General features: G+C 37.8%; 1 protein-coding gene across 1 annotated transcript; it reads left to right on the top strand.

Moving 5' to 3' along the window:
- The first annotated feature begins 79,288 nt into the window (after positions 1 to 79,288).
- Positions 79,289 to 218,292, top strand: LOC149222327 (putative pentatricopeptide repeat-containing protein At3g23330). The gene is made up of 4 exons (XM_089387569.1): positions 79,289 to 79,723; positions 79,827 to 80,073; positions 121,067 to 121,268; positions 218,073 to 218,292. Exons 1-4 carry the CDS (start codon positions 79,289 to 79,291, stop codon positions 218,290 to 218,292), a joined length of 1,104 nt encoding a protein of 367 aa, XP_089243695.1.
- Positions 218,293 to 288,358: the final 70,066 nt, after the last annotated feature.

The following is a 288,358-nucleotide window of genomic DNA, read 5'->3' as shown; positions in this document are numbered from 1 at the left end:
AATTAATGTTGTATTTGTCACAAAACTTAGTAATCATTTTAGACTTGAATGTTGCCGCATTGTCTGTGATGATCTTATTAGGACAACCAAAATGGGACAAGATATTAGTTTCTAAAAATTGAATTATAACTAAATCTGTTGCTTTCCTAGTTGGAATCACTTCATCCACTTAGTAAAGTAGTCTGTAGCTGTCAATATCTACTTGTGTTGGGCAAATGATGATGGATTAATATCCCCTATGAAATCTAGGCCCCACTGCTGAAAAGGTGCATTAACTGATATATGTTGTAGAGGCAAAGGAAGAAGTTTTCTTTTACCTTGGAAAACTTAACGCTCGTGACAACTCATCATTGCCTTGTAGATATCTACAAAAAGTGTAGGCCAATAGTTGCTCTTAGTAATTTGTTGGTCGTGGTCTTCAAGTACAAGTTTCCCCCACATCTCCTTTGTGGAATTCATTTCTTACTTCTTTAGACTCATCTTCGGTAAAAACGTTCAGCAACACACCTCCAGGATCCTTCCAATAAAGTACGTTGTCAATAATACAATATTTAGAAGCCTTCAGCTTCAATGACCTGCTCTTAGCCTTATACATGCCTGGTGTTATCACTTAGAACTAAAATTGATATATGTAACTTTTCATCCTAGCCCGATGACAAAGGTCAGTGCTAGTTTATTTTTGTTTTAATTTTCTTCCCTTAGAATCTGAAGTTTTGAAGAGTTTTTGAGTCAAGTTATTCTCAGCTCCCATTGGTTCCCCTCCATCTACCATTGTTTTATAGCCACCTGTTATCTTATGTCAGTCACCGTGCCTTTTTGTAATTTCGCAGCGCAATCCTGATTAGGCAGTTTCGCAGTGCATCATTCAAATTTAAAACTGACAGCGCTGCGAAATCATGGATTCGTACATTTCGCAGCGAATATTTCCCGAAATGTCAAATCCGTTAGGTGAGTCATATGCCGTGTCTTCTCATGTCAGCTCATGTACCCCTCTTATCACATTTCACCACTCATTGCCACTATCACCACCACTAGATCTGTTGATACGCATGAATCATCATTTCCAAGAAAGACCACCGTGCATAAAACTTAATGATGGTCGTAAGTCTTGCATGAAATGACAAATCTGCAAGATTACAACTTGAAAGATTTTAAACGGCAAAATTTAAAATTTAACTGCAAAGATAATCAAGCGAGGCTGAATTCAAATAGAAGCTGAATCACAATTCCAACCGGAGCTGGTAGTTATTGTTTGCGAAGATTTGGAAGAATCAATGGAGAAAAAGGAGCACAGATCCGGCAAATGTCTAAGGACTGAGCCTGAAGGCGTAGATATAACACTGAGAAATAAAGAGGTGGAGAAAGCATTTAAAAAGGCCGGGTGCTGGAATTTTTGCAAAAAGTTACAAGGAGGGCACACATAGGTAACTAAAGAATTTGCACTTAACTTCATAGGCTTGAATTCAAAAGTATACATGATAGAATTGCAGGTTTCGCCAGAAGTGATATCTACTGTGACAGAGATCCCACAAGGAAAAGAGCAATGGTTTAAAAATTTCAAGTTTGACATGAATCCTTGCAAGGAGTTTTTGAAGGATGAATTTGTAAATGAAGATTTAAGTAAGGCAGTGCCCAGGAGTTATGTCAAAGAATATTATGCTCATTTACTCACCTGCATACAGAAATATCTGACTTGTGAAGGAAGGTATAACAAGGTTTACTCTTACCATTTTAAACTCCTTTTGCATTTCACCGAGAAGGTCTCCATAGACTTACCTTTTTATCTTTTCCGTAGTTTGAGTAAGATGTGTGATAAGGTACAGCTGAGGAAAGAGGATTGTGAAACCTCTTTGTTTCATCATGGTTTGATCAAACTACTGGTTTTAGATGGGCTCCAAAAGGTAGACAGAGATTGGAATTCATTCATTTTTATGGCTGGCTTCAAAAGCCAGACTGGCCTCACTCCTCTACCTGCTAGAGATTCTACAATAGCTGAGCTCCAAACAGAAGCAAGAGCTAAAAGAGTTCCAAATTCACAAGTAAGAAAACAAGTGAAGCCACTCATCATCCAAGATTAACCTCAGCAATCAACTAAGGAAAAAGCTCATGGTAAAAAGACTGTACCTGAAACAAGCACATCTGAAGTAGTCTCAAGGATAAGAACAAGAAGCCAGATGAATAAGTAAAAAGGTAAAGCTGTAGCAGTCGAAGAAAGTCCAGTGTCCAAGGGAAGTTTAAATGCCTTACTACAGGCTATTGACTTTGAGCAGTCTCTACCAGTTCAAATTGAGTTGATACAGTCAGAACAAGAAAGCACCAAGAAAGCCAAGGCCTCAAAAAGACTTAAATTTGATGAGCCAGCTGAAGAGTTTGTTTTTAAACCTAGAAGACCTATGACAAGGAGATTCCAGCAAGTACAGGAAGCACTGTCAAGAACAGAGGAAACAGGGGAAGGGACACAACGTTGGCAAAAGAAAAACATAGGCAAAGCAGTCATCACATCTAAAGAAGATAATATAGCAGACCTGAAGAGCCAATTAGAATCAACTAAGCATGAGATCGCCAAATTGAAGAAAGCTGCTAGAAGACATGCAGTCATACAAGCAAACTATTATAAAACTCTATGGAAAGGGAATGCAACTATAGAAGCCCAGTTGAATTCAGTGGTTGATGGCCATTCACAATTTCACACCTGGACAGTACCAGCAATCAAAGAAGCCAAGTACATCAGAAGGATCAATATGCAACTGAGAGCTGGGAATAAGGTTATGAAGAAACAAATTGAAGATCTGAAGGCACAGTCAAGCCAGCTTAAAGGACTTGCTAAATGAGTTTTCATTTCAAGTAAGATTCTATTTCAAGATTTTGATAATTTTGCTTGATATTATCTTTCTGAAGAAATCTAAATCCCTATTTGGACTTTGGAAAGTCTAAAGAAGTTTTTGGCAATCAAGCACTCGGTTAATAAAGGTCTCAGGTTAAAAACAAGCTGTTTTAAATAACTCAGCAGTTTCGTAGCGCGCTACGAAACTGCTGAAAGTGATGATTTCAACATAAATCAAGCAGTTTTGAAGTTGAAGCAAGAAAATTTTGAAGGACAGTTGTATAAAACGAGAACACCTGAAGTTACAATAGCCAATCAGACTAGCACAAGTGGAAATAAATAGTTTGAATCAAAAAGTGGCATTTTGTCATATCATAAGGAAATTGAAGCATGTATCAGACAGCTTGAATACGTTTTCCTTTTTGTTTTCGAAACAGTGGATGACACATCATCAAATCAGGTTTCATAACAGCGGACAGCACATCAAAACGTGGCCACCGTCATATTTTGAGGGACAACAATTAAAAAACCGACTTATGAAGATTCGAAGATCATACAGCCGAGAAGCAAGGATAGTCTCCTAATTTTTTTGGACAGTGAAGAAGATACAGCATCCAAGGTTAACATGGAGCATTAAACACCCATCTCAGCCAAACTGAAAGAGAACCATATGTCATAGAAAGGAATCATCTTAATTAAATCCATCATGCATGTAATATGGAGTTAGAATCATAGTTGATTTAGATCTCTAAAAAACTCAAGTCAACACTTTGTTGTATTTATTAAGTAGTTAGAGTTTAAGAGTGGTCAGTAATGGAAGTAGTTTTTGAATTCCCCTCATGCTTGAGGAGGAATCTCGATCAGTTAGAATAAGAGCTCTATATATAGCTAAAACAACAATGTAATAGGGGTTGGAAATTTTATGGAAAAGCTTGTATTTGGCCTATGTAAGACTCATTTTCAGTAATACATGCTTGGCTTTACTTCTCAGGATTCATGAAGGATTTTTTATGTTCAGAATATGTGATATTGTCCTTTTCTTAATTCTTACAGTGGTATGGATGTATAATCACTCAGAATTCACTGAATGTGCTCTGACTTCCTGTATACATTTATAAACTGTGTGGTCCCATATGAGTTTATGTTCTGAATGTTTAAATGCTGAATGCCCTGACTTCCATGTAAGGTTGAGTTCATTGTTATATTGAGGTGTTGTTGACTCCATAAGCCCAATGGATAGTTTTGTTTAATGTGTTTCCACCATTCATATTTTTCACAGTTGTTCTATAAGAGTTAGCCATCTTATCTTTAATCAAAATCATTAATCCATCAAGAGAGAGCCCTCTCAGGTTGAGGAGGCTAAGCCTCAGCCTAAAGTAGGTTGAAATAGTTACTTAGAGTCAACCTGACCAATAGCCTATCAGGATCTGATTTTGAGATAACATTTTGGTGTGTCTGCCGGGAACCTGAAGATTATTCATTCCCGAAATCATGAAGCTGAACTTCTGAAGGTAGCAGGAGCTCAGAAGGTTTTCGAGGCTGAATTCTACCTTGGTGACTCCATACAATCTTAAAGTTAAAAAGGTGGCTTCAAGAGGAAGATATACAAGGAGTAATCCTGACCCAGATCCACCTACTCTTGTGGATAATCCAAACACCATCTCAAGGAGCAGGCAAAGATTTCCTGATATACCAGGGACTTCATCTTTTTCGAAATCTTTGTTCCCTGAATTTTCTAGAAGTCCTGAAGATAAAATTGTAGATGATAAAATTCATGAGGTATTGTTGAGGTCTGAGAATGAAGAAGAACTTATTGGAATTATTTTAGATTTACAAAAAAGAGGCATTGATATTTCATCCTTAGTGTCACAAAAACATAAGGAAGAGTTTTGGGAGGTTGTTACTTCAGAATTACTGTTAGAAGAAGAAGATTTGAATCAACTCAAAGAGCTTGATCCTTTTGAAGTTTTGCTTAAATCCAAAACTGGTTTACCCCTCCCAAATTGGAGTTCCTCTGTCAGTGGTTTGCAAAGTCCAAATAGTCCTTTTCGTACTAATACTTTATCTTCTGCCTCTGCTAGCCCAAATAGTCCTCAGACACTATCTGACAATAGTTCTGGTCCCACCGGTCATACAATACCTGTTATCACTGCTCCTCCATTCATTATGGCTATACCTGCTAGGTATGCTCCACTAGCTCTCCCTGTTGTTTTACATGATCTTCCTAGGAAATATGCTGCCAGAATTCCAACATGGGGAGGAGATGAAGATATTACAGTAGAGGAACATGTGGATAGGTTCAATGATTTTGTTGACAGGGAAGAAGTGGATGATGAAGATGTAAAACTAAGATTGTTTGCTCAAACTTTCATTAGGGAAGTCTGAAAATGGTTTAAATCCCTTGGAGCTGGAAGCATTCATAGTTGGGTAGAATTTGAAGATAGCTTTCTAAGGAAATGGGGAAACAGAACCAACCCTGTCCAAGCCCTTACTGAATATAACAATCTTAGAAGAGCTCCAGAGGAAACTGTCCAAAACTTCTCTAAGAGGTTTAATAAAATATACAATTCTATTCCAGCTCATTTGAAACCTCCTGGAGCTTTGGCACAGTTGAGATATGCTGAATCATTTGATTCAGATTTCTCTCTTTTACTCAGAGAAAGGGAGTCTGCCTCTCTTGCTGACATGCAAAATGATGCAATTAAGGTGGAGGTGAATATGATGGCTGCTAAGAAATCAAAGATGGAAAAGACTAAGCTGAAGGAAGAAGAGAAACCTTCTACATCTGCTTCAGAAGATAAGTTTGAAACAATGATGAAAACCATGGAAAAATTGATGGACCGACTAGCTCTTGGGAATGCTTCTGCTCCTCCAGCACAACAGGAACCTCAATTCAGGAACCCTCAGTACATAAGACCTCAAAATCAGCAAAGGCCAAGAGACAACAGAAATCAGCAGTTAGATCCTCCAGTGAGACTGCCCTTCCAACAAAATTTGGTAGATGAAGAAGATGAGCTTGAAGTCCCTGAGGAATCAATCCATTGTTTTGATGAAGAAGTGTCAGGGATTTTCTTGACTAAGGAGGAACATGATGAGTCCAGTATGATAAAATCAGGAGAAGAGCCTTCATATTTTTTAAAGGGCTATCAGCACGCTATCTTTGAGATGCAAAAGAAGTACAATCTTAGGAATAGAGATGTTCCTATTACAAAAAACAAAGCACAACCCAAGAAGAATACCTCAAGGACAGTTGAAGATAAAAAGGAAAACTCAAAGGTGGTTGAAGGTAAGGATGATTCTCCTCTTGTCAAAAAGGATATTCAAATTCTTTCTCCTCCTAAAGAAATTGACAAGACTACTTCTGTTTTTAATCTTGAGAACGAGATTGCAAAAATTAAGATATCAGTCCCTTTTAATGAAATTCTCAAGGTAGACAAATACAGAAGCAAAATTGTTGAAATGCTTAATTCACAACCAGGAGTGGCTGATATCCTAAATGTACAAGAAGATAATCCTGTTATCTGTTTGGGTCCAAGACTTGAGGATGAACAAAATGAAGAGTTTCCCCCTTTCTACATAAGCATTAGCATTCATGATATGACTCTACATAATGCTATGTTAGATTCGGGGGCATCACATAATCTCATGCCTAAGGTAATCATGGAAAGACTGGGGTTAGAGGTAACTAGGCCATATAAGGATTTATTTTCCTTTGATTCAAAAAGAGTCCAATGCATTGGTTTGATAAAAGATGTTGTTGTGGGGCTCACACAAATTCCAGCAAAAACAATTGTTATGGACATTATTGTTGCAGACATTCCACCGAAGTTCGGGATGCTTCTTTCAAGGTCATGGGCAGCAAAAATCAAGGGCACAATGCACATGGATCTTACATATGCTACCATCCCAGTATTTGGTGAACAAAGGAGGTTGTATCGCAAGACAAGGATGGCCTACATGGTAAGCAGCAAAGACAAGCCTCAGAATTTTCCTATTTATTCATGTGATACTAGTCTTGGATCAGCTATCCTTTTCAATGAATCAGTTGGAAGAGAATCACAAGATGAACCTGCGGAAAATCAGTGTCAAGAAGGTCAGCAAGGAGATGAAAGAGACAACATGGGCTGCTGGTCATTATACTTTGATGGATCAGCAGGAAAAGAAGGGGCAGGAGCTGGGATTTGGATCACTAGTCCAACTGAAGAAAGTAAGTTTCTCTCATACAAATTAAACTTTGATTGTACCAACAATATGGCTGAGTACGAATCTCTGATTTTAGGTTTGGAAGCCTTGATAAAATTGAAAGCTAAAAACATTGCTGTTTGTGGAGATTCTGAATTGGTAATTAAACAAGTAGAAGGTGCATATCAAACTAAGGATACAAGGATGAGAGCATACAGAAACTTAGTGTTGGAGATGTTGGAAAAATTTCAATCCTATTCTTTTAGCATCAAAACTAGAGATCAAAACTCTATTGCAGATTCTCTTGTTGTTTCTGCCAGTCTCTTTATCATTCCTAAACACTCTTGTGAAAATTATGAAGTGGAGGTTCGCCATAGACCAGTCATACCAGATAATATCACAAATTGGCAAGTTTTTGAAGATGATCAGCATGTAAGGAACTTCATTGAATTAAAAGAAGAGTTTGAACACAATCAGATAGATCAGCAGAATATGTTAATAGAGTCAAAGGAAATTTCTGAAGTCTTACAATTACAAAACAACTTAATTCCTAAAGGCCTCATTCCCCTTGAGAAATTATTTGATCAAAATGATGTGTTCAAAGCACCAAGACTACAAGCTAATGAAGAAGAAGTAGAAAGCTGCAATTTAGGAGACTCGGTTGTGCCTAAGATAGTCAAGATTTCAAAATTCCTTTCAGCTGATATGAAGACTAAATATGTTGAGATGATGAAAAGATTCATTGATGTTTTTGCATGGAGTTATGCTGACTTGAAACAATATGACTCTTCAATCATACAGCATACCATTCCTATTAAGCAGAATGAAAAGCCTTTTAAGCAGAAGTTAAGAATAATTAATCCTCTTCTAATGCCACTGATTGAAAAAGAAGTGAAAAAGCTCTTTGATGCTAAAATTATTGTTCCAATCAGATTCTCAAATTGGCTTGCTAATTTGGTACCAGTCAGAAAAAAGAATGGAGAGATCAGAATTTGTATAGACTTCATAAACTTAAACAAAGCTTCATTGAAAGATAATTACCCCCTCCCCAAAATGGATTTCATTCTGCAGAACATTGTTGGTTCACAAAGGATGTCTATGCTTGATGGTTTCTTAGGGTACAATCAGATTCTTGTTCACCCAGATGATCAGGAGAAAACGGCCTTCACTACACCATGGGGAACATTCATGTATGCAAAAATGCCATTTGGCCTCATGAACGCGGGAGCCACTTTCCAGAGAGCAATGGATATTGCTTTTGCTGAAGAAAAGGACAAATCAGTGGTGGTTTATCTTGATGACATCACAGTTTTTTCAAAAAGGGAAGAAGACCACTTAAAGCACCTTGAAAGGGTCCTACTGAAGTGTAGGAGGTTTGGTATTTCTCTAAACCCAACCAAAAGTATTTTCGCTTTAACTTCTGGCAAACTGCTTGGTCATATTATTTATGAAGAAGGAATTAGGATTGATCCTAATAGAGTTAGTGCAATTCAAAAATTAGATCTACCAAGGAGTAAGAAGGAGATTCAATCCTTTCTTGGGAAAGTTAACTTTGTTAGAAGATTCATTCCTAATTTTGCTGAAGTTGTCAAGAACATAACAAAGATGTTAAAGAAAGGAGCAGATTTTAAATGGACAGTTGAAGCAAAGAAATCATTTGAAGAGATCAAGAAGGCACTTACTCAAGCACCAGTACGTATCAGCCCAGATTTTACCAAGGAGTTCCTTATCTTCACATTTGCTTCTGAAGACACAATTGCTGGAGTTTTACTGCAAAAAGGAAGTCAAGGTACTGAACAACCCATTTCTTTCTTTAGCAAGACATTAGCCAATGCTGAATTGAAATATAATATCTTAGAGAAACAAGCCTATGCATTGGTGAAAGCAATTAAGGATTTCAGAATCTATGTTTTGCACTCTCACATTGTTGCCTACGTCCCAAATGTTGTTATAAAAGATATTCTTACACAAGCTGATCCAGATGGAAAAAGGGGAAAGTGGATAGCAAAACTGTTGGAGTATGACATTGAGATCAAACCCACAAAGTTGGTAAAGGGTCAAGGCCTAGCCCAATTGTTGACTCAGTCAAATTTGGACTGTATTGATATTAATTTAAGCACAGAAATCTCAGAAATTTCTGAAAATGAAGAGGAATTGGTCCAAATAAATGAGAAATTCTTGATCTCAGAATGGTACAAGGATATAGCATTTGTTTTGCAGCATAATAGAGCTCCTGATAATCTTTCAAAATCCAAAGCTCGGTTTACCAAATTGAAATCTCTCAGATATTTTGTGTATGACCAAAACTTGTTTTGGAAAGATGCAGGAGGAATATTATTAAACTGCCTCATTGAAGAAGAAGCTGATAAAGTAATTGATGAGTTTCATAAAGGGGATTGTGGAGGACATCACTATTGGAAAGCCACTGCAAACAAGGTCTTGAGAGCTGGCTATTTTTGGCCAACTATGTTTAGAGATATCTATAAAAAGATAGCCACATGTCATGAATGTCAAGTGTTTGAAGGAAAGAGAAAGCTTATGCCACTGCCCTTGGTTCCTATTTATGTTGAAGCACCTTTCCAGCAGTGGGGATTAGACTTTATATGGGAAATCCATCCTCCTTCATCAGGACAGCATCGCTGGATTCTCACAGCCACCGATTACTTTACAAAATGGATAGAAGCAATACCCACAAGGCAAGCAAATGATTCAGTGATTATTTCTTTCTTAGAAAATAATATATTATCAAGATTTGGTTGCCCAATTAATATCATTACAGACAATGCTCAAGCTTTCAAGTCCAAAAGGATGATTAATTTTTGTCATCAGTATCACATCTCCCTTGGACATTCCATTGCTTATTATCCATAGGGAAATGGTTTGGTTGAATCATCAAACAAGAGCCTTGTGAGAATCATTAAGAAGCTGCTACAAGAAAATAAAAAAGCTTGGCATTTGAAACTGAGATATGCTTTGTGGGCTGACCGGATTTGCACAAAGAGGTCCATTGGAACATCACCATATGAGCTAGTATATGGGGCAGAGGCTATATTTCCAACATCCCTTGGAGTACCAGTAATGAAGTTGATTCAAGGACTAGAAGAGGAACCAAATGCTATACAACGAAGGATCAATCAGCTAATAGCTTTGCAAGAGAAAAGAAATGAGGTGTTTGACAGTCATCAACAAAACCAGAACAGGATCAAGAGAGCATTTGACAAAAATATCAAAGAAGTTACATTCCAGATCCATGATAAAGTCTTGAAATGGGAAGCTAGAATTGAAGAGAAAGGTAAACATGGTAAATTTGAAAATTTGTGGAAAGGGCCATATCAAATTTCTGCTTTCCATGGGAATAACACCTACATTCTACAAGAGATTGATGGAACACCGTATGCTGGAGGACCTGTTAATGGCAGGTTCCTAAAGCATTACAATTGATTAAATCTCTGCCAAGTTTCTCACAACATTGTACATAACCGTTTTATTAGTCTTTCTTTGTTGCAAATAAATGACAAGCTAAACAGGAAGCTCAAGCCCGAGGTGAAGGCTCACAAAGCTAGAAAAGGATGCTTGTCAACTCCATCTATGTTTTCATAAATTGGACAAAGCACTGGACATACGAGTTCTTAGTGTACTACAGGAGCACACTATCCAAAGTGGAGCCATTGTTATCACTTAGAACTAAAATTGATATATGTAACTTTTCATCCTAGCCCGATGACAAAGGTCAGTGCTAGTTTATTTTTGTTTTAATTTTCTTCCCTTAGAATCTGAAGTTTTGAAGAGTTTTTGAGTCAAGTTATTCTCAACTCCCATTGGTTCCCCTCCATCTACCATTGTTTTATAGCCACCTGTTATCTTATGTCAGTCACCGTGCCTTTTTGTAATTTTGCAGTGCAATCCTGATTAGGCAGTTTCGCAGTGCAATCCTGATTAGGCAGTTTCGCAGTGCAATCCTGATTAGGCAGTTTCGCAGCGCATCATTCAAATTTAAAACTAACAGTGCTGCGAAATCATGGATTCATACATTTCGCAGCGAATCTTTCCCGAAATGTCAAATCCGTTAGGTGAGTCATATGCCGTGTCTTCTCATGTCAGCTCATGTACCCCTCTTATCACATTTCACCACTCATTGCCACTATCACCACAACTAGATCTGTTGATACGCATGAATCATCATTTCCAAGAAAGACCACCGTGCATAAAACTTAATGATGGTCGTAAGCCTTGAATGAAATGAAAAATCTGCAAGATTACAACTTGAAAGATTTTGAACGGAAAAATTTAAAATTTAACTGCAAAGGTAATCAAGCGAGGCTGATAATCAAGCGAGGTTGAATTCAAATAGAAGATGAATCACAATTCCAACCGGAGCTGGTAGTTATTGTTTGCGAAGATTTGGAAGAATCAATGGAGAAAAAGGAGCACAAATCCGGCAAATGTCTAAGGACTGAGCCTGAAGGCGTAGATATAATGCTGAGAAATAAAGAGGTGGAGAAAGCATTTAAAAAGGCCGGGTGCTGGAATTTTTGCAAAAAGTTACAAGGAGGGCACGCACAGGTAACTAAAGAATTTGCACTTAACTTCATAGGCTTGAATTCAAAAGTAGCCATGATAGAATTGCAGGTTTCGCCAGAAGTGATATCTACTGTGACAGAGATCCCACGAGGACAAGAGAAATGGTTTAAAAATTTCAAGTTTGACATGAATCCTTGCAAGGAGTTTTTGAAGGATGAATTTGTAAATGAAGATTTAAGTAACTCAGTGCCCAGGAGTTATGTCAAAGAATATTATGCTCATTTACTCACCTGCATACAGAAATATCTGACTTGTGAAAGAAGGTATAACAAGGCTTACTCTTACCATTTTAAACTCCTTTTGCATTTCACCAGGAAGGTCTCCATAGACTTACCTTTTTATCTTTTCCGTAGTTTGAGTAAGATGTGTGATAAGGTACAACTGAGGAAAGAGGATTGTGAAACCTCTTTGTTTCATCATGGTTTGATCAAACTATTGGTTTTAGATGGGCTCCAAAAGGTAGACAGAGATTGGAATTCATTCATTTTTATGGCTGGCTTCAAAAGCCAGACTGGCCTCACTCCTCTACCTGCTAGAGATTCTACAATAGTTGAGCTCCAAACAGAAGCAAGAGCTAAAAGAGTTCCAAATTTACAAGTAAGAAAACAAGTGAAGCCACTCATCATCCAAGATCAACCTCAGCAATCAACTAAGGAAAAAGCTCATGGTAAAAAGACTGTACCTGAAACAAGCACATCTGAAGTAGTCTCAAGGATAAGAACAAGAAGCCAGATGAATAAGGAAAAAGGTAAAGTTGTAGCAGTCGAAGAAAGTCCAGTGTCCAAGGGAAGTTTAAATGCCTTATTACAGGCTATTGACTTTGAGCAGTCTCTACCAGTTCAAATTGAGTTGATACAGTCAGAACAAGAAAGCACCAAGAAAGCCAAGGCCTCAAAAAGGCTTAAATTTGATGAGCCAGCTGAAGAGTTTGTTTTTAAACCTAGAAGACCTATGACAAGGAGATTCCAGCAAGTACAGGAAGCATTGTCAAGAACAGAGGAAATAGGGGAAGGGACACAACGTTGGCAAAAGAAAAACACAGGCAAAACAATCATCACATCTAAAGAAGATAATATAGCAGACTTGAAGAGCCAATTAGAATCAGCTAAGCATGAGATCGCCAAATTGAAGAAAGCTGCTAGAAGACATGCAGTCATACAAGCAAACTATTATAAAACTCTATGGAAAGGGAATGCAACTGTAGAAGCCCAGTTGAATTCAGTGGTTGATGGCCATTCACAATTTCACACCTGGACAGTACCAGCAATCAAAGAAGCCAAGTACATCAGAAGGATCAATATGCAACTAAGAGCTGGGAATAAGGTTATGAAGAAACAAATTGAAGATCTGAAGGCACAGTTAAGCCAGCTTAAAGGACCTGCTAAATGAGTTTTCATTTCAAGTAAGATTCTATTTCAAAATTTTGATAAGTTTGCTTGATCTTATCTTTCTGAAGAAATCTAAATCCCTATTCGGCCTTTGGAAAGTCTAAAGAAGTTTTTGGCAATCAAGCACTCGGTTAATAAAGGTCTCAGGTTAAAAACAAGCTGTTTTAAATAACTCAGCAGTTTCGTAGCGCGCTACGAAACTGCTGAAAGTGATGATTTCAACATAAATCAAGCAGTTTTGAAGTTGAAGCAGGAAAATTTTGAAGGACAGTTGTATACAACGAGAACACCTGAAGTTACAATAGGCAATCAGACTAGCACAAGTGGAAATAAATAGTTTGAATCAAAAAGTGGCATTTTGTCATATCATAAGGAAATTGAAGCATGTATCAGACAACTTGAATACGTTTTCCTTTTTGTTTTCGAAACAGTGGATGACACATCATCAAATCAGGTTTCATAACAGCGGACAACACATCAAAACGTGGCCACCATCATATTTTGAGGGACAACAATTAAAAAACCGACTTATGAAGATTCGAAGATCATACAGCCGAGAAGCAAGGATAGTCTCCTAATTTTTTTGGATAGTGAAGAAGATACAGCATCCAAGGTTAACATGGAGCATTAAACACCCATCTCAGCCAAACTGAAAGAGAACCAGATGTCATAGAAAGGAATCATCTTAATTAAATCCATCATGCATGTAATATGGAGTTAGAATCATAGTTGATTTAGATCTCTAAAAAACTCCAGTCAACACTTTGTTGTATTTATTAAGTAGTTAGAGTTTAAGAGTGGTCAGTAATAGAAGTAGTTTTTGAATTCCCCTCATGCTTGAGGAGGAATCTCGATCAGTTAGAATAAGAGCTCTATATATAGCTAAAACAACAATGTAATAGGGGTTGGAAATTTTATGGAAAAGCTTGTATTTGGCCTATGTAAGACTCATTTTCAGTAATACATGCTTGGCTTTACTTCTCAGGATTCATGAAGGATTTTTTATGTTCAGAATATGTGATATTGTCCTTTTCTTAATTCTTACAGTGGTATGGATGTATAATCACTCAGAATTCACTGAATGTGCTCTGACTTCCTGTATACATTTATAAACTGTGTGGTCCCATATGAGTTTATGTTCTGAATGTTTAAATGCTGAATGCCCTGACTTCCATGTAAGGTTGAGTTCATTGTTATATTGAGGTGTTGTTGACTCCATAAGCCCAATGGATAGTTTTGTTTAATGTGTTTCCACCATTCATATTTTTCACAGTTGTTCTATAAGAGTTAGCCATCTTATCTTTAATCAAAATCATTAATCCATCAAGAGAGAGCCCTCTCAGGTTGAGGAGGCTAAGCCTCAGCCTAAAGTAGGTTGAAATAGTTACTTAGAGTCAACCTGACCAACAGCCTATCAGGATCTGATTTTGAGATAACACCTGGAGGGGGATTTATATGTTGCAAAACATAAATAATATCAGAATATCATGGAGATGGTAGAAAGATATCAGATACCTAAGTGAGATCTATTTATTATATGGAATTTGCATCTACGGATAAACACATTTTCTCTAGGTGGGTGACTACACCTAGAACAATAGAAAGAAAGTAGTTTAACCTTTTCTTATAGAAGATAGATGAGATGGAGGAACTTACTAGTAGTCTTTTGCTTCCTTGATCTTTTTTTAATCACTCCCGTCACTCCCACTTGAACTAAATCCGCTTAAAAGGTACATGTATCAAGAGAAACAGAAACAAGAAATGATCAAAGCATACATGATCTATCTACTATAAAACAATGGAATCGGAGACATTGAAACACATAATCATCACAGATATGAACAATCATATGAGAAAAGGAATAAAATCTTTATTAATATAGAAGGTAGAGTATCACCAAATGCAGTTTGATCTTGTGCCACTCCTCCAGCTTCAATCCAACCCTCGCCACATCAAAAGCACACCACTCCAGCAACATAACATTGCTTAACATAAAATCAATTCTCAAACCAACAGAATTTCCTTACAAACTTCATATTCTAGCCCCCTGATCACTATGGTGAGTGCTCAATTTATAGGAAATGGAGGTGGTTTTTTCATAAATGAGGGTATTGAATGGCCTTCCAAACTTGGAGTTAGTTTCCATGGAGCAAGGGATGAGAGGATAGGAGGTTAGTGGATCCTTAGCATATCCAATTTCAATCTTACAGGAGGAGATAAGGGATGGGATCCTTCCATAATCATCTAGAATGAAGGAATATTCCCAGAACCCTATGAAAATTTCACTCAATCTCGCCCAATGCAAGTCAAAGAGGGCCTAAGTGCATTGTAATGTAGGCCATAGTGGGCCTGCGTGTTCTGCAGCATAGTTACCCTTGACCAAGGTTGCGTTGGTGTCCCAAAGAGGCATTTTAGGAAGGCTTCAGGCCAAGAAACTTTCATAGAAGGAAGCACTCAATGAGTTGACTTGTCTAGGGCATGTAACAACTATATTAGGGTTTTATGAGCCCTAATAATATTGATCTAAATGTCGAGAGTGATGTGCCCAAATAGACCTGTAACAGTTGCCCCCTAAAGCATGAATTCAAAAATGATAATGTCGAGTGATATTATTTACAATGTGACAGAGAGGAACTGAAGTGGCGGTGACCGGCATTGATTACAATACATAACATCATGATATTTTTTATTTTTTCATGAATTGTTGAGGGAAGGAATACCCATACTCAACATATAAAATTTTCATTACATGTACATAGATAGTCGTCTATAGGTATAGACCATGATGGGATGAGCATTAGTGTAAAGCCATCGTATAGATGATTTAGTACTCTCCTGAAATCGGAGCCCAGATGGATGAAACTAGATCTGGGGTCTTCTATATTGTCCAATCATTCGCTCATGTACGAGTCTAACCATGTGAATATATGATCTGAAGTCGAACATGGGAAGACTCCATCTGATTACTAGCTAATGATGTAAGCCGTTAATAGACGCAAGAGATATCACGGATAATGATAATGAATCTCAAGGTACTGCAGTACATTCTGCATGGTGTGAATAAATGTTTTGATGTTGAACACCGTACAAATTATTTTGGTCGAAGGCTAGTGATGTCAACTTGTCGCTAGAAATGACAAACTTGCCATTGATGTATGCAAGACTCAAGGTACTGGAAGGGTGTTTCTAAGTAAACTTCTTGGATAATGTGACAAGAAGCGACTTGTCGCAGCAGGTACTTGATGTATCCAACATCAATGACATGAAACAAGTGTAATGATTTTGGAGACGGAATTTGACTGACGACACAAGGTTTAGGAATGGCGGTCATGAAAATGAAGGTTTATGAGTATTGCAAAGGATGAGTTTTATTGAGTGACTTCTCCTGAACATGTCGACGACACTGAATGAATTAGCAGCATTGACCCAAAACCAAAGTGATGGATGGTGTGATAGACCATAGGTATGATAACCATCAAGTAAATAACCCAACCCAAATAGTCACGAAGACGAAGTGAAAGTGTCATGTTCAAGAGTGACTTGCTACCATAAAGTGGTTTGTCCCTTTTCCCATTTTCCCCAGTCATCGCTGACCAATACCTATTTATTTTTTAACAAGCTTGAGGAGGATAAAATATTCTTGTAGTATAATTCCACCCTTCAGGTGAATCCATTGCTATGTGATGTTTTAACGAGCCTAGTGAAGGTGAAACTCGGTCTTGTCATGATGGACATGTTTGTCATTATTTTATGTTTTAACGTGTTTAACGACAATGAGAACTTAGTCCTTTTCATGTTTAGAGATTTTGAAAAGGGACAAAAAAAACTCCACAAGTTATTTTTCGTAAATTTGTCTCTCAAGTCTGAAAACGCATAAGATAATACAAGAGAGAACCTATTGACCATGTTCGATAGATGTCGTTAAACTTATACTGAGTAGATGTCATTTCCAATTCATTAACGAGTTGAAAAGGGCAAGTGCTCGGAAATCTTTTCATATTTAGAGACTCTGAAAAGAGCTTAAAGAGGACTCCAGGGGGGTTCCTTTTTCGATGTTTAATAGAGCTTGAAAAAAAGATAAAAGTATGCTCTGTGGTCAAAAGTAAAATTCACGATCGTTTACATTGAATTCACTGTATTAGCTGTAAAGTTGTTCAAAGAAACACAAAATGGATTAAACATACCTATTTCATTGGTAAAAATGGGTTAAAAACTATAGTTTTTCATTAAATGGACATGAAATAACCATAAAACAAGAATTTACCAAGTCATTTTCACCATTTTATATTTACCATTCAATTTTGTGCTCTGAACTAGTTTTTACCTCAAACTTTAGCAGCTGATTGCGAGAGATTTTTTGGATCACTTGTCACACCATTAGGACCAAGAAGGAGATCTACCTTTTATCTTCCATTTAAGTTCATTCTTTTGTAGTTTTAGGCAAGTTTTTTAGGGTTTTGGGGTCCCTAGGGATACTTCGGCCTGGGATCAGTGTAGACTATCACATTAAAAATTACACTACAATGCACCCAAATAGAAGGGTACCTACTCTACAGTGCACTGTCTTAAGGCTTGGATTGTGCTGGGTGCATTTGAGAAAAAATTTCTCCTATTTTACCCAAAAACTCTTCAATTTTTTGCATGAAATGGATCCTAACTAAGCTTATGGTTCAATTTCAGGCTTTGATCGGATCAAAATTACTATTACTTGGTGAGAAAGAGAGCATGAAGAGCAGGATATGGTTTCCCTTAATGATTCAGGTATTTTTGAGACCCTCAGAGACTGTGGGTTACTCAAATACTTCAGGTTGTCTGAGATGAGGAAACAAATAGAACTATTGCAATTCCTAGTTCATTCATGGGATCCAGTGGATCAAGCTTTTCACATAGGGGGAAAAGTGCTCCCTATATTGATCGATGATGTTTACTTCCTTACAGGATTGTCGAGACGTGGTGCCCCCATATCTCTTTCAGGTTCTTCTCGTGGGGGTGAATCAGTGAGGGACTACATTCGACAGTTCTGTCAGCCAGGTACATAGCCTAGCAAGGATGGGAAGATCAACATCAGGGATGTTCGTGATTTTCCTTTGCGAAAAACCCTTTTCATTATCGCAAAGTTGGCAGGTAGTGCCACACTTCATTTGGTAAACAGACCATATATGCAGCTTGCACTTGAGTGCCTTGAGCCAACTACATTCAACTGGTGTGATGCAGTTCTCTCTTCAATGAAAGAGCAGCTGACCAAGGTAAAGAGCAGCAAGATGAAGAATTTTATCTATGGTTCGATCTTGATCACCATTACCTTAGAGATAATTCCATTGATGCAATCTCAGCATGTGTCACTGAGTTTGACTGGTCCTATAGATCCACAGATGTTGAGATGGGTTGAGTTGATGGCTCGACATGTTGGTCAATCATCAATCTCATTTCCTCCTTCATTCTTCAGTTGGCTCAGTTGAAAACACATTGTCATCAAGGAGCATCCATATATGGGGATGGAATTTCGTGGAAATCCAGATTTGAGGTTACCAGTGGGTGCCCATTGGGGTGCAATAGGTAAATTATTTTGACCGTGTTTTTAATTTTTTAAGTTTCTATATGTTTTTGTGTTTTTGATTTTTCCAAGACTAAACTAAAAATGTTCTCATGCATGTAGATGTTGGTATTTTTCGACCAATGGGTCATCAACTAGAGGCAGGTGAACCAACGCGAAGAAATGTTGGAAGAGCAGAGTTCCAGGATTTGGATTTGACTGAGACACGGGTAGAGTTGCAGGATCATATAGAGGGGTTAATCCTTAGTATTCTGGATGTCTGAATCGAGGAGTTATCGATGAGACTACAACGCCATACTATTGGTGTACCTAGCTGTTGGATGAGGCTATTGTGCATGATAGCTCAGGCTGTGACTTGTTATCATGAGCATCATTAGGTCTACTTAGGATGTTGTTTCTATATGAATTTTGAGTTTTGAGGTCAGATGACCAACATGTCGTGGACACAAATTTTGTAAAACTTTAAAACATCTATCTATTTTTACTTTCAATGTTTTTATATGGTTATGTGCAATCCTATTTAACTATTGATGTGAATTGACAAGACTACTTTTACATGTGTCGTAAATGTTTGTTTAACACATAGTTCGCTAATGAATTAGTTAACATGTTAAAGTTCCTAGAAATGTGTTGATATTTCATGTAATCAAAATTTCTTTCCAAAAGATGAACTCTAAGGAACATACGATAAATTGTTAGATGGTATAAACATTTGTTAGTTGCAGTACAAAAAGTTGTGAGTCTAGCCTAATGATGATTCGGCGAATGCCAAGCGAAATGGCATCAGAGAGGAGTTCGATCAATGTGCTATACTCAATGATATTGTTTGTAGAACGACTGTTGCAAATCCCTTTAAAACTCACTAACTCACCACTTAGAGCGATAATGGCCCATGCTGTAGAAGATAGGTTCTGAATACTACGACTAGCACCATTGGCATAACCAACAAATGGTTCCAAAGATTCTGACATCTGCAACAAATGCAAAGCAGATTGCTTAAGCACATAAAAACTCTAACAGTCACACTGTGACACACACACACACAATCAAAGTATATATACAGTGTTTATTACTACACAAAATCATGCATAGTAACGTTTCAAATATAGCCCATTATGAGGCTGTGACAATTCAATTCCATCATAATCAACTAACTCATAAGCACCTTTTTCCAAAACACGCTTAACAATATAGGGGCCCATCCATAAAGGTTCAAATTTCCCTGCTCCTAATTTATCAGCTTCCTGTTCATAAAGCAAGACTAGGTCTCCTTCTGAGAAAATGTGCCTTTATTATTTTCTTATGTGCTTCGCTAGCCAATACGACTTCACGACATGTTTCATCTACATGGCTGAGCTCTAAGAAATGTGATTCTTCATCAGAAGTGTCAGGTAACAGGTCAATTGTGAGTTTTAATGATGAAATTTCTCATTGTACAAGCAAGATTTCCTCCAGACCACACCAATTTAAAAGGTGTGAATCCAGTTGCATTTCTTACCGAGGTTCGGTAAGCCCACAAATCCGAGTATAGGATTAAATGCCAGTTTCATTTATGAACTAATATCATTCATTGGAGCATTCTCTTAAGGATTTTTTTGATAGCTTCAACTTGTCCATTAGCTTGCAAATAATAAGGAGTAGAGCTATCATGTGAAATTCGTAACTTGGCAGTCAATTCGGTCATCATATGGCTGCGAAAATACGAACCATGATCTGTAACTATAGCTTATGGTACACCAAATCGTTCAAACACATGGTTGAAGAAAAAAAGAGCAGCCATCTCACCATTGTTGTTTAATGTAGGCATGGCCTCGGCCCATTTCATAAAATATTCCACGATGACAATTATATACCCATGCCCCCTGGCTGAGGTAGGGTTACATGTCATAAAATCGATGCCCCATTTTGAAAATGCTCCAACAACGACAATAGGATGCAGTGGTTCAGGTGGTAATCATGTTTTGCGGTAAAAAATATGGCATACATGACAACTTCTGACAACAATAATGCAATCATTGAATATAGTTGGCCAGAATTAACCAGCATGGAGAATCTTTTGTGCCATAGCATAACCAGATAAATGTCCACCACAAGCACCAGAATGGCAATCATTCAAAACTTTCTTGGATTCCTCATGAATGAGGCACCTCCGTAAAATTGTATCAATACCACGATGGTAAAGTGTGTCGCCAATGATCAGATAATCTTTGGCTTGGTAATGAATACGTCGTTGTTGTGAGAGAGAGGTAATGGGGTAGAAATTTTGGGTCTGGAGATAGATCAGTATATCTCCATACCATGGGTCAGATGATGAAATAAAAAACATAGACTCATCTAGAATTGATGGTTCTGTTGTTGAATCGATATCAGTAGAGGAAAGGTTGCAAAGAAGCTCAACGAAGACTAGAGATTTCTTTGATTTGGATTTGATGAATTCTAAATCAATTTCCTGCAAAATGACAATCCATTTCGAATATTCCCCCCCAGCAATTGGCATGACAAAATGTATGTCATAGGGTTGCAATCCGAAATGACAGTGGTCTTTTGGAGGAGGAAATAATGGCGAAATATTTGTACAACGTGAACAGTAGCCAAAGCTAGCTTTTCGACATAAGAGTACTTAACTTCCACATGTTGGAGGGAATGTTCCCCTAGGGATTTTTGGGTTGAAACCCTAGCAGATTGAAAGTTATCTATTCAAAGAAACACGCATTCACACAGCCATCATGCTATTATAAGCAAATTCTATTGTAAAGGGGGTGTACCTTAGGTCCTACGTTTGAGAAGGCGCTTAGGGTCCAAACCCTTCTTGGAGTTCCCTTCTTGTCTTTTGTCCTGCAAAACAACCAATTCCAAAGAACACAGTAGTATATGGACAAAAACTTATAAAGAAACCATCTTCATGTTATAAATAAAGGTAGTTAGTTATGAAATCCAAACAACCATTTACATATATATTCCAACACGAATATCATAAACATAAATAAGATTTATATTGGGAACTAATACATGCGTTTCTTTTATTATAGACAAATAAAGTACATGAAAAGGAATAATTTCACATGAGTCACCTTCAGCAGGCTCCAAGCAAAGCTTACTTGTAGATCTGTTCTAGCCTCAAGCCTTTAACAAACTCCTTCCATGACTTACTCCATGATGTCATAAATGGTGGATGAACATCAACATACAAGGGAACAAGGGTTTCCTGTACAAATGGGGGAAGTGCAGAAGGCACAAGGGACTTTAGACCTGGTCAGGGGAAAAATATCAGCATAATAACCTTTCTCTTTCTTCTCTCCTCCCTTAGGCCTTCCCTTTGAGGTCTTTTTATACCTCTCCCAAAGTAGTTTTTTAGTTGGGAACAGTTGGGCCACGTGCACTAACAGGTGATCAGCACGTAAAACCCAAGATCTCCGCCCGAAATTAAGGAGTTTTATATTTTTTTAAGTGTTTTAATACATATACGCGGGTTGGGTATACACAGAACCACGTATACACATGTTTAACTCAGGGCAATGTCACGTATAAGGGATAAAACACTGTTTTTTAAATTTTAGGACCAGGTCTAGAAGGAGGGGTTGCCCTAGGCCATGAGTGCAACATCACAAACCATAGGAATGAGATTTGGATCTATAAAACCATATCATTGAGATCACAAATCAAATAATAGATCATATGTTCAGTCCCATCTTATTCTTGGATTAAAACCATAGAAATGGTTGTATCTGCAGCGACGAGATACAGGAAGTAGTCATTTTGATAATTAGGGGCATACATTAATGATGCTCGAATTAGGGTATCTTTGAGAGCATCAAAGGAAGCTTGCGCAACCTAATCCCAATGGAAGGGAATCCCCTTTTTCAAAATATGAGTAAATCCTTTAGCCATTTCAGCATAGTTGGGAATGAACCTCCTTAGAAAGTTAGCCTTCCCTTGGAGTCTCTGCAACTATAATAAATTGGAAGGTGGAGGCAAATCAAGAATTTTCTTAGCCTTTAAAGGGTCGAGTCGAATTCCTTCTTTAAACACTACAAAACCAAGCAAATGACCAGGACCGACACAAAACACACATTTATGTGGATTGAGTCAAATTTTTAGTGTCGGCACCGTAAAAAGATAGCTCTCAGATGTTGCGGGTGATCAACCCGTTTCCATGAATGAGCATGTAAATCATCTAGATATGGTTGAACAATGTGTTTGATGTCATGGAAGGCATAATTAATTTCCCTCTGAAAAGTTTCACCAATGTTCTTTACACCAAAAGGGAGTTTCCTATATGTGAATGTTCTCTGGGGACAAATAAAAGAAGTTTTATATTGGTCTTGTGGGCGAATATTGATCTGATTATAGCTAGAAAAACCATCCATAAATGAGAATATTTCACATCTGGCATAGTCATCAATTATCTGGTCGATAAAGGGAGTGGGATAGTTGTATTTTGGATAAGGGTTATTAACATTCCTATAGTCAACACACACTCGTATTGTTCTTTGTTTCTTCATGACAGGAACAAGATTGGAAACCCAATCGGTGAGAGGAACAGGGTAAATGAAACCAACATGAAAACGTTTTTCAATTTCTACTTTTATGGTAGCAACCTTCTTTGGATGAATAGGATGGAGGTGTTGTTGTACCGGTTTGACATCAGGATGCATTTTAATCTCATGTTCAACAATACTAGAATCAATTCCTAGCATTTCCTCATATGACCATGAAATATATATTGCAGAATTCACGGAAAAGAGCACGGTAAGTTTCAAGTTCTAATGGAGAACAAGATTTTCCAACATGGATGTTTTCTATAATTCCAGGTTTGGTTGAAATGTCGATAGAAATGGTTTCTTCGATATTTGACAAGTTTCATTCGGAATCGACTGTGTCTATAAATACAGAATTCGAAAGGAAATCAACAATTGAAAGGTGATTTGGTCATTTGAAATATCTTCTATGTGGTTTGGATGATGGGATCGATGATGATAATCTTCCCATGGTTCTTCTTCTATCATCATTGATTAGATGATCCCTTCATCAATAGAAAATGTACATGAAAAAGGATCAAAGGAAGTACCATATTATAACGAATGATCAACCCATACAATTGGTGATAATGGATTTGGGTTTATTGCAAAAGCCAAAAAGATCGATTGTTATGCAAGCTCAATGGGGCTTAGCAGCATGGTTTCATTATGCATATCATCTTGAAAATTATTGGTAATCTTCCATGAATCAGGTGAAGTGGAAGATATCATGTTGCAAGTCTCAAATTTTACAACTTCTGCCATTTATGATGGTGACAGTAGCGAAAAGGTACCCATTAAGGAAGGATCTTTGAAGAGACCTACTCCAATGTTCTGAAGAGATATCAAGGGTCTGTGAACTAATGGAATTCTTCCAGTAGCTTGTGAACTAGAGGCAAAGAAGTCTAGTTGATCAATTACTATGATTCTGGCTTTATGAGGGAAAGCGATCATATGAAATTATGTCGAAACCATAGCAACCATAGCATAAACCCAAGGTCTTCCTAGAAAAATGTCATAGTAAAGGGGTGCATGAACAACCTCAACTTCAATAGTTACAGTTTTCCCCCTATTTCTATCTACAAGTTACTTAAAATTCCACAAGGCATATAAGTGCGACCGTCAAAAGCTTTTAAAGTTGTAGGTGACCATGACAAAGGCAGGGAGCCAAGTGTTTTCCAGGAACTCATTGACATGATACAAGTAGATTCACCTTTTTCAACAATGGTTTGATGAATGAGTTTATTCAAAGCCCTTACTTGCATCAGGAAAGCTAATTGAGCTAGTAATTGTGGCATATATCCCGCATGGTTAAAAACCACAAGTTTAGAATCTGTTGGATCAATTCCATCAATTGCTGAAAATAAAGCCTGCTTTTGGGTGGGACAGTTTTGAAGCACCTCAAGCATTGACACAACAGAATGTGACTGAGCCAAATCTTCTACTATGTTATAATTTTGTGCTGCTCGAGATCGAGGGTTGAATGTAGAGTTATGTACAGCTCCTTTAGGTGGTTTTATTCTTAACTCTGGTGCAATGGGTGGTGGAATAGGATCAGATGAAGTCGAAGTCGAATTATTTGGTTGATCTGAAGCCTAGTTATTCGACGAAAATGATGGATTCCCATAATATTTACTTTGTGTAGACACCAAAAAATCAATTTTTGGCTTTGAGGCAGATAACACAAGCACTTGTGAAGTGGAAGCATGATCTGCAGCAACCAAATGAGTCTCTGGATTTGGAAAAGGATATGTTAACATAGTGGATGAACTAGGAGTCTTAAGAAGTTTTGAGACTTCAGAGCGGTGAGGACAGTCTCACGTAATATTATCCTCATTACAGATTAAACATGGATAACGAGGTTTCCTAGCTGGAGAAGAGGAATCAGATGATTTCTCTTGAGGGGGGGGGATTTTGTTTCTTTTTATCTTTCCCCTTCTTCTTGCTTCCAGGTTGCTTTTCATTCTTACCTTTGTCAGATGACACGACATTTATTTTGGAAGCAGGAGTATTATCAGATGCGCTAGAAGTTTGATTAGAAATAACAAGTGTTTGACTGGATGGTCTACCTATTGTTTGTGTGCTTGAAGAACTAATCACATAGTCACCGAAATGAGAGTCCTTACTACATGGTGGTGGAGGAACAGTAAAATTTGGTCTGGGTGCATTTGGAATTTTTTCATAGAGCATGCCAGACTATATGTAAATCAAGTCTAAGTATTGGGAACGAGTAATTATTTTCTCTTCAGTGACAACTCCTGCTTTAGCTACATCCTCAGTGATAGATGGAAACAAAGATTTTATAAACCACTCATTTAAAAGCTAATCAGGAACATAAGCTTTCACCATTCGATGACGACGACGCCACTCATGAATATGATCGGAAATGTGAGTCGCAGTAGTCTGTTTAAAGTTGGTCAATAGTTCTGTTCCAGTTTCATATATGATGGGTAACTAGAAGTGGGTTAAAAATGTGGTGGCTAAGGATGTAAATTTATCAAATGAAGCTCATGGTAATTCAATATAACACTTTGCAGCAATACTAGTAAGTGTTCGCTGGAAAATACATAGTCTAACTGAATCATCATTGAGGGAGTTGGATGAACACCATAAATGAAAAGTCATAACATGGTTGGATGGGTATTCTCTAGGGTTTCCATTGAATTTCAGAATATCGGAAGGAAATTTATGAGGAATCACCAGCCACCAAGGTGCATAAAGAATTGGATCATTGGTAAGCTGATTTAAATCCAGTAATTCAAGTGTTGCAATGAAAGGAAATTGTCTGTTTAGGTCAAGTTGAGCATAACCAAGGTAAGATGGAATTTCTTGGGCAATAGGCCTTTACATACCATCATAAGGAATCTGCGGTTGGTAACCTTGATAGGGGTAATTTTGTTGAGAAAATCCGGTATAAGGTGGTTGTTGAGCACTAGGATAAATTTGTTGTTGTCCAAACCCAACATAGGCTTGTTGACTAGGACCTGGGTAATCTTGCTATTGACCAAACCCAACATAGGTTTGTTGACCAAATCCAAGATAAGTTTGGTATTGTTGGAATTATTGTTGTTGATATTGTGGTTTCCATGGTTGTTTATTTAATGGTTGTTTCCCACCAATGTAGGTTTAACCAGGTTGTGAATATATTAAACTAGTATAAGTCTGAATCATTCCAGTAAATGGTAATTTTGCTTGAGGTTGTTGGATTCCATGCACAAAAATTTGTTGTAAAACAACCTGAGAAGATTGAATCTGTAAACCTGAAACTTGGGGGTCAGAGGTTGAAGGACTAGCTTGCAAAGGTTGAGATACAACTAACTGAGCTTGCGAATATGGTAAAGTTGTAACGACAATCATAGTAGGTATGGATGAAACATATTGCATTGGTTGTGATGGATACACAAGCCTTGGTTGAATGATCATTGTAGGCTACTACTGACAAACAATCATTTCAGGCTGACCTAAAGATGACGGCATACTAACATATGGTTTCCCTCCAGAAATTGGAGGTTAAGAAGATTGTTCATATTTTTCTTCATATGGGGGTAATCTAGTGTAAAGCAAATACATTGGATGATAACTAGATGAACCAGCTTGATATTGACTTGATGGATCAAACTGTTCAGTATCTCTAAGTGAAGAACCAAGTAAAATTCCTGTGGAGGACATGGGTGAAGACCATGGACTAGAAGCAACACCTGAGTGGGTTCCAGATAAAGATTGGTAACTTGGTGGGACAGATGGAACACCATACAGATGTGACTCAGGCATTGTGGTAAACATTGAAAAAGTAGTGACAGTAGATTATGTCGCAGCTATAACAGATGGTACATTTGGGATGTTGATTCTACCATAGTCAAATTTCCTAACGGATCAATGGGAGTCTAAAAGTAATCAGGATCAAAAGAAGCAGTAAAATGAGGAATATGAGGATAAATATAAAGCCTAGGTCCAAAGCGAGTTGGAGTTCTAGGTGTTTCTTCTTCAGGTTCCTCTTCAATTGAAATCAAACTAGGTGGAAGGATTTCACCATCAGGTCCGTAATAGATTTCCGGTATTTGACTCTACAGTAAAGGGGAAGTCTCAACAGTTATAGATGTCTGAGGATAAACCGGTCTATCGTCTTCCAGTATGGGAACAACTTATGTTTGTTCAACTTCAAGATCCAAGTGTTCTAGTAAAAGAACAATAAATTCAAGTTGAGCTTCTTGAACAACTTCTAGTTCAAAAGTAACTTCTAGTTGAACTGTGATAGGTTCAGGATAAAATTTTGTTTGAAAAAATTCAAGTTCAGAAGTAATTTCTTGTTGAACAACTTTGGGTTGAGAATCAACTTCTTGTTGGACAAGTTGGGTTACCATTTCACTAAGTTCACTTTTAGTGTTCTTAGGTAACTGTAAAGGTTCCACTTTAGTAACAAATGTACCAATAATTTTAGGAGTAACTGGGGTCACAATACTTATCGGTATAGGTGACTTTGGTAATTCAGATGAAGAACTGGAAGTTTGTGATGTACTAGATTCAGTTAAATGAGACCGATTTTTCCAGCTAGGTGTAGCTTCAGGGGGTAAAGGCGGTTTACTCGCTATCCTCCATGAACAACGGGGTAAGGGTTGATGTTCCTCCATGATTGCTAATTGATTTTATTACAAAAAGAAATAAAAAAAGAGGGTAATCTAGGCAAAAGGATTACCAAGTGACTATAAACTACAATATACTGCCTCAGTAAACCAAGGACTTAACATACGTGCAGGCAATCTCCCCGAATGTTGAGTTCAGTGTATCACAATGTACAAGGCGACCGACTCAGTTACCTAAGGATGGATAGAAACCTAATGTAGTCCTCCCATATATACCCGAAAGTACATGGAGGCCCATTCCATGTTAGCGTTGTCTAATGCGAAACCGCATAGTGATAACATTCCTTTATACTTTTCATACTATAACACTGCCCTATATACCCACGACTACGTGGACGAGCTACGATATACTTACGTACGTGGAATGAGGTATCACACTTGAAATGTATTGCAGGCAATTAATGATAGCTGCTATTTTTACGTCACCATAACACGTCTCTAGCCTAGAACCTCTAAATGTTATTCGTTAGGTGACAATGCTTCATTAGGTTAATTGAGATAACTTTTAAGTTGATCTTGATTAAGAATTTGTCTTTCAGGTTCACCGCTAATGTCTTTGAAATTCCTAGAATGCAACTATGATGAGGAACATTCTTTTTGTTTGATTTTGAACAATGAAAACCTTAACTACAAGAGATAGAGCAATTAGAATGTTTAATCAAAGAGAAAAGAGCACATCTAATGTAATTTCCCTACACTATTCCTAAAAGCACACACAAACCTCTAGATGCATAATGCAAGTTTTTGTTTTCAATTCCCTTAATTTTTAGATGAAAAAAAGGAAACTAAATGCATATACAATCAATCAATAATTTTCGCAAGAAACGAAGACTTTACGACAATTCCTTTTGAAAGAAATGAAGACTTTACGACACTTCCTTTTCAAAAAAGATTAATCGACTATATGCCATTTTTGACAATGAATTGATAATGATAAAGAGATCATTTAAGAAAAACTAAACAATCAAGGCCAAAGTAGGGCTAGGAGGAGAAACACAACTTGATTTCAAAACCACAAGAATCATTGATCTTTCAACAAACAAAAACATAAGCAACTTTGGAAAAATCAGACCAAAGGTGAGTTTTTTAGCCTAAGAGGAATTAGTGTAGGCCAGAGTGGGAGATAGTGCACTGAAATGAACTGTCTCTAAGGTATGGGTTTTTCTGTAGCACACTGTGTCAAGGCCAACACTGTGTTGGTGCTAAAGAGTCAAATCAAGAGACATTCAAGCACAATTTTTGACTAAAAACACTTCAAAAAAACTGAAATAAGATCAATAAATTAAAGAGAAGTCTACTAGGGTGTAATATGAGGAGGGTAAGCCACCAAGAACAATAGTCATTCCCTAGTATGGTCACCAATTTTTTATATGGAATTTTCATCTATGGATAAACACATTTTCCCTAGGTGGGTGACTACATCTAGAACAATAGAAAGAAGGTACTTTAACCTTTTCTTATAGAAGATAGATGAGATGGAGGAACTTACTTGTAGTCTTTCAATTCCTTGATCTCTTTTGAATCGCTCCTGTTGCTCCCACTTGAACTAAATCCTCTCAAAAAGTACCTATATCGAGAGAAACAGAAAAAATAAATGATCAAAGCATACATGATCTATCTACTATAAAAAAATGGAATTGGAGACATTGAAACACATAATCATCAAAGATATGAACAATCATATGAGAAAAGGAATAAAATATTTATTAATGTAGAAGGTAGAGTATCACCCAGTACAGTTCGATCCTGTGCCACTCCTCCAACTTCAGTCCAACCCTCACCACATCAAAAGCACACTACTCTAGCAACATAACATTTCTTAACATAAACTCAGTTCTCAAACCAACATAATTTCCTTACAAACTTCAGATTCTAGCCCCCTGATCACTATGATGAGTGCTCAAAATGGAGTTGGTTTTTTCATAAATGAGGGTATTGAATGGCCTTCCAAACTTGGAGTTAGTTTCCATGGAGCAAGGGATGAGAGGATAGGAGGTTAATGGATCCTTAGCCTATCCAATTTTGAGCTCATAGGAGGAGATAAGAGAGGGGATCCTTCTAGAATAATCTATAATGAAGGAATATTCCCAGAACCCTATGCAAATTTCACTCAATCTCACCCAGCACAGGTCAAAGATGGCCTAAGTGCACTGCAGTGTAGGCCAAAGTGGGCCTGCCTGCTCTATAGCATAGTTACCCCTGACCAAGGTTGCGCTGGTGTCCTAAGGAGGCATTTCAAGAAGGCTTCAGGCCAAGAAACTTTCGTAGAAGGAAGAATTCAATGAGTTGACTTGTCTAGGGCATGTAACAACTAGATTAGGGTTTGATGGGCCCTAACGGTATTGATCTGAATGTCGGGAGTGATGTGCCCACATAGACCTGTAACACTACTTCTTCTTGATTGTTGGGCAATGTTGCTACCAGGTTGATATCTAGAGCATGGATATTTGCTCAGCCATGAGTTTGGCTAAGCCTTGACCCTTGATCAACTTGGTAGGCTTGATCTCAATATCATATTCTAATAATGCTGCTATCCATCTACCTCTTCTACCATTCGGGTCATTCTGCATAAGAACTTCCTTTACCGCTGCATTAGGCACATAAGCAAGAGCATGCAAATGTAAAATGTAAACTTTGAAATCTTTCACTGCCTTTACCAAAGCCAAGGCATAACTCTCAATGATGTTGTACTTAAGGGCTGCATCCCTGGTATTGCGACTAAAAAATGCTATCGAAAACTCAATTTTATCTCTTTTTTGCATTAATACTACTGCCATGGTATGTTCAGAAGCAAAAGAAAATATAATAAAATCATTGGAGTAAGCAGGACTCATTGAAACAGGGGAAGTGGTGAGGGCAAGCTTTACTACATGAAAGGACTTGCTGGCTTCTTCGGACCACTTTACATCATTCTCTTTTTTCAATATATTTGTCATATCTCTAAGATGTTAAGCCAATTTGGGAATAAATCTGTGTAAGAAATTCATCTTACCATTGAATGCTTGGATTTCTTTCTTGCTGTGAAGGAAATCAATTTGCTTAATAGCTTCTACCCATGAAGGGTCTATCCAGATGTCGTCCTTTGAGATTATGTGGCCAAAAAGTTTATCTTCCTCCATAGCAAACAAACTTTTCTTCGGATTGAGAGAGATCCCAAACTTTCTACATCTCTGAAAAATAACTCTTAAATGATGCAAATTCTCATCATCTAAATGTGAAAATACCATTACATCATCTAAATATACAACCAAGAAAACATATTTTTCATTCAAAAAGGCTATGTCCATGGTATGTTAAAAAGTGGCCCTTACATTTTTGAGACCGAATGGCATTTTTGCATATTTAAATGTGCCCTAAGTTGTGGTGAACGTTGTCTTGTCCTGATCTTCCTCGTGCACTGAAATCTTATTGTAACCGAAATATCCATCCAGTAGTGACATCTGGGAAGAACCAACAACTCTCTAAAGGATATGATCCATTTTTGGAAGTGGATAATTATATTTCAGAGGTACTTTGTGTTAGTTCCAGTCTTTGCAGCCTGTCACCAGGGATCAACATGAGCTCTTACTATGTCTGGTTTTGTTAGATGTTTTGCACAAAAGATGTCACAAGTGTGTCCATAAGAAGAATCTCAGAAAAATATTTCCAATAGTATATCACACTCCCATAACTGGTTTCTATATTAGAATATATGATCGAAATGAATCAGTGATTCTTGGTTATGCATGTTTTGAGGTCAGTTGCTGCACACAACGACAAGTTTATTACAAAATCAGTTTCTAAAATAATGGTAAGAAAATTTTCAAAAGTGAAAGAGGTTTGTGTTAAAAATATACAAAATAAAAAAAACCTCCTTCAGTTTATGCACAGGTACTACTATGTGGGAGATATATAGTGATATTTGGAGCCTACATTTAAACAAAGCAAAATTTTCATATTTTTTACTGTTTTAGTCATTTTAGTGTGAGGCCATTTTACAAAAGATGGAAAGTAATTTTGAGAAACAAAAAGAGAGTTTTGTTAAGAATGATCCATATAACAAAAACCTCTTTCACATTATTCACATATGAAATGTATTGGGATATGTGACTAGATATTTACAGCTCATTTTCACAGATTTAAATTTTTAATGATTTTCTGTTTTCGAGATGATTTTGTGGAACATGTTACGCGCAAATGGAAATTAATTTCCAAAATTTGAGAGAGGTTTTTCTTAAAAATGATCTTATATACAAAAAAATCTTTCAGTTTTGTAACAGGTGCTATGGTTTAGGAGATACGAGTTCATCTTCAACACCTATTTTCAGAAATTCGGCCCAAGTTTAATGTAACTGATTCTATTTTGAAGAAAATGGTTGAGCTCAATCCCTTAGTACAAGGATGAGAAAATGTATATATTTTATGAATTTCATAGTGTAGGGGTTGGATTTTGATATATGGTTGGAATTTTGAGAAATCCTTGAGCTTCATTGTACATTCATATCAGCATTTTGGCTAAGGAATTGAAACCAGGGTTTGCAGCACTCTTTGGGATCCATGTGGCAATTTGTCTTGGTACAGTGCTTTCTTTTGTAATTGTAAATTTATCTATGTGATTGTATGCCATTATCTCTCTTATTTATTCTCAGCTAAATCAAAAAAGAGTGTAAGTAGAATCCATTGAAATTGCAGTGCTCTACTTGAGGTTTGCTTTAGTTTCTTGATGTTTTCAGTTGTTTGGAGAGGATCCATGACTTTCCTTGCCCTCTTCAGCCCCTCACCTGTCTAATCCTTCCATCCCACTCAAATTGAAGTGCCAAAAAAAATTTCCTACCTTGCCCCATTGAGATCTCTGCAAGACTGAGCCTCAATCCTCGCACCCAAAATCTACCTTTCCATCTGAGCCAACAAAAACATCATTTTATTCAATCAAATTCTCTTGCACATATAGCTAGCCTAAAATCAGTATTTCTATCAGTCATCTCAAGCCCTCATCGATCATAATTTACTGAGATTGACTCAGAGAGAGCCCTCTCCTGACCTGGTAGGGCTAGCTACCAAGCTAAGCGTGGTTTGATGTTGGTCCTGGATCCTACCTTTTCAGCCTGAGGTAAATCTAGGCACTAACATAGTGGCGACCATACTGGGGAAGAGATTGTTTGTTTGTTAGTGTTCTTCGTTTTATAAAATACAGACAGAGTCTGAAGATTAGCCAAGTAGCCTTCGAAATGCTTTTGCTTTGCATTAGCGCAAGTAGATAAAAACTACTTCAGTCAATCTCCGGTCTAGTCTTATAAACAGAATATCTAACTTGCAAATTGCTCCAGTACAATTTTGTAATCAAGTTCAGATCTGATTGCTAATGATGGACAATAGTCAGACACATATGAAGGCTGAAATAATCTACCTGGCAATTCCATTGTTCGAAGTTCCAAGTTTCAAAGTATTGATGGTGGCTCCACTGGCTAAATGAAGGACTCAGATGCTGCTTCTATTTGTTCAAGGTATTCATGTATCGATTTTTCTAATCTTCCTGGTTTTCCTAATCAATTACCAAAGGATGCATACATTTTGAGTAATGGCCCTAAATTCAATGGGGAAGATCTGACTTTGACTCTAGAACATATAGAAAATTTTAAAACATTTGTGGACATTCTTAGAGTTAAAAAGGAAGATGTCTTCATCAGATTGTTCTTTGATTCGTTTCAAGGCAAATGTAGAAAATGTATTGAAGGTTTTCCTATCAGATCTATTAAGTCCGTTGTATATTTTTGGCATATCTTTCTTGAAACATGGATAGAGAAAGAGGAAGAATTCAAAATAGAGGTGCCCTCTATTTAAGGTTTTAGAGAATGGGAAGATATGTGCACGGATGATGAGGTAGATGAGAAATTTGCTTCATCTCTTTCTTCTTATTTGAAATCCTGTCAATGCAGCCATGAAGTTAAGCTCAATTTTTTGCAAGAGTTTGCCATCAAAATTGAAGGAGATCTAATTGAATTGGAGACCCAAATACAGTCCCAGGATCTGGACTGTCAAGTCCCACTCTTTGGGGACCTTTTTCAGCAGAAGGAACAGAAGGTAAGGCTACCCATGGATATTTTCATTGATAGTTTGCAGTTGGAAGCATGTATTGAGGAGTTGTGGCAGAAAATAGAGTTTGGTTTCTTTGATCCTATTGCAGTGTACATGGAAAAAAAAATTCGGTTCGAATGACAGATCATATTGCCTTTTACACAACCAAATTCATTATGTGCATGTATGGCTACCAGCCTTTCCAGTTGTGTCCTGGTTCAAGCACTTCCAAGTAGAATCCTTGTCACAGTTACTTGATTGGTTGGTATGGCATTACAAAATTACTTGATCTATCAATTTTTCAACAAAGTGGGTTATATTTGTACATAAATAAGCTTCTCGAGGCAGCATTTCAGTTTTCGGTATTTGTTTGTGTACATGTTGTAGTATGTATATGTTTTTGGATTGGTATGAATTGTTTTAGGTTTGCAGTTGTTTGAATCCATTCCCAATGGATGAGGTACTTGGTCCATGGTGTTCTTGACACCTCCAAGGAGCTGCCATCCCCAATGGAGCCAATGTTAGTTCTAGTCTTCGCAGCCTGTCACCAGGGATCAACATGAGATCTTACTATGTCTAGTTTTGTTAGATGTTTTGCACATGATTTTCAGCACAAAACATGTCACACGTGTGTCCATCAGAAGAAGCTCAGAAAAATATTTCCAACAGTATATCACACTCCCATAACTGGTTTCTAGATTAGAAGATATGATCAAAATGAATGAGTGATTCTTGGTTATGCATGTTTTGAGGTCAGTTGTTGCACACAATGACAAGTTTAGTACAAAATCAGTTTCTAAAAGAATGGTAAGGAATTTTTCAAAAGTGAAAGAGGTTTTTGTTTATAACATACCAAATAACAAAAACCTCCTTTATTTTATGCACAGGTGCTACTATATGGGAGATATACAGCGATATTTGGAGATTACATTTAAACAAAGCAAAATTTTCATATTTTTTATTGTTTTAGTCATTTGAGTGCGGGGCCATTTTACAACAGATGGAAAGTAATTTTAAGAAACCAAAATTATTTTTTGTTAAGAATAAGCCATATAACAAAAACATCTTTCCGTTTATTCACAGGTGTCATGGATTGGGATATGTGACTGGATCTTTGCAACTCATTTTCACAGATTTAAATTTTTAATGATTTTCTGTTTTAGAGATGATTTTGTGGAACAGATTGCGAGCAACTGGAAACTAATTTTCCAAATTTGAGAGAGGGTTTTCTCCATCATGACCTTATCTACAGAAACCTCTTTCCCTTTTGTAACAGGTGCTATGGTTGAGGAGATACGAGTTCATCTTCAAAACCTATTTTCTGAAATTCGGCCCAAGTTTAATGTAACTGATTCTATTTTGAAGAAAATGGTTGAGCTCAATCCCTTAGTACAAGGATGAGAAAATGTATATATTTTATGAATTTCATAGTGTAGGGGTTGGATTTTGGTAGATTGTTTGACTTTTGAGAAATCCTTGAGCTTCATTGTACATTCATATCAGCATTTTGGCTAAGGAATTGAGACCAAGGTTTGCAGCACTCTTTGGGATCCATGTGGCAATTTGTCTTGGTACAATGCTTTCCTTTGTAATTGTGAATTTATTTATGTGATTGTATGCCATTATCTCTCTTATTTATTCTCAGCTAAATCAAACAAGAGTGTAAGTAAAATCCATTGAAATTGCAGTGCTCTACTTGAGATTTGCTTTAGTTTCTTGATGTTTTTAGCTGTTTGGAGAGGATCCATGACTTTCCTTGCCCTCTTCAGGTCCTCACCTATAAAATCCTTCCATCTTACTCAAATTGAAGTGCCAAAAACAATTTCCTACCTTGCCCCATTGAGATCTCTGCAAGACTGAGCCTTGATCCCTGCACCCAAAATCTACTTTCCATCTGAGCCAACAAAAACATCATTTTATTCAATCAAATTCTCTTGCGCATATACCTAGCCTAAAATCAGTATTTCTATCTATCATCTCAAGCCCTCAGTGATCATAATTTATTGATATTGACCCGAAGAGAGCGCTCTCCTGACCTGGTAGGGCTAGCTGCCAGGCTGAGCGTGGTTTGATGTTGGCCCTGGATCCTACCTTTTCAGCCCGAGGTAAATCTTGGCACTAACACTTTGTTTAAGTTTATGAAGTCTATGCAGAGCCTAATTTCTCTATTCTTCTTTCTTGTGGAGACTAGATTTGATATCCAATCAGAAAATCTGATGGGAACAATGATGCCCACCTTGAAAAGTCTATTAATTTCTTTCTCTATGGATGGCAGCAACCTTGGGTTAATCCTTCTTAGCTTTTCTCTAAAGGGATTTTGATCCTGTCTAATTAGGATGGTATGCTAAATTATTTTCTTGTCATACTCTAAATATGCATAATCCCACGTGAAAACATTAGAAAACCCAAACAATAAATGGATATATTTTTCTTGTACCTCGGGAGATAATGTTTTGGATAGCTTGATCATTTTAATTTTGTCTGTTTTTCAAATGTTCATGTCTTCCACACCTTTCTCCATAGGAACTAATGTATGCTTCCTTGCTACATCATCTTGATCAAAAAAGCTTTCGAAAGGTACAAGACATTTCGAAATATTGTTGTCTTTCAGATGTAGTATATCAACTTGGGTTGCCTTGATGACTTGATCATCCTTGTCATAAACTTCATCCATGGAACAATTCTGAAACTCTCCTTCACTCTTGAGAAAGTTATTTACCTACTTTTCATCCTAGAATACTTTCCAATATCACAAGTTCTCAGGAACAAAGGGTCGATGCTTTACATGAGTCTCAAATTTCCTGTTTGAAAAGATGGGGGTTTTGAAATTGCTTGCAGTTGTAGCCAAATAATCTACCATAATATTTTGACTCCTCCATACAACCAAAAGTGTATATTCCAGAAACATTCTCAAAATATCTAAAAAATCATTTATATATTGTCTAATCTGTGGATGGTGAGCTTGATATTCACCTTTAACTTGCTCGATCACAAGTTCTGAATCACCATACACAGAGATTCTTTGTGCACCCAATCTTTTCAATATCTTAAAGACTATGATCAGCACTTTGTACTCCACCTCATTGTTAGTGCAATCAAAAGCTAAATTTTATGAGAATAATCTAATATTCTGAGGGACCTCACCTTATTAATGATGTGGACTTCAGATCCAAATTCCAATTCCTGCCCCATCTTTCCTGAGAGAACCATAAAAGTCCATGGTCCAAAAATTGTGCTCCTCTTCCAAGCACTGTAAATTTGGTCTCTGCTTTGGGTCAATTTTCTGAACTTTCTCTTCAGGCTATTCTAAATTTTCCATTACCTTCTCTGATTGATTTTTTGAGCCTTTCTCCACCTTGTCTGATGGCTGTTCAGATGAACTTGGCATATTTTTTTTTTCCTAATCTGAAACTTATACAATTGTAAATCTCTGGTACATATTTAATTTCCACAAGCTGACTATCGACATCATTTAGTCCACTATCATTATATAAAATAAATGACTCTAAATCCGTATGTATAGCATTTATAGGATGATTATTTGGCTTCTCCTTGCTAGTTATTATGAATTTCATTTTGGTTTCTCGATACAATCTCCTCAATTGCCTGAAAACCTGAATAGTGGCATAGGAGAAGTCTAACTGCAGTGTGCTTCTTAGTTTCACTCCCCAAAACCTATAACATACCAAATTGTGGTGGTATATCAGCTACCACCACATCCATTAAGACATTATTTGCTAGGATGTGGTTGAGAAATACTACCAAATCTTTTATTAGACCAAGACAACGAACCTTACCGGAATCGAAAGAATACAAGTCATGGTATTCATGAGTTATATGTAGACCCAAATTTTCCATGATGGCGTTGGGCACTAAATTACGGGTGGCTTCGGAGACAAGCATGGAGTTATGAAGAATGTACTGATGGATTCTTAAACTTAGGTAAAATGGAGGAATATCACTATATTTTGATTGACCATCTATGGTGGGACCAAAAATCAATTCATGCTGGTCATCTTCAATATTAACCATGGCAGACATAAGGTCAACTTTCACCATTTTAACTATATCAGACTTGTAATGGCCATTTTTGACTAGTTCAGTAAGAGGGATTGGCACTTTCAACTTTGAAATTTTAGTTTCTAAATTGAATGAGCTAGATTTATTTGCCTCTTTTTGGATGATGTACCTTTTCTCGGGCAGATATTTTTATGTCTGATATTTTTTTTTATTGTCATGGTCCTTGTTTGGATTGCTTGTATATGGATGATTTACTTTGTTTTGGTTAGTTGCTACCAGCTCTTTTCCTTTACTTTGATTACCTTGAGGAATTGTATTCGGTTGAGTATCCTTCTACTGTGATGTCCTTTTCTCGATGGGAGTGATCGGGACATCTCTATTTCTCAAGGAATATTGCTTCTTCTGAGAGCTAAGTTCATTCAAGTATCCTCTTTGATAATCATTTGATTGGGTTTCCAATACATAGTCATTTTCCAGTATGTATTCTTCATTTTTAGGTTCCTCTGTCTTCTCAACATACTTCTCATTTTCAGTCAAGAAAATGGGATGGTAATCTTCCCTACAGAAGTGGTTTTCTCCGAAAACCAGGTATGTTTCATCCTCTTATTCTCCTTCCGCATAATTTTGCTGCAAGGGTGTCCGAATTTGTTGCTGAGATGTTGATGCCTCAGGATATTTCTGCTCTCTTTGTTTTATGTTGTACTTAGGTTTCTGGTGGTTTCTAAAATTTGGATTTCTAACTTGTGGCTCCTGCTATCTATCTGAATTTATCATTCTGTTAGCCATCCTCTCCATGGTTCTGATAAGAGAATCTAGTTTGAGATTGGTGGAAGAGGAGGGTTTTTCTTTTATTATTACTTTCTTCTCTGGTTTCCCATGTTTCAACTGAGACTTTTTAATCATCAAATTTTCTTGGTAGGATCTCTTTCCCTTAGTTGATAGGCCATCTTTGGATCAAAAGAATCTGGATAATGTTGAAGTGCCAAATGAGGTGGAGGTTTCATGTTATCTGGAATGGAATTGTAGATATGATTGAACCTTATAGTAAACTTCTGAACTATATCGTTAGGATTCCTTTTCAATGTATTGTATTCCATCAAGATCTGCAATGGATTCTTATTTTCCCACCACCTGGTTAAGAACAACACATTTAACCTATGAGGAGTATTAATCGAGCCAGCTTCCAAACCATGGAACAATTTTTTCACATCTTCAGAAAAACTTTGAGCCATGACTCTCATTTTGGCATCATCATCATTAACTTCCTCTAAATCAATGAAATCAACCATCTTGTCAATATGTTGTTATGCTATGACTCCTGGGCTTCCATAAAAAAAAGGAAGTCTCTGGCCATAGGTCTGAGGTAAAGCTGCCAACTAACCTGGAAATTGTAAGGGAGAAAATCTTGCCATGACTATTGGGGGAGGGAATACGGGGATTATAATGAGTTGAGTTGGCTAGGATGAAGATGGAGGTGTAGATATAGTTGTTTTCAGAGGTGCATTACAGGGTATGGTAGAAGGTAAGATTCCAAGTTGATACTAGATATAGGCTTTTTCAGTAGTAATTTGTAACTGATCAGGTAAGCTTTGAAGTTTCTCAAATTAGACCAAATCTTGTGCTCGAGTTTTGAAGACTTTGATGTAGCAGAAGGTTGATTAAACAAATATTTTGAGGCGAGTAAGTGTTATAGACATTTTTGTGCCTAACAGCATGAAGCATGAAATGTCAATAATCTGAGGGATCCAAAGTCCCTAAACATGTTATTCCTACCCCTAGAGGAACAAGGTCAGCAAACCACAGCACTGAAAATCAGTTCTCCACCTGAAAACACTCAAAAACAAGCTATTTCTGGATCATGCCAGCTGCTCCACTGAGCATCTGCGCTGAATTTCAACTGCTCCACTTTGTACCTGTGCTGAATGTCAAAAGCAATGAAGACTACCTGCGCTAGGCGAGATTGGCCAAGTGGCACAGTCATTCTGCAAGGTGTCAAATGCCCAGGAAGCTTCCAAAATGACACTTGCATCAGGGAATTCGCCTTGTGATGAGTAAGAGGATCTAGATCTCCAAGTGGAAGCAAGAGACTCCAAGTGGACTCAAGAACTGAAGAATAACTGAAGTGGGAGAGGACACTAGTCAGCTTCATGTCAGTCTCAAGCTGACTCGTCCTTTCTCCAAAACTTCTATATATAGAGCTCTCTCATGAGGTCTATGGAGGTTGGAATTTTGTGCAAGTAAGGAAGTGTTGTTGGTTTGAGTATAGAACTATTGGGTGATTTGTTTGAAGGAGGTGAAGAGGAGATTTCTTTCTGCTGGGAGGTGTTGCTGGATTGGGCCTATTATGGTTGTAACACTCTCAGAACTTTACTTCTTCCATTAATAAAGTATTTTAGGTTCTTCTATATGCATGTGTCTCAATGGTGAATTGATGCTTGTATATTTGATTTATTCTAATCCCTGAATCGATTATGGATGTATGCTTCTTGTAGTTTCCTTTTCTTGTGCTTTTACAGGATCTTTGTGTAGCTGGGCCGGTGAAAGAGCAAGGAGCTAGGAGCAAGCAGCAAAGAGGGAAGATTGGATCAACCATTAGCGGAAGATAACGGTTAGTGGATCCCCTTTCTCTTCTCTCTCTCATCTCATAAAGAAGTAATCTTGAATAGCTTTGCATTCAGTTTTTGCTGAGGTACTATCACCCTTAGAGTGGGATAGGGTCATTCCGTATTGGATACTTTTCCCAACAACAAATTGGCGACTCCGCTGGGGATCGTATCTTGTTGGTTGTTTGTGTTTTTGCTATTCATTTCATAAACAAAGGGAGTACCGAATCGAACTGTATTTGGATCTTTCAAATACAAAGTAGAGGGCAGCTACTCTAGCTCAGTTTCTGGGCAAGTTTATGATTTGAAGAGCTGATCCACAAGGACTCTAATAAGCTCTTAGTGATAGCTTTTCATCCTCCTTTTCATCCCTTAGTGTGTCCTTGACTGATAGCTTCTGATTTGAGCAAAAACTGTGAATTTTTGAGCAATCTGTGACCCGGAAACCAAGAGAAACGAAAGTTTCGTTCTTCAGTGCAACTGCTGTGAAGGTTGTCTGCATTTCAGCGTAGTTCCCGAAGGGGCTACCTGCGCTGAAGGTCAAACAGACAGTGTCCCACCTGCGCTGGACCAGTCTTGCCTTGTGCTACTAGGGTTTCCTGCTGTTTCTTGCCCTGTTTTCACTCTTGTTTTGCTGCCTGTTACCAGTCAATGTGCCTATCTGAAACCAACTTTCCTTGTCACTATTCCGCCTCGGTTGTATAAAGAAACTGTGTTTGTTCTTTGTGTATTTCTTGTGCATTTACAGTTTCCCATAACGAAAGTGAACTAGTCTTGCTGTGGCCTCTTAGATCTAGACCTGTGATTAAGTGTCGTTTTGATCTTAAGAGTTAGTTTGTTTGCTGTTCATAGCTGATTGAGCTTTGCTTTCGTCATATGGTTTGAATTTATATATTTCTAGTGTCGAAACAAGTAAATCTTAAGGTATCTTTCGATTTTGGACAAGCTTGTTTGCTTTCACTTGAAATTGAATTCGAAATTATACAACAGCTTTCTTTTTGTATCGCATAAACATTAAGAAAGAGAAAAGAAATACCTGCATTTTTGCATTTTGCATATAAGTTTGTATGTTGATTTAGGGAAAAAGTGCATTAGCGAGTGCTCTTTGATTTGTGTGAAAATATTTTGTCTCTCTTTTCCCTCAGTAGTTAAGATTTTCATAAGTCGAAAAGATTGAAAAAGCTTGCTTCTCATCTTAGACTGCATTTAGGAATTTGTATCAAAACATCTCGTGGTGAACCTTGAAAGGCAAACTTTAAAAAAGATCAACTTAAAATATATTGAATGAACCTAACAACGCTTTGAAACATAACGCAAACATCTAGAGGTCTAAGCTAGAGACGTGTTCCGGCGTCGTTAAATGTAGTGACTGTCGATCTCGACGAAGGTGGGTGATTCCTCCTGAGAGTCGGTGGCACTAATACGGACTTGTGCTCCCACGTACCGTCGCGTATATATTGGGAGACCCCTATAGGATCAAAGCCTTTATCCATAGGAAACCGTGTCACCCTACTGATCGTAATGCAGTGAACACAGCATTCACGAAGATCGACCACTCGTACCGTAAAACGTATTCTGTGGTTTTGCGAAAAGTTTGGCACACCCTCTGCCTAGATCTCCAGAGCAGTTTCTTTTGGCCTTTTTCAAACTCTATAACTGAAAAATTCCAACCGAGCATTTGTCACTTCGGGCTCGTTAATACATCGAAGGAGACTAGAGTCATCTTTAGCTTTTTCTCGACTCTTAAAAAGTGAAAAATCAAGTTGTGTCTAAAAGCGTCTAATAAAATTCATTCAATTCGGAAACACAAATTTCCCCTTTTAATATTTTGGTTGATCGAGTAATCCGCAATCGTGGAAGAAAGTCAATTGAAACCCCGTCGTTCGCGGAGGCTTACGAGTCAACCGTCTTTGTCCCCGGAATCGAAAACAGTACGGGCAAAGCGGACTCGTTTAACCGGTTCAAAATCTCCTTTGAAAGTTAGAACAAGTGTTCCAACTGCATCTGAGGTTCCGGTTACTCCTAACATTTCTGGAAACCCTGCCTCCATAGAAGAAGTTCAACAACCACAGAAGGACAGTAATATTGATCCTAGTCTGGGGGCAAATACTTGCATAACTGAACCAGTTCCATCTGCAACCGGTCCAGAGAGTTTTGCTCCTCAAACAACTGTCGCTGTCGAAACAACCACTTCTTCGGCACCAGAAATATTTTACGGACCTGACGGTCTTCCTCTTCCACCAGGTTTGATTGCGATAGAGGAAATTGCAGAGGATCCGCAAGCAAGTACTCCAACCCATTTTGGAGTCGGGATCACTCTATTTCCTTCATCAGAGGTTAATCCACCACAAGTGGAAGTCCCTGTAGAATCGCTAGACAATCTATTGGATAGACTTAAAATGTCTGAACAACCGTCATCGTCTAGGACTGTGTCAAATGACACAGCGACATCGGAAGCCCCTGCCGTCACTCCAATGATGTTTGCCGGCATACCAGCTGTCCCAACTAGCTCTCAACAGCTAGAAGGAGTCCACCAAGGGACTATTTCGACAGTATGGTCTGTTCCAGTTTGTTCATCCGGGGTAATGCCCGATAACTCTTATGTTGAAACTCGCCAAATTGATCCATTTGGAGGTCAATCTGGGCCATCAATCCCTTTTAGTTCCGGATTGCTACCATATGGGGGGCAATATGCCCTTTCATTACCCCCTCCGGGAGGGTACCCATACGTGAGTTCACAACAATGTTCAGGTTATACTGGAATTGCATCAAGTAGTTGGGTACCTATGCTACCTCAACAACCAAGGATTGTATATTCTATGCAACAGTGTGTACCTGTGACGAACATCCCAACCACACCGACTATTGTAACCGTGTCGCAAGTTCAAGCGATAACTGTTACATGTCAACCTCAGATCTCTCAGGTTGTAATGCAACAGTCACTTGACCATGGGTCACAACCACAATCGCCAACTGGTGGGACGACACAAGTGCAAACGGGTACAATTACCCCACACCTTGGTCCAATGGTTAGCATGGCGCAACAGAACATGGCGTCACAACCATGGCTTGTGCAATACCAACAACCGCAGTTCCAGCAAGTGTACCAAGGTTCTGAGCAGCAGATCTTTGCGAATAGTGGACAACCGTATATCCAAAACGGTCAAAACCAACCACTTTACAGTGGTCAAGTCCACCAACCGTATCAGTCATACCAACATCAATTACATTATGCTGGTATGCAAAGACCCACTTCTCAAGCGATTCCATCGTACCCTGGTTACGCTTCGCCTAACCTGAATCAACAGTTACCATTCGTGGCAACTTTAGAGTTACCTGATTTACATCGGTTAACGAACGATCTGATTGCTTATACCCCTTGGTGGCCAGCGATTCCTCATAAACTTCCATCTGACATTCCTAAATTCAATGGAAATCCAGGTGAAGACCCGTCGAATCACGTGATGACCTTTCATCTGTGGTGTTCGTCGAACACCCTAAACGACGATTCGATAAGGCTTCGCCTTTTTCAGAGGACATTGACAGGTCCAGCGGCTAAATGGTATATTGAATTGCCAAGAGCCTCTTTCGACAACTTTAGTTCCCTAGCCACGACCTTTTTAACCCATTTTCAATTACCGATAAGGTATGAAACAGGAACAGAAATATTAACCAACTTCAAACAGACAAATGCTACCCATATATCTGATCATATACATGAGTGGCGTCGTCGTCGTAGGATGGTGAAAACATATGTTCCCGATCAGCTGTTAGCTGAATGGTTTATAAAATCGTTACTTCCGGCTATTACGGAAGATGTGGCCAAGGGAGGAGTCGTAACAGAGGAGCAAGTCATTGCTCGTGCGCAGTATTTGGACTTAGTCTATACTCAGTCCGGCACGCTCTATGAAAAAATACCTGACGCCCCTAGACCGGAATTTTCAATTCCTCCCCCTCCTAAATCAAATAGTGACTCTCATGCCGGTGATGGCGTGATTGGCACCGCAAACACGAAATCGATAAAGGCTTTCGCAAAGAAAGCCCGTAAGAATTCGGATCAAAATGCAAAAGGAGAAATTCTTGCTTCGGAAGTAAATGCCGTATCGGAAGATAAAGGCAAAGAAACCAATCAAACAGGAAGCAAGAAGAAACAAAACAAAGGGAAGAAGAAAAAACAAGATGAATCATCGCCTAAAGAAAATTCTTCAAACCCTCCTGGGAAAGGGAAACAAATTTATCCATGTCAAATATGTGATGATGAGGATCATTACACAAAGAATTGCCCATTCAAAGCTGAGTTAAAGAGGTTCTTTAAAAGTTCCCAAACATCAGCTGTGTTAACTGATCCATTTCCCAACCCAGGTCAAAATCTGGTTGATAGTGGAAATGCTTCCCCGTCACAAGTCCTTATGTTGTCGGTTTTGAAATAGCAGAATGATGCTTTGATTTCGACAAGGAACAAAGATTATGGGAATCCTCAGCTGTCAAACGAAAAAGGTAAATATCAACCAAGTAGTTCGACAACAACTTCGACAGAAGTTGTAACACCCACCATCCCTGAATTAACAATAAAACCGACAAAGGGTGTAGTACACAAGTCGACATTTAATCCTCGCGCCAGAGCGGTGCAGCATTACAACATAGTGGAAGATTTGGCCCAATCGCCGTCCGCTATGTCGACTCTTGAAGTACTACAAAATTGTCCAACCCAAAGGCAGGCGTTGTTATCGGCAATTGGTGGGGTCGATCCTAAGGATTCCAATCTTGTATCCTTTGATCACAAGGGATATGATCCTCAGTTACCAGCTTAGCTAGCTTTCCTTATACAAGTGAAAGCACTCAACAAAACTGTTCACAGAACAATAATTGATGAGGGAGCCTCGACATGTATTACGTCGATGAGCTGCTGGAAAACTTTAGGATCTCCAACCTTGTCGCGATCTTCGACGACATTAAAAGCTTTCGACGGAAGGACTTATACCCCTTACGGTATCCTTAATAACTTGAAAGTTGAACTAGGAGTAAAGACAGTAGAAATTGATGTAGAGGTCATTGATGGAAATCTTGACTATAACATCCTACTGGGTAGACCATGGATTTATGCCATGGCAGCTGTCGTGTCGACTTATTTTAGGAAGATCGCATTCCCATTTGAAGGAGGGATTACGATCGTCGACCAACAGAATTTCCTCCCTAATGGTTCGCAAGTTACAGGAAGCATCCCCATGATCCATGAAAGTAACCATTCAATTCGAGATATCAGAGTAGGATTATTGAAAGACCCCACATTGATGGGAACTTTCGCGCTACCACCTCCTATTAATTCAGGAAATGTACCGTTTGTAGCAACCTGCAACATGATATCTTCCACGAAGGTCAACATGGATCATGCAATGGTATTGTCCCCAAGCCCTTTGGAAATATTGTAGCAATCAATGTTTCAGGCATGGGAGGCGAGCCCAAATCAATGCTCATCAAGCGTTTGGGTAGATAGGTCTAGAGAATATGGAACCCCATTAGATCCTTGGTCGAAAGTACATGGGACTGACGAAGGAATCTTACAATCAATGATGATTGAGGGGGCACCATGGAATGATCACCACCATCGTTCCCTTCTTCCAGAATATGAAGAAGATACTCAAAGTGACCTTTATCACCCTTCAGTATTTGAATTCCTAACGAATACTGTAAATACGGTGGATTCCGAGCGAAACCTATTCAATATTGAAGAGACTATAGCCATAAATATCTCGACCAAAACAAATGTTGTAGAGAATATTTATGTCAGCAAAGGTTGTTCCCCTTCAGAACTGGAAATATATAACGCTCTTTTTCGCGAATTTAGAGATGTCTTTGCTTGGTCATATGATGAAATGCCAGGCATTGACTCGAGTATAGTTGAACATGAAATTAAAATGTATCCTGATGTCAAACCGGTAAGACAACGGCTTCGGCAGGTACACCCGAAGAAAGCCGCTGCCATTAAGGCAGAAGTTGAAAAACTTCTCCATGCTGGGTTCATCTACCCGGTTCCTCTAACCGATTGGGTATCGAATATTGTCCCTGTTATGAAGAAACAAGGGACGATTAGAGTGTGTGTTGATTATAGGGATGTAAACCAAGCTTGTCCGAAGGACAACTACCCTACACCCTTCATCGACCAGATAATTGATGAATGCGCCGGATGTGAAATCTTTTCATTTATGGATGGATTCTCCGAGTATAATCAAATAAATATCTGCCCACAGGACCAGTCGAAGACTGCATTTATTTGTCCGTGGGGCACATTCGCTTATCGAAAATTACCCTTTGGTTTAAAGAACGCAGGGGCGACGTTTCAGAGGGCGATGAATTATGCCTTCCATGACATCAAGAACATCGTTCAACCTTATCTCGATGATCTTCCGGCTCATTCGCGAAAGCGGACTGATCATCCGCAGCATTTAAGAGCGATATTTCTACGTTGCCGACACTACAAGATAAGACTCAATCCACACAAATGTGTGTTTTGCGTCGGTTCTGGTCATTTACTTGGCTTTGTAGTCTCTAAGGATGGGATTCGTCTCGACACCTATAAGGTTCAGGCAATCATTAATTTGCCTCCACCTTCAAATTTGCTTCAGATTCAGAAACTCCAAGGGAAAGCAAACTTTCTGAGGAGGTTCATTCCAAATTACGCAGAACTTGCTAAGGGTTATACTCGTCTTTTGAAAAAGGATGTACCTTTTGTCTGGGACCAGGTGGCGCAAGCTTCCTTTGATGCTCTGAAAGATTGTCTAGTAAAAGCATCATTAATGTACGCCCCGGACTATCAAAGAGATTTTAACCTGTATTTGGCTGCAGCGGATACGACCATTGCGATGGTTTTAGTTCAAGAAGTCGATGGAATTGAACATCCTATCTATTATTTAAGTAAAAACTTAAACGATACAGAAAGTAAATATTCTTATGTTGAAAAACTAGTGCTTGCAGCTGTTCAAGCGATTCAAAGGTTTCGACATCATGTCCTCTTTCGGAAAACTACCATCTTGTCAGATTGCAACCCCATGACGTATATACTGTCGCGACAGTTGCTGGGGGGCAAATATTCAAAATGGATAGCGATCCTTCAAGAGTTTGATCTGGAATTTGTGAAATCCAAATCAAAGAAAGCTCTAGTTTTCGCAGAATTATTATGCGATCTCCCATCATCGTCCAACGATGAAACATCGGAAGAGTCAATCGTGGACGAAAGTTTGTTTCTGATATCTGTAAGCGATGAGTGGTATGGAGATATCATAGTTTATCTCCAAACCCAAAAATTCAGGCCTAACACCTCTCGCTCTGAACAAAAACGTATACGATACCAAGCAAAAGACTACATGATCGTCGGTGATACACTTTACCGTCGTGGTGTCGATACAGTTCTGAGGAGGTGCCTTACCCATGAGGAGGCCGAAAAAGCCCTGAATGATTGTCATTCAGGCGCGTGTGGGGGGCATCAGTCTGGATATGCAACAGCACAAAGAATCTTACGAGCAGGATACTTCTGGCCAACCATGTTCAAAGATTGCATAACCGCAGTCAGAAGTTGCCATGCTTGTCAAATCTTTGATAGCAAAACCAGACGACCACCCGCACCTTTACAGCCGATAGTTGATGTTGGGCCCTTCGCCAAGTGGGGCATCGATTTCATGCAATGTAACCCCACCTCGACCGGGGGGCATGGGTATATTATAGTCGCTGTTGACTATTTTACCAAATGGGCTGAGGCGATGCCTACATTGGATAACACTGGTGAAACAGCTGCCCTTTTCTTTTTCAATCATGTAGTCGCCAGGTTCGGCGTACCACAGGCTATAGTTACAGATCATGGATCGCATTTTCGCAATCACATGATGGTCGAATTAGCTGCCAAGCTAGGGCTATCTCACGACAGCTCTACCCCATATTATCCGCAAGCCAACGGACAAGTTGAGGCAATCAACAAGGTCCTGAAGCGTACGTTGCAAAGGATGATCGGGGTTCATAAAAGAAGATGGCACCTAATCCTGTACTCAGCTTTGTGGGCTTACCGGACCTCGGTAAAGAACGCAACCGGGTTCACACCTTTTCAACTGGTGTATGGCCTGGAAGCAGTCTTACCAATCCAGTGCGAAATTTCATCGCTTAAACTTGCAATCGATCTTCTCCCCGGAACTTCAGAAGAAGAGGCTCGTTTCTTGGAATTACTCCAGTTGGATGAAACCCGTCGTGATGCCGCCTTGGCTAACGAGGCCCATAAGAAACGAGTCAAGGCTTAGTTCGACAAAAATGTCAAACCCCGTGTCTTCTCAGAAGATGATTTGGTCTTGCTTTATGACCAAGAATCCGATAAATTGGGAGCAGGTAAATTCAAGTCCTTATGGATGGGCCCCTATATTGTTAAAAGGGTGTTAGCAAAAGGAGCCTACGAGTTAATGGATTACGATGGAATTCCACTGGCGCAGCCCCGCAACGGGTTGTACCTCAAGCGTTACTATGCTTAAATAGTAACCTGCATGCTTTTGTTGTATTTTGTTTTCGCTAAAGTATTTGTTCTGGTCGAATGATCCACCTTTTTCATTTGTGGCAGATGTTGAACCTTATGGAGACATGTGTTGGATATGCCGACGGAGCGAGTCGTAGTTCGCGAAACCTGTCTTCCGCGGCCTGGGCCATTTTTGATCCAAGCGGCGAGTTAGTAAGTTTCAGAGGTGTATGTATTGGGCAATCAACGAATAACATCGCTGAGTATAGCGCGTTGATAGAACTACTCTCTGATGCCATCACACGTGGCATATGCCGACTAATTGTCAGGCTAGACTCACAGCTCGTAATACTACAACTCAATGGTGTATATTCTGTTCGCAATCCAGCTATTTATCGCATGTTCCTAAGGGTTAAGATCTTGGAAAGACGGTTTGATTCAATTCAATATCAACATATTTCAAGAAATTTAAACACATTAACCGACTCATTAGCAAACTATGTGTTAGATAGACATTTGCAACATTTATAAAAAGGACACATCATCAAAGATTGTACATATGTATCACATAAATCAACCAGAATAAAACCCGAAAATCAAAATATATAAGCTGTTTATATAAGTTCATACATAATGTTCTGTAACCAAGAAAAAATTGGTCATATGACCTAAAAACTCAAGAAGATGCTAGGGGGCACCCTAGCCTAGTGGTGCTCATGATAGTACATCACGGCCTGTGCGATCATGCGCAAGAGACGAGTCCATCGTCTAGGCACACCAATGGTATGCCGCTGCAGCTGTAAAGGTAACTCATCAATTTGTACATCCGGAAGGCCACGAGTAAGGCTCTCAACCTGCTCCTGCACAACTGTAAGGGTCTCAGTGTCGTCAAGATCGCGAATAACAACTCTCCTAGCAGGCTCCCCTGCTGGGGCAGCAGCTGGCGATCTCGGACGAACTGCTGGACGAACAGGACCAATATCTGCATGCACCCAAGAGTACAATTAAAAGTCTTGATAGAATAAAGCACAGCGACATTATGAGTAAGAACAATAAACAGTAATATGGTCAAAGAGTTTACCAATGGCACCCCACTGCTCGCCATCCGGTAGCACCAAATCCGGATCACCTCGGAAATCCATACCCACATATGGATACTCAGAAAACGCCATCTCCTGGCGCTCGAACCACCTAAAGAAGGCCTCAGTAAAAGTAATCTGAGGTTGACCTGCATGCCTAGACATGTGGTCAACCCACCTCTGCATGCGTGGCTCGGTCGGAGAAGGCAAGTCAAGTATGATGTACTGAGGCTGCATCAGTGGGATTTTCTCCAAGGCAAAGGCAGTCAGAATAGAACCAAATCCAAAGTTCTTCAGCTTCTCATCCTTTACCTTGGTCAATTGACTTTTCATCTGAACAAGTACTGCATCACACCAGTTGAATACTTTCGGCTGGAGACACTCCAAAGCGTGCTGCATATAAGACCTGTTGGCAACATGTAAAGCTATACTGCCGGCCATCCTACCAATAGTGAATAGAATGGACCTGAGATCCCGATCAGTAATCTCACGGATAACAATCTTGCCGTCTCTGCTCGGCTGAGAACCTTCCCTGCAATACTGGTGGACATAATCTCTGGTGGAATCTGTCCCCCGGGCCGTACCTGATAAGGAAACGAGGGCACCTCGTCTTGACAATCCAGTCAAGAAGTACATGTCCTCTATGGTCAAGGGGATGGTCTTTCCCCTAATCTGGAATACTTGGTTAACAGGATCCCAAGCATCAAGCATATACTGTAGTAAAGAAATCTGTGCTCTCATGCTAGAGATACGGAAGAACTTCAACAGGCCACAGTTCCGCAGCGCATTCACCGTGACCGGGTCATGGAGGGAAATCATGTCCTCCTCTTCATGTTATCGTTCTCGCCATGTAAGGGACATTTTGTTCAAGGTTCCCTGCAAAGCAAACAAGAGAAAGAGTGAATTCCTGTTTTGATGAAAAACCGGCGAAAAAATCATCAAAAATGACCTTGAAACTCAGTCCTTTTGAGCCCAGCGCAGGCAGAAGGTCCCCCACCTGCGCTGAGGGTCAGACTGCCTTAAGGCAGATTGACCTTCAGCGCAGGTTTCGAATGGGGAACCTGTGCTGAACCTAGGGCGCCCTGGCAAAACCCCAGGGGCTCAGAAAGACTGGAAAACAGGCAAAAAACAGGGAAATGAAACCGTGAAAAGAAAGAGCTAGGGTTTAGCTCCTACCTGGTCCAGACGGCACCGAAAATCGTCCACAGAATCTCCCGGAATCAGCTGGTGAAAATCAAGGGGGAAGAGGCACCTCCAGAGCTCCAACAAACCAAATGCAAATGAAATGGTAAATGAGAGGTAAAAACACCTTTTAAGGGCTTTTTACGTAGTACAAAGTGAAATATTAGGGTTATAATCTCATTTTCATGCAAATATTATTCATTTCTAACAAAGTTTGTTGCAGCAATTGAAAATGCAGTACTATATTTGAAAAGAGAAAAGCTAGTAATGGTAAAAAATCAAAATTTGACCATATAATCGAGCAGTTTTAGCATAAAGTTCATGCTCGTTAAAAAATAAACGCGAGATCCGAGCAGTTTTAGCATAAAGTTCATGCTCGTTAAAAAATAAATGCGAGATCGAGCAGTTTTAGCATAAAGTTCATGCTCGTTAAAAAATAAACGCAAGATTCGAGCAGTTTTAACGCGGTCTTCATGCTCGTTAAAAAATAAATAAAAGCAGTGAGCAATGTTTCCCCCAGAGTTTAAGCTCATTTTTAAATAAAAAATGAACCTATTCCGGTAAATAACCTCTGTGATCGTAAATTTATCAGCCATAAAAACCTTGGTCGTGTTTGCACCTGCCACCTCCACTGTCATTTGGCCGATCGTTCACCCCCATATGATTGTTTACCCATTTTGAGGAACAGCTGCGAAGAGTGATTTCACCTAGCCATCCTTGTGACACTGCCGTGATTGGAAAATTCCAACCTGTACCTGGAATCTGCTGCTATCCCTGTTTATCACTCGTTCCTCAAAAGACGAGTCTTCTTTGAGCTCTTTTCAATTGACTCGTAAAATATGAAAAGTTTGCCGAGTTTTGGCCTTCCAGCTCGTTAAAAGGACCGGAAGAGCTATCCCTCCTCTAGATTTTAATCTTTTTGGACCTGAGGGATTATTGCACAAAAAGGTCGAGCGCTTGTTTTATTCGGCTCGTTAAAGTTATCGAAAACTCATCCCTTCTGTATTGTTTTATACTTTTTCGGACTTAAGGGATTAGATGACGAAAAAGGAATTTTGGAGTTAACTTTCTGTACCTTTTCAGACTCTCTAAAAATGAAAAGGACTGAGTTGTCTTTGTCGCTAGACTCGTTAAAATGATTAAATAGCGACAAACTTGTCTTTAGACGAGAACGAGTTTCCCTATCGCTAGGCTCGTTAAAACATAGCGATGGGCTTGCCCGAAGGGCAGGTTATAGAACAAGCATATGTTATCCTCCTCAAGCTTGACAAAAATAAAGAGGTACTGGTCAGAAATGACTGGGGAAAAATTGGGAGAACCTCAAAGCTTTAATGGTAGCAAGTCACTCTTGAACATGACACTTTGTCCTCCGTATCACATCGGGTTGGGTTGTTTCATTCACCGGTCTCATCACCATGGTCTTCGCCAAACCATCCGTATTTGGGGTAATGCTACCGATCCATCACATCAGTGTCGTTATATGTTCAAGAGATGTTGTTCAGAAAGAGTCAACCGTGTCCCATCCACTGCCATACATTATCCTTCATCCACCCATGATCGCCACCCTGAATCATATTTCAAAGATTGTTTTCACCTCCACTAAAATCATTAGCTCTGTTCCGTGTCACTGATGTGGGATTCATTAAGGCCCTCGTTTGACGGATCGCTTCTTGTCGACTTCAGCTCATTATCCAAGAAGTTGATCTAGGGACAAAACCCCCAGTACTTTGAAGCTTGCATGCCTTAATGGCAAGTTTCTCACTTCCGGCGACAAGTATACGTTAATGACCTTCGACCAGAATATTTTGCGTGGTGTTCGACGCCAAGTCCTTTATTCACACCACGTGAATTGTACTGCAGTACCTTGAGGGTCATTGTCATTATTGGTGATTCCTCTCGCGCTTGTTAACGGTTTACATTATTGACCGGTAATCAAGCGATGTCTTTCCATGTTCGACTTCAGCGCAATTCTCACATGGATCGACTTGTACTTAGAGTGAAGATCGAACGAGTTTTGAAGACCCCGGATCTAGTTTCATCCATCCGGGCTGCGATATATATTCAGGATATAAAGACATTTGATATGTACATCATTGCAGCAGATGATCATCCTACTCAGAAGATGATAATTTCAGCAGAGAATTATCAGTCTATCATCAGACGGTCGTCTGTTATATGTACCAAAATGAATTTATAAAGCTGAGCATGGGAATGCCCGCCTCAGCTAGATCATGAAAGCAGAATGAAAAATAATGTATTGTATTGTATTTTATTACAGGGCACCTCTCAGCGATTGAATGAACTTCGGATCCTCCTGATAAAGCATTTCACCCGATAAATGACCTCATACTTTAGGGGGCAACTGTTATAGACATTTTTGTGCCTAACAACATGAAGCATGAAATGTCAATAATCTGAGGGATCCAAAGTCCCTAAACATGTTGTTCCTACCCCTAGAGGAACAAGGTCAGCAAACCACAGCACTGAAAATCTGTTCTCCACCTGAAAACACTAAAAAACAAGCTATTTCTGGAATGTCAGCTGCTCCACTGAGCATCTGCGCTGAATGTCAACTGCTCCACTCTGTACCTGCACTGAATGTCAAAAGCAATGAAGGCTACCTGCGCTGGGCAATGTTGGCCAAGTGGCACAGTCATTCTGCAAGGTGTCAAATGCCCAGGAAGCTTCCAAAATGACACTTGGATCAGGGAATTCGCCTTGTGATGAGTAAGAGGATCTAGATCTCCAAGTGGAAGCAAGAGACTCCAAGTGGACTCAAGAACTGAAGAATAACTGAAGTGGGAGAGGACACTAGTCAGCTTCATGTCAGTCTCAAGCTGACTCATCCTTTCTCCAAAACTTCTATATATAGAGCTCTCTCATGAGGTCTATGGAGGTTGGAATTTTGTGCAAGTAAGGAAGTGCTATTGGTTTGAGTATAGAACTATTGGGTGATTTGTTTGAAGGAGGTGAAGAGGAGATTTCTTTCTGCTGGGAGGTGTTGCTGGATTTGGCCTATTATGGTTGTAACACTCTCAGAACTTTACTTCTTCCATTAATAAAGTATTTGAGGTTCTTCTATATGCATGTGTCTCAATGGTGAATTGATTCTTGTATATTTGATTTATTCTAATCCCTGAATCGATTATGGATGTATGCTTCTTGTAGTTTCCTTTTCTTGTGCTTTTACAGGATCTTTGTGTAGCTGGGCCGGTGAAAGAGCAAGGAGCTAGGAGCAAGCAGCAAAGAGGGAAGATTGGATCAACCATTAGCGGAAGATAACGGTTAGTGGATCCCCTTTCTCTTCTCTCTCTCATCTCATAAAGAAGTAATCTTGAATAGCTTTGCATTCAGTTGTTGCTGAGGTACTATCACCCTTAGAGTGGGATAGGGTCATTCCGTATTGGATACTTTTCCCAACAACAGTAAGTATGAATCAAACATTATTGGATCAAAGAATTCCTCTATAAGACAAGACTCAGACTTCGAATGAAATAGGGAAAGCTCAAAATTAATATCAAAAGGAATATCCTCAATACTCAGTATTTGATCTGGCGAGGAAGTGGTCCTTTCCAGCTTTGTGCTTTCAGTCTCGAGGAAAGGGACTTTAGGTTTTCTTAACAATATTTCAGGATCATAAACAGGAGGAGGGTTCAGGTTAGGGTTTGACCTGTTATATCTTTTTAGAGTTAGAATCTTAACAGGGTCAAAGACTAGGTAAGGTAAAAGATTTTAGACTTGAGCGGAACAAAGAATGCTTCAAACTTCACCACCGAGGAATTTCTTTCGATAGAAAATTTTAACAAGTAACGATCAAGAGCTTACCAATGGAATGAGATTTGATTTGAACTTGTGATTTATAAAATTATTTGGTTTTTGAACAAGCTGTGAATGTCTTCGACTGAATCAGCTGGATCAGGATGCAGAATTTGATCTTTTTTGTCTCCTTGAAGCTAGCTCTACAATATTGACATTGTAATTATGGAATTAATATTTTTTAAACTTAGTCCCATCATCCAAAGGACCAAATTCCAATGCAAAATTGTCATACACCCAGGGAAAATGAATCTTTCAGTCCCCGACAACAACACCATTATGTTATCACTCCTCTGGATATCCAAGGTTGAGGAAGAGTCCAACTGAGGTAACCACAGACCAATATTTTGACTTGGTAGCTAGCCCTACCAAGCCAGAGAGGGCTCTCTCCAAATAATCATAGCCAATAGGGCTAGATGGGTTAGGGTTTTAGTCTAGGTACAAAGTGCAGTGGTTGTTTTGATTTAATTTGATGGGGGTAGTCACTGGATGAGTGAATTAAGTCAGAGAGTGAACTAGGTTAGGGCACAAGAAAATCAGAATTGCATACATCTGTTGGGGCAAGGTAGGTAAGTTAATTCAACACTTTGTAGTATATTGAAGGAATGGTTTAGACTGATGAGGTGATAAAAAGAGCATGAAAATCATGAATTCTTTTTAAACTGAAGAAATGAAACAAATTATGATGATTTTCCCAAAACAGAGCATAGACAATGAATTATTCTTATCACCCTCTGAAAATAAAACATATTTAGAAGTGAAATGGATCATGGAAGATACAAAAGATTCACACACATGTAACTGAAGAAGAAACAATATCAAAATATCATGCCACGGGAATCCCACCAAAATAGCTTCAACTCATCCAATATATTCCATGCCAAAGTCTGAAACACTAGTACAACATCCAATGGAGTCCAACCTCTGAAAAGGGTGAAGAAAGGGAAGATATAGACCTCAAGAAAAAATCCTCCCAACCTCAGGGATCGAATCCATGAGAAGAGGAGCAATTCCACCAAAATCTAAACTAATAGCTAGAGTGTAGGGTGGTGAAAGTGACTCATCCCTAATTACATTGCAATTGATTCATCTGACATGATGAAGAATATTAACCTAATGCATTTACCCCTAGGTAATAGTAAAAGACCATAATTTCATCTATCATATCAATTAAATAAGTAAAATGTTGATTTTCGATAGGTAAAAATCAAATCTAGAGAAGAATAGTGAAAAACTAGGCCAACTGTCAAGTGCACAGTGTCCGTGTCAAGTGCGCAGCGTTTGTGGCAAGTGCACAATTCCAACTTCAGACCCACTTTTTCCTACCTTTTTGGTGTCCAAATTGAGCCTAGGATAGCTCATTGGAAAGCTTATCTAGTCTAGTTTCCAAATATGACTTTAGTTTTCACAACGGGCTTGAGTTGACCCTCCAAAACTTCATTCTCCCAAGACCAGTCAACTGCATAGTGCCTAGTTGAAAAAGAGGGCAGAAACATGATTTTTTGTTAGTTCTTTTGCCTTTTCACCTGTCAGTTTATAAAATCATGGTTGGACACATGGTTTTCCTAGATGTATTGGTCCTTTTACATCCATTGGTGGCTTCAATTTCTCCAAAAAGTGTGCCAAAAAAGTGCGTAGTGCCCTAGGCCTTGCACATTTGACCATGCAATTGATATTTAAATTGCTTAAAAAACACAGAAAACATATCTTTTCCAAAATATGCTAAGAGACTTCAAAATTTGTCAAGGAGCTGATGTTTGGTGTAGCTAGGCTTGGGGTGAAGCCTCTGCATGTATGTCAAGCTTATCCTTCTCCTTTTGGTGAGTTAGGGATTCAATTTTTTCCTTTGCAGCTTTGAATTTTGCCCCGACAATCCTTTCTCTGTTTCCATAGTGTTTTACCATCTTCTTCTGAATTTCATTTTGTTGGTTAGCTTTGTCTAGGAGCTTCTCAAGATTCTGATTGACCTTGTCAAGCCAATGCTCCCATTTTTCATTGACCGAGATTGAAAATTTCTCATTCCATGTGAGCTCATTAACAAGCTCAGTCTCCTTTCATTTCTCTAGTTCTAGAGCTTTTTTCAGCCCTCTAGTTCTAGGTCTTTTTCTAGGTTCTCACTCTTCTTTAGGTTCACCATACTTGTCATAGGCCTCATCTAGGAATGCCTTGGCTTTCATTGCTTCCCTCTTTTCCTTGATGATCTTAATCTCCATGACATCATGTTTGGCTTGAAGCTGCTTATTCTCCTGCTCATAATATGAGATGATGTGTTTTGCTCTCTCTAGGTTGATCTAGAGCTCCCTGATGAGTGCATCCTTTTCTTTGATGACAATGCTTGTGCTCTCACTATAATCGCTCTCACCTAGGTCAACCAAGTCAAAATCCTTCTCTGTCTCATGGAGGTCCTCCTCCTCATGCTGAATCTATGTCTCTGCCATATTTTCCTTGCCCTTCTGTACCTGCTTTTATGATGAAGAAGGAAAGGCCCCTCCCAAAATTAAAACACCTACCTATGGCCTCTCTAATAAATGTGTGTTGAAGTACCCAAATCAATCCCTTTAGGCTTGATGACCTCAACCTATCTAATCTACTCCTGCTCTCTGATTTCATATTTTTTAGGTGAATGGATATGCTCATGAAATGGTGATGATGGAGGTGATGGTGAAGGTGATTGATCAGATGAAGATGAATGATCTATGGACTAATATGGAGGAATGGAGGTGGAATGGTGAGATGATGAAGGGATAGTTTGAACATTATGGGTAGAGGAATCAGTGAATGTGGGATTGGCTGTGAACGTACTCCATGCTATGTTGAGCTATTTGAGATGATAAAGGACTATGAATTTAATGAAGCAATGATGAAAGAGACTATTCATTTGATGTTCATACTCCCTTTTCTAGATAATGTTGGCCATATTATCAATGCTCCAGAATAGATAGTAGGGTATATTAAGCATTTTTACCCTAATGAAATGCATTAAAAGCTAGATGTGATAGAAATAAAGCCTAGAAAACCTACCTTAACATGAAAAGTATTTCATGATAATTTTCATCATGGGAGCATATATCTCTAGTAGGTGAGAAAAAGGAAAATAGCCCTTTATTTCATTTGTGTGCCTTGGTTTTATGAAAGGCTCATAATAATGTCTCTCCAACTCACCTTGTTTAAACCATTTCTCTCCAACATTTGGGATTCTAATGGAAGCTGATATAATGACAGTAGATAAAGTAAAAGTGACACCTACTAAAGTGACTTGGTTTTCTTGGAGTTTAGATATGAAGATCCTAGTCAACATAGGATGGTGTTGGACTACCTAAACTTGCTCACAAAAATCATAACAACCTAGATATTTGAAGGATGTCACAGCCATAGGAGATGCCAAGAGTTCCCTGAGATTTGTTGGCTCAAATTTGAGTATGTTGCCTCCTTTGTGTGTTCTCTTGACCTTTGTTTCTTCTCCCTCTATTTCTTCTTACTCATTATATGGTTTATATTCCTCTTCTGCCATAATGTTTTAATATCAAACCCTAGGGAGGTTTAAGGTTGTTGGAATGTGGTTATTTTGGGAATAGGGAATGGGGAAGGGAAATATGAAGGAGATAGGTGAAAGGATGTATGTAATGGAGGAGGATATGGGGTATTAATATGATAGATTTTTGGGATGGTAGAATTTTCTATAATGTAGGGGGTTTGGGAGCCTAAGTAATTGTAGCACCTAGGACTTAGGGTTTAGATATAAAGGTTTAGAGAGTATTTAGGATAAAAGGATTTAGGGAAAGGGAATGAAGGCGTAGGGAAGTTAAAATTTAGGAATTGAGAGTGAAAGGGTAGTTTTTTGGGAGATACTAGGGTTTATATGTGAAAATAACACCAAGTCTTCAACAAACTTTCAAAACACCATGAGAAAGATTTTAGGAGGAAGAAACATGTAGTCTTCTGCGTTTACTTACTTGTGGGAGGTTGAATGCAACTTTAGCGAAGCTGATGAGGTGATTTTAGCTCTCTTGGAAAAACATGCAGCGCATGTGGCAAGTGTGTAATGCCTCTGGCAAGTGAGTAGCGCTTGAAGCGATGCACAGTGCCCGTGGCAAGTGAGCAGCGCCTGCTCTGTTTTGTTGATTTTCACCCAGAATTGTGAAAAATGGTCTCTTGGGTTTTGCTCAACAAATGATAAGAGGGAAATTTAGTTGAGTTAGATGGTAGGAAGGCCTTTATACTCAAATGAATTTAACCTTTTAGCGTTAAAACCCACTTTCTAATGTTCCATTTTTCCTTTTTTAAATGCTTGCTAATTTCTCTTTACTCTCTTATTTTCTTTTTACAGGTTGATAATGCATGGATTTTTGGCATTCTTCATATTTGAATTTGCTTGGATGAAGTTGGCACATAGTTCTTTGATTTGACAGCTTTATAAATAGTGACTTATTACATATAATGAACATAAAATTACATAAATTAGAAAAAATATTACATCTGTTTTTTTAAATAAAATTACACTCTGAAATAGAACTGATACTTGGAATAAAAATTATAACTTGGGAAAACATAGTCACATGTTTACCAATCCTTTATAAATGACAAAAGGCTATTATTTTTCTCACTCTCATACTTTTTTTCTAGATTTATGCATTGAAATGGAGTATTATTGGATCTTGAAATAATGAACCCCAGTGACCTAATGGGAACTTGAATGAGTAGACTCCAAGTGGACTTGACTGACACAAAACATGATGAAATGAGCCTTTATGGTCAATGTATGCTCAGTAGGACACATGAAGGTGGGTCAGCAAATATTGATTTTTTGAGAGAGAGTAGGGCTTTTGACATAGGGCTACAATCAGTGAGTAAATTTTTAAATGAGGAACTAGGTGGAATGACAAAAATTTTAGAGTGGGACCCTAATATGATATAAAAGAGGGGTTTTGATAACTGATGGTAGTATGCAAATACTAACTCTAACATCGACCTTATTTGGGGATTGTAGCTCATTGGAGGTGTTAAGAACATCATAGACCAAGTGCCTAACCATGTGGGTCAATACAGTCAAAAAATTATACTCAAATGCATGAATGAATTCTGACGACTCGAATAACAAAAAATAACTCAAAACTAACTTACTTAACTAATTACTAAACATTGAAAGTGGTAGAAAATTAGTGAATCTCCATGGCCATCATTTTAGGCTCTGAACTCCAGTGGTTCTCTACTTCACACTTGCAGAAAGTTAAATTGTTATGTATAATGAAACTGGGACAATTAAGAAAAGATTGTGCTTAAGGACCCTACCATTAGCTGGTCCTCCTAAGCATGGTTCTCCATTCATCTCATCCAGCAAGAAAGCATTTTGTCCTCAGAAAGCTGAAATTTGATAAGGGCCTTTGCACAGATTTTCAAATTTACCATGCTTACTCTTGTATTTATTTTCGGCAACCCAACGAAGCACCACATCTCCAATTTTAAAATCATCCTCCTTTGTTTTCTGGTCATAGATTTCCTTTATCCTCTCATGGAGCTTAGAGGTGTTTTGAAATACCTCATCCCATGTCTACTGTAGTTGAATCATTTGATTGATCCAGATTTGAATATCATTCTCTTCACTTCCCACTTCTTGTAAGAATTTCATGACCAGGACTGCTAATGATGAAGGAAAAACATTGTCTACTCCATATAGAATTTGAAAAGGATAAACTCCAAGAGATTTCTTACTACTCACCCGATCTACCCACAATTCATTGATCAGTGTTTTGTGCCAATTCTTTTTGTTGGTCTCCAACATTTTCTTGATGATGTTGATTAAGGATTTATTAGAGGATTCCTCCAGACCATTTACTTGTGGATAGTATGTTGTAGAATGTCCCAACTTAATGTTGTATTGTCACAAAACTCAGTCATATTTTTAGACTTGAATGATGCGGCGTTGTCAGTGATGATCTTATTAGGACAAACAAAACGGGACAAGATATTAGTTTCTAAAATCTGAATGATATCTAAATCTGTTGCTTGCCTGGTTAGAATCGCTTCGATCCACTTAGTAAAGTAGTTGTAGCTGTCAACATCCACTTGTTTTTTGCAGATGATGATGGATTAATCTCACCTATAAAATATAGGCCCCACTGTTGAAAAGGTGCATGAATTGATATAGGTTGTGGAGGCAAAGGAAGAAGTTTTATTTTACCTTGGAAAACTTGACACTCACGCAACTCATCACTGCCTTGTAGATATCTGCAAAATGTGTAGGCCAATAGTAGCCCGCTCTCAATACTTTGTTGGTCGTGGTATTCCAGTACAAGTGGTCCCCACAATCTACTTTGTGGAACTCATTTATTACTTCTTTAGACTCATCTTTGGTCAAACAGTTCAACAACACACCTTCGGGATCCTTCCAATAAAGTGCGTTGTCCATAAAGTAATATTTATAATCCTTCAGCTTCAATGACTTTCTCTTAGCCTTAGAGAAGCCTAGAGGGGTATTTAGATGTTGTAAAACATAAATAATATTAGAATATTGTGGAGATGATAGAAAGATATCAGATAACTGAATGAGATCTACTTCTTCTTGATTATCGGACAATGATGCTACAAGATTGATATCTAGAGCATGAAGATTTGACTCAGCCATGAGTTTAGCTAAGCCTTGACCCTTGATTAGCTTGGTAGGCTTGATCTCAAGATCATATTATAATAATGTTGCTATCCATCTACTGCTTCTGCCTTCTGGTTCAATCTGCATAAGAACTTCTTTTACCATTGCATTAGGCACATAAGCAAGAGTATGCGAATGTAAAATGTAAACTCTGAAATCTTTCACTGCATTTACCAAATCCAAGACCTATTTCTAAATCATGTTGTACTTAAGGACTGAATCCATAATGTTGTGACTAAAAAATGCTATTGACAGCTCGGTTTTATCTCTTTTTTGCATTAATACTGTTGCCATGGTATGTTCAGAAGCAAAAGAAAATATAATAAAATCATTGGAGTAATCAGTACTGATTAAAATAGGGGCAGTAATGAAGGTGATATTTACTGAATGAAAGGAATTGTGGGCTTCTTTGGACCACTTTACATCATTATCTTTTTTCAACATATTTTTCATCTCTCTAAGATGTTCAGCCAAATTAGGAATAAATCTGCGTAAGAAATTCATCTTACCATTGAATGCTTGGATTTCTTTCTTGCTGCGAGGGAAATCAATTTGCTGAATAGCTTCTACCCATGAAGGGTCTATCCAGATGCCGTCCTTTGAGATGATGTGGCCGAGAAGTTTTCCTTCCTCCATAGCAAACAAACTTTTCTTCGGATTGAGAGAGATCCCGAACTTTCTACATCTCTGAAAAATAACTCTTAAATGATGCAAATTCTCATCATCTGAATGTGAAAATATCATTACATCATCTAAATATACAACCAAGAAAACATCAACACTCAATAGTCGTCCTAATGATGGATCCCTATTGGGATTTGAAACGTTGATAGAAATAATGGTTTTTACTATGGGTTCTCCGGTTTCTAAAGAAGATATTAACCACAGAAGTCTTAAATCCAACATCTTTTTCATTGGCAAAAGGCTAATATTGTCCATGGAACGCTGAAAAGTGGCCCTTGCATTTTTATATCGAATGGCATTTTTTCATATTTAAATGTGCCCCAAGGTTTGGTGAACGCTGTCTTGCCCTAATCTTCCTTGTGAACTAAAATCTGATTGTAACTGGAATAGCCATCCAATAGTGACATCCGGGAAGCACCAACAACTCTTTGAAGGATATGGTCCATTTTGCGAAGCGGTTAATTATCTTTCAGAGATACTTTGTTTAATTTTTGAATTGAGACTTCTGTGATCCATAATAGTTGTAAGAAGAGCTTCGACGTAAATCACATATTGAAAGATCTTTGTCGACGCGTTTCGAACCAGCAAGTGTGGCTCATCGTCAGGACAATTTGAAGAAACAGATCCAGCTTTGCATGATAAATAGTCTGAACAGGGCCTCCAACAGCTATCTAGATCAACGGCTAGCTATGACTTAGGGATAGTCAAGTTTATGAAGTCTACGTAGAGCCTAATTTCTCCGGTCTTCTTTCTCGTCACGACTAGATTTGATATCCAATAAGAAAATATGATGGGAACAATGATGCCCACCTTGAAAAGTCTATTAATTTCTTTCTTTATTGATGGCAGCAACCTTGGGTTAATCCTTCTTAGATTTTATCTAAAGGGCTTTTGATCCGGTTTAATTGGGATGGTATGCTGAATTTTTTTCTTGTCATACTCCTTTAAATCTGCATAATCCCATGTGAAAACATCAGAAAATTCTAAAAATAAATGAATGTATTTTTCTTTTACCTTGGGAGATAATGTTTTCAACAGCTTGATCATTTTTGGTTTGTCTGATGTTCACATGTTTGAAACCTTTCTCTGTAGGAACTAATGTAGGCTTCCTTGCTACATCATCTTGATCAAACAAGTCTTCCAAAGGTACAAGACCTTTCAGAATATTGTTGTCCTTCAACTGTAGTATATCAACTTGGGTTGCCTCGATGACTTGATCATCCTTGTCATAAACTTCATCCATGGAACAATTCTCAAACTCTCCTTCACTCTGGAGAAAGTTATTTACCTGCTTGTCATCCCAAAATACTTGCCAATATCGCAAGTTTTCAGGAACAGAGGGCTGATGCTTTACATGAATCTCAAATTTCCTGTTTGAAAAGATGTGGATTTTGAAATTGCTTGCAACTGTAGCCAAAGAATCTGCCATAAGATTCTAACTCCTTGGTACAACCAAAAGTGTATATTCCAAAAACATTCTCAAAATATCTAAAACAACATTTCTATATTGTCTCATTCACGGATGGTGAGCTTGATATTCACCTTTAACTTGCTTGATCACTATTTTTGAATCACCATACATAGATATTCTTTGTGCACCCAATATTTTCAATATATTTAATCCTATGATCAGTGCTTCGTACTCTGCCTCATTGTTAGTGCAATCAAAAGATAACTTGCATGAGCATAATCTAACATTTTGAGGGACCTCACCTTGCTAATGATGTGGACTTCAGATCCAAAAGCCAACTGCCCCATATTTCCTGAGAGCACCATCAAAGTCCGTGTTCCAAAGAACATGCTCCTCTTCCAAGCGCTGTAAATATGGTCTCTACTTTCGGTCAATTTTTTGAACTTTCTCTTCAGGTTGTTCTGAATTTTCCATTACCTTCTCTAATTTCTTTTCTGAGCCTTTCTTTGCCTTGTCCAATGGTTGTTCAGATGAAATTGGTAGCTTTTCTTTTTCCTAATCTAAAATTGTCCTTATATATTTGGAAATCTCCTGTACATCTTTAATTTCCACAAGCTGACTATCTACATCATTCAATACACTATCATTATATAAAATAAATGACCCTAAATCTATATGTACAACATCTATAGGATGATTATTGGGCTTCTTCTTGCTAGTTATCATGAATTTCATTTTGGTTTCTCAGTACAATTTCCTTAGTTGCCCAAAAACCTGAATAGTGGCATAGGAGAATTCTAACTGCAGTGTGCCTCTTAGTTTTGCTCCCCAGGACCTTGACAATAACATACCAAACCGTGGTGGTATATCAGCTACCACCACATCCATTAAGACATTCTTTGCCAAGATTTGGTCGAGGGATACTACCAAATCTTTTATTAGACCAAGACAAAGGACCTTACCATAATCGAAAGAATACAAGTAATGGTATTCACGAGTTATATCTAGACCCAACTTTTCCATGATGGCCTTGCACATTAAATTATGGGAGGCTCCAGAGTCAAGCATGGAGTTATGAAGAATGTACTAATGGATTCTCAAACTCTGGTAAAATGGAGGAACCTCACTATCTTTCGACTGACTATCTATGGCGGGACCCAAAATCATTTCAGCTTGGTTATCTTCAACATTAACCATGTTGGACATAGGGTCAAATTTCAACATTTTAACTATATCAGAATTGTAATGGCTATTTTTTACAAGTTCAGTAAGAGGGATTGACATTTTCAACTTTGAAATTTCAGTTTCTAAATTGAATGAGCTAGATTTATCTACTTCTTTTTTGATGATGTTTGTTTTCTCGGGAAGATCTTTTGATGTCTGATCTTTCTTCTCATTGTCATGCTCCTTGTTTGGATTTCTTGTAGATGGATGATTTACTTTGTTTTGGTTCGTTGCTGCGAGCCCTTTGCCTTTACTTTGATTACCTTGAGGAATTGTCTTCGGTTGAGTATCCTTCTTCTGCGATGTCCTTTTCTGGATCAGAGTGATCAGGACATCTCTATTTCTAAAGGAATATTTATTTTGCTAAGAGCTGAGTGCATTTAGCTATCCTCTTTGATAATTATCTGATTGGGTTTCCAATGCATAGTCATTTTCCAGTATGTAGACTTCATCTTTAGGTTCCTCCATCTTCTCGACATACTTCTCATTTCAGTCAAGAAAATGGGATGGAAATCTTTCGTAAATCAGTGATTTTCTTCAACAATCAGGTCTATTTCATCCTTTGATTCTCCTTGAGCATACTTTTGCTGCAAGGGTGTTCAAATTTGCTACTGAGATGTTTATACCTCAAGATATTTCTTCTTTATTTGTTTTATCTTGTACTGAGGTTATTGTTGGTTTCTGAAATTCGGATTTCTAACTTGTGGCTCCTACTACTTATATGAATTCATCATTCAGTTGTTGGGTTGTGTTATATTCTTTCCACATAGTTAATAGGGGGTTTGAAGGGCACCCATAACCCCACTTTATGGGGTCCGGGGCAGCACCCCGGAAAATTTTGGTTTTGGACCATATGTTACGTTGGGCGGACCCACCTATGGTTTTGTGCATGATTTTCGCACATGTTTTTTGGACGTGATGGTTTTCGGTCCATGGTATTGGACGCGATGGTTTTAGGTCCATGGTATTGGATGCTTCGGCATGTATAAATATGTATTGTAACATTGAAAGGAACATAATGAAAAATCAAGCTGGTAGTCCTGGTTTTGGGATCCAGGGAAAAATATATGTGCATGTGTTTTATGGGTTATGCTCTTGCATTGTTTATTTTCTTTGTTTAAGAATTCGTATGCAGGTAATTTCTGTACAGGGTTAAAACCTACATTTGGTATCAGAGCTGTTTTGGCTTCAATGGGACACCTTTGTTGCTGAGGGGTTTCGCTCGGGCCTGTGGTAGACCCTGTTCAGTGGGAGATTTGCGAGATCGATTCTGGTGGTGAAAGAAGATGGCGAGCAGTTGAAAGATAGAGATTGAGAAGTTCAATGGTCAGAATTTTGAGTTGTGGAAACTCAATATGGAGGATCTGTTGGTGGATAAAGATCAGTGGATCGCGGTAGATCCGGGTACTAAACCATCGGGAGTGACCGATGAAGAATGGAAGAAGTTGGATCAGAAGGAAAAGAGCACAATATGATTGTGTGTCTCGGATTCAGTATTTCTGAATGTATCAGGGGAAGCTACGACAAAGGCTTTGTGGGTCAAGTTAGGGACTTTGTACCAATATAAGTCTCTGGTGAATAAACTGTTCCTGCGGAAAAAGCTGTATAACTTGAGGATGAAAGATGGAGACTCGGTGACAGAGCATCTGAATGCGTTTAATACTATGGTAAGTCAGTTATTATCTATTGATATTAAAATTTCAGATGAAGATAAGTGCATCAGTCTTTTGTGTTCTCTACCAGATTCGTGGGATAGTCTGGTTATTGCAATAGGTAGCAATGCAACTGCTTTGCAGTTTGATGAAATAGTCTCAGCCTTGCTGACGGAGGAGATGAGACGGAAAAATATGGACAACCAGAATGGTGATGCCTTGTCTGTACGAGGACGGTCCCAAAACAGAAACAAAAATAAGTCATCGAGTGGGAGATCTAAATCTAGAGGGAGATATAAATCTCCAGGAAAACCTACAAAGGTGGTGTGCTGGAAATGCAGAAAGGAAGGGCACTTCAGAAGGGATTGTAAATCTAAAGCTCCTGATAAAGGAAAGGGATCTGATGATGCTCCTTCTGCAGAGGCGAAAACCACCTCAGATGAAGGTGGGGATGTGTACTTGGCTTCTTCAAGTACACATGTAGATCATGAGGCATGGTTGATTGACTCAGGTGCATCCTTTCACTTCACTCCCCATAGAGAGTGGTTTTGCGAGTATGAGAAATACGATGGTGGTGATGTCTTCTTAGGAGATGATAGGAAGGCTAGAATCATTGGTCGAGGAAAAGTAAAGTTGAAGTTGCAAGGTGGAAGGGTTAGAACACTTCCGGGTGTTCTACATATTCCTGCATTGGCCAGAAATTTGATTTCTGTAAGCAAGTTGGATGATGCAGGTGTAAAGACGGTGTTCGAGAAAGATACCTGCAAGATGGTTCGAGGAGCACTGGGATTAATGCGGGGAGTTCGGATTGGAACTCTGTACAAGCTGCAAGGTAGCACTGTTGTTGATGGGTGCAATAGTTCTATGGTTCCTGAAAATGGAGTAGAGAATCTAGTGGTCTCTGGAGACAAGACCATGTTGTGGCATCAAAGGCTTGGACATATTGGAGAGAAGGGCCTTCGAATACTTCATGGTAAAGGTATGGTAGAAGGTATGAATAATAGCTCTCTGGATTTTGATTTCTGTGAAAATTGTGTATATGGGAAGCAGAATCGGGTGAGTTTCCCCTCTGGTGGTAAGAGGATGAAACAGATATTAGAGCTTGTGCACAGTGATGTGTTTAGACCTGTGAAGGTTCCATCACGGGGTAAGTCTGTGTACTATGTATCATTCATAGATGACTTCTCAAGGAATACATGGATATATTTTCTTAAGAAGAAATCTGAAGTCTTTGACAGGTTTAAAGAATTTAAGGCTCTGGTGGAAAATCAGACAGAGAAGAAGATAAAGGTGCTGAGGACAGATACTTGTGGAGAATTTTGCAGCAAGGAATTTGAAGAATTTTGTAAGAAGTGTGGTATAGCACGGCAGAAGACTACTCCATATACACCTCAAAAAAATGGAGTCGCAGAAAGAATGAACAAGACATTGATGGAAAGGGCAAGAAGCATGCTCAGTGGTGCCGGGTTAGGATAGGAATTCTAGGCAGAGGCGGTGGATACTGCATGTTACCTTATCAATAGATCACCTTCATCAGCGTTGGAGGATAAGACTCCACAAGAAGTATGGACTGGTAAGAAACCCTCTCTTTCACATCTAAGGGTATTTGGATGTGATGCATATGTACATGTTCCAAAGGAGAAACGAACCAAGTTGGATAGTAAATCTGAAAAGTGCATCTTTATTGGGTATAAGGATGGTTTAAAGGGTTATAAGCTTTGGAACCTAGTCACACGAAAGGTTGTGTACAGCCGAGATGTGTTTTTCAAAGAGGTAAAAGATGTTATTCAACATGAAGTCCAACCAAAGGAACCTGAGAAGATAGAGTTTGAGCCAAAGGAGGAAGAATCAGACTCTGCAGCAGAGGAGGAATCAGAAGATGAAGAGCCACAAACTCTGGCTGTGAGAAGATCAGTTCGAGAAAGAAGGCAGCCAAAAAAGTATAGTCCATCTTCTTTCAGTTCAAATTTTTCTTTGTCTGTTACTAATAATGATCCCAGAACTGTGAAGGAAGCAGTGGATTCAGAGGATGGAAAACTCTAGAAAGAGGCCATGGTCGATGAAATGGCATCTTTGCACAAAAATGAGGCTTGGGATCTGGTGGAGTTGCCGGCTGGAAGGAAACCCATTGGCAGCAAATGGGTGTTCAAGAAGAAGACAAATGCAGAAGGAAAGGTGGAGAAATACAAAGCTCGGTTGGTAGCAAAAGGTTATTCCCAGGTGCCGGGAATTGATTTTGGTGATATTTTTTCTCCTGTTGCCAAGGTAACTTCTATTATATTACTTTTATCTGTTGCTGCTGCTTTTGATTTTGAGGTAGAACATATGGATGTGAAGACAACATTTCTTCACGGGGATTTGGAAGAGGAAATCTACATGAAGCAACCTGAAGGCTTTGCGGTGAAGGGTAAGAAAGAACTGGTATGCAAGTTAAAGAAGTCTTTGTATGGGTTAAAAAAGTCACCAAGGATGTGGTATCAAAAATTTGATACATTTATACGGGGACTTGGCTTCACCAGAAGCAAAGCAGATCATTGTGTGTATTTTAAATTAATTGGTGACCGTACTATTTATCTGGTCTTGTATGTGGATGATATGTTGTTGGTTGGAAATGACAAAGAAATTATCCGGGATTTGAAGACCCAATTGTCCTCCAAATTCGACATGAAAGATCTTGGTGCTGCAAACTATATTTTGGGCATGGAAATTAAAAGAGATCAGTCAAAGAGGAAGCTCTGGTTAAACTAGAGGAAGTATGTCGAGACAATACTCCAGAGGTTTAATATGCAGGATAGTAAACCGGTGAAGGTTCCTATTCCTGTAGGTGTGAGGTTATCTGCTGAACAGTGTCCCAAGGCACAAGAAGAGGAAGAGGACATGTCCTGTGTTCCATATGCAAGTGCAATGGGTAGCCTGATGTATGCAATGGTCTGTACTAGACCAGACATTGCACATGCAGTGGGAGTATTGAGCAGGTTTATGTCAAAACCTGGGAAGGAGCACTGGACAACAGTGAAGCAGGTTTTCAGGTATTTGCGTGGCACTAGTGATTATGGTTTGTGCTACCAAGGAAGACCAGAATTGGACAGAGTGTTGGATATTCATGGCTTTGTTGATGCAGACTGGGCCGGAGATCTGGATCAGAGAAGATCTACAAGTGGGTATGTGTTTAACCTATTTGGAGGTGCAGTCATTTGGATGAGTAAGAAACAATCTGTAGTGGCACTATCAACTACAGAGGCAGAATACATGGCAGCCACTCATGCAAGCAAGGAAGCAGTTTGGTTGCAGAGATTGTGTTCAAGTATCGGGTTAGTACAGGGAGCTATAAGAATAGACTGTGACAGCCAAAGTGCAATTTTCTTGGCAAAGAACCCTGCTTATCATTCAAAGACAAAGCACATTGATGTTCAGTATCACTTTGTGAGGGATATGATAGAAGAAAGAAAGGTGTTGCTAGTAAAGGTGGACACTTTGAAGAATACTGCAGATGCATTGAAAAAATCTGTGAGCTCTAAGAAGTTCTCTTGGTGTAGAGAAGCAATGGGAATCTCAGGGCTGAAAAAATGACTAAGCTCTCCTGTGGCCCCATGTGGAAAGAAAACAACAAGTGGGAGATTGTTGGGTTGTGTTATATTCTTTCCACGTAGTTAATAGGGGGTTTGAAGGGCACCCGTAAACCCACTTTATGGGGTCTGGGGCAGCACCTCGGAAAATTTTGTTTTTGGACTATATGTTAGGTTGGGCGGACCCACCTATGGTTTTGTGCATGATTTTCGCACATGTTTTTTGGACGCAATGGTTTTCGGTCCATGGTATTGGATGCGATGGTTTTTGGTCCATGGTATTGGATGCTTCGGCATGTATAAATATGTATTGTAACATTGAAAGGAACATAATGAAAAATCAAGCTGGTAGTCCCGGTTTTGGGATCCAGGGAAAAATCTCTGTGCATATGTGTTTTATGGGTTATGCTCTCGCATTGTTTATTTTCTTTGTTTAAGAATTCATATGCAGGTAATTTCTATACAGGGTTAAAACCTACATCAGTCAGTCATCCTCTCCTTGGTTATGATTAGAGCATCTATGTTAAGATTAGGTATGTTCTATGCTAGAGCAATTTATTTAAATTTTCACAGTTAGCAATCACATCAGCATTAAGATAAACTGCAGATAGAACATAAATATAAATCGCAGAAGACAAGCCAAGGCAAGAGGACACAAGATATGGCGCGAGCCAGGGACAAACCCCATAATGTGTGGGGAAACCCTTTGATGAAATCTTCTTTTATCTTCAAAGTTCAGCAGAGAGAGAGAGAGAGAGAGAGAGAGAGAGAGAGAGAGAGAGAGAGAGAGAGTACAATTACAATAGAAGTCAACACTTTGACTTTTGATATTTGAAGACATATTGCTTCAACTGATTCTCTAAGGTGACTTCTTCACCTATCTTAGAGCTACATCTCGTCCATTTGCTGCACCTTGCTATGTAGCACCATCATGCTATCCTTATGCTGCTCATACATCATGCTACCCTGTTCATCAGTATGCTGCTCCTTACTTAATGTGCCCATTATGCTGCATCATGCAGTCTCATTACTTGTCATGTTTCCCTTTATATCATCATGTATTCTTACTGAACATGCTGTCCATTACATTATTATGCTGCCCTTTATTAACATGCCCATTATTCCAGTGATGTACTAAAGTATCACTGAGCGGTTCTCATTGATCCAAGAGAAGTTCCAGCATTGTTAGTGCAACCCTCTTGCCACTTGCATAGATTGACCACTGTTAAATCCATGCTACCTAAAGTTCTTCTATGACAACACTTAGTCACCGACTCACCATGAATAGCGTATAATAGTCTTCATGACCTTTATATATATGTCTCCATGATTAGCACATAACTGTCTCCATGATCAGCGTATATGAGCAGTGTATAACTGTGGATAGATGTGATCCTCTTGACAACAGTTAAGGCTCCTTTTAGAGCTTTATTATATAGCATATTAAGGCAACGTATTAAGCTTGTACTTGCAAAGATATATAATTTAGGACATGTATGACTGTGTATAATATCAGAGAATGGTTCACATTACCTTACGCTGAGATGAACCCTTTTATGACTGTGGCTTGATGATAGAGGCACCCTTGTCTTACTAACCAACGTATGTCAGCCCAGCGTATATATATAAGACCATGATGCAGCGTATATAAGACTGTCCAGTGATTAATTTATTGCCCAGTGTCTAGCATTTATATAAGTATATGATATGTATGCATTCCAATGAATGTGTTTCATCCTTACCTACTTCCGAGGTGAACGTATAACAGCGTATCACATACACACATTGACTGTGTCTCATATATGATAAGACCTGCGTGGTATATCACCATGACTGCCCAGCGTATTTAGCTTATACCTGTACATGGATTTCAGAGAGCTTATTATATATGACTGCGTGTTCTTCTTTTGATACAACAGTTTCGTGTGTTGACTGCAGCTGCACCTCAAGACTGCGGCCTTCGAGACTGCAGCTCCATATGTTGACTGCGATTACACTCTATGCCTGCGGGCTGCAACTTGACTGCGGCCTTTTATTGCTGTGACCACCATCTATGTTACAGCGTGCTGTGTATACATATCTTCCTGACCTAAGCATATATTGTTGTGTATGTTGTTTCAATGACTGGCATATTAAACTTCATGTTACCGCGGCTAGGTATCTTCCATTACTACGTTGGATCATCATAAAAAATACTCTTAGCGTTTTCACCTTCTCCAAAAACCGAGACGTGGAGAGGAGATCACCTAAAGAGTGTGTCTAAATGACATCAAATCCTCTTATATTTATACTAAAATGAGGGTGATGAATAGGCACGTCGGCTGGGCTTCTAGACCCTACATAAGAGCTGGTCGGCTTGATAATAATTACATAAACAAAATAAATTCATATCTCCATAAATACTTATCGGAATCGGATGATCTTTGGATCAATCCTACACCTCTCGACGAGAGGGATCCAATAAAAATATCAGCTGTCATAAATAAGCCGACCCACATGGAGTTTGGCCCTAGTTGCCAATTTAACACTCCCTCTCAACTAGGGAGAACTCCATTCATTGATCCATAAGTCTGACTGTACTATCTCTGCCATCAGTGCCCTGCACTGTTCTGCCCAACTCTGCTCAGCTTTGTTGGCTCTGCTCTACTCTGCTGGCTCTGGTAGCTCTGCTCTGCTCAGCTCTGCTGGCTCTGATAGCTCTGCTCTGCTCAGCTCTGATGGCTCTGCTCTGCTTAGCTTTGCTGGCTCTGCTAGCTCTGCTCTGATCAACTCTACTGGCTATGGTAGCTCTGCTCTACTAAGCTCTATTGGCTCTGCTAGCTCTGCTCTGCTTAGCTCTGTTGGCTCTGCTAGCTCTGCTCTGCTCAGCTCTGCTGAACTATGAAGAAGAAGAATTGATCGAGAATGAGTCATATCATTCTCCACTAACCCGAAGTTAGTCTTAGAATGTGTACCACTGGTCCCATACCAGTCTCAACCGACCCAAAGTCAGTGTCATAGTATGTATGACTCTCACTAGTCCCAGACCAGTACTGCACTGACACGAAGTCAGTCTCGGAGTATGTACCACTGGTCCCAGACCAATCTCAGCCGACCCGAAGTCAGCGTCATAGTATGTACAACTCCTACCACTAGTCCGAGACCAGTATCATTGATCCCAGATCAATGGAGGTCATCCTAGCATAGGGAGTATGGTAGATACAACGATGCATCCATCGGTACTACTATGGTCCCTAACTTCATTTCCCTACTCATTTATCAGATGAGAGGTACTTCCCATTTGTCCCAAACTGCATGGGTAGGATGCCTCGACAGGAGAACTTAATCAATCCTGTCCTCACAGGAGAACACATCAATCCTGCTACAATCGCCATGGAGAACACATCAATCCAGGCCTCACAGGAGAACTAATCATCCTGCTACACAAGAGAGCGTATCATCTTGTCCCATAAGAGAGCGAATCATCTTGTTCCAGTACACACCACCGGGGGAGGGTGAGTCACCCTGTGGTCGTATCTTGCTCCAATAGAACTGCAAGCCCCCCCAGAGCTCCCAGAGCTCAATGTATGCAACATGCAGGACCCTTTTACAAAGGTCTCTCGATGACTCCAAGTCGTTCGGGAAAATCATAAATTTGATCTTTCCTCAGGGCTTTGTATTGTACATCATCTTAGTGCGATGGAGCCTCCTTGATCATCAACTTACCATATCCCAGATAAGGCAGTATTTGATGTCTATCTACTGGAGAAATTTTCGAATATGAGATTCCTCAATAATCGAATCCCACCTCTAGTTGTCACCGAGAATCACAGTGGTATTCATCATGTGTACAAACAGCTCACTGAAGAGTTTCAACAACCAGACTGCCTCACAGAAGGCCATGCTATCAGCAGTGTATTCTGCTCAGAATCATCGACTTCTGCTTCCTGATCATCCAGGATATCAAGGCAGATTCCAAAGAGAAACAACACTGGGAAGTGCTCTAGTGATCCTACATACTACCTGCCCACTCATCATTCGAATAATCATGTGGTTTCATATTTCCGCCAGTGTATCTCAATCCATGAGAGATTGTGCCTTGAAGATATCTCAGAAGATTCTTGGCACCAATCCAGTGAGGCTCAAATATGAGCTCACCATGCTAACTGCATCCCATATGTCCAGACGGAGGTTCTCCAAGTACATCAATGTGAATGAGTTTATGAAACTCAAAGGCATTTCCCAAATCTGGTCCGACATCATTACCATATAACTTCTAAAAGTTAAGATCCTCGAGGCAGTCACAAGCTTGCAGCTTATCTTCTCACATTCAGAATCCAACTCCCTCTGTGTCCTATAAATGAGAGGGTCTGCACTTGTCAGACATAGGTTCCAGTACGAGAGGTTTATCATCCATAACCTTCGAGTAATGGTTTGGATCGGTTTCACTCCTAGTGAATCTCCACTGCATTAAACAGCTATCAATCCTCTCATACTATGCCCGAGGTGTTTTTCTTCAAGCCATAGAGGGCAAACTCCTCGGGTTGTTCCAAATCTGTGAACCTGCTGCATGAGGGGAAAGGTCCCCTTATAATATTTTCCTTCGGTACATTTCAGACATGTACCTTCATGCTTCTTTTTGAATTCAGGCATCCTAGTCACCTTCTGACTCACAGACCTCCAGTGCTGAGTCAATGGACATGGTCCCTAGTGGACTTCCTGCAACTTGATACAACCCTGAACTCAAAACATATTTAAAAGATCTATTTTCAAACACATACCTTTCATCGATAAGTGCCACCCTGTAACCTTTGACTCCCATTTTCAAGATGGACATCAGGTTCAATCAGGTACATAAAAGAGATTTTGGGGTTCCTTGCTTTCCTGGAAGAGTCGACCATTTCCTTGATGACCTGGATTACCAGTCATTATTTTGATCATTGAAGATGTCCCAAGAATGATTGTTATCTTCAGCAAGAGATGTGTCTCTGCCATTCAAACACTCCTTCGCATAACGGCCGAACTTATTTCAACAAGGCATCTGCCTTTCCTTCCACCCTTAGATCCGAACTTCCCAATGAAGTGATCTTAAGATGGACCATCATAATCTTCCGCTGCGCCATTCTGATAACATTCTCTGCTTTGACTTCACCCTAGGTGAATTATGAGGAACCCATTGATCCTTCTGTCTTGTCCCAACTGTCTTCGGTGATTGCTCTTTCACTCTTGCTTGGGCATTGTCTTCACCTCAGCTCTGATACCATGTTAAGATTAGGTATGTTCTATGCTAGAGCAATTTATTTAAATTTTCACAGTTAGCAATCACATCAGCATTAAGATAAACTGCAGATAGAACATAAATATAAATCGCAGAAGACAAGCCAAGGCAAGAGGACACAAGATATGGTGCGAGCCAGGGACAAACCCCACAATGTGTGGGGAAACCCTTTGATCAAATCTTCTTTTATCTTCAAAGTTCAGCAGAGAGAGAGAGAGAGAGAGAGAGAGAGAGAGAGAGAGAGAGAGAGAGAGAGAGTACAATTAAAATAGAAGTCAACACTTTGACTTTTGATATTTGAAGACATATTTCTTCAACTGATTCTCTAAGGTGACTTCTTCACCTATCTTAGAGCTACATCTCGTCCATTTGTTGCACCTTGCTATGTAGCACCATCATGCTATCCTTATGCTCCTCATACATCATGCTGCCCTGTTCATCAGTATGCTGCTCCTTACTTAATGTGCCCATTATGCTGCATCATGCAGTCTCATTACTTATCATGTTGCCCTTTATATCATCATGTAGTATTACTGAACATGCTGTCCATTACATTATTATGCTGCCCTTATTTAACATGCCCATTATTCCAGTGCTGTACTAAAGTATCACTGAGTAGTTCTCATTGATCCAAGAGAGGTTCCAGCATTGTTAGTGCAACCCTCTTGCCACTTGCATAGATTGACCACTGTTAAATCCATGCTACCTAAAGTTCTTCTATGACAGCACTTAGTCACTGAATCACCATGAATAGTGTATAATAGTCTTCATGACCTGCATATATATGTCTCCATGATTAGCACATAATTGTCTCCATGATCAGTGTATATGAGCAGCGTATAACTGTGGATAGATGTGATCCTCTTGACAGCAGTTAAGGCTCCTTTTAGAGCTTTATTATATAGTATATTAAGGCAACGTATTAAGCCTGTACTTGCAGAGATATATAATTTAGGACATGTATGACTGTGTATAATATCAGTGAATGGTTCACATTACCTTATGATGAGATGAACCCTTTTATGACTGCGGCTTGATGATAGAGGCACCCTTCTCTTACTAACCAACGTATGTCAGCCCAGCGTATATATATAAGACCATGATGCAGCGTATATAAGACTATCCAGTGATTAATTTATTGCCCAACGTCTAGCATTTATATAAGTGTATGATATGTATGTGTTCGAATGAATGTGTTTCATCCTTACCTACTTCCGAGGTGAATGTATAATAGCGTATCACATACACACATTGACTGTGTCTCATATATGATAAGACCCGCGTGGTATATCACCATGACTGCCCAACGTATTTAGCGTATACCTGTACATGGATTTCAGAGAGCTTATTATATATGACTGCGTGTTCTTCTTTTGATACAACAGTTCTGTGTGTTCACTGCAGCTGCACCTCAGGACTGCGGCCTTCGTGACTGCAGCTCCATATGTTGACTGCGATTACACTCTATGCCTGCGGGCTGCAGCTTGACTGCGGCCTTTTATTGCTGTGACCACCATCTATGTTACAGTGTGCTATGTATACATATCTTCCTGACCTATGCATATATTGCTGTGTATGTTGTTTCAATGACCAGCATATTAAACTTCATGTTACCGTGGCTAGGTATCTTCCATTACTACATTGGATCATCATAGCAAATACTCTTAGCATTTTCTCCTTCTCCAAAAACCGAGACATGGAGAGGATATCACCTAAAGAGTGTGTCTAAATGACATCAAATCCTCTTATATTTATACTAAAATGAGGGTGATGAATAGACACGTCGGTTGGGCTTCTAGAGCCTACATAAGAGTTGGTCGGCTTGATAATAATTACATAAACAAAATAAATTCATATCTCCATAAATACTTATTGGAATCGGATGATCTTTGGATCAATCCTACACCTCTCGATGAGAGGGATCCAATAAAAATATTAGCTACCATAAATAAGCCGACCCACATGGAGTTTGGCCCTAGTTTCCAATTTAACAATCTAGTTTGAGATTGGTGGAAGAAGAGGGTTCTTCTTTGATTGTTACTTTCTTCTCCAATTTCTCATGTTTCAACTAAGACTTTTTAATTGTAATGCCCCACTTAAATCTTATCCTACAAATTGTGTCAATATTTACATTATCTGAAAATATTGAGAAATATTGGTCTAAAATAAATTTATGATTTCCATTATTCAAATTCCCCACTTACCTTCTCAATTTGAATATTATGTAGGATATGGTCTCCTTCCATTAATTCAAAATATATTTATTCATTTCACATACCCCAATGTACCCTCACATTTACTAAGGAGAAGACATGGTCCTCTCCATGTAAGCACATTTCACATTCCCCAATGTACCCTCACATTTACTTGGGAGAAGACATAGTCCTCTCCATCTTATCATCAATATATATTTATTCATTTCACATTCCCCAATGTACCCTCACATTTACTAAGGAGAAGACATGGTCCTCTCCATGTAATTACACTTCACATTCCCAAATGTACTTTTCAGATTTACTTGGGAGAAGACATGATACTTTCCCATTAAATTCTTGATTTCATATTCATGTCACAATTCCAAATGTACTCCTAGCTTAGAAGAGAAGTCAACCAAGGATGGGTGAGAGTTAATGACATTAATGAGAGGTGGTTGAGGAAAGAGGGTATAAAAAGGGAAGGGGGAAGGAAGAAGAGGGGGGGAAGTCTTGCTTGAATTGTGGGGGTTGGTTGTGATTGTTTGGCCTTGTTATGATTTTGGGGAGACCTTGGAAACCTGTGGAGGTTTCTTGGGTTTGAGAGGAGGAAAGTATCATTATCTAGTTTTCCACATTCTTCTTGAGGACACACTATATCTGGTTGGACTTGGGCATGGAGGACTAGGGAACCTGTGGAGGTTTCCCGGGCTAGGAATTTGTTTCCTAGTTGGCTGGGAGGCAAATCCGGTTGGGTCGGTCAGAAGGAGCGTTCAGCTGGAGCTATAAGACAAAGGTATCATCATCAACCGCCGGGACAGGTATTTTTCCATGGACTACTCTTGTCAAGTTGATATCAATAGAATGCTCACCTTAACTTATGTTGCTTATGATAAAATGATAAGATGTTAAATGTTTAAAGCTATGTGAGAAGACCAACAAGTTCTTTATTTTTAACTTTTAAATCAGCGGGAGAATAGATCTATTAGTGTATAATAGGTTGAGGCTCTCATAATAGGAAACAGGCCCTTACACATGGTATCAAAGCCAGGTTCAAAATCTGGACCCAAAGCCCACTAAACCCCAATTAAGAGTGTTGTTAAGTATTGCTCCAATATAAAATTTCTGTAATTTTACCCATTCTCCTCTCCTTGTAAGAAGAAAAACTCTAGCTATTCTCGCTTTCCAATGTAACATTTCTGAAATTTTATGTATTCTCCTCTCCCGATAAAAAATAAAAACTCTAGCTATTCTCGCTTTCTACATGTAACATTTCTTGCATTAAGGGTTCCCTGTATTATGAGTGCAAAGAAGTTTACCGTATACTAATTACTAATTTGGAAATAAATACATGGGGTGTCTTTCTCGTCCCCTCAGTTGAAGAATGGAATTGGCACAGACAATCCTACCTTGTGCAACCTCCAACTTAGCAGAATTTCGTCACATACTTAAAAAGGAAGAGCATGTAAATATTCATGCACACTCTAACATCAACATCAATGGCGATGCCTATCTCATCCATTGTCGTAGCCCAACTGTAGCTTCCACTACCATTAAATGCAAAACCACTAACAAACAGAAACAAAAACAGAAGCCAAACGTCGTTATTGATACTTACGAAGGTGTGGCTTCATATTTGCAAGCTTGTACACACATATTCAGATTTGGGTTTCATGGAAATATTTTCTTGCTAAGCAAACTAATAAACCTCTATACAAAGTCGACTGCATGAATTATGCACGACTGGTTTTTGAAAATTCCCCTAAACGGGACTGTGTTTTATGGAATGTGCCCATCAGAGGGTATGCCATGAATGGACCCTGTGAGGAAGCCCTCCTACTCTATTCCCAAATGCGGCAGAAAGGCATACAGCCCGATGAACTCATTCTTCCCTTTATTCTGAAGGGGATGAAGGTTCATCATTTTATAATAAGAGCCGGATTGGATTGCAATCTATTTGTGGGGAACGCCCTTCTTGCTCTATATGCAAAATGTGGAAGTATAGAGAACGCACGCCAAGTGTTTAACAAAATGTGTGAGAGAGATTTGGTGTCATGGAACTCTATGATTGTTGGATATTCTCAAAATGGACATGCCTATGAGGCATTGACGCTTTTCCATCAAATGCTGCTAGAGGAGGTGGTACCGGGTCCCGTTACTATGGTTAGTGTTCTCCGAGCATGTACATAGGTCGAAGCTCTTCAACGAGGTAAGTGTGTGCATAGTTACATGATTAGAAATGAGATTGAGATCAACATCTTTGTAGATACCTCCCTCACAGATCTCTATTCGAAATGTGCAAGTATTGAAATGGCACGTCTATTGTTTGACAAAATGTCTTGACAGAGATGTTGTGGCATGGACTGCCATGATTGAGGGTCTTGGTATGAATGGGCATGCTGAAAATGCTCTTGGGCTCTTTTCTCAAATGGAGCACAGTGGCGTGAAGCCAACCTACATCACATTCGTGGGTGTTTTGACTGCATGCAGTCATGCCAGCTTGATTGATGAGGGTTGGCAGTACTTCCAAAGCATGAGTAGGTAAATTTGAATGGTATCATAGCTCACAATTGGGTTCTCGGTCTACCGGCAGTTTAAAAGACTTGTGTCATTGCAATTACATGGGGCTACGACTTCAAACAAAATACAAAACTAAAAAAAAAAAACAGAACATAACGCTGATGACGTCCCAATCCCAATTGCAATATCTACCCAGCACCAATGGGAGCGTGATGCCTGTTCGTGTTGTCATTTTAAGACCATACAACAGAGTCAAATTAGGCTTACAAATAAATTAAGTGCCCTCCAATCTTCTATATCCAGCACACTCAGATCATCTACTCGTGTCACACATTCATCATTGAATCCCATCATTCTTAATTGATCATGAACTAGAAGAAATGACATGGTCTTTCATGTTAGAATGTTCGATTCTCATCACTGTAGAGAGTATTCTCATGTCCTTGCAGCAAATGCAATCTGCATGCTAAGTTGGGTAGCCAAAAGGGTTCATTCTCTTTGTGCTTACTGTGTTAAAATTTCCGACTCTGTTTCAGTCTCTTTAATCCCTTCCTGAGAGTCAGAATCACTCATGGACTCAGAACTCCCCCCATTAAACTCGTCCTCTGAATAAAAAAAAATGGTTGAACGCACTCCTCAACATTCATAAAAAAAAAAAGTTGAACGCACTCCTCAACTTTCATGTTACCACAGGTTGAACGCACTTTAGGGACAGTGATCAATGATATAGTAGGGCAGTGGCGACGACATCCTCTCTCGGTTGTGTGGCAATGATATAGCAGGGTTGTGGCGATGATATAGCGGCGATCAATGAGTTTTGGTTTTATAAACATTTGGAGTGCCGTTGCAATGGTTTGAGAGATTATTACAGTACGCTGCCAAAGAAGCCATTTCCAAGCCGTTCGTTGGAGTCAAAGAAGCCATTTCCAAGCCATTCATAGGAATCACTGATGAGCCCGGCTTGTAAACACTAGGGTTTAGGGTTTAACCAGTTGTGTTGGAATTAGAATCACAGCAATGGCATCTTCACTAATGAAACTTATTCCTTCTGTCCTGTTATCATGCCATGTAAATCTGTAAGGTTGATAACTTTATTCAGGATATAATACAAAAGAATTCAAGTTTCACTCCAGCCGCTGGACATTGAAAATATTCAACAGAAAGGTTTAGGACTGTTACCAAAATTAGTATAAAAACAATGATGGATATCTCCTGCTTTAAATATGATCGACATCATTCCGAAATTACAACTTTGGAAAAACTTCAGAGTGTTTTGTTTCATAGCAGTGAAGCCAATTTTCCTTTTTCACAATAATCCTCATATTTTTCCTTTACCTTTCATGTTATTATCATATCTTGTTATCGAGTACCATTTGTATCTTGGGTAGTTTGATAAGATTCATGGGTCAACCAGGCTTAGGTATTCTGTTCTTAGCTTTGTAAAAATTTGCAATATGTTATGCCATTCACCCTTTAATTGATTTGTCCTAAAAATGGGCAAAATTTGATATTTTGAATCCATATTACGATTGATTCGGGAGGTAACTTTAAATATAGCCAATGCATATTCAGTTCTTTTCATTTGTCATTTACAGTGGATATAAACTTTCCCATTTGTTTGAGGGTAAGTGCACATATGTATCAGAAAATACCCATTGTTGCATTTTCCAGGGGAAAAGGGTTCTAGGCTTCATATTTATCTTAACCAAGATTTTGCCATCCCATATTTTGATTTCTGAGGGTTTCCTCCAAACGCTTTTATGAAATTTATTGTTTATGTGCTACAGAATCTCCTCTGCATTACTCGGTTTATTTCATGCTTGTGTGTCTCTGCAGCTTGTCTGAATCTCTTCATTAACATTTCTGCTTTAGTTGAGAATTCCTGTTATGTTATCACTTATAACTACTTCTGTAATTCCATTAAAAATTAAATGCCATACATTTTACAATTTAGAATTTAAATGCCTTCATTATTGCCTGGGTCTCTGCCCAACATTTAAGATGTTTACATTATGAAATCTTTTCTAACACTTTTTGAAACGTGATTTTTGACAGCTAATGAACACAAAATTTTGCTGCTAAGAGTTGAGCCTTGTGACATTTTTTGAAAAAAATTGAGATTACTAAATATGTTTTCTAACCACACTGGTAATCTGACAACCATCAGAAGGATACTCATGATGTCATCTACCTATATGTTTATACTGATAGGCTTTATAGTATCAATTTTGTCAAAATATATTATGTTCAAGATATGCCTGTTTTTTTGTTTTGGTAAAGGGGAGGATTTCAGTTACTTCATTGTAAGATAGGACAATTTCAGTGTTGTCAGTTCAGTTATTGATTTCCTTAGTCTGACAGATTGGCAGTCTTTCTCCTCATGTTATTTCAGGGTGCTGCATTTTTTAATTCAACAGGACATGTAAGGTCCAATTTTTTACTAATCTATTGTCCAGGACTTATTGAGGATGTGTGACTACCACATAGCTTGGTTTCCCTCTGTGGATAGATAGCATTTGAGTGATATGGTTTATAATTTTTGTTTGATTATGTGATATCATCGGATTAGGGATGGTAGTACTTTAAAGTGAAAAATGATATTCTTCCAATTTTGAATCTAATGTAGTTGACAAAGACAAGTGAAAGATGCAATGGTTGATTTCCATTTGACACGAGGGGTAGTCTTTCCAAGTTAATTTTTTCAAAGCTACCATGGCCACGACTGGGGTCAGAGTATTATCAGTTCTATTGAAGTGGGGTCCTGTAGTGGTTTTATTAGAATTGAACTGGTATCCTGACAATATTTGCTTCGTGCAACAATGGAGACAGCTGACTAAACCACATCTGTTTCTTTAGGATTTGAATTGTATCATTTTGCTTGGCATGCCTGTGAGTGCTGTAAGCAGTACCTTGCAGATTCACAACATGAATGGACAACTAAACATACAATGGTGTGTGCACTTTTTGTTGTTCTGAGTACTAAATTACATGGTGGAACATGGAGTAAAAGGGAAAGGAGAAAAATAAAAATTATTCTTGTTTTTTTTTTATCCTGCTAGCATGTCAATGACTTGTGGGGATTAGCCTGTCTAAGAAACCAAACCCAAGGGCATCTAAGCTGTCAAAATCATCCAGGGATTGCACATGATCTGGTTGATGCCAACTTTTGACATGACTAGATTTTAGGTGTCTCCTCCCAGCTACCGCAGAGTTTTGAACCTGAGTCACGTTACAGAATTTATAAAATTGTCTATGGACATTTGGCAGCATTTGTGGCAAGAAAAGGGTCAGAGGGAATTCTCGGTACTGCATTTTTCAGGCCATTTTATCTTTTCTTAAAGTAATGTAGAAGAATATAAAGTTGAAAATCCATATATTTTAAAGAAAGGTTCAAGTCTAGTCAGTGCACTGCTTTGCTTTTGTATAGTAAAAGGCTAAAAAGGGTATTGAATGCATCCCCAAGTAAGAAGCAAAGAAGGCAGAGGGACTACAGGTCACTGTATTGTTTCCTTGTTGCGTTGGGCAGTCTAGTAAGTTTTTGGAGTCCTAAAGCTTGTTTATGCACTGCTTTGCAAGATAGGCTGCCAGCTAATAGGACTTGATCTTTCTTGGCAGATAACAACACTTGGGCACAGCCAGAATTCTCTGCATGTACCCAGAGTTTAAATTGGGTACCATAAAATAACATAGACCTTTTTGCTTTGAGCTGGAGTTCAAATAGAATCTTTTATTCAGTGGGCAAACTTTAGGCAAAATTCTCTGTTGTGATATGTCGAGGTTATTATAACCTTAGCAATGGCAGCAGTAGTCTAAGTAATATTAATGATGGTTGAAAGTTCTTAGAGTGTTTGAAAATGAGTGTCTTAGTTTAATAAAATATGAAGATATTTATGTTGAAAGATTTAGTTCGTTATTCTGATGGGTTGGAAGCTACTTTTGAAAAATACATGGGGTATAAAGTTATAAACTACCTCTTAAGAAGGTAAAATTTACATTGGGCATGGAAAATTAATAGCATAATGGTTTCCCTCGGAAGAGGAAAGAAGAATGACCAAGCTGGAGAATGGAGCAAAGGAATCACTTTCTCTGAACATGAATTTCAACAAGTAAATATGGATGGGGGCCATGCAAGTTAAGAGCACAGAGTAAACATTCATGATCGATTTTGGATAATTTGTATTTATTCCTATGTAAATCTGGGCACAGTACGAATCAGGCTTCGGTAGGCATCCCTTAGTTATTCGGCATGCTGTCATGGAGATGTGGGGTAACGTGTGCTTATGAGATACTTCTTCTGGTTTTATGTGGAATGATAATATCACTTTTAGCATTCTTTATTAAATCATTTTATTGGCAGGCAACCAATTCTGTGTATGAGAGGTTTATAGATTTAGGGTAAATATAATACGAGATGTGGCTCTGTGAAATGAACTGTTTTGTCTCATAATCCCTTCATGATTCAACACCTTCATTTTGCTCTCTTATGGCTATTACAGTGGTCATTGCTCTCTTGCACTTTGGAAACTTCTAATTATAACTGGAGATTTTCCATGACGATTGAAGGATTGCAATGCCTTAAAGGTTGTTCCTAACATGTGGCACCATAGTATGGGAAATTTATTTTCTTTGGTTGTTAAAATATATCTGGTTCAAATATGGTATGTGCCTAGATTTCAAGGGCTGGCAAATTGGTCAGTCTGTTTATACATTGTATATAGCCTAAGATATATGCTTCTCACGTAGTTTTCAAGAGGGGTGGCAAATCACTCAAGAAATCAATGGTGTTTCACTGTGAAAGACTATCTAGGATTTTATTTAGTTCTTTTGTGGGCAACCTGTGATTTTTTTCAAATTTGAATGTATGTTGTGGCTTCAACATTAGAGCATATATGATCTAGTCACTAGGCTTCTTGGCTAACTTGATTTGGATAGAAGTATTATTTTCTTTTTAACGGAAATAAAGATTCATAACAATAATTTAAAAACAGCCTCAGCTTTAGGCATATAATTTACAGAGCGATATGGGTTACTCAAAATTCCTTGAGATTATTAAACAAATCCAAGTTGCAGGAAATGTGTAGTATAGGGTTGTATCATTCATTAAACACATGTCGTATAGCCCTGAAATGTGTTTTCAGCTGAACAAACATGACTAGGAAATGCATTTCGTACAATTGGAAATGCTCACTATCAGAAACGCATTTGCAGATTGTATTGGCATTATTATAACCAAAATGGTTTTGATGAGTTTTTTTTAATCAATTTTCACCCAGATAACAAATAATTTTAAATTTTTAAAATAAAATTGATAGAAGCGAAAGAGAGAAAATGTCAAAATTTTACTCAAATTTTTATCACTATTGTTCATTGAATCCCAGGTTATTGGACAATTGAAGTTAGCACAACTTATTTATTGCATCGTAATTGAATTATATTAGCATATCATATTAAAAATTAAAATTATTAAACTAAGTCTCGGATTACTTTATGAAACTGTACAACTTAACCAAAGATGGTCAAATTTAGACTTACCAGAACCTTTAAAAATTACTGACATTGATTTGAAGGCAAATGCTTCCTCTATAAAGTTTAAGCGATGAGCATCCACAACCTATCAAGAGTTGGGACAACATTTACAGTGTATATTGTTTTCATATACCACCCCTCCTAAGAGAATGACCTTGAGGCTCAACCACTGAACAAACAATTGCCTCCTTGTGGGGTGAACTGAACCCTTTGGGAAACAACCACATGATGTAGGAGGGATCTCGAGCCCAAGTCTCCACTGCCCCACTCTCAGTGTCCCAGCTCACCTCTCATTGTTATTGACAGAAACCTTAATACAATGCAGTTGGTAGTAACTACAAACTTATGGATATATGATAAATTAGCTCCATTTTCATGGATATATGATAATATCTAAATTTATTAGAGGATGAACCTGTGGGGAGCTATTTCTCTGTTGCCTATGTTAATGATTTTGTAATTGTCTAATAGTAGAGGCTAAATTTTCAATTAGACTTCTATTATTCACTCTTAAAGGTATTTTACTTGTCATCGAGGATATAAGGTTTGCCCTTCAAAACAAAAGAGTGCCATATTTAAGTTTTGGAAATATTATTTCTTGATAAATGCAGGGTTTGGTGATTAATATCTCTATATGGCATAAGTTCATCCTTATAGTTCTCTAAGTACTAATGATATTGATGGTGGCCTTTGTGATGTTCTTTGTTTCATATAGCTCAGATGTTATCTCTGAACTTTTGAATGTTGCATTAGATTGTAATGCTTGTAAAATTTGGAATTCTTATGGTGCCATTAGAATTTGATCTTGGACAAATTTTCATAGATGTTGACATTAATGATATAGGATTTGGATTTTATTTTCTTATATTGGGAATTAACCAATATATTTGGAATGGAAGTTTCTATTCTGTTTTCCTACTGCTGTCCTACATTTTATATCTCTGTTGTTCCCATAATGCACCCATTTCAATGTTCCTAAACATCACTAGTTGGGTAGAGGAGCATTTTTCTATATGTGGATCTACGAAGACCAAGTTTGTGGATTTTTCTATTTGACAAATGCTGATGCAAAAAAAAAAAGAAAAAAAAAAGTAGTCCTTGCTAATTATTGTGCAGTACTTCTTTGATTTAGGAATCTAGGATCTTTTTCATTAACAATAACATAATCCTTCTCAATTATTTTGTTTTTGTTCATTCGATCTAGGATCTCTGCTAGTAACTTTCCTTAGTTTCCTACTCTCTATATCCTAGCATTGCGACTAGCTAACATAGCAAAATATCTCTCTGTCCATTCAATTTTAGATTATGTGATTTTCATTGGATGGCAATTTCTTAGGTTAGGAACAAATTGAAGGAAAAGAGAAAGCTAAAACAAAAAGTTATAGATTCAAGGGTGAATAAAGATTCATATAGCATGGAATCTATGTCATAGATCCCGAGGTATTAAAGAAATTATATGCATGAAGCTTATACTAGCGCCTTCTAGTGGAATTGATAGTGCGCTAATCTGTTGCTTGCCAATATTTTGGTTGGTACCACCTTATAGCATATCTGAGTTCAAATGCTATTTTCCATGGTGGACAGTTGAATCTGTTTCAACTCTAAATGTTATCAGGGGGTTTCACAAGGTTGTCACATGAGAATCTGTGATGCCCATTTTGACTTAGATATCTACCCATGCTAGGGCTCTACTTTGTAGTTCCATGTTATCATTTATGAACATTATGTAATATTGATGCATTGGTTGGACACGTGAAACTACTTATATGAATCCGTTGATAGATTTGATATTAATGATAGAAATGGTTGATGTATGGACTACATGTATGACTCACTTAGTGATGGACTACCTAGTGCGTAACTTATCAGAATTACTTTGGTTCATATATAGCTCAAGTGGATATGATTTATTTAAATGAATGACTTAGCGAGAATTCTTAGATTGACACATGGATACTAGACTTAGTAATGTGATGATTATATGTCTTGTTGTTATATAAATGTACGAATGAAAGGCTAACCCGCAGGGGAAAATAACTATGTGATAGCCAAGAGGGAAGGATGAGACCTCTCATGAGGAAGGTATAATGTACATTATTTTACTTCATTGGTATCTACTTGATATGCACTTTTATGACACGAGAAAAAAAATGCAAATGACAGGTGGCAAGACGACCTGACTGGATTATTCGATGACAAGTCCAACTAGCTCTGTAGTGTGGTCCGTGCTCTGAAGGAGGGGTGGAGGTGTTTCCCACCATGTATCCTCCAAAACCTGGAATCGTGGGGAGGACAACTGAATGCTCCCCCTAGACGTGTGATGACGATTGCCAGATTCCTGCTGGGGAAAGTTTGGTCGAGTCATTCGACGCTTCCACCATGATGGTTTTATAAGTGGTCAGTATGGCCTTTGCCACTGATAAGGCAGCAGAGGATGGATAGGGCGGGAACGGAAGTAGGCCAGGGTGGATAGGAAGATATAGATCAGTTGGAGACTCTTGATGGGAAGTAATGCCATTGTCTGACTTATCGAATTTTAATGCTATAACTCTCTCTGGTTTGCTATGCTTTCAAACTCCTTGTATCTTTTCATTCTAACTTCAGGACGAAGTTTTCTGAAGGAGAGGTGTATGTAATGCCCCACTTAAATATTATCCTACAAATTGTGTTAATATTTACATTATCTGAAAATATTGAGAAATATTGGTCTAAAATAAATTTATGATTTCCATTATTCAAATTCCCCACTTACCTTCTCAATTTGAATGTTATGTAGGATATGGTCTCCTTCCATTAATTCAAAATATATTTATTCATTTCACATACCCCAATGTAACCTCACATTTACTAAGGAGAAGACATGGTCCTCTCCATGTAAGCACATTTCACATTCCCCAATGTACCCTCACATTTACTTTGGAGAAGACATAGTCCTCTCCATATTATCATCAATATATATTTATTCATTTCACATTCCCCAATGTACCCTCACATTTACTAAGGAGAAGACATGGTCCTCTCCATGTAATTACACTTCACATTCCCAAATGTACTTTTCATATTTACTTGGGAGAAGACATGATCCTTTCCCATTAAATTCTTAATTTTATATTCATGTCACAATTCCAAATGCACTCCTAGCTTAGAAGAGAAGTCAACCAAGGATGGGTGAGAGTTAATGACATTAATGAGAGGTGGTTGAGGAAAGAGGGTATAAAAAGGGAAGGGGGAAGGAAGAAGAGGGGGGAAGTCTTGCTTGAATTGTGGGGGTTGGTTGTGATTGTTTGGCCTTGTTATGATTTTGGGGAGACCTTGGAAACCTGTGGAGGTTTCTTGGGTTTGAGAGGAGGAAAGTATCATTATCTAGTTTTGCACATTCTTCTTGAGGACACACTATATCTAGTTGGACTTGGGCACGAAGGGCTAGGGAACCTGTGGAGGTTTCCTGGGCTAGGAATTTGTTTCCTAGTTGGCTGGGAGGCAAATCCGGTTGGGTCGGTCAGAAGGAGCATTCAGCTGGAGCTATAAGACAAAGGTATCATCATCAACCGTCGGAGCAGGTATTTTTCCATGGACTACTCTTGTCAAGTTGATATCAATAGAATGCTCACCTTAACTTATGTTGCTTATGATAAAATGATAAGATGTTAAATGTTTAAAGCTATGTGAGAAGACCAACAAGTTCTTTATTTTTAACTTTTAAATCAGCGGGAAAATAGATCTATTAGTGTATAATAGGTTGAGGCTCTCATAATAGGAAACAGGCCCTTACATTAATCATAAAGTTTGCTTGCACACTTACAACATTATTTTGCATTTCTTCAAGCGTGACAAGATCTCTTTCCCTTAGTTGATAAGCCATCTCCAGATCAAAAGCATCTGGATAATATTGAAGTGCCAAATCAGGTGGAGGTTTCATGTTATCTGGAATGGAATTGTAGATCTAATTGAACCTTATGGTAAACTCTTGAACTGTATCGTTAGGATTCCTTTTCAATTTATTGTATTCAGTGAAGATCTGTAATGAATTATTATTTTCTTGCCACTCGGCTAAGAAAAACTCATTTAACCTCTGAGGAGTATCAATGGAGTTGCTACCAAACCGCAAAATCATTTTTTCACATCTCCAGAAAAAATTTGATCCATTAATCTCATTTTGGCATTGTCATCATCAACCTCCTCTAAATCAATAAAATCAACCATCTTGTCAATATGTTGTTGTGCTATGACTCTCGGTCTTCCATCAAAAATAGGAAGTCTCTAGACATAGTTCTGAGGTAAAACTTCCAACTGACCAGGTAATTGTATGGGAGAGAATCTCGCCATGACTACTGGGGGAGGGCGTACGAGGATTATAATGGGTTGAGTTGGTTGGGATAAAGTTGTAAGTGTGGATACAATTGTTTTTGGAGGTGTAGTAGAGGGTATGGAAGAAGGTAAGATTTCAAGTTGATACTGGATATAGGCTTTTTCCACAGTAATTTGTAATTGATCAGTAGGCTTTGAAGTTTCTAAAAATTAGACCAAATCTCGTGCTCAAGTTTTGAAGACTGTGATGTAGCAGAAGGTTGATTAAACAAATATTTTAAGGTAGGTAAGTATGAATCAAACTTTATGGGATCAAACACTTCCTCTGTAAGACAAGACTCAAACATCAAACAAAATAGGGAAAGCTTGAATTTAATATCAAAAGGAATATCCTTAATACTCAATATTTGATCTGGCAAGGAATTCCAACTTTGTGCTTTCAATCTTGGGGAAAGGGAATTTATGCTTTCTTAAAAATCTTTTAGGATCATCAATAGGAGAAGGAGGGTTTGGGTCAGGGTTTGACCTGGTATATCTTTTTAGATCCAGAATCTTAACAGGGTCAAAGACTATGTAAGGTAATATATTTCAAACTTGAGTGAAACAAAGAAAGCTTCAAACTTCACCACCAAGGAATTTCTTTCAATAGAAAATTTTAACAAGTAATGATCAAGAGCTTACCAATGGAATGAGGTTTGATTTTAACTTGTGATTTATAAACTTCTTTTATTTTTGAACAAGCTGTGAATACCTTCGACTGAATAAGCTAGATTAGGATGCGGAATTTGATCTTGTTTGTCTCCTTGAAGACAACTCTACAATATTGACATTGTAATTATGGAATAAGCCTGTTTGAAACTTAGTCCCATCATCCAAAGGACCAAATTCCAATGAAAACTTGTCATACACCCAGGGAAAATGAATCTTTCAGTCCCCGACAATGGCACCAGTATTTTATGACCCTCCATATCTCCAAGGCTGAGGAAGAGTCCAGCTGAGGTAACCACAGACCAATCTTTTGACTTGGTAGCTAGCCCTACCAAGCCAGAGAGGGCTCTCTCCAAATAATCATAGCCAAGAGGGCTAGATGGGTTAGGGTTTTAGGCTAGGTATAAAGTGCAGAGGTTTTTTTTATTTGATTTGATTGGGGTAGTCACTAGATGAGTGAATTAGTTCAGAGAGTGAACTAGGTCAAGGCACAAGAAAATCAAAATTGCAGACATCTGATGGGGCAAGGTAGGAAAGTTACTTTAAAACTTTGTAGTTTATTAATGAAATTGTTTAGACTAATGAGGTGCTAAAAGGATCATGAAAATCACGAATTCTTTTTAAACTGAAGAAATGAAACAAATTATGATGATTTTCCCAAAACAGAGCATAGAATATGAATTCTGCTTATCACCCTTTGAAAATAAAACATATTTAGAAGTAAAATGGATCATGGAAGATAAAAAACATTCACACACATGTAACTAAAGAAAAAAAAATATCAAAATACCATGCCATAGGAATCCCACCAAAATAGCTGAAACTCATCCAATATATTCCATGCCAAAGACTGAAACACTAGTACAACATCCAATGGAGTCCAACCTCTAAAAAGAGTAAAGAAAGGGAAGATATAGACCTGTAAACAAACTCTTACCGACCTTAAGGGCAAAATCCATGAGAAGAAGAGAAATTCCCGCAAAATATAAACTGATAGCTAGAGTGTAGGGTGGTCAAAGTGACTCATCCCTAATTACATTGCAACTGATTCACTTGACATGATGAAGAATATTAACCTAATGCATTTACCCATAGGTAATAGTAAAAGACCATAATTACATATATCATATCAATTACATCAGTAAAATTTTGATTTCCCATAGGTAAAAATCAAATCTAGAGAAGAACAGTGAAAAGCTAGGCCAACTGTCAAGTGTGCAGTGCCTGTGTCGAGTGCGCAGTGCTTGTGGCAAGCGCATAATGCCATCTTCAGACCCACTTTTTCCTACCTTCCCGGTGTCGAAATTGAGCCTAGGATAGCTCATTGGAAAGCTTATCCAGTATAAGTTCCCAGTATGCCTTTATTTTTTAAAATTGGCTTGATTTGTCTCTCCAAAAATTCATTCTCCCAAGATTTTTCAAGTGCCCAGTGCCTAGCTGAAAAAGAGGGCAGAAACATGATGTTTTGCTAGTTTTTCCCTTTTCACCTGCCAATTTAGCAAAACATGGCTGGAAACATGGTTTTCCTAGACATATTGGTCCTTCTTCATCCATTGGTGGCTTCCATTTCTCCAAAAAGTGTCCCAAAAAAGTGTGTTGTGCCCTAGGCGCTGTGCGTTTGACCATGCAACTGATATTTAAATTGCCTAAAAAACACAAAAAACATATCTTTGCCAAAATATGCTAAGAGACTTCAAAATTTGTTAATGAGATGATGTTTGGCATAGCTAGGATTGGAGTGAAGCCTCTACAAGTATGTCAAGCTTCTCCTTCTCCTTTTGGTGAGTTAGGGCTTCAATTTTTTCCTTTGCATCTTTGAATTTTTCCCTGGAAATCCTTTCTCTTTTGACATAGTGTTTTGCCATCTTCTTCTGAATTTCATTTTGCTAGTTAGCTTTGTTTAGGAGCTTCTCTAGATTCTGATTCACCTTATCAAGCCAATGCTCCCAGTTTTCATTGACCAAGATGGAAAATTACACATTCCATGTGAGCTCATTTGCAAACTCAGCCTCCTTTCATTTCTCTAGTTCTCGAGCTCTTTTCAGCCCTCTAGTTCTAGGTATTTTTCTAGGTTCTTTCTCTTCTTCAGGTTCACCATACCTGTCATGGGCCTCATCTAGAAATGACTTGGCTTTCATTACTTTCCTCTTTGCCTTGATGAGCTTAATCTTCATGACATCATGTTTGGCTTGAAGCTTCTTATTCTCCTACTCATAATATGAGATAATGCATTTTTCTCTCTCTAGGTTGACCTGGAGCTCCCCGATGAGTTCATCTTTTTATTTGATGACAATGCTTGTGCTGTCACTATCATCACGCTCACTTAGGTCAACCAAGTCAAAATCTTGCTTTGTCTCATGGAGGTCCTCCTCCTCATGCTGAATCTCTGTCTCTGTCATCTTTTCCTTGCCCTTCTATACATTCTTTTCTAATGAAGAAGGCAAGGCCCCTCCCACAATTTGTGGGGCAAACACCTGCCTATGGCCTCTCTCATAAATGTGTGTCAAAATGCCCAAATCAGCCCCTTTAGGCTTGATGACCTCAACATGTTCAATCTGCTCCTACTCTCTGATTTCATCTCTGTTAGTTGAATGGATATGATCATGAAATGGTGATGATGGAGGTGATGGTGAAGCTAACTGATAAGATGAGGATGAATAATCTATGGATTGAGATGGAGGAATGGAGGTGGAAGGGTGAGATGATGAAGGTATAGTTTGAACTTTTTGAGTAGATGAATTAGTGAATATGGGATTGGTTATGAAGGTACTCCATGCAATGTTGAGCTCTTTGAGATGATAAAGGACTATGATTTTAATGAGGGAATGTTGAAAGAGACTATTCATTTGATGTTCATACTCCATTTCATCGATAATGTAGGTCATCTTATCAATTCTCCAGAACAAATAGTAGGGTATCTTAAGCATTTTTACCCTTGTGAAATGCATTAAAAGCTGTATGTGATAGGAGTAAAGCCTAGAAAACCTACCTTCACATGAAAAGTATTTCATGATAATTTTCATCATGGGAGCATATATGTCTAGTAGGTGAGAAAAAAGAAAATAGCCCTTTATTTCATTTTTGTGCCTTGGTTTTATGAAAGGATCATAATAATGTCTCTCCAACTTACCTTGTTTAAACCATTTCTCCCCAACATTTAGGATTCCAGTGGCAGCTAATATAATGGTAGTATATAAAGTAAAAGTGACACCTGCTAAAGTGACTTGTTTGTCTTGGAGTTTAGATATGAAGAGCCTAGTCAACATAGGATGGTGTTGTACTGTGTGAACTTGCTCACAGAAATCATAATAGCCTAGACATTTGAAGGATGTCACAGCCATAGGAGATGCCAAGAGTTCCCTGAGATCTGTTGGCTCAAATCTGAGTATCTTTCCTCCTTTTTGTGTTTCCTTGACCTCTGTTTCTTCTTCCTCTATTTCGTTTTCCTCACTGTATGGCTTATATTCCTCTTCTACCATAGTGTTTTAATATCAAACCCCAAGGAGGTTTAGGTTTTTTGGAATGTGGTTATTTTGGGAATAGGGAATGGGGAAGGGAAATATGAAGGATATGGGTGAAGGGACGTATTTAATGGAGGAGGATATGGGGTATTAATATGATATATTTTAGGGATGGGAAATCTTTTTGCAATGTAGGGGTTTGGGAGCCTAGGTAATTGTAGCACCTAAGACTTAGGGTTTAGATACAAGGTTTTAGAGAGTATTTAGGATAAAAGGGTTTAGGAAAAGGGAATGAGGGTGTAGGGGGTGTCTGAAAGTGTAGGGGAGTTAAAATTTAGGAATTGAGAGTGCAAGGGTATTTTTATGGGAGATACTAGGGTTTAGATGTGAAAATAACACCAAGTCTTCAACAAACTTCGAAAACACCATGAGAAAGATTTTCGGAGGAAGAAACATGTGTCTTCAACATTTACTTACTTGTGGGAGGTTGAATGCAACTTTAGTGGAACTGAGGAGGCGATTTTAGCTCTCCTGGACAATCGCACAATGCCTGTGGCAAGTGCGTAGTGCCTATAGAAAGAACACAACACCTAAAGGGAACACTTAGTGCCCGTGGCAAGTGAGCATCATCGGGCAAGTGTGTAGCGCCTACTCCGTTTTGCTGATTTTTGCCCAGAATTGTGAAAAATGGTCTCTTGGGGTTTGCTCAAGAAATGATAAGAGGAAAATGGAGCTGAGTTAGATGATAGGAAGGCCTTTATACTCAAATGAATTTGATCTTTTAGCTTTAAAACCCACTTTCTAATGTTTCATTTCTTCTTTTTGAAATGCTTGCTAATTTCCCTTTACTCTCTAATTTTCCTTTTGTAGGTTGATGATGCATGGAGTTTTGGCATTCTTCATATTTGAATTTGCTTATATGAAGTTTGCACATAGTTCTTTGAGTTGAGAACTTTATAAATAGTGACTTATTACATATAATGAACATAAAACTACATAGATTAAAAAAAATATTACATATCTTTTTTTGAAACAAAATTACACTCTGAAATAGAACTTATACTTGGAATAAAAATTATAACTTGGGAAAACATATTCACATGTTTACCAATCCTTTTCAAATGACAAAAGGATATTATTTTTCTGACTCTCATACTTTTTTGTTGGCTTTATGCAGTGAAATGGAGTATTATTGGACCTTGAAAGAATGAACCCTAGTGACCTATTGGGACCTTGAATGAGTAGACTCCAAGTGGACTTGACTGACACAAAACATGATGAAATGAACCTTTATGGTCAATGTATGCTGAGTAGGACACATGAAGGTGGGCCAACAAATATTGATTTTTTGAGAGAGAGTAAGGCTTTTGACATAGGGCTAGCATCAGTGACTAAATTTTTAAATGAGGATCTAGGTGGAATGACAAAAATTTTAGAATGGGACCCTAATATGATATAAAAGAGGGGTTTTGATCACTGATGGCAATATGCAAATACTGAATCTAACAGTCCTGTCATGGTCAACACCATGTTGCACATGCTTCAAAATGATTTGGATACATTTTCCAAGACCATATACCTAGATGTCATGGAGGCATGAGTCCGCTATCAGATTGACACCATCAAGCAGTTTGGGGACATCATCACACAGTGCTAGGTTTGGCATTAATATGTGTCTGAGAAGCACCAAGTGGAGGTTTCCAAGTTGCTCTTTCCCCAAAATTTGAAATCATAGTGTTTTGTCTTGTTATGTTGTCTCTACCCTATTTTATATTACATGGGTACATGTGGAAATGTAATATTATTTGTAAATATGTTCCAAGTGTCACTAATGGAACGTGAAAGGTCATCATGTTATGTAATGAGTTACTTGTAAAGAAGTTGAAGAGTCATGAGGGGATTCAAAGAGTCACAAAGGGGAATGTCAAGGGTTACACCACCCTTTGTTATAAATAGAACCTCATAACTCATAAAACAGGTTTTTGGTAGCCAAGATTTTGGCTAGGCTTAGGCTTAGAAAAGGCTTGCCAGTATTGTGATGACCCCTGGCTTCTCCATAGCGTAGAGCGAGTATACTTCTTTGGAGAAGCATGTGTTCTTGACTGTAATATTCCACTATTGGGGCTAGTGGTCGTCAATGGTGTATATATGGATGAAACTTTAAGTTATAATAATAATATCATAGCCAACATGCTTTCATGCATATGTTGTTATTGTAGTTGGACTATTCTGGTTGCTTTCACAATGTATGTTATTTAACTTAAGAATTTTCTTATAAACTACTTTGTATGAAATTGTACGAATCACGCTGAATGCATGTTGTTGGATTAACTCATCACTTTAATTTGTGGACTATTCTACATTTTAACTTGTGATGTCATTATGCTCATGTGTTCCTTTCAAGTTGTGTACTATTACAGGCTTCTAAGGGACACACCTCCTTTTCCATTCCATGTGTTAGAACCTTCATGCATCGCACTTGACTCTTCGCAGGGTCACATACTTGCTCTCACCCAAAGTTATCATACTTACCTCTATATGCTACTTGAGTTCAAGAAATTAATGACCATTGCTCCAAGACCAAATCAAAACCATTTCCCTTTGGAGATCGAATCAAATATATTCTAATAGCTAACTATTGCAATATCAAGGAGTTCATACACCCAGAACCTTGTGCTACCCATTCAAAAGTTAAATGCTTACCTCCATAATTTCATTCATCTCTACCTTCTTCACACCAATCAAACATACCACTTTTATTCTTAGCGCTACTAATAAACGAAAAATCCTCATGCTCTACAAAACCCACTCACACTTACTGGACTTTTAAAACAATTAATTAGCTCCAACCAAGATTTACTGAGTGAAAAACTAGATTAACTCAACTCATTTTTCAGTTTTCCATTTCCCCCCTTTTATTTTTAAATATCTATTGACTTTTATTTGTGCAAGTATTTCCTCATTATGGGCATGGTAAAAATTGAATCAAATGCGCACTCTTCTTCTTTTTCTCTTTTCCCTTTTTAATTTTCAAAGAATAATCATTGATTTCTTGTCAAGTGCAAACACTTCCTTACTGTGCAAGGTACTCAAACATAAGATCTAGACATAGATTTGCAGGAAAGTACATGGAGTTATATGACCAAACTCAACTGATACATTCAGATTTAACTGGACCTTTCAAAGAAGACACAGAAATAATAAGCAAGATGATACTTACACTAGTAGTTGATGACATTTTTTCTTGGAGGATCTCCCCCTGCATTTTTGCAATTTCTGCTTCAAGCTCCCCATGGGGCTGCGCTGGCCTCAATTTTCCTTTTTCTCCTTTCTGTTCTAGATTCTCTTGGTGTTCACTTCTTGATTGCTTTTATGCACACTAGAAGTAATCACAAAATGACTCTTTTTCCTTCAAATAGACTCCATGGTGGCTATAGGAAACTTGCAGTCTTTAGACTTATAGCCTAAATTTTCATAGATAAAACATATGTCCAAGATATGGTAGAAAGAACTCAAATATTTGGTTGGTTTTCTTTCTACTGTTTATGCCATAAACCCTACAATCAACAAATTTATGCTCAACATAAGAGAACTTTTGAGGTCTAAAATGGGTCTTCTAAGATAAATGTACAACCAAAATAAACTTTATAAGAACCAATAGGATTTAAGATGATGATGTCAACCATGGGGGATGATTCACCATTTTTTGGGTAAAAAAGTAAAAATATTAAAAAATAATAAAATAATAAAACTACTTTTCAACTTGTATTTTTAACTTATCTCACTAAGGTTTTATTCAATTTTCGAGCAGGAGTACTCATTGGATGCAAAATTTAATTCCTCATCCAAGGAGTACCCATGTTTCATACTCTTGATGGACCCTGCTACATGAAAAATTAGAAGTACATGAAAAAACGTGATTGCAATCACATTTTTCATGTATTTCTCATTTTTCGTGTAGCACAGTCCATTGAAAGTATGTAACATGTGTACTCTTTATATGAGGAATCAAATTATGCATCCAACAAGTGTTCCCGCTCAAAATTTGAGTAAGCCCATAGGGAGCTAAGCCAAAAATATGATTTGAAAAAGTAGCTTTTTCTTTTTTCCCTCTAAAATTTGATGATGCAATCTAATATTATTTTATTATTTCCACTATTATTTTATAATTTCCTTAGGTGGTGTATTTTAGATCTCAAAGTTCCCCTAATGAGCCATTACATAACTAACAATACCCGTAAAAGGAGTTTTTGTACCTGGAAATTGATGGGACCACTCTTCCTTGACTGACTGCTTGAGAATTCTTCTCATCTGACTACTTCTTTTGCTGGGAATTGTTTTTCATTTTTCTTCTACGATTAGCTAAAATGTGACCAAAATTTTGACAGTTAAAACATCCCATATTTTTCTTAGGCACATTCGTTGGCTCTTGATTATGATTTTGGTTTCCTTCATTTATATTGGAAATGTCTGCTTTGGGGTCTTTGATTTTTGCCTCATTTTCTCCTTTTTAACTTGATCTTCTTTCTTCCTATACTACTTCTAATTCCTTACAATGGTTGATCTAATCCTTAATCTGACTGTGAATCTCCTCTTTAATCTTTCTTGCCTTATCCAACTAATTTTTCAAATCAGAAAATTTTTCCTCAAATGCATCCTCTTTCTCCTCAAGAATCTGAAGAAGTTTCTTTAGATATTTATTCTCCACCATGAGCTTCTCTATTGATCTTTCTTGAATTTTTTTTTTCCAATTCAAGGATTAGTAATCTCTTAAGCTCTTCATCCTCAGATTCTGATTTTTCTACAAAAATACTACCTCCACTTCTCTCTAAAATATAAGACTGAATTGATTTGTTATCATCTTCTAAATCATCAAACTCAAGAAAATCATCATCACTACAAGGAAACATACTACTATATATGAGATGATCACTACATTTACCTTCACTATTCTTTACCAGCAAGAACAAGGGTTCTTCTGAATTTGAAAATTTCTACACTTGTTTGTTGCTTTTCCTTTTCTGAGACGGCTTCCTCTTATTCTTGGCCATGGCCCACAATCTACTCTCAAGAGACCAAGCTTCACTGAGAGAACCCTGCTCAGATACAAATTTATGGAAATGGCCTCACTACTAGGGGGAGGGGGGGGTTGAATCAATAGTTACTGTATTAATATAATTTTGTCTCTTTTTACCAAAACACGGGATTTAGTAACCCATCAACAAAACTTATGAAACAAGTATAACATCAATAGATAAGAGCATGTAAATACAACATAAAATACCATAAAAAAATATCAACCATGCACATAATATAACACATATGTTTCTCGAGGAAAACCATATCCAAGGGAAAAAACCAGCCATTGTTGCTGCTGCTCCAATATTCTATTAAGTGTTGAATAATTTTTTTTAGATGGAAGAGATAGCACTCTGTTGACAATGCTGGACCCACCAACATGTCAGCAGATCTCTCCTATTAGAAGTCCCAATTAGACCTCAAATCGTTTGGTGTAGGAGTCGTAATAGTGGGTCGTATGGTAATGTCTTGATGGTGATTTCTTACATAGGCAAGTAAGATAATTCTGTTGGTAGCAAGGGTGTGATAGCTGTGGTTAGCCAAAGAAGGTGCATGAGAGGTTCTAACACATGGGGGTTGAGAGGAGTGCGCCCCTTAGAAACCTATGATAGCATGCAGTTAAGAAAAGAACACACGTGCAAAGATGCATCACAACGTGGAAGGCAAGTTAACAAGCAATCCAAACTGATGGTTAAACCAACAACACATTTCAGAAAGATTCATACATACATACATACATAGCTATACATGCATGCGTAAATAAACCAATACATATATCATTTAGAGTAAACTAGATAATATAGAATACAATAAAACATATGCATGAAACGTGTTGGCTATTGTTATATTAAGAAGTGTAAGTTCTAGTCATACAATACATCCATGTCCAACCACTAGTTCATATAGTAGAACATTACATCCACAACCGCCTACTCCTCCAAAGAGATGTACTAGCTCTATGCAGTGGAGAAGCCAAGGCTCATTGCAATACTGTCCAAGCTCTCTCCAAGATAGTATTATCAGAAGCTTGGATGACCAAAATCTCTGTACAGTGAGTTATGAGGGACTATTTATACCAAAGGGTGGGGTGACCCATGACATTCCCCTTTGTGACAGTTCAACTACCCTCATGACTCTTCATATACTCTATGACTGTTACACCTAACTATCGACACTTGACTTACACTTGACATGACGTTACATTACAATGCACATGTACCCATGTGAGAGAAAATGGCTTCACCAAGCCATGCTAAACATCACTCTAACTTAGACAACCATGGAAGTCCAACTCCTCAACATCCTCACGATGATCAACAATAACATATTGATGCCAAGATCAGTAGTCCTTGATGGTGTCTGTGCACTCCAAGGTGACATCTTTATGGAACTTGACTCTTGCCTCCATAACATCTAGGTACACTACTCAGGCTCCTTTGTCCAACTCATCTGTAAGCATGCACATCATTTTCTTCAATGCAGTCGAACCAGCAACAAACTTGTGCATGATGTCTGCACTAATGGGCAAGTCTGGGCTAGTAGAAATGCACGTCAATTTGTCAAAGTACGAGTTAAGCTGTAATCAGACCTATGCCTTTATCTTCGCCTAGGTGAGAGTCCTAATAGATGGGATTGCATGTGCGTGCACCACAACATCCATACTCTTGAACACACATGCATGGGAAGCCTGTATACTAGTGATGAGCTGCGAGAGCTCTTCATAGTTCTGGATCTAACTCCAGATATGTGCCTTCAACTCGACCGCACTGGCCTTCATCATCTTAGGCAAGTGAAGCGGGGCTCCCTTGTATCTCATCATCCATGCTTGCATGAAATCAATAGCAGCATGCAAGTTCATCAAGATACGTGCTCTTCTAGCACATCACTCCTACCATCCGTTGAGATGGATGACTACCTTATGCATGGTGCTGAACTCAGAGTACAATGCTCGCATAACTGTGTTAAGGGACAATACTTCATCTAGTATTTCCTTCTTTAGTTCAGCTTAGGTGGACGATGTCACCAACTCTCCTCCTTGCTTGGCCATATTCAATTCCTTAGCCATTCGATCATTCTCAATTATTAGAAAGCGAACACATGAGCTAGTGTCTTTGACATACACTCTAGTTGCATCAGCCAAGGCTGATAGATGTTTGCGCATGTCAAACATGATCACTCGTTCCTCAACCTGTGCAGGAGATGTATGATCATCCAGAGTCGACACTCCACGAGACTACACAACTCTATGTTGAGACTCGTCGAATGAGATGTTGTGCAACTCTTCTTCCAGCTGATCTCTGAGGATCTCAGTGCCTCCTTGTTCAGTTGAGACTTGCTCATCATCTGGATGCGGTGAAGTAGGTAAGTCGACCTCTTGGTGCTGAGGCATAAGGATGATGTCTTATTCCAATGAACATTGCTCCATATCTGTATCCAACTATTGAAGTTCTTTTTCTATCTCATGAGCGAAGTCTTGCTCCTGCGATGGCTTACCCTATTTGCCTGATGCCAAGTGTTCTGATGAATCCACTATATGTACGGGTGTTGTTTCATCTGTTTGCACATGTTTCACCCCCTGTTGTACCTTTTTTTTTTGTGCTTCCCTCTGCTGTTTGCACAGATCTTGTTCCTTTCGGAGTTCCTCCCTCAGCTCATGCAACTCCTTCTCTTCTTCCTCCATTCTTCTCTTCTCCCTCTGCCTTTATGCAATTCACTTGTCGCACTGTTGCATCTTCGCTTCTATAGCCATAGCTACTTTCTCTACCAATGAATCTGCTCGTAACTTGTAGCTTTACTCTTCCTCCATGTGATCGAAAATCTTCCTCTTGCCCTTGTCACACATTAGTATGCCTACCTCTGCTGCTACTACTGCTGGTGCTGGTGCTCTCCGGGATGCTGCTTCACGTTGCTTCGCTAACCACTCCACAACGAAGCTGACCGGTTCATTGAGTTTGGAGGAGTTGTAAGAATATGTCCATGGATCCACCTCCACCCAATGACATGCCCCATGGATCTAGTTGAACTGTACTCTCGCACAGTGATCTTTCACAATGCAATGTGGGTCATACGGATTGTAACTTCGGAGGTCGAAAGGATACTTCTTCATCAGTTCTGCCTCAACATCTGCTTGCTTGAAACTCTGAATCTCATATAACCCAATCAGCAATGGAAGAGCGGGCCAAGGTTCCTTCTTCTTCCGGTGCAACATGGTAAATTTTAAGGGCAAATTTTAGCCCAAGGGCAAAATTTAAGGAGGTTTTCATTTTATAGGGGTGAAATTTTTATAAAACACCCATTTCATATATTTACGGAAACTTTTTATTTAAAAAATAATTATTTTTTTCATTTTAGCTAGAAAAAGGAGCGGATAAACTATGAAAAGTCTCATTTGAACCGATTCGTTATGTTCCATTACAATCTCCCGATTTTCTACTTTGCAATGTTAAATTCGTTTGCAATCACCCATTTTTTGGTTTGGGATGTTGCAGTTGGTCCCAATCACCTCCTTGGTTTCAAATATGGTTTTCATCAATGAGAAGGGTGTAAATAAATAAAAATATAAATAAGAGGTTTGGTAAATTAATAAAATATAAATAAACGAGAGGTATGGTAAATAAATAAAACATTTTTTTATATTTACTCCATAAGTCACCTTATATTTACGAACACTCAAAAAATGCATTATATTTAGGTGAAGCTTATGGGCCAAATACCATGCAAAAAAACATTATTAACCCTAATATTAGTATTAAAAAAATAAAGATGGCACATGGTATTGGCCCATGCTATTCACGTGGAATGTAGCCTATTTAAAGGGGGGAATTAAACCATCATAGATCCATATTTACTCTGGATCTACTAAGAGCCGAGAGGGATCAAATATTGTGATATGAAAACTAGCATAGAGTGAAAAAATATTTGATCCCTCTCAGGGCTTGGTAGATCAAGAGTAAAAATGGATCTTGTAATTTAATGTCACTTAAACATTTTAACTCGGTTAAAAGAAAAAAATAAAATAAAAAATAAATTATTAATTTTATTAATTTTTATAAATTACTAATAGTAGTTTTTAAGCTCCAGGATTGTGATAACCCATGGTATTCATGTGAGCATAGACTATTTAAAGGGGAAATTCTATTAGCTTAGATCCATCTTAATTCTGGGTCTACCAGAGAGGGATAAATAGATTTCATCGCTCTAATAGTTTGGTAGATGTGGAGTTAAGATGGATATAGGTTGGTTTTTATGATAATTAATATATTAAATAGACTTAGGAAATTATATTGTAAAAAACATCTTAAGGTGAATGGTTAAATATACATTTAGCCACTTCATAAAATTTAGTAAAAAATACCAATATCTCCATTAATATTGGTTTTTCTGATTTAACAAAAAAAAATCAAAACACTAAAATCTTATCACTCTTTCCACATCACCCTCACAGAAGAGAGATAGTCGCTAGCCATATTTCTCACCATTTTTCAAATGTTCTCAATATGATATCTTCATGAAAAAGTTAAGGTACTGATGTTGAATTAGTTGTTTGAAAAATATGTTGGTTTGCACAACCTTTCATCTTCTCTGTTATTCTTAGTTTGTCATAATGATCTATAGGGGTTGGGCCACTACACCATGTTGTCCTAGAAGGTAGAGATTGTGCACCAAAAATAAATTAATCCACATGTTACAACGCTGTTAAAAATTGAAAGACATATGAAGGTAATGAATTATGCTAATAAGCAATTTAGATTGGGAGAGACGTAATTAAATTTTATTTTTTAATTGAAGATTTCCAATTAAAATAATAATAAATCTACATTTATATATTTATATATTGATTGGAAGGCTTCTGAAAATGGTCACTTCTTTCCACTAGATCCCCTTCAGGCCTTTGGGACACCTACTACTTTCTTATATTATATAGTTGGGGCTTGCTACTTGTTGGCGTGTTGGGGTAAACAAACTTGATGTGTTTTTTTTTTTTTTATCTCGCAGTTGGAGTCTATGGAATAAGAAAGAAATTTGATTTGCATTTTCTCATCCTGATAGGTAAATTTTTGTAGATGAAGATTCCATCTTAGGAACTTTGTCACAAGAAAATTCTATATATTTTGTTGTTGCTCAGTACAAAATAAAGCAATTTTTTTTTTTAAACTCAACATTGGTTGCATTTAGGAGCAAAGAGTTGTCTCCATGTCTTCTTCATGCAAGAAAGTTGTATGGTCCAACAATTCTACCATATGACTATTGACAGTGAGCTTGTGGTACAAGGCTATCTTTGATGTTGAAGCAGTAGTAGTAGCTGGGTGGTGGGGAAGATTTGGAAATTTAAATATTTAATGAAATCCATGATTTTTATGTGGTTGGACCTAACGAATAATGTTTTGGTGTGAGAGGTTCTACAAAATAGGGCAAGGTAGGGTCCTGGAATTTGTACTCTATGCAAATGTGAAGGGGAAACAATAGACCACATGCTGGTGTTCATTTGTATTTTTGCTCAGGAGGTATGGGGTGTTATTCTCCCCTTATTTGAGGATAGGGTACTTGGAAGGAGGCTTCCTTGTTGGAATGTTTAATGATAGAGCACTCAAATAACATAGATCATTGCCCTTGATTGCCTCTAGAGCCATTTGGACAAGAAAGAAGGAATAACAATTTTGTAGACAAGGAGATCCCTCCTTTTCAGTTACATCATCAAATAAAATACCTATATGAAGGCATAAAAACGACTCCAAATGTTAAATTTCCAAGGCAGGTTTCAATTTGGAGGTTGATAAAACTTATCCATGGCCTTTCTTTGTTGGTTATTGCCAAGGTGATATTCTTGTTATATATATTATTTGTGAATGTGTGTGATATTATTATTCAATATATTATTTGAGATTTGAACCCAAGTCAACTGCTCCTGCATGTGTGATATTCTTGTTCTGTATATTATATGTGATTCGAACCCAAGTCAGCAATGTGCAGGAGGCAAATTTGAACTGGTTCTTCTTTTGGTGTCTTTCATGTCTACCTATGCCTGAGAATTATCCACAATACATCAAGTTTTGGATTCACATGTCTCTCGATATTTTATTCTTTTTCACATTTTGAAGTGGGAACATAGGATAACTATTGTTTCAGGTGCAAACATATTCATTGTAGGTCATAATGTGAAGTGGAGCAGTAGGGATGGGCTTGTTGGATCAATATAATTTGAACCCAACTGCAAATTTGATGCCCAAAACTTCACAACTAGTTTTGGGGTTTCCCTGGCAACAAAAAAGCAAAAAATTAGGAGGTTTGAAACTTTGAGGTCATTCCCATCATAGAAACCTTTTTTTATCACAACAAGCTTAACAATGGGAAATCCTTTGGCGTTCATGCTGGCGCAACCCTACAACTTCCTAGGTGTGCATGTTGTTCACAATTCACACTATGATTTATTTATTTACGTATTTGTTTTTTGGTTGAAATTGCTACATGTATAGATAGGTTGTGTGACATCCTTGATAATCTCGCCATTTGAAGACCAAGTGAAGAAAACATAGATCATAGTTGAATATTACTAATTTTTGGTATGTTCTATGCTAGAGCAATTTATTTAAATTTTCACAGTTAGCAATCACATCAACATTAAGATAAACTGCAGATAGAACATAAATATAAATCACATAAGACAAGCCAAGACAAGAGGACACAAGATGTGGCACTAGCTAGGGACAAACCCCACAATGTGTGGGGAAACCCTTGATCAATTCTTCTTTTATGTTGTTCAAAGTTCAACAGAGAAAGAGAGAGAGAGAGATAGTACATTTACAACAAAATTCAACACTTTGACTTTTCTAGATCTAAGCATAGATCATCTCCTATAATGATGAGATTAGTTAAAGACATTCTGCTTCAACTAATTCTCTAAGGTAACTCCTTCACCTATCATCGTGCTGCATCTGGTCCTCTAGCTGCACCACTGCATACTGCACCATGCTACACTAATCATGATTATCATCATGCTAGCCATGTCCATGATCTTATCCATCATAATGCTGCTTCAAAGTAGTGTGCACCATCATCATGCTGCTGCCCTTGCTAATGTGCATCATCATTATACTACTACCTCTGCTCCATGTATCATTGTATTGCCCATGCGCATGATCTCATAGTGCTGCCCATCATGCTACTGCCTTTGCCTTCTTGTTGCTTCATCATGCTACAACAATTAGCTTCTGTTGATATCAGCCTTAGCTACTTTCTATGGCTTGAAGCCTAGCAAAGCAGCTAGGTATAGATCCTATTCAGCATACTTCTTAACCTATCCTTCTTTCTGTGTCAACAAGTCTCCACGTGTTAACAGTTTTCCATTACAACGTTTATAGGTCTCTATTACAGTGTATAGAGTTTCTCCATGAACCAGTGTATCATGTTGTTTCCATGGCAGCGTATGAACATGTACAACATAGATGCCATCATGTTGACTGTGTGTAGAAGTATCCTTTTGCAGTGTATTAACTTAGGTTTACGTACAGCGTATATGGCATCACATTGTACGTGTCTCCATTGCTGCGTATATACATTCTAGAAATCATTGCATCCCATGACTGTGTATATGACTTGTATATATCTGCATTCAATATGTCTGTGTCCCATGAATATGACTCTCATGCCCAACGTATATATTGCCAAGACTGTGTTATTATTGTGTTAGGTTAATGCCAAGATTGAGTTCATCATTGACTACGCATGAGTCATGAGTTTTCGTGTCCGCGTAGAACATTTCTTCATTGTTGTGTGTGTGTGTGTGTATATATATATATATATATATGATGCCGTCGTATATATATATATATATCTGTGTTATTTTCCCGTATATATAAATATATATTGCATCATTATATCATAGCCTGTGTACAACTATGTGTTTGCCTAGCATTGATGCGTTCCGCGTATTTCTTTAAACCACACTGCCTGACTGTGTTGATGCCCACGCTATTTGACTGCATTGATGCCCACGCTATCTCTTAAACCATGCTTTCACCTTAACTACTGCCTTCACCCTTTGATTGCAGCCTTCATGTCCTGTGTATACATGGTCAGTGTATGAATGCCCAACGCATATACCATGAGTGTTCCATACATCATTGTGTCCCATAATATATATGACTGCGATCCATATAGCGTATCTCCATTGCCATAGCTGCGTTATCCATAAAAACATATATATGCATTTCCATGATTACGTTATTTTCTTGCAGTGCTAGGGTTTCACCATGTATCATTTCCTAAACAACATATAGAGATGAACAATGAATCATCTTCCTACGTAGAATTAGGGCATCATTTGCTGCTAGGGTTGCTTCTAGACCAACGTATTCTTGGTGATTCTCCTTCTCCAAAAACCCAAGAAATGGAGAGGAGATCACCTTGAGAGTATGTATAAATGACATCAAATTCTCTTATATTTATACCAAAACGTATAGGTTGAATAGACATGACGTTTGGGCTTCTTGAGCCTACATAAGTTGTTGGTTGGCTAGATAATAAATCCATAATCAAAATAAATTCATATCTCCATAAATACTTATCGGAATCGGATGATCTTTGGATCAATCCTACACCTCTTAACGAGAGGGATCCAATAAAAATATCAGCTTCCATAAATAAGATGACCCGCGTGGAGTTGGCCCTAGTTTCCAATTTAACACTCCCTCTCAACTAGGAAGAATTCCATCCGATGATCCATAAGTCCGTCTGTACTATCTCTGCCATTAGCGCCCTACACTGCTCAGCTCTGCTAGCTCTGCTTTGCTCAATTTAGCTTTGATGAACCATGAAGAAGAAGAATTGATTGAGAATGTCTCATAACATTCTCCACTGACCCGAAGTCAGTCTCAGAGTTCGTACCATTGATCCCAGATGAGTCTCAATCGACCCAAAGTCAGCATCATAGTGGGTACCACTTCTACCATTGGTCCCAGACCAGTATCGTAGGCTTACAGAGGGTATCGCTAGTCCTAGACCAGTCTCAACCAACCCAAAGTTAGCATCATAGTATGTACCACTCTCACTGGTCCGAGACCAATCCTGCACTGACACGAAGTCAGTCTCAGAGTATGTACCTTTGGACCCAGACCAGTATCATTGATCGTAGATCAATTGAGGTCATCCTAGTGTAGGGAGTATGGTAGATACAACGATGTGTCCATCGGTACTACTATGGTCCCTAACTTCATTTCCCTACTCATTGATCAGATGAGAGGTACTTCCCATGAGTCCCATACTGCATGGGTAGGATGCCTCGACAGGAGAACTAATCAATCTTGTCCTCACAGGAGATCACATCAATCCTACTACAATCGCCATGGAGAACACATCAATCTAGGCCTCACAGGAGAACACATCAATCCTGCTACAATTGCCATGGAGAACACACCAATCCAGGCCTCACAGGAAAACACATCAATCTTGTTGCAATCACCATGGAGAACACATCAATCTAGGCCTCATAGGTGTTATAGACATTTTTGTGCCTTACAGCATTGAGCATGAAATGTCCATAATCTAAGGGATCCAAAGTCCCTAAACATGTTGTTCTTACCCCTAGAGGAACAAGGCTAACAAACCACAACAATTCACAGAAGTTCTCCACCAGAAACTACTCAAAACAAGTCAATTCATGATCAATTCAGTGGCTCCACTAGCTGTCTGCGCTGAATGTCAAAGTCAACACTGGCTACGTGCACTGCAACGCAGGTAGAAGCACTACTAGGGTGCGCTGAGCGAGAGTTGACATGTGGCAAGTTCATTCCACAAGGTGTCAAAACCCAGGAAGCTTCCAAAATCTTCCTCAATGACACTTGCCTCAGGGAATTCGACTATGATGAGTAAGAGGTTCCAAATCTCCAAGTGGAAGCAAGAACCTCCAAGTGGAATCAAGAACTGACAGAGGGAGAGGACACTAGTCAGATCTCAAGCTGACTCATCCTCTCTCCAAACATCTATATATGGATCTCTCCTCCATGAGATCTAGAGGCTAGAATTTTGTTATTGCAAAGAATTGTTGTTGGTTTGAGACTGGAATCATTTGGTGCTTAATGCTTTGAAGGGAGGTGAAGATAGGAATTCCATTTTGCTGGGAAGGAGATGCTAGATTGGAGCCCTCTGGGTTGTATCTCTTCCTGAACCTTGTTATTCATCAATAAAGCTATCTTGGTTTCTCCTATATACTGATGTATCTTTGATGTATGATTGCATTAGTATGTTTAGTTTACTTCTAATCCTGAACTAGTTATGTTTATGAATCTATGTCTTTGTGTAGTGTTCTTCTCTTGTAATCTTGCAGAGACCTGTTGAAGCTGGGCGAGCGAGAAGACAAGTAGCTGTGAACTCCCAAAGAGAAGAGAAACCGGATCGAGGGACAAACGGAAGACACCGGTTAGTCTATCCATCTCTCTTCATTCTTAATTCATAAAGGAAGAATACTAGAATAGTTGTCTCTGTTTGTTGCTAAGGCACTGTCACACCTTAGGTGGATAGGATCGTCCTGCATAGGCATTTTTCCCCACAAAAAATTGGCGACTCCGCTGGGGAGATCTGTTTAGTCATTTTATTTGTGTCTCTATCATTATTTGCTTCATAGACTCAATAGCAACAATCGAACTGCACCTGCTCTTCTCAGATGCAAAGTAGACAGTTGCTGCTTTAATCCAATCACTGGATTTGCCTATGATCTGAATGATGCACTCACAAATGATTTGATGATCCTTTGTGATAGATCTTAGTACTCCCTCAAAGCATCCCTTTGATTGTACCTTGCTTGTTGCTTTTATTTGGCCTGAAACCATTGATTAATCAGCAATCTGTGACCCAGAACCCAGTGAGAAACTCTCGTTTCTCCTTCAGCGCGACCCCTGTGAAGGGACTCTACATTTCAACGCAGGTCCCGTGAAGGCCACCTGCGCTGAATGTCAAAACCCCAGTGTTGAGGTTGTGCTGATCCAGTTTGGCCTTGTGTAGTTGGGGTTCTCTGCTCTGTGTTGCCCTGTTTTGATCTCTGATTTTTGCAGCCTGTAACAAGCATAGGTACCAGTCTGATAACTCCTTTTCTCTGCTTAAATTCCGCCTCCTTTTGTACAAAAATACTGTGAGTGTTTTTATTTGTTTGTGGCATCATTTATAGTTTTCCTTTGCATAAGTGAAATAATCATCCTGTAGCCCTTGATTTAGATCTGTTGATTGTGATCTTAGGAGAGAGTTCATTAGCTGTTTACAGCTGATTATACATTTGCTTTTGCTTATTGGTTTGAGTTTGTCTCTTTTAAGTGTCGAAACAAGTGTTCATTTCGAAAGTCGTAAAGTGTTGTAATCTCTTCTACCCTTTCTGATTTCGAAAAAGTAAACTTGTTTGTACTTGTCATTTAAAAGCAAATTCAAAGTTGTACAAAAAGCTTTCTTTGTAGGCATCAATACTAAGAAAGCGGAAAACAAACACCTGCATTGTGCATTTGCATCTTGATAGTTTGCATGTTGGATTTAGGGAAAGTGCATTAGAGTGTGTTGATTGCTCTTTGAGAAAAGATGGTGTCTTTCTTTTCCCTTAGTAGCTAGGATTTTCAAAGATGAAAAGATATAAAGCTTGCTTATCATCTTTAGACTGCATTTAGGAATTGTATCATACATCTCGTGGTGATCCAGAAAGGCAAACTTCTAAAAAGATCAACTTAAAATAAACTGAATGAACTTAACAACGCTTTGCAACATAACGCACAACATAGAGGTCTAGGCTAGAGACGTGTTCTGGCGTCGTAAAGCCTGGTGACTGTCGATCTTGTTGAAGGTGGGTGATTCCTCCTGAGGGACGATAGCGCCAGTACGGATTGTGCTCCCACGTACCGTCGCGTATATATTGGGAGACCCCTATAGGAATATAACCTTTATCCTTAGGAAGCCGTGTCGACCGCCCTACTGATCGCAATGCACTGAACACAGCATTCAGGAAGATCGACCGCCCGTACCCTAAAAAGTATTCTGCGGTTTTGCGAAAAGTTTGGCACATCCTCTGCCTAGAACTCTAGAGCAGTTCCTTTTGGCATTTTTCAGACTCTATAACGGAAAATGTCCATCCGAGCATTTGTCACTTCGGGCTCGTTAAAACATCGAAGGAGACTAGAGTCATCTTTAGCTTTTTCTCGACTCTTTAAAAGTGAAAAAGCAAGTTGTGTCTAAAGCGTCGTTAACAATTTATTTTAAACGGAACAATCACCCTTTATTCCAGCGTTGATCTTTAGGTTGAAAAGATGGAGCCCACCAACCAAGGAATTCCCCTTGGTGGAAATCCTAGTCCCTTCTCCTCTTGGGGAGATGTTGGTGCGCCCCATATGGCCACATTGTCGCTTCCAGGACTGACATTTGGCCTGCCGGTCTGGCTCTTTTCAACCAATGTCGTTCAAATCACCACTATTCCTGAACAGTTGAGTCAACAGTTAGACCAGACAAGAGTTAACCACCAACCTTCTACTTCATATAATTCTTCCTCTCCTCCTTCCTCTTCGCTTGACGGAACTGGTAAAACAAAAAACCAGGTTCCTAAGGAGAAGAAGGAAAAGAAGAAGAAAGAGAAGAAGAAGAAGGAGCCAAAAGCGACTGGGGGCAAACAAGTGTCGTCTGACAAAAATCCACACACAGCACTGACCAGGCCTAAATCGCCATGTGTCATATGCAAGGGAGACCACTTCCACAGAGATTGTCCCTGCATCCCTCAGATACTAAGGGACTGGTCTCCCCGTTTGCACAATTCGGTGGCGTCAACCTCTCATAGCCATGTTGACTGCACACCGTCAACTAGTGGGAGTGAAGCCCCAGGACAGAGAGGGAAAGCTAAATTTCCCTACAGACTGTGTGAAGGAAATCATGCCATCCACCGTTGTCCCTTCTTAGATGAGGCAAAAAGAGTTTTGGAATATCGCCCGATTTTACGAGCGCAACTTCCTCCTGGATATCAAAAACTCTTGCCAAGTCCTTCACTAGTTGAGAACCCGGCTAGCCCGCTCAGGTGGTCAGCCGAAGCTCCTATCATTGGAGATGAACCGTCTGAATCCATACCTGACGAAAGTCAAAAGGTTGAGGTGGCAGTTGACCCGGTTTTGCCTTCAGAGTCCCTATCTTCGAATGATACTATCACAGAGGAGAATAAAGACGACACCGTCCAAATTCTCTTCATCAACACTGACTCCGATGAACAAGGGGGCAATGCCCCCATTCCTTTATCGTAGGAAGGAAGTTCGTCAGAGCGTTATCCGGCCATATATTCGGTCCCACCACCAAGCAACCTAGTTGTCTCGTTCGACTGGAACCAACTAGGCAGACCCCGATTGCCAGCAAGCATACCATTCAGAATTATCGTTCAAATATACAGAATGGTAATGGCTGGCACTATCATTGATGAAGGGGCATCTGTGAGTATCCTTTCCTCTATTGCTTGGAAAGCACTTGGTTCGCCAACGCTTTTGCCTGAAATGAGAAATCTAACAGGCTTTGATAAAGGAACCAGTCGACCTTTAGGGATCCTCCCCAATGTGCCCATAACATTGAAAGGGAAGACTGTTCAAATGAACGTGATGGTCGTTCAAGGACCCTTGGATTATAACCTACTCCTTGGACGAGACTATATATATTGCATGGGAGCCCTCGTCTCCTCACTCTTTAAAGTAATGTGTTTTCTGCATGAAGGAAGAATGGTCAAGCTCGTGGACCAACTTTCGTTTCCCGGATCACACATCGCAAATAGTCGTGTACCATCCCTAAATGGTCTATTCACGCAAGAAGTGTCTCAACCCACGGTCCGTCCTCCTGATGAGCGCGAGTAATCCGGGAGGATATGACTGGAACCCAGGGGGCATGTGTCCTGGTCTGTTTCGGCAGAAAAAATCTGGGTATAGAGTAGGTTTCCGCGGGAGAATATGACTAGTCTGTACCCCGTCCGTCTAGGAAGGGGGTTATTCTGGAATAAGATTCTTTTGTCAAAGTTATGTGAGTTGGTGGGCTACGTCGCTCACCTCTGTCTATTTCGGTAGACAATGCCGAAGAAGTGTTTTGTTTGAAAGATTAACGAGACAATCTTTGGGTAACCTGAAAGAGGTAAGCCTCTCTCGTTAAAACAAATGTTTTGACGGAAGAGAAGTAGAGGTAACCTTGAAACTCTGTTTTATACCTGGGGGCATGCAAACCTTTCGGAGTGCAAGCAAGGGGCGGCTATTTATTTTTTAAATTTTTTAGGTCCTTCCCTTTAAACCTGTAGGTCTAACCCTTTAAACTCATAGGATTAGTCGTTTCCGAACTTGCATAACGAAAGGATCCGGAGCAAAGCTTACGTAAGATCTAAGATCCCTAAAAAATAGCATCTTCAATGAGACACTCTTATCATATGACTGGGTTAATCGAGCAGTTTTAGCACACAGTTCATGCTCGTTAAAAAATAAACGCAAGATCCGAGCAGTTTTAACGCAGACTTCATGCTCGTTAAAAAATAAACATAAGCAATGAGCAAGTGTTTCCACCAGCGTTTAAGCTCATTTTAAAATAAAAAATGAACCACTACCCGGTAAATAACCACTGTGAATGTAACCTTATCAGCCATTAAAGCCTTGGTCGTGTTTGCACCGTCACCTCCACTTTTCATTTGGCCGATCGTTCACCTCCATATGATTGTTTACCCATTTTGAGGAACAGCTGTGAAGAGTGATTTCACCTAGCCATCCTTGTGACACTGTCGTGATTGGAAAATTCCAACCTGTACCTGGAATCAGCTGCTAACCCTGTTTATCGCTCGTTCCTCAAAAGACGAGTCTTCTTTAAGCTCTTTTCAACTGACTCGTAAAATATGAAAAGATTGTCGAGTCCTTGGCCTTCCAGCTCGTTAAAGGGACAGGAAGTGCTATCCCTCCTCTAGATTTTAATCTTTTTGGACCTGAGGGATTATTGCACAAAAAGATCGAGCGCTTGTTTTTTTCGGCTCGTTAAAACTATAAAAAACTCATCCCTTTTGTATTGTTTTATACTTTTTCGGACTTAAGGGATTAGATGACGAAAAAGGAATTTTGGAGTTAACTTTATGTACCTTTTCAGACTCTCTAAAAATGAAAAGGACTGAGTTATCCTTGTCGTTAGACTCGTTAAAATCATTAAATAGCGACAAACTTGTCTTTAGACGAGAACGAGTTTCACTATTGCTAGGCTCGTTAAAACATAGCGATGGGCTTGCCCGAAGGGCAGGTTATAGAACAAGCATATGTTATCCTCCTCAAGCTCGAAAAAAATAAAGAGGTACTGGCCAGCAATGACTGGGGAAAAATTGGGAGAAACTCAAGAAAAACTTTGATGGTAGCAAGTCGCTCTTGAACATGACACTTTTCCTCCGTACCACAATCGGGTTGGGTTGTTTCATTCACCGGCCACATCACCATGGTCTCGCCATACCATCCATATTTGGGGTAAGGCTACCAATCCATCGCATCAGTGTCGCCATATGTTCAAGAGAAGTCGTTCAGAAAAGTCAACCGTGTCCCATCCACTGCCATACATTATCCTTCATCCTTTCATGACTGCCACCCTGAATCATATGTCACAGATCGTTTTCACCTCCATCAAAATCATTAGCTCCGTTCCGTGTCATTGATGTGGGATTCATTAAGGCCCTCCTTTGATGGATCGCTTCTTGTCGACTTCAGCTCATTATCCAAGAAGTTGATTTAGGAACAACCCTTCAGTACTTTGAAGCTTGCATGCCTCAATGGCAAGTTTCTCACTTCCGGCAACAGGTATACATCAATGACCTTCGACCAGAAGATTTTGTGTGGTGTTTGACGCCAAGTCCTTTATTCACACCACGTGAATTGTACTGCGGTACCTTGAGGGTAATTATCATTATCGGTGATTCCTCTCGCGCTTGTTAACGGTTTACCTCATTGACCGGTAATCAAGCGATGTCTTTCCATGTTTGACTTCAGAACATTTCTCACATGGATCGACTTGTACTTAGAGTGAAGATCGAACGAGTTTGAAGACCCCGGATCTAGTTTCATCCATCCGAGCTACGATATATATTCAGGAAAGATAAAGACATTGACAAGTACATCATTGCAGCAGATAATCATCCTACCCAAAGGATGATAATTTCATCAAAATTATCAGTCTACCATCAGACGATTGTCTGTTCTATGTACAGAAAAATGAATTTATAAAGCTGAGCATGGGAATGCCCGCCTCAGCTAGATCATGAAAGCAGTATGAAAAATAATGTATTGTATTGTATCTTATTACAGGTCTCCTCCCAGCATTGGATGAACTTCGGATCCTCCTGGATAAAGCATTTCACCCGATAAACGGCCTCATACTTTAGGGGGCAACTGTTATAGACATTTTTGTGCCTTACAGCATTGAGCATGAAATGTCCATAATCTAAGGGATCCAAAGTCCCTAAACATGTTGTTCTTACCCCTAGAGGAACAAGGCTAACAAACCACAACAATTCACAGAAGTTCTCCACCAGAAACTACTCAAAACAAGTCAATTCAGGATCAATTCAGTGGCTCCACTAGCTGTCTGCGCTGAATGTCAAAGTCAACATTGGCTACCTGCACTGCAACGCAGGTAGAAGCACTACCAGGGTGCGCTGAGCGAGAGTTGACATGTGGCAAGTTCATTCCACAAGGTGTCAAAACCCAGGAAGCTTCCAAAATCTTCCTCAATGACACTTGCCTCAGGGAATTCGACTATGATGAGTAAGAGGTTCCAAATCTCCAAGTGGAAGCAAGAACCTCCAAGTGGAATCAAGAACTGACAGAGGGAGAGGACACTAGTCAGATCTCAAGCTAACTCATCCTCTCTCCAAACATCTATATATGGATCTCTCCTCCATGAGATCTAGAGGCTGGAATTTTGTTATTGCAAAGAATTGCTGTTGGTTTGAGACTGGAATCATTGGGTGCTTAATGCTTTGAAGGGAGGTGAAGATATGAATTCCATTTTGCTGGGAAGGAGATGCTGGATTGGAGCCCTCTGGGTTGTATCTCTTCCTGAACCTTGTTATTCATCAATAAAGCTATCTTGGTTTCTCCTATATACTGATGTATCTTTGATGTATGATTGCATTAGTATGTTTAGTTTACTTCTAATCCTGAACTTGTTATGTTTATGAATCTATTTCTTTGTGTAGTGTTCTTCTCTTGTAATCTTGCAGAGACCTGTTGAAGTTGGGCGAGCGAGAAGACAAGTAGCTGTGAACTCCCAAAGAGAACAGAAACCGGATCGAGGGACAAACAGAAGACACCGGTTAGTCTATCCATCTCTCTTCATTCTTAATTGATAAAGGAAGAATACTAGAATAGTTGTCTCTGTTTGTTGCTAAGGCACTGTCACACCTTAGGTGGATAGGATCGTCCTACATAGGCATTTTTCCCGACAACAATAGGAGAACTAATCATCCTGCTACACAGGAGAGCGAATCATCCTGTTCCACAAGAGAGCAAATCATCTTGTCCCACAAGAGAGCGAATCATCTTGTTCTAGTGTGCACCACTAGGGGAGGGTGAGTCACCCTGTGGTCGTATGTTGCTTCAGTAAGAACCGCAAGCCCCCCAAAGCTCCCAAAGCTCAATGTATGCAACATGCAGGACCCTTTTACAAAGGTCTCTCGACGACTCCAAGTCGTTTGGGAAAATCACAAATTTGATCTTTCCCTGGGGCTCTGACCTATACATCATCTCAATGCGATGGAGCCTCCTTGCTCATCGACTTACCATATCCTAGATAAGGTAGTCTCTGCTGTCTATCAGCTGGAGCAATTGTCGAATACAAGATTCCTTAATAATCAAATCCCACCTTTGGTTGTTACAGAGAATCACAGTGGTATGTGATCAAAACAACTCACTGAAGAGATTCCCCAACCAGGTAGCTTCATATGAGATCATACTCGTAGATATGTATCCAGTCTCGGCGGTGCTTATGGTAACTAACTTCTACTTCCTTCTCATCCATTATATTGAAGTAGAATCCAAAGAGAAACAACACTAATAAGTGCTCCAGTGATCCTTCACACTACCTGCCTAATCAGCTTTCGAATAATCTTGCAATTTCATATTTTCGGCAGTGTATCTCAATCCATGAGAGATTGTGTCCTGAAGACATCTCAGAAGATTCTTAGCACCAATCTAGTGAGGCTCAACCAAATATGAGCTCACACTCAAAACATATGTTCAGACGGAGGTTCACCAAGAACATCAATGCGAATGAGTTTTAGAAACTTAGAGGCATTTCCCAAATCAAGTCCGACATCACTACCATATAACCTCTGAAAGTTAAGATCCTCAAGGCAGTCATAGGCTAGTAGTTTATATTTCCATATTCAAAATCCAACTCCCTCTGTCTTCTACAAATGAGAGGGTATGCACCTATCAGACATAGGTTTCGGTATGAGAGGTCTGACATCCACAACCTTCAGATGGTTTGGATAGATTTCACTCCTAGTGAATCTCAGCTTCATCAGACAGTTGTTGATCCTCTCATACTATGCTTGGGGTGTCTTGCTTCAAGCCATAGAGGGCTTTCTTCCACCTGTATACATGAGATTCATGTTCATGAATCTCAAACTCCATGGGTTGTTCCAAACCTTTGGACCTGCTACATGAGGGGGAATGGTCCCATTGTAAGATTTTCCTTCGATACATCTCAGACATGTACCTTCATGCTCTTTTTGAATTCAGGCATCTCTGTCACCATCTAACTCATAGACCTCCGGTGTCGTGTCAATGGACATGGTCCCCAGTGGACTTCCTGCAACTTGATACAACCTTGAACTCAACAACATCTTCAAAAATTCAATTTTCAAACACGTACCTTTCCATTGATGAATTCCACCATAAAACCTTTTACTTCCATTCCCTTTGCGGGATAGGTGGCATCGGCTCTAGGTGTAATCCCATGATTTTTTCCATCTCTATCAAATTAGAGAGTGTACCCTTCTATCCGAGGAAGTGCCTTGAAGAACTACAATCAATATGCTAGATTCCCAAATAATCTGAAGGAGAGGGCCAATACAAGATAAAACTTCTTTATCTTATCAGAAGCAATATTTGATTCTTCTTACATGGGGTTCCTTGCTTCCTTGAAGAGTCAGCCATGTCTTTGATGACCTGCATCTCTGTCATTCAGACACTCCTTCGCATAAGGGCCAAACTCATAACCAAGACATCTACCTTTCCTTCCACCCTTAGATCCGAACTTCCCAATGAAGTGATCTTTAGGTATGCCATCAGAAGTTCTGCTACGCCATTCTGATAATATGCTCTGCTTCCACTTCACCCTTAGTTAATTTTGAAGAACCCATTGATCCTTTTGCCTTGTCCAAACTTTCTTTGGTGATTGCTCTTTCACTCTTGCTTGGGCATTGTCTTCACCTCAACTCTGATTCCATGTTAATTTTTGGTATTTTCTATGCTAGAGAAATTTATTTAATTTTTCACAGTTAGAAATCACATTCGAATTAAGATAAACTATAGATAGAATATAAATATAAATCGCAGAAGACAAGCCAAGACAAGAGGACACAAGATGTGGTGCTAGCTAGGGACAAACCCCAAAATGTGTGGGGAAACCCTTGATCAATTCTTCTTTTATGTTCTTCAAAGTTTAGCAGAGAAAAAGAGAGAGAGAGAGAGAGAGAGAGAGAGAGATAGTACATTTACAACAAAAGTCAACACTTTGACTTATCTATATCTGAGCATAGATCATATCCTATAACGATGAGATCAATTGAAGACATTCTACTTCAACTGATTCTCCAAGGTAACTCCTTCACCTATCATCGTGATGCATCTGTTCCTCTAGCTACACCACTGCATACTACACCATGCTGCACTAATCATGATTATCATCATGCTAGCCATGTCCATGATCTTATCCATCATAATGCTGCTTCAAACTAATGTGCACCATCATCAATCTGCTTCCCTTTCTAATGTGCATCATCATTATACTACTGCCTCTGCTCCATGTATCATTGTACTACCCATGCACATGATCTCATAGTGCTGCCCATCATGTTGCTGCCTTTGCCTTCTTGTTGCTTCATCATGCTGCAACAATTGGCTTCTGTTGATATGAGCCTTAGATACTTGCTATGGCTTGCAACCTAGCAAAGCAGCTAGGGTATAGATCCTATTCAGCATACTTCTCAGCCTATCCTTCTTTCTGCATTAACAGGTCTCCATGTGTTAACAATTTTCCATTACAACGTTTACAAGTCTCTATTACAGTGTATGGAGTTTCTCCATGAACCAATGTATCATGTTATTGCCATGACAACGTATGAACATGTACAACGTATATGGCATCACATTGACTGTGTGTAGAAGTCTCCTGTTGCAGTGTATTAACTTAGGTTTATGTACAACGTATATGGCATCACGTTGTACGTGTCTCCATTGTTGTGTATATGCATTCCAGACATCATTGCATCCTATGACTGTGCATATGACTTGTATATATCTACATTCAATATGTCTGTGTCCCATGAATATGACTCTCATGCCCAACGTATATATTGCCAAGACTGTGTTGTTACTGTGTTAGGTTAATGCCAAGACTGCGTTCACCATTAACTGCATATGATTCATGAGTCTTCATGTCCACGTAGAACATTTCTTCATTGTTATGTATATATATATGATGCCATCATATATATATATATATATATATATATATATATATATCTGTGTTATTTGCCTGCATATATAAATATATATTTCATTGTTGTATCATAGCCTGCGTACAGCTATGCATTTGGCCAACATTGATGTGTTCCACGTATTTCTTTAAACCACACTGCCTGACTGCATTGATGCCCATGCTATCTGACTGTGTTGATGCCCACGCTCTCTCTTAAACCAAACTTTCACCTTGACTACTGCCTTCACCCTTTGACTATAGCCTTCATGTCCTGCGTATACATAGCCAACATATGACTACCCATCGCATATACCATGAGTGTTCCATACATCATTGTGTCCCATAATATATATGACTGCAATCCATATAGCGTATCTCCATTACCATAGTTGCGTTACCCATAACACCATATATACGCATTTCCATGACTAAGTTATTTCCTTGCTGTGCTAGGGTTTCACCATGTATCATTTCCTGAACATCGTATAGAGATGAACAACGAATCATCTTCCTGCATAGAATTAGGGCATCATTTGCTGCTAGGGCTGCTTCTAGACCAATGTATTCTTGGTGATTCTCCTTCTCCAAAAACCAAAGACGTGGAGAGGAGATCACCTTGAGAGTATGTATAAATGACATCAAATTCTCTTATATTTATACCAAAACGTATAGGTTGAATAGACATGACATTTGGGCTTATTGAGCCTACATAAGTTGCTGGTCGGCTAGATAATAAATCCATAATCAAAATAAATTCATATCTCCATAAATACTTATCGGAATCGGATGACCTTTAGATCAATCCTACACCTCTTGATGAGAGGGATCCAATAAAAATATTAGCTACCGTAAATAAGCTAACCCACATGGATTTTGGCCCTAGTTACCGATTTAACAAATATAGTTTAACTTGGAGGTGTTTAGAAGATTCATTTGTGAATTGAGTTGCTACAAATAAGCTTCTTATCTTAATTTAGTGAACTATGTCAAATACCTAGGTTTTATTTATAGTTTTGTTGAGTTAATGGTTAGTGGATGGCTTGATAATACTTTATTCTTGATCTGGATTCCCCTCGGATTCCGGCAAACAGAAATTGTAGACCTCAATAATACAATTAATTCTCTTGTCAAACCGTGCCTCAGTTACCTAGGGTACTAAATTTATTGTGATTTCTTTATCTAGTTTGTAAATTACTCTGTGCAGAGGGAAAGCAAAGCTTTGTAAATCCTCCTCTGAGTGAGCTCGAAGTCGATCCTAAAATGAATTTGATAATTAAGAAAGAAAAGAAATTGCAATTCAATGGCTTGGAACTTATTTCTTCTGAAAATTTTACATCCTGGGCGGTTATGGAAGTTGTTGGATCATGTTTAACAAACAAGTATTCAGAAGGACTCCCTAATAAGAGGTAAGTGCCCAAAGATATAACTTGGAATGTGAAGAATGGCACCATCATGATTGTGATTGTGTCTGAGCTTCTTGGTAGTTTCTTCTTTCCACTTGGTAATTTTTTCTTGTTAAACTTAGTTTCTCTTAGCTTTTGGACCTATACTTTTTAGTTTCAATGTTTGACATGTGTGTAATGGTTTCTGGGTTCAGTGCTATAGTGTAGAGACCTATAGTTTTTGCATGAGTATCTATTATCACAATGATGGATACATTTGTTGGACACTTTTCTATATTTATTCACTATTGTGTTGGGTTGGGATTTATCCCATGAATATAATATGTTGGCAATGAATTCATTGACCAAAGTGAGAGGCTTTGCTAGAAGAGGGCCCTCAAAGCATTCCATCTTGACAACAGTACATGGGGTGTTAATTTTCAACCATTATCTCAATCCCCAGCTAATTTTTTAATTTATACATATCTCCTCCAACCACATCATCTCATTATGGTGTGTATGGTTCTGAAGTACGAACCTCCTTTGATAAGATTATCATTCCTATTTGGGCATGTAACATGTGAAAATTTTCTTTGCAACATTTAGGGTTTGGACTTACTACATGGAGAGCATCTATATCATGGATAGATGATAGAAAAAAGCGAGTATTTGCTACATCAATTTACTTTGAATCAATTCCATATCGTCTAGATGAGTCCACAGGTGAGCTCACATTTCTAGTCTAATAATAATTACGAGGGAAACAATTCCATCATCGACAAATATTGAACCAATATTTTGGGGAAGTGTTCAAAATGTTAATGGTCAGGTTTGTTTTCTTGGCTTATATGACTCATTGACTGTGAGATGCTTGAGAAGAATGCCACCATTTTCAGGATCAAGCTTATCATTGTGGGTGCCAGTGCATATCCACGAGATATTGATTACCCTCGCATGAGATAGGTATTGAAGCTAGGTATTTCTATAGATCTTATAGTGGAATTCCTTTCAAAAATTTCCCTTTCCAACAATGTTTATTCTAGCATATTTTATTAATATCTTCTTATAGTATGTAATGTTGGATTTTTTTATGATTTTTAGTACTAAAAAGTTTGTGGTTTGGGAAGATTTCCAATACAATTGGGGCATACTTAATGATGGAAATGGCACACATAAATGGTCTCATCGTTGCTTCTATAATGGCCATTCCATTTGATTTTTGTGATGTAGTAACAACTAGAACAAACAAGGTGAGTTGATGCTATTAATTTTCTCTGCACTTCACCCTTTCGATTAAAAATATGACTATATTAGATGGATCTTTTTTTGGATCTATATTAATGCTATCTATTTATGTCATTCCCCCCTTGTAGAAGAAGAAGAATCCCATTAATGTTCAAGAAACTATGAAGAACCAAAATAAATATGCCATTCCCATCATAGGAGGTTTGATTATAGAGTTAAGAGGTGTAGATTTTCTGTTTGATTCTCTTACATGTTCTTTGATTCAGCTTCCTGTTTTCATTTTTTTATGTTCTTTCTGTTTCTTATCACTACTAGATCAAAGCTTTGAAGAAACTCATTATGTTCCTTGAATTGTTTGTCAATTGTTTCACATTTTTCCTTTCATTTTTATCTTTATGATATTGTTCATTCTAAAATACTTTTGGATTGGAGGGTTGTGATTTTTAGTATTTATGAGGTCCTTAGGGAGGCATGATATTCTTCAAGAAGGAACCCATATTGGGGGTTGACTTAGAGACAACCATCAAAAATGTAGTTTTTCCAGGGTTACAAGTCAATCTGAGTTCTCCTTCCTTTCCTCCATCATCCATATATTTCCCCTACTCACTAATATCATAATACTGGATATATCAATTTTTTGTATCATTTTGTTTCTAAAAGATACATGAAATAATTTGTGGCTTTCTAGGGAGGACCACATAACCATACCATAGGAGGGTTGGTTTTTTGTTTACAATGGGATGTAACTACAAAGTTCAAGGCTTATCAAGTACAGGTGTAGCACTCTCACATGTATAAGCTTTTGTAAAATTCATTCATGTGAATTATTTTTTGAATGGATTTTGTTTCTTATCAAAGGAAAAATAGTTTTAGTAAGTTGTAGAAAATTTCTGAGCCCTTGCAAAGAGCCTAATGGATTTGGGTTACAATTTGGTGTCTGGTGGTAGTAAAAATCACCTAGTTCTAGTTGATTTGAGGCCCTTGGTAAGGATGCTCTATTCATATGTTGGAGTACACAACCTACTTGAATATTTATTTCTATTAGATTTAGTTGGTTGAATATAACATGGTATATATTAATGGGCTTGGACAAGGCATTACTAGTGCAATAGTAGAGGACGTTTTGGATGTTGCTTCTATCACACTGAACAATAATTTGTACCATGTTACATGAATTTTTTCTTTGTATATTTAGATGTAAGAGATTCATTGATTTTCCTTTCTCCATGGGATGATATAGCCTACTTTAATACCTTACATTTTCAGGGGATAAAATTTTATGGTTCCTGGTGATATATGCATAGGGACTCCTGCATTAACCACCCATGGGATTCTTGAGGATGACTTTATTAAGGTTGCATATTTTATCCACGAGGTGGTGCGGATAGCCATTAAGGTTAAGGGCTCTATGAAAAGTACAAAATTAAAAGATTTTATATAATTTATTAAGTCAAACAATTTCCAGCTACAAAATAGCATTTTTGATCTCAAAAAGCGGGTTGAATCATTTGCTAGCCAATTTCCATTGTCTGGTGTTGGCACTGAAAATCTTAGTTAGATATATGACATGCTCAGAAGATCAGAAGTGTCCTTTATTAACCTTTAGGTTGGGCTTCAGTGACGATAAATAGGTTAGTAAGATTTGGTTCCATGTGTATATTATAGTGATGAATAATGTTTCAAGCTGAATTTTGTCTAAATTTATGTGCTTTCCCAACATTGGCATTAACAGATTCTATTCTAATGTGTTGGATGTTGAGTTTGCCATTTTATTTATTAGCAATTATGTACGGAAATCTTTTTGTTCATCACAAGAATTTTGGGTTGAAAAATATTGATAACTTGTATGGAAGATATTATAACATTTATTTATGTGGTGTGACTATGGATATTTTATATAGCCTGGAAAGCAATATTCCATACTTCTCAAGGGCCCAGGTATTGGGCCAATTACACAGTTTCATAAAGTGTGTTCACTAAGATACTTCTACACATGCACAGATTCCATGTATACATGACACATTTGCAATCAATTGGGCTTCTAAGATTTTATTGTTACATTCATCATCTCACATAGGCTGGCAAGAATTGGTCCCATTTGTAGATTATAGCAATGAACCATGTTGAGATCTATATTTTTCTTAAATTTATGTGCTTTCCTAGTATAAGCATACAAATTATGTTTTGGTGTGATGGATGTTGAGTTTTCTATTTTATTTATTGGAAAAAAAAGTCTACATAATTTGTACGGTACACCCTTTCAATCCTTCATTTTCCTAAGAAGTTATCTAGAATCTCTTCTATTGGTTATGAATAAGTAATAGGAATAGTAGGCATAAATACTTAGGTAGGAATAAATAGAAATAAAGTGCTACTGTTACATTTATTGTACACACCCTTTATAGAATGAATTTACCACCTTATCCATGGTTTATAGATAGAATTGGCATAGCTTGAGTAGGTATTTACACAGGGTTTGATTATTGTATTTACCACTTTACACACAGTGTATGTGTTTCATTTGACTAGTTGACTACTCTTACTGTTTTGAATTATATTAGTATTAGTTAGTATATTAGATTGATTGGGACTTACACTATTAGGAAGCTACATCCTGAGTTTATTGAGTCTATAGAATCAAGCTCTCATTTAGTCTATAGGACAGAGGAATGCAAAGTATATAGAGACAAATTTGAGAGCCAAAAACACAAAAAAAATAAGTGGAGTATTTGATCTAATTACTATTGGATTCACTTATTCCAAACAAGTGTATATAATTTGTTATGGAGTTTTATGGGGTGAATAAAAAATTTCAAGGATTGTTGGATTAAGGCTATGAGACGGGATGTGATGTGCCTAAGGACTGTAAAATATGCCATGACTAGGTGGTATGCATTTTGCCAAAATTGCATAGAACTTGTAACTGGTCCCATACAACCCCTTGCGGAGGTATGTCAGTCCACGAGAGGAAATGTCACTTGGGGGAGTTGAACCCAAATGGGTGTGATAACAACACCCCTCTTTCACTGACCAGGTAAGACCGTGTTGACAACAATGTTTATCTTTTGATTTAATAGTCTTATGGTCTTAATTGTCTTAACAAGAGAGGGTATTATTCAATGGAATCATAGTATCTAAAAGATGAACATGGGCTAAGCTTTTTTTCAAAATATTTGACTCTTGAATGCTCAAATTTTTGTGTGACCACCAAATGCAAGGCCTTTCAACCAACTTGATGTTCAAAGTAAAGCAAATTATAGTGAGTGCAATCTCACATTGCTAGAGATTGTTTTCAGTTGGAAGTGCTGAAAAGAATAATGGGAGTTTGCCAAACAGGGATTATGAAACATATGAGTAACTACTTCTATACCTTGGTGAACTTTCATTTACATATACATATTGTTACGAAACCAACTCACAAAAAGATAGAAAAGATAGTTGAACGCCTTAGAATTCAGCCTCTGGATGCTTCTATATAAAATTATCATCCTCCCATGTGGAATCTTCAGCGGATAAGTTCTTCCACTTGATGAGATACTCTGAAATGGATCGATTTCATAGTTGTCGAGTTCTTATTTCTATGGCTGCTTCCGGTTCCAATATAATTTTTCCTTCCTCGTCAAGGTCTGGAAATATTGTTTCAACTGGGAGCTTGTCACCTATAACCTTCTTTAAACATGAAACATGGAAAACTGGGTGTAGTCGAGAAGCTGTAGGAAGCTCCAATTTGTATGCCATAGTACCAATCTTTTGCAACACCTTGTACGGACCATAATACTTTGATGACAATTTGTTATCCTTCTTAGCTTTCTTGAGGGACATTTGTTTATATGGTTGTAGCAGTATGAATACCCAATCACCTACATCAAAACTTCTTTCACTGCGATGTTGATCTTCCTGTTGTTTCATTCTATTCTGCACCAACATGAGGTTATCCTTTAAGAGTTGGAGAACTTGTTGTTGATGCTCAATGTGATGTTCCACTGCTTGAACCTTAGAATTTTCTCTTAAATATGATGTGATGGATGGTGGCTGATATCCATAAAGTGCCATAAATGGGGTCATTTTTGTTGCAATATGGAAGGAAGTGTTATACCACCATTCAGCCAGAGGCAACCATTTGACCCATTATGTCTGTTTATCAGATAAAAAGCAACGAAGATATCCTTCCAAACATTTTTTTACTATCTCCATTCTCCCATCAGATTGCAGATGATAAGATGAGCTATGAGCTAACAGAGTACGAAGACAAGAAAATAATTCTGTCCAAAAATTTCCTGTAAAAATGGGATCTCCGTCACTTACAATAATCTTTAGGTTTCCATGTAGCTTTTGAATTGTTTCCATAAATTTCATAGAAATTGTACTGGCTTTAAATGGATGTGATAATGCACAAAAGTGTGCATACATGGTAAGTCTGTCATCTAACACCATGATGACACTCTTTCCCTCAGACTTGGGTAAACTTGTGATAAAATCTATTGAAACCTACTCCCAACATTTGCTTGGAATGGATAAAGGTTGTAATAGACCTGGTGTCTTAATTGTTTCAACTTTATTTTGTTGGCATACCAAACATTCTGCCACAAACTTTTGAATATTTGATTTAAGGCCATCTAAAAAGAATTCCTTCTTAACCTTGTGGTAAGTTTTTAAAAATACTGAGTGACCTCCTAAGGGAGAAGCATGCAATTCCAGAAGAATCTTTTGTTTGATTTGGGAATTATTACAGAGGTATAAGCGATCTTTGTACCATAACAAATCATTTTTCCAACTAAATGTATCAGCTGTACTGGAATCTTGTTGTAACTTTTGAATAAGTTCCCACACTTCTTCGTCATTCTTCTATTCCTCCCTTGCTTCGTTTATCCAAACTGGTTGGATAATAGAAATGGCGCACAACAATGCTTCCACATCCTCATCCTTTCTTGAGAGTGCATTTGCCACAACATTTTGCTTCCCTTTTTTGTATATGATTTCAAAGTCATAACCCAACACCTTTGTGACCCATTTTTGTTGTTCTTTAGAGGATAATCTTTGTTATAAAAGGTATTTAAGGCTATCATGATCAGTTTTTACCTTGAAGTGTCTTCCCATTAGGTAGGGTCACCATTTCTTAAGTGCATGTAGTATTTCCAACATTTTCTTCTCATAAATAGCTTTGCGTAAATATTTTCCCTTGATTGGACGACTTTCGAAAGCAATGGGTCTTTCATCTTGCATTAAAACATCACCAATTCCATTTCTGGAAGCATCACATTCCACAATAAATGTTTTTGTGAAGTCTGGTGTAGCTAAGACCAGTGCTTAGCACATTGCCTCTTTAAGATATTTGAAGGCCTTTGTTGCTTCTGGAGTCCATGAAAATGCATCTTTCTTCAACAATGTTGTTAGAGGTGGTGCTATTTTCCCATAATTCTTAACAAACTTGCATTAATAACCTGTCGACCCGAGAAATCCTCGAAAATGGTTTATGGATGTGGGGATTTCCCATTCCTTAATGGCTTTAATTTTTCTAGGGTCTACCTTAACTCCTTCATGAGATAAAATATGACCCAGATATTCCACCTCTTGTACTCTAAAGAAATATTTAGATCTTTTTGCATATAATTGTTTCTCCTCCAATAATTGTAGCACCCTTTCAACATGTTCAACATGATCCTTCCAAGACTTGCTGTAGATTAGTATATCATCAAAAACTACTAACATTTATTTTCTGAGGAAGGGTTTGAAAATGGAATTCATCAAACCTTGAAATGTAGAAGGTGCATTGGTAAGGCCAAAAGGCATGACCAAAAACACATAGTGACCCTCATGAGTTCTAAATGCTATTTTTGGAATGTCTTGAGTCTTCATTCTGATTTGATGATATCCTGAACGAAGATCTAACTTGGTGAAGTAAATTGATCCATGCAATTCATCCAATAATTCATCAATGACATGAATGGGAAACTTATCTTTAATAGTGAGCTTGTTGAGCTCCCTATAATCCGGACACATGCACCATGATCCATCCTTCTTGTGCACCAATACTAATAGAGCAGAGAGAACTTTGGCTAGGTTGAATTATACCAACCTCAAGCATTTCTACAACCATACCTTCAATTTCACTCTTTTGGGCATAGGGATATCTGTACGGCATGATATTTGGAGGAACACTTCCTGGAATCAAATGAATAGCATGATCATGATCACAAATAGGTGGGAGACCTTTGGGAGTCTCAAATACCTTGGAATGATTGTCCAAGACTTTTTGGAGATCTGGAGAAATAGATGATTTCGATGTGGAAACATCTAGCGAAAATAATTATGCAATTACACCTCGTTGTTCCTTTTTTAGAAGCTTTGTTATACTGTTAGAGCTTATTATCTTTCCTAGTTTCCCTGAAATGCCCATTAATTCAACTTCCTTTCCTTCCGCATAAAATTTCATGAAAATTTCTTGAAAGTTAAAAGCTATTGTACCCAAGGATTGTAGCCATTAGACTCCTAGTACAACATCAGCACCTCCCATTGGAATGGAAAGCATTGGGCTTTTCAATAAATATTCTCCCATGGATAGCTTGATATTATGGCACTTTCCAGAGAAATTTATTGTTCCTCCATTTGTAACCATCACTTGACACTCTGGTGCTAGATATAGGAAGCAATTCAATTCTTTTTCTATCTTACAATGAATAAAATTATGGGTACTTCCTGAATCAATCAACACTATTACCTTTTTCTTCTTGATTTGTCCTTCTATCTTGATGGCTTGAGGAGTGGTAATTCCAGCCAATGCATTACAAGATATGGTTGGATTCATTTCTTCTTTATCTAGGCTTTGTTCCTAGATTATATCCTCTTCTTTTTACCTTTCTTGCTCCATTTCTTCTTCCTCTTCACAATCTATGTAGAATAATTTCTTCTCAGCACACTTATGACCTTTACTGTATTTGCTATCACAACTGTAACAAATCCATTTTTCTCTTTTTTCTTCCAATTGTTGTGGTGTCAACCTTATAGGTTGTGGAAGGCTAGCGGCAACAACACTTCCATCTTTATAGTTGTGAGTGGTGTGCTTCCTGGTTGCCATAATTTTTCTTTCCATTTTTCTTGCTAACCTGAATGCCTTCTCTAATGAATCAGGTTCCCAAAGGTGAACATCATGTTGGATATTATTCTTTAACGTCCCTATGAACACATCAATCCTATGCTCCTCTGGAGTACTTTTTACCCTTATGTTCAATTTTTTGAACTCCTCAATGTGCTCCATTATTGAACCCTTTTGTTTGAGACTTATCACTTGGCTAACAAAAGTGTTGCTTTTTGTATCCTCATAATGTGCTATCAATTCTTCTGTAAAAATTTCCCAAGTGATAATTTGTTTACGAGAGCAAAGCCATTGATACCATACAAATTGATTTGGTTCCAAATATAAAGTTGCAATACGTACCTTTTGTGTGTTTTTCACATTATTGAGATCGAAAAATTTCTCCATCTATAATATCCATGTTGCGGGATCCTTGCCATCAAACTTCATCATATCGATGTTTGGAATATGGTGGGTATTTGATCCAACATTAGATTCTATGGAATCATGATTAACATTTCTTTTGTTCTCATCATGAGTTTCCTTTACTACCCCTTTACCATTAGTGACCATTTCTTGTAGCAACTTATTAAATTTTATCTTCAATTCTTCCATATTATCATCAATGCCATCCATTTTAGTGTCCATGCCATTCATCTTAGCTTCCATGCCTTTCTTTAAACCATCCATCTTAGCTTCTACACCTTTTTGTGCAAGTGACACTTGTTGCACTTGGTCTTGTAATTTTGATATATCATGTTGCACTTCTTCCTCTTCTTCATGAGTCATGCTAGAGATTTCAGGTTGCTCACTAGGTGTTTCCATTTTCTTTCCCCGGGGTATCAATTACCGATAATAATGCTTTACTATGCCCTTTGAATTCCCTCAAACTGATTTTTCAAACCAAGTTTATGCAAAAATTAAAAAAACTACACACCTTTTTTCACTTTGTAGGAGCTTGATATTGAATCTGATGTATCTCTGTAATTTCGAATCATCCATTTCTGAAATTGTGACCTGTAGTAGCCCTCTACGTCCTCTTTCCAATGCCACCAGTTTGATCCAAATTAGATTCTCCAAGGAAGAGTTATGCACAATCTCCCAAGATGACTTGATTATAGACCTTTCTAGAAGAGCGAACTTGTATGAAGTGCCAGATGTCACTGTTTCGACCTTTGACTCTAAAAACTATATACAAGAAACTATATTCTGTCCTCTTTCTATACCTTCTTACAAAATTTCAATCTGATGCTCAGAGAGAACGTTATGACGATTTTCCTCAGATCACTTGTTTGGAATGTAATTTAGGAGTCTACAAAAATACCAACTTGCTCAGATCATATCTCTGGAAATCTGGTGCGAAAAGCTCTTAAATTCGGACCCAAGGTTTAGCGCAATTTCGTCTCAAATGGGTTTTTTTTTTTCACTTCTGAAATGGCGCAAAAAAAATGTTATAGCGAAAATTCCATGATGACCTATTTGGAGCAGCGAAACCCTAGAATCCAAAGCTCTGATACCAAATGTTATGAAACCAACTCACAAAAAGACAGAAAATATAGTTGAACACCTTAGAATTTAGCCTCTTTGAGGGGGAAACCTCCTTTACATTACACAAATGAATAATTCTTCGAAGATTCAAATGACAAAACTTCCTTTCTATATATAGGAGACTAAGGGGTCACAATATAACCAAGCCGACCTAACAATAATATAAAGGAACAAAAATAACAATAGAGAATTTTATGGGGCACAGTAATAACAATATGGGGACAATAGGGGAACAACAATATTAATAAGGGATACAACTACAATATTAATGGGGGCATCACTAGTATTATAAGGACCTAACACATATATTCTAACTAATCTCTCCTTGAATTAACAGGATCTAAAAGATTTTGTGAATGGTGGGCATGGTGTATTGGGATGTTTCCATTAACTCAGGTTCTGAACATCATGATTGAGTGCCAGGTTACAGGTAAAAACTTGGCATGTTTTGAATTAGTAATAATTTCTTTCTCAATGAAAAATTTTCATCTGCATATACATCCTAGCCGGGCTCTCTCGAAAATGGAAGAATATAAAACTTTTGTTGTTGTGTCATGGATGGCATAAAGTAATATGATTTAATTAGCTCAGGTTTTCATTAGGTCAGGCATTGAAGATCAGGATTGAAAGTTGTCTACAACCGTGGTGGTTTATCAAATAGTAATGGTGTTTTAATGAGAAACCTTCATCTACATGTACATTCCAACTCGACTCTTTCAGAAATGGTAGAATGTACTTTTGTGTTTTGAGTATTATTGGTCGAACAAGGTAACATTATTTATGCAACTCGATTATTGCATAGCAACCATGATTTTCCTATGTCTAGTCATCATCTCAAATTATTGTGCTTGTTTTTTATGGTGCAGATTGAAAAATTCAGAGTTTTTTGCTTTTGATCAGCTACTCTAATTTTTCAATGGGAATTTATGTCAGCAATGTGGTGATTGTGCATGATTTGTTTTAATTACTACATAGTTGTTATGATATGTCATTCATCAAAAGATAACATTTTTTTCAATCTGGATTATTTTTCATTACTCCGCTACCAAAACACAGAAGTCCCTGCTGGGTTATGCATGTATTTGATTCTTGGGATTTTATGTTGGCAGTTCCTCTATTGTTCATTGTAATACATTTGAAATTAAACATGAGGTGTTGTTTGTGGGGTAATACATTATTCTTAAGCAACACCTCTTGTTGATCAATGCTTTGAATCTTTTTGTATTTGATGTCATGATCCCCAATCGTTCTTGCTATAATGTAGATCGTTCTCACAAGCATTATTGCATGCTTAATGTATTGTCCTAATACAGTGACCTAATTATGTTTTTTTATTGTTGCAACTCCATTGATATTATTGTCAAGTTCTCATTGGTTCTATTCAATTGTAATCAATGCCTCATGAGTTTGTGATTCTGGAGTAGGTGATAAACTAGGGGAGGGAAGCTAGTAGTGGAATGGGGACCAATAGTGGAGATAGAACCTGACCTCTGAAGCTATAACAAATTAGAACACAACACACCAATAACACATTATAAAAGTGGTATTAAAATAACGAAGAATTCTCACAAGTTTAAAAATAGTCCATAAACTCACTAGGCATATAATTGTCTAGAAAGTGACTCTTAGTTCACTACCATACAAAACATCATGTCCAAACACATCTTTAAATTCTATAATGTAAAGACACTTCAAATCCTTAGACATTAAAAACCATCAAATGTTTAGTCCAACAAGGTTTAGTTTTGATGTCGAGATTACCTATCACATCTGATAGAGAGGTTGATTGCTGGAGAATGCTTGCACTAAATGACATTTCAATATGTATAACCTCAAGTCCATATAGAGCTTATGCATTTGATCAGACATGAATAGGTAATTCTTATCATTCAATTTTTTCCATGACCCACCCCTAATTTTTCTATCTATAATGCAAAGGAGTAACTTATTCAACTATGTTCAAAAGGACCATTAATCAAATCAATCTGCCAGGGCTATTAAACATTTTAGAAGCACCAACATTGGCTAGGATAAACTAAGAGCCCCTAGATCATAATCCAATCAATCCTAGACAGGTATATCATCATTATGCATATGCAATCCATATCGATGACCATTCACCACTCAACTTTCCAATGGAATGTTATACATTTAATCTATAATTCATGGAAGCACCATTGTGGCAACTCATTTTACAATAGTTCTCTCTAGATTTTTTTTTAGAATTTCATACATTGTATCTTTATTCTTTGTACTCATCAATCAAGATTTCCAATGGAGCATTATAAATCTAAACCATCATTAATGGAAGCACCATTTCTTCAACTCAGTTTACAATACTGCTCTATAGGTCACTGCAAACATTTCTCTCACCACGAATCTTTAGTTAGGGATCAACACTATTTCATAAAATCTCTCCTTTTAAAGTTTTGTTTCTTGTCACCTATGTTTACCTTAAATTTTTTCATTTCCTTGTTGCTATGCACTACATCAACCTCTATTATTCTACAATATTTGTTTGTTTAATGTTTTTTTGTCATGCACGAGGAAATAGTGTTGCTCTTGTGAGGGTAAGAATGCAAGTGACAAGGGTTGATATTCTACAAAACTCTTCCTCAAATGAGGGGTTAAATCCGATAGGTTTTGAATAGCATAATGATATAAAATTTGAAGATCATATGATGTAGATGTTGAAGGTGGTGCTTCTGCATGAATTATAGTGCAAGGTGCAAGTTTAACCAAGAATATTAGTGTTAACAGAGGCCGAACTAAAGAGGATATGCTGAAGGAAATTGATGATGTTGACTTCAATGGATGCTTAATAAGAGTTGTAGTGAGAAAATATGGAACTCACTAGCATCAATACATTATTGGATAAATGACTCATGCAAGGAAGAAGACAAAAGGGGTTATCACAATGTTAATTGAAAAAAAGGAGGAAATAGTTGAATGGTGTAAGGAGATACTTGAAATTGGCCATGACCTAGATTTGATACAACTTAAGGCTAACTTTGCCCCACTTTGAGTCCATTGAAAGATGGATTTTGTGGAAATCAGGGTGTGTAGGAGTTAAGAAAATATATCTAGAGCTGGCATTATGAACAATTGAAATCCTAAATAGAGATAAAGCTATGGATTTACACCCTAGAATTTTGACCAAGTTCTATTACACTCTATCCAAGGCATACAAAGATCATTCATACAGTTTACAAAATATATATGCAATTGTGATGAGTTTCCTTTCCAATTTGGAAGGAATTGTGGCATGTGGATAGATGCCAAGAGAATGAGTGAAAATGTGCGAAAGTGTTTCCTAACAACAACGTGTATAACTATATTTTGTTTTGCAATTACAATTGGTTTATCAATGTCTAGGCTATATTTGTTTTAGGGAAATAAAAATGTGAAGAACCATGTCAAGAATTGTGAGCAAGGAATATCCGTGGTTGCACATCCTAATGCATGGATGACTAAATAATTGTTTATGATTTTGCTATACCATTTTGTCACTTTTTACTAGGAGGCATCTATCTTATAAACATATAATTGTTAATTTTTTATGGCCATCACAACAACATAATTTACAAACCACAGAGGCAAACACGATAGGCATACATAGTGTTGGAACTTCTTAGACGTTACTCATAAGTTGCAACCCCTAGAAGTGTGTTTGGGCCTTTTAAGAATTATTTAAGGTTTGAGAGAATAAATTGGATGGAAAAGAATCAATGGAGAGAGGCAAAAAGGTTTGAAACAGTTGAAATTTCTAGCATATCTATTAAAAGGACCTTGACACCCTATAATATTAATATGGAATGTAGGTGCAATGGAATTTGGCTAGTCAATTATGATTCTCTTACTAATGATGAGGCTTGTAGCCAAATTTTTGAAATATCTGGTGATAAAGATGAAAAATTTGTTATAAGCATGTTGAGTCTACCTCAAGGATGTTATCATCTATTAGGTGATGATTATTAACATGGCAATGCTACTTAAGAATATGATGGAGAAATTCAAGAAAAAATAGTAGTTGTTGATGACAAAAACCACATACAAATTTTACAAATGATAATCAAAATGAAATCGTTGAAATGAATATGATTGAATGTGGTCGAGTGACAGGAAGCACTAATGATCAATTTGCATTGCCAAGCCAAGCGACCCTACATGAGCGGTTAGCGAAAGCCATGATGAATATGAATTGAAATGATCTTTATGAAGACTAATGAAGAAATCCTTAACATGCCTTCATTCGTGTTGGGCCATAAGGTGTTCAAGTGGTGGGGACCAGAGTTACATAAATCTTTTATTGTTGGTCTATTAAACTCCATCATTCAAGGTAGGAACCATTTGTTGTTTGGGTAAGATACAAATATTTAGGTAAGAGAAAGGAAGGTCGGTAAGTAAGGGGGTCGTCTTTCACTTTCCTACTTGCATAAAGCTTGCTTGAAGGGGAGGGACTTTAATAGAATGACTCAAAATAGAATATTGCATCGTAAGACCATAGGTAAGGTTCATGGGTATGGGATTCCCTCGATTCAACACTTCATGACATGGTAGAATGACTTTCATAACTTATATATTTCTTGAAGAACAGAGTGTAATGACCAAATATCATATGGAAGGATGAACTACTTGAAGGTTGATGGCTTAAAAACTACCCGGAGAGTGAATGAAAGTGTTTATAAATTGCCCCTGCAAATATAACAACTTCTCCTTACAATGAGGCTGCAAATTTGTAGAAGCAAGAAAGTCCTTTGTCACAGTTAGGCTGGCATTTGAGAAATTGGTTTGATATGGAATCAATAAGGTAGTGATGGAAACACTCAAGGAAACAAAAGTTGGGAGAAAAGTAAAACAAACTTTGTAAAAACATTAATCTCTCATGGCTTGAAAAAAGTGGTAGAGAAAAGATTAATCTCTCCTACCTTGACAGAACTAGCGGTTAAGATCAACACATACAAGAAATTTGTTGTGGAACATTATCAAAACTAATAGAAGGATATGAAAGAGTGTACAGTAAGAACCTTGAAAAACACGACCACTGAGACTTGCAACATTTTTTTTAGGAAGAGAAAATTATGTTTCTTTTTTCCAAACATGTATGTTAGTATATTGCAGTTTAATGAATATGTTTTCCTATTATCATATATGGTTTCATACTTTAAAAATACATTCGCCAAGGCTTCATAATGTTTTATTATTTAGTGAAAGATTTTCCAAGATCTTACAAGATTTTATAATTCAGTGAAAGATTTGCCATGAATTTACAAGATAATATAATCTAGTGAGAGATTCACCAAAAAAATTATATATACATATTATATTATTGATAAAATCGCCTCCCATTTTTCCTATGTATCATGGGGATTCAACCATTTATTATACATATAAATTTAGGGTGGTTCTTAAAATTTTCCCTGCGATGCAGTCTAGCTGTCAATCGTGCCGAGATGTCATATGCTACTTCCTACATGAAGAGTATGTCCAAGGAAAACTTTGGTAGAACATGTGGAGGCTTCTCTATGATGAAAATTTGTATGAAGGTTTCGGAAGGTGAGGCATACCAATAAAAAATGTCTATCAGTGCCTCCATTGCTTCCTTCGACATGTAGGGTGGATCCTGTTCGAATATCATCTTATAGACTGGGGTGACAAAATGATCAGAAAAACGTGTGATTACTCCTCTGAAGCTACATTTGGACAACAAATTACAATATGTGTTCGTAGCAATCTCCCCTGGTGACCATGCCCACTCCAAGCTTGGGAACTCTTGTCGAGCACAAATTGCATCTTAGATGTAGGTGGACACGTAGATCTCTGCTTGCATACCTCCGGGTGACTCTCAAGCCTTCATTACCTATTCCTTCAGCTGATGAGCTACCAGACCAGTTACATGGTTTACCCTCTATGACTAGTTGGTCTAGCGTGATCACCCAACTCTGTGGGAAGGTGTTTGTGCTTTCTTGGCCACATAGTCGACATGAAAATATGACAAAGTATTGATACACCTTCCACAATATCTTCGTCTTATAGATCTGGTTGGGTGTCATCCTAAATCTTCTCGGCCCCTTTACCGAGTTCTTCAGAATGTCTCTAGAGTTGGCATTGTTGCTGGGTAAGTTAAAAGGAGTATCATGATAGTCACGGGCTTTAACAACTGATGTATCTCTTCATAATCCTATACCCAGAAGCTAGAAAGCTTCGTCCCACTGACACTGCTCAGATTCATCATCTCAAGATCAGTGTGCGAGACGGTCCAGTGTATCATGTATGCACATGGGACTTGTGAAAATTCACATACACCTGATGTTCTTCGAGGTCTTCCATAAAAGTGCCTGCAAATGCTTCATTTACCTCTTGCCATTTCAACTTGATGTCCTTGGCTAGAAACAATTTGGTATCTTCATAGATCGTAGACATGCGGACACCTGCTCAACTGCTACTCTAGTAGCACTTTCATCAATGTCCTTTGATCCTACTCTCTTGGAGGCCACTGATCCTGTACTGCTAAGAGGTATATGAACACCTAAAATATCTGGAGACAAAGCAACATGCATGGAAAGAAATCTGTTAGTGAAACCAAAGGAAATTCGGGGAATGACTTAACACATACCTGGGGAAGGATAGGCAAAGATTGCGTAATTTCTTTTGGGAGGCTGGGTGACTGGCTGCCAAAACTACAGAAAAGGCAATCTAGGCTATCTAGGAGGAAAGAATGGCTACTATATTTACACAATGCACAATCCAGGCTGACTGTTGATTGCTGGGATTGTGCAATGCGCAATTCTAGCTACCAATGGTTGTAGGCTCAAGGACTGCATTACGCAATTTTCTGGGCCAACAATCACTGTCCCTTAGAAATGCCCAAATTAGTCCTAGAGGATAGTGTCTAGGAAGAAATGAACATTTCTGGGGAGGAAGATAGAGCCTTCCTTCCTCGGATTGTGCAATGTTGTTTGGTGAGGCAGAGTCCAGGCCAAGGCTGCCTACACCCGCCAACGGGCAACTGAAATAAAATTTGAAATTGAATGCATGGCGAAAATAAGTGAAAGAAAAAGTGATTGATCATGCATGAAAAAATTCAATGAAAGATTCAATGAACAAATCAACATGCATGTGGGTGAAGTGAGTCACCGAATCAGCGACCATTCATGCAAAATAGTTTCATGCATGCGACAACAGTGAGATAGCAACGAAAACTGAAACGGTGCTAGTACAAGATAGTATGCATGTAAATTATAGCAAGTGTTCAAAGAAGTCAAGAAAGCATCACTCACACAAGCAAAAGCAAAAAAAGTGATAGAAATGTTGAAAAAGAGAACTTGAGACCACTTAACTGTGAATAGCTGAGCCGGATGTGTCGAAGAGTCCTAGATGTGATGTGGGATGTTAGAGCTCCAAGATCGATGTGAAAGAATGAGCTCTGATGCGTCGAATAAATAAGTTTGAGCTCATGAAGCCCATGCCGCAAATCTAGGAAAAAGTGACACTTGGAGGAAATGTTCTAAAACGATTTTGCATGTAACCTCTGGCTACTAAAAATAGCTCCCTCAATCATGGGATGCTTTTTCATATTGCCTTTTTCTATTCTGGGAAAAAGAAAGTCATGCATGCAAGTTAAGTTTCCTTGGTCTAGGGTGGAACTGGTCAACCCAACTTCTCATGCACGAGGCTGCTCAACTGCTTGGAGGAAATGCGCATTTATGGATGGGATCCGGCTTGGCTGCCTAGGATATTTGCACAATTTCTGGGTAAAGCAGCTGACTACTGCCCAGGATTGTGCAATTCTTGGGCTAAGCAGGTCTGCTGAGAAGGATTTCACATTTTTCTAGGTGAAGTCTGACTGGCAGGATTGCGCAATTCTTGAGCCCAGCAGGCTGCCAGACAAAATTGTGCAATTTCTGGAGGGAACGCTGGTTGCCCTCCAAAATTGTGCAATTTATTGGGAAAGCTTGTTATAGGTCTATTTGGGAACATCACTCCTGACATTCAGATCAGTACTATTAGGGCTCATCAAACCCTAATGCAATTTTTACATTCCTAGACATGTCAACTCATTGAATGCTTCCTTCTATGAAAATTTCCTAGCCTGAAGCCTTCCTGAAATGCCTCCTTGGGACACTAGCGTAGCCCAAGCCTTGAGATAGTGCGCTGCAGAGCAGGAAAACCCACTGTAGCCTACACTACAGTGCACTTAGGCCCTCTTTAGCTTGCGTTGGGTGATATTGAGCGAAATTTGCATAGCATTCTAGGAATATTCCTTCATTCTAGATCATTCTAGAAGGATCCCATCTCTTATCTCCTCCTATGAGCTCGAAATTGGATAGGCTAAGGATCCATTAACCTCCTATCCTCTCATCCCTTGCTCCATGGAAACTAACTCCAAGTTTCGAAGGCCATTCAATACCCTCATTTATGACAAAACCACCTCCATTTCCTATAAATTGAGCACTCATCATAGTGATCAAAGGGCTAGAATCTGAAGTTTGTAAGGAAACTTTGATGGTTTGAGAATTGAGTTCATGTTAAGCAATGTTATGCTGCTAGATTGGTGTGCTTTTGATGTGGCAAGCGTTGGACTGAAGCTGGAGGAGTGGCACAAGATCGAACTATATTGGGTGATACTCTTCCTTCTACATTAATAAAGAGCTTATTCCTTTTCTCATATGATTGTTCATATCTGTGATGATTATGTGTTTCAATGTCTTTGATTCCATTGTTTTATAGTAGATAGATCATGTATGATTTTGTCGTTTCTTGTTTATGTTTCTCTTGATGTAGGTACCTTTTGAGTGGATTTAGTTCAAGTGGGAGCAACGGGAGTGATTCAAAAGAGATCTAGGAAGCAAAGGACTACAAGTAAGTTCCTCTATCTCATTTATCTTCTATAAGAAAAGCTCAAACTACTTTCTTTCTATTGTTCTAGGTGTAGTCACCCACGTAGGGAAAATGTGTTTATCCGTAGATAAAAATTCCATATAGGAAAAACTAGCAACCATACTAGGGAACAACTGTCGTTCTTGGTGGCTTAACCTCAACATATTACACCCTAGTAGACTTTGCTTGACTTTATTGATCTTATTTCATTCTTTTTGAAGTGCTTTTATTCAAACGTTGTGCTTAGATGTCTCTTGATTTGACTCTCTGGCACTAGCATAGTCTTGGTCAGGGGACAATGCACTGTAATGCACCCTTGGCTTAGAGACAGTGCTCTATAATGCAGTCTCTCCCACTCTGGCCTGTGCTGATTCCTCTTAGGCTAAAAAACCCACCTTTGGTTTGATTTTTCCAAAGTTGCTTTTGTTTTCGTTTGCTAAAATATCAATGATCTCTACGGTTATGAAATCAATTTGAAGTTTCTTAAGGGATTTCTTTATTATTATCAATTCATTGTAAAAGTTAGTTTATATCGATTAGTCTTTTTTGTAAAGGAAGTGTCGTAAAGTCTTTGTTTCTTTGAAAAAGAAACTGTTGTAAAATCTTTGTTTTTTATGAAAAGTATTGATTGATTGTTTGTGCATCTAGTTCCTTTTTGTTCATATAAACACTAAAGGGACTGAAAAGAAAAACTTTCATTGTGCATATTGTAATTTGTGAATGCCTGATAGGATTAGTTAGGGAAATTTCAATAGGTGTGCTCTTTTCTCTTTGTCAAAGATCTGATTGATCTATCCCTTACTAGCTACGATTTTCATTGTTAATTGAATGAAAGAATGTTTCTCATGTTAATTGCATTCTAGGAATTTCAAACATACATCACGTGGTGAACCTTGAAAGGAAAATTTTTAAGAAGACCAACTTAAAATTTATTTGAATTAACCTAATGGAGCATTGTAACATAACGAATAACATTTAGAGGTTCTAGGATAGAGAAGTGTTCCAGCGTCGTAAAACATAGAAGCTGTTGTTAATTTTTTGTGATACATTCCGAGTGTGATACGTCATTCCACATACTTAAGTATATCATAGCTCGTCCATGTACCTTCGGGTATATAGGGTGGTGTTATAGTACGAAAAGTATAAATGAATTCTCTCACTATGCAGTTTCACATTAGACAAGACTAACACAGATTGGGCCTCCACATACTTTCAAGTATATTTGGGAGGACTAAATTAGGTTTCTATCCATCCATAGGTAACTGAGTCGTCCACCTTTTACACTGTGATACACCAAACACAACATTCGGGAAGATTGCCTACACGTATGTTAAGTCCTTGGTTTACTGAGGTAGTATATTGTAGCTCACAGTTGCTTGGTAATCCTTTTGCCTAGATTACCTATTTTATTTTGTTATTTTATTTTGATTAAAATAAATTAATTGACTGTGGATAACATCCTCCACGTCACTCCTTAGTTGATCCTAGGTTGAAACATATGGCAACAACTCCGGAGTCAACCGATCAAGGAATTCCTTTTTATGGGAATCCTAGTCCTTTTCCTCCTTTCAGAAATATTGATGCTCCTTATATGGCTACATTGTCCCTTCTGGGACTTACCATTGGATTTCCAGTGTGGTTGTTCTCAACCTCCTTGGCCCCGTAACTAAATATTCCTACAACTAGACAAAATCAACCTCCACTTGATCCTAAAGTTGACTCTTTTCCTTCTTCGTCGATTGTTTCTTCCTCCCCTTCTTCATTTTTGCCTGGTGAAAGTATTGGTACTAATAACCAGGTGGCTAAGAAGAAGAAGAAATGGAAGAAGAAGAAGAAGAAAATTCAGCAGGGGGCAACCAAGAAACCATTGCTTCGAATGCAACTTTTGATGAGAAATTGTCCGATAAGCCTCACAAACTTCGATATCGTTGCAAACTTTATACAAGAGACCATCTTCTTCGAAATTGTTCTGGTATTCCTTAGATCTTAGAAGAATGGTCTTCTCATTCACATCATCCTATGCCATCAACTTCTAGAGATCATGCTGGTGACGCACCATCAACTAGTGGTAGTAAAGTTCATGGAAAGAAGGGTAAACTTAAGTTTCCCTATAGGTTATGTGAAGGGAATGACCCCATTCACATTTTTCCCTATCTGGATGAAGTCCAAAAAGTGTTGGATAACCGTCCTGCTTCTCTGCAGTGACTTCCATCTAGTTACATGAGACTTTCCCTTAATACTTCACTAGTTGATGAAGTGACTAACCCAAATCAACTATCGGTCAAACCCACTCTCTTTGAATGTGAATCCCATGAGTGTATACCTGACCAATCACAGGTCATGGAAATAGTTGACCCGATTTCACCTTAAGTTAATCGTACATTTCCGGTAGAGAGTGAGTATGATACCACTCAAGTTATTTTCATTTCTTTAGATTCCAATGAGCTTGGAGGCAAACCTCCTGTTCCATCAAGACAGGAGGAAAATCCTCTCATTCTCGTAACTCAAGGGGGTAATTATGCTGTTCTTATGGTACCCCCTCCAAGTAGTCTGGTCACTTCCTTTGTTTGGAATCGACTGGCAGGATGCCATCTTCCTTCTTATGTGCCTTTCCAGATCATAGTATAGGTTTGTAATATGATTGTACTTGGCACTATTATAGATGAAGGTGCATCAGTGAGTATCCTTTCCTGATCCACTGCTTGGAAAGTGCTCAATTCACCGCCACTTGTGCCTGTTATGCAAAATCTATTGACTTTTAACAAAATAACCAGTTAACCATTACGGATACTTCCTCAGTTTCCTATTACTTTGGGAGGGAAAATTGTTTATCTTAATGTGACGGCAGTCCTAGGTCCTTTAGATTACAATTTACTTCTTGGGCATGACTATGTTTATGACATGGGAGCTATTGTTTCAACACTCTTTCGAGTGATGTGTTTCCTGCATGAAGGTAGAATTGCCACCATTGACCAGCTTTCATTTCCCATTCCAAATATGGCTTCCAATCAACCATCTTCCCTAAATGGTCCTTTTGTCCCAATGGTATCTTCCTCACCATGGGTCAATTATGTGGCAACTCGTTCCATGCCTACATCAACTGACGATCAATTCTGTGATGTTGTGCATTATGGATTCCTTGCTACGTATCCCTTCCAGAGAATTTCTCTCCCATCTGATGAGAACATATTGAAAGTCATGAACTCTTATGGGTCGTGATCAAGGAATCATGAGGATAGTTCCTAGTCTTGTGTCAACCTCGTTAAAAAATGAAAAAAAGGGTATGAGGATAGTTCCTGGTCTTGTGTCAACCACATTAAAAAATGAAACAAAAGGGTATGAGCATAGTTCCTTGCCTTGTGTCAAGCTCGTTAAAAAATGAAACAAGGAATATGAGGATAGTTCTTCTACTATGTCAACCTCATTAAAAAATGAAACATGTCCAATGAGCATAGTTCCTTGTCTTGTGTCAAGCTTGTTAAAAAAAGAAATAAGGAATCTAACCAGAGTTCCTTTTCTTGTGTTAAGCTCATTGAAAAATGAAACAGGGTCCCCTGAAGCAAAGTTCCAATTCGAGTCTTTGATTAGATCTCGTAAAATCCCAGTCGAGTCTTTTACTTGATCTCATAAATGAACCTTCATTCCATCCACCTGATAGCCAGGAGTATTCTACTTAGGTGAATGTAATGAAGCTTAGGGGGCATGTACCTAGAATCAAGTCATCATGCTGGGGGCATGTAAACCAATATCAAGCATAGTTTTTCGTTTCAAGCTTGTGTAAACATGAAAATGAATCCAAGCATAGTTCCCTATAGTTCAAGCTTGTGTAAAAATGAACCCATTTCCATTTTAACCCTTGTGATTGCCATTCTATCAGCCTCTTCCATCAGATGAGCCTTGGTTTTTTCTCCTTCCATCATCACTATGTGCTTGGGCGATCATACGCTTTCACTTGGTTGTTTTACCCTTTTTGAGGAATAGTTGCAGTGAGTGGTCTTATTAGCCAACTACTTCACATAAATAAACATGTTTTGAGAAGTTACAACATCACCGGAACTAGTTTCTATACTAGACACCACTCGTTCCTCTAAGTGGAGTCCTCTTTAAGCTCTTTTCAGACTCTTGAAATATGAAAAGATTGCCGAGAACTTGTCCTTTTCAGCTTGTTAACGAATTGGAAATGCATCTACTCAGTATAAGTTTTACCATTTTCCGGACTTGGATAGATTATTTACGAAAAAGGAATACGTTGATCGAACATGGTCAATAGGTTTTCTCTTGTATTATTTTATGCTTTTTCGGACTTGAGAGACAAATTTACAAAAAAGAACTTGTTGAGTTTTCTTTTTTTCCCTTTTCAAACTCTCTAAACATGAAAAGGGCCGAGTTCTCATTGTCGTTAAACTCGTTCAAATATCAAATAGCAACAAACTTGTCCATCATGACAAGACTGAGTTTCACCTTCACTAGGCTCGTTAAAACATCACATAGTGATGGATTCACCCGAAGGGTGGAATTATACTACAAGCATAGGTTATCCTCCTCAAGCTTGTTAAAAAAAAATAAAGAGGTATTGGTCAGCAATGACGGGGGAAATGGGTAAAGGGATAAATCAATTTATGGTGGCAAGTCGCTCTTGAACATGACACTTTCACTTCATCTCTGTGACTATTTGGGTTGGGTTATTTGTTTGATGGTTATCAAACCTATGGTCTATTACACCATCCATCACTTTGGTTTTGGGTCAATGCTGGAAATTCATTCAGTTTCGTCGACATGTTCAAGAGAAGTCATTTAGTAAAACTCATCCTTTGCAATACTCATAAACCTTCATTTTCATGACCGCCATTCCTGAACCTTATGTCATTAATCACATTCCATCTCCAAAATCATTACACTCGTTTCATGTCATTGATGTGGGATACATCAAGGCCCTCCTGCGATGAGTCACTTCTTGTCGACATCAACACATTATCTAAGAAGCTGACTTAGAAATACACTTCTAGTACCTTGAGGCTTGCATACATCAATGGAAAGTTTCTTGCTTCCAGCGATAGGTTTCCATCACTGGCCTTCGACTGAAAGACTTTGTATGGTGTTCGACATCAAAACATTTATTCACACCATGCAGAATGTATTGCGGTACCATGGGTATCATTATCATTATCGGTGATCTCTCTTGTGTCTATCAATGATTTACATCATTGGTTGGTAATCAGACAGTGTCTTCCCATGTTCTAACTTAGATCACATATTCACATGGTTAGACTCATACTTGAGCGAACAATTAGATGAGATAGAAGAGCCCGGATCTAGTTTCATCCATCCGAGCTATGATTTTAGGAGAGTAATAAATCATCTATACGATGGCTTTACATTGTTGTCCATCACATCATGGGTCTATATCTGTAGATGGCTATATATGTACATGTAATGAAAAGTTTATATGTTGAGTATGGGTATGCCTTCCCTTAGCAATTCATGAAAATATTCAAAATATCATGATGTAATGTATTGTAATCGATGCAGGTCACCATCTGCTTCAGTTCCTCTCCGTCACATCATAAGGCATATCACTCGACATTATCATTTTCAATTTCATGCTATAGGGGGAAACTGTTACAGGTCTTTTTGGGCACATCACTCTTGACATTTAGATCAGTGCTATTGGGGCTCATCAAACCCTAATTCATTTGCTACATGCCATAGACAAGTCAACTCATTGAATGCTTCCTTCTATGAAAGTTTCCTTGCCTAAAGCCTTCCTGAAATGCCTCCTTAGGGCACCAGCACAACCTAAGCCTTGAGACAGTGCGTTGCAGAGCAGGAAGGCCCATTGTGGCCTATACTACAGTGCACTTAGGCCCTATTTAGCCTATGCTAGATGAGATTGAGTGAAATTTGCATAGGGTTCTGGGAATATTCCTTTATTCTAGATGATTCTAAAAGGATCCCATCTCTTATCTCCTCCTATGAGCTCGAAATTAGATAGGCTAAGGATGCGTTAAACTCATTTCCTCTCATCCCTTGCTCCATGGAAAGTAACTCCAAGTTTGGAAGGCCATTCAATACCCTCATTTATGACAAAACCTCCTCCATTTCCTATATATTGAGCACTCATCATAGTGATCAAGGGGCTAGAATATGAAGTTTGTAAGGAAATTCTGTTGGTTTGAGAATTGAATTCATATTAAGCAATGTTATGCTGCTAGATTGTTGTGCGTTTGATGTGGCAAGGGTTGGACTAAAGCTGGAGGAGTGGCACAAGATCGAACTGTATTGGGTGATACTCTTCCTTCTACATTAATAAAGAGCTTATTCCTTTTCTCATATGATTGTTCATATCTGTAATGATTATGTGTTTCAATGTCTTCGATTCCATTGTTTTATAGTAGATATATCATGTTTTCTTTGATCGTTTCTTGTTTCCGTTTCTCTTGATGTAGGTACCTTTTGAGCGAATTTAGTTCAAGTGGGAGAAACAAGGGTGATTCAAAAGAGATCTAGGGAGTGAAAGACTATAAGTAAGTTCCTCTATCTCATCTATCTTCTATAAGAAAAGGTTAAACTACTTTCTTTCTGTTGTTCTAGGTGTAGTCACCCACCTAGGGAAAATGTGTTTATCTGTAGATGCAAATTCCATATAACAGAGTTGCTCAGCCTATAGCTGGACCAAGTTTGGGTGATCAACCTATGAGGGAAATGCATCAAGTTTTGATCAATAGGCTATTGTTGTGCAAGAAAAACACTGAAGCTTGTGTACTTGACGAAGCAAGACAAGGTGTTGTGAAAGGTTGGTAGGGAGGCTCCAAAATGAAGCTAAGGAAAAACTTTTGAGGGTGGTTGTAATCGCTACAACACACCCACTATCTTGAAGACTAGACCACTATGACACTTTTATAGAAACACTAGATAGAAATACTCTTCTCTCACGACTCTATGAGCACCCGTTCACTGGAAGATACCACAACCAATGAGCCTCGCCCAATACTTCTAGATTCTAGAGAAATCTTCTTCCCATTCCATTTTCTAGCTATAAGGCTCACACCTTCTCTACACATAATCTACTATGAAGCCTCAACACCTTCAACACCTCCATGTGAACCACATTTCATTCATTTTCATATTGGGCTTTCACATATGCTCAAGATGAGCAACCCAACAACCTCACTGATATGAATCTAAAAATGATAAGTTGATAGAAAAATTTACTCAACGTAGCTACATATATGCAATTGCTATAGAAAACACTCTAGCACACTCTCACACTCTCACTCCATCAATCTTATCACCAACTCAATAGTCACTCATAAGTATATAGCAAAGTAATCTCAATAAATCTCTAAACTAATACTATGGGAAAATACTACGGTTATGTGAATACTTTGGACACTTGTACCATGGTAATACCAAGACCATGGTAATACCAAAACCAACTATACCAAGGTAATACCGATACCATGTGCCAATCTACTCCACACGCATACCAATACTCGGTAATTTAAATACCAAGGAAACCTGTACCATGGTAATTCCAGTACCAAGGGAAATACCAAGGTAATGTCTGACTCATACTTAAACCTAAAAACACACACACAAGCATGGAAAACTCAATTGAAAATGCACCCATAAGACTGCATTAGTGTGGTTAAGGTACTACAACCACATGCATAATATTGACTCGATGTGGTTGTGGTAGAGTATAAAGAAAAAACAAAAAAAAAAATTAACACGAACCTCTGCCAACCTTCTTCCTCACCTCTTCATCACTTAATGACAAAATATATGTGATAAGCTCTATCACCCAGTCACCTACCATAACAACCAAACAACAAATTCCATAACATAACATCTATCATAACATTTGAAAAAAGCCAAACCAAACAACCTGCAACATAAAACATATGCAACCAGTGGTTGTTATGAAACTAGCTCAAGAAAAAGATAGAAAAGATAGATCAACGCCTTAGAATTCAGCCTCTTCAAGGGGGCAACCTCCTTTACATTACATAAATGAAAAATTCTTGGATGATTCAAATGACAAAACCTCCTTTCTATATATAGGAGTCTAAGGAGTCACAATATAACCCAGCCGACCTAACAATAATAATATAAAGCCACAAAAATAACAATAGAGGGATTTTATGGGGCACAATAATAACAATATGGGGATAATAGGGGAACAACAATATTAATAAGGGGTACAACTACAATAGTAATGGGGTAATCACTAGTATTATAGGGACCCAATATGCCCCTCTCCTTCAAAAAAGTGTTGTCCTCAACACTTGAGAAGTTCTGGATGCTTCTGTATAAAATTCTCATCCTCCCATGTGGAATCTTCAGCGGATAAGTTCTTCCACTTGATAAGATACTCTGAAATTGATCGATTTCGTAGCTGTCGAGTTCTTGTTTATGTGACTGATTCCGGTTCCAATATAATTATTCCTTCCTCGTCAAGTTCTGGCAATATTGTTTGAACTAGGAGCTTGTCGCCTATAACCTACTTTAAACATGAAACATGGAAAACTGGGTGCAATCGAGAAGCTGCAGGAAGCTCCAATTTGTATGCCATAGTACCAATCTTTTGCAACACCTTGTATGGACCATAATACTTTGGTGATAGTTTATTATCCTTCTTAGCTTGCTTGAGGGACATTTTCTTATATGGTTGTAGCCGTAGGAATACCCAATCACCTACATCAAAAATACTTTCGCTACGATGTTGATCTTCCTGTTGTTTCATTCTATTCTGTGCCAACACGAGGTTATCCTTTAAGAGTTGGAGGACTTGTTGTTGATGTTCAATGTGATGTTCCATTGCTTGAACCTTATAATTTTCTCTTAAATATGATGTGATGGATGGTGGCTAATACCCATAAAGTGCCATAAATGGGGTGATTTTTGTTTCTGTATGGAAGGAAGTGTTATACCACCATTCAGCCAGAGGCAACCATTTGACCCATTGTGTCTGTTTATCAAATACAAAGCAACGAAGATATCCTTCCAAAAATTTGTTTACTATCTCAGTTTGCCCATCAGATTTAGGATGATAAGATGAGCTATGAGCTAACTGAGTACCAAGACAAGAAAATAATTATGTCCAAAAATTTCCAGTGAAAATGGGATCTCTGTCACTTACAATAATCTTTGGGTTTCCATGTAGCTTTTGAATTGTTTCCATAAATGCAGTAGAAACTGTACTTGATTTAAATGGATGTGATAATGCACAAAAGTGTTATAGCTCCAAATCTCACTCTTATGGTTTGTGATGCTGTACTCATGGCCTGGGGCAACCCCTCCTTCCAGACCTGGTCCTAAAATTTAAAAAACAGTGTTTATCCCTTATACGCGACATTGCCCTGAGTTAAACGCGTGTATACGCGGGTCTGTGTATACCCAACCCGCGTGTATGTATTAAAACACTTAAAAAAATATAAAATTCCTTCTTTTCGGGCAGATATCGTGGGTTTTACCTGCTGATCACCTGTTAGTGCCTGTGGCCCAACTGTTCCCAACCAACTCCTAACTAAAAAACTACTTTGGAGATGGTATAAAAAGACCTCAAAGGGAAGGCCTAAGAGGAGAGAATGGAGAGAAAGGTTATTATGCTGAGATTTTTCCCTTGACCAGGTCTGAAGTCCCTTGTGCCTTCTGCACTTCCCCCATTTTGTACAGGAAACCTTGGTTTCCTTGTGTGTTGATGTTCATCCACCATTTATGGCATCATGGAGACAGTCATGGAAGGAGTTTTGTTAGAGGCTTGGGGCTAGAACGGATTCGGAAGGAAGCTTTGCTTGGAGCCTGCTGAAGGTGACTCAGGTGAACATATTCCTTTTTATGTACTTTATTTGTCTATAATAAAAGAAACACATGTCTTGGTTCCCGAAACGAATCTCCTTTATGTTAATGATATTCATGTTTGGATTTTATAACTAACTTCCTTTCTTTATAACATGAAGATGGTTTCTTTATAAGTTTTTGTCCATGTACTGTTGTATTCTATGAATTGGTTGTTTTGCAGGGCAAAAGAGAAGAAGTGAACTCCAAGAAGGTTTTGGACCCTAAAGGTCTTCTCAAACGTAGGACTGAAGGTACGTACCCTTATCATGGAATTTGCTTACAATAGCATAATGGCTGTATGAATGCATGTTTCTTTGAATAGACAACTTTCAGTATGCTAGGGTTTCACCCAAAAATCCCTAGGGGAGTAATTCCCTCTACCAGAATTGGCGACTCCACTGGGGACAACACTCTTGTTGTTCCTAGTTTGGGTGTTTTTCAAGCCAATCAAGGCTCAGCTGCCTTGTCTGCTTGCTATTACTGTCTGGTCTGTTCTTGAACTTTAAGCTTTGCCAGTTTCTTCATTTTGTCTTTTTTATTTTTCTTGAAGCTTTTCATATACGCTATTTTTCTTAGATACAGAAGCGTATATACGCTTGTTTCTTTGAGTGAACCCGCGTATACGTAGGTTTCCTCAAACACAGTCGCGTATACATGCAATCTGTACTATGGTACAATCGCGTATATATTCCAATTTTCAAGATTTGTAAAAAAAATTTTGGCCTCTGAAGGTTTGTCTGGTGGTTTGAGTCAGTCTGCAACAGTCATTTTCCAATATCAGTTATTTGTTTTATAGCGAGCATCTCGTTCTGAATTCTCTCTGGTTATAAGGAGTGTTGGTCTTGTGTTTTGTTGATTGCAAGTGTCATCGTTTTTGGCTAAAGCACGCAAGATTTCTTGTTAGGAATCTTGGCTGCTCTGTTTCATCAGGGTAGGAAGATTGAACTCAATCTTTGTGTTAATCTTGCTTTTGGTGACTTTGTGTTTGCTAGAAAAAATCGCTTTTTGTGACCATCTACTTCTATGTTTCATGAAAGTTGTTGTTTGACACTTTCTTGGAATTTGTCTTTTTGATCTTTTTGGTTTTTATTGCCAAGGCTTTCATTGCTGCTTTTGATTGTTAAGAGTGATTTTAAACACATTTATTTTTGTTGGGTTTTCATCCATTAAGTGGTCTTGATTCACAAAAGTGTTTGATTGCCTATTCTTCAATCACAAGTTTCAGTGTTGTTAAGAGCATTTTTCGAAAAGACTTTTTTGTTGGTTGCTTTGAAGAAAATCTTTTGAAAATCTTAGTTTTGCTTTCTTGAACTTGCTTTTCATTTGGTTTCCTTTTAGAGAAGTGAAAGTGCTTTATGTTTGTCTTAGAACTTGTTTTTAGTGTTTAGACGAAGTGAATGGAAACATCTCATATTCCATCTAGACATCTTAAGTGGCAAGATAAAGTTTGATAAGCAAGCAACTTTCATTTTTGTTTTTTGAGTAGATTTGAATCTTGCATCCACATATAGTTGTTGCATTAAGATAGATTTGCATCCCCTTTTAGGCATACATAGCTTTGTTAGCTTTTGTGAGTGTGAAGTGTGCATTAACGAAAAGAAAAGGAAAATTTGTTTTATTAGAAGTACCTCTGAACCCTATAGAAATTTCTCTTCATCGAAAAACGAAAAAGTGCATGTGCATGTAGTTAAGTTTTTATTAATTTCTTTTGCGTCAAAAAACACCACTAGTCTCACTTCCGTTACCTTGTGACTTAAAGAATAGCCTAATAAAATCAAGCGCTAACTAAAATTCACTAGAACTTTTTTTTTAGTCAGTTACACCAACAAGATTAGGATTTTAGGGCCTTGGATTAGGCGAGTGGAGAGTTAACTCTCCAAGGCCAAATAAACATCAAACGTAGGAGTCTGATTAACGAGAGAAAATCCAATAGCGTTAGGAAGACCAAGAAAGCTCCGGATCTGGGAGTTAAGCACGAGGGACTGTGAAGACAGGGAAGAGAGATACCCCGTCTCCTACTTGTCCGAACTTACCTCACGACTGTTCTGCCTGGATTTTGCGACGAGTTGGTATCCATAGTTGCTTCTCCTAGGGAACTTCACAGGTGGCTGCGGAGGGGAATCCCATGGCACCTGAGGTCGACGTTGCATCACTCTCGACAGTACTACTAGAGGGCACCCTTGCGAAGCTTGGGGGTTTGCACCGGTGCAGGCTGTTGTTAGGAGGTCAGCATAACTTCCTCTGATACCTTCACTGATAGGACTGGGCCCTCATCATCCCAGACTATCTTTGGAAGGCCCCTTATTTCACTTTCTCATATTTTGGTGTCTGGTCTTAATCACCTGGAGCGGAAATACTTGGAAGTTGTTTGACTGGCTGTATCTTTAGGGACTTTATAATGTGTGCTCTATGCTCCTAGTTGGTCTAGCTTTCAATTTTTTGAGTCTTTAGTTAGATCATAACAAAAAATTCAAAGTGGCTGACCGATCTCCAAGACGGTCTCGAAGACTTCGTGGTCTCTCGCCACCAAGTTGAGAGCCTTCTCCTAGAAGGCACAGAGGCAATACTATCGGTGGGTTCCGTCCCACGCCGGTTGACGCATCGGGGATTGATCCTCCTCTCGGGGGCATTAGCAGCCAAGCAAGGCCTGGCACTTCTGAGCAAGAGAGGGAAACTCCAGTCCTTTCTCGAGTTCTCTTTCAAGCGGAGAATAAAATAGAGGTAGAAGAACTTTAAGAGTCATTAGTGGCTCCAAATTGTCCACTACCATCTAGTCATCCAGACGTATTGCAATACGTTGGGACTCCGACGCATAGACCGTCAAGTCCAGGTTACGCTACACGCTTACCATCGATGACCACTACTGGAAGCATGGCTTCTACGAGTGCTACAGCTATGCAAACCCTAACATCAGTGCAAGGGGGAGGAACCATTTCCATCCCCTCCGCTTCCTTGTTTGGATCTTTTGCTAGCACATCTTTAGTTGGGTCTACCTCCATTCCGTCCACGAGTGGAAATGCCCAAACAAATGCTTTTGGTACTGGATCCTTCCCTTGTGGCACCCAATCACAGGGTATTCCATTAGTCTGTTTAGTGCCGCTACGTCCATGATGGGCGGATCGGCTTCATTCCAGGGTTTTCCCTTCGGAAGTGGTCATATACCACATTCCAACCCGATGGTAGGATTCATGCCTTTTTCTTCTATAGGACAAAGCAGCAATCCTTTCCAAGGTTAGAATAACCCTGGGGTTAGTAGTGCGGGAAATGGGAATCCGTTTATCGGCCAACAAGGGAATAGGCCATACTCCACGGTTAGCATGTTTCAAAGTATTCCTCCCCTTGCTTCGGCTTGGAATCCATATCAGGGGTTATCAACTCCCTACAATCCTTTAGGAGGAAACTTTGCTGGTTATGGAGGTTATACGGCCAGAGTTGGTCAAACTCCAAATTTTGTTGGACCACAAGGCTTGCCTTTTGGTTCAGCCAGTTCCACTAGTCACTTCGGGCAGCCTGGTGCCTCCCAAATTCTAGGACAATCTTTTCAGAGCTTTGGGAGTTCTGCCTAGTCTGGGTGGAATCCCCAAGGTCCTCCTAGGCTTCCGTTTCTGGCAACGTTAAACTTGCCAGATCTCACTAAGTTAACAAATGACCTAATCAGGTACAATCTAGTCTGGCCTCCGGTCCCAACCAAACTCCCTTCGGACATTCCAAAATTAGAAGGGAAGAGTGGTGAAGACCCAGGTGACCATGTAACCACATTCCATTTGTGGTGCTCATCTAACTCCCTTATCGATGACTCGATTAGGTTGAGACTCTTTCAGCGCACCTTGACTGGTAATGCGGCCAAATGGTATATAGAGTTGCCTGGGCGCAGCTTTACATCATTCGCTGACTTAGCCAATATTTTCTTAAATCACTTCCAGTTGCCTGTCCGCTACGATGCCGGAACTGAACTTCTGGCCACCTTTCGTCAGGATAAGGCAACCCACATTTCTGACCATATTCAGGAATGGAGACGAAGAAAGAGGCTCATTAAAGCCGAAATCCCTTCGAAGTACCGTCTCGAGTGGTTTCTGAAGTCTTTACAACCCGAGATCTCCAAGGATGTCTCCATGTCTGGGGTCTATTCCGAGGAGCAAGCCATTTTTAAGGCCCATCAATTAGAATTGATCTACTCTCAGTCTGGGATCCTACAAAAGTACTTTCCAGATGCTCCTGGAACTAAGGTTGATGTTGCTAAGTCGAAGCCACGTCCGCACGCGGATGGTATCGTCGGGTCAGTAGACACAACTACCGTGAACTTGTTGAATCAATTTCAGCAGTTGTCCTTGCAAACTTCTTCTAACAACCAAGTCACATCGTTTAATCCTTCCGCTTCCCAAACTTCTTCAATAAATGCCGTCCAATCTGATAATCCCAAAGGAAATCAAAATTCCAATGGGAAAAAGAAAGGACGAGGTAAGAAAAAGAACCAGGATGGGAAGCCCGATGCAAATAAATCCGGCAACAACGCCGGTGGTGGTAGAAATGAGTCGAGAAAGAAAGTCAAGTTTCCATGCAAGTTGTGCAGTGGAGACCATATAACTCATCTCTGCCCTAAGATTGAAGACGCTCAGCGCTTGTTAGGACAGCAAGGGACTTCTAGTTCTCAAGCTGTGTTAACCAACCCGTTTCCCCAAGGGAAACAACTTCTTGCTGGCGCGAGTTCGAATCCTGGAACCTCCGCTGGGGGAAACCAGGAAGGGGAAAAATCGTCAAATGTTTTCATGATGGGTTCTAACGTCCATGTGGCTACTCAGTCACGTGATTATGGTGAAGCCTAAACTTCCAAGGAAAAGACTGTTCCCGGAAGTACTGACCTTCATATTGAACAACCCCCTGTCGAGACTATACCACAGATACCGAAAGGTTCCGCTAAACGCGCAACGAATAATCCTAATGCTAGGGACGTCGAGAATTACTCCATTGTGGAGGATCTGGCTCAGAGTCCGTGTGCCATGTCCGCTTTAGAGGTTCTCCAGTCGTGTCCAGCTCAGAGAAGTGCTTTGCTCTCCGCGATTGGAGCAGTCGATCCAACTAACTCTTTAGTGCTCACTTTTGACATGTTAAATGTAAAAAAGCGACTCCCTCATCATACGGCTTTTCAAATAAAGTCTACATATCGGAAAATCAATATTTTTCACACCGTAGTAGATGAAGGAGCTTCCACATGCGTTATTTCGATGTCATGCTGGAAGGCTATTGGATCACCTTTGGCTGTTCCTTCACCCACTGTCTTGACTGCATTTGACGGTCATTCTCACAAGCCACATGGGATTATCCCGACCTTTCCTATATGTGTTGGGGGAAAGGTCGTTAATATTGAAGTAGAGGTCATAGATGCTAACCTAGACTATAATCTCCTATTAGGAAGGAACTGGGTATACGAGATGGATGCCATTGTTTCGACTCTGTTTCGTGTTATTTGCTTTCCTCATGAGGGGAAAATCGTTAAGGTTGATCAATTGGACTATTGTCCAGTTGATCCTCAAGCAAGCTCTGACTCTACTGTCCCTTTAGTGGATAACCCTCGCCCACCGACTAAGAATTTAGGAGTAGGGATGTATTCCTCATTGATGGGTACATTTGGTATTCCCTCTCCTTTCGCTAAGATTAATGTTATTTCATCATCTAAGGAGTCTCCTCAAGAAGAGTTCTTCCAAACTCATTATTTTTCAGACCCTTGGACCTTGCCTTCACCTACGACCACATTAGTTGAAGGACAAGTAAATGGAATGGCATTCCCTATATCTGCAGCTGAGCTTAGATATCAGTCTATCGTAGACTCTGCAGACAACCATTCTACTCCTTTTTCCGAAGAGGAGTTAGATGGTCTGTTATAGCTCCAAATCTCACTCTTATGGTTTGTGATGCTGCACTCATGGCCTAGGGCAACCCCTCCTTCCAGACCTGGTCCTAAAATTTAAAAAACAGTGTTTTATTCCCTATACGCGACATTGCCCTGAGTTAAACGCATGTACACGTGGGTCTGTGTATACCCAACCCGCGTGTATGTATTAAAACACTTAAAAAAATAAATAATTCCTTATTTTCGGGCGGAGATCGCGGGTTTTACCTACTGATCACCTGTTAGTGCCCGTGGCCCAACTGTTCCCAACCAACTCCTAACTAAAAAACTACTTTGGAGATGGTATAAAAAGACATCAAAGGGAAGGCCAAAAGGAGAGAGAAGAGAGCAAGATTATTATGCTGAGATTTTTCCCCTAGACCAGGTCTGAAGTCCTTGGTGCTTTCTGCACTTCCCCCATATTGCATAGGAAACCCTTGTTTCCATGTGTACTGGTGATCATTCATCCTTTATATCACCATTGAGTAAGACTTGGAAGGAGCTCTTGTTGGAGGCTTGAGGCTGGAATGAATCCGGGAGGAAGCTTTGCTTGGAGCTTGCTGAAGGTGTTTCAGGTGAAATCTTTCCGTTATATGTACTTTACTTGCTTTTATATAAAGAAACACGTCTTGGTTCTCGAAACAATCTTTCTTTATGCTTATGAGATTCTTGTCTTGAATTCTTATGCAAGTAGTTACTTAAAGATTTTTATAACTAACTTCATAGCATGAAGATGGTTTGTATATAAGTATTTGTCCATGTACTGTTGTGTTCTTTGATTTGTTTATTTTACAGGTCAAAGGAGAAGAAGGGAACTCCAAGAAGGGTTTGGACCCTAAAGGCCTTCTCGAACGTAGGACCTTAGGTACGTACCCTAAACATTAGAATTTTCTTACAATAAAGATAATGGCTGTGTGTGTGTTTCTTTGAATAAGCAATATTTAGTCTGGTAGAGTCTTAACCCAAAGGACCCTCGGGGTACTTTCCCCTCAACCAAAATTGGCGACTTCGCTGGGGAACAACACTCTTGTTGTTCCTAGTTTGGGTAGTCTTCAAGCCAATCAAGGCTCAGCCCCTCTGTTTGTTGGCTCTGACTGTCTGATCTGTTCTTGAACTCTAAGCTTTTCCAGTTTTTTCAGTCTGTATTTTTTATTTTTCTTGAAAATCTTCAGATACACTGTTTTCCTAGATTACAGAAGCGTATATACGCAAGTTGTACTAAGTGAACCTGCGTATACGCGAGTTTCCTTAGTTACAGTCACGTGTACATGCATTCTGCACAGCACTGCAGGTGTGTATATTATATAATTTTCAAGATTTATAAATTTTCTTTTTGCTGAATGTTTGTCTGGTGGTTTGGGTCAGTTTAAAGCAGTCATTTCCCAGTAACAGTCCTCTGTTTAACAGGGGGCATCTTGTTTTGAACTCTCTCTAGTTATAAGGAGTATCAGTCTTGTTTTTGTTGATTGCAAGCGTCATTGTTTTTGACACACAAGATTTCTGGTTAAGAGTCTTGACTGCTCTGTTTTGGCAGAGTAGGAAGATTGGATTCAATCTTTGTGTTCATTTTGTTTCGGTGACTCTTTTGTTTGCTTAACGAAATCATTTTTGTGACCATTTGCTCCTTCGTTTTGGGAAAGTTGTTAGCTACCATTTTCTTGAAACTTGTCTTTTGATCTTTTGGACTTTCATTGCTGCTTTTGATTGTCAAAAGCGATTTCAAACGCATTTATTTTTGTTGGATTTTCATCATTTGAAAGGTGTGAATTCACAAAAGTGTTTGGTTGCTTATTCACCAATCATTGGTGTCAGTATTTTTGAGAGCCTTCTTTGAAAAAGACTTTTTGGTTTGATTGAAAGAAAATCTTTTGAAAGTTTTGGGTTTCGCTTTCTTGAACTTGCTTTTCATTTGATTTCCTTTTTTGCGAAGTGAAAGTGCTTTGTGTTTATCTTAGAACTTGTTTTTATTGTTTGGACGAAATGATTGGTAACACATCATCTTCTATCTAAGCATTTTAGTGGCAAGACAAATTTGATAAGTGAGCAACTTTCCTTCTTTGTTTTTAGAGTAGTCTTTGAATCTTGCATCCACATATAGTTCTTGCATTAGGATAGATTTGCATCTCTTTTTAGGCATATATAGTTTTGTTAGTTTTTGTGAGTGTGGAGTCTGAAAAGAAAAGTAAAATTAGTTTATATTAGAAGTACCTTCTGAACCTCATAGAAATTGCTCTTCATCGAAAACAAAAAGTGCATGTGCATGTAGCTAAGTTTTATTAATTTCTTTTGTGTCCATAAAAACACCACAAGTTTCATCTCCATTACCTTGTGACTTAAAGAATAGCCTAATAAAATCAAGCGCTAATTAAAATCCATTAGAACTTTTTGTTTTAGTCAGTTACACCAACAAGTTTAGGATTTTAGGGCCTTGGATTAGGCGAGTGGAGAGTTAACTCTCCAAGGCCACATAAAACGTCAAACATAAGAGTCTGATTAACGAGAGTAAATCCAATAGCGTTAGGAAGACCAGGAAAGCTCCGGATCTGGGAGTTAAGGACGAGGGTCTGTGAAGACAGGGAAGAGAGATTCCCCCTCTCCTACTTGTCCGAACTTACCTCACCACTGTTCTGCCTGGCTTGTGCGACGAGTTGGTACCCATAGTTGCCTTTCCTAGGGATCTACACAGGTGGCTGCGGAGGGAATCCCGTGGCACCTGAGGTTGACGTTGTATCACTCTCAACAGTACTACTGGAGGGCACCCTTGCGAAGCTTGGGGGCTTGCACCGGCGCAGGCTATTGTTAGGAGGTTACCGTAACTTCCTCTGATACCTTCGCTGATAGGTCTAGGCCCTCATCATCCCAGACTATCTTCGGAAGGCCCCTTGATTCACTTTCTCGTATTTTGGTGTCTGGTCCTAATCACCCGGAGCGGAAATACTTGGAAGATTGTTTGACTGGCTGTATATTTAGGGACTTTGTAGCGTGTGCTCTCTGCTCCTAGTTGGCCTAGCTTTTAATTTTTTGAGTCTTTAGTTAGATCATAACAAAAAATTCAAAGTGGCTGATCGATCTTCAAGATGCTCTCGAAGACTTCGTGGTCTCTCGCCACCAAGTTTAGAGCCTTCTCCTAGAAGGCGCAGAGGCAATACTACCGGTGGGGTTCGTCCCACGCCGGTTGACGCATCGGGGATTGATCCTCCTTTCGTAGACATTAGCGGCCAAGCAAGGCCTGGCATTTATGAGCAAGAGAGGGACACTCCAATCCTTTCTCGAGTTCACTTTCAAGCGGAGAATAACGTAGAGGTAGAAGAACTTTCAGAGTCATTAGTGGCTCCAAATTCTCCACTACCATCTAGTCATCCAGACGTATTGCAATACGTTTGGACTCCGTCACATAGACCATCAAGTCCAGGTTACGCTACGCGCTTACCATTCATGACCACTACTGGAAGCATGGCTTCTACGAGTGCTACGACTATGAAAACCCCTACATCGGTGCAAGGGGGAAGAACCATTTCCATCCCCTCTGCTTCCTTGTTCGGATCTTTTGCTAGCACATCATTAGTGGGATCTACCTCCATTCTGTCCACGAGTGGAAATGCCCAAACCAATGCTTTTGGTACTGGACTCTTCCCTTTTGGCACCCAATCACAAGGTATTCCATCGGTTCCGTTTAGTGCCGCTACGTCCATGATGGGCGGATCGGCTTCATTCGAAGGTTTTCCTTTCGGAAGTGGTCATATACCACATTCCAACCCAACGGTAGGATCCATGCCTTTTTCTTCTATAGGACAAAGCAGAAATCCTTTCCAAGGTTGGAATAACCCTGGAGTTAGTAGCACAAGAGCTGGGAATTCGTTTAGCGGCCAACAAGGGAATAGGTCGTACTCCACGGTTAGCATGTTTCAAAGTATTCCTCCCCTTGCTTCGGCTTGGAATCCATATCAAGGGTTATCAACTCCTTACCATTCTTTAGGAGGAAAATTTGCAGGTTATGGAGGTTATACGGCAGGAGTTGGTCAAAATCCGAATTTTGCTGGACCACAAGGCTTGCCTTTTGGTTCAGCCGGTTCTACTGGTCACTTCAGGCAGCCTGGTGCCTCCCAAATTCCAGGACAATCTTTTCAGAGCTTAGGGAGTTCTGCCCAGTCTGGGTGGAATCCCCTAGGTCCTCCTAGGTTTCCGTTTCTAGCAACGTTAAACTTGCCAAATCTCACTAAGTTAACGAATGACCCAATCAGGTATAATCCGGCCTGGCCTCCGGTCCCAACCAAACTCCCTTCGGACATTCCAAAATTCGAAGGGAAAAGTGGTGAGGACCCAGGCGACCACATAACCACATTCCATCTATGGTGCTCATCCAACTCCCTCATCGATGATTCGATTAGGTTGAGACTCTTTCAACGCACCTTGACTGGTAATGCGGCCAAGTGGTATATAGAGTTGCCAAGGGGCAGCTTTACATCGTTCGCCGACTTAGCCAACATCTTCTTAAATCACTTTCAGTTGCCTGTCCGCTATGACGCCGGAACTGAACTTCTGGCCACCTTTCGTCAGGATAAGGCTACTCACATTTCTGATCACATTCAGGAATGGAGATGGAGAAAGAGGCTCATTAAAGCCAAAATTCCTTCGGAATACCGTCTCGAGTGGTTTTTGAAGTCTTTACAACCCGAGATCTCCAAGGATGTCTCCATGTCTGGGGTCTATTCTGAGGAGCAAGCCATTTTTAGGGCCCAGAAATTAGAATTGATCTACTCTCAGTCTGGGATCCTACAAAAGTACTTGCCAGATGCTCCTGGATCTAAGGTTGATTTAGCTAAGCCGAAGCCAGGCCCGCACGCGGACAGTATCGTTGGGTCAGTAGACACATCTACAGTGAACTTGTTGAATCAATTGTAGCAGTTGTCTTTGCAAACTACTTCTAACAACCAAGTCACATTGTCTAATCCTCCCGCTTCCCAAACTTCTTCAATTAACGCCGTCCAATCCGATAACCCCAAAGGAAATCAAAGTTCCGATGGGAAAAAGAAAGGACGTGGTAAGAAGAAGAATTCGGATGGGAAGCCCGATGCAAATAAATCTGGTAACAACGCTGGTGGTGGTAAAGGTGAGTCGAGAAAGAAAGTTAAGTTTCCTTGCAAGTTATGTAAAGGAGACCATCTAACTCATCTCTGCCCTAGGATTGAAGACACTCAGCGCTTTTTAGGATAGCAAGGGACTTCTAATTCACAAGATGTGTTAACTAACTCGTTTCCCCAAGGGCAGCAACTTCTTACTGGCGCGAGTTCGAATCCTGGGACCTCCTCAGGGGGCAACCAGGAAGGGGGAAAAGCATCAAATGTTTTTATGATGGGTTCAAACGTCCATGTGACTACTCAGTCACGTGATTATGGTGAAGCCGAAACGTCTAAGGATAAAACTATTCCAGGAGATACTGACCTTCATATTGAGCAACCCCCTGTTGAGACTATACCTCGGATACCGAAAGGTTCCGCCAAACGCACGACGATTAACCCTAATGCTAGGGCCGCTCAGAATTACTCCATTGTGGAGGATCTGGCTCAAAGCCCGTGTGCTATGTCCACTTTAGAGGTTCTCCAGTTGTGTCCAGCTCAGAGAAGTGCTTTACTCTCCGCAATTGGAGCAGTCGATCCGGCTAACTCTTTAGTGCTCACTTTTGACATGTTAAATGTCAAAAAGCGACTCCCTCATCATATGGCTTTTCAGATAAAGTCTACATACCGGAAAATCAATATTTTTCGCACCGTTATAGATGAAGGAGCTTCAACATGTGTCATGTCGATGTCATGTTGGAAGGCTATTGGTTCACCTTCGGTTGTTCCTTCACCAACCGTCTTAACTACATTTGATGGTCATTCTCACAAACCGCATGGGATTATCCCAACCTTTCCTATATGTGTTGGAGGGAAGGTCATTAATATCGAAGTTGAAGTCGTAGATGCTAACCTAGACTATAATCTCCTATTAGGAAGGAACTAGGTATACGAAATGGAAGCCATCGTATCGACTCTGTTTCGTGTCATTTGCTTTCCTCATGAGGGGAAAATCATTAAGGTGGATCAATTGGACTATTCTCCAATTGATCCTCAAGCAAGCTCCAACTCTACTGTTCCTTTGGTGGATAACCCTCGCCCGCCGATTGAGAATTTAGGAGTAGGGATGTATTCCTCATTGATGGGTACGTTTGATCTTCCCTCTCCTTTTGCAAAAATCAATGCTATTTCATCATCCAAGGAGTCTCCTCGAGAAGAGTTCTTCCGAACTCATCATTTTTCTGACCCTTGGACCTTGCCTTCACCTACGACCACATTAGTTAAAGGACAAGTAAATGGAATGGCGTTTCCTATATCTGCAGCTGAGCTTAGATATCAGTCTATCGTAGACTCTACAGATAACCACTCCACTCCTTTTTCTGAAGAAGAGTTGGATGGTCATGTGGCCCCAGCCTGGAGCCTAGATTCTATCTCTACCTTGGATTGCCTGGATTCAATTTTACCTTCTGAAGAAGCAATCCTTGAAGCAATGATGGGTATAGATCAACCTTGGGAAGACTTACACCATCGTTCATACTTTCTTCCTCCTTTGCAGGAAGTGGAATCTAGGTTTTGCGAGCTCCGTACTAGTGATGTTGATATGGTGTCGAACCCTTTGGCTCTAGCACACATTCGCGCTGAAGGTAATATGTCGGTAATTTCAAAAATGATACCTATCAATATCTCTAGGGACCCTAACATCATTGAGAATATCTTCATCGGAATTGAGTGTTCCCCTGAAGAAATTCAAATCTACACTGACCTCTTTAAAGAATATCGTGACGTATTTGCTTGGTCTTATGAAGAAATGCCTGGCATTGATCCTTCTATAGTTCAACATGAGATCAAGACATATGAAAACACGAAACCTGTTCGTCAAAGACTTCGTCCAGTTAACCCTAGGAAAGCAGCAGCTATCAAAGCTGAAGTCCAGAAGCTGCTAAGGGCGGGTTTTATATACCCTGTTCCTCTTACCGATTGGGTTTCTAATCCAGTCCCCGTAGATAAAAAGCAAGGAAAAATCCGTGTATGCATCGATTTTAGGGATCTAAATAAGGCTTGTCCAAAAGACAATTACCCCATGCCATTTATTGATCAAATTATTGACGAGTGTGCGGGTAACGAGATTTTTTCCTTCATGGATGGCTTTTCAGGTTATAATCAAATCTCTATCCGTCCTGAGGATCAGCATAAGACAACCTTCATATGTCCCTGGGGTACCTTTGCATATCAAAATATGCCTTTTGGTTTTAAAAATACTGGAGCTACGTTTCAGCGAGCCATGTCATACGCTTTCCACGACATCAAACATGTCATCGAGGCATACTTAGATGATCTTGCTGCTCGTTCTCGAAAGAGAACAGCTCACCCTAGTCATCTTCGATTAGTCTTTGAGAGATGTCGTTTTTATAAAATCCAGTTGAATCCCAACAAGTGTGTGTTCGCGGCTACGTCCGGTCGGCTGTTAGGGTTTATTGTATCTAATGAAGGGATTCGGGTTGATCCCTTCAAGGTTGAGGCAATAATTCAATTTCCTCCCCCGTCTTCACTTCGGCAACTTCAAAGTCTTCAAGGGAAGGCTAACTTCTTAAGATGGTTTATAGCAAACTATGCCGAGATCACTAAAGGGTTCATGCGTCTACTACGGAAGGGAGTTCCATTTATATGGGATGACTTTGCGCAGAGGTCGTTTGATGCTTTGAAAAAAGAATTAGTCTCTGCCCCGCTTTTGAGTCCACCGGATTATGGTAGAGACTTCCTTTTATATCTCGCTGCAGCAGAATCAACCATTGGTATGGTTCTAGTTCAGGAGGACGATGCTCTCGCCGAGCACGTCATTTATTATTTAAGCCGAGGCTTGATAGGCCCTGAGCTTCGCTATTCTCCGGTTGAGAAGTTGGCCTTGGCAGCTTTCCATGCTGTCCAATGGCTCCGTCATTGTATTTTGCTACGTAAAAATTTTGTCTTAGCGGCAGTCAATCCATTTCAGTTTGTCCTCAGTAGGCGAGTGATTGGGGGCAAATATAATAGATGGATAGTCATTTTGCAAGAATTCGATCTCGAGTTCTTGTCTGCCAAATCTAAGAAATCCATGGTTTTCACGGAACTTATCTCGGAGCTACCTTGTGGAGATGATATTGTTTATGAGAAAAGTTTACCCGGCGAACATATATTCCTCATCTCTGCACAAGACCCTTGGTATGGAGATATCATTGTTTATCTCCAGACTTCGAAGTGCCCCTCTATTTTCTCCAAGGATGAACGTCGCAAATTACGTCACCTGGCAAAGAACTATGTTATTGTTGGTGACACATTATATCGTTGAGGGGTTGACTCAATCCTCCGGCATTGTTTAACCTTAGAGGAAGCAGAGTCCGTGCTTAATGATTGCCATAGTGGAGCTTGTGGTGGTCATCTATCAGGGCTTGCTACAGCCCAACGCATCTTACGTGCCGGCTATTTTTGGCCTTCACTTTTTAAGGACTGTGTGGAAGCGGTCAAACGCTGCCACCCATGTCAAATCTTTACTCGCAAGATGCGTGCGCATCCAGCTCCTCTTTTCCCCGTTGTCACTGTCGGTCCCTTTACTAAGTGGGGCATTGACTTTACGACTTGTAATCCGCCTTCAGCGGCGAATCACAAGTACATTATCGTGGCTGTAGACTACTTCACGAAGTGGGCTGAGGCCATGCCTACTTATAAGAACGATAGTGACACGGCAGCTTTGTTTCTTTTCAATCAAATCATCTCAAGATTCGGTATCCCAAGGGAGATTGTCACTGACCATGGCAGTCATTTCCAAAATCAACTAATGTCTGAGTTGGCTCGTAAATTAGGTTTCCGTCAGGAGCATTCGTCCCCTTATTATCCTCAGGCCAATGGACAGGTCGAGGCAGTCAATAAAACTCTTAAGACGATACTCCAACGGACAATCGATAAAAATCGGTCCAATTGGCACATTATGTTGTTTTCGGCTCTTTGGGCATATCGAACCTCCGTCAAAACGGCTACCAGTTTTACTCCTTTTCAGTTGGTTTATGGGATGGAATCTATCTTTCCAGTTGAATGTGAAATTCCATCTCTTAAGTTGGCTGTTGAGCTTCTTCCTGAGACTTCGAGTCTTGAAGAGCGCCTAGTTCACTTGGAACATCTCGATGAGCAGCGCCGAGATGCTGCCACGATGAATGAGGCCCATAAGAAAAGGGTTAAAACTCAGTATGATAAGTCTATCCATCCTCGAGTCTTTTCTGAAGGTGACCTTGTCCTGGTCTACGACCAAGATAAGGATGCCTTGGGGGCAGGCAAATTCAAGCCTATGTGGTATGGTCCTTTCATCATTAAACGAGTTTTAGAAAAAGGGTCGTATGAGTTAATCGACTTTGAAGGGAACAAGCTGGTGGAGCCTCGAAATGGGCTCTACCTAAAGAAGTACTTTACTTAGTTTAGGCCAGGTAATGACTTCTTTGTACTTTATGTATATATTTATACATATATCGTCGAGCGTTTTCTGATATTAGTGCTTTTTGATCTGCTGTGGCAGGTGCTGATGGATGATTTGGTCTATTTTGGGTTCGCCGATGGTGCTAGTCGACACACTCGGAATCTTGCTTCCGCAGCTTGGGTACTTTATTATCCAACTGGTCAATTGATGGTATCGAGAGGCGTGTGTATCGATCCTGCTTCAAACAATATGGCCGAGTATACAGTTGTGATCAATTTATTATCCGAGGTAATCTCTTATGGGATCGAATCGTTGGTAGTATATCTTGATTCTCAATTGATAGTGTCTCAATTGAATAACATTTATCGCGTTAGGGATCCATTATTATATCGCCAATATTTAAGGGTGAGGTTGTTGCAAAGATCATTCATTTAAATTAATTATTTGCACATTCCAAGATCTCAAAATTGGTTAGCTGATTCTATCGCTAATCAAGCATTAGACTCGCATATCAATCATTCATCATCATAAAATCATGCATCAAAAAGTTAAACTGTATATATATATATATATATATATATATATATATATATATATATATATATATATATATATATATATATATATATATATATATATATATATATATATATATATATATATATCATAAAGCGCCTCGAGTGTACATATGTGTGTCCAAAATATACAAAATTGGGACTCAAATGCCCATAATCATGTCAGGCATATCTAACGCCTCGGCTCAGGATGAGCATCTAAATATGTAACTATGGCATTGGCCACGCGCCGAAAGATGCGAACCCAGTCACGTGGCATGCCAACCACATGACGCTGCATATCCGGAGGAAGGTCCTCTATCTCGGCCATCGGTACTTGGCAGCTCAGTCTTGCCAAGTGTCGCTGGACGTTGTTGAGGGTCTGTTCCGTATCGGCAGCCGCCTCTTCGTCTCCTCGGCCACGCCGTCCATGCCGCGGGAATCCATCAGGTCGTACGGGCCCGACGTCTGGAACATGATCATCATATTAGTCATTTGAGTCTCACCAAAAATATTTTTCAAAATTTATCATTATATTTGAAAAATCCAAAAAAAATCATAAAATCATAAAAAGTTCTTACCAATCTCGCCCCATGCTGCATCCGGTGGTAACACTAGATCAGGATCTCCTCGGAAATCTAGCCCAACATAGGGGTAGTCATCTACGACGATGATCTGCTGCTCCCACCAGGCAAAGAAGTCATCGTCGAATGCATTCCTGGGGACTTCCCCACCCCCCAGACGTTTCATCAAGTCAGCCCACCGGCCCATGCGTGGATCATGTGGACTGCTGATGGCAACTGCTACCCTGGGGCGGAGTGCAGTAACCTTCTCGAAGAAGAAAGTGCACAAGATAGTTCCGAACCCAAAGTTCTTGGTCTGTCCCTTCCTGATAGAAGTGAGTTGTTCCTTCATGTTCGCAAGAAGGAACAACTCACTGACATTTGTTGCCCATGCTGCTTCGTTTTGAGTAGGCTCGGGAGTCCTCTGTAGTCTCGCCATGACTTATGCGTTGAAGACTCATTCCTCTTTACTTCTTCGCTTCGTTCTGGCCTTATACCCTAGAGGCTCCTATGTGTGTCGAGTTGTACTTTTGCATTGCATGTTGACCATTTGCACCTTTTGGCCTAGAGCCAGCTTCACTTGGACTCGTGTTTAAGCCAACTTTTGACCATGACGTCTGCAAAATCAACCTTGCATACCTTTGACTTCTACAGCTTGACATACCCTGACCCGTGGAAGGAACATACCTCTGAGTGTCACTGACCAGTTTTCACCTCCCTGCATTGAGCATAGGAACGTTCCTTTCCCAGGAACTAGATCATCTGTTTCACCGACACTCGTTCTTTCCACTGTACCATAGCATTCTTTTATTCTTTTTCCGGCTTAACAGAAAAAGACAAAAAAATTAAATATTCCAAAAAAGAGCGGGAACAGGGACATTATTTTCATTTATTGTTGGCAATTAGAGTCAGTCGTGTCGCCCTTGAACAAAGCACTCAAAACAAAGTCTCCTCCACATGGGTGGGATTTAGTTTGACTTAGGTATGCCATAACCTTGTTATTGAGTCAGTTCTCCCCCGATTGGTTATCTCTTCCAATCATATAGAGGGTTCGTTCGTGCCTTCTGCATGGCGAACTTATACAGAGTCATCATATGCTGCCACATTGTCACATTGAGTCGTGCTTTTGTTCAAGGGAAGTTAGCCTGATTCGGCCTCTCTGCAGTGTCCCTTGACTCATTTTTCAGTCGGCCATCCCTGGTTGTCAGTATCATGTCTATCATCACATCAGCTATATTGGTCCTTTACTCGTGCCGGTTTGAGAAGGTCCCCATTGACTTCTTGCTGGCGGGTCTTGTCCTTATCGACGACGACACCTTGCTCTGAGGACAGGCCTAGAGCCGCACCCTGGCCCTATTTTCATTATTGATAGGTCAGCTTGTGCTCAGCATCGATCAGTATCATGGGTCTTTGACTGAGTGGTTTCCCTTGTGTTCGACATCAGCATACATTATCACACATTGGGATTCGTGCAGTACCTTGGTTTCCATTTGACCCTATTGGTGGATACCTCACCTCTGTGTCGGCTTTCATTATTGGTTGGTTCAGAGGGTTTCTGCCGTGCGCTAGCCACATCTTGTGTACGCCAGAAACGTACTTCGGTTGGGTTACTACATCTTTTTCATCCGATTCCTTCCACATTATTGGCCTACGGGTTACACTCGCGCTAGATTGATGGACGATGCCTTAATGCCTTCCTTCTAGCGGATCTTTCCCTATCGACTCCGACTCATTGCTCTGGGGCAAAGATCTAGATTCCATTTGGCAGTACCTTGGGGTTTGCAATCATTAGTGGCAGATTCCTCGCTATCGACAGTGGGAAACTATCATTGTCTCCTGATCGATAGCTTCTTACAGGTGTTCAACTTCAGCTCATCTATTCACACTTGTTACATTGTACTGGGTACCTTGACGCTCATTATCATTATCGGTGAGTAGTCTCGCGTTTGTTAACGGTATACATCAATGACCGGTAATCAAACAATTTCTCACATGGTCGACTTCAGATCATTTATTCCCATGGTGTAGAAATGTACCACGGCGGTCAGTGAAGACCTCAGGTTGTATCAGCATTCATTGGTTCACTTGACAGTTTCTCCTGTTGCTGCTAGTTGATACCACTCCACCTTATATGTTGCAGTCAGTCATGGCGACATTCTATATGCTGGCACCTGAGTTTGTAGTGTAGTACCATCCTATTCCATCATGTTCAGTTGGTACCTTTTGGGATCAGTCTATGATATCAGTGATCCGTTGCATCTTTCAGTATCATTGACAGTCTTATATGTGATATTCAGACATGTACTTACTCATTATGATCAGATGATCCATTATGTATCTCCCAGTCCTTTATACTTGTGTACTTAGTGGATCCGCTTGTACTTGATATGTGGACATGCTTTACTTTTTCTGAGCATGGGTATGCCCGCCTTAGACAGTGTTTCTTTCTGATCTCCTTTTGGTGGCTTGGCAGGCTGAATTCTGGTGAAGTCCTCCTCGGTTTCTCGATAGAGTTCCTTTCCATGTACTTACATAATATATTTCGGCCATCATGTTCCCCTTCTGACCTCATACATTAAGGGGCATCTGTTATAGCTCCAAATCTCACTCTTATGGTTTGTGATGCTGCACTCATGGCCTAGGGCAACCCCTCCTTCCAGACCTGGTCCTAAAATTTAAAAAATAGTGTTTTATTCCCTATACGCGACATTACCCTGAGTTAAACGCGTGTACACGCGGGTCTGTGTATACCCAACCCGCGTGTATGTATTAAAACACTAAAAAAAAAAAAAAATTCCTTATTTTCGGGCAGAGATCGCGGGTTTTACCTGCTGATCACATGTTAGTGCCCATGGCCCAACTATTCACAACCAACTCCTAACTAAAAAACTACTTTGGAGATGGTATAAAAAGACATCAAAGGGAAGGCCAAAAGGAGAGAGAAGAGAGCAAGATTATTATGTTGAGATTTTTCCCCTAGACCAGGTCTGAAGTCCTTGGTGCTTTCTGCACTTCCCCCATATTGCATAGGAAACCCTTGTTTCCATGTGTACTGGTGATCATTCATCCTTTATATCACCATTCAGTAAGACTTGGAAGGAGCTCTTGTTGGAGGCTTGAGGCTGGAATGAATCCGGGAGGAAGCTTTGCTTGGAGCCTGCTGAAGGTGTTTCAGGTGAAATCTTTCCGTTATATGTACTTTACTTGCTTTTATATAAAGAAACACGTCTTGGTTCCCGAAACAATCTTTCTTTATGCTTATGAGATTCTTGTCTTGAATTCTTATGCAAGTAGTTACTTAAAGATTTTTATAACTAACTTTATAGCATGAAGATGGTTTGTATATAAGTATTTGTCCATGTACTGTTGTGTTCTTTGATTTGTTTGTTTTACAGGTCAAAGGAGAAGAAGGGAACTCCAAGAAGGGTTTGGACCCTAAAGGCCTTCTCGAACGTAGGACCTTAGGTACGTACCCTAAACATTAGAATTTGCTTACAATAAAGATAATGGTTGTGTGTGTGTTTCTTTGAATAAGCAATCTTCAGTCTGGTAGAGTCTTAACCCAAAGGACCCTCGGGGTACTTTCCCCTCAACCATGGTCATGTGGCCCCGACTTGGAGCCTTGATTCTACCTCTGCCTTGGACTGCTTAGATTCGGTTCTGCCTTCTGAAGAAGCAATCCTCGAAGTAATGATGGGTATAGATCGACCTTGGGAAGACTTACACCATCGTTCATACTTTCTTCCTCCCTTGCAGGAAGTAGAATCTAGATTCTCCGAGCTCTTCACTAGTGATGTTTGTACGGTGTCGAACCCTTTGGCTCCAACACACGTACGTGCCGAAGGTAATATTTCGGTAATTTCAAAAACGATACCTATAAACATCTCTAGGGACTCTAACGTCATCGAGAATATCTTCATTGGAATTGAGTGTTCCCCTGAAGAAGTTCAAATTTACACCGACCTATTCAAGGAATATCGTGATGTATTTGCTTGGTCTTATTAGGAAATGCCTGGCATTGATCCTTCTATAGTTCAACATGAGATCAAGACGTACGAAAACGCAAAACCGGTTCGTCAAAGGCTTCGACCGGTTAATCCTAGGAAAGCAGCGGCTATCAAAGCTGAGGTTGAGAAGCTGCTAAGGGCGGGTTTTATATACCCTGTTCCTCTTACTGATTGGGTTTCTAATCCAGTCCCTGTGGACAAAAAGCAAGGAACAATCCGAGTATGCATCGATTTTAGGGACCTAAACAAGGCTTGTCCGAAAGACAATTACCCCATGCCATTCATTGATCAGATTATCGATGAGTGTGCGGGTAACGAAATTTTTTCCTTCATGGATGGTTTTTCGGGTTATAATCAAATCTCTATCCATCCTAAAGATCAACATAAGACAACTTTTATATGTCCCTGGGGTACCTTTGCATATAGAAAGATGCCTTTTGGCCTTAAAAATGGTGGGGCCACTTTTCAGCGGGCCATGCCATACGCTTTCCACGACATCAAACATGTCATCGAGGCATAGTTGGATGATCTCGCTGCTCGTTCTCGAAAGAGAATTGATCATCCTAGTCATCTTCGATTGGTTTTTGAACGTTGTCGTTTTTATAAAATCTGGTTGAATCCCAATAAGTGCGTTTTTGCGGTTACATCCGGTCGGTTGTTAGGGTTCATAGTGTCCAATGAAGGGATTCGGGTTGATCCCTTCAAGGTTGAGGCAATAGTTCAGTTGCCTCCCCCGTCCTCAATTCATCAACTTCAAAGTCTTCAAGGGAAGGCTAATTTCTTAAGACGGTTTATAGCAAACTATGCCAAGATCACTAAAGGGTTCATGCGCTTGCTACGAAAAGGAGTTCCATTTGTGTGGGACGACTTTGCGCAGAGGTCGTTTGATGCTTTGAAAAAGGCATTAGTCTCTGCCCCGCTTTTGAGTCCACCGTATTATAGTAGAGATTTCCTTTTATATCTCACTGTAGCAGAATCAACCATTGGTATGGTTCTAGTTTAGGAGGACGATGCTCTTGCTGAGCACGTGATTTATTATTTGAGCCGAGGCATAATAGGTCCTGAACTCCGCTATTCTTCGGTTGAGAAGTTGGCCTTGGCAGCTGTCCATGCTGTCCAGAGGCTCCATCATTATATTTTGCTACGCAAAACTTTTGTCTTAGCGGCGATCAATCCATTTCAATTTGTCCTCAGTAGGCGAGTGATTGGGGGCAAATATAATAGATGGATAGTCATTTTACAAGAATTCAATCTCGAGTTCTTGTCTGCCAAGTCTAAGAAGTCTATGGTTTTCGCAGAGCTAATTTCTGAGCTTCCTTGTGGAGAGGATACTGTTTATGAGGAAAGTTTTCCCGACGAACATTTATTCCTCATCTCTTCACTTGACCCTTGGTATGGAGATATCATTGTTTATCTCCAGACTTCGAAGTTTCCCTCTACTTTCTCCAAGGATGAACGTCGCAAATTACGTCACCTGGCTAAAAACTATGTTGTCATTGGTGACACGTTATACCGTCGAGGGATTGATTCAATCCTTCGGCACTGTTTAACCTTAGAGGAAGCAGAGTCTGTGCTCAATGATTGCCACATCGGAGCTTGTGACGGTCATCTATCAGGGCTTGCTACAGCCTAGCGCATCTTACGTGCCGGCTATTTTTTGCCTTCACTCTTTAAAGACTGTGTGGAAGCGGTAAAACGCTGTCACCCGTGTCAAATTTTTACTTGCAAGATGCGCGCGCATCCAGCTCCCCTTTTTCCCGTTGTCACCGTCGGTCCCTTTACTAAGTGGGGTATGGATTTTACAACTTGTAATCCGCCTTCATCGGCGAATCACAAGTACATTATCGTGGATGTAGACTACTTTACGAAGTGGGCTGAAGCCATGCCTACTTATAAGAACGATAGTGACACGACAGCTTTGTTTCTTTTCAATCAGGTTATCTCAAGATTCGGTATCCCACGAGAGATTGTCACTGACCATGGCAGTCATTTTCAGAATCAACTAATGTCTGAATTGGATCTTAAATTAGGTTTTCGTCAAGAGCATTCATCCCCTTATTATCCTCAGGCCAATGGATAGGTCGAGGCAGTCAATAAAACTCTTAAGACGATACTCCAATGGACAATCGATAAAAATCGGTCTAATTGGCACATTATGTTGTATTCGGCTCTTTGGGCATATCAAACCTCCATCAAAACGGATACTGGTTTTACTCCTTTTCAGTTGGTTTATGGGATGGAATCTATCTTTTCGGTCGAATGTGAAAATTCCATCTCTGAAGTTGGTTGTTGAGCTTCTTCCTGAGACTTCGAGTCTCGAGGAGTGCCTAGTTCACTTGGAACATCTCGATGAGCAGCGTCGGGATGCCGCCACGATGAATGAGGCCCATAAGAAAAGGGTTAAAACGCAGTATGATAAGTTTGTCCGTCCTTGAGTCTTTTCTGAAGGTGACCTTGTCCTGGTCTATGACCAAGATAAGGATGCCTTGGGGGTAGGAAAATTTAAGCCTATGTGGTATGATCCTTTTATTATTAAACAAATTTTAGAAAAAGGATCGTATGAGTTAATTGATTTCAAGGGAAACAAGCTGGCAGAGCCCCGAAATGGGCTCTACCTAAAGAAGTACTTTGCTTGGTTTTGGCCAAGAAATGGCTTCTTTGTATTTTATGTATATTTGTACATATATCATCGAGAGTTTTCTGATATCAGCACTTTTTGGTATTCTTTGGCAGGTGTTGATGGATGATTTGGTTTATTTTGGGTTCGCCAATGGTGCTAGTCGGCACACTCGGAATCTTGCTTCCGCAGCTTGGGTACTCTATTATCCAACTGGTCAATTGATGGCATCAAGAGGCATGTGCATCGGTCCTGCTTTAAACAATATGGCCGAGTATACTGCTGTTATTAATTTATTATCTGAGGCAATCTCTCATGGGATTGACTCGTTGGTAGTTTATCTTGATTCTCAATTGATAGTGTCTCAATTAAATAACATTTATCAGGTACAGGATCCATCTTTATATCGCCAGTATTTAAGGGTGAGGTTGTTGCAAAGATCATTTACTTATATTAATTATTTGCATATTCCAAGATCTCATAATTGTTTAGTTGATTCTATCGCTAATCAAGCATTAGACTGGCATATTAATTATTCATCGCAATAAAATCAAGCATCAAAAAGTCAAACTGTATATATATATATATATATATATATATATATATATATATATATATATATATATATATATATATATATATATGTCGTAAAGCGTCTCGAGTGTACATATGTGTGTCCAAAAAATATACAAAATTGGGACTCAAATGCCCATAATCATGTTCGGCATATCTAATGCCTCGGCTCGGGATGACCGTCTAAGTATGTCACTATAGCATTGGCCACGCGCCGAAAGATGCGAACCCAGTCACGTGGCATGCCAACCACATGACGCTACATATCCTCAGGAAGGTCCTCTATGACGGCCATTGGTACTTGGCAGCTCAGTCTCGCCAAGTGTCGATGGACGTTGTTTAGAGTCCGTTCTGTATCAGTAGCTGCCTATTCGGCTCCTCGGCCACGCCGTCCATGCCGCGGGAATCCATCTGGTGGTACAGGCCCAATGTCTGGAACATGATCATCATATCAATCATTTGAATCTCATCAAAAAATATTTTTCAAAATTCATCATTATATTTGAAAATTCCAAAAAATCATAAAATCAACAAATCTTACCAATCTCGCCCCATGCTGCATTCGGTGGTAACACTAAATCATGATCTCCTCGGAAATCCAGTCCAGCATAGGGGTAATCATCCACGGCGATGATCTGTTGATCCCACCACGTGAAGAAGTCATCATCGAAGGCAGTCCTTGGGACCTCCCCACCCCCTAGACATTTCATCAGATCAGCCCACCGGCCCATGCATGGATCGCGTGGGGTGCTGATGGAAACTGCTACCCTAGGGCGGAGTGTGGGAACCTTCTCAAAAAGGAAAGTACACAAGATGCTTCCATATCCAAAGTTCTTAATCTGACCCCTCCTGATAGAAGCGAGCTGGCTCTTCATGTTAGCCAGAAGAGGAGTACACCAGTCAAACACAGTAGTGAGACAGTCAACTGCCACGCTCATGTTTTGCCGTGACGCCTGATGCAGAGAGGATGATCCATTCACCTGAGCCATGGTGAACAGGATTATCCTAAGTGACAAACTCGCCACATGTGTGATGGAAATCTGGCTTCCAACCTTCCTGGGATGTCTAGGGCAGTATATCTGTACATAGTCCTCTATCGAGAGGGCCCTCCGTGACCTGCCCCAGGATTGTACTATCTCTCCCCTTTGGGAAAGGCTCGTGATAAAATAGATGTCCTCCACTTCTACCCTGAGCGGCATCTGATCTATCATAAAATCTTCCTCATCGACATCCCAATAATCAATGAGCATCTCAAGCAATCACGTGTTCACTTTCATATTTGGCAATTTGAAAAATTTAAGCAAACCGCATCCCCAGAGTGCATCTAATGCTTCTGGACTGTTCATAACTTCATTGTCTACCACTGCATGTTCTCTTTCACGCCACGTGATAGGCATCCTAAGAAAAAAATCGAGTTTTAACCATTAGTTTTTGTTTAAAAATGATCCGCAGCGTATACACGGGTCCCTATGCACACAATCGCGTGTAGGGCTCGCGTATACGCGGCTTCAATATTACCAACCCGCATATACGCCGCGAGCGAATTTTTGACAAAAGTTTAACGGTGAAACATCAATCATAAATCTTAAAACTGTCACAATCAATTGCAAGCTAAGTATAAGGGTTACCTGGAGGTATTCGACGAGTTTGAACGGTTGAATCTAGCTGTGGGAAGTTTGCTCCTTTTGCTCCAAATCGTTTGCTCTCAAACTCAAATGGTAAAAATGGTGAGTCCAAAATGCTTTTTATAAGTTTTGAAAATGCAAAAAATTTTCAAAATTTTATTTTATTTGGCCTCATGTGACTTTTAACTTGGGAGCTTGGAATGTCGAGATTGGTTTGTTTTTCAAGATGTTTTTCGACATTTCGAGACGGTTCCATGACTGTTGACCCGTCATGGTAGGTATCGTGTTCTCACTGGCATATAGGTTAGGGACACCATTTCTCCGTTGCATTATGCATACTGGCCTCCATTTGATCGATACATCTGCCATAGGGTCGATCCCATCGTGTTATGGTTGGCAAGCCATCTTCACTCGCCGATTCTTTAAATCATGACACGATGGTAGAGCCATCCTTTACATGGGCATCCTAGTTAGCACCTCACTAACATTTGTTGCCCATGCTGCTCTGATTTGAGTAGGCTCGGGAGTCCTCTGTAGTCCCGCCATGACTTAAGTGTTGAAGACTCATTCCTCTTAGCTTCTCCACTTTGTTCTGGCCTTTTACCCTAGAGGCTCCTTTGTGTTGAGTTGTACTACTGGATTGCATGATGACCACTTGCACCTTTTGGCCTGGAGCCGGCTTCACTTGGACTCGTGTTTAAGCCAACTTTTGACCATGAAATCTGCAAAATCAACCTTGCATACCTTTGACTTCTGCAGCTTGACACACCTTGACCCGTGGAAGGAACATACCTTCGAGTGTCACTGACCAGTTTCTCACCTCCCTACATTGAGCATAGGAATGTTCCTTTCTCGGGAACTAGATCATCTGTTTCACCGACACTCGTTCTTTCCACTATACCATAGCATTCTTTTATTCTTTTTCCAGCTTAACAGAAAAAGACAAAAAAAATTAAATATTCCAAAAAGAGCGGGAAAGGGACATTATTTTCATTTATTGTTGGCAGCTAGAGTCAGTTGTGTCGCCCTTGAACAAAGCACTCAAAACAAAGTCTCCTCCGCATGGGTGGGATTTGGTTTGACTTAGGTATGCCATAACCTTGTTATTGAGTCAGTTCTCCCCTAATTGGTTATCTCTTCCAATCATATGGAGGGTTCGTTCATGCCTCCTGCATGGAGAACTTATACAGAGTCATCATATGCTGCCACACAATCACTTTGAGTCGTGCTTTTGTTCAAGGGAAGTTAGCCTGAGTTGGCCTCTCTGCGGTGTCTCTTGACTCATTTTTCAGTCGGTCATCCCTGGTTGTCAGTGTCATGTCTATCATCACATCAGTTATATTGGTCCTTTACTCGTGCCAGTTTGAGAAGGTCTCCATTGACTTCTTGCTGGCGGGTCTTGTCCTTATTGACGACGACACCTTGCTCTGAGGGCAGGCCTAGAGTCGCACCCTGGCCCTATTTTCATTATTGATAGGTCACCTTGTGCTCAACATCGATCAGTATCATGGGTCTTTGACTGAGTGGTTTCCCTTGTGTTCAACATCAGCTTACATTATCACACATTGGGATTCGTGCAGTACCTTGGTTTCCGTTTGACCCTATTGGTGGATACCTCGCCTCTGTGTCAGCTTTCATTATTGGTTGGTTCAGAGGGTTTCTGCCATACGCTAGCCACATCTTGTGTACGCTGGAAACGTACTTCGGTTGGGTTACTACATCTTTTTCGTCTGATTCCTTCCACATTATTGGCCTACGGGTTACACTCGCGCTAGATTGATGAAGGATGCCTTAATGCCTTCCTTCTAGCGGATCTTTCCCTATCGACTCTGACTCATTGCTCTGGGGCAGAGATCTAGAGTCCATTTGGCAGTGCCTTGGGGTTTGCAGTCATTAGTGGCAGATCCTTGACTATCGACAGTGGGAAACCATCATTGTCTCCTGATCGATAGATTCTTACAGGTGTTCGACTCCAGCTCATCTATTCACACTTGTTAGATTGTACTGGGTACCTTGACGCTCATTATCATTATCGGTGAGTAGTCTCACGTTTGTTAATGGTATACATCAATGACCGGTAATCAAATGATTTCTCACATGGTCGACTTCAGATCATTTATTCCCATGGTGTAGAAATGTACCACGGTGGTCGGTGAAGACCTCAGGTTGTATCAGCATTCATTGGTTCACTTGACAGTTGCTCCTGTTGCTGCTAGTTGATACCACTCCACTTTATATGTTGCAGTCAGTCACGACGACATTCTATATGCTAGCACCTGAGTTTGCAGTGTAGTACCATCCTGTTCCATCATGTTCAGTTGGTACCTTTTGGGATCATTTTTTGATATCAGTGATCCGTTGCATCTTTTAGCATCATTGACAGTCTTATATGTGATATTCAGACATGTACTTGTTCATTATGATCATATGATCCATTATGTATCTTTCAGTTCTTTATACTTGTATACTTAGTGGATCCGCTTGTACTTGATATGCGGACATGCTTTACTTTTCTGAGCATGGGTATGCCCGCCTCAGACAGTGTTTCTTTCTGATCTCCTTTGGTGGCTTGGCAGGCTGAATTCTGGTGAAGTCCTCCTCGGTTTTTGACAGACTTCCTTTCCATGTACTCGCATAATATATTTCAGCCATCATGTACCCCTTCTGACCTCATATATTAGGGGGGATCTGTTATAGCTCCAAATCTCACTCTTATGGTTTGTGATCCTGTACTCATGGCCTAGGGCAACCTCTCCTTCCAGACCTAGTCCTAAAATTTAAAAAACAGTGTTTTATCCCTTATACGCGACATTTCCCTGAGTTAAACACGTGTATACGCAGGTCTGTGTATACCCAACCCGCGTGTATGTATTAAAACACTTAAAAAAATATAAAATTCCTTCTTTTCGGGTGGAGATCGCAGGTTTTACCTGTTGATCACCTGTTAGTGCCCGTGGCCCAATTGTTCCCAACCAACTCCTAAATAAAAAACTACTTTGGAGATGGTATAAAAAGACCTCAAAGGGAAGGCCTAAGAGGAGAGAATGGAGAGAAAGGTTAGTATTCTGAGATTTTTCCCTTGACCAGGTCTGAAGTCCCTTGTGCCTTCTCCACTTCCCCCATTTTGTACAGGAAACCTTGGTTTCCTTGTGTGTTGATGTTCATCCACCATTTATGGCATCATGGAGAGAGTCATGGAAGGAGTTTTGTTAGAGGCTTGAGGCTGGAACAGATCCGGAAGGAAGCTTTGCTTGGAGCCTGCTGAAGGTGACTCAGGTGAACATATTCCTTTTTATGTACTTTATTTGTCTATAATAAAAGAAACACGTGTCTTGGTTCCCGAAACGAATCTCCTTTATGTTAATGATATTCATGTTTTGAATTCATGTGTAAATGGTTGTTTGGATTTTATAACTAACTTCCTTTCTTTATAACATGAAGATGGTTTCTTTATAAGTTTTTGTCCATGTACTACTGTATTCTTTGAATTGGTTATTTTGCAGGGCAAAAGAGAAGAAGGGAACTCCAAGAAGGTTTTAGACCCTAAAGGTCTTCTCAAACGTAGGACCGAAGGTACGTACCCTTATCATGGAATTTGCTTACAATAGCATAATGGTTGTATGAATGCATGTTTCTTTGAATAGACAACTTTAGGTCTGCTAGGGTTTCACCCAAAAATCCCTAGGGGAGTAATTCCCTCTACCAAAAAGTGTGCATACTTGGTAATTCTGTCAACTACCACCATGATGACACTCTTTCCCTCAGACTTGGGTAAACCTGTGATAAAATCCATTGAAACCTCCTCCCAATGTTGGCTTGGAATGGATAAAGGTTGTAATAGACCCGATGTCTTAATTGTTTCAACTGTATTTTGTTGGCAAACCAAAAATTCCACCACAAACTTTTAAATATCTACTTTAAGGCCATCCCAAAAAAATTCCTTCTTAATCCTGTGGTAAGTTTTTAAAAATCTTGAGTGCCCTCCTAAGGGAGAAGTGTGCAATTCCATAAGAATCTTTTGTTTTAGCTGGGAATTCTTACAAAGGTATAAGTGATATTTTTACCATAACGAATCAATTTTCCAGCTAAATGTATGAGACATACTGGAATCTTGTTGTAACTTTCAAATAAGTGCCCACACTTCTTCGTCATTCTTCCATTCCTCCCTTGCTTCGTTTATCCAATCTGGTTGGATAATAGAAATGGTGCACAACAATGCTTCCACATCCTCATCCTTTCTTGAGAGTGAATCTACCACCACATTTTGCTTCCATTTTTTGTAGATGATTTCAAAGTCATAACCCAACATCTTTGTGACCCACTTTTGTTGCTCTTCAGAGGATAATCTTTTTTCTAAAAAGTATTTAAGGCTATCATGATCCGTTTTTACCTTGAAGTGTCTTCCCATTAGGTAGGGTCTTAAGTGCATGCGGTATTGCCAACATTTCCTTCTCATAAATAGCTTTGTGTAAAAACTTTCCCTTGATTGGACGACTTTCAAAAGCAATGGGTCTTTCATCTTGCATTAAAACAGCACCAATTCCATTTCTTGAAGCATCACATTCCACAATAAAGGTTTTTGTGAATTCCGGTGTAGCTAAGACCAGTGCTTAGCACATTGCCTCTTTAAGATTTTTGAATGCCTTTGTTGCTTCTGGAGTCCATGAAAATGCATCTTTCTTCAATAATGTTGTTAGAGGTGCTGCTATTATCCCATAATTCTTAACAAACTTGTGATAATACCCTGTCAACCCGAGAAATCCTCGCAGATGCTTTATGGATGTGGGAATTTTTCACTCCTTAATGGCTTTAATTTTGCTAGGGTCTACCTTAACTCCTTCATGAGATACAATATGACCCAGATATTACACCTCTTGTACTCCAAAGAAGCATTTGGATCTTTTTGCATATAATTGTTTCTCCTCCAATAGTTGTAGCACCCTGTCAACATGTTCAACATGATCCTTCCAAGACTTGCTGTAGATTAGTATATCATTAAAAAATACTAAAACAAATTTTCTAAGGAATGGTTTGAAAATTGAATTCATCAAACCTTGAAATGTTGAAGGTGCATTGGTAAGGCCAAAAGGCATGACCAAAAATTCATAATGACCCTCATGAGTTCTAAATGCTGTTTTCGGAATGTCTTCAATCTTCATTCTGATTTCATGATATCCTGAATGAAGATCCAACTTGGTGAAGTAAATTGATCCATGCAATTCATCCAATAATTCATCAATGACAGGAGTGGGAAACTTATCTTTAATAGTGAGCTTGTTGAGCTCCCTATAATCCAGACACATGCGCCATGATCCATCCTTCTTGTGCACCAAAACGACTAGAGCAGAGAAAGAACTTTGACTTGGTTGACTTGGTTCAATAAGAGGACAAAGGTGAAGAAGATGCTCTCCTTCACATAACCTATAGGGGAATTTAATTTTTCCCTTCTTCTTACCATCTCTAGCCAAGGGTGAAGCATCAACATGATCTCCAGAGGCCGATGGGGATGGTCAATCTAGATCTTGGGACCATACCTCTAAGACTCTGGGAATGCCAAGACAGTCTCGAAGGAGATGGTCACCCTTACACAACTTGCAAGGGAATCTAACCTTCCTTAGAGGATCGAAAGGTTTGTCTATAGGAGGTGCATTTGGAGTAACATCTGCACGGTTGGCCTCTCACTTATATGACTTCTTCTTCTTCTTCTTCTTCTTCTTCTTAGCCTCCTGGTTACTGTATTTCAAACTTTCACCAGGCGAAGTAGAAGAGGAGGGTGAAGAAAAAGGGGAAGAAGGTGAGAGGTCAACCTTAGAATTAATGTGGTATGGTTTAAATGAAGGAGATGGATGGGTAGGAGTTGCAACACTCGGGACCACGAGGTTGAAAATAAATAGATAGGTAAACTAATGGTTAACCCAGGGAGGGACAACGTTGCCATATAAGGTGCACCCGTGTTTCCAAAATAAGGAAAAGGACCAGGATTTTCATCCGAGGGGATTCCTTGACTGGTAGACTCTAGAAATATTTCCATTGGAAATGACCCTAAATAATCACTAAGAAAGATAACTTTAACCAGGAATATTTCATGGGTAGTTAATTTTAAGACACTGAAACAAAACTTTGCCTTTTCATATTTTAAGAGTCGAGAAAAGGGTGAAAGGTGATGCTAGTCGCTTTCGGAGTTAACAGTATTGAAAGGACAAGTGCTCGATGATATTTTAAATTTAAAGAGTCAAAAAGACCAAAATGACTACTCGGGATAATCTAGGCAAAAGGGATTACCAGGAAAGCATGAATTGCAGAATACCTCCCGGAAAACTGAAAAGTACGAGTAGGAAATCTCCCCAAATGTTGTGTTCGGTGTTTCACGTTTACAAGGTGGTAGACTCGCTTCCTATGGATAAAGAATTGCAAACCTAGTGGGGTCTCCCTTTATATATGGGATAGTACAGGGAGCATTGTCTAATGCCGAAGCGAACGACAATTGGTAAGTTTAAAGATGTTGCAACATGTCTCTAGCCTAGACCTCTAAATGTGAGTGCTAAGTTTCAATGCTTCCTTAGGTTAATTCAATAAATTTTAATGGTTTATCTTGAATTAGGTTTCAAATCCAAGGCCCTACCCCTGTTGTCTGAAAAATACTATATGCATCTATATGAGAAAAGAAATATTTCTTCGATGAAAGTTAACACTAATGGAGGGATAGAGAGAACTCAACCAATGCAGCAATCAAAGAATGAAATCTTTCACTAATACATGTCCTAAATGCACTTAATCTTCCCTTAAAAACAAAATAAGTTTCCTTTCATTTCCAATTCTTATGATGATGCAATTCTAGCTGCTCGTTGATGCTACTAATGCAATATTTTCTCTTAGGTAAACTAGAATGATGTTCTTCTTTTCATAAAATGAAAAATGAATCTTTCACATAGAGCATTTCTATTGAAAATTTCACAATTCCAAACAAACAAGCATCAATCAAATCCAAAGCATGATAAATGAAACTAAAGCAACGTATTCCCTGAATTGAACAAACCAAATGCACAAATGCTTCAATCGACAAACCAAGCAATGTAATCTATGCTCGGAAAGACAAAAGGGGTGCTCGAAACAAGAGAGAAAATGAGACTCTTTCACTCATTCGATTGAAACTGAAGCAATGAAGAGGCTAGGACTAAAAGACGGGCCAAATGAAGCATCAAATCAGAAACTTGAAACAATGACTGAATTAACAAATGAACGGAAATTGACCTAGATGTCCTAGGGTTATAGAAACGATCCAGAAAACTCAAAAAATCAAGTAATGAAACTTCAAGCCAATCAATCAATCAAACCCAACAAACAAAATGTCCTAGTCACTTTTGGGTGGAAGAAGAGAGCCTAAGAGTCAAGAAACACTGGCACCAGAATGGGAAAAAACTCTGATGTTTTCTTAACTCAGAGACCGACATGACTTTTGGGTTGAAACTAGTGCTAATCGGCATGACCGGCATGACTGTCAGGCTAAAATTAGCATTGATAGGCCTGATCGATGTGACTGTTTGGAAAAAATAGTGTTGATCGAGGGATTCAAAGAAAGAATAAACAAGAAATTCACATAGGTCTAGACTTAACACATTAGAGGGTGGGATAGTGTTTGTATGCCTTCAAATAGGTCAATACAAATCCAAAATACCATAAATAAACAAACTAGGCACATAAGTAGAAAAAACAGAGTGATGTAAAGGAGATATATTTCCCCGGTGAAGTAGCCAATTTGTAGTGTAGAAATATCCTCTTTACAGATAGAGACAATCCCTCTAGCCCAAGAGAGTGGGTCTAGCCACAGACAAGACAATCTAATTTAAATTTCCTTAGACTATAATCAAATAAGAGGGCCTACCTCTTATAACGCTAATCCACTTGATGGTGATCTTGCTTCCTTACTCTAGCTTCCTTTCATTCCTTCCGTTCAAGTACATGAAACAAACATGCAAGAAACAACAACAAACGTGATAGCATAAAACCAAATCCAATCTACTTAAAAGATCAATGAGTTCTAAGCTATCAAATGTAATATTACACCGAATATAGGAAATAAACCATTAGTTGTATTAAAATAAACTTCAAAGATAAATAAAACCGAAACCTTGACGTTGGAGATCTCCTTTGCAGTATCCATGTCTCGCTACACACCTTTTTAGCACTCTTTTCCTCCCCTAGCTTGACATGAAATGGATTCCAAGATCTAACTCTCTTTTCTCATACTTTAGCTACCAAATACTAGTCTTTTGTCATCTAAGACTAATCTTTGTCTATCAAAAGCTAAATATTTCAGAATTTTGCAACTTCACTAAGTGTTGTATTGTGTGTATTGTAACGAAAAAGGGTAAGAGGAAATGGTTTATATACGAAGAGGAGCATAAGAATGAGATCCACTGAAGGGGCAAGAATGTCTTATCTCCTTGGGAAGGTCCACCTTTAAGGGGGAAATAGCCTTATATGGGGTTCTCTGCCCTTATCCAACCAAACGAACATCTAGCACATCGCCACTAGAAGTTTCTAGATGTGAAACTTTGTTTCCTTTTATAGAAATAGTCCAGAAGTAGACCGACACAGGTATTGGGCTAATAGTAGCATCGAACAATGTGGGTCACAGTGTAAAAGTCTTCCATCGGCATGGGTGAGACGCTGGGAAAGAGCGTTGATCTTAAAAACTGGGTTTGAAGAAGGATTCTTTGGAAATGTTCTCAATTGAGTGGGGACTACTTTCTTCAAACTTTAAGGGATGCAAGAGCATAGGTTTCATAGTGAAAGTATAACCCAATAGTCACTACTAGGGTTCTTTGGGATGAGGAATAGGGAGTGACAGGAGAGTGACAAATTACTGTGTAACAGGATAACACAGATTTGGTTGCATTTTCTCTTGTACATAAGCCACATGTGAGACCAGTCTGTAGCAAATTATCCGTCTAGCTTGCTAGACTAGTCGCTGTTGAGTAGTAGATTTATGCTTCTAGTATATCCACAACCACTATGTTTATGCATTAGTGGACTCTACTGTCATGAGATAAACGGATGATCATGTCTCGGATTTCACCAATGGATGGTACTGATGTTCGATCAAGATGTATGATTTGCGTGGATGTCTCGCTCCATTGTGCATTGATCTTTTTCACAATGGAGAGTGGCATGACATTGAATTCTGCATCGGAATCAACCAAGCAATGGTAAACATTGCAGTTAAAGGTTTGGAATGATAGTAGGAATGGAGGGCAACCTGAGACTACTTCTTCCATCTAGAGTTAGTTGAGCACAATGGAAAGTGATCCGGGAGGTGTGCTTGCTCCATTGCTGGTAGAGGCTAGGTTGTCTGTTGCTGTCTGTCCCAATGCACGCAGCAGAATGTCTCGCTGACTTTGGATATTATGTAGCTCAAAAAAAATTATGTTCGCTCGAGTTTTCTTCATGTCATCTACAATGTTGTATTTCAGAGGTGATAGACTCACCGAGGTGTCTGGGTAGAACAGATGTTCGTGTTGTCTGGTAGAGTGTTTTGCAATTTGCTTCTCATGTACGTACTTTTGTCCATTGCTATCTTCCCGAAATTGTTTTGTGTTTTCTGCTTTGGGGGGCTGGTGGATCAACCTTCCTAAAAAATAGTTTCATTTTTTCTTGTGCCTCCCCAAGTGTAACAGGAGCCCCTTTACTCTTGAGATTGTATTGGCCACTTTGCTTTGGGGGCTAGTTCTCGGTGTTCATCTTCGACCTTTCTTACGAGCACTGATATGTGTTCACCACATGCCCAGAACTTGATGGTTCATCAAGTGCAACTTCTTCGTCATCATCAGTGTCTTCTGACTGCTCCCACATACTATTTTCCACATTGAAAGTATAACTGCATATAGAGTTTGCGACTCGCTTCCAATCTGAACAAGAGTTCTCGTGATGATGTTCTTCATGGTATGAACATAATTTAGGATCTACACTTTGTTCAACTTGGAAGATAGAGCTTTGTGTAGCTTTTGGAGTGGGTTGGTTGCTTCTTGATGAGATACTTGCCTATCTCGACCTAGGTAGATGTCTACTTACAAATGTGTCCATTCTCCGATGTTTGAGCTCGGCCATTTCTGTGGTCAAGTTCTTGACCAGGTGAGTGAGGGTTTCAATATCAATTGCTTCCTTGTCTCTGCCCTTTCCTGCCATCTCTTGAGACTTCTTTCTCGCATATTTGGAGTCCTCTGCTGATTCATCATCCTTGATGACTCCAATTGCATGCAGGTCCTTTTTAACAACAATAACCTCTTCGCAGTTTTCTAAGAGTGTTGTTTTTGCGGCTCACTTGATGAATTGCGCAATTTTGTTCAGCAGTGTGGATGTATAGTAATCAACACTAATGGAGTCATGAGGTTTTGTGTCCACTTCAAACTTGTTCAATATGTGTGTAAACATCTAATTGAAGTCTTTTACCTTTTATTTTCCCTCCATCTTCAGGCTTCCCAATTCTTTGAGTAGCATGGTTGGGGTCTTATCATCAACAAACATTTCAAGGAACATACTTTTGAATGCACCCTAGTTCTGTATAGAGTTCGGTGGAAGGTTGTGATATCATGCAGTTGCACAACCATCCAAGTTACATGGAAACAATCTATGTGCTACATCATGATACCATACCTCAAGGGTCTGCAGCTGCAGGTAGAAGTTATCCAAGTGATCTTCTACCTTCACCACGCTGTCAGGGTTAAACTTGATGTTCTTTCTCTCTGCTCGCTTCGAAATCTTGTGTAGAACAACCAAGAGAGCCAATGGTCCCTAAGTCATCCATTCCATATTTGGTTCAACCATATCTTCTTCTTCTTCGTCCTCCTCCTCTCTTTCAAAATCTCATGGTTCTGGCTCTGAGTCCATTGGTTTGTCTCCGCCTCCACCTCCTAGACCAGAGTCTAATCTCAAGATCACAAGAGTGTCTTTTTTTCCTTGCCAAAAAACGAAAGGTTCCTCTCTGTCTTCAATAGCTTCTTCCAGACCATCAAGTGTGGCAAGGACTGCTTCTTCCACCGATGATACAACAGCTCCTGTAGGAGTGGTTTTTGGATTTCTTGACATGTATAAAAGATGTTGTATGCTTGGGATTAGTCCGAATTCTTTCGCGAACTGGCAAGTGATGGGGCAGACGAAGTGAATTTCATGATATGGAATCTCGTGTTCAATCCTGGGAAGTGAGGAGTAACCAACTGCAAAGTAACGTGTAGGTGAGAGGGAGTGCAAGTTACTGCCTTGAACAGAAGGTTGATGAATGAGTGTCAGGGGATGTTCAGCCATATACAATTGGCAGCCCTCCTTCTAGAACCATAAATGTTGATGGTGCTAGACCCACCAACATTCAGGGGATCACCCCGGTATGAATTCCCAACTAGTCCTCACACCGTTCGGTGTGGGAGTCCCATTCGATATGATGGCCCAGTTTCCATTATCTTAAGGATTTGCCTCAACTCTTACTTGTCATCACAGGAGAGTGGTTTTCTTTGTCTTCGAGAAGTGAGGTTTGTGTGCCTAGTAAGTGTAAGTGTTACTTGTGTCAATGGTTCTTTCACTGTCGAGGGAGAGGGTGAGCGTGAGTTCCAAGTCGGTTGGGAGTAGTCCCAATGCTACTAGGAGCACACAACACAACAAAACATGCATAGCTTCTGGTGGAGTAGTCCACATAGATGCAGCAGTCACAACAAACAAGGGAAGATAACACGTATAACACTCAAAATATTAGTCCACAAGAGTGCAACTGTTGTTTACAACAAGTTTTATGTGAAATATCTATTTGATGTCTGAGACAGTTTTCTACACGAGAAAGACAACATTAACAACATATACAACACATTTTCATTAATAGATTATGTATTACAACAAGTGAAACATTTCAAATGTGAAACACAAGTTAAAGAAACATGCTTCACAAGTGTTAAAGATTAGTATTACAACAGTTACAATACATGTGTGAAAATGTGATGACCTGTTAGCAGGCTTCTGAATTAAGTGAAAGTTCCAAGACACATTTTTACACCATACATCACTGACCCCATGTGAGGGGCGTTGGAGCCACTACTTACTCATTAAAGAAAGGATTACAGACTCTCTTGGCTATGTGGGAGGAGATGGGGTGAAAAAAGTCCTTTGCATGTACAAATGAGGGGGTATTTATAGCCAAGGGTGAAACCTACCCTTGTGGCTGTTCAACTACCCTCATGACTTTTTGACTTTACATGACTCTTTGTACAACAAGTGGGTCTCTTGGACTTCCACATTACATTACATTGATAGAAAATATGGCCCACAGTAGAGATGTGGATTACATGACTCATGACATGACTCGACATGACAGTGCTGGTACATTCATGCTGCTGCTGGTGTGCATGTCGAGTTGTAGTGTTGTTTTGTGATGGATGTCCTCATGGTGTGTCACAAATCCACCTCTGCATGGAAAAGTGTGTGGAGTATTTGATGGTCATTAGTTCACTTGATGTTTCATTTTCACGTTTCTCCTCGCTTGTATGTTGGAAAGCTTTTCAAGTTCGTCTGCTCGTGAAAGGTGCATGTTCATTCGTTTGTCTGTCCATGAGTGCATCTTGCATGTTTCCTCATTTGTCAGTTCACGAACACATATTTTCATGATCGTTCGCTCATGAGCACATCTCTTTGCATGCATCGTTTGTTCATCCATTGGTGAACCTATCCCCTTTCATGTGCTCCCCTTCGTTCATTCCGTTTGTCATTGCGCCATGTTTGTTTGTGTACCTGTTCCTACAGTCACTCATGATGAGATAACATAAAATCCAAAAATCTCCTAGTCTACCATGATACATGATCATTTCGGATGCAGGTGATTGGGAGAGGCGAGAAGGTTCTGAGGTGGGATGGAGGCTCTAGCCATTGGTGATGAAAAATTTGCAAGAGCCACTAGGTGATGGAGATGAGAAATCCGTATCGGTAGTGACTATCCATGAGGTATGGCTCGGCTAGAGGAAAAAAAAGCGCAGTTTTTTAGGGGAACAGTCCGAGCTGCAAGAAGGTTGGGTAGGCAAAATTTGTGTAGTTTCTGGAATGAGCGGGCATCGAGGTTTGACAACAAAAACTGTGCAATTTTTTGGAGGAACAGGCCGGGCTACGGGGAGGCTTGGCAGGAAGAAATTGCGGAATTTTTTGGAGGAACTAGTCGGGAGCCTAGTAGCCAAAACTAAGAAATTCTTGGAGGGAACTGGTAGCTGGTTTTTGGGTCACTAGCAGTATAAATTGCGCAAGTCTTGAGGGGAACTGGCAGCCAACTATTGGGAGCTTCACAACAGAAACTGCACAATTCCTATAGGGAACTAGCAACTTGCTTTTGGGAGTTGTTGGAGAGAGAAATTGCACTAATTCTGGGAGGCCAGCCTGCTGAACATCTCTATGAAATTTTTGAGCTAAGCAGATTGCTGGATAGCAGAGGGCCTTCTCATGAAAACTGCACAATTTTCTGGATCAGCAGTAGGTTGACTATCGAGAGAGCTGAATGGAACAATTGTGAAATTTATTAAGGGAGACAGGGATGGGCACTTTGTGTCCTTCCATCATGTCTGCTCAATTTTCTCAGCTAGTAGAGTGGGCGATGCTTGCAGCTTCTATGCAATTTTTCAGGAGAGTCAGTCCTGGGGTGGCTTCCAGGTCAAACTCTCTAGTTGACCAACATGGAGACTGATTGATTTTCTTGCAGGCAGTGCAATTTGAAATGAATTTCTTGGTGCTCCTGTTTTGTTCTAGGTGACAGTTGATTGAGTCGATGACGGGGTGATAGCCCGACTGTCAGAGGGGAGTATGATCATCAAAACTTCAGCAAAATGACTAAGTGTGTGAATGAATGAAAGATTCATATGTGGTCTTGCAAACACACACTTGCATGACTTGACGACGAGATGAATCAACCATCCAGACACACATGTACAACATGACTAACCGATGATGTAAGTGACAAGCGTGACACTTGTGATTGATCATTGGTTGTCCATGACAATGCTTGCACGATAGTGAATGTGACTCTGTGTGTGAGTGCGACAGATGTTTTCATAGCGAACACAAGTACAGATGGAGCAAAGACTTTGAGAATATCCATAACATGGTCGTTAGCATGAAATTGAAATCAACATGCAAGACTTGGTGAAATGAACAAGAAAGGTGAATGCGAAGACTCACACCAACACACAGAGTGAACTCGAGTGTGTGCAGACATCAAGTGAAGCTCTCAAGGGAGGCTCCGAAATTGGGTGCAGGCCAAAATTTTGGAGGGTGGTTGTAACCACTACAACAGATTCTAATGTAAAATTGACCAAAGAGTGTGTTATAAACTCTTGGCAACTATGGGGTTTCCTTGGGTCATGATAGGTCATGTAATTGAACATGTATTTTGAAAATATGTACTACAGGTTTGTAATGGAAACAAGTGTTAGTTCATCACTTATGGATTCTGTTATCTCTCATGTTTTCCCCAAAATTGTAAGAAAGGGAAGGATGACGAGGTAACCACAGACCAATCTTTTAGATACAGAATCTAGCCAATCTGTATCCAGAGAGGGCTCTCTCTTTTTGATTTAGCTTTGTTTTTTAAAGGTATTAGGCTAGTTATGAAGTTCAAGGGTTTTGTTTGAGTTTGGGTGGAGGTTTCAATAGAACAGAGAGGTAAGACAGAATAGTTCAGTCCATTGGGCATGATGGAGTCAAAGAAAAAAGCTTTCTTGATTCGGTTTCTTAGCAGAGGATGGCTTCACAGAGCAAGTTAGTCAAACAAGGAACAAATCAAGACTTGAAACTGATAGAATGGGTTCAAATGAGGTGAACGGCAGTTAAGAATCCTTCAACCTATTGAAAGAGGGAAAATGGATGATTACTGATAAGGAGTAGTTAAGAATTATTTAGCAAATAATCAACATGAAAGAACCAAGAAACAGGAGCAATTAAGATTTCACTGCTTATTCTAAATTCTGAAGAAAACATAGAGAATAATAAAGATTGAAAACAGAGTGCAGTCAAGCATATTCTGAAATTAACCTTTTCTTTATCATTCAGATTATGAGACACAGATGATATAATAAACTAAGGAAAACTATAAAGCACAAGATATAGAGGACTTATTGATCCAGTGGTTGATTCAAGAAGTCTGTGACAAGTCCTCTGCTTCAATTCTTCATCCAGTAGGCCAAACAACAGTTGATTTCAACAACTCTTTATTCCAAAAGTTCAATATTATAGAAAAGTCTAGGAATCCACACCCCCCTTAATACTCTAATGGAGGGGGTATTTATACAACAAAATATGTACAACAAATATCTCATAACAGCTGTGAGATAATATCTAGGTTTAATCTAAAATAGTTTACAAGTGAAAATAGAAACAGCTAGGAAAGATGACTGATGTTGGACTAGAGGCTGGCTTTAGGGTTCGTCTTGCAGCTATCCTCTGTAATAACTCTACGTCGACTGCCTGTCTTAACTGTGCTCTTTAATTATGATCTGCCACATTTTTTTGGCTCTGATACACTTTAATTATAAACTGATACTCTTTAACTATGATCTTTGTTCATCTCTGTCCAGTTTTTATCCCAAAATCTCCCTTTTTCCAATGGTAACAACGCAGCTACAGATAAACACCTGTTTTTGGGACATCAGAGGCTGTTCTGCACCTTTTGACTCATAACATTTAGATCTTTCTGTGGAGACTACCTGAGAAGTTTTCGGCGATTGGTGCACCAATTCATGGCTTTCTGAGATAACTGAAAGGGTACCTGTAATTGAGGAGGAGCACCATACACTGGAGGGTCGATTGACAGGCAGAGGAGCTCACCAATGGAGACTTTCTGGCTGGGGGCTAGCCTGAAACTAGAACATTTGATTTCAGTCGATTTTATGCCTGGAGCGCGATATGCGGAGAAACACAGAAAAAATGATATTTTTACCCTTTTTCCTTGACAAAATGAAGTTTTGGCAGGAATTCTTGATTTGAAGGATGGATGACGTAAGCAGGAGTATAGGGCAGATGACCTGGTGGTGATGTGGCGAGTGATGCTAGCAGAGGGTGATGTCAATGGATGATGTCAGCGAAGGGTGGTGGTAAGCGGTTTTTCCCCACACTGCTTTTGGGATTGGGCAATTTCGGGTGGAGGGCAAGCGATCACCCTGAATGGGCCATGCGTGTCCTTGGTACGACGGCAAAACCACCAGGCTCACATGAGTTAACGTTCGGCGATGGAGGGGGTCGCGATATGATTATCAACCGTCATATGCATAGGCAGAGATCTAATGATGGACGGGCTATGGAGATGGCAGGAGGTTAACATGGCAGGCCCAAAACAAATAAACTGTGTTTTTAAACGTATCAGGGCTATTTTCATTGGTTGGGGGGCTTGGTTATTAATTAACCCAAGTGGTTAATTAACTCCATTAGTGCAGCGTGGAGGTTCTTAACAGGTTTCAAATAAACTTGTTAATTCTATGTTTATACAACAACTATGGTCGTATTCGACTGGGGGAGGGATATTAATATTTTTGGGTATTTTTATGTATTTACACATAATAAGGGGAAGGGATTGAAATGTTCGGGATTTATATAATAAATGTTAAAAAAATAATATGAAAAGATGTAAATAAAAGCACCAAGTTTAAAAACAATTTTGACTTTTGTAGTTAAACTCAGGCTTTGAAGGGGAAAAAGGGTTTATGTGAGGGATATTTGCCACTTTCCTAAGTAAAATGGTTTTTTTACTTAGGCACTTTATGAAATGAGATGGAGTGGCTTTTTAGTGATATTAAGAACAAATCCTTAATATTTTTAGGGGGGAAATTAGTGAATGATTAGGGAAAAGTATGAAAGGGAGTTAGTTATGAAAATTTTTCTTGCTTGAGCTACATCAAATATAATGTTCACCATGCACTTGTGATAGAGATAAATATTGGCATATTTAGAGACAAAAATCTATCACAAGTAGCATTCTGCAACACCAATCTACCTACCCTGCCTACTTTGCCTAGCATTTTTTTCTTCTTTCTTCGGGTGCACTTAGACTTGCAAACCCTCATTAACTTTTCTTTTCTTTGCATGGTAAGCCTACCTAAGTCTACACTTATTACTTCCAAGGGTTCAGATTAAATTGTTGAGCTCCTTTGCTTCTTTACCTATCTACTTATTTTCCAAGATTAAACAGTTTGCTCAGATTTTTATTCTCTATCTCTAAAGCAGGAAATTCAAACATGAAGTAGCAAAGATTAAGCTATTTGGCCATTCATCAATTGTGGCAAAAGTTAACAAGCTGCACACAATGCTTTATTTGTAGAAAATGGAAAAGTAGTGGCATTTTGGACTTGCACACTTTCTTGGTATTTCTTTATTTGGGGTTCATTTCTTTCACTTTTTCAACCATTTTATTCTTTTTACCCTTTGATTTTTCTTTTAGGGCATACCCTCTTTACATTTTTTACATTTTTTGAATTTTTTGATAATATGGAAAACCTTTGCAACAAGGAAAGGGATGAACATATTATAGAGCTCAACAAGTCAATCATGAAATATGACACCTATTGGTATAGGAGTATAACAGTGGCTCCACTTGGGGATGGATTTCCTTGGTGGAAAGTCAAGAACAACAGGTCCGATGGCCTTCCGAATAACTTTTACTGTGCTCTGAAATCTTCCTTTGCCGGTTGCTTTATTGTATATATGACAGCACACATTTGAAGCTTAGGGCCTTCTCTTCAGGCTTTAACTGCAGCAAGTTACTATCCAATCCAAACTGTGACATTATCAAGGATATAATATGTACATGTTAGAGTCAGAATACATTAAAAAACTGGATCAAAGTAATGTTTCAGCATTCGACCATACACTGGTCCTTCTTCTGTTTCTGTGCCATCTAGGCTCTTCAAAAGGTAAGTATTGTTCCCTTGCAATGCCTGGATGATAAATAGCCCTTTCCATAGGAAGTTAAACTTCCCATGTTTTTCTTTGTCTTATCTCCTGAAATCCCACCTTAGAACTTTGTCTCCAATGTAGAAGTCTTCTGCTTTGGTCCTTTTATCAAATATTTTCTTGAGTTTTTCTTGTAACACTTGGGATCTTTGGTGCACTTCTTCTCTGGTCTGCTGCAAATGGATGGTCTTATTTATTCTCCTTTGAATGTCATTGGGTTCCACCTAAGCTTCTTGCAGCAATTTCATTACATGACCTCCTAAAGATGAAGGAAATACAACCTCTATGCCATAGACTAACTCATAAGGGCTAGTTCTAATGGATCTCTTTGTAGTAAGTTTGTCTGCCCACAGTGCATTTGTTAGTTTTTTGTGCTAGTTTTTCTTGTTCTCTTCCAACAATTTCTTAATAATATTAATCAGGATTTTATTGGAAGATTCAGGTAAACCATTACCTTGAGGGTAATAGTATGTGGAATGGCCTAAAGTGATATAATATTTGTTATAGAAATTTATTATTTTTTTGGACATGAAGGCAACAACATTATCAGTTATGATCTTTTCAGGACAGCGAAATCTAGACAATATGTTGGTTTCTAAGAATCCTATAATCACTGTATCATTGGCTTGTCTAGAAGGAATGGCTTCTATCCATTTGGTGAAATAGTCTATGGTAGTAAGAATCCATTTATGTTGGTCAGAAGAGGGAGGGTGTATTTCTCCAATGAAGTCCAAACCCCATTGTTGAAAGGGTTTTTCAGTGGAAATTGGTCTCAAGGGTAGGGGTAACAGTTTCCTTTTTCCTTCAAAAAATTGGCATTTGTGGCAAGCAGTGACAAACTTCTTTACATCAGCGAACAAGGTTGGCCAGTAAAATCCAGCCCTTAGGATTTTGTCTGTAGTAGATTTTCAATAAAGGTGTCCACCGTAGTCCCCTGCATGAAATTCTTTGAGAACTTTGTCAGATTCTTCTTTTATTAAACAATTCAATAGAATACATTCATGATTTTTCCAAAAAAGAGCATTATCTCAAATAGAAAATTTTGAAGCTTTCATCTTTAAAAACCTTTTATTTGTTTTGGATAACCCTGGAGGAGCCTGCAGGTTTAATAATACATGAGTTATATCAACATATCAAGGTGATTCTAAGAAGACCTGGCTGATTTGTGGAGTCGCCATCTCATGTTCATTATCCAGTTCATTAATATCCAGGGCTTGAAAGTTTGTTTTAGTCACGAGTTTAGCCAATCCCTGTCCTTTTATTAGCTTTGTAGGTTTTATTTAAATGTCATACTCCAATATTTTAGCTATCCATTTACCTTGTTTGCCTTCAATTCCATCTTGAGTCAGGATATCTTTGACAACAGCATTTGGTACATAAGCTACTACATGGGAGTATAGTATATAGATTCTGAAGTCTTAAATAGCTTTCACAAGTGCAAAAGCCTGTTTTTCCATGATTTTGTAATTCAGAGGTGCATCTCTAAGTGCTTTACTGAAAAAGGCTATGGGTTTTTCACATCCTTGATCATATTTTTGCAGTAAAATAGTTGCTATAGTGTGTTCTGATGAAAATGAGAAAAGCATGAAGTCTCTATCAAACTTTGGACTTGTAAGGACTAGTGTTCTAGTCAAAGCCATTTTAATTTCTTCAAATGCTTGTTTGGATTCTACTATCCATTTAACCTTTGAATCCTTTTTTAACATATTGTTTAGTGATCTAATTAATTCATCCAAATTAGATATGAATCTTCTCAAAAAGTTAATCTTTCCTAGGAAAGCTTGAAGTTCTTTGACATTTTTGGGGTGGGGTATTTGTAGAACAATTTCTACTATAGCAGGATCAATTCTGATTCCATCTTTGGAGATGAGATGGCCTAACAGTTTGCCTTCTTCTAGACCAAACAAAGATTTTTTAGGATTTAATGAAATACCATACTTTCTACATTTTAAAAACACTTGTATCAAATGATCTAAATGTTGTTGATCTGATCTAGAAAACACAGTGAGGTCATCTAGATATACAACTTGAAAATCGTGAATTTCTTTTGCAAAAGCTATGTCCATTGCTCACTGAAAGGTTGCCCCTGCATTCTTAAGTCCGAATGGCATTTTAACATATTTGAATGTACCCCATGGTGTTGTAAATGCGGTCTTTTCTTGGTCATCAAGATGAATCAGAATCTGATTGAAACCTGAAAACCCATCCAAAAGTGAAATCCTAGAAGCACCTACTACTCTTTGTAAAATATGATCCATCTTAGGTAAAGGGTAATTGTCTTTCAAAGAAACCTTGTTTACATTTCTTAAGTCAACACATAATCTGATTTCTCATGTTTTCTTCCTGGTAGGCACTAAATTAGACACCCACTCTGAAAATATGATTGGAGCAATTATCCCTGCATCATGCATTCGTTTGATTTCTTTTTCTATTAAAGGAAGCAGTACAGGGTTGATTCTTCTGAGCTTTTGTTTGAATGGTTTTTGATTTTCCTTGAGGGGTATTGTATGCTGAATTACAGAGGTGTCATAAGACTTCAGGTCTTCATAGCTCCAGGAAAGAACATCCTGGAATTCTTTGATTAGTTCAACATACTTGAGTTTTTGATGAGGGGGCAAAGATTTGGACAATTTTACCATTTTTGGATTCCTATGTTGTAGTCTTCAATGTCTACTTTTGGAGGTTCCATCTGAGGTTTCTTTGGAATATCGTTGAAATCAAAGAGATCTTCCAAAGGAGTTAATCCTTTGGGCAAATGATTGTCTTTCAAATTGATAATTTCATATTCCCCTTCCATAATCTCATCAACATCCATTTCTTTAAGATCCAATATTTCCTTCTTGGTAAACTTCGTTGGATGAATCATTTGAGTTGCATTTTCTACTGAAATGTCTACTTCTATTTGATTTGTTGGATCAAAATCACTGACTATATCTCCATCTACGTTAGTGCTAGAAAATTCTTCTTCTAGGGTTAAAAAATTGTTGATATAATTATCACTGTCAAACACTTGCCAGTTCTTCACATTATCAGGTATGGCTGGTCTGTGTCTAATTTGTGTTGTGAATTGTTGATTTGGTTCAAATAGAAATTTACATGTGTTGGCAAAAATTGCTAGGCTATGAGCTTGCAAGTTATGTTTTCTCGGGGTTTTGGCAAGCTGAGTTTCTAGAAATGTATTAAGGATCTTTATAGTTGTTCCTCTGTATTCCCTTAATCTGGGATCATTGGTTAAGAACTTCCCTTTTATCCGTTGAATGATTAAATCAGAATCTCCTAGGACTAACACTCCAGTTGCTCCTAATTTCTTGACCAATTTAAGACCTAGCAACAGAGCTTCATATTCAGCCATATTATTAGTGCACCTAAATTTTATCCTGTAGGCATGTCCTTCAGCATGATTGTTCTCAAGATTGTGCACCCAGACTCCTGATTCTACTCCTAATTTGTTTACAGAACCATCAAATTCTAAGTACCAAAGGATTTCATGTTCACAATTAGTATCTAGAGTTTCAGGGATCTGATCAATAGGGAGATATGGTTTTTGAGTCTCTTGCGGTTTATCTAATGTTTCATGATTTTCAGAAATTTCTTGGATTCGGACCCTAGACCTTTCATTTTCAATTTTTCTTGTTCCATCTGCTGGAACTTTTATTTCATGTGGGGGATCAATTTTAGCATTATAGAGGATAAAAGAATCCATATCTAATGTGCTGAGTAGATAGGGAAATTTTGAGGTTTCTCTTGACTACTTACTACATACTTCATTAAGGTTTCTCTGTATAGTCTCTTGGGTTGACCAAACACTGAAATAGTAGCGTAAGACATGTCTAACTGTAGAGATCCTTGAAGCTTTGCACCCCAAGATCTAGACAATAACATGTCGTACTTTTGTGGAATATCAGCTACTACTATGTCCATTAAGATGGTTTTGGCAGGATATTGGACTAGTGACACACATAAGTCTTTGATTAAACCCAAACATTTGACCTGACTTGAATCAAAAGAGAAAAGGTCTTTATATGGCCTGGTGATGTCAAGGTCAAGTCTCTCCATTACAGATTTAGGCATTAAGTTATGGGAAGCACAAGAATCAAACATTGCATTATGAAGTATTTTATTATGTATCTTTAAACCTACATAGAAAGGAGGAACTTCTCCCTCTATTGTTCTTCCATTTACTCCAGGGCCAAATATCAATTCAAGCTGGTCATTAAAAACATTTACTGAATGTTCGTTCACAAAAATTTTGAGTGATCTTCTGATTTGACTTCTGTAGACATCATGTTTAGCTAATTCTGATAATGGAACAACTATCTTTAGTTTGCCTACTTCTGTCTCAAGATTGAAAGTCTTTTCGGTCTTAGTTCTTGTATTTTGGACAGCTGAATTTTCTACGTTTCTCTCCCCTTTAGGAGTGGGATTATGGGCTGAAGTTGCTTCCAAATCAAGTTCTAGAGGCTCTCCTACTTTTCCTTTAGAAGGAATAGTAGTGGAAGGTTGCTTGTTATTTGGTTGATTATCTAATATATCTTCAACAATTGGATTATTTGGGTTAGGACCTGTTTTAGAAAGAATATGTACGGGGGGGGGACTGATCTTACCTTTTTTAGGCTACTTGGTATCTTTCTGTTTACTGGTTTCAAGGAAATCTATTTTTCTGCTTCTCAGATTGTATTGTTTTTGGACTTCATAAATGGTTGTATCATATCCCTCCCTAAAGTCAAATGATTCACCTGACTGAGTTTGGAATTATTTAAGAGTGTGAGCCTCCTGATCCTCTTGGGTCAAGAAAACCTATTTTTCATTGTTGAGTCCCATCAGATTGATTTGAGTGTCTTCATTTAGTTCATTAGAAGTTGAGTCTTCAGCATAATTTTCTTGAAATGGGGGCCTAATATTTTGGCCAGGCCCTATCTTTCCAGTGTTAGGATTTTGGTTCTTCCTGAAATTTGGATTTCTCCTAGTATTGCTTGGTTGACCATCCCAAGGATATTTTCTCTCAATTGTTTCTACTCTATCTCCAATTCTATCCATTCCTTCTAATAGCATCTAATTTCTATTCAAAGGCATAAGGTTCTTCTTTGAAAGGTGTCCTCCTTTCAGCTATGGCTCTAGATCATTTAAATATCAGGTTGGCCTCAACACTAACAACTATACTCTGCATCTCTTCTAAGTTTCGAGGGGCTCTTTCCCTAAGTTGGTATGCCATATCATAATCAAATGCATCAGGGAATTTGATCAAGGCCAAATTTGGAGGAGTTCTGAGATTTTGAGGAATAGTATTGTAGACATTATTGAATCTGGTACAATAGTCCTGGATAGTTTCTTGTGTGCCTCTTCTTAGGTTTCCATACTCTGATAAAATGTGGAGAGGATCTTTCTTATTTTCCCATCTGTTCAAGAAGGTCTGATAAAGAGCTTGGGGATCATTAATACTGTTTGCAAGGAGGGCTCTAAACCAGGTTCTAACATCTCCAGTCAAACTTTGAACAAATACTTTCATTCCAACATCATCATCATCAACCTCATATTTTTCAAAATAGTCAATCATTTTATTGGTATGTTGTTGAGTTGTGCAAGTGCCAGTACCTTCAAAAGAAGGGATTTTACTTTGATAGTCTTGGGGCATAGCCCCTGGATTGGCAGGTAAGTTTAGGGGAGTATATCGGTTTGCCATGGTTGTAGCAATAGGTGTAACAACTGGAAGAGTAGGGATAACAATGGGAATGTGTGTTGTACATGGAGGAGTGGAAGGGGTGGCTTGAGGTGCTGATGGTGAACTTGGAGAAGCTGTAGTAATCACATAAAGGTTTGGTGTTCTTTCAGAGGTAAGTTCAGATTGAATGGAGTTCTGTAGATGTCTGTCCAGGTGTGAAGTAACAACTTCAATTTGCAAATTTTCAATGAATATTGGATTTTGAACTGTGTGGGTTAACCTAGATTCTAAAAGGGTCTTAAATAAAGGGTTTTCAATACATTTATCAAAAGGTTCGTCCTCAGGGTATATCCACTTCACAGGACAGGCTTTTGATCTATATAGAGGCTGAGAACTAGCAGAATTTTCTTGGATCCCTTGTCTTATAAGAATCTTGGGAATCAGATTAGGATTTTCAAACACAGATGGGGGATTAGGATCAAGATTTGATCTAGTGTAATAAATCCTTTCTGAAGCCAATTTCTAGGTGTGTTTTTTGTTTTTTCTTGAAATAGATTTTGACAATACAACTTTAACAGTCTCTTCTAGGAGGTTTTAGATGTGGGAGTTTTGAAATTTCCTAAAGACTTTTTTGAAAAGAGGAACTGATAAATTATTTGAAACCAACTATCCAATCTATAAGCTAGACTGGAGATAGACTGAAGCAACATTTATTTACTTCTGCAATTGTAAAGAAAAAGAATTTCAAAGGCTACCTGGCTAACTTCAGGCTCCATCTATAGCTTATAAAATAAACAATAGTAACAAACGATTATTCAATTCCCTAGTGGAGTCGCCAATGATGTTATCACTCAGGTTTTCCCTAAAGTTGTAAGAAAGGGAAGGATGTCGAGGTAACCACAGACCAATATTTTAGATACAGAATCTAGCCAATCTGTATCCAGAGAGGGCTCTCTCTTATTGATTTAGCTTTATTTTTTAAAGTTATTAGGCTAGTTATGAAGTTCAAGGGTTTTGTTTGAGTTCGGGTGGTGAGATTCAATAGAACAGAGAGGTAAGATAGAACAGTTCAGTCCATTGGGCATGATGGAGTCAAAGAAAAAGGCTTTCTGGATTTGGTTTCTCAGTAGAGGATGGATTCACAAAGCAAGGTAGTCAAACAGGGAACAAATCAAGACTTGAAACTGATGGAATGGGCTGAAATGGGGTGAAGGGCAGTTAAGAATCCTTCAAGCTATTGAAAGAGGGAAAATGGATTATTACTGATAAGGAGCAGTTAAGATTTCTTTAGAAAATAATCAACATGAAAGAACCAGGAAACAGGAGCAATTAAGATTTCACTACTTATTCTAAATTCTGAAGAAAACACAAAGAATAATAAAGAATGAAAACAGAGTGCAGTCAAGCATATTCTGAAATTAACATTTTCTTTATCATTCAGATTATGAGACACAGATGATATAATAAACTAAGGAAAACTGTAAAGCACAAGATATAGAGGACTTATTGATCCAGTGGTTGATTCAAGAAGTTTGTGACAAGTCCTCTGCTTCAATTCTTCATCCAGTATGCCAAACAACAGTTGATTCCAACAACTCTTCATTCCAAAAGTTCAATATTACAACAAAGTCTAGGAATCCACACCCCCCTTAATACTCTAATGGAGGGGGTATTTATACAACAAATATCTCATAACAGTTGTGAGATAATATCTAGGTTTAACCTAAAATAGTTTATAAGTGAAAATAGAAACAGCTAGGAAAGATGACTGTAGTTGTGCTGGAGGCTGGCTTTAGGGTTCGGCTCTGTGTCAACTGCCTGTCTTAACTGTGCTCTTTAATTCTGATCTGCCACATTTTTTCAGCTCTGATACAGTTTAATGCTGAATTGATACTCTTTGACTGTGATCTTTGTTCATCTCTGTCTAGTTTTTAGCCCAAAATCTCCCTTTTTCCAATGGTAACAATGCAGCTACGGATAAAAACCTGTTGTTGGTACATCGAAGGATGTTCTATGCCTTTTGTCATAACACTTAGGTCTTTCTGTGGAGACTTCCTGAGAAGTTTCCGGTGATCGGCACACCAATTCATGGCTTTCTGAGATAATTGAAAGGGTACCTGTAATTGAGGAGGAGCACCATACACTGGAGGGTCAGTTGACAGGCGGAGGAGCTCATCGATGGAGCCTTTCTGTTCAGGGGCCGGCCTGAAACTAGAACATTTGATTTCAGTTGATTTTATGCCTGGAGCGCGATATGCAGAGAAACACAACAAAAATGATATTTTTACCCTTTTTCCTTGACAAAATGAAGTTTTGGCAGGAATTCTTGATTTGAAGGACAGATGACATAAGAAAGAGTACAGGGTAGATGACGTGGCAGTAACGGGGCAGGTGATGCCAGTAGAGGGTGACGTCAATGGATGATGTCAGCGAAGGGCAGTGGTAAGTGGTTTTTCCCCACACCACTTTTGGGGCTGGGTGGTTTCGGGCGGAGGGCGAGTGATCACCCCAGATGGGCGACGCGTGTCCTTGGTACGGTGGCAAAACCATCAGGCTCCCGCGAGTCAATTTTCGATGATGGAGGGGGTTGCGATACGATTATCAACCATGAGATGCATAGGCGGAGATCTAACAGTGGACGGGCTATGGAGATGGCGGGAGGTTAACATGGCGGGCCCGAAACAAATAAATTTTCTTTTAAACATATCGGGGCTATTTTAATTGGTTGGGGGGCTTGGTTATTAATTAACCCAGGTGGTTAATTAACTCCATTAGCGCAACTGGGAGGTTCTTAACAGGTTTCAAATAAACCTGTTAATTCCATGTTTATACAACAACTATGGTTGTATTCGACTGGGGGAGGGATACTAATATTTTTTGGTATTTTTATGTATTTACACATAATCCGGGGAAGAGATTGAAATTTTCAGGATTTATATAATAAATGTTAAAAAATTAATATGAAAAGATGTAAATGAAAGCACCAAGTTTTAAAACAATTTTGACTTTTGTAGTTAAACTCAGGCTTTAAAGGGGAAAAAGGGTTTATGTGAGGGATATTTGCCACTTCCATATATAAAATGGGGTTTTTACTTAGGCACTTTATGAAATGAGATGGAGTGGCTTTTTAGTGATATTAAGAACAGATTCTTAATATTTTTAGGGGGGAAATTAGTTAATGATTAGGGGAAAATATGAAGGGGAGTCAGTTATGAAACCTTTCCCTACTTGAATTGCATCAAATATAATGTTCGCCATGCACTTGTGACAAAGATAAAGACTGACATATTTAGAGAAAAAAATCTATCACAAGTATCATTCTACAACACCAATCTACCTACCCTGCCTACTTTGCTTAGCATTTTTTTCTTCTTTCTTCGGGTGCACTTAGACTAGCAAATCCTCATCAACTTTTTTTTCTTTGCATGGTAAGCCTACCTAAGTCTGCACTTATTACTTCCAAGGGCTCACATTAAACTGTTGAGCTCCTTTGCTTCTCTACCTATCTATTTATCTGCCAAGATTAAACAGTTTGGTCAGATTTTTATTCTCTATCTCTAAAACAGGAAATTCAAACATGAAGTAGCCAAGGTTAAGCTATTTAGCCATTCATCAATTGTGGAAAAAGTTAACAAGCTACACACAATGCTTTATTTGCAGAAAATGGAAAAGTAGTGGCATTTTGGACTTGCACACTTTCCTGGTCTTTCTTTATTTGGGGTTCATTTCTTTCGCTTTTTGACCATTTTATTCTTTTTACCCTTTGATTTTTCTTTTAGGGCATACCCTCTTTACATTTTTTACATTTTTTTTATATAATATGGAAAACCTTTGCAACAAGGAAAGGGATGAACATATTATAGATCTCAATAAGTCAATCATGAAATATGACACCTATTGGTATAGGAGTATAACAGATTCGAAGAAAAAAGGTCAAGGAGAAGGAAATGCGGTCTAGTAGGGCACTTGTTGTGCAGACGAGGGAGCATAACATATTGTAAATTGTGTTCATGCTTTTGGAGGACCAAAATCTCTTCAATGGGGAGGAATGATCTAGGTAGCTCCAGAAATTTTCAAAAAATCGAAGGTGGATCTAGAAAGGTTCAGAAAATGAAGGTGGCTTAGGATAGGCTCAAAAATAAAAGCCCTTTGATTGCAATCAAACTAGAATTAGAGCATAGATCTTGTCTTCCTGAATCCAACGATGCAAATGATGCCTTAATCTGAGTTCGTATGCGAAAGTTATGTTTAGTCAAAATAGCCAAAAGTGAAAGTCAAAGTTAACCGAGGGTGCCACATGGAAATCCCTAGGTTTCCATGTGGCAAAAAAGTCATTAGGACTAGTGGGACAGACAAAGCTGATGTGGCAGCTAATTCAGGAAACTAGGTGGACCCACAAGCAGGTGACATGGCAGCACCACAAGTAGACACCTGGCAAGTAAGTGGTAGATGATGTGGACCAATGAGAATTTGCCACATGGCACCTCAAATTAAGCTCGTGTGGCCTTGGCATGGTGCAACCTCCATTTTTGTCTTATTCTCATGGTTTTGGAATTCGTTACAATATGGACATATGATTTCCATATATTATATTGTTTGAAAACTATATTAAAAGCAATTGGCCTTTAAAACCATATTAAAGAAAAATTGCAATTCCATGGGTTTTGAACCTAAAACCTCTCGAAAAACAAGTAACTTAATATGACTATGCCAACCATTTTGCCAACCACACTCTTTGTCTTATTCACCCTCGCACTTTGTTATAAAATCCCATTCAAATGGTTCAAAGGGAGGCATGGAGAATATATGAGAGATGAGGGTACAAGTAGGCCAATGAAATCATGAATCTCAAGATTCTAGGAATATTGTTAGAGCATATGTTAGGAAATATTTCAAATAATATTCTCTACTTGGAATTTTTAAGATTGCTTGGGGTATAATTTTTAAGATGCCACAACTATGCCTAGATTATTAACAAATGAAACAGTTTTTTTCTAGGAGTCTAATGGCATAGTCCATGTCTTCGTCTGAGCATAATACTTTTTTCTCGTGTCCAAGAAGAGAATCTTGGGAGGAAACTTTGAGATTCTTGGGGAGCCTAGATTTGACCGAGTTAGAAAGGGGTCATGTTTACAATCATATTTCACAGATGTTCATAAGGAACATGATGGCATGCAAAGTTCCTTCATCTGAGTAGCCGATTTTCAATATGTCTCTAGAATTGGAGGTATACAATGCATTGTTTCCATGTATTTATTTGATTTTGTTGTGATTATGCTTTGATTCTGAGATCCATGTATGCCACTTTGTGAGAGGATATTTGTATACCACTTTATGTGAGAGATTGTTGTTTTCTCTTACCAAAGGAGAGATTTTATGAGTGAGATTTCTTATAGAAGAACGTCTCCTAGGAGAGAGACATGCCACTCTAGTTAAGGGAGTTCTTCCTTGCATTGACAAATATTTCATCATGTACTCATCATCTTCCTTCAACAACTAATGAAGCAGCCTCCCCATTCTTGACACTGGGCCCAGAGACGTAACCCACACTGGGTGAACTCTGTTATCAAGTTGTGCATGTTCTTTGATTTGATGTTTGCCTTTATGTTTCCTCTTATCTAAAGTATGAACATGTGGTTTTTCATACTCCTTCACATGCCATTCTTCTAACATCACAAAAGTAAAAGATCTTGGTTAATTATGGTAGTTGAGAGATCCAGATCATGAAAATAACACTGAGAATTGTGAATGGAGTATCAACATTGGAATAACAATAGAGTTAAATGTCATTGGCCTGGTGTAACAACATCATGGAAACTTGGAAAAACAACATCACAACATTTGGAATAGGGGAATAACAACATATTAGCTAACTGAGTCATCTTGTAAACATTATTCTTCATCGTCGATAAAAATTCCCAAAAAAGTACTCTCTCATCAAATGTAAGAAATTTTTTATAAGTTCGAGTGACATGAGAAAATGGCATACCTTGGTAAAAAAGATAAACAATTAGATAAAATGATGTTTAGTATGGAAGGAAAATTGGTAAAAAAAGGTAGGGAAAAGGTGATGGAAAGGATTCCAATTCTTGAGTCCAACACTTAATATAAAATTAACCAATAATATCTCTAACACCTTCATTTATAAATGCACCAAGATTCATCTATATGGTCCATGGAAAATTGTTGGCATAGTAACATGTTTCCTATAGCTTGATTGTCAAAATTCTAAATGGCATTCATCAAAATTTTGAAATCTTGTAATAAATACATTAGTATTTTTTTTTCTCCATAAGAAATATCTTTATATTCCATATGAGGAATATACACGTTTCTGCCCCTAAGGGACAACTCAGATTCAATAACGGACTTGAAGCCATTACGACAGAGCTCATTATGTCACTTAGAGGAATTGAACTTAGATGGAGAAGATAACAATCATTCCTCCCAATTGCCTAATGTTATGCCCCTACACCAATAGGTGTCATATATCATGATTGACTTGGTTTAGCTTTGGAATATGTTCATACCTTGTTGCAAAGGTATTCCTTATCTGTAAAAAATCAAAAGAATTTGAAAAATTTAAAGAGGGTATACCCTAAAAGAAAAATCAAAGGGTGAAAAGAATCAAAATAAGAGGTCAAAAAATGGAAGAAAATGAACCCTGACAAAAAGAAATAGCGGGAAAGTGTGCAATTCCAAATTGCCAATACATTTTCACTTTTCTATATTAAAAATTGTGTGCAGCTTGTCACCTTTGCCACAACTCATGAATAGTCAAAAATTTTAAGCTTGACTAGTTCATATTTTTAATTTCATGTTGTATAAATAGAGAATAAAGATCTAACCAAATAGTTTAAACTTGGCAGATAAATAGATAAACAGAGTGAATAAAAGGAGCTCAATAGTTTAATCTGAGCACTTGGATGTAATAAGTGTAGATTTAGATATGTATCTATATGTAAAAGAAAAGAAAGTTTCAAAAGGGTTTGCTAGTCCAAGTGTACCCTAATAAAGAAGTGAAAATGCTAGGGTAAAGTAGGTAGGGTAAGTAGATGATGGTTGCAGAATAAATGTGTGGTGAATGATAAGTTTAAATGTGTAAATCTCTTACTTTCATCACCAAACAAAGGCATGTATCACATGGAAGGCACATCAAGCAAGCAAAGTCAAAAATAATTAACTTCCCTACTCATTTCCCCTAAATCTTCACTGGTTCCCTAAGTACTAAAGGTAATTACCAAAGTTAGAGGGGCTCAGAGCATTTCTCTGACTTTTGGAGGGACCATACCCTTGGCCCAATAATTTATAATGCCTAAGTACTAAAACCCCTTCATCAACATTCAACCCCCTTCATAAGTTATTCATTTCTCTAATAAATCTTTTCCTAAGTAAAATCCTATTTTACTTAGGGAAAAATAAAACACTTTCCATATAAACCCTCATGTTCACTTAGCCTAAGTTTTAAATATATACATGAAAATGTTTTAAATTTAGTGCGCATTCTACATTTCACAAAGTCATATTAACCACTAATTTTTATTATACAATTCCCTATATAACAACATTACCCACTCTCGTATTATTATAAATACACAAAAACCCCAAATGTTACACATCCCGCCCCGATGATTAAATATAACCATAAGAAATTCCATAAATGGAATTAATTAACCAATCTGTGGTTAAGTAGAACCCAACCCCTACCATGCTAAAACAAGAATTAGTTAATCCCCATGATTAATTAATAGCTTTTCGGACCAATCACTTTACCCCCGATATGATTAAAACTTTAATTAATATTAGGCCCACCCTCCATTAACCTTCCGCCACTTCACCTCCCTGACAATCATCCGATCATATCCTGCAAATCTGACGGTCATCGTGCATATCGCACGGGCCTCCGCGGACGACCTTTAGTGCATGATAGAGAGCAGTTTCATGAATAGCACCTACGATATGTGTCATACAATGTATGGAATCGTACGGTCTCACCCAAATACCACTTACCTCCCACTAGTGGTGCGATGAAATCTGCTTACCGTCTCCCACTAAAGACAAAACCTGAAATCACCACCTCACTAACGCCATCTGTCCAAATCCTGAACCCGCCAAAAGCTTTGACTTTGCATAAAAACAAAGTTAAACAATTTTCGTCCTTATTCTGAAAGTGCATGCATGCAACCTAAATGTTGAAGTTGACCAGCTCGTACATTAATCGTCAGATACCCTGAAACTTGTAGTGCGACGCCGCTCCAATCCACCATTTGCACCCAGTGAACCTACATTTCATTGCCCATCACCAAAAAATAGGTATTTACCAATTTCCATCTAGAAACCCTGTAGATACTTGAAATCCTCTGCAATTACTTTGAAAAACCTAAAATTCATTATAATTCAGTTGCTGAATTTAGAATTGAAGACTCCAAGGATCCTTTGTTTTCACCAAATCCACTTGAAAACCCAATCTTCCTATCTGAATCCACAAGAACCAGAATGGAAACCCCCATGGCCCTCAGTAAAGCTCCTATCACTACCCCCCATAGAGATTTGGATTATCTGCCCTTAACAGATAAAGATTTTCAAATAAAAGACCTTATAATTGGAAGAAGCTCCTTGAATGTATTCTGTCAATGCCAGGACAATTACCTGAATGGTTCTGATCGCACAGGACTTTGGGAATCAAATATCCTAAGATACATGCTCCCCTCTGTGAATATTTTCCATGACATTATCCATCAATGTCACGCTAATTACAATCCCACCCTCAGAGCAATAATGTCCCTTCATCAAACTGTTCTCTTCACAATTACTGCAGATTCAATCAATGAGATGCTTCAGTTTCAGCCTAGTCAAGACCTCACCCCCATGTTTTTGGAGAATTCCTAGAGAAATCATCTAAATTGTCCCAGTCTGAACTCAGTGACCTTTGCCAGACTTTTATAGACAAGCAGCATCAACCCAAATATCCTCCTCCCTATTTGTCAACTTTCTTCACACAGATAGGTAAATATATAGTTGATATGATAGCTGCAATCATGGGTTTCAATACTAGTGAGTATGTGGATGAATTGACCCTAGTTTTAATGTCCATTTTTACCCCTGGTCAGCCTCCTGCTGTCAAATATAATTATGCTTCTTTCATTGCTGAGAAAATCCATGACCAGTTCATGAGGCTGGAAAATGAAAAGGTATTCAAGTATTCTACATTCATATATCACCTTTTCCTTTACTATCAGTCTGAAAAGTTCTCATTCTCTATAAATAAAGCTGATACAAAGGGCAATCCTAGATTAGTTGTTTTTTGGACTTCCATCTTCCACGATTCACGTGGTCCATATTCATACAATGAATTCATTGACCAGTTTTTCCACCCAGTGACCACCATGCTGACAGGAAATCCTCCTCCTAGGATTAGTGATGAAATCAAAAAAATCCTTCAGCTATCTAAGCAGTACAAGATAGGTGACTGGTACTTGTACTAGAATCACATAGAGATTAGAATTTATGGTGTGAACTCCCTCAGTTCAAACTACCAAAGTATGTTCCTATGAGGTTGTTTGCCATGGAATATTATAGGCAAATGTAAACTTTGATCAGACTCATTCCACCAAGGCCAAAAAGAAAGCACAATTAAGAATTAAAGACCACCTAGGCCCATTTGTCTACAACAACAGAGAAGTAGGCAATAGAGCAGAAGAAATCCTAGAAAGAATGAGATTAAATAAAATTTTTTCTTGGAGATATGATCCACAAGGTTTCATTTGTGATAGGAGAATGAAACATAAGTTGTCACCATATTTTCATCACAAAATCCCTGAAATAGAGCAATATGCAAATATGGATGAATGGAGGGAAGGAACTCTAGTTGAAATGGATAGTGATCAGGTTGATGTAGAGAATGTAATGAAAGACTTAGAAAAGAGACTTGACCTAGACTCTTGTGAATAGGTACCAGTTGAAACTGCTCAAAAGCCGACACCAGAGCCTAGTGCCTCTACAATAAAGACTTCTCAAAGGCACACACAGGGAACTAGTGCACTTGCAGCAGAACCACCATAGGAAAAAGACCAAGAAACAAGTACTCCAGCATCAAAACAACAAGAGATGTTAGAGCAACCTGAAACCTCTAGATAACAGGCTCCACCACAACCCCATCCAGCTCAGGTTAATATGGGAGACCCCCTAGTTTTGCAGACTCCTATGAATGAGGAAAAGAGCTTAAAAAGAGATAGGGAAGTAGCTACCCCTGCCAGTGGTCCTTCAGACCAACTTGGTGATAAGAAGCACAGGCTAAATCCATATTTAGAGGAAGAATTTTTTGAGGAAACAACAGGGAGTTTAAGGAAATAAGGTGAAGATAGTCTACATACATTCCCAATAGGTGGGACACCTTCCAGTTCAAAAAGAAAAGAGCTTGAAAGATAGCAGAGTTTTGAAGTTTCATCTTTCAGATCTTCATTTGACAAAACCATAGACATCAAAGGAAAATTCGAGATAAAGGCCAAAAATGAACAGCTGAAGGCCGAAGCCTACACTCAATACTTGAAGATGGCCCCTTACTAATCAAACCATATTGATGTCAGCTTATGACATCAAAGAAGGTAAAATGCAGATGAGCTTTCTAAAGCCTACAGTACAACATCCCAAGTCAAATGCAGACTACCTCAAGACTGATTTTGACGTCTTGGCCAAAGATATCCACCCCATAGATCAGATAGAACTGCATAAGAAAATAGGGGAGATGGTTTATTCTACACTGACAAGCAAGGCCATGATGGCACATAGGTTGGAAAATTCACTGAACAACACTACTGCCCAATTACAACTAGAAAGGACCTCCTCATAGGCAAAGGATAATAGAATCAAATCATTGGAGGGTTTGATTATTGAGTTGGGCCATAACCCATAGGATATCAAAGCTACAAAGGGCCTAATAAAGAAAAAGAATGAAGATATAACTACACTAAGAAAGCAGTTGAAATTTCCACCACTCTTACACCTTCAGACAACTGAGGTAATTGAGAAGAAGAATGAAGAAGAGCTTATGGACTTGGTCCTAAAGTTAAATGAGCAACTAAAAGAGACAGAACAAGAATTAGAGAAAACACTACAAAGCAGACAGAGTGAGTCGACCTCTCAGCCTCACAGTGTAGTGCTAGTGGTTTCTATATCAATCCCTTCTACATTAGCAACTGCTCTAGCACCAAATGTCCCCTTGGCAACAACTAAAACTATAGAAGTGACAGGTACATGTACATCACAGGTAGGAACCTTAAATCAGAGCGCAGAGGAGTTGAACAAGTCTATGGAGGAAATGAAGGTCCAAGTCTCTGAATTGCAAAAGATAAAAGAGAAATTCATTACTTTAGAGAAAATGTATGATTTGTCAAAATTCAATTTTGCTGAAGAGGTGATAAAAAACAAAGGCTTGACTCAACAGGTTAAAACATTGGAAAAAGATCTTACATTTGAAAAGCTATTGATTGATATCAGAAAGATATTATGGACCAATATCATTGAATCAATCAATGGTATTCGGTCATCAATTCAAATCATTTTTGAACAAATTAACTTAGTGAAAGTTGCTCTTCAAGAGATTGAAAAAACCAAGGAAGAACTAGGAGGGAAGCCTGAAGAAGCCGTCAGATTAATAAATTTTCTAAACATCAGAAATAGGTATCAGTTGGAATAGCTGAACATTGAGGATAGGGTAGGTACCATCCTTGAAATAAAGAAAGTATTGACCAAAAGGACTCTAATGCAAAACTTGCAACACAAATGTCAAAATATGCAGGAAGACATAGATGAATTTATGGGGAAATTTGGCATCTTACAAAGTAAAGGACTTCCAAGTCCTTTAGTCATCAATGACAAGCTGATGAGGCAGGATGATTATGTCAACAAATTATATCAACAAGCTAACAGTCAGCTAGTTCATTTGCCAGCTCATCTACACCCAAGGCACTACCCACATGGAGAGTTCTCTATGATAGTCTGGAGAACCTTTTTTATGTTGAGCATGAAGTGAGGAACTTGTTTCCAGTACAACGAAATTTTGTAAAATACACAGAAGCAGATGAAATCTTCAGAAAACTGACAAGGACCAGAATACCAAGAGATGATTGGTGGACCAACATGACAAATATTTTATGATTTATCATGGTAAAAAGTAAATTGAAGTGTTTACCATAGTCAATTTTGGTAAAGAAGGATGAATGATGGTAAAACAGGTAAAGAGTATCAGTCACAAGTAAAAGAGTATCAGTGAAAAGCTAAAATCGATCAACCAACACAGAATTACTAGAAAGATAACAAGATGCACATTCATAGGACCTGCCTCTAGATCCTTAAAAAAAACAGGGATGGCAACCAAGTAGTTCACATTCATTTTCTACTTTCGAAACCATTCGTCTCTACATTCATGTAAAAGATATTTAGCTTTCCTAGAATATATCTCTCTCAGTTAGGAGATATTTTGATGTAAATTTTGTAGAAGTACTTCCTCATTCAAAGTACTGTATGTGGTTCTTAAACATTTTTGTAGACACCTTATTTTGGAATAGGAGTGCTACTGAACAACTTTTGTATGGCTAGCTGCACAAAGTAATAAATAAAAGGACTCTTACAGGATATCTGTGTCAAACGAGAAACAAATAAGTACTCTATATCTTATGTTTTTATAGTTTTATGGTTTAAATATTCATATTTGTTTCATATATGAATGATAAATGAAAAAGTATATTTTAGAAAGAGCTTTACTGCATTCTATCTTTAAAATCGTTTATATTCTTAATGTTTTCTTCCAAACTATCATAGGTAGGGAATTCTTAATTGCTCCCTGCTTTTTAGTTTACCATTGTGATCATTTAACAGATAATTCTTAATTTCTTTTTGTTAATGAGCACCCACTTTCCCTCATCTTGAACTTTGTTGAAGTATTCTTAATTTCCCTTCCTCCCTTTCAAGACCATTTCACCCTTTTAAGCTATCATTTGTCTCTTTTTAGCTACCTTTCCCTTTGAAACCCTCCTTTGTGAAATCAACCTGATCTAGTTAAGACATGTTTAGTTGACTCCGTAGCCCAATGGCCTAAAATACATTGTTCTATCCATCTGCTCCTGAATTGCACCACCAAACAAAATCAAAACCCCCCAATATTTCATAACTAGCCTAATATCCCAAAAACAAAGCTAAATCATAAAGAGAGAGCCCTCTCTGAGTACAGATTAGCTAGATTCTGTACTTAAAAGTTGGTTTGTGGTTACCTCGGACCCCTTTTCTTCTTCTGACAACTTCAAGGAAAATCTGAGTGATAACACCTAGGATAAACCCAATTGACAATAAACAATTTAGTATATAAATTAAGACATGAGAATTTTAGTATTCTTTCGGGGTTATTCACATGAATTTCATGAGTATACTACAAGGAAAATACCTTCTAGTGGAGGTTATAATGGAGGTTTTTAGTATTATAAATATGTTTTTTTTCAAAAAAACATCCGCTAAAACATTTTTTTGCAATAGTGGATGTTTTAACGGAGATTTAATAAAAATTCATCATAATTGAAAAAATACAGGGGTTTTAATGGATGTTGTTTTATAGGTTCGCTTCATGGAAAAAATATCTCTGGTGGGCTACATATATAAAACCACCAAGGCATTGAATGTAAAGAACAATGGTTCCTGAAATGTATATTGCCCCCGTGCGTATATATAAAAAAATTCCCCAAGGCATTCTTTCAAGGAATGACACCTAGGAAGGAAATATAATATTGTAGACCTGATGCTTTTATTTAAACTCACAATGTTGATGTGTATGATTTGTATAAATGGACCATTGTGCTAAGGATATACAAGAACCAATGTTTTTAATTTTAATAATGCACCAAGGCTAGAAATAATATTTTGTAGCACCAGGGCATTAGTTCTATGAAATCACTGGTGCTTTAAGAATTACAATGCACTGGGGCATTAATTGCAAACATTAGAAGTGCTTGAAGAACTAAATGCCCCATTACTGTCATTTTCTGAAAAGGCACCGATTATGCAAAAAGTATATCGTCACAGTGTTGTTATATAACATAATGCACTGATGTGTGTTTATCTTATGGCCACATAGATTTTTTCTATGAGATTTTCTCTTTTTTGGAAACATCGACCTGTAACACTGCAATTATTGTAATTTTTTAAATTCGTTATTCATAAAAAAATCGGCATATATCTTATAAAATTATTGATATAAATTAAAATTTTACTAGTCCATTTTTATAGATGTTTGGATTAATTTGTTACATTATTAAATTTCACATATTTTTCATTATAATATTTAATCATCCATATATTTAATCAGTGGTGCAGTATTTCACAATGACATTGGATATCATAATATAATAAATTAAAATGTATTTTACTACATATCAATAAGAGGCTCTTTTTCATACAAAATGGGATTGTTATTGGTAACCCCTTGTATTTCAATTGGAACACTATGTCCATCACATTAAACAAAAATTCCTATTTTCACAGAAAATTATTTCAAAAAATACAACAGGTTGCATTGATATCCAAATCGATCATCATTCTTCATTGGAACTGTTGTCAGTGATCGAGCTAGTTCTATGACTTGGGTTATTTGGATGAATATTTTGTTTATTACATGAATTGCTTTCATCTTCTTGATCTTGTTCCATTTTCAAACATAAAAATAAAGTGTAATTAGTGTATCTACATTTTTGATAATAATGAAAATTTAAATAAATTATATCCATCAATGTAAATTGAATATCAATGTACCATAGCAAGAAGTGACTCATAAACTGTACACATGGTTTCAAAACCAAGTCTCATGCCTTGTTGCAATAAATCTTTTGCTGGTGTAGTTCCATACTTTGTTTTCTGCATGTTTTTAACCCCATTATAAATCAAATATCTAATATAAAGTGTTTCTTTGTTATATTAATTATTAACGCAGAGAAGTAAAACAACATAGATACTTAGAAATTCCACAATTAATTTTTGATATGCCAACATATACTCACAACCCATATTTAACCCAATGTCAATCAATTCTTCTGATGACTCTTTTTTGCAAGTTAGCACCAATTTGAAGACATTCAAGGATGCTTGCTAAAAAAACGTTAAAATATGCAACAATGAAACCTTGAGTTGTTATAAGGAAATATTAACAATTACTCACAAACTTTGATATCGACCCTTTTCTTCCTTATTGTCCCGTTTTATGTGTTGAATGAATTCCATTCTCTTTTTTTCTACAAGAAAATACTTGAAAATTAATATTTAATGCTATTTTTTCTATATGTACAAAGCCAATCATGACTACATACATTTGAAGCACGTTGTTGTGGAGATGGCTCCTCCTATGATGAAATTATGTCCATTTCTTTGACCATCTCCTTGTACACTTTTTTGGACATTCCTATTAGCATGTTTCACATATCAGCTCATTGATCCTTTGGGATTTTCATAATGTTTCTGAAAAAAGTAATAAATTATTTTTATATTCATATATGAAAACTAAATATAAGGAAATTGATATTAACAAATGAATAGTTTGTAGTAATATATACATATAATTCTAGAAAATCATTTTAATTAGGAAAATTACCATTTGAATGATTCTTTTTTGTTGTTGTATTTGTTTGCTATTGCAAGTCTGACATGACTCATTGACCATTGCTCTGGAAACGCTTCATATAGTTTAGATATAATTTAGTTCCTAGAATCATTGTATTGATTTTTGTATGGTAAGTAGAAGGTACATCTATATGTTCTTTCCAATATATCCCTCATAGTTTTGTAAACACCCCCCCCCCCCCCCCAACCTTCATTAACCTCCAACATGAGCTAAGGACCAATTCATTGTCATTTACATGTTCTATAATTTTTCTTTTCTTAGAAAAACATTGATCTTTTCCTTTGTTGTTTTCTCCTTGTAGAAGATTAAACATATATGAATTAATAGATTGTTTAAAACATGTTATCTAATATTATTACATATATTATTAATGAAAATTCAAAAAAAAAAAAAAAAACTCATATTGAATACTATTTTTTCATTCACCTGATTCATTCTTCTGCAATTTATCTATCTTCTGCACTTATATTAGAAATAATCTTATCAATCTTCTTCATTTTGTGGCTCTGCATGACACACACTAAACAATACATATTAGTTCAACTTACATATATTTCAAACATGTTAATTTTGTAAAGATTTTACTAATAACTTGCTTTTTCTTCCTTTTTCGATGTGCTATTATTGTGTCGATCAGTTATTTTGTTACGAAACTTGTGCCACTCAATGCAGAATCTGTTAAATATATTTTATACTCAAACCAAATAATATTCAGCCAAAAAGAGCCACTATAAGGAATAGACCTTATAACAGAGGTTTTTGCGGAAGCCCTTATAAACATAGCCCAAAAATCCGTTTGTAGAGGAGGTCACTAGTAGAGGTGGGTGGGAGAATGTCTTAGAGGATGTGTTTTGGATAGAACATCTACAATGTAAAAATGCATTGGTGTTTTACTATCCATAAAAGAACCAATGTTGCATATAACATAGTGCACTGTAGAAAAAATATTTTTATAAAATAATATAAAAAAACAATGCGTTAAATAACACAATGCACTAGTGCTTGAATAATCAATAGAACCGGTGTCATTGATTTAGTAAAATGTCTTGATGCATACCACTAAGTAGCACCACTATATTTTTAAATTTTAGAAAAATGCAGTGCTATTTTCCAATGATGCAATGTTGTGGTAAAGGTACTAAAATGCGTCTACGAAAGAGCACCACTAGGCAACTTTTAATTTTTTAAAATGGAGCAATGCTATAGTAAGACAAAGCACTCGTGCAGTACCTATATTAGAATGCCCTGGGACATCTTAATAAAAGAACCGCGATAAATCTTTTAATTTTAAAAAAAGGCGGTGCTCTTGGATGTATTCCACTCTAGTGTAGTTAGAGTAATGCACCGGAGGAGGGCTAAATAAAAAACCTGTCTCAATCATAAATTTCATTTTTTACCATCTATAGCACTGGAGAGCTCTGAAGCAATGGTGCACCTCTTGCCTCATGCAAGCACCCTAACATCAGTGCTTTTCTTGATCACCATCCTTCTGCACCATTCTCACTGCCTAACTTTCCAAGTTTTTCAAACCATGCTAATTTTTTTTTTCTCCATTACTTGTCCATAATGCCTCTCCATTGACCAAATGTTCAGGTCATATCTATGTTTCTCTTGAATTTAATTTTTTAGTGGATTAGAATTACAATTTAGGTTAAATTTTCCATTTAAAAAAAAACATTATCCCTGCGCATTACATTCGATCTATTTGACTTACACCAATAGTCGTACACCCTATAAATTTACAGGATGCACCACATTTTGGTGCATGAACATAATGCATCACGATTATTGCAGTGCATTTTGTAAATAAAATCACATTGATAATACCATCAATTATATGCTAGTGCATTAGTCTCGGTGCATTTATATTTATCAAATGCACCACAAAAATAATATTTAAAAATATAGTTATAGCTCGATGTGTTAGGTAGCCTAAAAATCATGTGTTGATGCGAAAAGGTTATATGTGTGCATCGGTGAACAAGTGTGATGTAATGCTATGAAAAAATAAATTTTTGAACCAAAAATGGTGTGTCATACTTATGTGCGCACTAACGTCCGTTCGGTTATGTTTGGCAGCACACCAGAGCCAGTGATGATTGTGTTTCGAGAGCATCAATGATTTTTTCTTTGTTTTTAATTGGAAGTTATGTTTCCATATTTATACATACATGTTTCATTTAAAAGGAAAATTTATTTTATGTATGAGGCTGATGTATTTTATATGTCAATCATGTAGTAGAGACGTCAACAGTGGGAGCAACAACATGAGGAGGAGCAATAGGTGGACCCATATAATATGTTCCAAACATGGGAGACTAGAGAGAGGGAGAGGGATTTATACCCTCACCCTATTACTATAGTGACCGGAGCGTATTAAGGAATGTAGGCCTACTCAAGTAATATGACGAGGATACATCCCTGAAGGATCACTCTTTCTTATTTGTGCATCTGATCCATCGATGGAGTGCCCAAGAGCTGAATTTCCATACCAGTCCTGGGGCATGTTATAGTGCCACTGAGGAGGACATATACTTTATCACTGTCCTATCCAATAGAGGAGAGAATTTTCCCCAGTTCCTTGATGTCCCCCATGGGGTTACAACCGAGAGTTAACTTGCCTACACTCAGAGATATGTCGGGCTTCATGTGGTCCATTGAGCATATTTTCAGGTTCGTGGTGGAAAACTAAAAATTTCTTCTTTTTCCACACAAGAGGTTAGGTGCCTCTCTTTATTAGTCACCACCATTGTACTCTCTAGTAGTGATGGGAAACACATTAGTTACCCTCTTTTGTTCATGTCGATTCTTTTATTTGGGTGCCATGTTGTATCAGATGGTCTGCCATTTTTTGAGGTAATTTTTCATGGCTTCAGATAGATGTTGTGCATTGAGACAGGGAAGGGCGACCTTTCCTTTTGCTTCATAGTATTTTGTTTATTTTTTGAGAGGTTTCCAGAGATGAGGTCTACATTTGACTGTTACCCTCCTAGGCCGATCACTGAGGTTCAGATGTGCATGTGGGGGCACATGATTCTGAAGAGGGGCATACCAGGGTATCCAACCAAGATTCCCGCCAAGGTACTGGTGCTAATCTCTGGTGAGGATGACCATGCATTTTCACATTGGCGTTTTCATATGCAGGGGTTGATTGGAGACAGTGTCCCAACATCCTCTTCATAGTGGTTGAGCCTCCACATGATAGAGGTAATATTAATGTTTTCTTTAAATTAATCTAGTTTCATTTTATTATTATACTTAATTAGAATAAAATTTATTTTAGCATGTTCTTTAACTTGTTTTATGAAATTGTTTAATATTGAAATTGTCAAATTATTTTCATGTACTATATATTTTTTAGACATCAACACATTCGATGGGGGCAATCCTCCTCCCCCACCATATGGAGGAGATGGGCGAGGCCCAAGAGGGTGAGGCACATCGTCAGGGTGCATGGGCATCTGAGGCTATAGGGATGGTATGAGATTTTGGATGGACTACTGTGACAAATTAGCTAGAGTTTTTATTGACGAGGGAGTTTTTCGTGTGAGGGCTCGATATATTAGCGGAGATCCTAGGTTCATGGATCTCTAGAGGGAATTTCTATGCAAGATGATGTCTCTTATACGTCATATTGTCAGAGACAGTAGGGTATTGGCAGCGATGAGGGATGCAGGGCATGCATCGGTGAATACATCAGATGAGGGTGGTGATCATGATGCTTCTGGTAAAACCACCCCATCAGATCATGTCCGTCAGTGTGTCGGTGATCCTTCTCGTAATACACCTCCTCGTCAATTTCCTAATGATGAGATGCCAGAGCTAGAGGATGTGCCTTATGTTTCTCTTGACAGAGCATAGTATCCACCTCCTCCTCCACCTCAGAGTTCAATAAACTCTAATGAGGCAGTAGTTGACCATCCATCATTTTTACTGTAGACCAACCACCTCCTCCTCCACCTCAGCTAAGTTCAACAGACGTTGAAGGGATAACTAACCATCCATCATCTTCTACTACAAACTAGGCTAGCACTACTACGTCTGTTGTATCGACATGTATTTGATTTCACTTATTTGACTTATATATATATATATATATATATATATATATATATATATATATATATATATATATGGTGCATTTTTTGTTCATGTTTTTGTACTTAATCTATGTGTTGGTGTTGATGTCTATATTGTTATATCATGTTAGGTATGTTCATTAAATATGCTTGCAGATAGATGTGTATGTGATAGCAGTTATTTGACATGATATTTATATTAATTTGAGGATGTGTGTGGTGATGATGTTAGATTTCAATGTTTTTGTTTTGTTAGATCTGATCACTATGATGATTCCTTGTTACATTATTAGATTTGTGTGCTAGATAATGATGTTTATATGTGCTAGAGGTGTATATAATTAGATGATGGTAGTGAATTCGAATGTGTATCTTAGATGATGTTTATGTTTGTTGTATGGTTATCATCGTGATGTTTTTTATTTATGAAATAATATTTATAATAAATTATGTATTAGTGATCTTATATCAAATTTGTATATATGAAATTGCATCCAAAACGACTTAATTTAAAAAAATGCAAAGATATTTTTATAAATTACAAAGTTTAGTATGGTTCAAACCATGATTGTAAATTATGATAAATATTTTTCTATTGCTTAGATAATTCATTGATATTTAATCTAACTTAGTTAGTAAAATATTTCAATACTCACAAGGAAAAAATAATTAAAGGTAAACTAATTTAGTTAGTTATTAATACGACAAAAATGTGTAAGCCATTAAATTTTAATATAATAATATATCAATAATCAATTATTTGAAAAATATAATTTAACTAATTAAATATTGGTTTATAAAATCCAGTTTATTTTTAAATTTAAAAAACTTAAGTCAGAATTTTTTAGAACAAGCCTAGATCCATCTTAACTCTGATCTACTAAGCATCGCAAGGGACCAAATCTCTTGAGATGCAAACATCTTTTAGAGTGAAAATAGATTTGATCCCTCTAGGTGCTTGGTAGATCCACAGTTAAGATGAATCTAGGCTAGTATAATATATGTATAGTTGACATTGAAATATTTTATTTATAATTCAAGTTCTCCACATTAAAATGTTAAAATAAGTCCCCTCATATTTTTTCCTATATGTGTACATTTTTTTTTTTTTCTATTAATATTTTCTAAAATATTACATACCAAATCCATATTAAACATTGAAAAAATTACAAATATCCCTCATACATTGAATTAGAAAACAACTATTAATGGAATTAGAATTCTCTCAATATTTCTCACTAAAGTGAATAAATAAAAAAATCAATTTAAATTACTTTATTTGTATCTATAAAATTATGTTATTTAATATGGACAATGAAATATTTTACTTATGGTTGCCAAAAAATATTTTTTTTTATAAATATATTTTTGTTTTATACATCACATGAACATAGAATGAATTACACATAGCATAACATAATATCAATAATACTATTTATTGTCATGTGAAAAATTTACATTTCTTCTTTATAGTAAAAAGTAAATTATATTTTTTTACTCGGTATATTTCTTCCTCATAATAAAAGCTAATTTTTTTTTTTTACTTTCTGTTACTTTATATAAAGTTATATAAGAATAAGGTGTAAATTGAACTATTGTAATTATGACCGACATTAATTTGCAAGGATAATTTTAGGGGCGAATGTTCGCCCTTTGGCGAAATTAAGGGGTTTTAAATTTTTAGTGGGCGAATATTTTTTATCATAGTACATTTTTACAAATCACCTCAAATAGCCCACCTTATTTTAAGGGAGAGGGTAAAAAAGGTAAATTTAGCCCTTGAAATTAGGACTTACAACCTTCCATTTGCCCATTTTCAAGAATACGTTTTATTTAAGTGAATCCTATTGGCCAAATACCATATTTATAAAAGAGGTATGGTAAATTAATAAAAACATAAATAAATGAGAGGTATGGTAAATAAATAAAACATTTTTTATATTTACTCCATAAGTCACCTTATATACATGTAAGGGTGTAAACAAATAAAAATATAAGTAAAGTGGAGGTATGGTAAATAAATAAAATGTCTTTTTATACTTACTCAAAAGGTATGGTAAATAAATAAAAATATAAATAAACTAGACGTATTGTAAATAAATAAAACCTCTTTTTATATTTAGTCCATAACCCTCGTTCTATTTATGAAGGCTCAAGAAAGAGGTTTTATTTAAGTGAATCCTATGGGCCAAATACCATATTTGTAAAAGAGGTATGGTAAATTAATAAAAATATAAATAAACGAGAGGTATGGTAAACAAATAAAACATTTTTTTATATTTACTCCATAAGTCACCTTATATTTACGAACACTCAAAAAATGGGTTATATTTAGGTGAAACCTATGGCCAAAATACTATGGGACAAATACCATGGACTAGATTGTTATTAATACCATGCAAAAAACCATTATTAACCCTAATATTAGAATTAATAAAAATAAAAATGGCACATGGTATTGACCCATGGTATTCACCAAAATGGCACATGGTATTGACCCATGGTATTCACCCGGAATGTAGCCTATTTAAATGGGGGAATTAAACCAGCATGTAGCCTATGCTAAGATTCACTAGGACTTTACAAAGTTTTATTATTTACTGAAAGACTTGCCAAGGTCTTACAAGATTTTATAATTGAGTAAAATATTCGCCATGTGATTCGCCAAAAAATTATATATACATATTATATTATTAATAAAATCGCCTTCCATTTTTCCTATATACCATGGAGATTCGCCCATTTATTATATTTATAAATTTAGGGGGGTTCTTAAAATTTTCCCTGTTAATTTGTTTTGTTATTACTATTTTTAATTTTTTAATTTAAATTATTATTTTACTATTTTTAAATGTAACGTTTACATAAAAACATCTCGCCCATACTAAGTTGTAAGCGCGTCTTGGCGCAATTAATTTATATTTAATATAACTTTAAAACTTGTATTTTTATAAAATTTAATTTATTATTAAAGTTATGATATTTTCAAGAAATTCAAATTTAATATTTATATTGACTCTTTTCCAGAAGAAAAAGAAGATGGATTTTTTATTATCAGAAAAATACCAGTACATGCATCTAATGAAATGTATAGATCCAAAGAGACAACAAAACAGGTCATGCTTGATAATGAGATGCAACATGGCATCCAATAATCAAGATGTGATGTATGGCCATGTGCCATATCCAAAATATATGTTTAAAAAACCAAAAAGCAGCAGACCAAGGCAGTGCCATAACAACAAGGAGCATAAGAAGGATAAAATATAGAAATATAAACAAAAAAATAGGATCCATAAGAATGTTATGGAAAACGGATATTGCCAATCTCTCTGATATGTTGATCCACTAAAAGAGTATAATGCATGATTCTGAATTGATATATTAGTCCAACTTTTGACAGCTTATCCGTGTCATTGTTTTCTTCTCTGAATACATGTGAGATGAGCAAGATGTGAGGGACGCTAACAAATGTTTAACCTTATTTATCTAACCAGCTAATAAGGGTGGGCTGAATCAAAGTGACCCTATATACCATCAATGATGAGTTTGGAGTCTCCATAAATGTTGGTTATGTCCAGTTTTTTCTCTGCGGCAAACCAGAGCAACCCCCAAAGTGTCATGATTTCAACTATGGTGTTGGTCCCAGGGCCACCATTCTAGTGAAGGCTGTATTGTGTGATGTTATCTAGTTTGAGAACCACACCACAACCACACAATCCCAATTGTGATGCACCATCAAACCATGCTACAGGAAAAATAATGAGAGGGGGGATATAATCTTCTCTTTGTTCTTTATTGCACCTGTGTCCAGAGAAATGTCACTTGCCCATGATATAGCTTTGTAACAGATACCATGATATAGCTTTGTAACAGATACAATTGTAATCGATGGGCTTCCCTTCAAATATGTAATGGTTCCTTGCATTCTAATAGAGAGGTGAGGATTAAGAAATATAAAATAAGGCTTGTGAAGTTATTTGTAGATGGGGATTTGGTCTACTGGAAGTTCTCCCTTAAAGAGGGAAGTGAACTTTTTTCTAGTAATAAAGATATAACATTTTGGTGTTATTTTGGTTTTTTATTTGTTATTGTACTGGTTTAAATTTAACCCCTTTTAATAATAACTATGAGTTAAATAATACAAAAATGATACTATATTAGATTTTTTTTTTTTTTAAATAATATATTTGATTATTTATTAATGAACAACTCAAAGAATATTATTTTTTCCACATACTTATCATGAGATAGACACTAAAATTCATGTTTTCACTTTTATCCTAGATAATATTACATCATGTTCACGATGATAAAGACATGTCTATTTTAAATAATTTAATTATAAATACATAAAAATAGATATTTATTTTACATAATCTAAGTAGGAAACAAAAATGCATCACCAAGTCTATTTTAAAGTCAAACAAATTCCTCTTAATCACCATCAAAAAAGTGGTGCGCTTGATCTATTCTGCATGCATTAGAGCAATCGTATTTACTAAATGTACCACAAAAATAATATTTAAAAATATATTTAAACCTTGGTGCATTCGATAATGTGAACATTCCATATTGGTGCGAAAACGTTATACGTGCGCACCGATGCGTAAGTGTAACACACTGCTATGAAAATTTAAATTTGTGAACCAACAAAGGTGTGTCATATGTATGTGTGCACCGATGCCGATGCAATTATGTTTGATAGCACACTGGAGACGTTGCATGACTATGTTTTTGGTGCACCGATGAATATATTTTAAATATAAAGTCATGTTTCCATATTAATAAACACATTTTTCATTTAGTAAAGAAAATTATATTTTATGTATGAGGTTGGTGTATTTTATGTGTCAATTATGCAACATAGATGTCAACAGAGGGAGCAAGAGCATGAGTAGGAGAAAATGGTGGACCCATACAATATGGGTTGACCACCGGAGGCCAGAGAGAGGGAGAACACCTAATTTATGTCCTAAAATACACACTCCAGGTGTCTTACCTGAATCTCAGAGGTCCCTATTACAAACGACCATGGCACCATGGATTTTAGAAATGGAATTGTGAAAATTTTATACTTTCTTAAGTGTTGCTAGTTCAAATGATAAAATAAGAGTGAAATTAGAAGGCTTTGGTATGGAGATAAGATATCATATTAGGGTTTCATGGGTCTTATCAGTCACACACCAAACACTGTGAAAACTTACAGGCATGCCTTTGACACCATTGTCGTATTGTACAATTGATGTCTTTCAAACCAGCGACGTGATGTATATGGCTTAGGCTTGTGACTTTCAGTGACATGATGGATATGGCTTAGGCTCATGAACTTCAATGATCATTCTATGCAAGATATATTTTAACAATATATCACACACAACACCTTATTATGTAGCCTTATCACTTATTATTATAGAACTTATAAAGACATGAATACTTTAAATAATATACTTATAAATACATATAAATAGATATTTATTTTACACAATCTAAATAGGAAAGAAAAATGCATCACCAAGTCTATTTGAAAGTCAAACAAATGACTCTTAATCACCATCAGATTATTTATCATTTAACTATTAGCCATAAAATATTTATTAATTTAATTTTTATAATTGCCAATGAAAAGAAAAATAAAAGTTGTTTCATTATCCATGAAGAAAAAATTAAAACCTCTCATGCATCTGTGTAAGCCCATTTGTTTCTCTTATGGTCAATAAAAATATGTAATCAACATTTTATACATGCATAATACCTTCTTTTAGCTTACATAATGTTGCAAGAACTGTAATTTAAATATAGTAAACATGACTTTCTCTCTGATGTCAAGAATTTAATCTTACATTTTAATACATAATTTTTTTCATCGTTAAAGCCCTCATAGAGTTATCACTACATGATGATTTATATTGATTTTGAACTAAAGAAGAAGTAAAAACATGTTAATTGTTAATAAACCAATAAGCATCTAAATCAAGACTAAATCTTCCGTGTTAATTCTAAATTCACTATTTTGTTCTCATTTTCCTATTTGAGATGGGTTGTGATCTTGAATCCTTATTATCATAGATATTGGACAAAATTGGAAATACTTAGTTTTAAGTGTAAAAATGTTTCCACTACAAAAAACTGTGTAAAAGCATCTGTGAATCTTATTACTTATATTATAAAATGGCAACAAGACAAATAAAAAAAATATATAATTTGTGAAATGAAGACAACAAAAACATACAACAATAGTATAAATGATGAAATAATACAAGTGCATATCACTCTCGATTGTCATCACCCTAATTATCTTCTTCGCTTGGCATGATCTCAAAAATGTGTTTTGATCTAGGGCCATGTCTTAATACGAACCACCAATCCCTATCCAACACATCTAGTTAAAAAAACACCTAGTTCCAGTGTTTTGGGAAAACATAAGGCTCCCTAGCTTCATTCGACATCTTTCTAAAGTTAATAAATATCATCCCACTATCATGATATTCCTTTATAATATTCTGATCAAAGATGTCCCACCACTTGCACCTAAAAATAACACATTGGAGCAAAGATAAGTCCACTTGTATGAAATCTTCTATCTTTGCAATGTAACCTAATGTCCCCTACATTAGGTTTTGATTGCAGTGGCTAGTATAACTAGATTGGTCAAACTCGACTTCCACTCCACAATCTTGCGTCATGAATCCATCATTGACATCCTCCGTGCAGAAATGATGTCCATATGCCCATGTTGATGGGAACAAATGCACCTATAAAAAAGTTAAAAAAAAAGTGTCATGTGTCTAATAACCCAAACATAATTAAAAATATAAAAAATATATAGATGTTACAATTCAAAGGTGTAGTATGAAGTTAAAACTATATAGAAAGAGATTATAATGACCGAGTTGTTGCTCCCAATCCCTATGTTTAGAGCATCCTCTTCCCGCATGCAGGTAATGACGAGATGCACCGTATTTCTCTCTGACTTGATCAACAACCCAACTGTTAGGGCATCTCATTGACATATTTTCTTTTAAATGACCAAGATAAGGCACACTTTTACCATTCAACTTTTTGAACTCTTTCTTGTCACTACCCCATTTCCTCCTCTTTAGTTCATACAATGTGACCCATGGTTGTGTCACTTCTATATTGTAAAGAATGAATTTGTTGATGGCTTTAATTTCTAAATTCGTTGATGAAATCAAAACAATACATACATATACATACATACATATATATACATACATACATACATACATACATACATACATACATACATATATATATCTATATCTATATATATATATATATATATATATATATATAGATATATAGTATGAGATCAAAATATGCACTAATATGAGGTTTATTGTGAATAGTTACTGTGTAGTAATTTAGCAAATGATAATCTTGCAATTACTCTTTATCACGCACCTCTTTCCATTCATTTCGACAATATCCCCTTTTTTGTCATCCCAAATCACCACACCCAGTGTGTTGTTGATATAATCGATGTACTCACAATGTGACCCATGGTTGTGTCACTTCTATATTGTAAAGAATGAATTTGTTGATGGCTTCAATTTCTAAATTCGTTGATGAAATCAAAACAATACATACATATACATACATACATATATATATATATATATATATATATATATAGTATGAGATCAAAATATGCACTAATATGAGGTTCATTGTGAATAGTTACTGTGTAGTAATTTAGCAAATGATAATCTTGCAATTACTCTTTATCACACACCTCTTTCCATTCATTTCGACAATATCCCCTTCTCTTTTGTCATCCCAAATCACCACACCTAGTGTGTTGTCGATATAATCGATGTACTCACTGGCATAATAGAAAGACTCATATGATATATACCCCTTTACCACAGAACCCTCAGGTTTTTCCCCTTGTTGACAAAACCTTTCAATTTCTTCATGTACCTCTCTAAGAAGAACATCCAAATACAAGAAACCACCCCAACTAATTCAACCTCATTTACTAGGTGAATTAGAAGATGAACCTGCATGTCCATGAAACTCACCAGCAGTTCCTTCTCAAACATATAAACAATCTCAACTATCTCTTGACGCTAGCATGGAATGATAGCCATATGAATCTCCTTTGATGTGATCCAGTGTACAAATGTATATAATTTAGATATGGCATGTCGTAGGTCTTGGGGGAAGCCATGGTTCGCACACCCAAACATAAGTAGAGGATAATGACACGACATGGTAAATGATACATTATACAAAAATTAATCATAAAATATCCCATTACATAAAATTAAAAAATAATAATAAAATCATTTTTCTGACATATGTACTCTTAGAAGGTTCAAATGGTCATGTGATTTCAACCCCAACAAACGATCTTCCACAGTGGAGTAACATTGTAGTGAAGACCCATATAAAGAAGGTATCCTCACACTCATTATAATTTCCTTTGCCAAAAAAAGATCATCTTTCTTATAAAATCCATGGGACATCACCTTATTTGAAAGACGAGGAGGGACCGAACTATCATCTTGTTTCTTGTCTTGGCCAATGTTTAATTTTAACTTTTGAAGAAATAATATCTCTCCTAACAACCAATGTGTCACTTTATTTTGATGATATGTGCCTCCATAAAGAATATGAAACATTTTTAAATATATACATGGGATCTAGTAAGTGGGAAATATCAAGATGCTCCCAATATGGGAGCTCATAAAATACAAATCTCCTTTTCATCCCAATGGTAAATTTATCAACATAGATGTTGAAGAATGTTGGATCATCAAACATAGGCTCCCCATTTGAATCGAACATTTTTGCAAACTCCTTCTCCTTCTCTCTCTCATATGCTCTAAGCCATTTATCTAGCATCATTATTGTAGGCCTTTGGGTTCTCTCTAGTTTACCATTGAAAGTGGATGTTTCTCTTCTGTAAGGGTGATCTTCTGGGAGGAATAACCTGGAGCAGTTATACACTATATTAGGTGGTCATACTACCTAGCCTTTAGAGAAGGTCCACAACATTTACATCCATGATACCCTTTTGTTACAAGACCTGTGAAATTATTGTATATATGCCAACACGTTAGTGACCATGAAGTTAAAAGTAATTGCAATGAATTAAATTAATATGCAAAACAATATTGTTACATATATAAACAAATCAATAAAAATGTAATTTACCAGAGAAAACTCCTAAGCCTAGATAATCATGTACGGTGTAATCACATATGCCACACAATGTAAAACTCCTCTCTGTTGCGATGGGGATTAATACATCATACACATGTTTCCCTTCCCATAATTCTCTCAATTCATCTACCAATGGTTGTAAGTAGACATCAATATTTTTCACTTTTCTTCTACTAGGGACTATGAGAGCCAACATACGATGTTCATTCTTCATGAAAAACCATGGAGGGATATTATTATTGATCACTACCTACTACAGGCCAAATAGAATAGTTGGTGTTTTGGAGGGAATATGGGTTGATGCCATCCATGGCTATGCTGATTCATAGAATTCATACTTCATCCTTGAACTTTTCAGGCCATGTATCCTCTATACTCTTCATGGCTATTGAATTTTTTGGGATTCACGTAACTCTTGACTCACTTCTGTGTGAGGCATGCCATCCCTACAACATGACTAATTCTTTGCAACTAAAGAATTTTTGAATCCTTGGGATTATAGGCATGTGCATCAATATCTTATGAGGAGGACCATATGATTTACCCATTTTTTTTTAATTACGGTAGCTCTCATACCTAGAATTCAGACATATCTCTTTTTCTGCATATTCTCCTTTATATAGAATACAATCATTCAGACATGCATGATATGATATGTACTCAACACCCAACATTTTCAACAAGTGCTTTACCTCTTTGCAACTACTGGACAAGACATTATAACACAAATGAATCCTATCTCTGAATATCTAGTAGTTGGTGGGGAATATAATTATACAATGTCAATATTTAACATTCATAAAATCGACTATTTTTAATTTTGATTGTGTGACAAAATATAAGGAACTTGATCAATCATGCATGTCAATTACCTCAATATTGCCAAGAAAAATGCATTCAACATGCGAAAATTTTCTTTCATGTTGTACAACAACATCATTGTCCCTAGTTGAGTAGACTTTAACTTGTTGCCAAGTCCAAAGAGAGGGCTAGTGGAAGCATATTTCAAGATTTCCAATAAGGTATTAGTGATATGAACATCATCACCTAGCTCATCATTATGGAATATATCTAACAACATTTTCTCCATGGAAATCATATCTCGTAAGTAATCATCCATACCAACGTCTATTTGATTGCCTCCATTTCCAACTTGTTATGAAGAACTACTATTGTAGTCATTCCTAATTACTGAATCTAGACGTAGTGGGAATTGAATAGGTGGTTGACTCAACCATTATTTGTATGCTTCCTCTCTAAGTATTACTCTTAATGTGACATACTATCAAGTTGAAATTGCGATAGGGTGCACCAGAAGATGGTAGGTGGGCCACTCATCATCACTAGAATCCTAATTTAAAAAAATATTTAACTTCATTGGTACAATATCAATTATATTAGTAAGCACATCAATGCAATTGGTTTGATGAAATTACATTATACCAAATAATTATTACCATTGGTGATCCGGGATTGTGGCTGGAAGATTCCATGTTCCAATTGGCAGGGTGAAGAGGTTGTCTATTTTCATCAAACATATTCCTCCGATATGTTGCTCCTGATAAGAGCTTTTGATGTTTTTGAAATATAGGAATATTTTCTACATCTAAACTCGATTACGAATCAAGATCTTGCAAATTTGGACACATTTTTATTTTAATTTACATGGATTAAAAAAATCAATTAGATAATCGAAATATAAATAAAATCAGAACTTACTAGAGATGGAAAGGGAGAACTCTTTGAAGGAATTTGATCAACAACATGGAATGAGTTAGGATTTGAAGAATTGACCATTTTATATTATTGATATTTTTTCCCTGCATTTGAGAAAAATCAGAAATAAAATTTTGTGTGCATATATAAAATTAATCTCAAGAACCATATAACCACAATCTGAATTTCAAAGTAGTGTTCAAACCATTTTTCAAGAATAAGGAGACTTTAAGTGGAAAATGTATAGTATGAACTACTATAATTCATGTGGATGCATCCTAAAGGATAATTTGAGATCAATATCATTTTATATGAAAATATGTTAGGATGGGGTCCCTGGGATAAATTTTGTTGAGTTTTGAGTCATTTTTGTAATATCTTTTTGTAGTGAAAAGGCTATATCCACAGGCCATGTTATTGTAAAGAAAAGGCTATATAAAGTTGAGTCATAGCGAGTCTAAGAATGATATAATTTAGTGAAGAATCATTGTAAGGGCAAGGTGCTAAGGCAAGAAATGTATGTTTCCTATACTTAGGCGAAAGGGGAAGGTTCCTACAACGGAGTGTGCAGAGACCTTGGTGAGTCCGCAGCTAAGTGTACGGGCCCCTGCAGTTGGGTGCACATGGATAAGAAGTCTATATCTAAATGTTTATACTTAATAAAGACTGTTTTGGGCCGAAATTGAAGCATCTGTGTCCTTTTATTTACTTCTGCAAAGTTTATGTATCTTCTCTTTGTAATCTATTTAATGTGAATTAATGCTTATTTATTACACGAAACTGGTAGATTTGTAATATTTATGCATGATAAGTATAATTAACCACCTTCACGAAGATCTGAAAGTCAATTAGATAGAGTTGTAGTAATTGTTTGTTCGGAAGGAATAAGGTTGCGTGAAGATAGATATAAGCTATAAAAACCCTAGGATACCATCACACAGGCCTTGGATGTAGAAATCTAGTTCTAGAATACCCCAATACTACTTCGGGTGAGACTACATCCTACTCTATGCAGGTTGTTGCTGAAAGGGCCAACGATTAGGGTTTTGTTGGTTGGCATAGTTAAAGTTGAACCTGGGTCGGGATCCATCAAGCTAACAAATGGTTCCAACACCTTTCGGATGAATTTTTGGAGAATGTTGGAGGACAAGGATCTTATTCATTCACTGATGGGCTCTCAGGGTACCATCAGATTAAGATCGTTCCAGAGGATCGTAGAAATACGGCCTTCAAAATGGACTGGGGATGCTTCCAATACATAGTGATGCCATTTGGGTTGATTAATGTGCCCATGATCTTTCCAAGAGTTGTAATTGCAGCATTCAAATAATTCATCCATAAATTCTTCGAAGTGTATTTTGATGACTGGACTGTGTTTGGGTTGGTAAAACATCATGTTGCCAGTCTACACCTCATGTTGGATACTTGTCGCAGATATGAAATTGCTCTAAATTTGGAGAATTGTATCTTTTATGTGCCTTATGGGATACTTCTAGGTCATGTGGTTTGCAAGTAGGGATTAATGGTAGATCCTACGAAGATAGCGTGATTGTAAATTTAGAAGCTCCGAAGAGTGTAAAGAAGCAACGCGCAACATTGGGGCACACTAGTTACTATAGAAATTTCATTAAATCTTATACACAGATAACTGTGCCAATGGAGAAATTACTGAAGAAAGACACAAACTTATGCTCGGTTGAAGAGTGTTAGTGAAGTTTGGATGTGTTAAAAAAAAAGACGATGACTGCACCTATTTTGGTGTTTCCCGACTGGAAGAAGGAATTTCATGTGCATGTGGATGCCTCTTGTATTTCGTTGGGTGCAGTATTGACCCAACCAGGCAACGGTGAGATAGATCACCCTATATCCTTTGTGAGCCGAAAATTGTCAAAGGCTATGAAGAATTATTCAACTACAGAGTGTAGAGGATTAGCGATGGTATACGTGCTACAGAAGTTTCAACATTGTTTGTTAGGTGCACATTTCAAAATGTATACAAATCACTCCGCTCTCAAATACCTGAGTGATTGAATGTGGGACCAGATCATTTATCTAGAACTGCGACAGGCAAAGAACCAACTAGTTTGGAAGAAGGGTTGCCGGATGTGAAACTCTTTGATGTATGGGTCGCAGATGATCACTTTGTTGATATAATTTAGTTTCTAACTATTGGAACAACCGAGGAAGGATATTCTACTCAGAAAAACAAGGATTTGGTGGTCCGAGCAACTGAGTATTCTGTGATTGCGAGAGACTTATATAAGATGAGTATTGATGAAATACTATGTCGATACATTCTGGAGTTTGAACAATGTAGTATCCTTGCTGAAGCACATGGAGGAGTGGAGGGAGGACACTATGGAGGTAGAGAAACTACAAAAAAGATTCTACACGTAGGATTATGGTGACCGATGCTACATAAGGATTCTAAATCATACTGCAAGGCATGTGATGCATGTCAAAGGACAAGAAAGCCATCACAAAGGGATGAATTTCCCTTGAATCCTTAGATTTCATTACAGGTGTTCGACATATGGGCTATTGACTTTATGGGTCTGATCCATCCCCTAGGTAAATAGACTAGAACATGGTATATTATTACTGTGACTGAATACTTGATGAGGTGGACAGAAGCACAACTAGTGAAAGGGGTATGCACTTCCTCACTGAAACTATTGCCGCGATGCTTGAATAATTTCAGGTTTATCATCAAAAGATTACACCCTATCATCCTCAAGAAAATGGTACAGTTGAAGCATTCAATAAAACCTTGGAGAATGCATTGAAGAAGGTGTCAAACACATAGAGAAATGACTGGTATTTCCACACACCAGCGGTCCTATAGGCATATAGGACAACATGTAAGAAGTTGACAGGACAAACCCTGTTCAGATTGGTCTATGAGATAGAGGCTATGATGCCTATGGAATATATTGTGTCAAGTTTGCGAATTGAAACATTCACTAATATGGCAGACATCGAGACTATGGAGGAGTGCCTCACATAGTTGATGGAATTAGAACAAGATTGATTTCTAGCAGTATTTCACCAACAGGTGCAAAAGGAGTGTGAAAAGGCATGGTAGGATCGACGTATTAAGCTGTGCACCTTCCAGGTGAATGATTTGGTTTTACTTTATGATAGTAAGTTCACAAAGTTCCCTGGGAAGTTTCAAATGCACTAGTTGAAGCCCTATGTAGTCAAGGAAATTACAAATGGTGGTGCAGTTTAGCTTGCGAATCTGAATAGGGAAATATTTCCAGGAAGAGTCAATGGGAGTTTATTGAAGTTATATCAAGGGGATCCTACCCCTTCACAATGACTACATGGTAGCAGGAAAATCTTACTACTCTAGGAAGTTGCAAGGAAGTACGGGACTATAAACTACACTGCCTGAAGAATGGGAAAACAAAGTAAGGTGGCTGCGTGAGGGAATCCAAAAGTGTGCCAGGAGAAGCTCTGGCAAGAGGGCTGCACCATGGAGGATGGTACCGCGCAGATGAGTCTAAAATAGCTGTTGGATGCATTGTATCATATTGGAAGGTGATAATCCTGTTAGGAGGAGTAGGTAGGCTGCATTTATGGCACAAATCTTTGGTAATCTGTTGCCAAAGATGCACTTATGAGCAAAGGGGGTACAATACAACTAGGCACAGTACCTCTGCAAAGAGTTCATGTTGAATTTTCGTGAAGCATAGCATGATGGCAAGGCGTTCCATTATGATCGGCTACTGTTATTGATTGTGCTCATCTCGTGGAGGCTTCTAGAGGAAAACCAGTTTCCTCCACAGGACAATGATTTACTAGAGGCTGCGAAGTTCGCTTCGCTATGGACAATAAAGGACCCAGAGAGGGTCATGGAGATGAAAATATTTTAGGTGTTGGTTGAGATGGACCTTCACACTGTGATTAGCCAAAGGCTAAGGCTGTCACCAACATTATTTGGGAAATTGGAGGCCTATGCGGAGTTATAACGTATCCATCTACGCCAGGGGAGACACTAAGAAAGTATGGTACAAGTTACCATACCTAGTAACAAATTCATATGTACAGGAAGTCATAGGAAAATGGTTAGCTGAGTGGAGGAACAAGCACAGCCAGGGAAAGTTCCTTCGTGTAGGCTACAACAACACAAAAGAAAAAGGATGTTGTGTAGGTTGCTACTTGAGAAAGCAGCGCAAAAAAAGGAAGAGGTTGAGTAGGCTGCATCCCAAGTAAAAGTAGCATAGGAGAAGAAAGAAACTACTACTAAGGTAGCCGCTGACAAGGAGCACGTTGTGAAGGAAGCCACATAGGAAGTTGAGGAGTCTGCTTCTCTACATACTACAGACAAGGAAGGGTCCGAGGAGGAAGGGGGTGGTGGCGAGGAGCGAAGCACTCCCTTTAAATTGCCGAAGCGGACCAAGGAGATGACTTCCAGGTCAAGGAAGAAGCAAAAATCAGACAAGCATGCACATGCAGATCAAATGGTCCTCACTGAGGGGGACTTGGATGAGATCAATGACAAGGTCCGCAATACTATGACAGAGTTGTGGACTTAGTTTGAGTAGTAGTACATGTAGACATTGGGGAGTGTACAAAATGATTTATGTGAGTTATAGATTCAAACAGGTCAAATTCAGGAAAGTGTGGGACAAGTGAGCTAGATTCAAGAGAGCCTGTAGCAAGTCAACCTATCGGTCCTACACATAGACATGACTCTAGACCTCAGAGTTATCCCGTTACTAGAAGGATCATTGTGTGTAGAAGCAGATGAAGAAAACACCCATCTCGGACAGATAAAAGACGTGGGTGTCAACTTAGTTACGCCGCCCATTTAGACCCTCCACACGCTTCATCAGCGGGTATCATACGAGCTTAGGATCAGGAAGCAATGCACACTATCAGTCATCAGTGAAGTCCAGATGAACAATGAGCATATTTTCGTAGAAAAGAATCAAGCGCTGAAAGAAAAGGAAGAACTCGCCACATGAAGCTATAACTTGGAGGCAAAAATTTCACAGGCATGCAAGATGCTGCCAGAACTTCATATTCCAGAGGATGCAGAAGCAGTAGTGAAGATTCAAAAATTGGTTGCCGTAGTGAGAGAATCAGAGGATGAGATCGACTAATTAACCTTTGAATTTAAAATGAAGATATCAGAGCTACAGTTGAAATTGCATCCAACCAGTCCGCCAAAGGTCCAGGAGCAGTGCAGATCAACCATCAGGGAAAGCATGGGAACTTTGGATGCGACAATCACAGGATGCACACTAATATTTGAACAAGCCATGGAGCTATGGATGACTTTGCAGGAGGATCCAAACCTGAAAAAACTTAGCACAAACATCTGGGAGACACAATAATAATTTGATGAAATCTGGGCGACTGCGCACACTTTGATGCCAATCCAATGCCTCACTTAATTGCAGGAAGGAAAATAGATGTAATCACAAATTGAAGAGTTGGAGAGAAAAGAGGTCATTTTAAAGCCCAGAATACAACCATGGACAAAGGAAGCATGTCATCTTACTCTGTCAGTATAGGACAAGTTGAAGGCACTCCAATGGACAAAAAGAATGATGCACCTAGAAATGGAAGGCCCGACTATAGAAATGCTAGTAGAGGAAGTGCAGCAAGTTGTGGCACAGGGTTCTGCTGACATATAAACATTGCAGGTCGAGTTCAGTGAACTCCACAATAATGTAGAGGCACCAACCGAGTGAATAGAGGGTGAGTCACCATACTTGTGTTAGGGGCCTATTGGGATGTGGTCCTTGGGGTACATTTTGTTCATTTTTGAGTCATTCTTGTAATATATTTTTGTAGAGAAGGTAAAGTCTCTGCAAAATGTGGAAAAGTAGAGCGTGAAGCTAAGTAGAGTTAAAGGGGCTTTATTCCCTTAGTTGGGTAGGTGATAGTGTTGTTTAGAAACCTGCCCATGATACATGGACCATGGTATTATAAAGTAAAGGCTATATAAAGTTGAGTCATAGTGAGTCTAAGAATGATATAATCTAGTGAAGAATCATTGTAAGGGAAAGGTGCTAAGGCACAAAAGGTCTATTTCATGTACTTAGGCAAAAGGAGAAGGCTCTTGCAGTTGAGTGTGTGGAGACCTTGGTAAGTCTGCAACTGAGTGTGCAGGCCCTTGTAGCTAGATGTGTAGGGATACAAAGTCTGTATCTGAATGTTTATACTTAATAAAGACTGTATTGGGCCGAAATTGAAGCATATGTGTTATTTTATTTACTTCTGCAAAGTTTATGTATAATCTAGTTAATGCGAATTAATGCTTATTTGTTGTGCAAAACTGGTAGATCTGTAATATTTATGCATGATAAGTAAATTAACCACCTTCGTGAATATCTGAAAGTCAATTAGATAGAGTTGCAGTAGTTGTCTGTTATGAAGGAGTAAGGTTGCGTAAATATAGATCTAAGCTATAAGAACCCTAGGAGACCATCACACAGGCCTCTGGATGTAGAGACTTGGTTCTAGCATCCCCCAATACTGCTTCGAGTGAGACTACAACCTTCGCTATGCAGGTTGTTGCTGAAAGGGCTAGTAGTTAGGGTTTTTTTGGTTGGCACAGTTAAAGTTGAACCTAGATCAATCCCCATCAAGCCAACAAAATAAAATTTCAAATAGTTTTTTAACCAAACTAGTGTGCTTATCATAACAAAGCACATTGATGCGTCTAAATAATACCAGCACCGAGGCATTCAAATAATACCCTCACTAGTTTCTGACATTCCAAAAAGTAATATGTTATCATATGGGTGCTCTTGTACAAAATGAAACCAATGCATTTCAAAAAATATAGCACTGGTATGCCCATGTTTCCATATTTTAAAAAATAAAAACAAATTCAACCAACTCAACGCTCTTATAATGTATACTATGAACTATTGTAATTCATAGCTTTTAAACCCTACTGGTGCACTTATCAGATAAAAGTGCGTCAATGTATATAAAAAGTACCATCACTGGGGCTTTCAAATAATACCGGCACTAGTTTCCAACATTCTGAAAAAAAATATGTTATCATATCAGTGCTCTTATACAAAAATGCACTGATGCATTTAAAAAAAAACAACACTACTATACACTTGTTTCCAAATTTTAGAAAATAAAAATGAATTCAACCAACTTGGTGCTCTTAAAACAATTAGAGCACCAATGCGTTTAAATAGAAACCACACTATTGCATTAAAAAAATTAATCACACCATTTCAGGATTTTGAAAAGAAAAAAAATATCATGTCGTTGTGTTGAAAAGAATAAGTGCCCTAATAATGTCGGTGCGCTTTTCTTATAAACACATTGGTGCGCTTGACTATCGAACGCAACGATGTGCAGATAAATTGAAAAAATTAAAGTGTGATTTTCTTTTTATTTTGTTAAATTAAAAAATGAGCAATAATTGATTTTTCAAAATCTAATTTCATAGTCTTTTAAATAGTAAAAATCTATTCATTATTTCATTATTTTACCCAAAATTTCAAGGGAGTGATTTGCAAGAGAGACATACTAGGAGCATTGTGTAGCAGCATAATACTTTGGAATAGTAGGACTATTTAGAAGATTAGAAGCTGAAAGATATGTTGATTCACTCAAGACCATGCATAGTAAAAAATTTAAATTTTAATGTTTATTTTACTAAATAAAAAAGTTTACAATTTATGTTAGGGTTTTAATGAAAGGGAGATCATTTGCAAGAGATATATACTAGGAGCAATGTGGAGTGAAAAGTATTTTGGAACCACAAAAGGATTGGAAATTGAAAGGTATGGTGATTCACTCAAAACCCTAAATAGCGAATTTTTTAAATTTACTGTTAAATTTTCTTTATCATTTTTTTTAGATTTATTCACAATTCAGAAGAAAAGAAAATTAAAAACCCTATATAATAAAAAAGTATTATATCTTTTACTATAAAAAAAAAATATAACCTCTGTTCCTATTTAAATTTAATTAAAATTTAGAAGAAAAAAAAAACAAAACAAAAAAATTCAATATTTACCTTAAACTCTTGCTTCTTCCTGCAAAATTTCACCTTAGGGTTTAACTTCACCTACCACTTCACAATAAGGGTTTTTAATTTTAGGTATTTTAGATTTAATGGGTTTGTGTACTTACTATATATAGATCATTTGACATGTAAAGTAGGGGACTCACTTATTGAATTAGATCCAAGCCTTGTCATCCCTCTCGTTTTTTTTTAAACAACTATATGTTCTGTGGTGCTCCCTCTGTAACATGTGTAATACAGTGCAGTGGTATATTATAACACTGTTGATTTTGTCCAGTCTATTCATTGTTTCTCTTGGTGTAATATAACACAATGGTACACCTCTTCCAAATAGCACTATTAAATCATTACAGTGCATTTAGCCTTACAAATTGCACCGTCATATTTTAAAATTATTTAAAAAAAAAAATTTCCTTAACAATGTTGAACAATCAAATGCCCAACGTGTTTAATGGGATAAACACGCCAGTGAGTTTATTTAGATAAATGCACCAGTTACCAGAGTTCTTTTTGGATGAAAGTTATTTGATTTGTTTGTAAAATATATTTAATGGCTTCTATATTTAATTGTATAGGTTGTGTATTGATAAAATATTTCTTAGAAGTTGTCAAGTAACAAAAATATTGATCAACACAATGATAACACATCAAAAAAAGTAGAGAAGACAATTTATTTGTAAATTCTTTACAAAATTAATATGTTTGAATTAATGTAAGTTTAAATAATATGTATTGGTTAGTGTGTGTCATGCAAAGCCACAAAATGAAGAGGTTTGATAATATTATTTCTAATCTAAATGCATAAAAGCATAAAAGTCTGATAGAAAAATTGTAGAAGGATGAATTAGGTGAATGAAAAAATACTATTCAATATTTTTTTTTTTCATTAATAATACATTTAAGAATATTAGATAACATGTTTCAAACAATCTATTAATTCATATATGTTTAATGTTATACAAGGAGCAAGAAAGAAGGAGCATATCAATGTCATTCTAAGAAAAGAAAAATTATAGAACATGTTAATGACGATGAAATGGTCCTTAGCTCATCTGGAGTGGTGTTAGAGGTTAATGAAAGGGGGCATTTTTTTTACAAAATTATGAGTGATGTAGGAAAAACCACCTAAAGGAAATTTCTCTAATTTCCACAATCACCTTACGTAAACCTGTGGGTTATGGGCCACCTATACAAATTGGAAGCGTTTCTATTGGTGGGTTCTAACAAAAACCTGACCAATCACCAAACAACATTTCTACACATAATCCGCCATCGAACGTAGATCCCACCTGAATGCACAAAACTGGACTCCAAATAAAATAAACTCGCGTCCATACACTTCTCGGGTCTGCTCAGCAATTTAACAACAATCGAACAACAACTTAACAACAATTGAACAACAACTGAACAACAATTGAACAACAATTGGTATTTGAACAACAACTAGTCCCACGTTGACTTTTCATTTTTTCACAGGCGCTTCACTGTACGCCATTGATCTTACCATTCAATCCAACAACTTGTGGCCCTTCAACTAGCATGTGAATTACCAGACACTCAACCCCTGTAGTTCACTGTGACGTAAGCGTTTGAAAATATGATCGATGGTTAGGATTGAGTGCGAGCCTCCAACCACGTTCAAGACACTCATACAGTCCTATCCCCCGCGGTATATTCCTTCACCATTCTTATTTCAGTCTTAGTCACAATTCCTCTGTCGATTACATTGTATTCTCACTCTCTGTCTATGCTCTCATACGTCCTCAAGTTTCATCTATTAAACCCCTTTTATTAGAATAGGAACAGGAATTAAACTCTTGTTTCAAGAAAATAACTACGCTATGGAAGTAGGAATCAAACTTCTCCATGAAAATTGAATACCCTTCATCTTTACTCTAATACAAAGCTATGCAGGATTATTTCCTCCAATGTTACTGTGCGTACACATCTCCTGTCTACGTGGGGAATATACCAGCCCAAACCAGATCAATTTTGCAATCCAGTTTGGTCATTATACTTCTAATCAATTCGTATATGTACTTCCTCTTGGTGTCGAACAAAGAATTATCATCTTGATTTCATTCTTAGGATGGTTGAATTTAGGTGTTACTGCTGATCTTCTTTCCTAGTTCAATTGTGAGTTGTCTCTAAATCCAAATCTTTGATCCTCCCGATCCAAAGATCACTATAACAAATGGATTCAATGACTTAATATACAAATAACTACTTTAACTTCGATCAGATCATCATGATGATCACGATCGCTCTCTCTCGTTCCACTAGATTCCTATACGAATCTCTCGACTAATGATTCACGCTAAACTTCACACAGACATAGATTCATCTACCAACCTTACCCAATCAGAGAATCGACATCACAGGCTTCTTCAATGCATATTTTCAGATCTAAAGATTCGACTTATTACAATGGTCTTTTAAAATGATAGAATTTATTCAACACAGAACATTAAAGGAGCTACATTCTTATCCAAGACTTCAATGGGAATTCAATCAATCAACGATCATCCAAGATGAAATAACATAATGAAAACTTTCTTTCATTAATCAAACTATATACATAAAATACTTGGCCAAATTTATACATTTGAAATGGCCCTCACACCCATCTTTGTCTTTTTCTCTATCGCTACTTCTCCCTATCCTATCTATCCTATCTATCCTCATACGTAGACTTACATTTATAGAATTAATTACATAGTTCTAGATTATTTTGAATCCATGATTTTTTCTATAGATCACTCAACTAAATCCCTAGAATATCTTATCCCTCTTTTGACTCAACTAATTTCTATTCAAGGAGCTCATAATCCCTAACATATCTATACAACCCAACTCCTCTCATATTCTCAATTATAAGAGAATATTTACAATAAACCACACTCAAATTTTTCTCTTAAAATGTACATAGTTTATCAAATAATTAAGGAAAACATCACCCCTTAAATCAACCAAATAAACAATGACATTTGAGAAGAATGCTCCTGCATCAAACTCCCCATGTAGAAAAGACTCGATAGACTCCTGTCTATGAGGTCTGTCACTTTTCTGTAATAATGTGACAGCCACAAGTCTCAGTGACTTGCTACCTTGAGGATTCCAAACTCTGTGTTGCCACCGGTCTTTTAAAGTATCAACTCCATTATGTAATTTTGCACAAAATTCCCAGAATAGTATTTTTAGAGAATTATTGAACATGATTCTCAACTTTGCATGCCACACCATCTTTACCTCTAGAAATATGGACTTGTGAACCACAAGTGGAAACTTGAATACCCACTTTTCTGGTCTTGTCACACGGAATAAGTCGATCTTGCGGACAAGATAGACCTTCCTAGAATCTAAAGAAGACATAATGACAAGCAAACCGACCAGACACTATCTTTCTCTAAATATGCTTTTATAAACAAAGGCAAACAAGTGTTTTAGGGCCTACCTTAGGTCCAACGCAAGTTTGTGGATGCCCTCGCTCCTTCGATCCAAATGAGCTCCTTTGTCGCGAATCTACAAACACAAACAAGAAAACAAATTAAATAGCACCTGAAAAGCCAATATCATAAAACATATTTAACATGAAAGTCAAGGAGTTCATGAAACAAATAACATGAGATACTTGTTGAGAAAAATGAGTTTGATTGTATTAATTCAAAAGAAGAAGAACTTTACAACATGTGCCCTGACGCTGTACAAGCTCCTCCCAGGGTCCAGCAAGAAGTCTCCTCTACTTTGACAAGTTTCACTCACTTCCCAATGAAGCCAAAAAGGTATGTGATCTCTCCTCTTAAGCTCAACTAGGAAGTCTTAATTTCACCAGCATTTACCCTAAAAAATGTTCAGCTTCTAACCTCTCTAGCAACTAGCCTAATGCTTGAATTTATAGTGCAATGGAGGGAAGTTACTAGGTCCTCCTTCAAAGGGATAAAGCCCTCTTTCAAAGGGATAGCTCCTCTCATCAAGGGATTAGCTCCTTATCTTTTGGGATGCATGAACCACCTAAGAGCGGCAATTCCACGTCAAAATTCCTTCTAGAATCATCTATAATTAACCCAAAGTGAGTTTTTTAAAATAAACTTGTGCCTTTTTGACTTTCACAGGGGTCCGCACCCACACCTTCAGGGACAGAGCGGGCAGGTCCACAGTTTTTGTAAACAGAAGGTGCGGGACCACAGGTAACAATGAGAGAAAGTGCGGAACCAGAGTTTCATTGATTTTTAATGTCTTTCTCTTATTTTCAAAGCTTTACTTGAAGAGCTGAGGTCTGAGACTTTCTTAGGAGGACAGTACAAGTGATGATAGACCCATACTGACTGCAAATAATCGTGGTGACGATATTTTTGTGTAACAGATTGCCCCCTAAAGTGCGAAGTCTATAATAGATGAGGATTCATTTATCATTTAGGAAGAGTGAAGTACTTTATCATTTCGAGGATCATCTCGTGGAGAGCCCAGTTGGAACCTATAAAAACATTCAATGCAAGATATATATATATGAGATCATATCATCGCTGAGGTAGGCATTCCCATACTCAGATCAAAACTGAAAAAAAACTAACTACTGCTCTGATACAGGAATGATCTTGTAATACATCACAAGTATAGACTCATGTGGACATAGTATGGACGCAACCATCTGTTTATGAATAGTCCATTATATAATGAATACAAAATTCCTCGCAACTTGGATTGTCGAAACTAGATCCAGGGTCTTCATTTATACTTCCCAAAACAGTACGATTCTATCCATGCGAATGAATGTGTTGATGTCGAACATGGTAGAAACCACTGGATTACCAGTCAATGATGTAAACTATTAACAAGTGTGAGAGAAACCACCAATGATGTCAATTTCTCTCAAAGTACCCAGTACAATCCATGAAATGTGAATAAATGTGTTGATGTCGAACATGTCACAGAATCCTTTGATCGAAGGTCAATGATACAAACTGTCGTCAAAGGCGAGAAACCTGCCATTGAGGCATGCAGATCTCAAGGTACTGACGATTTCTAGGTCATCTTTCTAAATAATGAGCTGAAGTCGATAGAAAGCGATCCGTCGCAGGCAAGCACACAACACGAAATCATAGATCAAGTTGAAGAAATTTAGTTGCAAGGACTAACTCAGGGATGGTCAAGATGGATGACAAATATTTTGCAGATGAATGGCTTATTGGTAGTGACCTCTTGAACACATAACGACATGACAGATGGCTTGGTGACAATTGACCCAAAGTTAATACCCAGAAATTGGCAGAAGACTTTCAATGTGGTTTGATCAACTGTTAGGCAAAGGATTTCCCAACCCAAGTGAATAAAAGTGTCATGTTCAAGAGTGGTTACTAAGTATGACAAACAGACTCATTTTTCTCTCTTTTCCCCCACCATTTCTGGCAAGTACCTCTTTATTTTTGACAAGCTTGAGGAGGATAACATTTTCTTGATTATAAGCTCATCCTTCGGATGAGTCCAACTTAGTTTAAATTCGAACCCTAAGAAGGAGTGGTTCGTTCCTGTTTGTAATTGAACAGATCCTTTACTATGAAATTTTAACGAGTCCAGTATAGGATAAACTCGGCATTTTTCAATTTTAGAGAGTCTGAAAAAACTTAAGAAAACTCTATGGTTGACCTTTTTCGTAAATTTGTGTCTCCCAAGCTCGAAAGGGTATAAAATAATACTTGAGAGAACCGCTTGATCTTTTACGACCAAGGAGTACTTTTCATAATTAGTGCCCTTGATCCAAAAAAGTAAAAAAGCGATCAATAACACGTCGTTTTATAACCAATATTGAATTTGAAACGACAAAAATCCAGCAATCTTTTCATGTTTTTACGATCAGAAAAGAGTTGTAAGTGGACCGTCTTTTAATTTCGTTTTAACGAGTTTAAAAGAAAAACTCGGCGATCTTTTCATGTTTTAGGAGTCAGAAAAGAGCTTAAAGGTGACTCTAAATGTTTTTTCGTCGAAAATGATAGATTTTGCCTGAATAATCCGTTATCCTAAACAAAAACACAAACATTACTCATACTGTTTGAAATGGATAAAAATGTCGCAAAAATACCTTTCCAAAGTGAAAAATAAACAAATTTGCAATTTATTTACTCAAAAAACTTATAAAAAGTGCCTTTGTCAATTCATTTTTACTGTTTGAGTTTTGGGTGAGAAAATAGTGCTTTTGTTCAGAAAACTTCCCGTGAAGATTGCGGAAAATCCAACCGTCGGAATCGAACGCCGTCTTCTCCAGGTAATCCACATCATCCTACTCTTCATTTTTAACCATTTCATTTCTTGTTTTAGGCGTTCGTTTCATTTTTTGGAGGGTTTTTAGGCTTAAAACCCGCGCGCAGGGGCCCGCAGGTGTACCACTGCAGGCCTGCGGACCCCAACTTTTTCTCCATTGGGAAAAAGTCAGGGGTCCGCACCTTCCATGTAGACAAGGTGCTATCCCATGCACTGTGTCTAACCCGGAGGGTGCGGTCCCCGCTGCAAGGGTTTTTAACCCAAAATTTCTAAAAATTGGACCAAACAAAATAATTTCTAGCATTTTAATTTATCTTTTTACTTGATGCAGAGAGTACATCATTCTAAATTAGCGTGAACAAGAGCATGAGGACGTGGATGCTACCGCATGGAATCATCAGCCTTCGCTTGATGCTTTGAAGGCATGCGACCTATACAAATTCTGGGCCATTCCTGGCATGAGGGCTCAGGTGGATTTCTTACAGTGGCTGGTTAACAGATGGAGCATACAGGACCAGTGCTTCTTCATTGGTGTCCACCAGCTTGAAATCGAGCCGGCGGACATATATTTCTTGACTGGTTTGCCTAAGAGAGGCAAAGACTTGAATCTATTTGGGGCTAGGCCAGGTGGCCAGTCTGTCGATAGCCTTCGGCTAGACTTCTGCAATAGCCAGGCTAGAGACAAAGGGATATACATAAAAACCATATCCTGTCCTGAACTCATGGTGATTGCGTTTACTGTTACCAAAATTTGCGGGAGTGCCGCATTACATATTGCCATCGGATCCCATATGCGTATGGCATTTGATTGCTTTCGAGGCACCATCTTCAACTGGTGCGATGCTGTGCTGGCCAATGTGAAAGGCCAACTGACCAGGGCCAAGAACGGACAGCTAAAGACCTTTGGTTATGGGGTTTTGGCTTTGAGTTTTGGTGTGGAGAGGGTTCCCATGTTGATCCCACAGCACCTTACTGTTGGAGCTGGGCTTCCTCGAGAGCCCAAACTGATGCGATGGGTCGCAGTTATGGCCTGTCACCTAGACGAGAGGACAGAGGTTGCTTGATTCAAACCTGAGTATTTCCAATGGTTGGAAAACCAGGTCTTTTCTATTCAGGACTTCCCTTACGCTGGGGTAGATTTTCGTGGTGACCCAGACATGGCTCTTCCACCAGGAGAGCAGTGGGATGACTCAGGTAAAATCATTTTCAACATTTTTCCTATTTTAATTTTTATTTTTATTTTTCCATCGTCCCAAAACTGATAGCAAAAGTTTCAAATCCAGATGTTGGTCCACAACGACCATCCGCTCTCTAGCCTTAAGAGAGCAAACAACCAGTTGCAGTCGCGCCAGCCCCACAGGACGAATCAACAGAGGTTTTGGCCGAGTTGGAGGGTCATCTCGAGCGCTTGACAGGAGATATTCCAGAGACCACTATAGATGCCATTCCTCGTCGACTTCAGCGCTATGTGATTGGGGTCCTAGGACCTTTTAGGAGGTTCCTTTGCAAGGTGGCCCATGCAGTGGTTTCTTATCGAGATCATCACCAGTGATAGGATGATCACCTATTGTGGGAACATATGACATTTTTGTTTTTTGTACTTATCATTTTTTCCGATCATAAGGTGTTTTTCAACCTATGATCGAGGACGATGTATTTTTGACACACTCCTATATATATATATATATATATATATATATATATATATATATATATCACTATTACCAACTTATCTTGTAAATCATGTTATTGAATGGTTTTAAATTTACATGTATGATTGTTGCAAATGTCTACTTAACACTCGAGAAGCAATTGCATCTGCTAATGTATTTAAAGATCTTGGAATATGCTGATATTCAATATAATCAAATTCACGTTCCAAGAGATGCACTCTCAAAAATAATTTTAATAACATTGGATTTCTAATGGCATACACTCTATTAAGCTATAATACAACGAGTTCAGAATCTAACCTCAATATCAAACTCCGAATCCCAAATGAAATAGACTCAGATAATAACTCAATCACTGCACTATAATCGGCAATGTTGTTCGTTTTTTGACCGAGGCTTACCCCATGCATAGATACTAACTCGTCAGAGGGCGAATAGATAACCCAAGCTGTGGAAGAAATGTTCCGCGTATTACGACAAGAACCATCAGCGAAACCAATGTCTGTTTGGAGATGCATCGACATCTGCAATATCATAAGTAAAACCAAGATAAGTAGGAATAATGATGAAAAAACACTCTCTAAGCTAAGCACACTTTTTAAACTAAAACACACCAGCTAGAAAGAAAAACTATCCTAACTAAAAAATCTCCATACCCATTCTTTAAGCATAATACCTCTTCAAGTAAAGACCATTTCTGGGTTTACCTAAAGAGTCCCCGTCAAAGTCTACCAATTCATAGGCCCATTTTGCTAGCTTTCACTTGACAACATAGGGACCATGCCACATAGGAACGAATTTTCCACCGCCTAATTTATCATTAGCTTGATTGTAAACTAAGACTAGATCTCCTTCCGAAAAATTTCGAGGGGTCACACTTCGATCATACTGAGCTTTCATATATTTTGCGTGAGTTTCGATCGCCAATGCAGCATCACATTGATTCTCATCTAATTGAGCCAAGTATAACAAATTCTTTTCCTCTTCGGAAGTGGCTGGAAGTAACTCGATGGCCATTTGCAGTGACGGGATTTCGCATTCAATGGGTAACACAGCTTCCAGACCATAGACTAGTTGGAAAGGAGTGAACCCTGTTGATGTTTTTACTAAAGTTCGGTATGCCCAAAGCGCTAAAAATAACATGTTATGCCAATTCGACCGATGAATCCCAATGATTCGTCGGATCATGATGACTAAAACTTTGTTGATGGATTCAACCAGACCGTTAACTTGTGGATAATAAGGGGTTGAACTATCGTGACGCAAACCAAGCTGGCCTGTAAGTTCGGTCATCATAACATTTCGAAAATGACGCCCATGATTAGTGATTATCGCTTGTGGGACACTAAACCTAGCAATTATATGATTGAACACGAAAATTGCAGTTGTCTTGCCATCTGCCTCAAATGTAGGCATTGCCTCGGCCCACTTGGTAAAATAATCTACCGCAAAGATGATATACGCATGCCCCCTGGCCGAGTGAGGGTTACATGTAATAAAATCAATACCCCATTTGGCAAAAGGACCAACGAAAATTATAGGGTGGAGAGGAGCAGGTGGAGCACGCATCTTTCGATCAAAAATTTGGCAGTTGTGGCATTTTCGGACCGCAGTAATACAATCTTTAAACAAAGACGACCAGAAGTAGCCAGCGCGCAATATCTTTTGGGCTGTGGCATACCCAGAAATATGACCGCCACATGCTCCAGAGTGACAGTCATTTAGAACCCTTTCAGCTTCCTCATGAGTTAAGCAACGTCAAAAAATAGAGTCCGCCCCACGGCGATAAAGAGTATCTCCAATAATCCTGTATTGTTGGGACTGGAATCGTATTTTCCGATGTTCTGACCTTGAAATTTCCAGCCGAAAGGGTTGGGTTTGGAGATAAATGATGATATCCCCATACCACAGATCTAAAGTGCTGATTAGAAACAAGGATTCGTCCGCAATGGGCTCCTCCACCAGAGTTTCCATGTCAGCACGCGGGAAGTCACACATTAACTCCGCAAAAACCAAAGATTTCTTAGACTTGGATTTCTCAAATTCCAAGTTGAACTCCTGTAGGATAACAATCCATTTAGAGTACTTGCCCCCTAGCAATTTCTTGGTCAAAATGTAGATCATAGGGTTGCAATACGAAATTACTGTAGTTTTACATAGTAAAATATAGTGACGAAAATGTTGGACAACTTGAACAGCTTCCAATGCCAATTTCTCCACATGTGAGTATTTTAGCTCAGTGGGATTTAAAGTTTGACTAAGGTAATATATCACATGTTTAGTATCGAATTCATCTTCCTGAACTAAGACCATTTCGGTGGTGGAATGAGAGGTGGCGAGATACAAGAAGTAATCCTGGTTGTAGTTGGGAGGATGCAATAACGGTGCATGGGTCAACATGTGTTTGAGTGCATCAAAAGATTTCTGAGCTATCTCATCCCAATAGAATGGAGTATTCTGTTTCAACAACCGGGTAAAACCCTTTGTAACCTCGGCGTAGTTAGGAATGAATCGTCGTAAAAATTTTGCTTTCCCTTGCAAACTTTGGAGTTGGCGAAGACTCGAAGGAGGAGGCAATCTGACAATAGCTTCGACCTTCGAGGGATCGACGCAAATGCCGGATTTCGAAACTACAAACCCCAGCAATCGACCCATTTCTATACAGAAGACACATTTGTGTGGGTTCAACCGAATCTGATAATGCCTACACCTCATAAATATTGCTCGTAAATGGACGAGGTGATCAGCTCGATGTAATGAATGAGCAGGCAAGTCATCGAGATAGGGTTGTACAATGTGCTTGATGTCATAAAACGCATAATACATGGCCCTTTGAAAAGTTGCTTCGGCATTCTTGAGCCCAAAAGGTAACTTGCAATAAGAAAATGTCCCCCATGGACAAATGAAAGCCGTTTTTGGTTGATCGGCAGGTAGAATAGTGATTTGATTGTATCCGGAAAAACCATCCATGAAGGAGAATATTTCGCTGCCGGCACAATCATCAATGATTTGATCGATATAGGGAGTTGGGTAATTGTCCTTTGGACAGGCTTGATTAACGTCCCTATAATCAATACATATTCTTATTTTTCCTTGCTTTTTGTTAACCGGAACAATATTCGATACCCAATCCGTTAATGGGATTGGATAAATGAAACCTACTTTGAGTAATTTTTCAACTTCTGCTTTAATCGCAACAACTTTTCTTGGGTGAATCTGACGCAAACATTGCCGGACGGGTTTAGCATCCGGGTAAGTCTTGATCTCATGAACAACAATCGCGTATCAATTCCTGGCATTTCCTCATAGGACTAGGCAAACACGTCGCGGAATTCTTGAAATAGGGCCTTATATATTTGAATTCCGTCATCTGTACACGAGGCACCTATATGAATGTTCTCAACAATTCCAGGCTTAACTGAAATGTCAATAGGAATAGTTCGAGAGATGTTTCCCAAATTTAACTCTGAATCTAGATGTTTCAGTGGATTCTGAGGTTCCTTGACATATTCAATCATAAAAATTGATGAGAAATCATTTTCAAAACGATCATTCTCGGGTAAAAATGAAGATCTATGATGGAGATCTTCCCATGGTAAATCATCTACACATAGGATTTCACTAATTTTCTCATCAGAGCGAACAAGTTCATAAAACGTGATTAAATCCGAGCTTGATGTGAAAAGTGATTCCTCACGGACCACATTCATGAAGTCAATTTCGGTTGAAAATGGGTCAGTAAACGATTGCACGGCCTCATACGCAATTTCATACGGACTCAAAGGCATGACATCACCAAATGGGTCTATCTCAGATTCAGAGGAATGATCCAAGGATCATCATAAACAACGGTGTCTGACGTAATCATATGAATGGTTGCAAATGAAGACAATGCGTTGATCGGAGGAAAAGGAAAAGTTCCCAGTAAACCGACATCTTTAACTAGTCCTACTCCAACATCCTTATACAAGATAGTCGTTTTACCAACATGCTGAATACTTTCAGAAGAGGCTGGGTGGGATGAAAAGTAAGCCAGCTGGTCTATTGTTACGATCTTTCCATTATGAGGAAACTTTATAACCTGAAAGACCGATGAAATGACCGCTGTCATAGCATAAGACCAACTTCGACCCAAGAGAAGGTTGTAATCTAGAGGGCCATCAACCACCTCCACATCTAGATTAACGTTTTTTCTTTCAATCCCTATAGGCAAATCCTGTAGAATGCCAAAAGGATGAAACCCACAGCCATCAAAGGCCTTTAGAATTGTCGGGGATTGATTTAGCGAAGGAGAACCAAGAGATCTCCAACACTATATCAACATAATACATGTTGAGGCTCCCTTATCAATCACAGTTCGATGAATAGGCCTGTTTTTGACTATCACTGGAATCTGGAAAGCCATTTGATGAGGCAAATGCGGTGTACTATTTTCTAGATCGAAAATTATTAGGTTCGAGTCCTGAACGTCAACAACTCCAATAACAGACAAAAGTAATTTACGCTGTACTGGACATGATTGCAACACCTCCAAAGCCGATATTGCTGAGGGTGAAACAGCTAAATCCTCAACAATGTTATAGTTCTGAGCCGCTCTCGCATGTGGATTGAAAGCTGACTTTCGAAGTATACCCTCGGCGAGCGGTTTGATTACCAAGTCTAGATTAGGTTTCTCGATCTGTAGTGGATCGGAACCGGGAGCTGAGGTTGATGGATTAGAATGAGAAGATTCTGCTTCTTTACCATCAACAAGACTTTTACTATGATAATCTTGCGATCGAGTCACAATCCTAACATGGGACATCATCAATATGGGTTCTTCATTGGCACTCGAGGAAGAACCTATCATCTTACTGTCTTGAGCTGGAAAAGGATCCTTCAAAACAGCAGGCGTTTGGGAACCTTTGACAATATTCGTAACCTCTGCACGATGAGGGCAGTCTCTTGTAAAATTTTCATCATCACAAATGAGACAAGGATAACAAGGTTTGCGTTTTTCATCATTGGATTCCAATTTTTTAGGTTTCTCCTTTGAATTTTTGTCTGTTTTATTCTTCTTCTTTCCTTTCTTCTTCCCACCAGATTTTGATTTGGCTGTAGATGACTCTACAACGTGGATATCGGCGGAAGTCTCTGGAGAAGAATCTCCTGTCGGGGAATCAGGCAAGGTTATCATAGGAGAAGAATTCTTGGAAGACTTCTTCTTACTTTTAGTGTTAACCGTACCAATCATACCATTGGCGGCATGAGATCCCGAAGGAGCTACAGCAATTTGATTTTGCTTGGGAAGATTGGGGATTTTCTCGTGTAACGTACATGACTGAGTATAGACCAAGTCAAGGTACTGTGCTTGAGAAATTACTTGCTCCTCAGTAACAACTCCAGCTTTCACTACATCTTCAGTGATCTTTGGCAACAAAGATATTACAAACCACTCAGCCAAGATCTGATCCGGAATAAAAACCTTCACTAAATGCCGTCGACGTCTCCACTCATGAATATGGTCTGAAATATAAGTGGACTTCGATTGTTTTAACGAATTTAACAATTCCGTGCCATTGTCATATCGGACTGGCAACTGAAAATGAGTTAAAAACGAGGTAGCTAACTGACTAAAATTATAAAAAGTGCCTCGTGGTAACTCAATGTACCACTTGGCCGCGAGACCAATTAGAGTGCGCTGGAAAAGTCTTAGACGGATTCAATCATCTGAAATGGATTTAGATGCACACCAGAGGTGGTAAGTCATCACATGGTTCGATGGGTCCTTTCCTGATTTACCTTCGAACTTAGGAATTTCACTAGGAAACTTATTCGGCATTGGCGACCAAAACGGAAGATAATTAATGGGATCGTTCATTAGGCACGACAAGTCAGGCAAGTCCAAAGTTGTGATAAATGGTAACTGATGATTAGGGTCCCTAAAACTTTGGGTCATGAGACCAGCCCCAAGAGGATGATATCCAGGATAACTAGGAATAGGAATTGCATTTGGGATATTGTATCCTCCCGGAAAACCAGGATTAACCAGACCGTACTGGGGTTGTTGAGGTTGTTGATAAGTGTACCCAGGGTATGGTTGATACTGATAGACTCGCTGCTGTACAGCAGGACCGAATTGGTACTGTCCCTTGTACGGTTGATAAGTAAATTGTGGTTGACTTGTGACAACCGTACTTGAACCTGGTTTTCCTCTAGGCATCCGAACCGAAGTTTGAATCGTAGATCCAAACGGTGGTAAATATGTCTAAGGAGTAGATACAGGAATAGTAGAAATCAGAGCTGTCGATACTCCGGAAGCAGGTGGGGTAGTTTGAACAGATGTTGCGGTAGTTGTAGCAGTCGTTTGAGGCGGAGTACGAGGCGTACTAGGCCTGGGTTGAGAAACTACCGAAGGTACAGAAGTTTGAATGTTAGACTGGAATGGTTGCTGGGGTGTACCAGAAACTAAGGGTTGTCCAGTTTGAGATGACAACTGTACATTTGGCTGCAACACCTGTTGAGTTTGCGATGGATCCCACACTATATTCATTCCGGGGTACGGACCCATAACAGGTTGAGAATATTGAGGACCGTAACCAGGTTGAGGGTAGGATTGATAATTCAAAGGTACATTTCTCGTTCCTTGAACATATGTTGGACCGGAGGGTGGTTGGAAACCTTGGTTCGAGTACCGACCTTGGGGTTGATACCCTTGAGGCACGTACTGATACTAGGGTTTACCTTGACGTATAAATTGATACTGGGGTTGAACTTGGGGTACATATTGAGTCTGGGGTTGACCTTGAGGAATGTATTGTCCCATAGGTATGTACTGTCCTTGAGGTTTCCCCCTAGACGCAAATTGGGTACCTTTAGGTTGCCCCCCAAGCGATAATTGAGGTTGCCCCCCAGGCGGTAACTGGCCACCTTGAGGTTGAGGATTGGGAACAGAACCTGACATCATGAGAATGTCTTCTACGCTCAACGGCTTAGTACCATTGCCTCCAGTTAATAACCCTTGCTCAATGGGTTGAGGAGATGCTCCCAAAAAAGTACCAGAAACTGACTGATACCAAGAGGGAACAGAAGGACCTTCATACAAAAAGGATTCAGGCGATTGAGTAAACATGGACGATTGTCTTGACATATTTAATGGAGGATAATAACCTCTAGGTGTTGGGTGATAAGGAACACGAGGTGGTGAAAAAATTGACCCTGGGTTTTCTAAGAAATTAGTTAAAGAAAGATACCAAGTACTGCTCCTAGGTGGAGTGTAAAAAATTGATTCACGCTCCCTTAGCTCAATAACAGGTTGATTTTCAGGCATAGGGATGCCTACTTCTTCTTCCGAAGTAGCAAGTTCTTCAATAGCTATAAGTCCAGAAGGAAGATCTTGGGTGATTACTCTTTCTACCCTAGGTGAACCAGGACCACTAGAAGCTGGAGAAGCAAACCCCGATGTGGGAGTAGCAGCAAATTCACTTCCAGGTTCGGATATTTCACTTTTAGGTTCGGAAACAGACACTGACTGCGGATTATAATCTGCTACTAATTCTTGAAAATCAGGAGGTACCACCAAAGAAGACTCTCCTTCTTCAGGTGACCCAACTCTACTGTCTCTAGGAGTTACGAGGACTTTCAAGCCTTCAAGATGGCTCGGTGAAAACTCAGGAGGTTGGCCCCAAAGTCTACGGGACTTCCTCGGTAATTCAGCCACGGTTAAAAAATTTTAACTACTTCACATGCAAACAAAGTAAAATCTCAATGAAAACCACCTAAAGTCTCTAAAGAACCATACAAATTTGAATCACACGCCTAAAGAATCTAGGAGATCAAACACACACAAACAGTAACTTTTCGTACTGAAAACACTAGTTGGTGATGAAATCCAACGTCGCAGAGTTCAATATAGAAATGGCGGTTGGAACAGTTACCCCGGCAACCTGCTTAATGAATAGACTGGCACAAGTTCCTCCACTTAACTGTCTCGAGTGAAGAGAACCCCCCAAAAAATGCAAGTGAGTCTAGCCGATGTCTGCTCCAGGTACAGTGGGATCTTCCCACCACTGTCACCTCAGGAAGAATCCTAAAGAATATGGCCACTAAGGTTACCAACTGAAACAAATATACCTGGGGGAATAGTCTACGATCCGATACGCACGCAAGGGCAGAGTAGCAAGCTCAATCCCCTTGAAGGCTCATTGACATAATCCAAGGTTTACCAACAAGTGACCCAAGCTCCTCGACAATGGTTAATCCGAGGTTTACCATTTTTAATACATCAATATCTTGCGTCGTTCTCAATGAGGAAGGATTGATTCCCACACTGGTTCATACACGATCTCGTGCTTCTCCTTTAAGAGGAGCTTTACCAGAGCATAAATGCAACAATTGGATTTCTTCCCTACCACAAGATACAGCTACTTGTTTGCTTTTATTTTCTTGGAGAGTTAATTACTCTCCTACTCCAAGACACTAGCCTAAGCTAAGTTGGTGTATCAGAGTCCTAGAAATAAAAATGTTGCTAGATGAATTTTACTTTAAGCGTTATTTTTTATTGGTTTTTGTTTAAGTCAAAAGGTGCAGAGATGAAACTCGTGGTATGAAGACTCGACTCAAAATCACTAAAAATTCACCTAAGATGATTTAAACAATCTTTTCTCTTCGATGAAATTCTAGCTAAGAAAGAGTTTGAGAATGCAAATACTTTGTAAACACAAATCCTTCTTAACAAACAACTTAAAAGAAGAGTTTTTGTCCTTTCCAATGCACTCAAAATGAGACAACTAGTTATTTCACAAAAAATTCCCTTTTTCGTTTCAAAGCACTCAACCACTACAAAAAACAAACTTTTTTCCAAAAGAGATCTTTTTTTTATTTTTTATAAAACACTCAAAACTATGCAAAGAACTAACTTTGAGATCTATAAACTATAAAAACCTATTTGAAGTCAAAGCCTACAAGATGTCTTTTTTAAGGATGTTTTACTTAGCTAGATGTAAGCTAAGGACCAATTTATGCAAAATCAAAAATCAATCAAGAACAACCAATTTTTTTTTCTTATTAAAAATGAAAATCCAAACTTTTAAACACAAGTTTTTCGAAGTTTTGTAAAGAGAAAACACAAAGCAGATTCCTCAACAAGGGGAGATTTCATAAATGGTCAGACTCATAAGAAGGCTAGTATACACCAAGGTGATCTGAGGTCCCTCCAGCTTCTAAGCTCAGAGCCACTACAAGACCAAAATTAAAAACAAGCCCAACAAGAAAAACTCCTAGGAATTTCACCTAAAACCCTAACACTAATGAAATCAACCTAAGGAAATCTTCTGACAAGTTATATGCAGGTCTGGGCAGTAGATAATAACTTCTAAACAAAAACTAAGCTAACTAACAGAGGAAATCTTAGGTTTTTCAAAATTTTGACAGGGTCCGCAGGCCCACAGTTAACACAGGTGCGGTCTTGCTCTGTGCTAAAAGCAAAGGTGCGGATAGGTACGCACTGTGTCAAAAGGCTAGGGTGCGGTCCTCTCCCAAAGCTATGAAAAATGAAAAATAACCCTGGATCTACAAACTATACCCAATTTTACACACAACAAGCCAAAAACAGAAACAAAAACACAGTTTCTCAGGTCAAAGTAAAAACAAGGAAAAAATCAAGTCCCCAGCGGAGTCGCCATTTTGTCACACAAAATAAGTCGATCTTGCGAACAAGATAGACCTTCCTAGAATCTAAAGAAGACCTAATGAAAAGCAAACCAACCAGAGACTATCTTTCTCTAAATATGCTTTTATAAACAAAGGAAAACAAGTGTTTTAGGGCCTACCTTAGGTCTAACACAAGTTTGTGGATGCCCTCGCTCCTTCGATCCAAATGAGCTCCTTTGTCGCGAATCTGCAAACACAAACAAGCAAACAAATTAAATAGCACCTTAAAAGCCAATATCATAAAACATATTTAACATGAAATTCAAGGAGTTCATGAAACAAATAACATGAGATACTTGTTGAGAAAAATGAGTTTGATTGTATTAATTCAAAAGAAGAAGAACTTTACAACCTGTGCCTTGATGTTGTACAAGCTCCTCCCAGGGTCCAGCAAGAAGTCTCCTCTACTTTGACAAGTTTCACTCACTTCCCAATGAAGCCAAAAAGGTATGTGATCCCTCCTCTTAAGCTCAACTAGGAAGTCTTAATTTCACCAGCATTTACCCTAAAAAATGTTTAGCTTCTAACCTCTCTAGCAACCAAGGATAATTTTAGGGGCGAATGTTCGCCCTTTGGCGAAATTACGGGGTTTTAAATTTTTAGTGGGAGAATATTTTGTATCATAGTACATTTTTAAAAATCACCTCAAATAGCCCACCTTATTTTAAGGGAGAGGGTAAAAAAGGTAAATTTAGCCCTTGAAATTAGGACTTACAACCTTCCATTCGCCCATTTTCAAGAATAGGTTTTATTTAAGTGAATCCATTCGCCCATTTTCAAGAATAGGTTTTATTTAAGTGAATCCTATGGGCCAAATACCATATTTATAAAAGAGGTATGGTAAATTAATAAAAATATAAATAAATGAGAAGTATGGTAAATAAATAAAACATTTTTTATATGTACTCCATAAGTCACCTTATATACATGTAAGGGTGTAAACAAATAAAAATATAAGTAAAGTGGAGGTATGGTAAATAAATAAAACGTCTTTTTATACTTACTCAAAAGGTATGGTAAATAAATAAAAATATAAATAAACTAGACCTATCGTAAATAAATAAAACCTCTTTTTATATTTAGTCCATAACCCTCGTTCTATTTATGAAGGCTCAAGAAAGAGGTTTTATTTAAGTGAATCCTATGGGCCAAATACCATATTGGTAAAAGAGGTATGGCAAATTAATAAAAATATAAATAAACGAGAGGTATGGTAAACAAATAAAACAATTTTTTATATTTACTCCATATGTCACCTTATATTTACGAACACTCAAAAAATGGGTTCTATTTAGGTGAAACCTATGGCCAAAATACTATGGGACAAATACCATGGACTAGATTGTTATTAATACCATGCAAAAAACCATTATTAACCCTAATATTAGAATTAATAAAAATAAAAATGGCACATGGTATTGACCCATGGTATTCACCAAAATGGCACATGGTATTGACCCATGGTATTCACCTGGAATGTAGCCTATTTAAATGGGGGAATTAAACCAGCATGTAGCATATGCTAAGATTCACTAGGACTTTACAAAGTTTTATTATTTAGTGAAAGACTCGCCAAGATCTTACAAGATTTTATAATTGAGTAAAATATTCGCCATGCCTGGTGAGAGATTCGCCAAAAAATTATATATACATATTATATTATTGATAAAATCGCCTTCCATTTTTCCTATATACCATTGAGATTCGCCCATTTATTATATTTATAAATTTAGGGGGGGTTCTTAAAATTTTCCCTGCTAGCAACCAACCCAATGCCTGAATTTATAGTGCAATGGAGGGAAGTTACTAGGTCCTCCTTCAAAGGGATAAATCCCTCTTTCAAAGGGATAGCTCCTGCCATCAAGGGATTAGCTCCTTCTCTTTTGGGATGCATGAACCACCTAAGAGCGGAAAATCCACGTCAAAATTCCTTCTAGAATCATCTAGAATTAACCCAAAGTGAGTTTTTTAGAATAAACTTACGCCTTTTTGACTTTCACAGGGGTCCGCACCCACACCTTTAGGGACAGAGCGGGCAGGTCCACAGTTTTTGTAAACAGAAGGTGCGGGACCGTAGGTAACAATGAGAGAAAGTGTGGAACCAGAGTTTCATTTATTTTTAATGTCTTTCTCTAATAATCAAAGCCTGACTTGAAGAGCTGAGGTCTGAGACTTGCTTAGGAGGACAGTACAAGTGATGATAGACCCATACTGACTACAAATAATCATGGTGACGATATTTTTGTGTAACAGGTCTCTCAATTTCGAATGGGATTCGAACTGGCTCTACATCAACACTTACAGTTTTATCAGCTGACTCGATAGTGTTGAAATTAATAAGAGCTAAATCTGAAAGATCACCATCACCAGCATCACTCACTCTGTCAACCAGACTCCTGTGGTTTTTACAGCAATTACTTCCACCAATTCCTTGGAGTAATTCCTCTTTGTCAATTACATCAATACGATTGATGTTTTCTGTAGTGTCTTCTCCTTCTTCCATTGCAATTTCTCTGGTCTTTTCTTCTTCGGCCTCTAGCTCTTTTTCTGTTGCTTCCTTCTCCAATTACGCTGGACACTCAACTTTCTATAATGAAGAATAATCAAGAACTTCTTATTGATCACAACTTTAGTCATTGATTGTCCCTATAGTAACAAATTTCTCATCTAATATTGTACCTGCATTCATCAACAAATTATTAGTTTTAAAAATACAAGACCTTTCACCCTCTTTTGATGCTTCAAGCACCAATCTCCCATCATATACCTTCTAGATTTCAGTAGATCCTCTTTTTTGTGACTCCATTCCTTTGAGTCTCTCATTCTCTAACAAATCAATCTGAATTTGTTCAAGTTCTCTGAACTCATTTATTAGCTTGTCGTTTCACTTCTTTTGCAATAGGTTCCATCTAACCCATTTCCTCATTCTCCATCCATGTCTTAGGTCTTCATTCTCTTTTCCTTGTAGTCATTCCGCTAATATATCTACTTCTACTCCCATTACTGCCAGAATAATATCACGCTCTTCATTTTGTTGCCAATTGCTATACTCCCACAATCTTTTGCCTTCCTCAAAATTACTCTCATGTTGTTGATCATCACTTTTAAATTGTTGGTTTCTTCCATCTTTATCTTGCTGGATTAATACTTTTGTTTCCTTCATGTCTCTAAGGACATAAATTTCTTGTTGGTCCTGATCTTTCATCTCATCTTCAAATAATCTCTTCTCAATTTCTCTGATTTCAGCACATTATTTATTAATGTTGTCTCTTGTACCTACAACCACATATTAATTGAAGAGTCAAAACATTCACTTAACTCTATAAACGTTAGATACATTTCATCCTTATCATGCATGGTAACCACAATCTCTTCTTTATCAGGTTCTGAAAACTTTGTTTCTCCTTCAGGTTCCTTGAGCAATCTTTCCAAGAACATTATTTCCATGTGAAATCTTTCCAGCATTTCATCACAACCTTCATTCTCAGCTTCATTCTTTTTCTAGATATCCTCCTAAGTTATCCTGTTTTCTGTACTATCACATTGAAAAATTATTTCATCAATTTCATTAAACAAATTCATTTGTTTACTTCCTTGGAATACCACTACGACATTTTCATTATGCTTTTGGTTCATAACAAATTCAACTAACTATCTTACACCAAACATAAATTCATCTATGAATTCTTTCTGCTACAATAAATCAGCACCTTCCTCCTCTAAAAGGCATTCTCCATCATAATTCACCTCAAGAGCTTTATTCATCTTTGTGACAGTTTCACCAGACTGTCCATCATCTTCTGCACATCTTGTAAACACACACAAACTATGAGATTTAAAAACACAAGGCTTCATAGCCTCATCTGCTTCCCTCGTCAACATATCTTTGAATTGTTCTAAACTATTCCAATAGTCCATGAGATCTTCAGCTGATCTCCCATTACCCTATTCACCCAAAATTCCACCCTGTTCTGGATCACAAATGGAAACTTCCATTCTGACTCTACTTCTCTGAGGTTTTTTTATCAACCACTTCACTTGTATCTGTCGTAGCTTTTTTGTAACTTATGCCACTTAATTGGCTTCTTCTTTAATACCCAACCTAGTCTTTGGTTTTCCTCTAGCAACATTGTTAACACATCGAGTTCTTCTCTTATCTCAGCTATCTCCTTGTCAAGCTCCGCTTGACTCATCTATTTCCTACAGATTGTTTTAGCACCCTTTTCCTTTATCTTGTAGCCTTCTTCTGAACCTTCCATATGACTTTCCATGGCCATCTTCTCTTCTGTGTGAGCTTCTACACCTACAACCAGTCAAATTCCTTCTAAGTTGATCTTCTCACCAAACTTCTCCTTTGCTTGGTTTCCAAGTCCTCTTTTCCTTGGAACTTGCACTGAGCAATCTTGCTCTCTCTCTGGTTTCTACACTCACTTCTCGTAAGGACTCCTCTGACCTTGTCTATTCCAAGCCTCAGTTGGAATGAGGTTATACTACAATCTCTAAGAACTTCCAAAAGTTCTTCCTAGAGTCTTACTATTGTAGTCTTGTGCCAAAATTTCTATTCATTTAACTGTTGTGAACTTTCATACCTTTGTAATCATAAATATCCATAAGCAAGAACATCCTTGCTCTAATACCAAAAATGACATAGGAAAAACCGCCTAAAGGCAATTTCCCTTGTTTCCACAATCACCTTACGTAAACCTATGGGTTATGGGCCACCTATACAAATTGGAAGTGTTGTATTGGTGGGTTCTATCAAAAACCCGACTAATCACCAAATAGCATTTCTACACATAATCTGCCAACAAACACCGATCCCACCTGAATGCACAAAATCAGACTCCAAATAAATAAACTCGCGCCCACACACTTCTCGGGTTCACTCAACAATTGAACAACAATCGAACAACAACTAAACATCAACTAAACATCAACTGAATAATAGTTGAACATTAATTGGTATTTGAATAGCAATCGATCCCACGTTGAATTTCCCTTTTTGCACATGCGCTTCACTCTACGCCGTTGATCTTACCATTCAATCTGACAGCCTGGGGCCCTTCAACTAGCATGTAGATTACCAAATGCTCAACCCCCATAGTTGACTATGACGTAAGCATTGAAAATGCGATCGATGGTTAGGATTGAGCACGGGCCTTCAACCACAATCAAGACACCCATACACTCCTATCCCCAACAGTCTATTTCTCCACCATTCTTATTTCAGCCTTAGTCACAATTACTCTATCAATTACATTGTATTCTCACTCTCTGTCTATGCTCTTATACATCCTCAAGTTTCATCTATTAAACCCCTTTTGTCATAATAGGAATAGGAATTGAACTCTTAGTTCAGGAACAGAACTACGCTACAGAAGTAGGAATCAAACTTATCCATGAAAACTGAATACTCTTCATCTTTACTCTAATGCAAAGCTACGTAGGGTTATTGCCTCCAATGTTACTACAGGTACACATCTCCTTTATACGTGGGGAATATACCAACCCAAACCAGATCAATTCTGCAGTCTAGTTTGGTCATTATACTTCTGATCAATTCGTATATGTACTTCCTCTTGGTGTCGAACAAAGAATTATCATCTTGATTTCATTCATGGGATGGTCGAATTTAGGTGTTACCATAGATCTTATTTCCTAATTCAACTGTGAGTTGTCTCTGAATCCAAATCTTTGATCCTCCCGATCCAAAGATCACGATAACAAATGGATTCAATGACTTAATATACACATAACTACTTTAACTTTGATCAGATCATAATAATGATCACGATTGCTCTCTCTCATTCCACTGGATTCCTGTATAGAGCTCTCGACTAATGATTCACACTAAACTTCACACAGACATAGATTCATGTACCAACCTTACCCAATCAAATAATAAACATCACAGGCTTCTTCAATGCATATTTTTAGATCTAAATATTCAACTTATTACAATGGTCTTTTAAAATGATAGAATTGCTTCAACACAGAACATTAAAGGAGCTACACTCTTATCCAAGACTTCAATGGGAATTCAATCAATCAACAATCATCCAACATGAAATAACATAATGAAAATTTTCTTTCATTAATCAAACTATATACATAAAATACTTTTCCCGATTTCTACATTTGAAATGGCCCTCACACATTCCTCACACCCATCTTTGCCTTTTCCTCTATCGCTACTTCTCCCTATCCTCTCTATCTTATCTATCCTCATACACAGACTTACATTTATATAATTAATTACATAGTTCTGGATTAATCTAAATCCATGATTTTCTCTATAGATCACTCAACTAAATCCCTAAAATATCTTTTCCCTCTTTTGACTCAACTAATTTCTATTCAAGGAGCTCATAATCCTTAACATATCTATACAACCCAACTCCTCTCATATTCTCAATTATAAGAGAATATTTGCAATAAACCACACACTCAGATTTTTCTCTTAAAATGTACATAATTTACAAAATAATTAAGGAAAACATCACCCCCTAAATCAACCAAATAAACAATGACATTTGAGCAAGATGCTCCTGCATCAATGAGGGATCTAGTGGAACTAACGTATAGACATACTTTCTACTTACAATACAAAAATAAATCCAATGATTCTAAGAACCAAATTATATCTAAACTACAGGAAGCATTTCTAAAGCAATGGTCAATGAGACATGTCAGACTTGTAATAGCAAAAATATACAACACCAAAAAATAATCATTTGAAATTTAATATTCCCAATTAAAATGATTTTCTAGAATCATATGTATATGATACTACAAACCATTCATTTATTAATATCGATTTTGTCATATTTAGTTTTCATATATTAGTACAGAAATAGTTTATTACTGTTTTCAAGAAGATTATGAAAATCTCAAATGATCAACAAGCTGATATGTGAAACCCACCAATAGGAATGTCCAAAAAAGTGTACAAGGAGATGGTAAAATAAATGGACATAATTGCATCACAGGAGGAGCCATATCAACAACAACGTGCTTCAAATGCATGTAATCATGATTGAATTTGTACATATAAAAAATAATTTAGCATTAAACATTAATTTTCAGGTATTTTCTTGCAAAAAAGTAAACAAAATGGAACTCATTCAACACGTAAAACATGATGACAAGGAAGAAAATGATTGATTTCAAAGTTTGTGAGTAATTGTTAATATTTCCTTATAACAACTAAAGGTTTCATTTTTCTATATTTTAAGTTGTTTTACAACAACTATCCTTGAATGCCTTCAAATAGGTGCTAACATACAAAGAAAAGCCATCAGAAGAATTGAATGACATTGGGTTAAATAAGTGTTGTGAGTATATGTTGGCATATGAAAAGTTCAATGTAGAATTTGTAAGTATCTATGTTGTTTTACTTCTCTAAGTTTATCATTAATAGAACAAAAAAATACTTTATATTAAATTATGATTGATAATGGGGTTTAAAACATGCAGAAAACAAAGTATGGAACTACGCCAGTAGAAGACTTTTTGCAACAATACATGAGACTTGGTTTTGAAACCATGTGCACAACTTACAAGTCACTTCTTGCTATGGTACATTGATGTATATTATTTATTTCAATTTTCATTATTCTCATCAATGTAGATACATTCATTACACTTTATTTTTATGTTTACAAATGGAAAAAGATAAACAAGACGAAAACAATCGATGCAATCAACAAAACATTCCTCCAAATAACCCAAGTCATGGACGTAGCTCAAGCACTGACAACAATTTCAAGGAAGAATGATGATCTATTTTGATATCAATGCAACCTGTTGTATTCTTTGAAATAATTGTATGTGAAAATCATACATTTTGTTTAATTTAATGGACATAGTGTCCCAATTGAAAGGCAAGGGGTTACTAACAACAATCCCATTTTGTATGACAAAGAGGCTCTTATTGATATATAATAAAATACATTGTAATTTATTCTATTGTGTTATCCAATTTTTTTGTGAAATGATACACCATTGGTTAAATATATGGATGATTAAATATTATAATAAAGAGATGCAAAATCTGATAATATAACAAATTAATCCAAACATCAAATTACAAATGCACTAATCAAATTTTAAGTTATAGGAATATTGTTATAAGATATATTTCAACTTTTTGATGAGTAATGTATTTAAAAATTACAACAATTGCATTGTCATAGGTCGATGTTTCCAAAAAAGAGAAAATATCATACAAAAAACTAGTGTGTATATAACATAAAATGCATAGGTGAGTTATGTATATAAAATCACCATGGTGGCATCATTTTGCATGATCAATGACTTTTCAAAAAATGACAACACTAAAGCGTTTATTTTTTCAAGCACTGATATTGTTTGCAATTGACACCATGATGCATTGTAATTCTTAACGCATCAGTGTTTTCATAGAACTAACACCGTGACCCTACAAAATATTATTTCCAACCCTGGTGTATTATTAAATTTAACAGCACTGGTCCTTTAGTACAACAACTGCATTGGTGCATTTATACAAATGACACGCATCAGAGTTGCGAGTTTAAACAAAAGCACCAAGATTGCAATTATTTTATCCATGCCCTAGTGTCATTCCTTACATGAAAGCCCTAAGGATTTTTTTATCTATTAGCACTCATGCCTTATGAAGTGTAACAACATTGGTCCTTCTATATAACTAATGCACCAGGGTGTTTATACAAACTATACACATTGGTTCTAGAAGTTTAAACAAAAGCACTGGTACAACAATTATTTTTTGTGTGCCCCGGTGTCATTCCTTACATGAATGTCCCAAGCCTTTTTTCATATATTAGTACCGATGCGGTATATATTATGCACCAGTGTACCTTGGATTCAACGCCTCGATGCTTTTAGTTATGTATGCAATATGATGTGTTTATATATGTAGCACACTGGTGATAATTGTTCCATGAAGTGCATCGAAAAAAAAAAAACATCTGCTAAAAGCTCTGACCGCCCAAATTTTTTCAGTTGTCATGAAGTTTTGTTAAAATCTCTATATCACAAACATATGTTTTAGCGAATGGCTTTTGACAATTTTTTCCAATTTTATAACACTAAAAACCTTCGTTATAACCTCTGATAGAAGGTATTTTCTGTGTAGTGAGCTCTGATAACCCATGTGTTTATTTGAATCAATGCACCAGTGCGTTTAAGCCATTAAATGCACTAGGCGTTTAATTGTTCAACATCGTCAGTGAAAATTAATTTTTTGAAAATGATTTTAAATTATGACAGTGTGATTTGTAATGATAAAAGCGTCGCAGTGACTTAACAATGCGATTTGGCAGAGGTGTGTCAATGCATTATATTACACCAGGAGCACCAATAAATAGATTGGAAAGAGCCAATAGGATTATAATAACCGGTGTGTTGTATTACACAAGACACGCTGGTGCGTTATATTACATTAGTGCACTGTGAAACATATACCATTGTTTTAAAAAATGGACAAGGTCGATAGGGTTTGGATCTAATTTAATAAGTGATCCCCCTACTTTAGATGTCAAACACCCTATATATAGTAAGTACACAAACCCATTAATTCTAGAATGCCTAAAATGAAAAACACTAATTGTGAAGTGGTATAGGGAGTTAAACCCTAAGGTGAAATTTTGTAGTCGCATAAGCAAGAAGAAGCAAAGGCTTAAGGTAAGTATTAAATTTGTTTGTTTCTTCTTTTTTCTTTTTCTTTTTTTAATTAAATTTAAATAGGCACATAGATCATTAATCTTTTACTTGTAAAATCACTAGTAAATTTTTTATTATACAGGGTTTTTTATTTTTATTTTTATGAATTTGAATAAATCTAATAGAAATTGTAAAAAAATATAATAGTAAAATTTAAAAATTTTCCTATGCAGGGTTTTGAGTGAATCATCATACCTTTCAAATTATGATCTTTCTATAGTTCCAAAATATTTTGTTGCTCCACGGTGCTCTCAATATGTCTCTCTTGCAAATGATCTCTCTTTTAATTAAACTATAACAAAAATTGTAAAAAATATATTAGTAAAATAAGCAATAAAAATTAAAAATTTTACTATGCAAGGTTTTGATTGAATCACCATACCTTTCAGCTTTTGATCTTTTGAATAGTTCTGTTTCTCTAAAGTATTTTGTTGCTGCATAGTGTTCTTGGTATGTCTCTCTTGCAAATAACTCCCTTAAAATTTTGGGAAAGATAATGAAATAGTGAATAACTTTTTCTATTTAAAATATTTTATGAAATTATATTTCGAAAAATCAATTGTCGCTCATGTTATCACTGAAAATATTTCAAAGGAAAAGGGTAAGGTAAGGGAGAATTGGTCTTGGTTATTCTCATGCTCCTTTCATGCATAAGAAGCACTTGGCAAACTCATGGTCAGCATACATCAGAGTTCTTTGAAGGCTCAAGCAAGGCATGTAAGGTAATCCTAAATTTTGATATAGATTACATTTTGAAAGTTTTCCTTGAAGAATGGTGTTTATTATATTCAGTTTTGAACAAGCTTCATGACATGTGGAGAAAGCCATTTAAAGAAAAAGAAAGACTCAAAAAGGTTAAATTTTGGTCTTAAAGCTGTGTTTTGAAATTACACAGTAGTTTCGTAGCGCGCTACGAAACTGCTGTAAGTGATGCCTAATGCACAGCAGTTTCGTAGTGCGCTACGAAACTGCTGTAGCTGCACATTATGCTTTCATGGACCAATGTTGAAAGACAAAGGCAAATTTTTTTTGAAGGAGAATCTCTACAAAGGATCATGTGCAAAGTGTCAACATTCGGCAAGAGCAAAACAAGTAGAAGAATGATATTTTTTTAACTTCAAACTTTATCAGTCAACTTATCAGTCAAACTGTCTTCTTGTTTTTACCAGTCAACTTCTAGAAGAAGTTTTGAGCAGTTGAAAACCCATCTCTGAAAAGTGAAAGAGGTTTTCATTCCTAAGATATTGAAGTACAAAAACCTCTTCCACTTTATTCAAATCAATTATGATCTTGGAGAAATGAAAGACTAAACTTGCGCTACGAAACTGCTGTAGGTGTAGGTTTTCAAAAAATCAAAATTTCATGTTTTACACATCTTCTTCAAGGATCAATTCTAGGCAGCTAGAGTAGTGTTTCAAAAAACCAAAAGAGGTTTTTGTTCAGCATGGATTGGTTCACAAACGCCTCCTTAATTTTTTCCAAATACATTTTGTACGAGACGTTATGAGCTCTGTCCCAAGACCTATTTTTCAGCCAGAACAGAGCAAGGGACAATCTCCTAGTTTCTAGGAACACCAAAAGGATGAGTCATCAAGGGCCAGCTGGAAGGTTATGGGCTTCATCAAATTCGACTTCATGAAGTTTTGTGTGTCAAAAGGAGTGTTTAATGCTTAGATAAGGTTGTTGTAATCGTGATAAGGAGATACACTCCTAGTTGTATTAGGTCTCTAGGACTGCTAGTTAGGTGTCATTTGCATTTAATAGTTAGTTTTGAGTGTCATTAGGTGTCAGGTCAGGTAGAATTCGAATTTTCCTCATCCTAGAAGAGGAATCTAAGTTGTGTAAAGAGCTCTATATATAGCAGAAGAGCTGAGGTACAAAGGGTTGGAAATTTTATGGAAAAGCTGGTATTTGGCCTATGTAAGACTCATTTTCAGTAATACATGCTTGACTTTACTTCTCAGGATTCATGAAGGATTTTTTATGTTCAGAATATGTGATATTGTCCTTTTCTTAATTCTTACAGTGGTATGGATGTATAATCACTCAGAATTCACTGAATGTGCTCTGACTTCCTGTATACATTTATAAACTGTGTGGTCCCATATGAGTTTATGTTCTGAATGTTTAAATGCTGAATGCCCTGACTTCCATGTAAGGTTGAGTTTATTGTTATATTGAGGTGTTGTTGACTCCATAAGCCCAACGGATAGTTTTGTTTAATGTGTTTCCACCATTCATACTTTTCACAGTTGTTCTATAAGAGTTAGCCATCTTATCTTTAATCAAAATCATTAATCCATCAAGAGAGAGCCCTCTCAGGTTGAGGAGGCTAAGCCTCAGCCTAAAGTAGGTTGAAATAGTTACTTGAAGTCTTCCTGGTCTGCAACCTTCCAGGGCTTGATTTTGAGATAACAACTCATTTTTCAATTAAAAAAAATAGTGTTTTTTTTTTCACCTAATCTAAATATCAGTGTGCTCAATAATAAAGAGCATCAATATGTTTACAAGTAAAGTGCACAAAAAGTGTCGGGGTGCCAAATTTTTTCAACGCACCAACATGATAGATTTTTTTTTTTTTAATTTCAAAATATTGAAACAATGCGGTTAATATTTTAATGCAATGGTGCAATTTGTATTTAAATTTTTCAGTGCTATAATTGTTATAAGAGAACCAACATGGTAGAATTAGTTTTTATTTTCAAAAATCCCTGAAACAGGTGCGTACTAGTGTTGCTTTTATTCAAACAAATTAGTGCAATTTTCTACACGAGCATCAATATGATAACATATTTTATATTTTCAGAATGTCGGAAACCAATGCGAGTATTATTGGAATGCCCCAATGTTATTATTATTTAAACACATCGGTGTGATATATCGTGATAAGCACATCAGTAGGGTTTAAAAACTATCTGAAATTTATTTTCACATTAAATGACACATTAATCTCAAATAATCCTTTAGGTTGCATCCACATGAATCACAATAGTTCATAGTATACATTTTCTTCTTAAAGTCACCTTATTCTTGAAAAATGGTTTGAAACCTATATAAAAATTTAGATTGTAGTTATATGGTTCTCGAAATTAATTTTATATATGCACACAAAATTTTATTTATGATTTTACTCAAATGTAGGGACAAAATATTAATAATATCAATTGGTTATTTCTTCAAATTATAGCTCGTTCCATATTGCTGATCAAATTCATTCACAAAGTTCTCCCTTTCCATGTCTAGTAAGTTCATATTTTATTTATATTTCGATTATCTAATTGATTTTTTATTTCTTAAATTCATGTCAATTTGAATAAAAATGTATCCAAATTTATAGGACCCTGATTCAGAATTGAGTTTAGGTGCCGAAAATATTCTTCCATTTCAAAAACATCGAAAGCTCTTATCAGGAGAAACGTACCACAAGCAGTTGGTAGATGAAAATGGAAAACCTCTTCACCTTGCCAATTGGAACATGACATCTTCCATCCACAATTCTGGATCAATGATGGTAATAATAGTTTAGTATAGTGTAATTTTAACAAACCAGTTGCATTGACTTGCTTACTAATATCTTAGATTTTTTACTAATGACATTCAATATTTTTTGAAATTAGGATTTTGGTGATGATGAGTGATCCACCTATCATATTCCAATGCACCTCACTACAACCTCAACTCAAGAGAAGGTGCATTAAGAGCAAGACTCAAAGATATCTATTTAGAATAGGAAAAATAAATGTCTATTATTATGTATTTATAAGTCAATTATTTAAAGTCGACATGTCTTTGTCATTGTGAACATGATGTGATATTAACTAGGAGAAACGTGAAAACATGAATTTTAGTGACTATATCCTAATAAGTATGTGGAAAAAATAATATTTCTTGAGTTCTTCAATAATAAATAATCAAATATATTATTTTTTAAAAGTTTAAATCTAATATAGTATGCTTTTGGTATTATTTAACTCATATTTATCATTAAAAAGTTAAATTTAAACCAATACAATAGCAAATAGAGGACCAAAATAACACCTAAATGTTATAACTTTTATACAAGAAAAAAGTTCACTTTCCTCTTTAAGGAAGAACTTATAATATAGCAAATCCCCAACTACAAGTAACTTCACAAGCCTTATTTTACATTTCTTGATCCTCATCTTTAGAGAGAGAATTTTATAATTTAAATTCATAAGAGTTGCTATAATTTTTAAATTTAAATTTATTGAAAATCTCATAACTTTAGTGTTAAACTAAATTTTATTAAAATAAAAAATTTTAAGTTATATTAAATCTAAAATTAATTATAAAAAATTATGGCTTAAATTTTTATAATGTAACAATAGATTGAATATTTTAAATCAATATAAATCCATCTTAACACGGATCTACCAAGATTCGAGAGGGATCAAATCTCATTATATTAAAATATCTTTTTAGAATGTAAAACTTGAAAAAAGATGTACATGCCAAAAGATTTAATCTATTTTAATGATTGATAAATTTGTGATTAAAATGGATCTATAATACTAATTTTCTATCTATATATATATAGATCAACCATAGTATATTTCCTCATTGGTTAAATTGTATTTTTGAATAATTTATTATTATTAATATTTTATATTAAAAATTTAATGAGTTACACATTTTCATCTTATTAAAAACTAACTAAATTATTTTATCTTTAATTATTTTCTCCTTATTATTATTGAAATATTTTACTAAGTAGGTTAGAATGAATATGAATGAACTAGCTAATCAATAGAAAATTATTTATCGTAATTTTACAATCACAATTTCAACCATGCTAAACTTTGTAATTTATAAAAATATCTTTGCAATTTTTTTTGAAGTATTTCGTTTTGCATGCAATTTCATATATAAAATTTTGATATATGTTCACCAATACATAATCTATAAAAAATATTATTTCATAAAAATAAACATCATGGTGATAACCATCTAACAAATATAAACATCATCTAAGATACACATTCAAATTCTCTACTATCATCTAATTATATACACCTCTAGCACATATAAACATCATTAGCTAGAACACAAATCTAATAATCTAACAAGGCATCATCATTGTGATCACATCTAACAAAACACAAACATTGTAATCTAACATAATCACTACACACATCCTCAAATTAATATACATATCATGTCAAATAAATGCTATCACATACACATCTATCTGTAAGCACATCAAATGAACATATCTAACATGACCTAACAATATACACATTAACACTGACATATAAATTAAGTACATAAACATGAACAAAAAAATGCACCATATATATATATATATATATATATATATATATATATATATATATATATATATATATATATATATATATATATATATATATATATATATATATATATATATATATATATATATATATATATATATATATATATATATATATATATATATATACATATATATATATATATATATATATATATATATATATATAAACAAGTCAAAAAACTATGTCAAGTCAAATAACTGCTATCAAATATATGATACAATAAACATAGTAGTGGTAGCCTGGTTTGCAACAGAAGATCATGGATGGTCAAGTACTACCTCAACTGTCAAACTCTTAGGTGGAGGAGGTGGCTAGTCTACTCTCTCAAGAGAAACATGAGGCACATCCTCTAGCATTGGCATGCGATCATCAGATAAATGAAGAGGAGGTGTACTACCAAAAGGATCACTGACACCCTGACCATGATCTGAACATGTAGTACTACTGGAAGTATGATCACCACCCTCATAATCATGACCCAATGGGGTGGCACTGCGTCAAGGCTCATCTCACATATCTAGCGTTGCATGCCATGCATCCCGATTATATGATGCATAAGAGTCATCATCGCGCGGGGACAATCCCTTAATAGATCCACGAACCTAGCATCTGTGTTGATGTCTTGAGCCCTTGCAGGGAGAAATTCCTCCTCAACCAAAAGTATAGACAATTTGTTGCAATATTCCATCCTAAATATCATACCAGCCCTATGGACCTGGATGTCCACACCCCCCTTGAGGATGTGTCTCACCCTCTTGGGCCTCAGCCATATGCTCATCTACTCCCTTTGGTGGGGGGGGAGGTATGTTCCCAAGGAAACTGTCGATGTATACAAATATATAGTACACAACAATAATTAGACAATTTCATTAACAAATTAATAAAACAAGTTAAAGAACATTTTAGAATAAATTTATTCTAATTAAGTAAGATAATAAAATTAAACTAGATTAATTTAAGGAAAACAATGATATTAGCTATATCATTTGTAGGTTCATCCGATTTAAAGAGGATGCTAGTACATTGTCTCCAATAAATACCCATGTATGGAAATAACAACAAGATAAACATGTGGTAATCTTCAATGGCCATTAGCACCAATTCTTGGGCAGGAATCCTGACCGGATACTCTAGTAGGCCCCTCTTGGGCATCATCTACACATCCACATCTTAGTCATCAGCCTAGGAGGGAAACAGTAAAAAAGTAGGCCTCGTCTCTGGAAACCTCTCAAAAATTAAAAAGTTAAAAGATCTGAAGAGAAAGGGAAGCTCATCCTCCCATGTATCATCACACGAAATTTATCTAAAGCCCTACGAAATTGCCTCAAAAAAATGGAAGGTCATCTGATACATCGTGGAATCTAAATCAAAGAATCAAGACAGTACAAAAGAGGGCAACTCGTGTGTTTCCCATCACTAGTATAATGTGCAATATTGTTCACTAATATTGAGAGGCACCTAACCTCCTATGCAACAAAAGAAGAGATCTATAGTTTTCCACCGTGTACTTGAAAATCTATTAGATGGACTACATGAGCCCCAACATATCTTTGAGAGTATACAAGCTAAATATCTACGCCAACCCCATGGGGGGCATCAGGGAACTAGGGAAAATCCTCATTTTTCCTAGATAGGCCAGTAATAAAATATATGTCCCCCTCAAAGGGCCTATACCACGTCAATTAGAAAAATTTTGAGGTCTAAAATGGGCCTCAAAACAAAAATGTACAACCAAAATCAACTTTATAAGAACCAATAGGATCCAAGATGATGATGTCAACCATGGGGGATGATTCACTATTTTTGGAGTAAAAAAGTAAAAATTAAAAAACTACTTTCTCGACTCTTATTTTCAATTTTTCTCCCTATAGTTTTACCTAGATTTTGAGTGGGGGTAATCGTTGGATGTAGAATTTAGTTCCTTTTCCAAGGCGTACCTATGTTGCATACTTTCAATCAACCCTGCTACTTGAAAAATGAGAAATACATTGAAAACGTGATTGTAATAACATTTTTTCATGTATTTCTAATTTTCCGTGTAGAAAGGTCCATCAAAAGTATGCAACATGGGTACTCCTTCGCTGAGGAATTAAATTCTACAGCCAATGATTACTCCCACTTGTAATTTGAGTAAAATTGTATGGAAATAAGTTGAAAATACGAGTTTAAAAGTAGTTTTTTATTTTTTCCCTCTAAAATTTGATGATGTAATCTAATCTTCTTTTATTATTTCTACTATTCTTTTATAATATTCCTTAGGAGGCCCATTTCAGTCTTCAAAATTTCTCTAATGTTAGGACTGACATAGAAATCTTACTCCTGGACACTCCACCAACAAATCAAATGTGCCAACAAGATAGAGTGTGCCTTAAGGGATGTAGCCTCCTCATAGTACTTAAGGAGGCCTGCATTCCTCAAGAGTTCTTGGGTTGTTGCACTCATAGAATGAGGGTATAAATCCCTATCCCTCTTTCGGGCCTCCGATGGTCAGAACACATTGTATTGTTCTGCCATTTTCTACTACTTCTGCTCCTTCTCCCTTTGTTGATGTCTCTACTACATGATTTAGATATAAAATACATCAGTCTCATACATAAAACACAATACTTTTTATTAAAATGAAAAATGTATTTATAAATATGGAAGCATAACTCTCAATTAAAAAAATCCCCTGGTGCACCCAAAAAACAGTAATGTCTCAGCTCCGGTACGATATCAAACACAACCGCACCTGAGATAATGCATACATATGTATGACACACCACTTTTGGTTCACATATATAAAATTTCATCACGGTTCATCTCAAACTTATGAACTAGTGCACACACATATCCTTTTCGCACCAATACAAAACGTTCAGATTATTGAACGCGTTGAGCTATATTTTTTAATATTATTTGTGTGGTACGTTTGGTAAATATAAATGCACCGGGAAACCCTAAAAATGTACGCACCAACATACAATTTAAAGCTTTTACTAGTGCATTTTCAGTTACAAAACACACTACAAAAATAACAATGTGTTAAGTTCATGCACCGAACTGTGGTGCACCTTGTAAATTTACAGGGTGCACAATTATTGGTGCAAGTTTAAGCTGTCAAACATACTGTGCAGATTTTTTTTTTCAAAAACAATGTATTTTTTGACCTATTTTGTAATTATAATACACTAAAAAAATAAATTGGAGATAAAAATAGACATTACCTAGACATTTGGTCGTCAGGGAGGAATTGTTGACGCGTAATTGAGAAAAATAAATTTCACCTCCATCTGATAAAATTGGAAAGCCACACATTGAGCATGGTAAGGAAGGATGGTGAACAAGAGAAGCATCGACATCAGGGTGCTTGCATGAGACAAGAGTGGCATTGGTGCTTCAGAGCTCTACAACACTGTAGATGGTAAAAATGAAATTTATAGTTGGTAGTTTTTTCTTATTTAACCCTCTTTCGGTACGTTATTATAACCACACTGGTGCATCAAATATCCAAGAGCATATTTTTATTATTTTAAATTAAAAACCATATAGTAGTGATTTGTTAAGATGCATTAGGGAATTCAAATACATCTACTGCACCAATGCTTTGTTATATTATAGCACCACATTTTTAAAAAATTAAAAACCGCCTAGTGGTGCTCTTTCAAAAACACACCAGGGAATTTTAATACATGAACAACACCAATGCTTCGTTATAATATAGCACCACTTTAAAAATAAAAATAAAAACCCTATAACAGTGCTCTTGTTAAGATGCACCAGGGTGTTTTAAATAATTGAAATCACAGATGCTCTGTGGGAATATAGCATTGCATATTAAAAACCCCCTAGTGGTGCTCTTTCTAAGATAGACCAGGGCATTTTAATACATGAGCAACACCTATGCTTCATTGGAATATAGAACCACATTTTTTTTTAAATGAAAAAATATAGCGGTGCTCCTTCTAAGTATGCACCTGAGTGTCTTACTATAAGAAGAGCACCGGTGTTGTGGGTGGATATAGCACCGAAATTTCTTAAAATTTGACCTTTGTCTGGTGCTCTCGATTATTCAAGTGCTAGTGTGTGGTATACTATGCATGCACCCGAGCGTGATAGTACTATTTTAGCACTGGGGCATCATCATAGTGTAGCACGGGATTGGGAAAAATTAATTTTATGACCAACATTTTTGTAAATTTAACCCTTTTTTGGTGCTATCGAGTCATATATGCACCGATGCGCTTTGTTATTTAATGCATCATTTTTTTTATAAATAAAACTACCACGATGGACCATGTTCTATTCGACACTAGTGCTTATATGTATAGTAAAGCACCAGTGCGTTTGTATATTGTAGATGCAGCGTAAAAAAATGTCCACTAAAGCATTCGTTTGCCTGCCTTCATGACGCAGGCTGAGCCTGCAAACCCCAGAATCTTTAAACCTTGTCTATGCATAAAACCATGCATTGCAATCATTGCCATACTAAGATTCCAATCTGAGCAATTTCATATATTTACCAATAGCAGAAGTTATCTTTCTATTTATGGTTATGAAACCATTTCACAATCTCTGTATATGAAAGTTTACTCCTTCATGTAAGATTCATAACTTTGAAATCTTCAATCAAACCCAATGAAATAAATCATTCACTATTTAATGACAATGTCCAATTTTGTTTTCCCCAATCCCAAATTAAATTCAGACTCACATTATCATTTCTTTCCAATGGCTTGAGTCATCACCACAACATATATATCTTTCATCAAAAGGTATTTGCAGCCTAATGTTTAAACTTCAAATCTGTCTACGAACAATCACCCACACACATACCTTGAATTCATGCTCAAGGAATTCATTCCTGCCATGATTCCTCAACGCAGCCAAACATTTCAGTGCTCCCACAAATAAAATCTGTAACTATGACTGGACTCAAGAATGCGCTCTTACTCAATGTGGCACACATATCGATCTTATACACCACACATCAATGGGATTTGTTTGATTTTAATGCGAGAATACCAGAGTTCCATTCTATATTCAACCAGAATTCATTTCCTCTGATCCAACTAATAATTTCAACTTCACCAATAGCTCAATTAACAAATCAACTCTGAATTCATTGTTTCTGTGCACCTTTGTCCTTTTAAACAAGATGGACGTTATTTAATCAATCAAAATTATAATACCATTCATCCTTTACGCAATTGACATCAACCACACACATTACTGGTTGATTACTGGATTAATAACACTCAGAAATATGGCACGACATTAACATTAATGTGTTTTCCCACAACTATCAAATAGATATACGCCTCTTTATTTTCAACATATCCATTACAAAGTAATACCATTGCATCACACACAATTCGAATTTGATTATTTCTGTTATACTACCATTTCTTCAACATTCCAGCGCTCTAATTTGAAACTCAACGCATCAATACAATTGTTAATTGAAGACTGTGCCTACCTACGTTAATTTGCCCATGTCTGGCGCTTCAACATTTGCAATGATTGCCAATTGGTTTGTTTTAATGCCGTGCTTCTGGTTTGTAACCATCATTCCACCTTTTAACTTTCAATTGCTGGACCGTGCCCATGGCATATCATTTCACTGTTTTATTCACAATCATAACATGAATTCAAATAAACAATGTATCAAATAAATTCTGCGCCCTCTTGCTAGATCTTCTGCACCTGAGATTTATCACAAAACTATTCAGATTAACATAAGAATTAAACCCAGATTTGTTTCTGCTGAATTGAACTCAAACCTGCGTTGTCAATATATGTTAAATCACAATCTCTTTTGAATGCTAGCAATGGAACAACAATTTTACTTGCACTGTGTGAAATAGATCATCGATTCACCAAAATATCATAAACTCGACTTCAGTCGACTATAATACCACATAGTCTGCAAGTAGTCGACCCAAACAGAAACTTCAAGGCCCAGATTCGATTTCAATTCATTAAAAAAATAGCAATTTCTGTTATTGAATGCACTTAGACTGACGGAATTTTACCATAGAGATTCACACAATCGGCAGATTCAAAATACTCCTTTTATGCAGAGTGTTAACGCCTTTCATGCATAACGATTTTCCAAATTACTGGTACTCTTCTCTTTACAATTCAATCAAACTACAGGTCGATATTCATAGATATGGATTTAACATTACCATATTAAATTTAACTCTTCCAACTTACATTTACAAATTCTTTCATGTTGGCACTATATTCAATTGACCGATACATTCATCCATACATATACTTCCATCAATAATTTATATACAAATATGAAACATTGTTTTCATATAAACAAAAGGAGACTACTTACAAACTTATCTTTGGCCTGATATTCGACACTGATGGCTCTTTACAAACTGCCCGAAGGCATCCAATCAGAAAACCCTCTCACTCTGTACTCACACTAACTCACAATCTCCATTTGTTTTTCTCTCAAAACTGCCTCCTATTTATATAATTTTAAAAGTAATCTAATCTAATGCTTTATCCCTTCAATTCCTCAACAAATCCCTAAATCTCTCAACATCCCTAAAATATAGATTCTCATCCTTAAAACTTAGAAACTAATTCCAACTTAGGCTCCCTCATTAATTCTAAATAATCTAGAAACTAATTTCTCTCACATTTACAATTTCTCATAATTAATTAATCACTCAAAATAATATTAATATTTACATGAAATTTTAATATTTCTTCAAAACATGAAACCCCCTAGCTTAGGTAAAATACAAGGTGTTTTTCGGAGATGATGCTCCTGCATCACTTCACTAGTGACCTCCACTACAAATGGATTTTTGGGTTATTTTTATAGGGGCTTTGACAAAAACCTCCTCTAGAAGGTAATTTCCTTGTCGTAGTACAAGTATTATTTGTCATTATACATAATATTTTAATTTCAATTTTGATCATATTTTGTCATTATTGACTTACAATAGGTATAAGGAATATTGGGCATGGACAAACAATCTCATGATATTTTCATATATAGTGGAGGAGAAGATCATGCTAATTCTCTCAATATATGTGTGTAGAATACGGTCATAAGGGTTAACCAATATCAGCCCCCTTATGGGGGCTCATACCCTCCCCCACAGGGAAACTAATACTCCTCTAGGAATACAGACATAATGTCTTCTTCCCAGAATCCATATACCAATCAGGGACAAGGAAACCAATATTCTCCTTTCCCCGCACAACAATAGAATAACCCACCAATGCAAAATAATGTAAGGGTTAATCTAGTGCAACCTTCTCTCGCTTCACAACAAAAGTTGGAGGAGCAGCTGAATCATGTTAACTCGCATAATGTTGCTAAGAAAAAACCTAAAAATAAACCAAAGGTAGAACTCGAACAAGGGGGTAGCAACCACCAACAACCCCTATGAGCATCGGGAAGGGGCAACTGTAACTGAAATGAAAACCAAGGATTGACCAATAATAACACAAAGAAAAAAAGAAAGAACACAAGTCTATGGACTAATAATTCATGTGCTATATATGGGGAATATGGTCATTATACCCATCATTGTCCTAAAATCCCTGAGTTAAAAAGGATATAAAACAATATGGGTTAAGGAGGTCAACAAACTACAGCAATGCAAGACCCTTTCCCCCATTAGGGAGTGGTTAACACTCATCAAAAATCATCCCACTTTCATCCTTCTGGAGGGGACCCCCATAATAGTTCTAATCATGTCATTTTCATGACAAGAGAATATATCCTCTTGCAAATGCAAAATAGAAGTTATGAAGCTCCCCTAGAGCCCAACCCGTCCACCTCAACCATAGAAATACCTACATGATCATTTACCATTCCTCGAACTTCTATAGAACCTATGCCTAAAATGGTCAAAGGACCTTTATGACGTACAAGACATAACTCAAAAGCTACTCATAAATATAATATAATAGATGAATTAAAACAATCACCATCAGTTATGTCAGCATTAAATGGCATGCACACATTCCCAACCAAACAAAAATACTTACTTTATACTTTAGGCGAAATTGACCCAACCAATTCTCACCTAATGGTCTTTGAATTGGATAAATCTACCCCATGGCTACCATCAACCGTTGCTTTCAAAATTCCAGTCTTAGTCCAAAACATTAACATTCTTCATTGCATTGTCAACAAAGGGGCCTCCACATGTATCATGTCCAAATCTATTTTGGAGAAACTAGTATCCCCCAAACTCAAGCCTTCTGACATCACACTTAGAGCATACGAAGGGTGCCCTTATGCTCCCATTGGCTTGTACCGTAGCATGCCAGTTAAGTTGGCTGGGAAAATTGTGCTAATAGATATCGAAGTACTAGATTCCCGGTTGGATTATAATATCATGATGGGCCGAAGTTACATGTATGATATGTTAGGAGTCGCCTTATCGTTGTTTAGGATAATGATGTTCCCCCATGACAGAAATATCATTACAATCAATCAACTCACATACTATGAGAAGACAACATCACCTGCACCTAACAGAGTGTTACCCTTAGCCTCATCTTCTCATGAATTGACCACTACTTACACTGAGCTCATCCCTAGCTAGTTTAAGCCACCAACACTCCTAGGAACATTCCTAGGAGGCCCTCCAGTAATAGAGGAAATTTCCCCAACCAATGGAGCATCGATGTGCATAATGAGTTCATTAAACACCCCCCTATTTAGGAACTAGTTTCAGAAACCATGGAATCCATAACTACTGATTCCATGTTCCTACCTCACACCATCACAAGGACACCGTTTTTATGCCCTCCACCTGGCTTTGTCTTGTACCAAGTCATGGAAATTCTCACATTGCCCAATATGGCTCTCACGATACAAGTCTAGTATCTGGTACCAATTACCATGTCAACTAATCTAGGAAATATGCCGATAGTTAGTCTCAGTGTACCTCCACCTCAGGAAGTCACCCCAAATCAAAGATCTCCTGCACCGACAGCAGTCGGGAACAACAAGAAGACCGAAAAAAAAGGTAAAAGAGGGGAGACCTCAAACTCCTCCGGGGATCTACAACCTTGTGTGTTATGTGAAGAAATTTGGCACCCTACTAACATATTCCCTTATTTAGATGACTTAAAAGCCCTTATGCATGCTTTAAAAATACCCGTAACATCAACTCCACCAAAGGGAGAAAAGGATATGCCATTGTGTAACCAATAATTGCAAACCAATCATGAATGCATTATATGTGAAAAATATGGGCACTACACTCATCATTTCCCTTAGACCCCTTGATATTGAGAGACGTTAAGCGCACTCGTTTAAGCTAGTATTAATGAACCATTAGTACTACCCAAACTTGAAGTTGACGATGGACGTAAAACCATCTTCTACATTCAAGAGGAAGTAAATTCATTCTCTGACCCTTCTTAAACATGCACCCATAGCAAAAGCCAGCAACCTGAAAAACCAATCCCATGTCCTACATTGCCATGTGCTCTATGTGATGACCCAAACCATTTGGTTAACCTATGCCCCAAATTATGGGCATTTAACCAAAACTATTCGGTCCCCTAGGTTTCTCAAAGAAGAAGACCTAGGAATAGGGGCCATACATGCACTATATATACAAGAAACCATCATAAGCAAAGGTGCCCCCACCTTCCCAGGTTCCCTAAATCATTGAGTTTTGTGCACAATATGTTGATTCATGGTTGAAAACTCTTATTTACTAGACTCTAATACGAAGTCCATAGAACCCATCCCCCCACTAGGGGAATATGGACCCTTGGACCTCTTATGCGTGTTTAAGGAGAAACAACTACCAACAACAAAGAAAGGCCCCCATAATTTCATCTTCCCTCACTGCCATCAATCTAGATTGGGAAAAAAATTATCTAAAGCCACCTAGAAAAAATATCACCCCTCACATGTGCCCTATGTGATAAACCCAACCATTTGGTGAATGAATGTTGTGAATTGAGTAAATTCAATGACATCTTATGCTTAGTGGCCCCAGTTCCACACATTCATTTCTCCAATCAAGAGAAAATCACACACTGTTACTGTCACATCTGCTCAAAATTCCACCATACAAGGAATTGTCAGTACCTTCCATGTTTTTGTGCAGAAAGAGAAACACTTAGAACAACCCACACTAGGAAGACACATCATTCCAATACTAAGATCCAGAGGCAGATACCACCTTAAGATATTCCATCTCATGACATCAATTGGGCATCAAAATCCTATACTATGATAAGTACCACATCCCATACTATCTATTCAATTAGTTCTAGTCCGATGTGCAGTATCTGTAGTTGTACCTCACATAGCATCGAGGCATGCCCTATGTTACAAGCATGTAGGTAGTTTAGTATCCAGCATCAAACTCCTATTAAGGAAGCTGTTTTTTCCCCTTGTACACCTAAAGTAATGCAAGAACCTTCTCCCACGCGGAATCAATCCACCATAACTGAAATTCCACCACCACCCAATTTTGACAACACACAACATCATATATGATTCATTTCCTCATCCGTAGGAACCATGATTCATATTTTATGCTCATCATTTATTGGTGTCGAGACTACAAAATCAACCTCACTAGTGGTAACACCAATTATAGTGCAGAACCATCCTATCTTCACTTTGTCAACCTTTCTTGGTTGTACAGAATCAACCAACAAATCATAATCTTGCTTGTCAACTAGCACAACTAGGTCTGAATCCAAACTTCAAGACCTAATGCAACCAAAGTCAATGATAGATAATATTTTTCACTCAAATGAAAATATTCTAGGAGCCATGATGGAACCTAAATATCCTTGGGATGCCATGCACCATCGTTCATTATTTTTACCCGAAAAAACATTTATTTCCATCAGCACACAAACTCATGATATCTGCGCCATTGAATCCAAATATTTCCTCCCACCAAGAAAGGTCGATTGGTTCAAAAATCCCATCCCAACACCTGATGCATTTGAGGAAGGGAACATGTCCAATATTTCACCTACCATCAAGGTGAATATTTCAAGAAAACCTGGAAAAGTCAAAGAGATCTCCCTGGGGAAGCATGCTCTCTAGAAGAAATAATCACATACACATCCTTGTTACAAGAATAAAAGGATATTTTTGAATGGGATTACTTTGAGATGTCAGGGATCAATCCCACCATTTTGGAACATCATATTGACACATGGCTTGATGCCCATCCTATATGGAAGAAAAAATGTTAGTTACATCCTTCTATGGAAGAATAAATCAAACAGGAAATAAATAAACTCAAAAAATTTGGGTTCACCTATCCTAGCACTTACACATCTTTGGTTTCTAACCTTGTACCCATCATGAAAAATTAGGGCACCATCGGTGTTTGTACTGATTTTAGGGATCTGAAGAAAGCATGTCCCAAAGACAATTACCCAAGGCCATTCATCGACTAAGTCATCGACGCTTGTGCCAATCATGGGGCACTATCATTCATGGACGAGTTCTATGGATACAACCAAATCTAGATTCATCATATGAATCAGTATAAAATTGCACTCACAACCCCTTGGGGTACATTTTCATACCAAGTTATTCCTTTCAGTCTTAAAAATGTTAGTGCCGCCTTCTAGCAGGCCATGAACAACATCTTCCATGATCTATCTCATCTCATCCTTGTATTTATAGATGACCTTACAGCAAGTTCCAAGAAGTGTGATAACCATTTAGAGGACCCCACCTAGTATTTCAGATATGTCGATAATATAACCTATGCTTGAACCCTCTCAAGTCTGTATTTTGTGTCAACACCGAAAGACTACTGGGTTTCATAGTTTCCCAGCAAGGTATCAGTGTCGAACCTCTCAAAGTCCAAACCATTAAGGAGGTACCTCCTCGAAAAACATTAAAACCATTACAACACTTGCAGGGTAAGGGAAATTTCTTACAATTCTTTGTCCCCTATTATGCTACTTGCGCGCAAGCTTTCCTATGCATCCTTCGCCAGGATATTCCCTTCCACTGGAATGATCAAACTCAAAAATCATTTGAAGCTTTAAAAGATGCATTATCTCAAGCTCCTTTGATTATCCCACCTGACCGCAACAAATACTATACCCTATACCTATCGACATTAGAGGTAGCCATTGCCAGGGTGTTAGTCCAAGACGGGCTAGATAACAAGGAGCACGTAATTAATTATGTCAGGAAGAACTTAGTCGTGCCTACATTGAAGTATGAGCCAAAAGAAAAAAATGCCTTAGCCCTCATACATTCTATACAAAATATTCGACATTATATCATCCTTCGAACCACTACCATAACAGCAACCATTAACCCCATGAGGTATCTTCTCACCCACCATATGATGAACCACAAGTATGCTCAGTGGATTGTTATTATGTAATAATTTGATCTATAGTTTAATTCTCCTAACCCAAAAAAGGCACTCATCTTGTCTGATTTTATCACAGATCTCCCAACAGAGACTCGAGGCTCTCTCGTTAATGAGGCTCTTCCCGATGAACATATATTTTTAGTATCAATGGAAAACCCTTGGTACGGAGACATCCTCCTCTTTTTACGAACTCAAATGCCCTCTCACTTGTGAAGATCAGAGGTGCATATACCACTAGACCCCCCGCTACCTCCTGTTGGGGGATTTCCTCTATCAACGAGGCATCAACACCATCCTACATCAATGCCTCAATCACCAAAAAGATGAGAAATCCTTAAATGATTTCCATAGTGGGGCTTGTGGTGGCCATCTCTCAGGGATTTCCACCACCCAACAAATCTTTCGAGTTGGTTATTTCTATCCCACCCTCTGTTAGGTCCCTATACTACTAGTGTAGCCCCTTATTGTTATTAGTTCAACCCCCTTATTATATTGTTGTGCCCATGTAGTCCCCATATTTTTATTATTGTACCCCATAGAAGCCCACTATTGTTATTGTTGTGCCCTTACATTATTGTTGTTATGTTAGCTCTGATTATATTGTGACCTTGTAAACTCCTATATATAGAAATGAGGTCTTATCATTCGTATCATCCAAGAATCATTCATTTGTGTAATGTAAAGGAGGTTTCCCCCTCGAGGAGGCTTATTTTGAATTCATTGTGTAATGACCAAAATTCATATATGCAGTGGAAATATTTAAGATACTTCATAGACAAAGACAACAATCGTAGGATAGTAATTTTAATTGTATATTGTATAAAAGAATTGATATAGGGTGATTACAAATGAGGATGAGGGTCCTGTATATATAGGTAGGTAAGTACCCTTTCATGAACAAGAATGTATCTAAGACATGCCTTTTCATTATTAACTAAATAGCCATTAGTTAATTTACTTATTATTTATTATTATATTTATATTATTATGATTATTATTTATTATCTATTTTTACATAATTTATGTTCATAACATTGCCTTCTCCTTAAAAAATGTCTGTCCTCAAAGCTTACTAATGAAGGATCAGATCTCTTATGTCATTCAGAATATCTTATTGTTTCTGAGCTTTTATCTTTGTTGATACAAGACGATATGATGTTCTAAGTGATAGACAAAATTGTTGTACTGAAAATAGATCAGACCATCCTAAATTAATCTTCTGTGGAATCTTCTAATCCTTGGAGATGTGTGGTGAATAGTTATCGTATGACCAAATTGAGCTCACTTCAATATTATTTGGAACATAATTTGTTTTATGTTCTATGTGATATAGATTTGTAGATTTATTAAGGTGTCTACTCTTGTGATTCGAATCTAGATAAGGAATTTTTCTTGTTTGAACTTCTTTAAACGTTTTTATGGTAGTTTCCTGATTTCCTTTGGGCATTGTTATTGTTGGCTTGACAACTGAATCCTCATTTTGGGTGTCCTATGTTTGAGAGACAACCTCTAAGCATGTTTTTACTCCAATAGGGTATGGATTTCCCTGACTTGTGAGATTAGTGGTATTGATCTTTGTTTCTTCAGTTTGGACTGCTACATCAAGAGATTTTGATGCTTATTTTGTGACAAGTTCTGTGAAACTATTCATCAATGATTTCCTTTCATCCTTAATTTTTTTAATCTATTTGAGCCGATTTTGATTATAATTTTGGAGACATAATCATTCCTCATTCTCCGAGTCAACTTTATTTTGGCCTTCATGCTTCTCATCTTTTAAACACTTGATTTGTTCTACTAATGTTTGGTTTAGGCTCTTTAAATGTAAATTCTCTTCTTCTTGTTCTAATAAATTCTCCTTGGGTTCCTTATTTTATGCTTTAGCTTTCTTGACTTGTTTGAGTATTTTTTCTTGGTGATCTCCGAGGTGCGAAATTTCTTTGTCTTTGCTGTAGATGACTTCTTCAAGCTCTTTTTTCTTCTTTGATATAGTTTTTCGTTATCTTGAAACATCAAGTTTGAGATATGTTTAAGGTATTCTAATGAAGATTTTATGATTTTGATTTATCTTTTATGTCTCGAAATGTGACCATCTTCCCTTTATAAGGAAACATCAAAACTTGTTTCTCTATGTTTAACATGAATGTACCCAACTCCTTAAACTAGGCTTGACCGAGTATGATGTTAGTCTTTTTATCCATCCTTACAACATGAAATTGAGATATGTAGTCATAATGACCTATTTTCACTTGTAGATCATTAATTTTATACTCTTTTTCGTCAAAAATATTTTTCTTTACACCAATGCTTAGTTTAGTAATCTTCGGCAAAATCACATAATCAATCTTTTGTCAAGTTTGTGATTCTGCCGAAGATTACTAACTAATGCTTAGCTTTTGAATTAATAGTTGATTTTCCAAGTTGATGTTGATATAATGTTTATCGTTGCTTAGGCTAATGATGACATTAAATTCTCTTCCTAGGATACTTCCTTTTAATGTAATTACTCTATTATTTGTAACTGAAAGACCATTATAGAGAAACATTTTTTCTTTCGTCATTTTAGAAATGAGCTCCACCATTCTTTTTCAATGATTGATCCCATTTGTTTTGTCGCAATGAAATTAGGGTTGATAAAGTAACCCATTTTTTTTATAAACCTTTAAAACATTTAATTTTATTTTTCTCTCCTTTTTTTTTAAATGATAATTATTTTGCTTCCTTTTACTTCAAAATATAATAATTCGCTCTTAATTACCCTTTTAACATAGGGAATATTATCTTATAACTCTTCAATTAATAATGTATCCCTCTTTTGCCTTTTAATCTATTTTGATAACTAACCTTTATAACTTTAATATATGGATCTCTCAAGTAACCTTTTATAATAATACCCGCTTCATACTTATATGTATTTTCATGAAATTTTCTTTAAAATACCCCTTTATAATATAATACTTCTCTTTATATATCTTTTTTTTTATAATTTTTTTTTTATTTTTGAAAAGTTACAACCTAGTGAAATGTGGCTATTCACCTTTTCGGGGTATAATATAAAATATATATTCACTGATGTGCTTTTGACTCAGTTAATTTTCTCCACATAAAAACTTATCATTCACATAAATAAATTTTGCATTCCTTTTGTTTTTCTTTTACCTTAAAAATGCCATGGGAAATTACCATGGGTTGCTATAACCACGAGCTTGTAAACCACTTAATGAAGAATCAAGATAATAGTATCTACTCTTCCTTCTCTTACGTATAGTTTTATAGATTTTTGGAAAGATTCCTTTTTAACTTTATCATGCACTTTTATCAATAATGTAGAACCCTTTTATATATATGAATGTTCTCCAAAATTTACACAAGACTATATATATATTTTTTTTCTTAAATAATATATTTTTATATGATTTATTTTCTTTAATTTTTTTTTTAAATCTTTATATGTACTCTTTTTTTCCTTCTTTTTCTTTGACTATCTTCTTTTTTTTTTTTTTTTTTTGTTTAATGGCCAAAGGCCTCTGATGAATCAACAACGAAGAAACTCATAAAAGTGTAAAGAAACGCTTCAATCTCGATGGCAACAATGTTGATGAAACCTGGATGGACAAGGGCCTGGATCGGAGAGCGTGGCTCTATGCAGCAATGGAGCAGCCATAGGATCGAACTACTCTGATACCAATGTAACGACCAAAAGTCATATATGCAGTGGAAATATTTAAAATACTTCCTAGACAAAGACATCCATCGTAGGATAGTAATTGTAATTATATATTGTATAAAACAATTGATGTAGGATGATTACAAATGAGAATGAGGGTTCTGTATATATAACCAAGTAAGTACGCTTTCATGAATAGGCATGTCTCTAAGACACGCCTTTTCATTATTAACTAATTAACCATTAGTTAATTTAATTATTGATTATTACTATATTTATATTTTTTAGATAATCTTCGGCAAAATCACATAACCAATCTTTTGTCGACGCATTTTTAGATATACTCAAATTAACAAATGAATTCTCTTAGTATATAAGCTAATAATAATGAATTATATGTTTTTATTAATAATAAAATTAGTGGTTTGACTAGGATCATTAGGTCAAAATTAGCCGTTGGCAATATAGCCGTTGGAGTCTCTGCACACTCTATTTATTCAAGATAAGCCGGATTGGTTCTTCAACTTGTCCTGATGATGAACCACACTGGTTGGTTAGAAACGCGTCGACAAAAGATTGGTTATGTGATTTTGCCGAAGATTATCTAAACAATGTTATGGATCACAGAAGTCTAAATTCCTTATATTTATATTATTATGATATTATTTATTATCTATTTTGATCTATTTTTACATAATTTATGTTCATAACACGTTGATATATCTCTTGTTCTATTTTGTGAGCTCGTTTCATAACATTTGGTGTCAGAGCTTTGGATTCAAGGGTTCACTGCTTCAAATAGGACATTGTGGAATTTTTGATATAAAATTTTTTCTCTACGAAGTTTCAAAAGCTGAAATTAAAACGCATTTAAGTGAACTCTTCTTGAACATGGTGTCATAATTTCATATCTCAGCTCGCTATATGTTCGAAGATATGAGCTGGGGAAGTTAGGGTGCTTGTAGGCTCTGAAATTCCATCGCAGAAAGGCCATCATGGAATGTTCCCTATGAATTTGTTTTTATGAAATATTAGAAGCTGAAATTAAAACCCATTTGAGAGGAAATCATATTGAACCTTGTGTAAGAAATTTAGATCTTGGTTCACTATATTGTGGGATATAGGATCAAAGGAATTTAGGGTTTTTGTAGGCTCCCGAATTCCATATCAAACAGGTGAGCTTTGGAAAATCATCTTAATTCTCTCTCTAAGCATCAGATTCAAATTTCATAAATAGTGATAGAAACAAGATGGAATTTAGTTGTTTGGATATCATTTTTAGGGCTGAAGGTGGAAACAGTGACATGCGGCACTTCGTACAAATTCTCTCTACTAAACTTGTCTATAATTAGGTCATTGTGGGACATTAGGAACAACGCTTTCTTGGAGAATCCAATATTGATCAGACTTGTGGGGTCGGAAAGAGGACTCAGAAGGCTAAACCAAGACAAAATTTCAGAACTTGGAGATCTGAAATTATAGAGTTACAATTATTTCATTATCGAGCTCCTAAAAGTAAGAAAAAGAATGACTCGAATCAAGAAAAAAGAAACATCTAGTAAGCAAAATTGGATGGATGATTTGAAGAATGTTATAGAAGCTAGGATAAATTTATTTATCTATGGAATGGAAGCAAATATGGATGATTTAGAAGAAAAATTTTAAGGCAACATGGAAGATGTGAAGAAATACATGGAATGTTTGAAGGAAGATGGGACAAAGTTGCTACAAGAAATTCTTCCTGATGGAAAAAAGGTAGTAGAGGAAACTCATGATGAGAACAAAAGAAATGCTAATCATGATTTCATAGAATCTAATGTTGGATTGAAGACCCGCCATATTCCAATTATAGATATGAGGAAGTTTGATGACAAGGATCTGATAACTTGGATACTACAAATGGAACAATATTTTGATCTACATGATGTGCAACTGTCACAAAAGGTATGTATTACATATTTATATTTAGAGCCAAATAAATTTGTATGGTATAGAGGGATTTTTTTCTCATAGACCATTTGTCACCTGGTCAATTTTCATGGAGGAAATGATAGCACATTATGAGGATACAAAGAGCAACACCTTCTTTAGCTAGTTGATAAATCTCAAACAAAAGGGTTCAATGGCATAGCACATTGAGGACTTCCAGAAATTGAATATAAGGGTAAATGATATTCGATAGAAGCATGGGATTGAAGTCTTCATAGGGACTTTAAAGGTTAACAT

The sequence above is a fragment of the Pinus tabuliformis genome, chromosome Q, assembly GCF_031772625.1.
Source record: "Pinus tabuliformis cultivar Carrire ecotype Pingquan chromosome Q, CPIR1, whole genome shotgun sequence".
NCBI classification, from domain to species: Eukaryota; Viridiplantae; Streptophyta; class Pinopsida; order Pinales; family Pinaceae; genus Pinus; species Pinus tabuliformis.
Note: the sequence above shows the minus strand (reverse complement) of the source record. Positions and strands in the feature narration are given on the sequence as shown.

Excerpts from the sequence above, each read along its gene's own strand:
- LOC149222327 (XM_089387569.1), top strand. The coding sequence starts at position 79,289 with ATGAATTATGCACGACTGGTTTTTGAAAATTCCCCTAAACGGGACTGT. Across the intron at positions 79,724-79,826 it reads TACCGGGTCCCGTTACTATG|ATACCTCCCTCACAGATCTC; the intron begins GTTAGTGTTCTC and ends ACATCTTTGTAG. Across the intron at positions 80,074-121,066 it reads TGCCAGCTTGATTGATGAGG|AGGGAAAGCAAAGCTTTGTA; the intron begins GTTGGCAGTACT and ends TACTCTGTGCAG.